The 254,358-nt window shown below is 45.8% G+C and overlaps 2 protein-coding genes across 4 annotated transcripts in view; both read right to left on the reverse strand.

The window, feature by feature from the left end:
* NFATC2IP (nuclear factor of activated T cells 2 interacting protein) overlaps positions 1-1,081 on the reverse strand; it is a 29,011-nt gene extending 27,930 nt beyond the window's left edge. Inside the window, exon 1 of the mRNA XM_073636096.1 lies at positions 962-1,081. Within this exon, the coding sequence (XP_073492197.1) occupies positions 962-994 (33 nt within the window). The 5' untranslated portion in view covers positions 995-1,081. The remainder of the gene's footprint in view (positions 1-961) is intronic.
* Positions 1,082-49,293: 48,212 nt separating this feature from the next.
* Positions 49,294-227,393, reverse strand: LOC141148550 (tyrosine-protein phosphatase non-receptor type substrate 1-like). Of its 3 annotated transcripts, none has more exons than XM_073636098.1 (6): positions 227,159-227,393; positions 191,898-192,230; positions 76,424-76,753; positions 66,413-66,712; positions 66,204-66,305; positions 49,294-51,323 (listed from the first exon to the last, which is right to left on the reverse strand). In XM_073636098.1, exons 1-6 carry the CDS (start codon positions 227,202-227,204, stop codon positions 51,313-51,315), a joined length of 1,122 nt encoding a protein of 373 aa, XP_073492199.1. In that variant the 5' UTR covers positions 227,205-227,393; the 3' UTR covers positions 49,294-51,312. The 3 variants fall into 3 exon arrangements, with proteins under 3 accessions (XP_073492199.1, XP_073492200.1, XP_073492198.1); XM_073636099.1 differs by lacking the exon at positions 191,898-192,230 and adding an exon at positions 85,694-86,023 and having other exon boundaries at positions 227,159-227,390; XM_073636097.1 differs by lacking the exons at positions 191,898-192,230; positions 227,159-227,393 and adding exons at positions 85,694-86,023; positions 103,150-103,392.
* Positions 227,394-254,358: the final 26,965 nt, after the last annotated feature.

Consider the following 254,358-nt stretch of genomic DNA (forward strand, 5'->3'; position numbering starts at 1 on the left):
AAAGTTTTTTGCTAGAAAATTACTTCTAACACACATTTTAGCAGAGGCCCTAGAAAATAAAATAGCGGTCGTTGCAATTTTTTTTTAGGTCACGCAGTATTTGCGCAGCAATTTTCAAACACAATTTAAAAAATTAAATAAAAACCACACACCCCACACTTTAACCGCCCCTCTTGTTCTGGGCTGAGGTCATAGGACGTCACCCAGCCTCATGATGATCGTGGGGGGCGCGCAGCAATCATGGGCGCAATGTGTCCCCGGGACACGCACGTCACTGGATCTCTTGGTAAAGAGCCGATGACCCGACTCGTAACCCCATGTGACCGGCTGCGTCCAATCACCTGTAAATACAGAAGTGCCGCCAGTAATCGGCTCTCCTCACCTCACACTGACAGTGCAAGGAGAGGAGAGCCAATCAGCAGCATCTCCTCCCAGGGGAGACATGTACTGATCATCAGTGCCGCCCCCAACAGTGTCCATCAGTGACACCTTTCAGTGCTTCTCCCTGAAGAAGCCCCTGATGGCGGTGAAACGTGTTGGGAGCACTTTACGGGGAATGAGTGAAGCTCTTCATGTCTGATGAGGACACAGAGCTGAGATGGAGGAGATTTTATAGGTGGTTGGTGACTTCCTGTACTGTAAACAGCCACCCCCCTTCAGGTGTCACAGGGACAGGAAATGAGGGGGAATTCCCCATTTGGGGGGTCACAGACAAATGATAGTCAGGGTCATGTGACCTGTACAACCAGAGCTCCCAGTCTGTCCACACACACACGTTGGCAGCCATTCACCACACAAGTCACATGACCCCCCCCCCCTCCCCCTTCACTCAGGGGCAGGCTGAGACTTGTAGTGCCACTTCAGAAAGTCTCCTCTATAGCGGTCAGGAGGTAGGAGCCCCAGTGTGGAGCCACAGGGAGCAGAGAGGACCGCTCTGTACACACACCGCCTCATTACTTACATCAACATCCACCACTCTTTCCGCCATCTCCATCACGACTTTTATCCTCAACGCCGATTGGCCCAGCCGCCTGTGTCACTCGCCGCTCATTGACCGCATTCCATCTAAAGGCCCGCCCCCCTCCGCGGCGATGCATGATGGGAGATGTAGTCCGTGTAAAAAAAAAAAAAAAAAATAAAAAAAAGGAGGCGTGACGCATGACTGGCGCGGCGATTACGTAAAACCCGTGCTTCTGGTCATAGAGGAAGCCTGAGCTCAGAGATGTGATGTGATTGGCTGAGCTCAGAGATGTGATGCGATTGGCTGAGCTCGTTGTCTAGAAAAGGATTCTTTTATAATGCGTGTTCCTCTATGGGACTGCGAGGTCTCTCCATAGACTGCCCTGACCTGGAGGGAGCATGCGCACTAGGAGGGCTCACTTTGCTCAGACTTCACTGGCTGCATGCTGGTGAAAAAAGTCAGGATGTTTGTACTTTCAGCATGGAAACTCAGGAGAGGTTCCTTATTAACCACTTCCGATTTACCCCCTTAACCACTTCAGCCTCGGAAGAATTTACCCCCTTCCTGACCAGAGCACTTTCTGCGATTCGGCACTGTCACTTTAACTGACAATTGCGCGGTCGTGCGACGTGGCTCCCAAACAAAATGGACGTCCCTTTTTTCCCCACAAATAGAGCTTTCTTTTGGTGGTATTTGATCGCCTCTGCGGTTTTTATTTTTTGCACTATAAACAAAAAATAGAGCGACAATTTTGAAAAAAAAGCGCATTCTTTTTTACATTGTGCTATAATAAATATCCCCCAAAAAATATATAAAGCAACAATTTTTTTCCTCAGTTTAGGCTGATATGTATTCTACATTATTTTATTTTTTTTCCAAAAATATCGCAATAAGCGATTATTGATCGGTTTGCACAAAAGTTATAGCGTTTACAAAATAGGGGATAGTTTTATGGCATTTTTATTGATTTTTTTTTGACAGCGATTTTTATCGGAACTGAGACATTATGGCGGACACATCGGACATTTGACACATTTTTGCGACCAGTCATTTATACAGCGATCAGAGCTATAAAAATGCACTGATTCCTGTGTAAATGACACTGGCAGTGAAGGGGTTAACCACTAGGGGGCGGGGAGGGGTTAAGTGTGTCCTAGGGGTGTGTTTATAACTGTAGGAGGGGGGATGGGCTGTGTGACACGTCACTGATCTCTGCTCCGATGACAGGGAGCTGTGATCAGTGTCCTGTCACTAGACAGAACGGGGAGATGCTGTTTACATCAGCATCTTCCCGTTCTTCCTCTCCGTGAGGCGATCGCGGGTATCCCCGCGGCGATAGAGTCTGTGGGACCCGCGACCCGACGGCCGCCTCTTAAAGGGCAACGTACAGGTACGTGATTTTGCCTGCACAAGCCCTTCTGCCGCAGTATATCTGCGTGAGGCGGTCGGCAAGTGGTTAACGACCAGGCCATTTTCTGCGATACGCCACTATCACTTTAACTACTTGCTGCCCGCCCGCCTTCATATGACAGCGGGACGGTGCAGCTGTTATCCTGGGCCGCCGTCATATGACGGCGCAGCCTTCCAGGCAGCCCAGGGGGGCGCGCGCCCGCCGCATCGCTCGGGTCCCGGTGCGCGTGCCCGGCGGCCGCGATGTCCGCCAGGCACCCGTGATTGCCCGGTAACCGAGCAGGACCGTGGATCTGTGTGTGTAAACATACAGATCTACGTCCTGTCAGATGGGAGGAGACCGATGGTGTGTTCCTTGTACAGAGGAACAGCGATCGGTCTCCTCCCCTTGTGAATCCCCTCCCCACACAGTTAGAATCACTCCCTAGCAACACATTAACCCCTACAGCGCCCCCTGCTGGTTAACCCCTTCATTGCCAGTCACATTTATACAGTAATCAATGCATTTTTAAAGCACGGATCGCTGTATAAATGTGAATGGTCCCAAAAATGTGTCAAAAGTGTCCGATGTGTCCGCCGCAATATCGCAGCCACAATAAAAATCGCAGATCGCCGCCATTACTAGTAAAAAAAAAAATAAAAATGCTATAAATCTATCCCCTTATTTTGTAGACGCTATAACTTTTGCGCAAACCAATAAATATACGCTTATTGCGATATTTTTTACCAAAAATATGTAGAAGAATACGTATCGGCCCAAACTGAGGAAAAAATTTGTTTAAAAAAAAATTTGGATACTTAATATAGCAAAAAGTAAAAAATATTGTGTTTTTCAAACTTGTCACTCTTGTTTTGTTTATAGCACAAGAAATAAAAACCGCAGAGGTGATCAAATGCCACCAAAAGAAAGCTCTATTTGTGGGGAAAGAATGATAAAAATTTCATTTGGGTACAGTGTTGTATGACCGTGCAATTGTCATTCAAAGTGCATCAGCGCCGAAAGCTGAAAATTGGCTTGGGCAGGAAGGGGGTGAAAATGCCCTGTATGGAAGTAGTTAACTGACAATTGCGCGGTCGTGCGACGTTGTACACAAATAAAATGGACGTCTTTTTTTCCCCCCACAAATAGAGCTTTCTTTTGGTGGCATTTGATCACCTCTGCGGTTTTTATTTTTTGTGTAAAAAAAAAAGCGACAATTTTGAAAAAATATTTTTTTTTTAACTTTTTGCTATGATAAATATCCCCCCCAAAAAAATAATTTCTTCATCAGTTTAGGTCAAAATGTAGTCAACATATTTTTGGTAAACAAAAAAACCCGCAATAAGAGTATATTGATTGGTTTACGCAAAAAAAGTTATAGCTACGGGATAGATCTACGCAATTTTTGTTTATTTTTTTACTAGTAATGGTGGTGATCAGGGATTTTTAGCGGGACTGCAACATTGCGGCGGACAGATCAGACACGGTTGACATTTTTTGGGACCAGTGACAATTCTACAGCGATCAGTGCTATAAAAATGCACCGATTACTGTATTAATGTCATTGGCAGGGAAGGGGTTAACAGTAGGGGGCGATCAAGGGGTTAAATGTGTTCCCTAGGGAGGTGTTTCTAACTGTGGGGGGAGGGGACTGACTGGAGGAGGAGACCGATCACTGTTCCTGATCACTAGGAACAGCCAATCTCTCCCCTTCCCTGACAGAACGAGGATCTGTTTACATTGACAGATCCCCGCTCTGTGGAGCGATCGCACATCACGGCCGCGCGCATCGGCTTCCGGTGGGCATGCGCCTCCCACAGCTCTTAAAGCGGCCGACATACACCTACGGCGGTTTGCCCAGCCGTGCCAACCTGCTGCCGTATGACAGCGGCTGGTCAGCAACGAGTTAAAGCTGGGGAAAAATATAAAAAAAAAAGTCTACTCTTGTAGTAGCGCTGTGCCGGTGTTCCGTCAGATTAGGTACCGGAAGTGACGTTCTGTCAGCTGCGCATGCGTTCCATCGCTAGCAGGTTCCCTCGTCTGACAGAACACCTGCAGTCACAAGGCGACAGCGGCCATCTTACTACACCCAGCTACCTCTTGAATCTTGAGTAGTTTTAGCAATAAAGTGAGCGCATATATAGTATATCCGCTAACTTTATTACTAAATGTACTGTGAAATTCAACACATAGTCGGGTGTAGCAAGATGTCCGCTGCCGCCTTGTGACTGCAGGTGTTCTGTCAGATGAGCAAACCTGCTAGCGATGGAACGTCACTTCTGTTACCTAATCTGACGGGACACCTGCACTGCAAGGGTTAAATGCTCATTGTCCAGGGTACCCATAAAAAAAAAAAAAAAAAAAAAAAAAAAAAAAACACACACACCTTAACCCCCCCCCCCTTGCTCCCTGCATAAGCCACGCCTTCCTCTGAGGCTCCAGGTTGTGGGCGGGGCCCTCACTTACAATGCAAGACTATTGGTCTTGCGTTGTATGTGATGTCACAGCTGCGACCATTGACTGCGTTTTCAAGTAGTGAGGGGGGTGGGCTAGGTGACATGGAAGAGCCTGCGGAAGCCAGAGATAAGGGGGGAGTAAAATTGATTTTTATGACAACTTTTTTTTTTTGGTGCAAAAACTAAGCCAGATTAGTTAAACCCCCAAAACATTGTGAAATATTTGTTTTAACAGTTTATCAAGCACAAATTTTCAGAAAAACAAAAAAAAAAAAAACGAATTTTAGAAGCACCTAAACACAACATTACTCAATCATATTCCTCTCAATTTTGCACTTTCTGCTTCTTTTCTGCCCACAGGATACCAACAGCTGCACCCAGGAAGCAATGTATTACTCATCACTTCCAGGTTCTCACAAGGTAGAGATCAGAAAATGGATACTTGCTGGTCTCCCTTCTCTCTATCCAGCAACAACCAACATGGGCTTCCCAGGTCCAAAGATGGGGCAGCAGAGCCCAGGAAACATGGTGGTGGTGGGCACTCTAATGGGGGTCTGCAAAAGTGATTGGGCAGCTGTGCAGCCAGTTGTCTAGTCCAATTGACACCATCCAGGCTGCTGTAGCATCAGTGGGGGGGAGGGGGGCACAGGGACAAAAACCCACCAATGTTGTAGACACGTGACATACATCCAAAGCAGCAAAAGCATTAAAACCAGCCATTCTCAGCCAGGATGCCATTGAACCATAGGAATCCTTCAGAAGTTGCTAGGGGTTCCATGAGCTATGGTTGATTGGCCTCCTATCTGATGGCAGGGGGGCCACTCTCGCCACCGGCGCGCAAGGGGGGCCACTCTCGCCACCGGCGCGCAAGGGGGGCCATCCGTGCTAACCAGCGCGCAAGGGGGCCACCCTCATGCAGGGTGTTTTTCCCATTTGTTTTAGCAGGGGCTCCCAGAGACTTTAGGGTTCCTTTAGACTAGAATAAAAGGTTTGAGAAAGGCTGTTAACGATTTTATATCTCACATTCAAGTACCATTCATGGTCGATCTTTTAAATTAAATCATCGACCTGGTGTCTGCTTTGTGGATTGCAATTTACCTACCGCATCATACCTGTGATGTGATCTGGGTGAGGCCGCTACATGTGTACTGCACGCCGACTCTGCAGGGTGCCCGATCCGTTCTTGTGCACAATCTTGAAGTTCAGGATTTTCAGTCTTTGTTTCCAGACAGGTGGAGCCCTCATTGGCCTCCAGGCAGACGGGACCCTCCTCAGTGGCCTCCAGGCAGACGGGACCCTCCTCAGTGGCCTCCAGGCAGACGGGACCCTCCTCAGTGGCCTCCAGGCAGACGGGACCCTCCTCAGTGGCCTCCAGGCAGACGGGACCCTCCTCAGTGGCCTCCTCCACATCTTGTATCACAGTAGGATTGTTGGGAGGCAATTTTGGAAGCTGGTGACAGGATGGATAAAAGCTGTAAGTGACCAAACAATGGGAGTCATTGCATAGTTTTGGTTAATAAAATTTTAAATCTAAAGTTTTTATATTTGTCTTCCCTGGTTTCTCTCTCCTCCAATAAACATGCCAATGACATGAATTAGTAGTCACATCGCTATAAAGGTTATCCTCCACTTGTCAAAATATAAACATTTCTCTGCAAGCAATAGAACCCACTGTTGGTCTCAGGCAGGTGGCCACACTGGTCTTCAGGAGTTCCATGTATTGCAAGAGTGCTGTTCCGTTATCAGAGTTGACCCCACGTGCCATCAACATTTATATACCCCTGTATAAAAAAGTCTGGTTTTTATCAAGTGCCCCATGATATGGGTGACTATCAAAAGACCCTTAGACATGTCTACGCTATGTTTTTTCCTCATTGTGCATACTTTCTAGACCCTTAGGCCCCATTCACACTAGCGCGTTTTTTGATGCATTTTGCATTTTGCAGAAATGCACGGGAATTTTTTAACATGGGTTCCTATGGAACATGTTCACATCAATGCTTTTTTGTATCTCCGCGTTTTTGGAAAGGGTCGGGGACTTTTTCTCATGCAAAATGCAGCGTTTTGCATGTAATGGTTTTCAATGGACAAGCATCAAAAACGCAAGTGCACCTTTTTTGCAGCGTTTTTGATGCGTTTTTGATGCGTTTTTGCCGTTTTTTTTTTTTTTGTAATTTTTTTGTAAGACTGTAAAAAAAAATGAAAAAAAAAAAAAAAAAAAACGCAAATCGCGGCAAAAACGCGGCAAAAACGCGGCAAGCATGAAAAAAAAACCTCCAAAAACGCTCAAAAGCAACATGCATAGGTGTGAATCGAGCCTTAAACAATGCTTTATGCTTTGAACTGCCTAGAAAGGCTCAAAAAGGTGTATTTTACATGTAATTATATAAAACTAAAACTCTATTTTGCCATCATCAAGCAGAAGACCTCGAAGCTTTAGAAGTTGGTGGACTTCAGTCAACGCATTCCTAGGTCTGGATAGGGTGGAGAAGGGTTAGAACTTCTGGCAGGGTTTTGTTGCCATTTAGGTCCCCATTTAAGGGATTCATCATCACCATTTGTTCTGGTGATCTCTTACTGGGACCAAAACTAGGAGGGGGCGAAGGGGGGGGAGCCACACTTGGAATTCCAGGTCCCATGCTGAGCAGCTTCACTGCTACATTCTGAACACCGGAGATTGGCTGCTTGGTACAGGCACCTCCTTATCCAATTAGAGAACACTTTACATTCATTCAATAAAAACGCAAAGAATTCTTTGAATGGCGCCCATACCAAGTGACCGGCCTCCTGTGTACAGAATGCAGCAGGGCAGCCACTTGATGTGGAATCCGGAAGCAAATGGAGATCACTAGAGTAGCGCGGTACCCACTACAGTGATTTCCAGGGGCATCGGCCAGGTATGGAATATTCATAGTTACATGTAACCATGTATAAAATATCCATTGGCATTTGAAAAAAAACAGTAGGTGGTTAGTTTTCTGATGGGGACTCCAGTTCTGGTGATTGAGATGTCCAGTTCCTGGTTTTTAGGACAGAAATCCATGAGAATCTTCCAAACAAGGTCACAGACCCCAATGAGGCTCGATTCACACCTATGCATGTTGCTTTTGAGCGTTTTTGGAGGTTTTTTTTCATGCTTGCCACGTTTTTGAGCAGCGTTTTTGCTGCGATTTGCGTTTTGTGTGTGTTTTTTTTTAACAGTCTTAAAAAAACGGCGCAAACACGGCGCAAACACGGCGCAAACACGGCGCAAACACGGCGCAAACACGGCGCAAACACGGCGCAAACACGGCGCACTTGCGTTTTTGATGCTTGTCCATTGAATTCTATTGGCCAGGTATGGAATATTCATAGTTACATGTAACCATGTATAAAATATCCATTGGCATTTGAAAAAAAACAGTAGGTGGTTAGTTTTCTGATGGGGAAAAAAAGTCCGACCCTTTCCAAAAATGCAGAGAAACAAAAAGGCATTGATGTGAACATGTTCCATAGGAACCCATGTTAAAAAATTCCCGTGCATTTCTGCAAAATGCATCAAAAAACGCGCTAGTGTGAATGGAGCCTAAGATCCTACCAGAGGGTCGAAGACTTCAATTCAAAGCTAACACAAGTAGGATTGCAGCGATACCAAGTATTTTCGCAAGTGCTCGTGCAAGTGCTCGTGCAAGTGCTCGTGCAAGTGCTCGTGCAAGTGCTCCGATACTTGAAACAGATACCTTTGTGGTGCGATTTGAGCCCTTACAAAATGAATCTTCACTAGAGGGATCACCAGCAAGGGGCATGCATCCCTATCCCAGTTCATCCCTTTACACAAAACCAAATCCCCTGGCCTGCTTTATTTTACTCTGGAGAGTAAAAAAATTTGTTGCCTGGCTGTGCGTGTGTGTGGGGGGGGGGGGGGACCCAAAATTCAGCAGCTCCTACCGAAGTGCCATATACTATACTCTGATCTCCAGATATCGCCATCTGAAATATTTTGAAAACCCAAAACTTTTTCTCCTCAAAGACAACTTTGTCCAGCTGCAGAGGGTAGACACTCACCAGGACCTACCATTAGCAGCTGAACTATTGTGAGGGACTTGAGCGGAGTTTCTCACCCAGGGTGCTGTTTGGGTTCCCCTTGGATGCCGCAAGCATGGGATCCAGTTTGCCTTGGATCAGCGTCATAGGTGGTCATGGTATGGACCAGCTGGCCACTAGCACCATAACATCCTAGGGCCAGGTCACATGGAGTTGTTATGGTGTTGGTTGCTGGCTGCACCATGGAATTGCACGGCACTGATCCAGGGTAGACGGGCCCCCAGCATTTAGGAAAAGACAGAAGTCTACCTCCTACCCTCAGTTGGAGTCAAAAAGGTAGGACTATGATTAGGGAGCTCTGATTGGAGGACTGTGTGACACCAATGGGGGTTCTCTGTAAACACATGGGGGCCTCTGATGTGAAGGGGGTAGCCCATGTGGAAAGGTTGCATCACCTATACACGCGTTTTCCTTGGTAGCCTGTGACGCGGTAAATTTCATCCCATGATTGGGTTTCCAATTGATAATTCATCTTTTTTTTGATTATAGAATGGGGTAGCTAGGAATTTTGCATACATTTAGGCCCCGTTCCCCATTTTGCAATTTGTAATTGTGGGGAGAATCATTGCAATTCAGACGGCAATCGCAGCACATGGACTGCGTGCATTTGGGTGCCATTATCCTTCAGCGGCACCCTAAACACGATGCAGTTCTGCCACGATTGTTTTACGGCAATCACAGCAAACTGCGCCTTTCAAAAACCGGGTGTGGCTTGTCACCCCAAAAAAAAGGAGCAGGAGCTTCTTTTTCAAGTGACACACATAGGGTAGCCCATTCCAGAGAATGGGCTGCCCTGTGATACATAGAATAGCATGAAAATCGCCTGTCAAAAAAAAAAAAAAAATAAATAAATCATAGGGGGAACGCTCATTCCTGCTAAGTGATAATGTGAACGTCCCCTACTTAAAAGGGTGCAACATACTAAACTAGAGGCACATATAATGCACACTCTTGCCTTCACCCCACCAAATCCAGAGATCATACAATGATGGAATTGAGGTATATATTGTACATTTTATCCACAGAAATACAATAGGAACAGAGGCAGGACAATTTATTCACTAAGCAACAGAACTTGTATTTAGGAAACTCGTACAAACTTTACAAATTATGCATCGCGGCAATCAGAATTTTTTTTTTTTTTTAAACATGCTACATGGAACCATAAAGTGAGACACGAGCAGGGTTTTTTTTTTTTTTTTTTTTTTTTAAGTAGGAATGGGGGGGGGGGGGGGGGACGCAGTTGCGGCACCTCCAGCACCGAATGTAATGCCAAAGAGTGGTGGGGTGTGCTGGAGGGTCTATTGTTGCTGGGAGATCTATTGTAGTGGGGGGGGGGGTTCTATTGTTGCAGGGAGATCTATTGTAGCGGGGGTGGGTTCTATTGTTGCATATGATGGTCTATTGTTGCTGGGAGATCTATTGTAGCGAGGGGGGGGGTTCTATTGTTGCATATGATGGTCTATTGTTGCTGGGAGATCTATTGTAGCGAGGGGGGGGGTTCTATTGTTGCATATGATGATCTATTGTTGCTGGGAGATCTAGTGTAGCGAGGGGGGGGGGTTCTATTGTTGCATATGATGATCTATTGTTGCTGGGAGATTTATTGGAGCTGGCTGATCAAGAGTGGTCTATTGTCGCTGGGGGGGGGGGGTACTTTTAAGCAGGAGGTCTATTGCTGGCGGCAGGGGATCCATTTTATTGGTTTCTTATCAATAACAAAATTATGCTTGGCTCTGTATTCTCTAAAAGGGCCATACTGGGAGGTGGGTAGATGGTGGAACCAAGGGACGGTGAACAGAGGCGGGTAGGGGGCAGAGGCAAGGGGGTGACTTGGAAGAGGGGAGTACCTGCACCTATTCTGAGAAAAAAAAGCCCTGCATACAGGCAACACTATAGGTAACTAACAGGTAAGTAGTCCCCTAGCAATCCTGTTACTGACAAGTTGTCACTAGCTTCATGATCACACACACAAGATGGCCATTACTTTTACATTTTGATTTAGGCTGGGTTCACACCAACGCGAATTGGATGTGGATTTCTCCGCATCCAATTCGCATGACAGGAGATTGTGAATGACTCTCTATGAAGCCAGTTCACAAATCACGTTGCAGCCGCAAAGCAGCTTGCATAGGAACGCTGTGCGTCTTTGGCTCCATTTCAGGGCCAAATTCAGCCCTGAAACAGAGAACAGGAACGCACCGGACCCCTTGCTGCGAGTCGCATCCATCGGAGGTGTGAACCCAGCCTCAAAGTTTCATTTTAGACAATTTATGATAATAAAATTCCACCAATTTTAAACACCCCCCCTCACCACTTTCTTCAGCTGCCTTCTTGTTTTAGCCATGTTGATTATCTGGTACAAACCACACCTTGCCGACATGTGCCTTTTATACATTTGCAGCTCTATAACGCTGCCTGTGATTGGCTGAAAATGAAAGCCGCTCCTCCCATATCCTGCAGACTGGAAAGTCAGGAGCGAACCCTATACTTAACTTGTACTGGATCGGGTGGTGATTCCCCCTATTTTTTATCTTAATACTAGTGTCCTTCAAACTTGTGGTTTCTCCATACATCACAAAGTTTAAGTCAGGATTCACTCCTATGCACATGATAGACTCAGGATTCACTCCTATGTACATGATAGACTCAGGATTCACTCCTATGTACATGATAGACTCAGGATTCACTCCTATGTACATGATAGACTCAGGATTCACTCCTATGCACATGATAGACTCAGGATTCACTCCTATGCACATGATAGACTCAGGATTCACTCCTATGTACATGATAGACTCAGGATTCACTCCTATGCACATGATAGACTCAGGATTCACTCCTATGCACATGATAGACTCAGGATTCACTCCTATGCACATGATAGACTCAGGATTCACTCCTATGCACATGATAGACTCAGGATTCACTCCTATGCACATGATAGACTCAGGATTCACTCCTATGTACATGATAGACTCAGGATTCACTCCTATGCACATGATAGACTCAGGATTCACTCCTATGTACATAATAGACTCAGGATTCACTCCTATGCACATGATAGACTCAGGATTCACTCCTATGCACATGATAGACTCAGGATTCACTCTTATGTACATAATAGACTCAGGATTCACTCCTATGCACATGATAGACTCAGGATTCACTCCTATGTACATGATAGACTCAGGATTCACTCCTATGTACATGATAGACTCAGGATTCACTCCTATGTACATGATAGACTCAGGATTCACTCCTATGCACATGATAGACTCAGGATTCACTCCTATGCACATGATAGACTCAGGATTCACTCCTATGCACATGATAGACTCAGGATTCACTCCTATGTACATGATAGACTCAGGATTCACTCCTATGTACATGATAGACTCAGGATTCACTCCTATGTACATGATAGACTCAGGATTCACTCCTATGCACATGATAGACTCAGGATTCACTCCTATGCACATGATAGACTCAGGATTCACTCCTATGTACATGATAGACTCAGGATTCACTCCTATGTACATGATAGACTCAGGATTCACTCCTATGTACATAATAGACTCAGGATTCACTCCTATGTACATAATAGACTCAGGATTCACTCCTATGTACATGATAGACTCAGGATTCACTCCTATGTACATGATAGACTCAGGATTCACTCCTATGTACATGATAGACTCAGGATTCACTCCTATGCACATGATAGACTCAGGATTCACTCCTATGCACATGATAGACTCAGGATTCACTCCTATGTACATGATAGACTCAGGATTCACTCCTATGCACATGATAGACTCAGGATTCACTCCTATGCACATGATAGACTCAAGATTCACTCCTATGCACATGATAGACTCAGGATTCACTCCTATGTACGTGATAGACTCAGGATTCACTCCTATGTACATGATAGACTCAGGATTCACTCCTATGTACATGATAGACTCAGGATTCACTCCTATGTACATGATAGACTCAGGATTCACTCCTATGTACATGATAGACTCAGGATTCACTCATATGTACATGATAGACTCAGGATTACATGATAGACCCAGGATTCACTCCTGTGTACATGATAGACTCAGGATTCACTCCTATGCACATGATAGACTTAGGATTCACTCTTATTTACATGATAGACTCAGGATTCACTCCTATGTACATGATAGACTCAGGATTCACTCCTATGCACATGATAGACTCAGGATTCACTCTTATTTACATGATAGACTCAGGATTCACTCCTATGTACATGATAGACTCAGGATTCACTCCTATGTACATAATAGACTCAGGATTCACTCCTATGCACATGATAGACTCAGGATTCACTCCTATGTACATGATAGACTCAGGATTCACTCCTATGCACATGATAGACTCAGGATTCACTCCTATGCACATGATAGACTCAAGATTCACTCCTATGCACATGATAGACTCAGGATTCACTCCTATGTACGTGATAGACTCAGGATTCACTCCTATGTACATGATAGACTCAGGATTCACTCCTATGTACATGATAGACTCAGGATTCACTCCTATGTACATGATAGACTCAGGATTCACTCCTATGTACATGATAGACTCAGGATTCACTCATATGTACATGATAGACTCAGGATTACATGATAGACCCAGGATTCACTCCTGTGTACATGATAGACTCAGGATTCACTCCTATGCACATGATAGACTTAGGATTCACTCTTATTTACATGATAGACTCAGGATTCACTCCTATGTACATGATAGACTCAGGATTCACTCCTATGCACATGATAGACTCAGGATTCACTCTTATTTACATGATAGACTCAGGATTCACTCCTATGTACATGATAGACTCAGGATTCACTCCTATGTACATGATAGACTCAGGATTCACTCCTATGCACATGATAGACTCAGGATTCACTCCTATGCACATGATAGACTCAGGATTCACTCCTATGCAAATGATAGACTCAGGATTCACTCCTATGTACATGATAGACTCAGGATTCACTCCTATGTACATGATAGACTCAGGATTCACTCCTATGCACATGCGTTAAGGCGTGTTTTGATATGTGTTAATGAGCAAAATGCAACATGCTGTGTATGTTCCTTGCTATTAATGTCATTTTAAGCCACGAATGGCGTTCCAGCGTGCAAATACAATATAAACAAATACAAATACACTATATAGCACCACAACACATAGATGCAGTTGCTTTCTGCATTGCGGTGCATTACATTAGCATACCTCCCAACTGTCCCTGATTTGGAGCAATGTCCCTCTGTCCCTCATTTCTCCTCATTTGTCCCTCATTTTGGTCTGATCTATATATAGATGTATATAAAGTTTACTTATCTTAAAGTTTTCCCAGTGCTAAACCTGCCATCTGATTTCTATCAGGCAAAGATTCGGCCCTAATTTGTCCCTGAAACAAACTGCTGCATTTATAAATTCCAAAAGCCAATATGCAGGAATAGTAGTAGTAAAAAAAAAGCACTTGTGGGTTTAACCAATCTTATTTTTTGTACAATTCTCCTTTAAGGGGGCGTGGCAAGGGGTGTGTCCTATGCCTGCATACTTTTGCTGATAGGTGTCCCTCATTCCCATATCAAAAAGTTGGGAGGTATGCATTAGCCATGGATAGTACATGTGCATTGAGGTTCATTGAGGTTCTATTTGGACAGAATTCGCTTTTTTAACCCAACACGCATCAATGTACAAAGAATGCATTTTAACCACTTAAGGGCCGGAAGGATTTACCCCCTTTAAGGACCAGGCCATTTTTTGCAATACGTATATTGATTGCTTTGCGCGTCTACAAACTATGGGATATTTATATGGATTTTTTTTTTTTACTTTTTACTAGTAATGGCCGAGATCAGCAACTTATAGCGGGACTGCGATAATGCGGTGGTCAAATCGGACACCTAACTGACACTATTGACACTCTTTGGGGACCAGTGACACTAATACAGTGATCAGTGCTAAAAATATGCACTGTCAACTTTTCCTGTCAGCTTTTGTGCAAACCAATCAATATACGCTTATTGGGATGGAATATTTGTGTGGAAAAAAAAAGGACATCAGTTTTATTTGGGTACAGCGTCGCACAACCGCGCAATCGTCAGTTAAATGTAATGCAGTGCTGTATCGCAAAAAATGGCCTGGTCATGAAGGGGGGTAAATCGGGGGGGGGCAAATCTTCCAAAGGTCAAGTGGTTAAAAAAAAAAAAAATTAAATAAAAATGGGCTGCTCAGTATTTTTTTTGTCCCAGTCCGGGTCTGCTCACCGTACAAACTGGTCAGTTCAAATTAGCTACTGGCCGCAAAGGACATCTGAAGGTGCTTTTTACGTTTTGCTGTTCTTTCAAAAACGTTTCTTTTTGACCCAGGGTTACAGTCTAAATACACAGCTGAGATGCATGCTGTACATGGAAGCAGTTTTATCTGCTAAACAAATTATATTTCTGTCCTCCCAGTACTGGGATTTATACAGCCCCACCAGAGAACAGAGCCATGTTGGTGACCTCAATATTCTCTACTGCCAATAAGCTATAAAGTTTGGTCAGCTTCCTGCCCCAGGCTAAGATTGGGCAGTACAGGGCCAGCAGCAGACTGATGGGGTCATATCTCTGTTCTCTTCCGTCAACATGTCCTGCCTCTTTTTGTCTTCCAGTCTGAGTGCCATTGCACTGGAGTCTACTTTTTATTGAATACATCATCCAGATTTCCCAAATCTCATAGAAACTCCATTGCCGGGAGTCCTCTGTCATAGCTTTGACACCAACCTCTCTCAACAAATCATAAAAAAGGAGTTCCAAAAGTTGTGTGGACTCAGCAAGGCATACCTCCCAACTTTCTGAGTTGGGAATGAGGGACACCTATCAGCAAAAGTACACAGGAATAGGACACACCCTTTGCCACACCCTCTCAAAGGAGAATTGTACAAAAAAAAATAAGATTGGTTAAGCCCACAAGTGCTTTTTTTTACCACTACTATTCCTTTATATTGGCTTTTGGCAGGGGCGTTGCTAGGGGGTGGCTTTTGGGGCTATAGCCCCGAATCTGAGGCCAATAGCCCCGAGTCTCTGCAGGGGTCCCCAAGGGGAGGGGAGGCTCTCTGGGGACCCTTATGTAAGTGGGGGGGCTCTCTGGGGACCCTGATGTAAGGGAGAGGCTCTCTGGGGACCCTGATTTTAAGGCCTAGGCTCTCTAGGGACCCAGCTTTAAGGGGGAGGCTCTCTGGGGACCCTAATGTAAGTGGGCCTCTCTGGGAACCCTGATGTAAGTGGGGGCGTCCTCTGGGTACCCTGATGGAAGGGGGAGGCTCTCTGAGGACTCTGATGTAAGGAGAAGGCTCTCTGGGGACCCTGATGTAAGGTGATGTAAGGGGGGGCTCTCTGGGGACCCTGATGTAAGGTGATGTAAGGGGGCTCTCTGGGGACCCTGATGTAAGCGGGGGGCTCTCTGGGGATATATATACACCCACACGTATATTACTGTATATACATGTGTATGCCCGCCCAAGCGTATGACTTTCTTTACTACGCTGCCATGGGCTCTAGCCCCAGATCTTTTGTAGACCTAGCAACGCCCCTGGCTTTTGGAATTTACAAATGCAGCAATTTAGAAATCAGATGAAAGGTTTAGCGCTGGAAAACACTTTCTGATAGATAAAAAGTGCTTTTTATATACATCTATATAGATCAGACCAAAATGAGGGACAAATGAGGAGGAATGAGGGACAGAGGGACATTGCTCCAAATCAGGGACAATCCCTCGAAATCAGGGACAGTTGGGAGGTATGGCAAGGTCCCTTTCTATATCATTTTATTGTTACTGTTGTGTATTGTTATAGGATCATTCTACCTGAAACTAAGATTCTAGTGTTCAGTAGATGGTGCAGAATTATGCCACCTTCTCTCGGGGACCCTGGTGGTGAGACATCTAAGCTTGAGTCAACACTACTGCAGCAGATGAAGGAAGACCACAAGGTTGGTAGAAGGCAGATCTCTCCGTTACAGTCCTTCACATTTTTAAGAACTCAGCAGATGGAGAATGAACGTCTAGCTGCAACATGCCTTTCGGTTGGCCTGATCCTTTAGTGGTGTATGTCGGCTTTCTTTCTGGATTCCGAGGCTCTTCTGAGAAGAGGAAGCAGGAGTTTTGGCTTCCTGTACGGTAAAAACAGAAGTAACATTCCATTACCTGCAACCCGTTTGTAGTTTGGAGGACATTGTCTTCTGGGGACGTTGCCCTCTGTTCATCACCTGGAGCTCAGACGGCCAGGGCCACCAACATGGCAGCTGCCCTTCTACTTGTGATCCTCATGTACGCCCAGCCCTCTACAGGTAGGATTATTTGATAGAATTTATTGCACATTCACCTTTGTCATTAAATTGGCATTGCCGAATGTTACCACAATCAACTGCCAATCGGGGACAGCTAGAGGGAGTGAAGAAACAAGGCAGGAAAGTCTGAAGGCATCTGTAGCTGTGAGTTGAATGTTATGATATATGTTGTTCTGCACACACTTTCCTTATATGTAGTGCCTCAGAAGACCAAGGCCCTTCTGTCTTACCTCTAGCTCAGGGGGGGTCTCCAAACTTTTTAAACAAAGGGTAAGTTTACTGTCCTTCAAATTTGAGGGTGGCCAGCTGGGGCGTTGCTAGGTCTACAAAAGATCTGGGGCTAGAGCCCATAACAGCTAAGTGAAGAAAGTCATATTCTTGGGCGAGCATACACATGTATATAATATATATATTATATATAAAATATTGTTACATATCTGAGTGTGGATCCCCACTTAAATCACAGCCCCCCCCCCCATTACATCGGGGGGAGGGCTGTGGTTCCTGACAATTACATTGCCCGGCAGATTGGTACAGATGTGGACATCAGGACAATTAATCAATTGTCTGAACTGCTGAATACAGATAAGAACTTGTGCCTGATAACATTAACTAGTCATGTTCCTCCCCCAGCCACCAGCTGACCAGCTGGTGGCTGGGGGAGGTAAGAGGTAAGAGACTCAGGGCTCAGGGCCCCAGATTCAGGGCTATAGCCCCAGTAGCCACCCCCTAGCAATGCCACTGGTGGCCAGACTGTGGTCATTGGGAGTAGAAATTGTCTTGGTAACAGTGGAAGCAAACAGTGCACCTAGGAATGCCTCCCACTGACACCCATTGTTGGTGTCAATAGGAGAAATAGTGTCCCATTGTTGGTGTCAATGTGAGAAATAGTGCCTCATTGTTGGTGTCAGTGGGAGGAATAGTGGCCCATCATTGGTGCCAGTGGGATTAATAATGCCCCATCGTTGGTTTCAGTGGGAGGAATAGTGCCCCATCATTAGTATCAGTGGGAGGAATAGTGCCCCATCGTTGGTGTCAGTGGGAGGAATAGTGCCCCAACATTAGTATTAGTGAGAGGAATAGTGCCTCATCATTAGTATCAGTGGGAGGAATAGTGGCCCATCATTGGTGCCAGTGGGAATAATAATGCCCCATCGTTGGTGTCAGTGGGATTAATAATGCCCCATCATTAGTATCAGTGGGAGGAATAGTGCCTCATCATTAGTATCAGTGGGATTAATGATGCCCCATCATTGGTGTCAGTGGGAGGAATAGTGCCCCATCATTAGAATTAGTTGGAGGAATAGTGCCTCATCATTAGTATCAGTGGGAGGAATAGTGGCCCATCATTGGTGCCAGTGAGATTAATAATGCCCCATCGTTGGTTTCAGTGGGAGGACTAGTGCCCCATCATTAGTATCAGTGGGAGGAATAGTGCCTCATCATTGGTGTCAGTGAGAGGAATAGGGCCCCATCATTGGTATCAGTGGGAGGAATAGTGCCCCATCGTTGGTGTCAGTGGGAGGAATAGTGCCCCATCATTAGAAACAGTGGGAGGAATAATGCCTCATCATTAGTATCAGTGGGAGGAATAGTGGCCCATCATTGGTGCCAGTGGGATTAATAATGCCCCATCGTTGGTGTCAATGGGATTAATAGTGCCCCATCATTAGTATCAGTGGGAGGAATAGTGCCTCATCATTAGTATCAGTGGGATTAATAATGCCCCATCGTTGGTGTCAGTGGGAGGAATAGTGCCCCATCATTAGAATCAGTGGGAGGAATAGTGCCTCATCATTAGTATCAGTGGAAGGAATGGTGTCCCATCATTGGTGCCAGTGGGATTATTAATGCCCCATCGTTGGTGTCAGTGGTAGGAATAGTGCCCCATCATTAGTATCAGTGGGAGGAATAGTGCCCCATCATTAGTATTAGTGAGAGGAATAGTGCCTCATCATTAGTATCAGTAGGAGAAATAGTGGCCCATCATCGGTGCCAGTGGGATTAATAATGCCCCATCATTGGTGTCAGTGGTAGGAATAGTGCCTTGTTGTTGATATCAGTAGGAATAGGAATTATACTTCATTGTTGGTGTCAGTGGGAGGAAAAGTGCCCCAAGAGCGGGATAAAGGCAAGCAGAGGGCCGCAGTTTGGAGATCACTGCTCCAGCTGGTAATACTATGGTTTTCATAAATATTACTAGATCTTTTCACTTCTCTTTATTGTACTTCATCATAATTCCCACCATCAGATGAATTTGGTCAGCTCTAGAGAATGACTAAAGGAAGAATCAATCCTTTGCTGACCAGCTGCAGGTGATGTCACAGTGCTGTCTGGGTGTGTTGGGGAATATTCAATTCAATTAAAAATGGCCAATATTAGGATTGAGTGGTAGGATTGATGGGACATTTGCGATTTTCAGGCTGTCCGGACCACGTGGAGTTGCAGTCTGGAGAGATCACCGTACAACGCGGAGCGTGCTTGAAACTGAACTGCAGCTTTAATGCAACTCTTCAGGATAAGAAACCTTCCGTCACGTGGACCAGAAAAAAGGGGAACAAAGAGGTCAAAATCTACCCCGCGGACAGTGCCTCGGACAAGGCGCGCTTTCACGTGGACCCTGAGGCCTTCAAAAACCAGGCGGATGCTGGTCTGATAATGAAAGACCTGACAGGCCGGGACTCGGGCTTGTACCTGTGCCGAATCACCGTAGTGGAGAGCAGAGATAAAAAGGAATGGAGAATAAATGGAGTCTACCTGAACGTGCAAGGTAATTTCCAATAATGCCTCATTGCTGAATAATCACTGTCAGATATTCATATATTGGGACGCCTGCCTTTACACTTTACACGCACATGAACTTTTATGGCATCCCAGTCTTAGTCCGTAGGGTTCAATATTGAGTTGGCCCACCCTTTGGGATGCACTGTCATCCTTATTTCTATTACAAGGGATGTTTACATTCCCTGTAAATGGAATAAAAGTGATAACAAAAAAATACGGTAAATAAAGGGGCAGTGTAAAAAGAAAAGTAAAATAAACTAGAAAAGCTACAATTTCTGGGGAAATTGTGAAAAGTGTTCTTGCCTCTACAACTGGAGTGGGCGGAGTAACTGGGAGGAGTGGTTTGAGTAACTGTTGTGTGGTTGGAGTGGCTGGAGTAACTGTGAAAAGTGTTAAAAAGCTTAATATTTAAAAAAGTATAAATAGTAGTAAAACAGTTGAAGAAGTCCCATCATTAGCTGAAAGAGCTGAACAAATTTATTTATTTATTTTTTTTCAAAAATGATTTATTTTTTTGTCAAAAATGATTTTTTTAATGATTTTTAAAAAAAAAATTTTTTTTTTTTCAAAAATGATTTTTTTTTTTTCAAAAATGATTTTTTTTTTTTCAAAAATTAATTTTTTTTTTCAAAAATGATTTTTTTTTTTCCAAAAATGATTTTTTTTTTCAAAAATGATTTTTTTTTTTTCAAAAATGATTTTTTTTTTTTCAAAAATGATTTTTTTTTTTTTAATGATTTTTTTTTTTTCAAAAATGATTTTTTTTTTTTTTTTCAAAATTGGGGTGGTCATAATGTTTTGGCTGATCATGGGGTTGTCAGCTTTTGTCACCTCCCACTCTAGTTTTGAACATTTCGCCATTCATTCCTATGGGACCAATTTTGCTGCAAAAATGACGATATTTCATGAACCATTCGGCGAAACGTTCCACAAAGTAATAGCACACCATTCGGGAACAATCCGCACGTTTCGGTTTATTACTGTCTATGTAGTGTAAAAGCTGTGGGAGGAGTTAGGGTGGTAAATTTGGCTATAATAAGAATAATATATATGTGAGATAACACTAATGCCCCGTACACGCGGTCGGATTTTCCGACGGAAAATGTGTGATAGGACCTTGTTGTGGGAAATTCCGACCGTGTGTAGGCTCCATCACACATTTTCCATCGGATTTTCCGACACACAAAGTTTGAGAGCAGGCTATAAAATTTTCCCACAACAAAATCCGTTGTCGGAATTTCTGATCGTGTGTACACAAATCCGACGCACAAAGTGCCACGCATGCTCAAAATAAATAAAGAGATGAAAGCTATTGGCTACTGCCCGTTTATAGTCCCGACGTACGTGTTTTACGTCACCGCGTTCAGAATGATCGGATTTTCCGACAACTTTGTGTGACCGTGTGTATGCAAGACAAGTTTGAGCCAACATCCGTCAGAAAAAATCCATGGATTTTGTTGTCGGAATGTCCGATCAATGTCCGATCGTGTGTATGGGGCATAAGTGGTCTTGCTATGCAAGAACACTTAATAAGAGAAAAAAAAATATGAAAGCGCCCCGTCTCTCCGTCTCTCGCACGCAGACACAAATGCATACGTGAGCTGCGCAAACATATGTAAGCGCCGTTCAAACCACACATGTGATCAATCATTATAGTAAGAATAATAATTCTAGCACAAGGCCTCCTCTGTGACCCTAAACGGGTAACCTGGAAAAATGTTTAAAGCGTCACCTATGGAGATTTTTAAGTACCGTAGTTTGTCGCCATTTCCACGAGTGTGTGTAATTTTAAAACATGACATGTTAGGTATCTATTTACTCGGCGTATCATCATTATACAAAAATTGGGGTGAATATTGTAGTTTCTTTTTTTTTGTGTATTTCCCCCCCCCCCAAAAAAAAGACTCAAAAAGACGCAAATAATGTGACATAAAATATTGCAACGATCGCCATTTTATTTCTAGGGTTTCCGCTAAAAAAAATACATAATGTTGGGGTTTTAAGTAATTTTCTAGCAAAGAATACCGATTTAAACTTTTAACCACTTGGCGACCGCCTACCGCAGATATACTGCGGCAGGTCGGCTCTATTGCGCAAAACGACGTACCTGTACGTAATTTCGTGCAATAGACACTAGGGGCGCACACACGCTGCCGGAGGTGTGCACACACGCCGATTGGACAGAGGGGGGGGCAATCAAGAGGTCCGGCGGACCTGATGTCTGCCGGCCACCCATGATAGTTCCCCAAAGAGGCAGAACGGCGATCTGCCTATGTAAACAAGGCAGATCGCCGTTCTGACACGGGAGAAGAGGGGGATCTTGTGTTTCTGCTAAGCAGGAACACAGATCTCTGTCTTCATCCAGTCAGTCCGTCCCCCACACAGTTAGCAAGCACCCCCTAGGGCAATGATGGAGAACCTTTTTGAGCCTGAGTGCCCAAACTGAAATAATAAAGTTGGTTTTGTGTTGCAAAGTGCCAACACGGCAATTCATGAGAGAGGGGGGCTGAGCGAAAGAGAGGGGTTGTGTGAGACAGACAGATGGGGGTGTGTGTGAGAGAGAGGGGGGTGAGAGAGAGGGGGGACAGAGAGAGAGAGGGGTGTGAGAAAGATGCTGAGAGGGAGGGGGATGAGAGAGAAGGAGGGGGGATGAGAGAGAGGGAGGGGGTGAGAGAGAGGGAGGGGGCTGAGACAAAGGGTGGGGGGCTGAGAGAGAGGGAGGGGGGCTGAGAACGAGGGAGGGGCAGAGAGAGAGGGAGAGGGCAGAGAGAGAGGGAGGGGGCTGAGAGAGAGGGAGGGGGCTGAGAGAGAGGGAGGGGGGGACAGAGAGAGAGGGGGGGACAGAGAGAGAGAGGGGGGGCAGAGAGAGAGGGAGGGGTACTGAGAGAGAGAGAGAGAGGGGGGCTGAGAGAGAGGGAGGGGTGCTGAGAGAGAGGGGGGCTGAGAGAGAGAGGGGGCTGAGAGAGAGGGAGGGGTGCTGAGAGAGAGAGAGAGAGGGCTGAGAGAGAGGGAGGGAGCAGAGAGGGAGGGAGGGGGCTGAGAGAGAGGGAGGGGGCTGAGAGAGAGGGAGGGGGCTGAGAGAGAGAGGGGGGCTGAGAGAGAGGGAGGGGGCAGAGAGAGAGGGAGGGGGCTGAGAGAGAGGGAGGGGGGCAGAGAGAGAGGGAGGGGTATTGAGAGAGAGAGAGGGAGGGGTTCTGAGAGACAGAGAGAGAGAGAGAGGGGGCTGAGAGACAGGGAGGGGGGCTGAGAGAGAGGGAGGGGGCTGAGAGAGAGAGAGAGAGAGAGAGGGGCTGAGAGAGAGGGAGGGGGCAGAGAGAAAGGGAGGGGCAGAGAGAGAGGGAATGGGCTGAAAGAGAGGGTGGGGGGACAGAGAGAGAGAGGTGTGAGAGAGATGCTGAGAGAGAGGGGAGCTGGAAGAGAGGGGGGGCAGAGAGATGGAGGGGGCTGAGAGAGAGGGGGGACAGAGAGGGAAGGGGACTGAGAGAGAGGGGTGTGAGAGAGAGGGAAGGGGACAGAGAGAGGGGGACACAGAGAGGGGGGACTGAAAAAGAGGGGGGTTGAGAGAGAGGGAGGGGGGCTGAGAGGAGAGAGAGACCTCTAGCTCTGTCCTATTCTGCAGCCCCTGCTCTGCCTCCCTGCCCCAGTCTTTGTCTGCAGGTTGTCAGTGTATAATTGTGCCTGGTACCTGTCTCTGTCCTTGATCCAGGAGAGCTCTCTGCTCTGTTCCATCCAGCAGCTTCCTCGTAGCCTGCGTCTCCCACCTGTCTTTGTCTTCCGGGCCTGACTGTTGAAGAGGAGGTTTGAGGAGTCCAGGCTCCGGAAAGCAAAAGGAATGCTGTGCCTGCTGCGCTCCTCTTCGACCATCAAGTAAGCGGTGAAGCTCTTCTCTCCCTCCCGTGCTCTCAGGCCTGTAGCCTTCCGCGAGGAGGCTGCAGGGCCGCCCACTCACTCGTGCAGATAATTTCGCCTGCGCTCTCCCCGCCGTGAACCTGGACCCTCTTGTGTGCCAACAGAGATGGCTCTGCGTGCCTGGCACGCAGAGCCATCTCTGTTGGCACACAAGAGGGTTCGCCATCACTGCCCTAGGGACACACTAAACCCTTTGATTGCCCCTGATGCTAATCCCGTCCCTGCCAGTGTCATTTATACAGTGACAGTGCATATTTTTAGCACCGATCACTCTAATATTGTCACTGGTTCCCAAAAAAAGTGTCAAAAGTGTCACTTGGGGGTTGATTTACTAAAGGCAAATAGACTATGCACTTTCAAAAGTGCAGTTGCACTCTGCAAGAGCAGTTGCTCCAGAGCTTAGTAAATGAACAGAAACTCTGCTGACTTCCATCATCCAATCATGTGCAAGCAAAAATGCATTTTTTTTTGTTTGTTTTCCTTGCACATGATTGGGTATTCTTTGTAAAGTGAAGCCTTACCTCATTTACGGAGAAACTGCACTCTGCTCCCGATGCTACCAGACAATGCCGCGCGCTCCCGATGCTACCAGACAATGCCGCGCGCTCCCGATGCTACCAGACAATGCCGCGCGCTCCCGATGCTACCAGACAATGCGGCACGCTCCCGATGCTACCAGACAATGCGGCACGCTCCCGACGCTCCTGCTACTCTGCAAGGGGCGGATAATAAACACATTATCACAGTAATACACCCGCCCCTTGCGGAGTAGCACGAGCATCAGGAGCGTGCGGCAGCGTCGGGCACAATGTCCTGCTCATTGCGCAGGCACCGTGTACAGCTCACTCACAGCTGTTCAGCTTTGGATATTTTCGGCGGCTCCCTTGTTGTTCGTACTGCGCGAGCGCTGCGCCTGCGCAGTACAGGGGGGTCATTATCCACCGAGGGTAACTTTCGCGGCAGAACACCGGTCCTGTGGGGGTTAATTAAATAACAATAGCTTTTGTTTCTCTCCCTCTAGCAGCTGAAGGCGGGGGAGAAACAGGATTTAGCTGGGGCAGAGAGATGCACAGGGGGATCGTTTCTGCGGCAGAACGATACCCTATCAGCGGCTCTGCTGGTCAGTATACGCTCTATAAGACGCACAGACATTTCCCCCTGTTTTTTTGGGGGGGAAAAGTGCATCTTATGGAGTGAAAAATACGCTACTGTTCAGAAACTGTGGTCTCTCTTTGGTAAGTAATATCGGCTCTATGTATGTCTTATAGGAGCACACATCCTCATCTTCAGAGGAACTGTATTCTCTGACTTCCCGTTCTGTGTGTGCAAGTGTCACATACAGTTCACATACAGATCTCATACAGATCACATACAGATCACATACAGATGACATACAAATGACATACAGATGACATACAGATTACATACAGATCATATACAGATCACATACAGATGACATACAGATCACATACAGATTACATACAGATCATATACAGATCACATACAGATCATATACAGATCACATACAGATCATATACAGATCACATACAGATCATATACAGATCACATACAGATCATATACAGATCACATACAGATCATATACAGATCACATACAGATCACATACAGATCATATACAGATCACATACAGATCACATACAGATCATATACAGATCACATACAGATCACATACAGATCATATACAGATCACATACAGATCATATACAGATCACATACAGATCATATACAGATCACATACAGATTACATACAGATCATATACAGATCACATACAGATCACATACAGATCACATACAGATGACATACAGATTACATACAGATCACATACAGATTACATACAGATGAAACAAAATTTGGATTCACAATACTTTGTGTATATTGAGAGGGGGGTAAATCTATGCATTTTCTATATAAATACTGTATATTTACATACTTGCCAACAGTCCCGATTTTCCCGGGACAATCCCGATTTTGGGACCCTCGTCCCGATTGGAGAGTGTCCCGAATCGGGATTTTCCATAAGGAAAATCGGGAATGTTGTTTTTTTTTTTTTTGGAGCAGCGGGCTCCAGCAAAATGGCGGCCGGCGCCGCCGCTCTAGCTGCCTCTAGTGTTGAGTGGAGAGGGGAAGGGGGCTCGATCCGTGCAGCCAATGAAGCGGCTTCTTTGGCTGCACGGCCCCTCCTCTCTCCACTGAAGCGAGCAGAAGACACCGGCGCCGTGTCTTCCTGAAAGTTCCCCAGCCCCGTACTGCGCAAGCGCTGCGCCTGCGCAGTACAGGGGGTCCGCCATTGCCGAGGTGAACTTTCTTGGCAGAACACCGGCCGCTCCTCCACTGAGCGGGGGCCGGGCTGCATTGAGGGGGGGCTGCACTGAGGGGGGGGAGGCTGCACTAACTAAGGGGGGGGCTGCACTGAGGGGGGGGGAGGCTGCACTAACTGAGGGGGGGCTGCACTGAGGGGGGGGAATCTGCACTAACTGAGGGGGGCCGCACTGAGGGGGGGGCTGCACTAACTGAGGGGGGGCTGCACTGAGGGGAGGCTGCACTGAGGGGGCTGCACTAACTGAAGGGGGGGCTGCACTAACTGAGGGGGGGGGCTGCACTGAGGGGGGAGGCTGCACTAACTGAGGGGGGGTTGCACTAACTGAAGGGGGGCTGCACTGAGGGGGGCTGCATTAACTGAGGGGGGGGCTGCACTAACTGAGGGGGGGCTGCACTAACTGAGGGGGGGGCTGCACTGGCGGGGGCACCTGATGCAAGGACAGACTCTGGTGGGGGCACCTGATGCAAGGACAGACTCTGGCGGGGGCACCTGATGCAAGGACAGACTCTGGCGGGGGCACCTGATGCAAGGACAGACTCTGGCGGGGGCACCTGATGCAAGGACAGACTCTGCTGGTGGCAGGCGACGTGGCTAGTGACACGCTCAGGGATCCCACTGATTCTGCATTATGGTGAGTTGAATGATTTCATTTTATATTACAATGTAATAATAGAAATAATGCGCTTCAATCATCCTGACACCATAACAACCATGGTGCCGGGATGATTGAAGCGTTAACACCAGGTGTTTGGAGTATCTTTATCTGCTGATTGTTAAACTTTCTAGAATACACATATTTCTATTGTTGTGTAGGACCTGGGGCTGCTGTCCCTTCATTCCTCTCTCCCCCTCTCCCTCTCCCCCTTTCCCTCTCCCTCTCCATCCCTCATTCATCTCAGACTCTAACCACACCCTCTTGAGCCACGCCAATTTAAGCCACGTCCACTTTCATGCAAGCCACACCCACTTTTCATGCAAGACACGCCCACTTTTCAGCGTAAGCCACACCCACTTTCCGCGTAAGCCACGCCCATTTTTCGCCGCGACGCGCTTCGCGCGCCGCAACTATTGTTTTTTAATAGACCACGCCTACAAACGAATGCCCCGCCTCCTAATTATTGATCGGCTCTGCCTACAGCCAAGAAAGTGTCCCACATATTTTTTTTTCAATGTTGGCAACTATGTATTTATACTGTGTGTATATATACACTTCTCACAAAAATGAAAGGAACACTTTTTATTCAGAGTAGAGCATCAAGTCAATGAAACTCCTGGGGTATTGATCTGGTCAGTTGAGTAGCAGAGGGGGGTTGTTAATCAGTTTCAGCTGCTTTGGTGTTAATGAAATTAACAATAGGTGCACTAGATGGGCAACAATGAGACGACCTCCAAACAGGAATGGTTTTACAGGTGGAGGTCACTGACATTTTTTTCCCTACTCATCTTTTCTGATTGTTTTTCACTAGTTTTGCATTGGACTAGGGTCAGTGTCACTACTGGTAGCATGAGGCGATACCTGAACCCTATAGAGGTTGCACAGGCAGTCCAACTCCACCAGGATGACACATCAATACGTACCATTGCCTGAAGGTTTGCTGTGTCTCCCAGCCAGTGGCGGCTGGTGAAGTTTTAGGATGGGGGGGCGCCAGACCCCGCCCTTCCTTTTTGACCCCTCCCACTTGTTGAAAATGGGTGTGGTTTCAGCTAAATAGTGGGCGTGACTCTAAGGTGGTGTGGTTAGCGTCTGAGATGAACGAGGGATGGAGGGAGAGGGAGAGAGGGACAGCAGGCCCAGATCCTACACAACAATAGAAATGTGTATTCTAGAAAGTTTAACAATCAGCAGATAAAGATACTCCAAACACCTGGTGTTAGCGCTTCAATCATCCCGGCACCATGGTTGTTATGGTGTCAGGATGATTGAAGCGCATTATTTCTCTTATTACATTGTAATATAATATTAAATAATTCAACTCACCATAATGCAGAATCAGTGGGAGCCCCGAGTGTGTCACTAGCCACGTCGCCTACAACCAGATGCCATCAGGTGTCCCCAGCAGTCCTTACATCAGGTGCCCCCAGCGGAGTCCCTCCTTACATGCAGCCTGTGTCACATCAAATGCAGCCTCTGTCACATAAAATGCAGCCTCTGTCTCCCTAAATGCAGCCTCTGTCCCCCCCCAAATGCAGCCTCTGCCCCCCCAAATGCAGCCTCTGCCCCCCCTCCCAAATGCAGCATGCCTGTGTCCCATTACATGCAGCATGCCTGTGTCCCATTACATGCAGCATGCCTGTGTCCCATTAAATGCAGCCTCTGTTCCCATTAAATGCAGCCTCTGTTCTCCCAAATGCAGCCTCTGTCCCCCCAAATGCAGCATGCCTGTGTCCCATTAAATGCAGCCTCTGTTCCCCCAAATGCAGCCTCTGTCCCTCCAAATGCAGCCTCTGTCCCCCCCCAAATGCAGCATGCCTGTGTCCCCCCCACAAATGAAGCCTCTGTCCCCCCCAAATGCAGCCTCTGCCCCCCCCCCAAATGCAGCCTCTGTCCCCCCCAAATGCAGCCTCTTTCCCCCAAATGCAGCATGCCTGTTTCCCATTAAATGCAGCCTCTGTTCCCCCAAATGCAGCCTCTGTCCCCCCCAAATGCAGCCTCTGTCCCCCCCAAATACAGCCTCTGTCCCCCCCAAATGCAGCCTCTGCCCCCCCAAAATGCAGCCTCTGTCCCCCCAAAATTCAGCCTCTGTCCCCCCCCAAATGCAGCCTCTGTCCCCCCCAAAATGCAGCCTCTGTCCCCCCCCCCCAAAATGCAGCCTCTGTCCCCCCCCAAATACAGGCTCCTTCCCCCCCCCCAAATACAGCCTCTCCCCCCCAAAATGCAGCCTCTGCTCCCCCCAAAATGCAGCCTCTGTCCCCCCCCCAAATACAGCCTCTGTCCCCCCCAAATACAGCCTCTGTCCCCCCCAAATACAGCCTCTGCCCCCCCCAATACAGCCTCTATCCACCCCCAAAATGCAGCCTCTGTCCCCCCCCCAAAATGCAGCCTCTGCCCCCCCCAAATGCAGCCTCTATCCCCCCCAAAATGCTGCCTGTCCCCCCAATACAGCCTCTGTCCCCCCAAATGTAGCCTCTGTCCCCCCATTCTCCACACAGCGCCAGCGGTACTTACCTTGGGTCTCCTGCGGTGTCCTCCTCCTCACACTGGCAGCAGCATTCTTCCTGTTTCCTCTCTCGGGCGCAATGAGAGAGTGAAGCAGGAAGTGACATCTGACTCAGGGCAGATGTCAATCAAATCTGAAGTGCCGAGTAGCTTCCGCCCGGCGCCTGTAGTATTCTTATTAATCCCCTCCAGCACCATGAATTTTAATTGGGAAATTGAATGTCCTTTCTGCAAAAAAAGTCTCACTAAAGGCAACCGCACCAATTTGTGTCTGATTGAATATTTGTGCCTTGCTATCCTATCTTTAACATTCTGAATGGTCTCTCCTATGTAAAGTAACCCACATGGACATTTTATTGCATATATTACATATGACGATTGGCAAGTGTAATAACCTTTCATTTTAATATCATATCCCCTTATGTGGATGGGATATACTCTTGCCTTTTATCATGGAGTTACATTGTACGGTGGAACCCCGGTTTGCGAGTAACGCGGTTAACGAGCGTTTCGCAAACCAAGCACTGTATTTCTAAAAATCCTAACTCAGTTTGCTCGCAAAACGAGCATGATTCAGGCCAAAAGCGGTGTGCAGTACCGTTTTTGGTCTGAGGTGGGGGGCGCCAGAGCCGAAAGTCGCTGATTGTCGTCATTCGGAAATGCACGGAAAGGCCCAAGGACAGTTCGGCTGACCTCAGCAAACCTCGGAAAGGCTCGTAAACGGAGTCTGCCGAGGTTTGCCAAGGTCAGCCGAAGTGTCCCTCTGGTCTTTTTGGCCATTTCCGAGGCTCTCCGGCGCCCCCCGCCTCTGGCCGCATGCAGTATTGCATCCCATTGAAGTCAATGCGGAACTAATTATTTTCATTTCCATTGACTTCAATGGGAAAACTCGCTTTGATATGTGAGTACATTGTATTTTGAGCATACTCCTGGAACGGATTATGCTTGTAATCCGAGGTTCCACTGTATACATGATAGACATGGCTATGACCCCGTATTACGGGATCCTAAAAAGTTACTAATGGGCTAGGAGGGGTATATTGGTCAGATCTGTCAGTGTTTGACCTTTTCTATATGAGGATAAGGGGGGAGCTTGGAATTCACTAATATTTGGATAATTATAGCTTAATAAACCCCAATGTTTCTTAAGGATGTTATGGATAGGAAGTGAATAGGGATGTGACACAAATGGAATTCTCCTAACATTTCTATAGTGATGCCTATTATTCAAGGCTTAAAATGTTAAACCCATAGAGAGCAATTGTATTCTAAAGCCCCGTACACACGATCGGATTTTCCGACGGGAAATGTTCAATGTCAGGCTGTTGGCAGCAAGTCCGACCGTGTGTACGCTCCATCGGACAATTGTTGTCGGACTTTCCGCCAACAAATGTTGGCTAGCATGTTCTCAAATTTTCTGCAGACAAATGTCTGTTGTCGGATTTTCCGATCGTGTGTACACAAGTCCACCGGACAAAAGTCCAAAGTACAAACACGCATGCTCGGAAGCAAGGATGAGCCGGAATCGGTCAATCTTGTAAACGAGCGTTCGTAATGGAGAATTGACATTTGTGACGCGGCAAATTAAGAAATCTCTAAATGCAACGCACAATTCTCTTCTTCTTTAATGGGATAATAATGAAGCTGCTTTGCTGGTGATATGATGGAGTTATTGCAAACACATTTTCAAAGGCTTTTTTTTTTCTAGTGATATCAAGAATAATATTATTATGTTTTTGTTTTTTTTTTATTTGGGCAAGTTACCACAACACCATTATCCTGTAGTTTTTAAGATCAAAGATACAACTATGTTGGTGTCCCTTGTTAATTTTACATTGTATTTTTTTAAATGTAACTGCCAACTCCCAAAATGTCATTTGAAGTAGAACACATAGCCAAGTATTATTCTCCACAATTTTTTTTATTGTGCATTAAAAAAAAAAAAATTAGACATGCTATCTGCCAATAGAACTTAACCAAAAAGTGCATTCTATTCATCCAAAAATGTAGAAAATATACCAAATCAAATCATTATTATTTAACCAAAAAAAGTCAAAGCAATAACTCCAAGGCCAATAATAAATAACACGTTATCTCCTCCGATTCCACAACATGTCTGGTTGACGAACAGTCGTTCAGGAACGAACTGAAAAGTACAATATGAAAAGCGCAAAATGAAAGGTGCGAAATGAAAAGTACAAATCAACACTCACCAAACTTCTACTAACACGAAATTAGCAGAAGGAGCCCAAAGGGTGGCGCTAAAGAGCTGAAAAACCACGTAGGACGTCACTATGTTCGCAATTGTTGGCCAACATTTGTGTGGTCGTGTGTATGCAAGACAAGTTTGGGCCAATGCCCTTCGGACAAAATTCCACAGATTTGTTGGCCAACAATCCGATCGCGTGCACGAGGCATTAGTGTCCTCACATTGAGCCTGCGTTGATGCTCAATACATCTGATGTGAATCAGTTTTTAGGGAAAATTTCTCTAACCAGGTTCAGATAGCAGTAAAAACCTCACAAGGATTCAAATCCACTCTATCAAATATTAAATAGAAATGCTTTAGCGGGACATACACTATAATGGTTGTAAAGGTAATGCCTTCATGGATGATTAAAAACAAAAAATAAATTGAATTATTAATGCATATCTGTTTCCTTTATTTTCAGCCACTCTGTATGACAGACTCATCGCCTGCTGCCCCTTAGGCGTTTTTATCGCCGCCCTGCTGGTCCTGCACGGTATGGTGTATAAGCAATGGCGGGAGCACAAGAAACTTGGAGGCAGCAATGCAGAGAAGAGGACATGGAGGATAAGAATACCCAAATTCTTCTAGGATTTTTTTGAACTTTGTTCTGCTCTCTGATGCTGCTCTGCGGTTGGCGGTGCAACTGGCGAATTTTGGATTTTGGGCTGGAACCAAAATGCATAACAAACATCAGCATGCATTAATTAAAGTGGTGTTCCGGCTGAAATTATACTTTTTAAATAAAAATACCCCTATAATACACAAGCTTAATGTATTCTAGTAAAGTTAGTCTGTAAACTAAGGTCTGTTTTGTTAGTTTATAGCAGTAGTTTGTTATTTTATAAACTTACAGCAGGCCGTGGCCATCTTAAGTGTGGGCATCTGAAGCCAGACTGTATTTCTTCCTGGATCTCTTGCAGATCTCGCACATGCTCAGTGCAGCACAAGCAGTGTAATAGGTTTCAAGTCAGGTTTCCATAGCAACGGCAGTTTCAGAGGAAGTTGCCGCCCCTTCCCAGAAGGCATTGCAAACAGGAAATGATGCGATGGGCCGCGGCCAGGGAGGAGGAAGTGAAAAATGAATACAGCAGATATACAGTAGGTGTTGAGAAAAAAAAATTAAAAATATCCAATTTGTTTACAGTGCACAGTTTAGTGAGGGATGCTGAAGAGTTGTAAAAGTGGGTGGAACTCCACTTTAAAGGGCTATTCCTCCTTACCTGTACATACACTGTATCTAATTTTATCAAGAAAAAGGCTATACAGTAGAGGATGCCGCTTTTCACTCTGTAGCTCTAGTGATTTATTTTTTGCTGCATGTTGTTGTGCTGGCAACCATGTCTCTTCTAAATGTCTTCTAAAAAAGTTTACTTTACTGCATGATGTTGGGCTGACAGCCTGTCTTATGTTAATATTTCATGAAAAAGTAATAAATGGAAAGCACTTCAGTGTTCACAGTGTTCTTTCAAAAAAAACTAGCAATAAATTAATATTTTTGCAACTTGAGTGATTTTTAGCTTTACAAATGGATGACATTGGACACATTTAAAACAGAACTGCACTGCATACACAAATTAAAAATTCTATTTAATTCAATTTTCATATCCCCCCCATCCACCCATGTCTCTATGCTTTATTTTGCTGAGGATTCATTTAAAAAAAAAAACATCCCCCAGCATTTCTGGCTGCAGCCATCTTGAGTAAGGGCAAATGATTCATGTACGATTTACTTCCTGGAATCCATCTGCCCTTAGCTCAGGCGGGCAGGAGGGTGTGCTTAGCTGAGAAAATCCATCCACCACTGCTCAAGGCTGCTGTTAGAAAACATGGGGCCCCGTACAGCCTTCCTGATGCCCCCCCCCCCCAACTCCTCCTATACCTCCCCACCCCCCAGGGGGCAGTGGAACAGCAGCACTGACTTTATCCACCTACACCCCAAAAATTAAAAAAAAAGTCCCTCTTCTGTTCCCATCTCCTGGGCCCCTCTGTTGACCTGATGGGGCCCAGGGAAATGTAATTTAAAAGAGAAGTATGCTTTGTTTTTTTCTTTGCAGATTCATACTTAGCTAGGTGGATGCAGCACTGGTCCCCCCGCCAGCTCTAACACTGAGAACCGATCGATCAAACACCATAGATGGATTAGTTCTCAGAGCTCCCTGAGCAGAGAGCTGGTGGCTGTCAGTCAACGTCTCTCTGCTCTTTCCCCTATGCTCACTGGAGCGCTGGGCTGTGTAGGGGGTGGGAGCGGCCAGCTCAGCCTCTTAGCAGCTCTCTGAGAGGCTGAGCCGGGAGCCAGTCCAGGCACGTGGGCAGATCCTAACTTCATTGTAGCGATCTTGCCGGAGCCTGAACCGGCTCTATGACGTCAGCCGACAGCAGGCTTCAGTCTGCTGTCTGCTGAAAATGGGTCACAGGAGGGCAAAATGAACTGCAGGTATGGTTCATGGATAGTTGTTCCAGTTTGACATGCTGTAGGTGGCCTCTTTTAGGAATCTTGCCAACCATCTGTCCGCTCTGCCAATGACGTAACTAGAACATGCAGGGCCCCAGTGCAGGAAACCATGAAGGCCCCCCCCTGACCCCTGGCTGGGGCCCTTCCCTGTGGTCCCAGTGGCGGAACACCTGGGTTCAGTCTCAAATGTGACCTTTGTGGTGCCTGGTAGTTCCACCACTGGTGTCAGTAGTTTTTTATTTTTGTTATTATTGTTATTTTTTTTTTTTTTACAATTTTTTTTTTTTATTGTTTTTTACAATTTTTTAGGAGCCCCATTGTGGGGCTTTGGTGAGATATCAGGGGTCCAAATAGACCTCTGATGTTCCACCTTTGAGACAGAGAAAGGAGATTGAGGACACAGCCCCCAATCTCCGCAGCCTCAGCAGCACAGAACGAATGGACAGGAACAGCTCTGTACAGAGCTTTCCGTTCATTAACAAACTGAAGCATAGTAAACACAGTGTACTATGCCGCAGTTATGGATGGACAGAGTCAGTGATCGGTACAAATCTATCCATTTTTCAACTGCAGTCGCTGAATGCCTGCTTCTCCTCCTCTCCCTCCCTCAGTGGCTGCAGGAGGAAAATGGATAGATTGATTCCTCTATATGCCACCCCGCCACTCCTCCTATCCAGGTGTACAGGGGGATGGGGTGCATGAGACCCATCATGGGTTTGGGTCACAATTGCAACCGCAGTAGGTACGTTCCTGCACTCTGTCGTAAATGTGCACCTCACTGTCCTCAAAATATGTCCCTATTATTTAAGGTGTAAGAAAACTGCTGAGTCTTGACATGTAAAATTTGCAATCTTGTATTGGGCGATTTGTTTGTGGTTTCACACTTTCCACCCCCAGGTAGGTTCCTGATACTCATTGGAACTGAAGTGGCTTGCAGAACCTACAAAACACCTTCAACATTACAGAACAAGTCCAGTTGAATGTGAGTTCAGTGTGTAAATTTAAGCTTGGGGTATTGTGCTCTGTAACCAACAGACTTTATTTCAGAAAAATAGGAAAGGATAGCCTGGAAAACATGACAAAAATGAGACTTGAGTTTCACGTGCCAACTTGAAATAAAAAATTTCTGTATGCAAGATTTACATTAAAGCGGTAGTAAACCGCAGTTAAAGGGAAAAAAGAAATTCCCCTGCAAGGCAATGTCATAATGTGCTGGTATGCATTGCATATTAGCACATTATTAGAGACTACCTTTGAGGGGGCTTCCATCATCCCCTGGTCTTCCTTCCGGGTTGGCAGCCTCCAGCTACATGAGTGGCTGGGGGCACGATGACGTCACCCCTGCGCCGCCATTTATGGCACAGGCTCTGAAGATCCGGGGCAGTATGCCAGACCTTCAGAGTGCATGCGCCGGTGACATTAACGGTTGCATGCATTCTGAATATCTCCTAAACAACGCAAGTTTAGGAGATATTCACAGTACCTACGGGTAAGTCTTATTATAGGCTTACTTATAGGTATAAGTGGTAGTACAGCGTGGAAATATGGAAAATGGGGTATTAGGAAAAAACTGGCGGGCTTGGTGTTTTTGTTCAAATGGCAAGTTTGCCCGGATTTTACAAAAGATTTTTGGGTGCGGCAGGTGGTCAAAGGTTACCGGACAAACGTTGACTTTATGCGCCCGGTCTCCTTTGATATCCTGGAAAAGATTTTCGGGCAGTTACAGGGTTTGTGGAGGAGTCATTGGTGTTATGGAGATCCAAGACGGATCAGGTAGGCAGGAGTAAGCTGGTGCAGGTCTTTGCTCTGCCTGGCTCGCCGCTGTGTCCGGTGGGGGCAGTGAAGGGGTTTTTGGAAGTGCATCCCAGGGCTGCGGGGTCTTTCTTAATGCATACGGATGGGTCCCCTTTGTCCAGGTTTCAATTTGTTTCCGTTTTCAGGAAATGTTTACAGGTTTTAGGTTGGGATGAAAGGGAATTTTTTTCATTTTTTCAGGATTGGGGCCACGACGGAGGCGGCTAGGTGTGGGATGGATGCTGAGGTGGTTAAGTGCATTGGTAGGTGGGAGTCTCGTAGATTTGGGCTATACATTCGCCCCCATCTGCTGGTGGGGATGGAATAGCCGAGGAATCAGTGGGGTGTGTATAGGGCTGTGATGGTTTTGGGCTTGCTATGGTCATGGTGGCTTGTTTTTTTTCTTTTCTTTCAGGTTCGGTGCAGGGCCTGGTCTGGATATTGGGCCATTCTTTTGTGTTTTTGTGTTTTGGGGGGCAAAACGGGCAGATGTGAGGCCAGAGGGTCGGCAATTGGAGATTCCGAGACAGGATTGTTGGTTCCAGAGGTGCATCGTTTTGCACGTCTGGATAGCCCGCCTGACAATTTAGTCCTGCACGTGGGTGGTAATCATCTAGGGGTGAGGTCGATGTTGGACATCAAATTTGGTTTTCTGCGTCTACGCATCAAATTCTCGGACATGATCATTTTGTGGTCGGACATGGTTGCTTGGACCGCATGGAGGATGGCTAGGTCTTTGGAGGGTATCAACAGGGACCATAAGAAGACTAATTGGGATGTGAGCAGATTTGTGGTAAGGAATGGAGGGTTGGTGGTACGGCACATGGAGTTGGAGGTGGATACTTGGAGGTACCTTCAGGGCGATGGGGTGCACCTCACTGTGGGATTGACTTATGGGCATTGGGACTGCAAGATGGCATAGAGAGAGCTCTGAGGGTGTAGAGGGGCACCCAAGGGTAAGGTTTTCCCCTTGTCATAGTTGCCAACAGTCCCGATTTTCCCAGGACAATCCCGATTTTGGGACCCTCGTCCTGATCAGAGGCTGTCCCGAATCAGGATTTTCATCGGGAATGTTTGTTTTTTTTAATTTTTGGAGCAGCTGGCTTCAGCAAAATGGCCGCTGGTGCCGCAGCTAGATCTTCCCCCTTGTGATTAGTGGAGAGAGGAAGGGGGCTCGATCCGTGCAGCCAATCAATCGGCTTCTTTAGGTGCACGGATCGGCCCCTCCCCTCTCCACTGAACACACGGCGCCAGTGTCTATCGGCGCCTGCGCAATACGGAGCGGACGCTATCCGATGGGGGGGACACTTTTCGTCAGAACACTGGCCGCTCCTGGAGTTCCTGGTCATGTGCTGGGGGCGTTATGGGAGGGGAGGGTCTGTACTGGCACTGGCACTGATGGAGGGGTGGTCTGCACTGAGGGGGGCCTGCACTAATGAGGGGGGGCTGCACTGAGGGGGTTCTGCGCTAATAGAGGGGGGTCTGCACTAATAGAGGGGGGGTCTGCACTAATAGAGGGGGGGTCTGCACTGAGGGGGTTCTGCACTAATAGAGGGGGGGTCTGCACTGAGGGGGTTCTGCACTAATAGGGGGGTCTGCACTGATGGGGTTCTGCACTAATAGAGGGGGGGTCTGCACTGATAGAGGGGGGGTCTGCACTGTGGGGGGTCTGCACTGATAGAGGGGGTCTGCACTTATAGAGGGGGGTCTGCACTGAGGGGGGCCTGCACTGATTGAGGGGGGTCTGCACTGATGGAGGGGGGGTCTGCACTGAGGGGGTCTGCACTGATGGAGGAGCGTCTGCACTGAGGGGGTCTATATTGATAGATAGGGGGACCGCACTGAGGGGGGTCTGTATTGAGGGAGAGGGGTCTACACTGAGGAAGTCTAAACTGATGGAGGGGGTCTGTACTTAGTGGGGGGGTCTGTACTGAGGGAGGAGGATCTATACTGCTGGAGGGGCGGTCTGTACTTAGTGGGGGGTCTTTACTGAGGGAGGGGGGTCTGTACTGAAGGGGGACCATAGTTGGTGGAGGGGGGGTGACACCAATTTTTTTCCGCACCGGGTGACACCAGCTGTAGTGACGCCACTGGCTCTTGTCTCTGCAGCAATTTAACTTTAATGTACAGGAGGGGGGTTAACTATATACAGGAGGAGGGGGGTAACTATATACAGAAGGGGGGTTAACTATATACAGGAGGAGGGGGGGTAACTCTATACAGGAGGGGGGTAGCTATATACAGGAGGAGGGGGGTTAACTATATACAGGAGGGAGAGGTTAGCGATATACAGGAGGAGGGGGGTTGACTATATACAGGAGGAGGGGGATTAGCTATATACAGGAAGAGGGGGATTAACTATATACAGGAGGGGGAGGGTTACCTATATACAGGAGGGGGAGGGTTAACTATATACAGGAGGGGGTTAACTATATACAGTAGGGGGGAGGGTTAACTATGTACAGGAGGGGGGAGGGTTAACTATGTACGGGAGAGGGGAGGGTTAACTATATACAGGAGTGGGGGTTAACTATTTACAGGAGGGGGTTAACTATTTACAGGAGGGGGGGTTAACTATGTACAGGAGGGGTTACTATGTACAGTGGGGGGATACCATGCACGGGGGGATACTATGCACAGGGGGGTAACTATGCACAGGGGGTAACTATGTACAGGGGGGTAACTAGGGGGAGAGGGGAAACTATGTACAGGGGGAGGGGGTAACTATGTACAGGGGGGGTAACTATGGCTCTGCCTGGGACACTGATTGAAGGACTGAGGCTGGGAACACTGGTGTAAAGACTGACTCTGCTGGTGGCACCTGATGCAAGGCGTGACTCTGCTGGGGGCACCTGATGCAAGGAGGGACTCTGCTGGGGGCACCTGATGCAAGGAGGGACTCTGCTGGGGGCACCTGATACAAGGAGGGACTCTGCCGGGGGCACCTGATGCAAGGACAGACTCTGCTGGGGACACCTGATGCAAGGACGGACTCTGCTGGGGACACCTGATGCAAAGACAGACTCTGCTGGGTGCACTTGACACAAGGAAGGACTGCTGGTGGCAGGCGACGTGGCTAGTGACACGCTCAGGGATCCCACTGATTCGGGAATTATGGTGAGTTGAATGATTTCATTTTATATGTAATAATAGAAATAATGCACTTCAATCATCCTGACACCACAGCAATCATGGTGCCGGGATGATTGAAGCGCTAACACCAGGTGTTTGGAGTATCTTTATCTGCTGATTGTTAAACTTTCTAGAATACACATATTTCTATTGTTGTGTAGGATCTGGGCCTGCTGTCCCTCCATTCCTCTCTCCCTCTTTCCCTCTCCATCCCTCATTCATCTCGGACTCTAACCACACACCCTTTGAGCCACGCCCATTTAAGCCACGCCCACTATTTCACATAAACCACGCCCGTTTTTCTCCCGTGGCGCGCGGAGCTTTCTTTTTTTTGCTATGACATGCCTACAAACACATGACCCGCCCCCTAATTATTATACGGCTCCGCCTACAGCCAAAAAAGTTTCCCACAAATTTTTTTTGCAATGTTGGCAACTATGCCTTGTGTGCTGTGGCAGGTGTTGGTCTTTGCGGATGAAGGAAGATACCTTGGAAGGAATGAGTTCAGGACCTATTGGTGGTATGGGTCCTGATGGTGGGATTTCAGCTAACGGGTGCACTGCGGTCAGTGGTTATCTCTGAGCCAGCCTGTTGGCTTGAGGCCTATAATCATATGAGAGGTACCGCAGTGCAGTCGTTTGCACAGATGGTAATGGAGGTTCCCGCAAAGACCAACGCTAGGTTTTCTAGTAACAGATGTTTATGTTGATATTATTTTGAAAAATATAATTGTTTAATAAATAAGGCTGCTACGGCCTATGTTTTACTCTAATTTCAGTGTGGTCTTGTTAACATAGGATTATGGGTAAAAAGTTGGAGCAAACGGGGTTTAAACAGTGAGTACATCTGTTATACATTAGTCATGAATTATGCTCGTAATCCAAGGTATTACTGTATATCTTTGTCCCTGCATTTGGTTACATTATACATGATTACTATAACTAACCACTAGGAGGCAGACTATAACTAACCACTAGGAGGCAGCAAATATCTTTAAATACTTATTCATACTGTATATACAGTATATAGATTCACAGTACATAGTATATTTAATCTGTAATATAGCCTTTCTAAAATATATTTTAGAGGCATCTGCAAATGAATATAAGCATCATAGAGGACTGTGTATTGATCTTTTTAGAGTTAAAATATATATGGTAACCAAAATGGGCTGTGCACTTATAATTTGCTAAAAGAAAATCCCATACCATGCATAAAAAGAACAACGCTAAGGTCTTGTACACACGGATTTAAAGTGTAAGTTCAGCTTTATCAAATATCACACTATTCTGTACCACATGTGTGCGAAACCCACCAGCCAGCCAGGGCTCCCCTTCTGCAAACCCCTTCCCGCCGACCGAACGCACATATGCGTCCTCGGCTTTCCAGGGTTATACCGGGATGATGCCCGCAGCTGCAGGCATCATCCCGGTACCGTTGTTTTCAGCGGGCGATCGGCTACCCGAATATAACAACCGATGCGGCTAAAAGCCGCTCGGCTGTTATACCGGAGGAGCGGGAGGGGACATCCCCCCCCTCCCGCCGCTGTTACCGGGCCTCCCGTGCGATCGGGAGGCCCGGTGTCCATTCGGGAATCTCCGGCGGCTGGGGGCGGGCTGGAACGAAGCTGTGAGCGGCTTCGTTGCAGCCTTCTAATTGTAAACGCGGAAGCGACGTCATGACGTCACTTCCCGTTTACTCGGCTGCCAATGGCGCCGAATTTAAAAAAGTACACAGTATTCAGAATCGCCGTTTTCGGCGATCTGAATACTTTGAAGTGTAAAGGAGGGATGGGGGGTCTTTTAGACCCCCCATCCCTCCATAAAGAGTACCTGTCACCACATATTACTGTCACAAGGGATGTTTACATTGCTTGTGACAGCAATAAAAGTAAAAAAAAAAAAAAAATTTTTAAACACAATTTATAAAAGTACAAAAATAAATAAAATAAATAAAAAAAAAAAAATAAAAATTTTTAAAGCGCCCCCGTCCCCGCGAGCTCGCGCAGCGAAGAAAACGCATACGGAAGTCGCGCCCGCATATGTAAACGGTGTTCAAACCACACATGTGAGGTATCGCCGCGATCGTCAGAGCGAGAGCAATAATTCTAGCCCTAGACCTCCTCTGTAGCTCAAACCTGGTAACCGTAAAAAAATTTTAAAGCGTCGCCTATGGAAATTCATAGGTACCGTAGTTCGTCGCCATTCCACGAGTGCGTGCAATTATAAAGGGTGACATGTTTGGTATCTATTTACTCGGCGTAACATCATCTTTCACATTATACAAAAAAATTGGGGTAACTTTACTGTTTGGATTTTTTAAAATTCATGAAAGTGTCACTTTTCCGTGTGATAAAAAATATTGCAACAATCGCCATTTTATTCTTTAGACTCTCTTCTAAAAAAATATATATAATGTTTGGGGGTTCTAAGTAATTTTCTAGCAAAAAATACGGATTTTAACTTGTAAACACCAAATTTCAAAAATAGGCTTAGTCATGAAAGGGTTAAAGAGGTACTAAAGTAGAAAAAAAATCTGACTTTACTTTTAGTGAATAACTGCATTGGTTTAAGCTGATGATGTAATTTGTGCATGCGCAGTACTCTTTGCATGAAGTGTGTAGAGGATCCAGAGGGCGCTGTGCTGCTATGGTGACTCCTGTGCGCATTTGTCATCGTCCAGCCATTCAAATGACCAGAGTGTGCGAACCCAGAAGGAAGAGCGGATGACGACCGATTGGCCTACAGCAGTGACAGTGCACCAATGGAGGGCTCGGTTTGTAAGGTAAGTCTGCCATAATATGCTAGTATGCAGTGCATACCAACACATTATAACATTAGCCTGCAGGGGGACTTTTTAAAAAATTATTTAAAGTGGAGCTCAATCCAAAATGGGAAGCTCCGCTTGTTTGTTTACTCCCCCCCACCTCCGCTGCCACTTTTGGCACCTTTCGGGGGGGAACGGATACCTGTCAAAACCAGGTATCTGCTCCCACTTTCGCAATCATGTGGCGATCTACATAATTTCAGGCCCCTCCCCCTTCTGCCTTCTGGGAGACACACAGGTCCCAGAAGAGAGTGGGATCATTCAGAAAGCGCAGTACGACTCGCACATGCGCAGTAGGCAACAGGCTGTTCACTTCCTGTTTCCCTTAGAGAAGATGCTGACACCTGCACCCGGAGCCTGATAGACGGATCGGCTTGGGGTGCCGACATCGCAGCTTCCCTGGACAGGTAAGTGTCTATATATTAAAAGTCACCAGCTATAATATTTGTAGCTGCTGACTTTTAATTCCCCCCCCCCCCCAGGCGGAACTCCTATTTAAGTTTGCTACCACTTTAATTAACCACTTGCCACCCAATGACATCCCGGTACACAGTGGGGTTTGAGTGCCTATACTGGGGCCATAGCTGCAGCCACGACCCGGGTATTTTTTTTTCAGCCAGCGATGCTGAATAAAGTAAAAGTGATCCAAGAGGCTAATTAGCCGCTGGATTGCTTCAAACACTGGTTCACACCAGTGCGACTTGTCAAGCAACTTGACAGTTCAAAGTCACATGACAAGTCGCACCACATTTGCAACAATGGAGTTGTTCAAATTACTGCGACTAAAGTCACAGCGACTTTGAAGAATGTTCCTGCACTATTTCTGTGTGATTTGCCATTGACATCTGTTAAATTAAGTCACACAGATATCAGCAAGCCGCACACAAAATCACACTGCTTTGAAGTTGCGCTGAAGTAGTGCATTTTCAAAACAGGCTCTCCAGGCTCTTCCCAGGCTCTCCCGTCCCACTAGGTAGCTGGGGACTGAAGGGTCAATGGTTCTGCCAGCTGACCATAGAGATGATCATGGACCAGAACGTCTCCAATCATCTCTATGGTCTAAGAAACCGGAAGCAACAAGTATTTTGTCACTTCTGGTTTTGGCTAATGTAAACAGATCGCTACCAGTCTGTGAAAGCATCAGATCAAACCGATCTTAGTTTGATATGATGCTTTTAAGGGCAGAGGATAGATCTGGGGTCTAACTCGGTGTAACATCATCTTTTATATTTTACCAAACATTTGGGTATTATATTTTGTTTGTATGCATTAAAATTCACTAAAGCGTATCTTTTTCGAAAAATTGTGTTTGAAAAACCGCTGCGCAAATACCATGTGGCATAAAAAATTGTAACACCCTCCAATTTATTCTCTAGGCCTCTGCTTAAAAAATACAGTATCTCACAAAAGTGAGTACACCCCTCACATTTTTGTAAATATTTTATTCTATCTTTTCATGTGACAACACTGAAGAAATGACACTTTGCTGCAATGTAAAGTAGTGAGTGTACAGCTTGTATATCAGTGTAAATTTGCTGTCCCCTCAAAATAACTCAACACACAGCCATTAATGTCTAAACCGCTGGCAACAAAAGTGAGTACACCCCTGAAAATTGTGAAAAAGTGAAAATGTCCAAATTGGGCCCAAAATGTCAATATTTTGTATGGCCAGCATTATTTCCCAGGACTGCCTTAATCCTCTTGGGAGTTCATTAGAGCTTCACAGATTGCCACTGGAGTCCTTTTCCACTCCTCCATGACAGAGCTGGTGGATGTTAGAGACCTTGCGCTCCTCCACCTTCCATTTGAGGATGCCCCACAGATGCTCAATAGGGTTTAGGTCTGGAGACATGCTTGGCTAGTCCATCACCTTTACCCTCAGCTTCTTTAGCAAGGTAGTGGTCATCTTGGAGGTGTTTTGGGGTCATTATCATATTGGAATACTGCCCTGCGGCCCAGTCTCCGAAGGGAGGGGATCATGCTCGGCTTCAGTATGTCACAGTACATGTTGGCATTCATGGTTCCCTCAATGAACTGTAGCTCCCCAGTGCCGGAAGCACTCATGCAGCCTCAGACCATGACAGTCCCCCCACCATGCTTGACTGTAGGCAAGACACACTTGTCTTTGTACTTCTCACCTGGTTGCCGCCACACACGCTTGACACCATCTAAACCAAATAAGTTTATCTTGGTCTCATCAGACCACAAGACATGGTTCCAGTAATCCATGTCCTTAGTCTGCTTGTCTTCAGCAAACTGTTTGTAGGCTTTCTTGTGCGGACTCCTTCTGGGACGACAGCCATGTGGACCAATTTAATGCAGTGTGCGACGTATAGTCTGAGCACTGACAGGCTGACCCCCCACCCCTTCAACCTCTGCAGCAATGTTGGCAGTACTCATACGTCTATTTCCCAAAGACAACCTCTGGATATGACGCTGACCACATGCACTCAACTTCTTTGGTGGACCATGGCGAGGCCTGTTCTGAGTGGAATCTGTCCTGTTAAACCGCTGTATGGTCTTGGCCACCGTGCTGCAGCTCAGTTTCGGGGTCTTGGTAATCTTCTTATAGCCTCGGCCATCTTTATGTAGAGCAACAATTCAACAATTCCGATCCTCAGGGAGTTCTTTGCCATGAGGTGCCATGTTGAATTTCCAGTGACCAGTTCGGGAGAGTAAGAGCGATAACACCAAATTTAACACACCTGCTCCCCATTCACACCTGAGACCTTGTAACAATAACGAGTCACATGACACCGGGGAGGGAAAATGACTAATTGGGCCCAATTTGGATTTTTCACTTTTGTGAGATACTGTATATAATGTTTGGGGGTTCCAAGTAATTTTCTAGCAAAAAAAATGTAGATTTTTACATGTAGGAGAAAAGGATCAGAATAGGCGCAGTGTTGAAGCGGTTCAACAATGTTGTCCAAAACTGCATTTACAAGAAGATTACTAAATCTTCTGCAGCCAGTGATGGTTCTGTCCCGAGGTATTGTAGGGATGGAGCCGCTGTTGGGACCAGCACCTCCTAGAGCCACAGTGGGAGTGCCTTCCTGTTTTTTTTGGGTCGCATATATGCAGTGTGTACTGTACCCTCTACTTGACCTGAGAAGCAACAGGAGGACAGCTGTCTTTCCATAATCCAAGTTGTTCTGAATGTTTCATTCGGTCTATTTGCTTTCTGTAGGGAGCTTAGATGAGATTGTTCTACGTGTTTCTTACTTGTCTTTCAGGTTAGAGGTGGAAAGGTATGTTATGAATGAACACAGAGTCACGTACAGGGAACATAACCAGGAGACAGTGATAACAGACATTCCTTCACTTTATTGATGTAGCCCCCTGTTCCCAAAAATGGGGCTATAGTGTACATTTAGTTTTTGGCTGAGCTGTAAACAGCTCAGATTTGATTGTATAATATATTTGGTTCTGTTCTAAACTTGACTAAGTTGTGCATTTCCCACTATTGCCAGTGGGTGTCACTGGTACCCCAGGCCAGTGTGAGAATTACAGCTGGGCTGTAATGAATATTCTTTCTCCAGAACAGCCCAGTAGGAGGTTCCTGGCCGCTGTGCATTCTGGGAAGGGGGTATTTATTGGGCAGAGCCATGTGCTTTTGTGTCATTCATTACCTCAGGGCCCTCCTGGCCTGAGGGTGTGTTGCTACAAGTTCTGCAAGTAGGCCCAGAAACCTGTCTGGGGCCTACTAATTCTGCGGTGGTCCTTAGTCTGTCTTGCCTGTGTGGAAGAAGCAGAGCCAAGCTGAGGAGATTAAGGGGAGGACCCTTGTAGGAGAGAGCCAGGATGAAGGCTGGTATCTCAGGAGGGCCTGGTGACTCGTTTGGAGGACGCACCTATATCTAAACTACTCTTGCAATGTTGCCGGATGACTTAAAGGTTCTGACACTGTGAAGCTGAATCCTATTCTACAATCTAAACCGTGGTAACTAACTCCTGGCTGGCCGGCTCTGTTATCCTGATCACATCATATGACATCCGATCAGGATAACTAAACCACTTTGCCGCCATCAATTTGCTATACGGCGGGCGGCAAGTGGTTAAATTCCAGTATATATACCATAGTTTGTAGACGCTATAACTTTCACATAAACCAATTCAGATGCACTTATTGGGATTTTTTTTTTCTTACCAAAAACATGTAGCAGAATATATTTTGGCCTAAATTTATGAAGAAACTTGATTTCTTTTTACTTTTTTTAAATATTTTATATAACAGAAAGTAGACAATATTGGGCTTTTTTCTCCACATTTTGTCTTTTTTGTTTATATAATAAAAAATAAAAAACCCAGTGGTGATCAAATACCACCACAAGAAAGCTCTATTTGTGTAAAAAAATGATATAAATGTAATTTGGGTACAGTGTTGCATGATGACGCAATTGGCAGTTAAACTAGTGCAGGGCTAAATAGAAAAAAATGCTCCGAGCATGGGGAGGGGGGTAAAATCTTCCGGAGGTCAAGTGGTTAAATTCTTTGCTAGCCAGAAGTAGGACGGTAAAGCTTAGAACAGAAGGTATTCACATCTCATTCCATCACTTATCCCAAAAATAAGAATATTCCTTAATTTCAGGACATGCAAATCATTGCTTTACACCCCATTGGCCAGATGCATACCCAGAACCGCTGCTGAATAGTACAAATATTACAGAACCAGCTGTTTCAGGCTCATCATCAGTGCAATGTATAGAAATCACGGCTTCTATGGAATAGGACTTTGGACCCAACAAGACAGTATAACCTTACAGTTTATGGTGAGACGAGACTAAAGCGATCAAAAGGTCCTCCAGAGAATGAAGCCAAACCGGTTTTTCTGGCTGGTGATGTATTGATCAGATCTGTAGGATACTGGAAGTGACATTGCTGTCAGAACCTGGTCTGTAAAAAGAGACATTTGACATGACAAGGCAAATTTTTTTTTTTTTTTTGTATACAGCAGTGGTGTGTTAGATCTTCTGTCAGGTTTTTATTGCTATCTATTGCCTTATTGAAGAGATATCCCCATCCAGACAGGAACTGATGGGAAATCTCTCTAATGGGGATACAGACATTTTATAGTAGAGCTACACCACTATTGTGTATGGCCTGGGCATGAAAGCTAACCCTATACTACCTAGAGGTTTATTTATTAGTGATTTTACCCAATATTTGCCCAGAACTCCTTGGTAAACATTTATCCTGTGAATGAAGTCACATTCGTAAAAATGGGAAGCTCTGTACAGAGCTATTTCTGTCCATTCATTCTGCGCTGCTGAGGCTCCAGAGATGGAGATTGAGGTCTGTGTGCTCAATCTCCTTTCTCTGTCTCACAGGTGGAACATCAGGGGCCTGTTTAGACCCCTGATATTTCACCAAAGCCCCCCCAACGGGGCTCCTAAAAAATAAATAAATAAATAACATAAAAATAAAAAACTGACACCCAGCGGCAGAACCACCAGGGTCACAAAAGTCGCACTTGTGACTGGGCCCTGGTGTTCCCCCGGGCTTGGAGGGAGGGGCCCTGAAGGTTCCAGTTATACTAATAAGTAATGAAAAAAAAAAATCTGTTTTGTTTAGCTTCAGACAAATACCATTTTCAAAAGCTCCCATCTTAGTCCTCAGGCTGATTTTGCACACTCTGCTTTCTTCATTAAAGCATACCTGCCAACAGTCCTGGATTGTGTGGAACTATCCAACATTTTGACCATAGTTCCCGAAGTGTCTGGTACAGAGGCTTTATCCTACAAAGGTTCTGCCTCATCTATGGTGTGCACACAGTTTAGTCATATACAAACCACTTGAATTTGCGTATGAATGTGCCATCATAGGATTTGCATATAAATGAGCCAGTGGTGGTATTTGCACATGAATAAGCTGCTGTGCCGCATTTGTATGCAGCACTACAGGAGGCTCCTCTTCAGTGCTGGTCACATTGCACAGCCAAAGGGAGGGCTACCTGCTGCCACTGCATGTGAGGTCTACATTGCACCTGGTGAGTGAGTATATGAGGCGAGGGAGGGAGTCTGTACTGGAGGTGGTCTGTACTGAAAAGGGGCTGGGTTGGGCTTCTGTGCTGATGGGATCTGTATTGAGGGATTGGGCTGGGAGGGAGTCGGTACTAGGGTACCTTTATTGAGGGGTTGGGCTGGAACAAGAGTCTGGTACTGGGGGTTGTTTGTACTGAGGAGGTGTGATTGGAGGGGGAGGTCTGTGCTGAGGAGAGTTTAGGGATGTGGGGGGAAATCTGTACTGGGTGGGGAATTGGGGGAGAGCTGTACTATGGGGGATATAATTTGGGGGGGGCGGAGGTTTGTACTGGGAGAAGAGGGTAATTTCTTGTTGCCTGTGAGTTACATGCTCCTTACCCCTGCACATTCTGCTTTATGCACTCCTGATCCATGCACTCTGCGCAATAACCTCTCCTGACTCTTGCACTCCCGCCTGCTGTACTCTGCGCATAATGCACTGCTAACCCCTGCACCCTGTACACAATGGACTTCTCAACTCTACAACCACCCCTGATCCCTGTATTCTGTGTGTTGGGCACTCTGGATCCCTGCACACTCTGTTATGTACTCCTGCCTTTTAATTCTGTGCATTATGCACTTCTGGCCACTGCACTCTCTGCATTATGTACTCTTGAGCCCTGCACTATTGGCATTATACACTCCTGAGCCCTTCACTCTGTACGTTACAAACTTCTGACCCCCGCACTCTGTGCATCATGCACTTCCTATCTCTGCACTTTTTGTGTTATGCACTCTTGTCCCTCTATTATGTGTGTTATGCACATCTGTCCCCTGCGCTTTCTTAGAGGAATTAACTAAAACTGGGGCAGCTGAAAACTGGAGCAGCTGCACATGGCAACCAACCAGCTTTTAACTTTCATTAATTGAACAAGGTCAAGAAGCTAATTGGTTGCCATGCACAGCTGTTCCAGATTCTGTTTGCTCCCTCTGTGTTATGCATTCCCTGCACTCTGTATATTATGCACAGCCGAGCCTTTCTGTGCGTTACTCACTCCAGTCCTAACCCCTGGGCTCTGGAAGTTACATACTTCTAAGCCCTGCGCCCTGTGTGTTACGCGCTTCTGCCACTTGCACGTCAGACCCTATGTTGTACAATTCCTACACTTGATCACGGGGCTCTGTATACTGGGCTTTGTATGACATACTTCTGACCACTGCACTCTACATACATTATACTCCTGACCCATGCACTGTACATGTAATGCTGTATATCATACTCCCGACCCACTGTACTGCATTCATGTTATACACTGTATACATTATGTTGTATATTATATTAAACTGGGTGACAGAGCCCCAACTCATTTTAGTTAGATTTTTACTTTTTTAAAAAAAACAAAACAAAGAACTGTCACAGCAATCAAAATTTACTAAAGTAAAAACTTATTGTCATACACCCCAATATACTTTATGTATACTGTACATATTTTACAAACATATTACCTAGTCAGTGTATATTTAAAGCCAAGTGATGATCATTACCACCTGATTATTAACCAAAAAAAAGTGCTAGGACAGAATCATAAGTATAACTAGAGATATAACATGACACGCATGGCTCCACATCCCAAAAACAAAATTATATACCAAAAGGAGAAAACAGAGATAGGGCAATTTAAAGATGCCAAAAAAACCCCCAGGAAACAGACACGTGACCTTTTTGTTAAAATTGTAAATCTTTTAAATTTATCCAACATGATTGAAATGAATCCATAAAACACATCAAATAAAATAAAATATATCCTGTATGCTAATCTCTGCTACCAGAACCACACCTCCCGTCAGCCAATATGTTTATATAGATGTAGTTAAATAACAAATAAATGAAGGAATATGCATGCTTCAAGGAGATTAGATGTTTATATATTGTGCAGTGTCTAGAGTTCTCAACGCGTTTTGGATTTAGTGCTTCTTCAGGAGACTTTGAAATATTAGAAGATAGATGAATATTAATATACAATAACAGAGCACAAAAAGATATTCAACTACATCCATATATACATATTGGCTTATGGGAGGTGTGGTTCTGGTGGCAGAGATTAGCATACAAGGGATGGCTTGATATTTGATTTTATGATGTGTTTTATGTATTGATTTTAATCATGTTGGATAAAAAAAAAGAAGATTTTACAATTTTAACAAAAAGGTCATGTGTACATTTCCTGGGGTAATTTTTGGCACCTTAAAAAGTCCCCTATCTCTGTCTCTCCTTTTGGTATATAGAATCATATGTTAAAGACAATAGGGATATTGTGAGATGCATAAACTAGTCACTAATGTAGAGATTTGAGACTTTTCTGTTGGATAAATCGGCCAATATATTAATATTTTATTAAACAAAAAACAAGAAAATAAATATTACCTCAGTTAAATCACAAGAAAAATAACCTGCTTGTGAACATATAAATAACAGAAGATTGTCCTGTTCCTGTCGATTGTAATTACATCTCAGAAACAGTAGATTGTTCTACATTTCTTCCATTAGGTTTCTTTAAACACTTTTTCAAGTGTGTACCGTACTTATAGAACAAAATTACAAGATATATTGTTTTTAATTTCGACATCACAAATATCTCCATGTTCCCTGAAGCCTATCATTTGGCAATATACATGAGAGTTTAGAATTGTTCAATATAAGGCTAAAGTCTAGTAAAGGTCCAGGAATTACATTATAGTGTAAAGCCCTGTACACATGAGCCGAATGTCCGGTGACATTGGCCAGTTCAATAAAAAACCATCCAACATTTGGCCCGTGTGTATGGCAGCTGGCCCGGCTCTCAGCCAATGGACAAAAAAAACAAAACGAGTGCTGTGTACCAGGCTTTACACTGTGATGAGGTGTAGGCCTTTATAATACTGGTCATTGTGCTCCTGGCTCATCTTTTAGCTTAAGCTCACAATACACGTTACTGTGCATTCTTTAAACAATCAACCTGAGATTTACCAAAACTATGTAAACTGAAAACTCAACCAAACTATCCAATCAGTCTATATCCAAGCAGGCAGCCATTTGCTCTACAGAGTTACAGAAGGTGACATTTGAGGAGGTTTAGGAAATTCTTCTGTTTTCTCTTCTTAACTTGTGTAGAATGAAGAATCTTCCATCACTTTTCTGCCTCGTTTCATTAAGAGTACTGGTTTCCTCCTCTTCATCTGAGCCCAGTGATGGTGAACCTTGGCACCCCAGATGTTTTGGAACTACATTTCCCATGATGCTCAACTACAGTGCAGAGTGCATGAGCATTATGGGAAATTTAGTTCCAAAACATCTGGGGTGCCAAGGTTCACCATCAGTGCTACCTCTCTGAAAGTCATGGTTAGTGTCTGCTGGACGTCGATCTCCTTTATTTAACTTCTCCATCTTCTTTTCAGAGAACTCCTATGAGGAATGAAGGAAATTTTGTGTCAGCAATTTTTACATTCTCACTATGGGCTGTTTATTTAGCTATAGCTTTGTCCTTACTTAACCACTTCAGCCCCGGAAGGATTTACCCCCTTCCTGACCAGAGCACTTTTTACAATTTGGCACTGCGTCGCTTTAACTGCTAATTGCGCGGTCATGCAATGCTGTAACCAAACGAAATTTGCGTCCTTTTCTTCCCACAAATAGAGCTTTCTTTTGATGGTATTTGATCACCTCTGCCGTTTTTATTTTTTGCGCTATACACGGAAAAAGACTGAAAATTTTGAAAAAAAATTATATTTTCTACTTTTTGTTCTAAAAAAAATCCAATAAACTCAATTTTAGTCATACATTTAGGCCAAAATGTATTTGGCCACATGTCTTTGGTAAAAAAAATGTCAATAAGTGTATATTTATTGGTTTGCGCAAAAGTTATAGCGTCTACAAACTAGGGTACATTTTCTGGAATTTACACAGTCTTTAATTTATGACTGCCTATGTCATTTCTTGAGGTGCTAAAATGACAGGGCAGTACAAAACCCCCACAAATGACCCCATTTTGGAAAGTAGACACCCCAAGGAAATTGCTGAGAGGCATGTTGAGCCCATTGAATATTCATTTTTTTTGTCCCAAGTGATTGAATAATGAAAAAAAAAAAAAAAAAAAAAATTACAAAAAGTTGTCACTAAATGATATATTGCTCACACAGGCCATGGGCATATGTGGAATTGCACCCCAAAATACATTCAGCTGCTTCTCCTGAGTATGGGGATACCACATGTGTGGGACTTTTTGGGAGCTTAGCCGCGTACGGGGCCCCGAAAACCAATCACTGCCTTCAGGATTTCTAAGGGCGTACATTTTTGATTTTACTCCTCACTACCTATCACAGTTTTGAAGGCCATAAAATGCCCAGATGGCACAAACCCCCCCCAAATGACCCCATTTTGGAAAGTAGACACCCCAAGCTATTTGCTGAGAGGCATGTTGAGTCCATGGAATATTTTATATTTTGACACAAGTTGCGGGAAAGTGACAATTTATTTTTTTATTTTTTTTTGCACAAAGTTGTCACTAAATGATATATTGCTCACACAGGTCATGGGCATATGTGGAATTGCACCCCAAAATACATTCTGCTGCTTCTCTTGAGTACGGGGATACCACATGTGTGGGACTTTTTAGGAGCCTAGCCGCGTACGGGACCCCGAAAACCAATCACCGCCTTCAGGATTTCTAAGGGTGTACATTTTTGATTTCACTCTTCACTACCTATCACAGTTTCGGAGGCCATGGAATGCCCAGGTGGCACAAACCCCCCCCAAATGACCCCATTTTGGAAAGTAGACACCCCAAGCTATTTGCTGAGAGGCATGGTGAGTATTTTGCAGCTCTCATTTGTTTTTGAAAATGAAGAAAGACAAAAAAAAAATTTTTTTTTTCTTTTTTTAATTTTCAAAACTTTGTGACAAAAAGTGAGGTCTGCAAAATACTCACTATACCTCTCAGCAAATAGCTTGGGGTGTCTACTTTCCAAAATGGGGTCATTTGGGGGGGGTTTGTGCCACCTGGGCATTCCATGGCCTCCGAGACTGTGATAGGCAGTGAAGAGTGAAATCAAAAATTTACGCCCTTAGAAAGCCTGAAGGCGGTGCTTGGTTTTCGGGGTCCCATACGTGGCTAGGCTCCCAAAAAGTCTCACACATGTGGTATCCCCGTACTCAGAGGAAGCAACAGAATGTATTTTGGGGTGTAATTTCACATATTCCCATGGCATGTTTGAGCAATATATAATTTAGTGACAACTTTGTGCAAAAAAAAAAAAAAAATAATAATTTGTCTCTTTCCCGCAACTTGTGTCACAATATAAAATATTCCATGGACTCGACATGCCTCTCAGCAAATAGCTTGGGGTGTCTACTTTCCAAAATGGGGTCATTTGGGGGGGTTTGAACTGTCCTGGCATTTTATGCACAACATTTAGAAGCTTATGTCACACATCACCCACTCTTCTAACCACTTGAAGACAAAGCCCTTTCTGACACTTTTTGATTACATGAAAAAATTATTTTTTTTTGCAAGAAAATTACTTTGAACCCCCACACATTATATATTTTTTTAAAGCAAATGCCCTACAGATTAAAATGGTGGGTGTTTTATTTATTTTTTTCACACAGTATTTGCGCAGCGATTTTTCAAACGCATTTTTTGGGGAAAAAACACACTTTTTTACATTTTAATGCACTAAAACACACTATATTGCCCAAATGTTTGATGAAATAAAAAAGATGATCTTAGGCGGAGTACATGGATACCAAACATGACATGCTTTACAATTGCACACAAACGTGCAGTGACAACAAAATAAATACATTTTTAAAAGCCTTTAAAAGCCTTTACAGGTTACCACTTTAGATTTACAGAGGAGGTCTACTGCTAAAATTACTGCCCTCGATCTGACCGTCGCGGTGATACCTCACATGCATGGTGCAATTGCTGTTTACATTTGACGCCAGACCGACGCTTGCGTTCGCCTTAGCGCGAGAGCAGGGGGGACAGGGGTGCTTTTTTTTTTTTTTTTTTTTTCTTTATTATTTTTTTGCTTTTTTATCTTATTTTAAAACTGTTCCTTTCATTTTTTTTTTTTTTTAATCATTTTTATTGTTATCTCAGGGAATGTAAATATCCCCTATGATAGCAATAGGTAGTGACAGGTACTCTTTTTTGAAAAAATTGGGGTCTATTAGACCCTAGATTTCTCTTCTGCCCTCAAAGCATCTGACCACACCAAGATCGGTATGATAAAATGCTTTCCCAATGGCGCTATTTACATCCGGCGAAATCTAAGTCATAAAATGCTCGTAGCTTCCGGTTTCTTAGGCCATAGAGATGTTTGGAGCCACTCTGGTCTCTGATCAGCTCTATGGTCAGCTGGTTGAATCACCGGCTGCATTCTCAGGTTCCCTGTTGAGACAGGAGAGCCAGAGAAAAACACGGAAGACGGTGGGGGGGGGGGCATTCTCTCCCACTGCTTGTAAAAGCAGTCTAGAGGCTAATTAGCCGCTAGGATTGCTTTTACATGAAAGCCGACCGCTGGCTGAAAAGAATGATACCAAGATGATACCTAAACCTGCAGGCATCATTCTGGTATAACCACTCAAAGTCGTGAATGCTGTACCTGAAGACAAAAATATGGTTAACAATAAAGCACAGTAAACGGTAAAGTATAAAAAATTGCAGACCTGAAAAGCAAACATGATAAAACATAATAACAATAAAACATTGCAGAATAGAATACAGTAAAAAAGAGCAGAACAATAGAGAGAATAGAGAGAGAGAGAGAGAATAGAGAGAGAACAATAAAACTACAACTATTATTTTTTATTTTATATTTTTGTTTGTGTTTTTTTTTTTTTTTTTTTTTACACTTTTTTTGTAACTGTAACTTTTATAACTGTAACCGGTTCCAGGTTCGGGTCTCTCAAAATGCGATGACATCTTGGGAGACCCTGTGAAAGTGTGTCCTAGTCTGTGCAATGCTGTACCCTACGCTAATACTCAACTAGTGAATGGTAGCGTTCAAAACATTCACCAATGCAAAGACCAGGATTGTCAGGACAGGAGGGACAATAATAGCGGGTGTCACGCCTATATCCGCGCTTGCTGCAGACACAACATCTTTTTTGGGGGGGTTCGTTGGGTAGGGGTACTCGGGAGGACATAAAAATGCCTCTCATGCAGCCGACTGCATTTGGTTGGGGATGTGAATGGGGGAAGTACGGGCGCTGCAGAAGTGGTGGGTTCCCAATTAGGATTGGCGAATGCAGCAGGAAGGGCACTATGGGCATGACGGGCCTGTGTTTGTCTTCTTGGTGGCAGCGGGACACTATTTGTGCTTGCCACCTCACCAGCTTGAACTGCACTTATGGGACTCGCCACGTCACCAAGTGTTACTGCAGTGCTGGTTTGACTACGACCGGGGTGTACTAGGCCGCTGGCGCTTGCCAGTTCACCAAAACGCTACCAAAAAAACTGTTAGCCATCGCAGGGATCAGGCCTGACTCTGCGAACGCTGCAGTTATGCATTTAGTGTTTTGTAAGTGACAGTGATCGATCGATACTGCACTTGGGTGGGCTGGGCTGGGCCGGGCGGAGGGGCAAAACGCAGGTGCTAGCAGGTATCTGGGCTGATCCCGCTGACACTGCGTTTTTGGGAACCCTAAACTGCTGGGGACGCCAGTATAGATCTGATCGGATCAGATATTGATCAGTTCAGATACTATACCACTAAGGGAGGTGTACGGTGCGTGCGTGGGTGTTAGCGCTACTGGCACTAACCTGACGCTGCCTGGGGCTGGTGCTTGCCAGTTCACCAAAACGCTACCAAAAAAAACTGTTAGCGATCGCAGGGATCAGGCCTGACTCTGCGAACGCTGCAGTTATGCGTTTAGTGTTTTGTAAGTGACAGTGATCGATCGATACTGCACTTGGGTGGGCTGGGCTGGGCCGGGCGGAGGGGCAAAACACAGGTGCTAGCAGGTATCTGGGTTGATCCCGCTAACACTGCGTTTTTGGGAACCCTAAACTGCTGGGGACGCTAGTATAGATCTGATCGGATCAGATATTGATGCGTTCAGATACTATACCACTAAGGGAGGTGTACGGTGCGTGGGTGTTAGCGGTACTGGCACTAACCTGACGCTGCCTGGGGCTGGTGCTTGCCATTTCACCAAAATGCTACCAAAAAAACTGTTAGCGATCGCAGGGATCAGGCCTGACTCTGCGAACGCTGCAGTTATGCGTTTAGTGTTTTGTAAGTGACAGTGATCGATCGATACTGCACTTGGGTGGGCTGGGCCGGGCGGAGGGGCAAAATGCAGGTGCTAGCGGGTATCTGGGCTGATCCCGCTAACACTGTGTTTTTGGGAACCCTAAACTGCTGGGGACGCTAGTATAGATCTGATCGGATCAGATATTGATCTGTACAGATACTATACCACTAAGGGAGGTGTATGCTGCGTGCGTGGGTGTTAGCGGTACTGGCGCTAATCTGACGCTGCCTGGGGCGACGCATATCACCGTCGGGTGATCAGGGGGCTAAATCTTTATTCGGTAATAAACGGCGGGTGCCCTGACACTATAAAAAATAAACAAACTAACCAGCGTCACCCGTAACACTTATACGGTGATCAGTGGTGAAAGGGTTAACTAGGGGGCAATCAAGGGGTTAAAACATTTATTAGATAGTATATGGGGGTCCCTGTCGCTATAAAACGCTGACGGCGAACCTAAATATTTACGTCCCTAACTAGCGTCACCAGCGACACTAATACAGCGATCAGAAAAATGATCGCTTAGCAACACTGGTGACAGGGGGTGATCAAGGGGTTAAAACTTTATTAGGGGGGGTTAGGGGGGTATCCTAGACCTACAGGGGGCCTAACACTCACTGCCCTGACACTGTAACTGTCACAAACTGACACCAATACAGTAATCAGAAAAAAAAAAAAAAAAAAAAAAAAAAAAAAACCTGCTTGGTGTCAGTTTGTGACAGGGGGGGGGGGGTGATTGGGGGGGGATCGGGGGGCGATCGGGGTGTTTTGTGTGCCTGGCATGTTCTACTGTGTGTAGTGTGTTGGTGCACTTACATTGCAGTCTTCTCTCCTCGGCCCGGAACGGAAAATACCGAGCCGAGGAGAGATGACATCATTTCCTCTGCCTCTGTGTACAATACAGAGGCAGGGAAATGATCCCATTGGCTGAGAGCGATCGCGAGGGGGGGGCCACGAATGGATGGCCTCCCCCTCACCTCCGATCGCCGGGGAAGATTTGCCGACCGCCGCAGGCACCGGGGGGGGGTCCGATCGGACCCCCCACCCGCGGGCAGGCAAGGACGTACATACACGTCCTTTTGCCTGCCCGTGCCATTCTGCCGACGTATATAGTCGTGCGGCGGTCGGCAAGTGGTTAAAGCTTTACTAAACCCAGTAATAAAAAAATTGTTCCTCTGCTGAGTTTTCAGGTAGGAGGAGATTTCCACTACAGCCTGTACACATGCCCACATGTTTGATGTCAATATAATGGGACCTCACAGTTCAACTGAAACAGGAAATGTTCTCTCCAGCAATAGAGACTAAACTGAGCATGTGCAGGTCGGCTACCCTCACTGTATTATGTGGCCTCGCCAAGATAGACAGTGCAGGAGGGAAGGATCTGTCCATATAGGATCAACACAATGCAGAGGATTAACCCCTTTAGTTCCAAGGTGAGTATAACAAGCATGCTTTACTGCATATACAGACTGATTTTACTATTGTGAGTTTAGTAACACTTTAAGGTGTCAAAGTTTGTTGATGAAAGCGGAATTTGATTTTCGTCATAGTTTTCATCAATGGATGAGAATGTATTGTACTTTTAGTTTCGGTCAATGTAAATATGCTGCTGCCAAATTTTTATGAAAATGTTTTTTTGTCTATGAAAGTAACCCAGGGGAGCAGATCTGTCTAGAACCCCTGTACATTGTTTACCGGAGGGAGGATGATGGTGAAGCATCAAGAAATTGAATGCGAGGGTGAAAATAATCTCTAAAGTCTCTCACAGCCAAGACTTTGCGAAGAGAAGACCATAAAAAAAGTGTCAAGGTTTAAACTTTAAAGCATATGATTTTTAATTGGGGTGAAAGGTTATTGGCAGCTACAGCTGTTTGCATCTCAATTGAAATATGCACTGTCAGGTTTTTATTGATGTCTGTGTCCCCTTTAGACTCTAATTGTCACCAGTGTCCCAGGGAATAAAATGAGGATAAATCCAAATTGTTGAGTTACCACCAGGATGGGAGGGGGAACTCTTCCAAGAGAACACGTGTTCCTGTGACAAGGGTCTAGGAAGGGATTTTCTTCACATTGGAAAGAACTTCTCACATTCTGTTGCGTTTATAGAAAGTGAAGGAAAATCTTCCCAAAAAAAAAAAAAAACAGATGGCAAAAAAAACCTTTCCCTACAGTATCCAGAATCTAAAGTTTTGACCTTTTTCTTTTACTTTTTTACTTTACCTTAAAACAGGGGTATTGAATTAAAATTTACGGGAGATCCGATCAGTAAAACTTTCTTTTGGCAGAGGTCCAAATCGCACGTTTACGCAAAGACTCCATTACCTCACAGCCCCCCTTATATCACAATCCCGCTTCTACATCCGTGTCCTCAGTCCCCCTCACATCATTGTCCCCCACTTCATAGTTTACCCTTCAGAGTAATGTTCTCAGGCCCCTGTCACATCATCCCCACTCATTGAACTGAATCCCCTTTACATAACACACCCCCTTTATTCACAGCAGAGTCCTCACACCCCTTTTCAAATCACCCCCCCCACAGTACTGTCCTCTTCACAACACCTGTCACCCCCCCCCCTTACATCACCCCCCTCCCCACAGCACTGTCCCCCTTCACTTTACCTGCCCCCCCTAGCACTGTTTCCCCCTTGACATCAGCCCACCCACAGCACTGCCCCCCCTTGACATCGACCCCCTCCACAGCACTTCCCCCCTTCACATCAACTCCCCACCCACACACACAGCACTGCCCCCTTACAATCACTTCTCCAACAGCACTGCACCCCCCACATCACAAATCCCACCTCCCACAGTAGTGTGCTCTACCCTCTTCACATCACCCCCCTACTGCATTGCCCCCCCTCCCCACCCTTTACATCACCTTCCTACAGCACTGACTCCCCTCACATCACAAATCCCCCACAGTAGTGTGCTCTACCCTCTTCACATCACCCCCCTACTGCATTGCCCCCCCTCCCCGCCCTTTACATCACCTTCCTACAGCACTGACTCCCCTCACATCACAAATCCCCCACAGTAGTGTGCTCTGCCCTCTAATCCTGACCCCCCCCTTCATCACCCCCCTTACCCTTCAGCACTGCACCCCTCTCACTTCACAACACCCCTTCACAGCCCCCCCACAGCACTGCCTCCCACAGTAGTGTGCTCTACCCTCTTGACATCCAGCAAGTTCCCCCCCACTCTTAGCACAGCCCCCTTGCACATCACATCCCCCTTCCCTCCAGTAGTGTCCTGTGCCCTTCACTTTCCTACCTTAGACAGAACGGAGAGCAGAAGGCAGGATACTAATAGGCTGAGTGCAGGAGACACAGCTCTGCATTGGATGGAGGGCAGGAGCTGCATGAGTTAACTGTCCAGATTAACTAGCAGGTGATTGGTGGCTAGGACGCAGGGCGGTCCTAGCCACCAATCACTTGCTTGTTAAATGTTGACCTCCGGCAGTTCCTGCTCCCACCCTCCATCAGATGCAGAGCTGTGTCTCCCGCACTCAGCCTATTAGTATCCTGCTTCCCAACATGCAGAGCATGACAGCGGTGAATAGAAGCGCCACCTAAATGGTGAGGCCGTGGGTCCGGATGGGACAGTAACTCGGTCTGGATTCGGGTTAATGGTCCGCCATTTAATGATATTCCTGCTTTAAAAAGATACTTGTTTTTTTTTTATTACAGTCACACAATGTCCCTTTAAATTTTTCTTTGATCGCTTTTATTGTTAGCGCAAGAAATTTACAGTTAACATCCCTGACAGGTCCTCTTTATGGAGAGATCTGGGGTCTATAAAACCCCACATCTCTCCTTTACAATGGAAAGCATTAGATAAAAAAAACATTGATCTAAACCTTTTTTTTTTTTTTTAATGGCATTGTTTACATTGGACTGGAACTGGAGATGAAGTCATGACGTTGCTCCGGTCCTCCTAGACTATAGAGTTTTGCTGAGGCCATCTTTCCTCTGCTAATCTCTGTGGTCAGCCGCTGCAACCGCTGGATCAGTTCCTGGGCTCCGCAATCATCCAGCTAAGCCTAATGCCGTGTACACACGAGCGGACTTATCGACCGGACTGGTCCGACGGACCGAGTCCAGCGGACAATTCGACCGCGTGTGGGCTTCATGGGACCTGCAGCGGACTTTTTCGGTCAAAAATCTGACGGACTTTAGATTTGGAACATGTTTCAAATCTTTACGTCGGAACTCCCCCGGACCCAGTTGTTATAGAAAAATCCACTCGTCTGTATGCTAGTCCGACGGACGAAAACCGACGCTAGCGCAGCTATTGGCTACTGGCTATCAACTTCCTTATTTTAGTTTGGTCGTACGTCATCACGTACGAATCCATCAGACTTTGTGTGATTGTGTGTAGGCAAGTCCGTTTGTTTGGAAAGTCTGTTGGAAGTCCGCCGAAAGCCTGTCGGACCAGTCCGGTCGAAAAGTCCGCTCGTGTGTATGTGGCATAAGAACCACCAGAAAGTGGCGCAAAAAAAAACGTAAATGTATTTTATTGGGACTTTATGTGATAGACCAACACAAAGTGGAACATAATTGTGAAGTGGAGGGAAAATGATAAATGGTTTTCAAAATGTGGAGTCAATACTTTGTAGAACCCCCTTTCGCTGCAATTACAGCTGCAAGTCTTTTTGGGGATGTCTCTACCAGCTTTGCACATCTAGAGAGTGAAATTTTTGCCCGTTCTTTGCAAAATAGCTCAAGCTCTGTCAGATTGGATGGAGAGCATCTGTGATCAGCAATTTTCAAGTCTTGCCACGGATTCCCAGTTGAATTTAGGTCTGGACTGTGACTGGGCTATTCTAACACATGAATATGCTTTGATCTAAACCATTCCATTGTAGTTCTGGCTGTATGTTTAGTGTTGTTGTCCTGCTGGAAGGTGAACCTCAACCTCAACAGGTTTTCTTCTAATGCCGCGTACACACGAGCGGGCTTTACGGCAGACTTTGTCCGGCGGACTTTTCGACGGACTTTCCGAATGAACGGACTTGCCTACACACGATCAACCAAAGTCCAACGGAGTCGTACGTGATGACGTACGACCGGACTAAAACAAGGAAGTTCATAGCCAGTAGCCAATAGCTGCCCTAGCGTCGTTTTTTGTCCGTCAGACTAGCATACAGACGAGCGGACTTTTCGACCGGACTCGAGTCCGTCGGCAAGATTTGAAACATGTTTCATTTCTAGATCCGTCGAACTTTTGGGGAAAAAAAGTCAGCTGGAGCCCACACACGATCGAATTGTCCGCCGGACCAAGTATGCCGTAAAGTCCAGTCGCGTGTACGCGACATAAGATTGGTCTGTATTTGGCTCCATCCATCTTCCCATCAACTCTGACCAGCTTCCCTGTCCTTGCTGAAGAAAAGCATCCCCACAACATGATGCTGCCACCACCATGTTTCACGGTGGGGATGGTGTGTTCAGGGTGATGTGCAGTGTTAGTTTTCTGCCACACCTATAGCTGTTTGGTTTTAGGCCACAAAGTTCAATTTTCGTGTCATCTGAGCAGAGCACCTTCTTCCACATGTTTGCTGTGTCCCCCACATGGCTTCTCGCAAACTGAAAACGGGACTTCTTATGGCTTTCTTTCAACAATGACTTTCTTCTTGCCACTATTCCATAAAAGGCCAGATTTGTGGAGTGCATGACTAATAGTTGTCTTGTGGACAGATTCTCCCACCTGAGCTGTGGATCTCTGCAGCTTCTTCAGAGTTACCATGGGCCTCTTGGCTGCTTCTCTGATTAATGCTCTCCTTGTGTCAGAGAAATAGCAGGAGCCGGACTTGTCAGTATCGGAACGTGCCTGTGCGGCAGAATAGCACTCCGGCGCATGCGGGTGCGAGATACAGCGGGATGGTGCACACAGTTACACGATACTATGTAACGGCACGGGAGCGTGCGCACTGAAGCGCGCATTATCACTACACCCCCTTGCTGGCCTATAAAAGGCTGACCAGCTCCTTGTCTAATTGCTGGTTTGTCCCTCAGCTTCCTGTGTTCCTTTCTCAAGTTCTGTTTACCTGCTGTGACCCGGTATGTATGAGAGTGCACAGTGCCGGGGGGGGGGGTTGAAACAAACACCCCCGGGACTTTTAAGGTGCTTTCAAATATATAGTAGACAGAACCCGGGTTGACCCTGACCTGCTTTGACTCTCTCCAGTACTTCGACCCTGGCTTGTTTAAAGGACTTCTCTGCTACCTGCCTTCTGTGTTTGACCCCCGGCTTGTCTAAGGATTGCTCTGCTATCTGCCTTTCTGTGTATGATCCTGGCTTTCCTGAGGACTTCTCTACTTACCAGCTCTCTGTGCACGACCCCGGCTTGCCTTAAGGATTCCTCTGCTGACCTGCCTTCTGTGTTTGACCCCCGGCTTGTTTAAAGGACTATTCTACCGGCCTTTCTGTGTATGACCCTGGCTTGCATTAGGGACTTGCTTCTACTAAGTACTCTGTGCCTAACCCCCAGTATCCTTCTGCACTCAGTCCCAACTACTATTGGGTCTGTTGGGTTAGAGCCCAGGCCGGATCTCCTACTCCAGCCTAGGTGTCAGGTCCACCTCTGCACAGAATCTCTACTCTGCGAGAGTCCTCCATTCAAGACCCATCTACCTGCTGGTAACCTGTACCTCTCTGTGCCCTATACCCTGTGTACCACCTTCAGGGGTAAAGTGCACTCAGCTGCAAGGGGAGCCGCTCTCAGCATCTTGGCCTTGGTGAGTACTCCGACACCTTGCCTGGCCTTTCAGGCAGATATAGGGGAAACTCTGATGAGGGACACAGAGGTGTGCAAAGGCTCTGATGGGGATTTCATTATTTTATTCATTTATTTATAATGAACACATTTTTCCGGCCTGCAAGTATTTGTAAAATCTACAATGTGGCCCTCGGGCTAAAAAGTTTGGAGACCCCTGGTTTAAACTATCATACAGGAGTCTTTAGATTTGCTTAACTAGTTCCCGCCCGGCCTATTAGGGAATGACGCGGGGGGCTGGCCTCATCAATCCGGGTGGACGTCATCTCCCCCCCTTTTAATATTTATGTCCACTTTTCAGTCAGGAAAAACAGTTTTATCAAATCAAATACTTATAGGTGCGTAGGAAAAACATTTTTTAAAATGTATTTAGGTTGGAAATTAGGGGAGAAAGAAAAGTTTGGGACTTTATATGGTAATATGCCTCCATCCCTATATGCAATACAAACGAGGGGGGGGAGACAAACATGGGACTTTATATCAGGCGTGTATCCACTAATAAGGTAAAAATATATATCTTTTTTGTAAACCATAATATAACCATCAGTAAGTATAGTACATATGCAACATTGGTATAACAATAACAAGAGGTATATAAGAACAAATGTTCATTGTAATAGTACATTCCAGCCAAAAAAAATGGTACAGGTTTAAAAACATAGGTCAGATAATTGCACACAGCAGAATCACATGGGACTCATAGCATTCATAAAACGTGTACCAGTAAAAACTATACGGAAACAATACCAAAATACCAATACCAAAACATTGAACATATTAGAATTGATGACCAATAATGGTTGGTAGTTGAATAATCCCATAGTAAAAAAACGGTCAGGATTGCATCTTAATGCTCTACGCGTTACGTGAAAAAAATTCACTTCCTCGGGAGCTGGTGCAAGCCGTATAAGAGATGTCTATATAAGCAACATTGTAGCTGAATGGTCACGAGTTAGCAATTAAATTGTATATTGCTTAAAAAACAAACAGAAAAAATTGAAAACCTTCAGAAGTTAGTATTAGTGGATACACGCCTCATATAAAGTCCCACGTTTGTCCCTCCTCATTTGTATTTAGGTTGGAAATGAGTCATAGAGTTATACGTATAAAATATATTTGCTGTTTTTGTCATTTAGACATTGTTTAAAAAGGTAACCTAATGACATACAGTAAATAGAATTGCTATTTGCTTAAAATGATTATATGTTCTGTAGCAACGTCCCAGGCCCCTTTAAGCCTAATGGTGGCCTCCAGAGTCAAGGACAGCTGACATCCTTCTGTGTAGAATGCGTTACAAGGCATGGTGGCTGTAATGCAAGATGAAACGGTGGGCGCCAGACACTTTTAGAATGCAAAGAGATTTATTGTCGCTTGAACAGAACTGTGGGAGGGAGGGTTAGGGCCAGGTTACCCTTAGGTAGATGCAATGATAATTGGCAGACTCCTTCTATAGGTAGACAGCTATACAGGTGAAGGCTTCCAGCCAGACACCACTTCTGTATAGGTAGGACACTGTCTCCTATGGCAACAATCTTGTAGCTGTTACTAACGGTAATCGTATTCAATTATTTGTAACGAGAACAGTCCTCTTTACCCCACAATCACTCACTGTGGGTCTTCACTCAACGAGCTCCCAGTCTCTCTCTCACTAGACTTCAGATCCACCAGCCACTGGATCCCCTGAGATCTTCCAATTTAGCACTCAGTATCTTCCTCAAGTGTCACCCCCGCTTCCTTGCTGGGTCCCTGACTTGGCGCTGAAGTTTTCCCACTTCTTCACCATCCCTGGCTGGCGAGAAGTCTGCTTTAGTACTGGCCTCAGCTCAATCACTGTGGTCTCTGGTAGCGAGGTGGATGGTCCCTTATTGACGACATCTTCCCCTCTACCCCGGCCGGCGGAACCGTTACTTCTGGTTGGACTACAAGCCCGCAGTCCCAACCCTACGCTGCTCTCCTGCTTCTGGATAGACCCTCAGACAGCCTAATGGCCAGATGTCCCCGGGATAGGCCTAAAGCTTACGGCCTAGTAGCCCGGGCAACATAACACACGTCCACCCAAACAGCCGTCCAGGTGGCACAGAACCCCGATTACCTGACTCTACCCAAATAAACAGGCTCTCCCAGCAGGCCAAGGGACCCAAGAAAATCCCTGCCCATTGGCTCAGACACCCCATTCATTCCTAATCTGTCCTTGCAATGCCCTTGTCTTATCCACTGCTATTCGGTTAGCCCTATCCTTTTCTGTCCACGCCTGTTTGGGATACTTTTTGCTGCAGATATCCAGCCACCTAGTGACAGAAGAGAGAAGTGCAGCAATTCCAGAATTAGGGGGAAATCAATTGATCTCCTAACAATTGGCCAAGGCAACTATCACCTGGCAACTAAATGTAATAGCAACCCTGCCCAAACATCAGGGTGCTACAGTTCTATGCTTGCTAAATCACTGACCTGGAACAAGCATGCAGTATGAAAATGCATGAAACGCAGATTTCTTTTAAAGAGACATTGGGGTTGATTTACTAAAACTGGAGAGTGCAAAGTCTGGCGCAGCTGGTCATAGTAGCCAATCAGCTTCTAACTTCAGCTTGTTCAATTAAGCTTTGACAACAAAACCTGGAAGCTGATTGGTTTCTATGCAGAGCTGCACCAGATTTTCCACTCTACATTCTTAGTACATCAACCCCATTTTCAGCTTGCCTATGCAGTGTGTTTGCAAAGGACACGCCCACCCCCCTCCTCTGACCCCCTCCTAGACTCACCCTACCTGCACTTCCTCACTGCTCCATCCCTTAACATAGTGGTAGGGTCTAGCAGCCAATCGTTAGACCAATGCACTGTCACATGACTGATGGGAGTGGCATCACCGCTCCCCCAGTTTACAAACACCAGTTATGCCAATGCCAGCTGTGGAGGAAAAAGGAGCGGCGATGGATTGCTGGTAAGAGGAGTATATGCTATGCATTGCAAGGTGACAATATCTCTTGGTATTCAAAAAGCAGAGGAGGCAACTCTGAACACCCAAAGTTGATTAAAATCAGAAGTCATCCAACAAAAACATAAAACGGGCATTTAAAAAAAAAAAAAGGAATTTCATGAAAACTTTTGAATCTTTATCATCTCTTAATATGTTAAAGAGGAGATTGAATAACCTACAAGAAATACAGGCAACCATTTTAAACTGGAATTTACACTGATATATTATTTCAGACTGATGATTATTTTATTTAAAGAGATCAATGTGTGTAGGTTACCTTCTCTACAGATTTTTTCTCTTTTCCACCAAGCGAGAGCTGCAATTATCACCACAACTGCTATGACAATCACGATAATAATGCCCACATGAGATGAGGACCCTGGAGAAATAGAAGACAATAATTATTAAAGATGGGGAGGGTGTTAGTAGAACACACATGGGGGAGAGACATAATCAAATACGTGAAGATCTGATGATTAGTCACACCTGGATAGGTGATTTGGAAGTCCTCCTGTAGAGGTCCTTGTAGGGATACATGTTGGATTCTGCAGGAGAGCATTTTATTCTGGTCATCATCGTTCGGTGTGATTGTCACCGTGCTGTTCACTTGGTACGTTCCATTGTCATATTGGAGTGGCTTTCCCATGGACTGATTCTTCAGGACTTCTCCATCTTTATACCATGTGACTTTAATATCATTAGGGAAGAATCCATTGGCCATACAGGTCAGGTTGTTCTCTGTATTTCTCTGGACACTCTTGCTGAGTATGGAGAGTAGAGGTCGGGCTGTAGAGGACATAGGGATGGTTAATGAAGCTGTACATTAGATACATAAGAATGTTTTGATCCACACAGGTGATCAGTTTAGAGTTAAAAAAAAGGGAAAATATCCAGTGAGCGGCAGTTGTGTGGAGGAAAATGCCTTGTTGATGTCAGAGGTGAATGGGCAGACTGGTTTTAGATTATAGAAAGGCAACAGTAACTCAAATAACTACTCGTTATACCCAAGGTATGCAGGATACCATCTATGAACACACAACACATCGAACCTTGAAGCAGATGAGCTACAGCAGCAGAAGACCACACCGGGTGCCACTCCTGTCAGTTAAGATCAGGAAACTGAGGCTACAATTTGCACAGGCTCACCAAAATTGCACAATAGAAGATTGGAAAACGTTGCCTAGTTTGAGGAGTCTCGATTTCAGCTGCGACATTCAGATGGTCGGGTCAGAATTTGGTGTAAACAACATAAAAATATGGATCCATCCTGCCTTGTATCAATGGTTCAGGCTGGTGGTGGTGTAATGGTGTGGGGGATATTTTCTTGGCACACTTTGGGCCTCTTAGTATCAATTGAGAATTGTTTAAATGCCACGGCCTACCCGAGTTTCGTTGCTGACCATGTCCATCCCTTTATCACTACAGTATACCCATCTTCTGATGGCCCCTTCAAGCATAATAATAAACCACGGGGGAGGGGAGGGGGGGTCTTTGGTCTATTAGCGGCGCCTTTAAAAAAAAAAGAAAAAAAAAAAGACCAAACTCTCAATCAAAAGACAGCATCACAGTGGTGTCTTCTGCCCCCTTCAAATCACCCCCCCACTGTAGTGTTCTCTGCCCCCCCCATATTAGTGTTCTGTACCCCCCAATGCTGTGACCTCTGCCCCCTTCACATTACACCCCCTGCTGTGGTGTCCTCTGCCCCCTCCGCCCACAGTAGTGTTCTGTACCCCCCAATGCTGTGTCCTCCGCCCATTCACATCACACCCACCCACCAACTGTAGTGTCCTCTGCCCTGTTCCTCCCCCCAGTAGTGTCCTGTACCCCCACAAAACTGTCATCTGATCCCCTTCACATCAAGCCCCCCATAGCGTCCTCTGTTCCCCCTCCAACAGTATACCCCCGCCCCCCATACACACAACGCTTTGTAGGTAAAACGTAACTGCCAGCTTGTGTTCATCTGGGTGGAAATCAGGAGATAGCATAGTACTGGGTGGAAGGAGCTGCTGGTGTTCATAATAGCAAGCTGGTGATTGGTTGCTAGGAACTAATCACCGAGCAGCTCCCGCCCCTTGCCCTCCATCCAGCTCCTGCCTCCCACTTTGCAGCTAACAGGACAGCGGCGGAGGCTGGGGGAGGCAGAGCCGGGTTCATGGTCCACCTGTCGCCCCCCTGCTCTAGGGATGGACAAGGCGAAGAGGAGAGGCAGTGATATGATGATCTTCACCTAGTTAGAGAAAGAGATTGAGGACACAGAGTCCTCAATCTCCTCCTCTGCAGCCCAGCACTCACTAACACTGAATACAGAAGTGCTGAACACAGGGAGCTTCTGTGTTCATTCAAAAACGTGACTCAGTTAAGAACACCAGAATTCTCAGTACCGAGTGCTCCATAATTCATTTAAGGGTCCAGTAAACAAAAGAGACATGTTTATTGACGTCCCTGCTTTTCATCCTGAACATCTGATCTTCCGCGCTATGTGGTCGCACCCCGGCAGGATATTGCATGTTTGCATGGTGGAATCAGGGGCACATTTTTAAGGACTCTTGCACACTGCAGCTTGAAAAAGCATTTATACAGATCTAAAAAGCAGCCCATTGTTTACAATGCACCTGTACATAGGTATGTAAACAAGTGCTGCGAGTAAAAAAAAAAAAACTGTGTTCCCGGCAAGTACGAGTAAATGCATGCATATGAGCATAAATGTATAAATATTTTTTGTAATTCCTTTATTTAACAAGAAGTTGCATTATACAAACATGTGCAAGAGTAGTGCATAACAAAGCCACATGAGTAGACAGACACGCAAAATAAGTAGTAATACAATAAAGTCTGCACAGCATCAACGAGCACCCCAAAAATGACAATCTGCAAATCAAGTGACTACCAACAAAAAACATGGAAGTCTCAGAAAGAAGTGGCGGTGAGAGCCTCCAACATGTACAGATGAAGTGCAGCATAAGAATACAACTACGTTCAATAGGAAAAAAATAAAGTAAAGAAAACAAAAAGAAAACTGGGGTCGTCAGAGAGGCCCTGGAGGCCACAGTGGCCCAAGCAGGGCCTACAACCAAATTGACAAAATATATAGGCCAGATAACTACCAAAACTGCAAGGGGTGTATCACAGAGCTTCATAAAGTGTATGGAAGGGGAATTATGGATGTAGGGGAAGGGGACAGGGAGATGGTGGAAGAAGAGGTTAAGAAGAAAGGAAGGAAAGAGAGAAAAGAGAGAAACCAGGAAAAGCAATCTCTCTGGCCTGGGGCCAAATAATAACAACAGACCCCGGGGGCTCAGCCAGGTTGTAAGACCTCCTGCACCAGCATATACAAAATATAGCCACAGCCTCCATGTGTGTCAGGAAATATCTCCTCCCTGTTATGTTGGGTAGCCATGAGGTCTTCCATGCCTCCAAGTTGATTGATTTTCGAAAACCAAAGAGACTTCGAAGGTGGATTGACAGACCTCCAGCACAAAGGGTTACAAGCCTTTGCAGCGTTCAACAGTTGAATTGTATTAGGAAGCCTTATATTTTTTAATGGGTCGTTCTGTGAGGTGCAGCAAGAATGCCGCGGGCTTCTCCGACAGATCAACAATTGTTAGGTGTACAACAGCCAGCTCTTGCCAAAACTGTTTAATTTTCGGGCAGTCCCGAAAAAATGTGCAACATCGTGCCCTGTCCAGCACCACATCGGCAGCACGTGTCTGATACTTGAGGAAATATGCGATGCAGAGTTGTGGGCACCCTGCACCATCTAGTTAGGATATTGTAATTGGTCTCCTTGACCTTTGTAGCCATAGAAGACTTCTGGGCAAAGTGGAGAATTTTCTCCTCAGTGAATTGCATGGCAAGATCAGATTCCCATTTAGAGAGAAAGCCAGGGGTGTAGTCCACCGCCGGTCGAATCAGAGCCACGTAAATGGTAGAAAAACGAATGCCCTGTACACACACAATAGGATTTTCTGACAACAAAACCGTGGATTTTTTTCCAAAGGATGTTGGCTCAAACTTGTCTTACATACACGCGGTCACACAAATGTTGTCAGAAATTCCGAACGTCAAGAACATGGTGACATACAACACGTACGACGAGCCGAGAAAAATGAAGTTCAATAGCCAGTGCGGCTCTTCTGCTTGATTCCGAGCATGCGTGGAATTTTGATGCGTCGGACTTGCGTACACACGATCGGAATTTCCGACAACAATTTTGTTGTCAGAAAATTTGAGAACCTGCTCTCAAACATTTGTTGGCGGAAATTCCGCCAACAAATGTTCTATGGAGCATACACACGGTCGGACTTTCCGACAACAAGCTCACATCCAACATTTGTTGTCGTAAAATCCTATCGTGTGTACAGGGCATAAGGCGAATTGGTTCCCGTCTATGGCAGATAGTCTCCCGTTCCGATGAACACATATTAATGGATTTTGCCTAGCAATGTATTGTACGTGTAAATGCGCATACTCACGAATACGCATAAATATGTGCAACACAAACACCTGACATTATGCCCAGAAATGCTGATGCATAATCAATACCGTGTGCAAGAGGCCTAATGAATGGCTGTGATATGGGGGCTAACAGTGTCATAGGAAGACACGCCCCGATATTATAGTGTGAGGAAACAAAATGTTCCTGCATCAGTGGTGTCACTTTGTCAATACTGTCACTGGAATGAAAAAAATGCTGTTTGGTTGGTGTCATTGGAGTACACTGGAAAGTCAGTATTGAGGCTACAGTACATCAGTGCTGTGGATCGTAAAAAAAGAGTATTAGATTTAAAGTGGTTGTAATCCTAAAAAAAAAAAAAATAATATGATTCTGATCCTTTACAGCAGGATACACAGCATAGTGCTTGTGCTGTGTCATTTGTTCTTCTCTAAACTGTAAAAAAAACCTGGTTGATCCTGCCAGTTCCTGTGTCCTCCTGTCTATGTTGACCATGGTAATCATGGCTGCTGAGCCCCGATTACAGTGGTCAGTTTACACGCCTCCGTCATCCCGCTGCTGTCTTCTCTCCCCCTCCCTCCCTGCTTGTCAGCTCAGGGAGTCTGCGTTGGCCATCTCCTCCCCGCCCCTCCGGCCACTGTTTAAATTTACTAGTGAAAAATAATGAAATTCCCTTCCTTACATGGAGATCTAATGTGCAGTAGCTGTGTTTTTTAAAAATGACTCAGCAAAATACCTTATTCACAGTGCCGCAGGGCACTTACATGACCTCCCATCGCCCTTCTCCTCCTCTCTCCTGGCTGACGTCAGCGGGGATACACGGCCCCTCCCACTGTAGTGCTTGGTTTAAGAAGGGACAGCGCCAGCAGGTGACGTGAGCACCCCATGGTGCTGTAAATAAGGTATTTCATGGAGTCATTTTTAGAAAAAACACAGCTACTGCACATTAGATCTACATGTACGAAAGAGAATTACATGATTTTTCATCGGTGACGTAACAACCACTTTAAGGTTTTTCAGCCTACTCCATTGTATGCATTAAGGTGAAAACCCTTCTGTGCTGCAGCTCCCTCCCAGACCCCCCTTTTCTATACCTAAGCCCGATCCGATCCAGCAATGTGCATAAGCGCAGCGGCTCCGGCTGCTGTCCCTCTCCTCATTGGACAGATTCATAACAGCAAGAGCCATTGGCTCCCGCTGCGGTCAATCAAAAGCTGAGACACAGGGGTGGGGGGCGGAGTCGAGTCCCGCTGTCTGTGTCTATGGATGCAGCAGCAGGACTCGGGAGCGAGCCCGCACGAGTGCCCCCATGAAAAGCGGCTTTCCATGGAGGCCCCCGATGAAGAGGAGGGGCCTGGAGGACCCCAGAAGAAGAGGATCAGTGCTGCTCTGTGCATAACCATTGCATAGAGCAGGTAAGTATAGGCATTTTTTTTTTTTTAATCAAACATTTACAACCACTTTAAACCAACAGGACGTGCTAAGAGGAATTAGGAGTAGGAGGACTGATGGGACCGCATGGTGTTTCTATTTAGATTTAAGCTATGATGCGAGGGAGCGGGCAGCAGCGGCTGACCCACAGATAGCAGGCGGTTGGGAGAGGAAATGCAGCCACCCACATGCCTGTTTGAAGAGGAATTTCACTCTGAATTCCCTTCTCATCACACCCACTGACACACACCTTAAAGTTCAAATCGCAGCAATGTATATGGGGCTGTCAGGCGGCCTTTACCTGGTTTTGCCGCACGTACAAGGGACCTTTCTCTTGCAGGGGAAATGACATTTGCTTATACTAAAGTCTATCCATCTTCTAGCTAATCTCATTTTTTTTATCCATTTTGTGTTAACTACTGTATATGAAATGTTTTCCTTGTTGTGTTTTTTTACTGTACACAACTGACACAAGCTTAGTGAACAGGAATTGGAACAGGACGCCAAGCTGCAGTACATGCGGATTGTGACGGAAACCCTCATGCCAACTCTCAAGTGACCTTCATTTTTGTCATCTATTGTGCATAAAACCATATACTCCTATATAACCAAGGACTCATTCACGGTCTATAAAAAACTTGTGCACATCTTCAAAATACATTGGAATAGCATTTATGCACATTTTGGTGTGTGTGTCTATTCTCTTGCAATTGCAATAATGATATCATAATTTGGGTCCAGTTACAATGAAGTACCGTATTCCCTTATTCCATTATTCTATAAGCATATAACAAACATCTTTAACCACTTTAATACCGGGCACTTTCACCCCCTTTCTGCCCAGGCCAATTTTAAGCTTTCAGGGCTGTCGCACATTTTTTGAGAGAGATAAAGCTTTCTTTTGGTGGTATTTAATCACCGCTGGGTTTTTATTTTTTGCTAAATGAAAAAACAAAAAAAAAAAAATTGAAAAAAAAAAAATTAAGAAAAAAAAAACAAAAAACTTGTCCTTGTTTCTGTTATACAATTTTGCAAATCAGTAATTTTTCTTCTTTACTAATGTGCACTATAGGCAGCACTGGTTGGCACTGATGAGGGTGCACTAATAAAATGGCACTGATAGGCAGCACTGGTTGGCACTGATGAGGGTGCACTAATAAAATGGCACTGATATGCTGCACTGATGGACACTAATAAATTGCACTGATTGACACTAAAATTGCACTGATGGACACTAATATATGCTGCACTGATGGACACTAATATATGCCGCACTGATGGACACTAATATATGCCGCACTGATGGACACTTATATATGCTGCACTGATGGACACTTATATATGCTGCACTGATGGACACTAATATATGCTGCACTGATGGACACTAATATATGCTGCACTGATGGACACTAATATATGCTGCACTGATGGACACTAATATATGCTGCACTGATGGACACTAATATATGCTGCACTGATGGACACTAATATATGCTGCACTGATGGACACTAATATATGCTGCACTGATGGACACTAATATATGCTGCACTGATGGACACTAATATATGCTGCACTGATGGACACTAGTATATGCTGCACTGATGATCAGTGTAAATGTCCCCTATAACTGGAAAGCCGGTTATCGGTTTTCCTTTCCTCAGACACCGACAATGCTGAGGAAAGGAAATGCTGATAACCACCATTTGTTTACATGCGATCAGTTGTGATTGGACACAGCTAATCACGTTAAAGAGCCTACTTCATCGGCTCCGTACCCTGATCGGTGATGCACTGTGTCCAAGGGACCCAGCTCACCACTGATCGCCATGGCGCATTCGCGGCAACAAGGGGAGTACATCATATGTTGTCTACCAGGAGGGACGAAAGGCCTGCCCGGCCATCATTAGACTTGTGCACAACGGAAAATTTTGTTAAATTTCGTTTCATTTTCATTCGTAAAATACACAATTTTGTTCTGATAATTCGTTATTTCTGTAGAGTGTCGATATTCGTTATACCGAATTGTTTCGTTTTGTATGTATATCGATTTGATTCGATATTTATGTATGTATATATATATTCGTGATAACGATTCGCAGTTTGGAAAGTCATTTGTTTATTGAATCCATTAACACACACAAGGACTATATCTCTTCTCCTCTGCTCAAATACAATACAACACCCTTCTCACTCAGTTCTCAGGAATACACTTTGCCAGTAATCCAACCTCCAGCACAAAATTAATCAGCTGATTGGACTGTAAAATTTACTCTGAGTTGACCTTTTGTTTCATTAGACCTTTAACGAATCATGTCGAATTCATTTATTTTTGCTATAATTTCTTTCTTATTAGTTGAAATTCATTCTTTTTTTTCTTTGCACATTTGGATGCATCCGAATGTCCGAAAGATCCAAAATTCGGCCGAATTTCGATTCGTTGCTAAACAAATGGCACATGTCTACATCCTACTATATGCCAGACGGGAACTGGTTAAACTGTGGATGTTTTTTTGCAGCACTGCAGCTTTCTTGTCAGTTTTTACCTTAAAGTGGAGTTCCACCCAAAAGTGGAACTTCCGCTCATTTTGTCTCCTTCCCCCCTGCTCCATTTGGCACCTTTTGGAGGGGATACCTGTCTTTGAGGTATCCTGTCCCCACTTCTGGGAGTCTCAGACGTCGATGTCACCGCTCGGGTCCCTCCTCCGCCCCCAGCCACCGGGGGCGAGTAAGAGAGCGCAGCGGGAGCCTCGCGCATGCGCAGTAGGGACCTGGCGTGAAGCCGTAATGCTTCACTACCGTGTTCCCTTACTGGCAATGGCGGCAGCAGCACCTGACAGCTGATAGAAACATCAGCTGCGGTGCCGACATCGCTGGACTCCAGGACAGGTAAGTGTCCATATGTTAAAAGTCAGCAGCTGCAATATGTGTAGCTGCTGGCTGTTAATTTTTGCAGTGGTGGGCGGACCTTCGCTTTAAGAGAAGCTTTGGAATTTTTTACAGCCTGAGAACCTTCGGCCTTTACAACCACTTTAACATCCATTAACTGTCATGGTTGTTAAGGAGCAGGCAGCTGCCGCGTCCTTAAAGCGGAGCTCCGCCAAAATTTTTTAAAAGTCAGCAGCTACAAATACTGCAGCTGCTGACTTTTAAAACATGGACACTCACCTGTCCAGGGCGCCCGCGATGTCGGCACCCGGGGCCGAACCGTCTCTCGGTCCTCCGGTGCTGCCGCCTCCATCTTCGGTAAGGGAATCAGGAAGTGAAGGCTTGCGGCTTCACTTCCCGGTTCCCTACTGCGCATGCGTGAGTCGCGCAGCGCAATACGGATGGTCCCTGCTGTCTCTGGGACCCGTGTGTTTCCCAGCAGACAGTGGGGGGGAACAGGAAGTGGCGTAAATAACCGCAGATTCTGCGGCTATCTATGCCAGAAGTGGGTACAGATACCTGTAATATACAGGTATCTGCACCCCCCTCCCCCTTGAAAGGTGCTAAATGTGACACCGGAGGGGGGGGGGAGGAATCCAATGAGTGGAAGTTCCACTTTTGGGTATAACTCCACTTTAACAAACAGTAAGTCATCAGCTGTCTTCCCCCCCCCCCCCCCTGCTGACAGCTAAAAGATTAAAATGCCGGCAATAAAAATTAAGAAAAAGAAACAGCGTGCCCCCCACCCCCAATCCATACCAGGCACTTTGAGTCTGGTATGGATTTTGAGGGGGAACCCCCACGCCAAAAAAAACAAAAAAAAACAAACGCGCCCCCCAAAAGCCATACCAGACCCTTATCTGAGCATGCAGCCTGGCAGGTCAGGAAAGGGAGAAGACGAGCAATGACAGGCCACATGCCCTTATCATGGGGGGGGGGGGGGTCTTTGGGCCCACCCCCCAACACACCTTGTCCTCATGTTGATTGGGACAAGGGCCTCTTCCCCACAAACCTAGCTGGTGGTTGTGGGGATTTGCTGGAGGGGGCTTATTGGAATCTGAGGGCCCCAGATCACGCCCCCCCCCCCCATGTAAATGCGTATGGGGTACATAGTACCACTACACATTCACCCCCCCCAAAAAAAAAGTTATGTAGTGTAAAAAAATATAAATTAAAAAAAAACATAAGACAGTTTTTAAATCTTTTATTTAAAATATAAAAATAAAAAATAAATGTCCCGGTGTAGATCCACCGTCAATCACGATGACCGCTGCCACGAAAAAAAAAAAAATTAAAATAAAAAAGCTTAGTTCTCACATTGAAGGCTTCCGCCGTCTGCCAGTTCTTTAAAATATTAAAGTGACATTGTCGACCCCAGCATGCCCCTGGCCACTTTGGGAAAACACCTAAATACCGCATGCGATCTGATTCTGTGAATGGAGCCCGTTGTGTGTTTATGTACTCAGCCTGGTGCATCAGAGGAGCCAAGGTCTTTGAGAAGCTCGAGGCCAGAAACAGAGGACCCGTCTTAACCAGCGGCTCAATGGAGGTTAAATATAATTTTAAAATAATTTTATCTTGCTGATTGGGTAGTGGACATCATACTGATGGAAATAACAGTTCTTTAAGAAGCGAGGTATAACATTTCCTGTCATTTAAAAAAAAATCAAATCTAAAATTTCTGTACCTGAAAGGTTCATGCTGATCTCTCTCTTCATTAGGAAAGAACTGTAGTTGACAGAACATGTGTAGACTCCACCGTCTGATACAGATGAATTAGAGATGGTCAGATCTGCATTTCCTTTCAATGCTCGATCATTATCCATTGAATATCTGGGATCAGTTGGTATCACAGTGTTATTGGAACTTTGGATAAGTTTTCCTTCGAAATGCCAAACAACGGCAAAATATCTGGGATCTGCAGGAAGATTATCTGCAGTGAAGGTGCAGGGAATGTGGGCAATGGATCCAAGTCTGGCTTCATATGTAGAAGGTCCCGTCATCTGTAGAGCACCACCTGCATGAAATGATAATAAATAATCTTTATACTTACAGTGAGGTGAACAGGTTAATCTACGATAAAGGCACAAACATTTCACTTAAAAATATTCCTTGAAAGCAACAATGGCTATAAATGCACTTTGTGTGCCATAAATGCATTTGTAAACCCAGATACTGTATCTTCCAAAAGTAGTGGTGACATCATAACTGTGCTGTATGTAGCCAGTGCAGAGAGCAGAGCTGTGGGAGGGACCCAGCAGGCCCCACCCACTACAGAGGACTACAGGAGGGGGCGGAGACAAGACCAGTCCCCTGCACAAGGAGAGAGAGCAGAGCTGTGGGAGGGACCCAGCAGGCCCCACCCACTACAGAGGACTACAGGAGAGGGGCGGAGACAAGACCGGTCCCCCTGCACAAGGAGTAGGAACAGCAGTGAGCGGTCTTTATTATAGGAAGTCTCACACTGGATTTCTGCACAGATCTGGAAGAAATACACAAAGCTCACCGAGATTCAAGAAAAAAAAAATACACATTACAAATGTGTTAGGACAATATTTGCTTGGAGATCAGCTTTAACTTAAGTCAAGTAAAAGCAGAACCCCATTGTGCAGCAATCTAGATTCCTGCCCCTTCTTCCCACGTGCTGCACAGCTGTTCTCCCTTATTTTAACATTAAGTTGTTATATCATTAATATCTGTTTGATAAGTGCAAGAAAACGTCTGTTGATCCTGACAGAAATTCAGTGAGCTCCTAACTGTATGCTCTCCCTTTGCTGCTCTGAATACCAAAGGAGTTTTATCAATTGCACCCAGTTCTCCCCTGTGCATAGGGATGAGCTTCGAGTTCGAGTCGAACACAATTTGGGGTGTTCGCGGCAAATTCGAATGCCGCGGAACACCCTTTAAAAGTCTATGGGAGAAATCAAAAGTGCTAATTTTAAAGGCTTATATACAAGTTATTGTCATAAAAAGTGTTTGGGAACCTGGGTCCTGCCCCAGGGGACATGGATTAATGCAAAAAAAAGTTTTAAAAACGGCCGTTTTTTCAGGAGCAGTGATTTTAATAATGCTTAAAGTCAAACAATAAAAGTGTAATATCCCTTTAAATTTCGTACCTGGGGGGTGTCTATAGTATGCCTGTAAAGGGGCGCATGTTTCCTGTGTTTAGAACAGTCTGACAGCAAAATGACATTTCGAAGGAAAAAAAACGATTTAAAACTACCCGCGGCTATTGCATTGCCAACAATACACATAGAAGTTCATTGATAAAAACGGCATGGGAATTCCCCACAGGGCAACCCCGAACCAAAATTAAAAAAAAAAAAAAATGACGTGGGGTTCCCCCTAAATTCCATACCAGACCCTTCAGGTCTGGTATGGATTTTAAGGGGAACCCCGCGCCAAAAAAAAAAAAAAAAACGGCGTGGGGGTCCCCCTAAAAATCCATACCAGACCCTTATCCGAGCACGCAACCTGGCAGGCCGCAGGAAAAGAGGGGGGACGAGAGTGCGCCCCCTCCTGAACCGTACCAGGCCACGTGCCCTCAACATTGGGAGGGTGCTTTGGGGTAGCCCCCCAAAACACCTTGTCCCCATGTTGATGAGGACAAGGGCCTCATCCCCACAACTCTGGCCGGTGGTTGTGGGGGTCTGCGGGCAGGGGGCTTATCGGAATCTGGAAGCCCCCTTTAACAAGGGGACCCCCAGATCCCGGCCCCCCCCCTGTGTGAAATGGTAAGGGGGTACTTACCCCTACCATTTCACTAAAAAAACTGTCAAAAATGTTAAAAATGACAAGAGACAGTTATTGACAATTCCTTTATTTAAATGCTTCTTCTTTCTTCCTTCATCTTCTTCTGGTTCTTCTGGCTCTTCTGGTTCTTCCTCCGGCGTTCTCGTCCAGCATCTCCTCCGTGGCGTCTTCTATCTTCTTCTCCTGGGGCCGCTCCGCACCCATGGCATGAGGGGAGGCTCCCGCTCTTCTCTTCATCTTCTTCTTCATCCTCTTCTCTTCTTTCTTCTTCATTTTCTTCTCCGGGCCGCTCCGCACCCATGCTGGCATGGAGGGAGGCTCCCGCTGTGTGACGGCGTCTCCTCATCTGACGGTTCTTAAATAACGGGGGGCGGGGCCACCCGGTGACCCCGCCCCCTCTGACGCACGGGACATGACGGGACTTCCCTGTGGCATTCCCCGTGACGTCACAGGGAAGTCCCGTCAAGTCACCGTGCGTCAGAGGGGGGCGGGGTCACTGGGTGGCCCCACCCCCCGTTATTTAAGAGCCGTCAGACGAAGAGACGCCGTCACACAGCGGGAGCCTCCCTCCATGCCAGCATGGATGCGGAGCGGCCCGGAGAAGAAAATGAAGAAGAGAAGAAGGAAGAAGAGAAGAGGATGAAGAAGAAGATGAAGAGAAGAGCGGGAGCCTCCCTCCATGCCATGGGTGCGGAGCAGCCCGAGGAGAAGAAGATAGAAGATGCCGCGGAGGAGATGCTGGATGAGAATGCCGGAGGAAGAACCAGAAGAGCCAGAAGAACCAGAAGAAGAAGATGAAGGAAGAAGCATTTAAATAAAGGAATTGTCAAAAACTGTCTCTTGTCATTTTTAACATTTTTGACAGTTTTTTAGTGAAATGGTAGGGGTAAGTACCCCCTTACCATTTCACACAGGGTGGGGGGCCGGGATCTGGGGGTCCCCTTGTTAAAGGGGGCTTCCAGATTCCGATAAGCCCCCCGCCCGCAGACCCCCACAACCACCGGCCAGGGTTGTGGGGATGAGGCCCTTGTCCTCATCAACATGGGGACAAGGTGTTTTGGGGGGGCCACACCAAAGCACCCTCCCAATGTTGAGGGCATGTGGCCTGGTACAGTTCAGGAGGGGGGGGCGCACTCTCGTCCCCCCCTCTTTTCCTGCGGCCCACCAGGTTGCGTGCTCGGATAAGGGTCTGGTATGGATTAATGGGGGGACCCCACGCCGTTTTTTTTTTGGCGCGGGGTTCCCCTTAAAATCCATACCAGATCTGAAGGGCCTTGTATGGAATTTAGGGGGACTCCCACGTCATTTTTTTTTTTTAATTATGGTTCGGGGTTTCCCTGTGGGGAATTCCCATGCCGTTTTTATCAATGAACTTCTATGTGTATTGTCGGCAATGCAATAGCCGCGGGTTGTTTTAAATGGGTTTTTTTCCTTCGAAATGTCATTTTGCTGTCAGACTGTTCTAAACACAGGAAACATGCGCCCCTTTACAGGCATACTATAGACACCCCCCAGGTATGAAATTTAAAGGGATATTACACTTTTATTGTTTGACTTTAAGCATTATTAAAATCACTGCTCCTGAAAAAACGGCCGTTTTTAAAACTTTTTTTTGCATTGATCCATGTCCCCTGGGGCAGGACCCAGGTCCCCAAACACTTTTTATGACAATAACTTGCATATAAGCCTTTAAAATTAGCACTTTTGATTATTCATGTTCGTGTCCCATAGACTTTAACGGTGTTCGCGTGTTCGAGCGAACTTTTTTCCTGTTCGCATGTTCTGGTGCGAACCGAACAGGGGGGTGTTCGGCTCATCCCTACCTGTGAACTACAGAACCCCCCCATGTTATGAAAGACGAGGAAAGTGGGAGGTGTTCTGTAGTATAAATCACGATCAAGCAGCCTAGGGTGGCAATTCTGCACCTCCATGATTTTACATATGCCTGAGGCTGGGTACACATATGAGCATGCAGAGGCTCACAGCAGGAGTCTGGTGTGTCCTTGTTCATCATTTCAGGTCCGATTTCAGATTCTTGGGCTCCTGTGCAAAATCGCCCCGGAGATATGTAAACCGGCTCCATAGAGACGGTCACAATCTCCTGCTGTGCGGATTGGATGCGGTAAAACACACATCCAATGTGCACTGGTGTGAACCCAGCCTTAATGTTTCATGGCTAAGCCTGCAAATGTATGATAGATTATGACTAAATAGTCAGATTCTTGCAGTCATAACTGATTCTTGTTTTTATATATACACACACACATATACATATATAAGTATTAGGACACCTGCCTTTACACACACATGAACTTTAATGTCATCCCAGTCTTAGTCCGTAGGGTTCAGTATTGAGTTGGCCCACCCTTTGCAGCTATAACAGCTTCAACTCTTCTGGGAAGGCTGTCCACAAGGTTTAGGAGGGTGTCTATGGGAATGTTTGACCATTCTTCCAGAAGCGCATTTGTGAGGTCAGGCACTGATGTTGGACGAGAAGGCCTGGCTCGCAGTCTCCGCTCTAATTTATCCCAAAGGTGTTCTATTGGGTTGAGGTCAGGACTCTGTGCAGGCCAGTCAAGTTCCTCCACCCCAAACTCCCTCATCCATGTCTTTATGGACTTTGCTTTGTGCGCTGGTCCAAATCATTTGGTGGAGGGGGGATTATGGTGTGGGGTTGTTTTTCAGGGGTTGGACTTGGCCCCTTCGTTTCAGTGAAGGGACCTCCTAAAACGTCAGCATAAAAAGACATTTTGGACAATTTCATGCTCCCAACTTTTTCGGAACAGTTTGGGGATGGCTCCTTCCTGTTCCAACATGACTGAGCATCAGTGCACAAAGCAAGGTCCATAAAGACATGGATGAGCAAGTTTGGGGTGGAGGAACTTGACTGGCCTACACAGAGTCCTGACCTCAGCCTGATAGAACACCTTTGGGATGAATTAGAGTGGAGACAGCGAGCCAGGCCTTTCTCGTCCAACATCAGTGTCTGACCTCACAAATGCTCTTCTGAAAGAATGGTCAAACATTCCCATAGACACTCCTAAACCTTGTGGACGGCCTTCCCAGAAGAGTTGAAGCTGTTATAGCTGCAAAGGGTGGGCCAAAACAATATTGAACCGGACTAAGACTGGGATGTCATTAAAGCTTATGTGTGTGTCAAGGCAGGCATCCCAATACTTTTTGTAATATAGTGTACATACAGTGGAACTTCTGATTGCAAGTAACGCGGTTAACGAGCGTTTCGCAATACGAGCAATTATTTTTCTTAAATCCTGACTCGGGTTGCGCGTGTTGTCTTGCAAAACGAACAGGATTCAAGCCTCTGCGGTGTGCAGCACCGCATTTGACTAGAGGTGCGGGGGCGCCGGTGACACTCGGAGCCGTTCGGAAACACTTGGAAATACTCCGTTCCCAAGTGTTTCCGAGCCTTTTTCGAGTGCAGCTGAGCCGTGTCCGAGTATTTCCGATTCTCTCTGGCGCCCACCCCCACCTCTGGCCACATGCGGTATTGCATGCAATAGAAGTCAATGCGGAAAAAATGATCTTCGTTTCCATTGACTTCTATGGGGAAACTCGCTTTGATATGTGAGTGCTTTGGATAACAAGCATTTTCCTGGAACAGATTATGCTCGCAATCCAAGGTTCCACTGTATGTATGTGTATATATATATGTGTGTGTGTATATATATATATATATATATATATATATATATATATATATATATATATATATATATCCTCATGTTGTAAAGCACTGCACAAACTGTTGGCTTTATACAAATCCTGTACTATAATAATAATAATATACAGTACAGTGGAACTTTGGTTAACGAGTAACGAGGTTAACGAGCATTTTGAAAGACGAGTAACTTTTTTTAATTCTGACTCAGTTTGCGTGTGTTGTCTCGCAAAACAAGCAGAATTCAAGCTAATGGGGTGTGCAGTACCGCATTTGGCCAGAGGTGCGGGGGCGCTCGGACACTAGGAACGGTTCGGAGCCGTTCGGAAATACTCTGAAACACTCGGAAATACTCCGTTCCCGAGTGTTTGTGAGCCTTTCCGAGTTCGGCCGAGTTGTCTCCGAGTATTTCCGAGGCTCTCTGGTGCCCCCCCACCACCTCTGGGCACATGCATTATTGCATGCAATAGAAGTCAATGCGGAACAAATTATCTTCCTTTCCATTGACTTCTATGGGGAAACTCGCTTTGATATGCGAGTGCTTTGGATTACAAGCATTCTCCTGGAACGGATTATGCTCGTAAACCAAGGTTCCACTGTATGTATATATATATATATATATATATATATATATATATATATATATATATATTTGTCCTCATGTTGTAAAGCACTGCACAAACTGTTGGTTCTATATAAATCATGTACTATAAAAATTATAATATACAGCATACTGGTAAATTTGGTTAGTTGACATGTATCTAAAACATTAACTTTTTGTTTAGGTTTGGATGGAGTGGAGAAGGGTCAGACCCCCTCTCAAATTGCTTTTGGTGTGCTTTTTCGTCCTCTCTATTTTTCTTGGTGATCATTGCCATCAGATTAAAATGAAGTGATTCAAACATTTTGAGTTGCAGCTGGAACAGGAACCAAGGGGAGATGTTCTTATGTTTTCATGCCAACTGTACAAGAGGAGGATCTCCTTCACTTTGGAGCAATTTCCTCTCACTTCCCGTCTACTGGACAGGAAATAAAGAAATACACCGATCAGTCATAACATTATGACCACCCATTGTAAGATTTTTATTTTTAGAACTACCCACCTAATATTGAGTAGGTTCCCCTTTTGCCTCCAAAACAGCCTTGGCCCATTGAGGTGTGGACTCTACCAGACAAAGCATCACACAGCCTCTGCCGGCTTGCCTTCTTCCCATACCTCATCCTGGTGCCATCTCTTCCCCAGGTAGGGTGATGTACACACACCCGGACATCCACATGATGTAAAAGAAAATGTGATTCGTTAGACCAGGCCACGTTCTTCCTCTGTGGTCCACTTCTGATGCTCACGTGCCCATTGTAGGTACTTTTGGCTGTGGACACGGCTCAGCATGGACAACCTGACTGGCCTGCAGCTACACAGCCCCCATACACAACAAACTGCGATGCTCTGTGTGTTGTTCTGACACCTTTCTATCAGAACAGTCATTAAAGAGTTCCAGTCTGGGGAAAAAAAAAAAATTAAAGTAAGCAGCTACAAATACTGTAGTTGCTGACTTTTAACCACTTCAGAAGATTTGGCTGCTGAATGACCGGGCCATTTTTTGCGATTCGGCGCTGCGTCGCTTTAACTGACAATTGCGCGGATGTGTGACGTTGCACCCAAACAAAGTTGACGTCCTTTTTTTCCCCACAAATAGAACTTTCTTTTAGTGGTATTTGATCACCTCTGCGTTTTTTATTTTTTGCGCTATAAACAAAAAAAGAGCGACAATTTTGAAAAAAAAACACAATATTTTGTTATAATAAATATCCCCTTTTTTTAAAAAAAAAAGTAAATTTTTTTTAGTTTAGGCCGATATGTATTCTTCTACATATTTTTGGTAGAAAAAAAAAAAAAAAAGCGCAATAAGCGTATATTGATTGGTTTGCGCAAAAGTTATAGCGTCTACAAAATAGGGGATGGATTGATATCATTTTTATTATTATTATTTTTTTTTTTACTAGTAATGGCGACAATCTGCGATTTTTATGGCAGACACATCGGACACTTTTGACACATTTTTGGGACCATTGGCATTTATACAGCGATCGGTGCTATAAAAATGAACTCATTACTGTAAAAATGTCACTGGCAGGTAAGGGGTTAACACTAGGGGGCGATCAAAGGGTTAAGTGTGTTCCCTGTGTGTGTTTCTAACTGTAGGGGGAGGGGACTGACTAGGGGAAATGACAGATCGTTGTTCCTAGCTATTAGGAACTCACAATCTGTCACTCCTCACAGAACAGAACAGGGATTTGTGTGTTTACACACACAAGTCTCTATTCTGCCTCTCGTGCCTGCGATCGCTCGTGGCCATCGGTCATCGCGACCGTCGGCCATGGGCATCGGCACCCCCGCAGTGCAGCGGGCGCGGGCGCGCCTGCTATCCCAATTCCGCGTGCCGACATACAGCTACGATGGCTCACAGGATCGTGCCAGGGATCCCACAATGTCGGCACCCCGAGCCGATTCGTCCATTCGGCTTCGGGTGCAGGCACCAGCATCAAAAGGGAAACCTACTGTGCATGCACGAGTCACGCTGTGGTTTCTGAATGGTCCTAGAAGGCAGCGAAGGAGAAAGGGCCCAACATGACGTAGATAGCTGTGCGGAGATCTTACCAGGAAGTTGATGCGGGTACCTGGTTTTGACTGCCCCCCCTTCCCCCAAAAAGTGCCAAATGTGGCAGTGGAGGATGGGGAGGGTGTGATCAAGCAGAGCTTCCCCTGTTGGGTTGTGCTCCGCTTTTTTAGCAATATGAGCTCCAGTAGCTCTTTCTTCTATTGGATCGGACTACACAGGCCAGCCTGCAATCCCTATTTGCATAAATGAGCCTTGTCTGCCCATGACCCCGTTGCTGGTTCTCCTTCCTTGGACCACTTTTGGTCACCCCTGATCACTGCAGACCGGGAACATCTCACAAGAGCTGCAGTTTCGGAGTTTCTCTGGCCCAGTCGTCTAGCCGTTACAATTTAGTCCTTGCCAAAGTCACTTAAATCCTTACACTTGCCAATTTTTCTGCTGTCAACACACCAAATTTGGGGACAACATGTTCACTCGCTGCCTAATGTATCTCACCCACTTTCAGATGCCATTGTTCTGAGATAATCATTGTTCTTTACTTTACCTGTCCATAGTCATAATAATATGGCTGATTGGGGGGGAGGGGGGACTGAAAGGGGGCTAACCATTCCATAGTCTTGCCAAAACTAAAAAAAAAAAAAAAAAAAAGTTTGGTTTAAGATATAGCTAATAGGGATGGGCGAATGGTTCGGCCCGAGCATGGTTGTTCTGATGTTCGGCGAACATGATACCTGTGAAAGATGGGTATCCTCTCCCCCTCCCCCCCGAAAGGTGCCAAATGTGGCACCGGAGGGGAGGAATCAGATGAGCAGAAGTTCCACTTTTAGGTGGAACTCCGCTTTAAGTAAGAAAATAACTATTCCTGTAATAAGATAAAAAAAAAAACGAATTGGAATTTCTTTACCTGAAATGTTTACGTTGATCTTTGTCCTGTCATTTAAAAAGCCTTTGGACACTGCACAAGTGTAGGTTCCACCATCTGATAGAAATGTATTAGAGATGTTTAGATGAGCGATTCCATTCAATGCTTGATCTATATCCAATGAATATCTGGGATCAGTTGGTCTCACGATCTTATCATAACTTAGGATAGTTTTATCTTCTAAATACCAAATAACTGCAAAATGTTCGGGATCTATGGGAAGTTTATCTGCTGTGAAGGTGCAGGGAATTTGGGCAATGGATCCAACGCTGGCTTCATAAGTAGAAGGTCCCGTCATCCGTAGGGCAGCACCTGCATGAGATAGAAATTAAATTTATATTTCCAGTAAGGCTGCTTTCACACTGAGGCGCTTTACAGGCGCTACAGCGCTAAAAATAGCGAAAGGAAAACAAAGTAGATATGGCGCTGTTCTTGTTAAAAATAATTTTCGGATAACAGATATTTTTGTTTGGAGGATTACAAAGAGATACTAGTAGATCCACTTCCACTACCAATTAGTGGGAAAAAGTCAGTGGGAAGAAAGGAAGATGGATACAGTTGAAGCTGTTAGTATATTCTCTTAAAAAAACCCCAATTGGACGTAAAATAAAAATAAAATATCTGCTAAAACAGTTACTTCCCCCAATTTATCCTATGAACGTGGTTGTGAAAAATCAAACCAATATATGATGATTCTGGTATGTTAAAATATGTGTATGTAATACTAAAACAAAAAAATTAAAGTGGTGTTTGGATGTGATTAAATAATTTACATGCTAAAAAACCTTATACCATAAATATAATCTGAAACGCTTGATAAATGAAAAGATTATATAAAGCTGGATAGATCCCCCAGCATAAGGAATTTACCATAAATGCCTATACTGTCACAATAGTGCAAAAATATGTAAATCAACATTCTATAAATAAACCACCTGTTATGCCCCGTACACACGGTCGGATTTTCCGATGGAAAATGTCCGATCGGAGCGTGTTGTCGGAAATTCCTACCGTGTGTGGGCGCCATCACACATTTTCCATCGAATTTTCCGACACACAAAGTTTGAGAGCAGGATATAAAATTTTCCGACAACAAAATCCGTTGTCGGAAATTCCGATCGTGTGTACACAAATCCGACGGACAAAGTGCCACGCATGCTCAGAATAAATAAAGAGATGAAAGCTATTGGCCACTGCCCCGTTCATAGTCCCGACGTACGTGTTTTACGTCACCGCGTTTAGAACGATCGGATTTTCCGACAACTTTGTGTGACCGTGTGTATGCAAGACAAGTTTGAGCCAACATCCGTCGGAAAAAATCCTAGGATTTTGTTGTCGGAATGTCCGATCAATGTCCGATCGTGTGTATGGGGCATTAGTCTTATATTCTATTAGTTAAACCAATAATCCAAAACTCATTCGAGATAAATAAGGTGCTCTTGTGCCAATAAATAAAAACAATAGTCCAAAAAACATTTAAGATGAATAAAGTGCTCTTGTGCCAGTGAAGCAATCCCTTTGTCTAATCTAATTATCTTCTCAGTGGGTGGTCACACCATATGTGCCTTATTTCTGCTCCTATTACGGCTGCACTCACCAGATCCTTCTCCCCCCTCCTGGGGTCTAAGGCGTCCACAGTATGTGCCACTGTGTAGCAATATAGGGTTTAGAATCTTCCTTATTGTTGGTAATGAGGAAATTCCATCATATGTTGAACATCATGAAAAGAGAGAGGGAGCCCAATAGCGTAATACTGTACCAATAGTTTATTAAACAAACAGGTGGAAAGGTTCTCACATTCAGTAGAAATAACATATGCATTTGTTGCTGACACCAGCGCCTGTAGCCGGAAATGATGCAAGGACGTATGCTGACTCGGCCATGCGTGTTTCGTCACTCTGACGTCATCTGGAGCGCCTGTAAAGAGCCTCTCCTGTCTCTCCAGTGTGAAAGCCCGAGGGCTTTCACGCTAGAGCGGTGCGCTTGCAGGACGGTAAAAAAAAGTCCTGAAAGCCGCATCTTTGAGCGATATAGGAGCGGTGCATTCACCGCTCCTAATGCGCCCCTTTCCATTGAAAACAATGGGGCAGCGCAGCTTTGCGTTTTTTACAGTTTTAACCCTTTTTCGGCCGCTAGCGGGGGTTAAAACCGCCCCGCTAGTGGTCGAATAGCACCGCTAAAACACCCATCCACCCCAGTGTGAAGTAACCTAAGATGGGGGTCAAGTGATCCCGTGTTCACGTAAAACTTCGAATCACATCCCAGAGAAATAGAACTATTTCCTTGCATGATTAGATATTTGCCATAACACAGGTCTTCTTCAACTTACTTTAAACTTTAAGCTTGGGTTCACATATATGTGATGCGGGAACCAGCACGATTCCAGCGCCAGTTCCCGCATCGCACCTCTCCCGCAGGCGGCCCACACTGCCCTCTGCGGACCGCTGCGGGTGTCAATACATTGGTAATGACACCCGCAGATCGGTTCACAGATCGCAGTACGAACTGTGAACTTGCACAGGAATAGGATCGCATTGGGTAAGAATACCCATGCGATCCGATCCTAGTGCGGGGAAAAAAAAAAAAAAAGAGTCCCAGCACTATTTTCCTGTGAGTCCAATGAGAGTTCAGAAATACGACTGTATGGCTGAACTCGCATTGCACAGACATCGCATGCGATCAGCACTGCAGTGAGGGTGCGAATCACAAGCATGAGTGTGAACCTAGGCTCTCCGTGGGGGCACTGGAGAAGAGGAGGAGCCAGGAGAGTCGCTGGGGGACCCCAGAAGAGGAGGATCAGAGCCACTTTTTGCAAAATCATTGCACAGAGGAGGTAAGTATAGGCATGTTTGTAATAAAAAGAAACCAAAAAAAAACCCCCAAAGCTTTACAACCCCTTTAACCACTTAACAACTGGCCCATAGCCGAATGACGGCAGCAGGGCGGTTGCTTAACTCTGGGAGCACGTACTATGACGTTCTTGCAGAATTCCCCTCTCGTGCGCATCACGGATCCCGGTAAATGACCGCTGATCGCGGCCGTTTACCATGTGATCGCTCCGTCATTTGTAAACAAACCGTCGTCATCTCACGACACCGGTTCCTCTCCTCCCCTCTCTGTACCGATCGGTACACTGAGCGGAGAGGGGGATGGATAGATGGCAGCAGCGCTGTGGGCTGGATGTGTAGTGCCAACAGCGCTGCTCAGTGACATCCAGCCATCCATGCTCAGCCATCCCTAATGCTCTGCAATACCCCGCCATACTCTGCAAGACCCCGCCATACCCAGCCATACTCTGCAATACTCGGTGATACCCAGCCATACTCTGCAATACTCGGTGATACCCAGCCATACTCTGCCATACCCTGCCATGCTCAGCCATACTCTGCCATACTCGGCCATACTGTGGCCAGGCTGTGGAAGTCTCACACATGTGGTATTGCCGTACTCAGGAGGAGTAGGAGAATCTATTTTGGGGTGTCATTTTTGGTATGTACATGCTATGTGTTAGAAATATTGTATAAATGGACAACTTTGTGTTAAAAAAAAAAGTGTTTTAACCACTTCCCGCCCGCCGGCTGTCATACAACATCCTTGACCTTGTGCAGGGATATCTGAATGATGCCTGCAGCTACAGGCATCATTCAGATATCAACTTTTTTGGCCGGCGATTCCCTACACCATAAGAATGATCATAGTGGCTGTTCCACTGCTTGATCGTTCTTACGGGAGGCGAGAGGGGACGTCCCCCCCTCCCGCCGCCCTCCGGTGCTTCTACCGACTCACCGCTATGATCAAAGCCAGGATCTTTTTTTTTTTTTTTATTTCAGGCTTCCCAGCCTAGAGGTGAGATGTGGGGTCTTATTGACCCCACATCTCACTGTAAAGAGGACCTGTCATGCCATATTCCTATTACAAGGGATGTTTGCATTCCTTGTAATAGGAATAAAAGTGGTCAAAAATTATTTTTTTTGGAAAAAAGCGTCAAACTAAAATAAATAAAGTAAAATGAACAATAATTTTTTTTTTTTTTCTTTAAAGTGCCTCTGTCCCCGTGTGCTCGCATGCAGAAGCGAACGCATATGTAAGTCCCGCCCACATATGAAAACGGTGTTCAAACCACACATGTGAGGTAACGCTGAGATCGGTAGAACCAAGAGCAATAATTTTGGCCCTAGACCTCCTCTGTAACTCAAAACATGTAACCAGTAAAAAGTTTTAAAGCGTCGCCTATGGGGATTTTTGAGTAGCGAAGTTTGGCGCCATTCCACAAGCGCGTGCAATTTTGAAAGGTGACATGTTGGGTATCTATTTACTCGGCGTAACTTCATCTTTCACATTATGCAAAAAGATTGGGCTAACTTTACTGTTTTGGTTTTTTTTAAAGCATAAAACTTTTTTTTTTTTTAAAAAGGCATTCAAAAAATTGCTGCGCAAATACCGTGCAAGATAAAAAGTTGCAATGACCATCATTGTATTTGCTAGGGTCTTAGCTAAAAAAACATATATAATGTTTTGGGGTTCTATGTAATTTTCTAGCTAATAAATTATGATTTTTACATGTAGGAGAGAAATGTCAGAATTGGCCTGGGTGCTCCAGAACGCCTGAAGGTGCTCCCTGCATGTTGGGCCTCTGTATGTGGCCACACTGTGTAAAAGTCTCACACATGTGGTATCGCCATACTCGGGAGTAATAGCAGAATGTGTTTTGGGGTGTAATTTGTGGTATGCATATGCTGTGTATAACCTGCTAATACAACAATTCTGTGAAAAAAAAAAAAAAAAGTAAAAAAAAAAAAAAACTTGATTTTGCAAAGAATTGTGGGAAAAAATGACAACTTCAAAAAACTCAGCATGCATCTTTCTAATTACCTTGGAATGTCTTCTTTCCAAAAAGGGGTCATTTGGGGGGTATTTGTACTTTTCTGGCATGTTAGGGTCTCAAGAAATTAGATAGGCCGTCAGTACTTCAGGTGTGACCAATTTTCGGATATTGGCACCATAGCTTTTGGACTCTATAACTTTCACAAAGACCAAATAATATCCACCGATTTGGGTTATTTTTACCAAAGATATGTAGCGTTATAAATTTTGGCCAAAATATATGAAGAAAAATTACTAATTTGCAAAATTTTATAACAGAAATGAAGAAAAATGCATTTTTTACAGATTTTTCGGTCTTTTTTCTTTTATAGCGCAAAAAATAAAGAACCCAGCGGTGATTAAATACCACTAAAAGAAAGCTCTATTTGTGTGAAAAAAGGACAAAAATTTCATATAGATACAGTGTTGCATGACTGAGTAATTGTCATTCAAAATGTGAGAGCACCAAAAGCTGAAAATTGGTCTGGTTATTAAGGGGGTTTAAGTGCCCAGTGGTCAAGTGGTTAAATGAAGCCAAGCTAAAAGGTCTTTGAAGAGATCCCCTCACGTTGCCCATTTAACCCTTTCATGACCAAGCCTATTTTTAAAATTTGGTGTTTACAAGTTAAAATCTGTATTTTTTGCTAAAAAATTACTTAGAGCCCCCAAACATTATATATATATATATATATATATATATATATATATTTTTTATCAGAGAATCTAGAGAATAAAATGGCGATTGTTGCAATATTTTATATCACGCAGTATTTGTGCAGCGGTGTTTTAAAGGCAACTTTTTGGGAAAAGGGACACTTTCATGAATTTTAAAAAAACCAAACAGTAAAGTTACCCCAATTTTTTTGTAGAATGTGAAAGATGATGTTATGCTGAGTAAATAGATACCAAACATGTCACGCTTTATAATTGCACGCACTCGTGGAATGGCGACAAACTACTTTACCTAAAAATCTCCATAGGTGACACTTTAAATTTTTTTTACGGTTACCAGATTAGAGTTACAGAGGAGGTCTAGTGCTGGAATTATTGCTCTTGCTCTGACGATCGCGGCGATACCTCACATGTGTGATTTGAACACCGTTTACATATGCGGGCATGACTTCCGTATGCGTTTTTTTTTTTTCTTATTTATTTTTATATTAATAAATTGTGTTTAAAAAAAAAAAAATTGATAACTTTTATTGCTGTCACAAGGAATGTAAACAGACAGTAATAGGTGGTGACAGGTACTCTTTATGGAGGTATCGGGGGTCTAAAAGACCCCCGATCCCTCCTTTGCACTTCAAAGTATTCAGATCGTTTTCGGTGATTCTGAATACTGTGTATTTTTTTTAAACCGGCGCCATCGGCAGCCGAGTAAACGGGAAGTGACGTCATGACGTCGCTTCCGTGTTTACTATTAGGAGGCTAGAACGAAGCCGCTTATGGCTTCATTCCAGTCCGTCCCCAGCCACCGGAGGCGGACAATGTGGAACGGGAGGCCAAGTAAGAGCGGCGGGGGGGGGGGACGTCCCCTCCTGCTCCTCCGGTATAACAGCCGAGCGGCTTTTAGCCGCATCTGTTGTTATACCAGGAAAGCCAATCGCCGGCTCTAAAAAACGGAATAATGCCTGCAGCTGCGGGAGTATGCACATCTGCGTACGATCAGCGGGAAGGTGTTAAGGGAAAGTGACGTGGATTGTGTGAATGTTGTCAACAATGAGAGCCCAGAGGGTCATCATAAGAGGCACAAGCTGTGAGTGGCCAGAGCCGCGATGACGTCACTCCCGCGCATGTGGGCGGGAACCCTCGGTTCCGGCAAGAAGCTCTGGCATTCATTTTACCTACAGGTAAGCCTTATTATAGGCTTACCTGTAGGTAAAAATAACAAAGCGGGGTTTAAAACTGCTTTACTAATTGAACACACACCAGTGTTGCCAACCGTCAGTATTTTTACTGGCAATCAGTAAAAAACAGGCACTTTTCTCCTGCCAGCCAATAGTGACAGGAAAAGCTTGCCAGTAAAAAAATATGGCTGTGATGCTCGGCTAAAAACTGTGCATGTGCAGTTCTGGTCCGGAGCCAGCCGAGACCATTCGAGTGCCTGCCACAGTGTGTTTGGGCGGCGCGGCGAGGGGGGGGAGTCTGGCGAAGCCGGTGTCTGAGCATGTCGTGTTATGTCATAGTGCAAAGGGAGCCGAGCGGAGCAGTCAGAGCCTCATGTGTGTGTCTGCGGCACGGGAGCAAGGCAGGCTGGGACCGTCAGTGCTGTGTGGACTGACGGGACCACCCGGCGTGGAGAAAGACTGTTTTGCTGTCAGTGTCACTGTGAGAGCTGATTTCATGTGTGTGCGCCACCCATTCTAATTTCTTGCCCTACCTGAGCTACTTACTCACTATATCGAAAATAAAATAACAAATGCGTTTTTTGTGTGAATATCTGCCTTAAATCACATTGCTAATTGCATATTGTCCTCTTTTGTAGACTAAATGCTGAAATTTGCACTTAAAAATTAAATTTTGTAACTTTTGGAAATGCCAGTAAAAACTTGGCTGCGGCAGTAAATTTTGGGTGTCATGTCAGTACATTTCAATCTGGCAGGTTGGCAACACTAACCACTTACGGACCGCTGCACGCCGATCTGCGCGGCGATATACGTCCCAAATTTGAAGAGGATCATCGTTGTTACGGCAGCAGCTAGCTGCCATATACCCAGGATCCTCTTCTTTAGCGGGCAGTCCGCTTTCAGATAAAATTGGTGTCTGCGCCCCGAGACCACTTTTATTGGCTGTGGGAGAGGGGCCTCCCCCCCTCTTGCCGCACTCCTGTGCCCTCCGCCGCTTACCGGAGCCATCGGCAGCGGCGGAGGCGATCGGATCCTTTCACATGCTGGGTATGGAGACGAGTGAGGGGAAGATGGCCCCCACCCGTCTCCATACCATTTCAGGGCGGAAGTGACGTCGAAACGTCAGCTCCGCCCATAGCCCTTAAAAAGGTCCATTTTTTTTTTTTTTTTTTTTTTTAAATGACATTTTTTTTTTTTTTTCTGCATTTTAGTGTAAATATGAGATCTGAGGTCTTTTTGACCCCAGATCTCATATTTAAGAGGTCCTGTCATGCTTTATTTCTATTACAAGGGATGTTTACATTCCTTGTAATAGAAAAAAATTGACACCATTTTTTAAAAAAAAGAACAGTGTAAAAATAAAAGGTAAAATAAATAAGAAAAAAAAATGTTTTTTAAAAACGCGCCCCATCCCACCGAGCTCGTGTGCAGAAGTGAACGCATACGTGAGTAGCGCCCGCATATGAAAACGGTGTTCAAACCACACATGTGAGGTATCGGCGCGATCGGTAGAGCGAGAGCAATAATTCTAGCCTCAGACCTCCTCTAACTCCTCTGTAAACATGCAACCTGTAGAATTTTTTAAACGTCGCCTATGGAGATTTTTAAGGGAAAAAGTTTGTCGCCATTCCACGAGCGGGCGCAATTTTGAAGCGTGACATGTTGGGTAACAGTTTACTCAGCGTAACATTATCTTTCACAATATAAAAAAAAATTGGGCTAACTTTACGGTTGTCTTATTTTTTAATTTAAAAAAGTGTATTTTTTCCAAAAAAAAAGTGCGCTTGTAAGACCGCTGCACAAATACGGTGTGACAGAAAAGTATTGCAATGACTGCCATTTTATTCTCTAGGGTGTTAGAAAAAAAAGTGGCTAACATACACACCCACACAGGTTGAACTGGATGGACTGGTGTCTTTAGTCAACCCCCTACTGTATGTAACTATGTAAAAATCACAATGGATGTGTGCTAAAAAAAAGTTCTCTGAGGCCCCTGTTTTGTGGGGCAGATGCCATGCATATCTGAATGATTATGTACAAGCCTGTAGATCTCGTTGTTGAGAAGGTTTGGACTTCTACTATCAACTCCCATTTTTTTCAATGCCTGAGTGGGTGTTTTGACAAGCTGGTAACGCTTATTTCCTTACAAAGCCTTTCCAACATCTGTCAAACTCTTCCTAGTATATTGATAACCAATTGAAGATCTGAATTTTTGAACTTCATGTCAGACCTCAGCAGATGAGACTTTGTGGCATAGACTCCTTCCTGGTAATGGGGGCTAAGAATATGCATGAATCATACATACTAGGGGGAGTACAACTGGGGGGATCCATGGTGGAGAAGGATCTGGGGGTTTTGGTAGATCATAAACTCAATAATATCAATGCCAAGCTGCAGTTTCCAAATCGAGCAAAGTCCTTTCTTGTATTAAGAGAGGTATGGACTCCAGAGAGAGAGATATCATTTTACCCCCCTGTACAAATACATAGTAAGACCTTATCTGGAATATGCAGTTCAGTTTTGGGCACCAGTTCTCAAAAAGGATATCGGGGAACTGGAGAAAGTGCAGAGAAGGGCAACCAAACTGATAAGAGGCATGGAGGAGCTCAGCTATGAGGAAAGATTAATGGAACTGAATTTATTCTCTCTTGAGAAGAGGAGGTTAAGGGGGGATATAATCACCATGTATAAATATATAAGGGGTCCATATAGTGAACTTGGTGTTGAATTATTCACTTTACGGTCATCACAGAGAACAAGGGGGCACTCTTTACGTCTAGAGGAAAAGAGATTTCATCTCCAAATACGGAAAGGTTTCTTCACAGTAAGAGCTGTGAAAATGTGGAATAGACTCCCACCAGAGGTGGTTCTGGCCAGCTCAGTTGATTGCTTTAAGAAAGGCCTGGATACTTTCCTTAAATGTATATAATATAACTGGATACTAACATTTATAGGTAAAGTTGATCCAGGGCAAATGCGATTGTCTCTCGGGGGATCAGGAAGGAACATTTTCCCCTGCTGTAGCAAATTGGATCATGCTCTGCTGGGGTTTTTCAACTTCCTCTGGATCAACTTTGGGTGAAGGATTGTGTATATGGGATTGTATTTTTTGGCTGAACTAGATTGACTTGTGTCCAGCTGCTACACTGAATTCCTGTTTCTTTATACGGAGTGTGGAGAATAGGGCGACTAACAGGTTGCCAACCAGCGCACGACGATGTACGTCGGCACAATGGCACGGCTGCGCAAATGGGCGTACCTGTACGTCCCCTTTAAGACGCGGCTTAGTGGGTGTACTCCATGAGCGTGCCCACGGGTCCTGCGGACTCGATGTCCGCCAGAGGCCCACGATCGTGACAAGGAACGACAGAACGGGGAGCTGCCTATGTAAACAAGGCATTTCCCTATTCTGTCTAGCAACATGACAGGGATCTACTGCCCCCTGTCATCGGGATCAGTGATCTCTGTCATATTGTAGTGAGTCAATCCCCAACACAGTTAGAATCACTCCCTAGGACACATTTAACCCCTTGATCGCCCCCTAGTGTTTGACCCTTTCCCTGTCGGTGTCATTTACACAGTAATCAGTGCATTTTTATAGCACTGATCGCTGTATAAATGTCACTGGTCCCAAAATAGTGTCAAAAGTGTCCGATGTGTCCAGCGCAATGTCCCAGTCTCGATAAAAATCGCAGATCGCCGCCATTACTAATGAAAAAAAAAATGCCATAAATCTATCCCCTATTTTGTAGACGCTATAACTTTTGCGGAAACCAATCACTATACACTTTTTGCGATTTTTTTTCCAAAAACATGTAGAAGAATACATATCGGCCTGTGAAAGACTGAGAAAACTGAGAAAGAAATTTTTTTTTTTATATATATTTTTGGGGGATATTATAGCAAAAAGTAAAAAATAATGCTTTTTTCAAAATTGTCGCTCTTTTTTGTTTATAGCGCAAAAAAATAAAACTGCAGAGGTGATCAAATACCACCAAACGAAAGCTCTACCACCAAAGGACGTCAATTTTATTCGGGTGCAACATCGCACGACTGCACAATTGTCAGTTAACCACTTGCCGCCCGCCATATAGCAGAATGACGGCTGCAAAGTGGTTTCAATAACCTGACTGGGCGTCATATGACGTCCTCAAGATATTAAGTCGCTGCGCGCCCCCGGGGGTGCGCTTCGTGGCGATCGTTGTTGTGGTGTGTCAGCCTGACACACCGCAACTCCAATCTAGGTAATGAGTCTCTAACGGAGACTCTTTACCACGTGATCAGCCGTGTCCAATCACAGCTGATCACAATGTAAATAGGAAGAGCTGGTGATCGGATTTTCCTCACTCGCGTCTGACAGACGCGGGTAGAGGAGAGCCGATCGGCTGCTCTCCTGACAGGGGGGGTCTGTGCTGATTGTTTATCAGCACAACCCCCCCTCGGATCCCACCCAGGACCACAATCATGCCGCCCAGGACCACCAGGACCACCCCTAGACCCCCAGGGAAATACTAATCTGTGCCCAGGCAGCTGCCAATCAGTGCCCACTCACAATGCCTGCCAGTGCCACCAGGGATGCCTACCAGTGCCGCGTATCAGTGCCCATCAGTGCCACGTATCAATGCCCATCAGTGCTGCCTATCAGTGTCACCCATAAGAACCCATCTTTGCAGCCTTTCAGTGCCCATCAGTGTCGCCTATCAGTGCCCACCAGTGCCACCCATGAGTGCCCATCAGTGCTGCATATCAGTGCCGCCTACCATGGTCCATCAGTGCCCGCTCATTGGTGCCACCTCATCGGTGCCGCCTTATCAGTGCCCGTCAGTGCCGCCTTATCAGTGCCCATCAGTGAAAGAGAAAAAAAAACTTACTTATTTATAAAATTTTATAACAGAAACAAAAGCAAAACTTTTATCTTTTTCAAAATTTTTGGTCTTTTTTTATTTGTTTAGCAAAAAATAAAAACCGCAGAGGTGATCAAATACCACCAAAAGAAAGCTCTATTTGTGGGAACAAAACGATAAAAATGTAGTTTGGGTACAGTGATGGATGACCGCGCAATTGTCATTCAAACTGTGACAGCACTGAAAGCTGAAAATTGGTCTGGGCAGGAAGGTGTAGAAGTGCCCTGTATTGAAGTGGATAAAGCGATGCAGGGGGTAAATCCTTCCGGGGCTGAAGTGGTTTACAAACAGTACTGACTGGCTCTTAAAATGTGATTAACCTCTTAATGACCACCTTCCGCACATTTACCGTGACAAGGTGGCCCGGCTGCGTGAATCGACGTACCCGTACGTCGCTCCACACAGGAGCCTCTGTGAGGTGCGCATGCTGATTGGAAACAGGGGGAGCCAATAAGCTGGTCCGGCGGATGCGATGTCTGTTCACCTGCTATGCCTATTATGAGAGGTTCCCACCATCCCTGTGCTAAGTTCACGGGTCTTTACACCTGCTGTGCCCATTATGGAAAGTTCTCACCATCTCTCCTGGATTTGTATTTATTTTGTATATTAGATAATATAACAGGAGGAGTCACAACACACAAAAGTGGGACAAGGAACACTCAAAAGGAATTATGGCAGGAAATTATCACTGTCAGAATTATCAAATTATATAAAAAAAGTCAGGGGCTGACTACAGTGGGGGGCAGGGGAGACATTGGGGGGGGGCTAATAGATCCTTGGGGGTCAATTTAGACCCCTTTCACACTAAGGCAGTTTTCAGGCATTTTAGCGCTAAAAATAGCAAGTGAAAACTGCCTCCCATGCCACCCCAGTGTGAACGCCTGAGTGCTTTCACACTGGAGCGGTGCGCTTGTGGGATGGGAAAAAAAAAGTCCTGCAAGCAGCATCTTTGGGGCGGTTTGGAAGAGCTGTATTTAGCTCTCTTAAGCCGCCCCTGCCCATTGGAATGAACGGGCAGCACTTCGGAAGCGCCGCAACACGGGCGTTTTTAACCCCTTCTTCGGCCGCTAGAGGGGGTTAAAAGCGTCCCGCTAGTGGCTGAAAAGCGCCGCTAAAAATAGCGGCCACAGTGTGAAAGTAGCCTTACTAAAACTGATGTGTGCAGCCGATTGAAGCCGATTGGTTTTAGTAAGTTATCCCCTTGATGTCTCCATAAGGGAGGACCTCTCACCTGTCCAATGTCATCACATAGGGGGCTTGTCATTAATAAAATTACATGTAGAAAAAAATAAAATAAAATAAATACATAATAAAATAAAAACAAAATTACACAAAAAAAAAGTAAAAACCATCCCAGTAGAAACCCAAATGCAAATGCATGCATAGGGCGTGCACGTGTATGTAATCATTAACCACTTCAGCCCTGGAAGGATTTACCCCCTTCCTGACCAGAGCACTTTTTACAATTTGGCACTGCATCATTTTAACTGCTAATTGCGCGGTCATGCAATGCTGTACCCAAACGAAATTTGCGTCCTTTTGTTTCCACAAATAGAGCTTTCTTTTGATGGTATTTGATCACCTCTGCGGTTTTCATTTTTTGCGCAATAAACGGAAAAAGACCGAAAATTTTGAAAAAAAACGATATTTTCTACTTTTTGCTATTAAAAAAAATCCAATAAACTCAATTTTAGTCATACATTTAGTCCAAAATGTATTCGGCCACATGTCTTTGGTAACAAAAATGTCAATAAGCGTATATTTATTGGTTTGCGCAAAAGTTATAGCGTCTACAAACTAGGGTACATTTTCTGGAATTTACACAGCTTTTAGTTTATGACTGCCTATGTCATTTCTTGAGGTGCTAAAATGGCAGGGCAGTACAAAACCCCCACAAATGACCCCATTTTGGAAAGTAGACACCCCAAGGAAATTGCTGAGAGGCATGTTGAGCCCATTGAATATTTATTTTTTTTGTCCCAAGTGACTGATTAATGACAAAAAAAAAATTTTTTACAAAAAGTTGTCACTAAATGATATATTGCTCACACAGGCCATGGGCATATGTGGAATTGTACCCCAAAATACATTCAGCTGCTTCTCCTGAGTATGGGGACACCGCATGTGTGGGACTTTTTGGGAGCCTAGCTGCGTACGGGGCCCCGAAAACCAAGCACCGCCTTCAGGATTTCTAAGGGCCTAAATTTTTGATTTCACTCTTCACTGCCTATCACAGTTTTGAAGGCCATAAAATGCCCAGATGGCACAAAACCCCCCCAAATGACCCCATTTTGGAAAGTAGACACCCCAAGTTATTTGCTGAGAGGCATGTTGAGTCCATGGAATATTTTATATTTTGACACAAGTTGCGGGAAAATGACAAACTTTTTTTTTTTTGCACAAAGTTGTCACTAAATGATATATTGCTCACACAGGCCATGGGCATATGTGGAATTGCACCCCAAAATACATTCAGCTGCTTCTCCTGAGTACGGGGATACCACATGTGTGGGACTTTTTGGGAGCCTAGCCGCGTACGGGGCCCCGAAAACCAATCACCGCCTTCAGGATTTCTAAGGGCGGAAATTTTTGATTTCACTCTTCACTGCCTATCACAGTTTCCAAGGCCATAAAATGCCAAAATGGCACAACCCCCCCCCCAAATGACCCCATTTTGGAAAGTAGACACCCCAAGCTGTTTGCTGAGAGGCATGGTGAGTATTTTGCAGCTCTCATTTGTTTTTGAAAATGAAAGAAAATACATTTTTTTTTTTCTTTTTTCAATTTTCAAAACTTTGTGACAAAAACTGAGGTCTGCAAAATACTCACTATACCGCTCAGCAAATAGCTTGGGGTGTCTACTTTCCAAAATGGGGTCATTTGGGGTGGTTTTGTACCACCTGGGCATTCCATGGCCTCCGAAACTGTGATAGGCAGTGAAGAGTGAAATCAAAAATTTACGCCCTTAGAAAGCCTGAAGGCGGTGCTTGGTTTTCGGGGTCCCGTACACGGCTAGGCTCCCAAAAAGTCTCACACATGTGGTATCCCCGTACTCAGGAGAAGCAGCAGAATGTATTTTTGGGTGTAATTTCACATATTCCCATGGCATGTTTGAGCAATATATCATTTAGTGACAACTTTGTGCAAAAAAAAAAAAAAAATTTGTCTTTTTCCCTGCAACTTGTGTCGCAATCTAAAATATTCCATGGACTCAACATGCCATGGACACTACTTGTGCTTGCCACCTCACCAGCTTGAACTGCACTTATGGGACTCGCCACGTCACCAAGTGTTACTGCAGTGCTGGTTTGACTACGACCGGGGTGTACAAGGGCGCTAGTGCTTGCCAGTTCACCAAAACGCTACCAAATAAACTGTTAGCGATCGCAGGGATCAGGCCTGACTCTGCGAATGCTGCAGTTATGCGTTTAGTGTTTTGTAAGTGTCAGTGATCGATCGATACTGCACTTGGGTGGGCTGGGCTGGGCGGAGGGGCAAAACGCAGGTGCTAGCAGGTATCTGGGCTGATCCCGCTAACACTGCATTTTTGGGAACCCTAAACTGCTGGGGACGCTAGTATAGATCTGATCGGATCAGATATTGATCCGTTCAGATACTATACCACTAAGGGAGGTGTACGGTGCGTGCGTGGGTGTTAGCGGTACTGGCGCTAACCTGACGCTGCCTGGGGCGACACAGACCTTATCTGACCCTAAAACCTAACTTATATCACCCGCCGGGCGATCAGGGGGCTAAACCTTTATTCGGTAATAAACGGCGGGTGCCCTGACACTATAAAAAATAAACTAACTAACCAGCGTCACCTGTAACAGTTATACGGTGATCAGTGGTGAAAGGGTTAACTAGGGGGCACTCAGGGGGTTAAAACCTTTATTAGGTAGTATATGGGGGTCCCTGTCGCTATAAAACGCTGACGGCGAACCTAAATACTTAACTCCCTAACTAGCGCAACCAGCGACACTAATATAGCGATCAGAAAAACGATCGCTTAGTGACACTGGCGACGGGGGGTGATCAAGGGGTTAAAACTTTATTAGTGGGGGTTAGGGGGGTATCCTAGACCTAAAGGGGGCTAATACTAACTGCCCTACCACACTAACTGTCACAAACTGACACCAATGCAGTAATGTAGTGTGTTTTACTGTAAGCGTGGTGTTGGTGCTCTTACTCAGATGTCTTCTCTCCTCGGTGCCGGAACGGAAAATACCGAGCCAAGGAGAGATGACATCACTTCCTCTGCTGCTGTTTGCATTACAGCAGCAGAGGAAGATTCTCATTCGTGGGGAGCGATCGCGAGGGGGTGGCCACGAATGAGTGGCCTCCTCCTCTGCCTGTATCGCTTCCCCAACGAAGCCGACCGCCTCGGGCACCGGGGGGGGGGGGTGTGATGCACCCCCCGCCCACAGGAAGCAGATCAGGTACCAGGTACGTGATTTTGCCTGCCCGTGCCATTCTGCCGCAGTATATTTGCGTTAGGCGGTCGGCAAGTGGTTAAGATATCACCTATGGATAGAGTTGCCACCTCATCCCTTTAATCCTGAACACATATGAATTACAAAGGTTCTGAGGGTAATTAAATGCAGATAAGGCAAAAAGTGAGTTTAATTAACACCATAATCAGCCACAGAACCCGTGTAATTAATATGTGTTCAGGTTTAAAGGGATGAGGTGGCAACCATACCTATAGACATTTTTGGGTACTGTTGTTTTTTGCCATTTTGTCGCGTGCATTTTTTTTTTTTGTTTACAAACTTTTTTATTGGGTACAAAAAAGCGGTACAAAAAGTTGTTAATATATGCCATGAAAAATATTACATAAAGTTTACAAATAGGGAAGATTGCCACATAGTATACATTAATTGAAAGAAATTCTTTGTGAAGGTTGACCAGCATGTTAGCAATAATATGGTACATTCCTATTGAAATGCCTTGAATTCCTCAAGATTGTAGTAGGGATACTTTTAATTGACCCCATGTACACCTGGATCACCACAATAAAACTTAGAAAATGTAGACATCTATACTCCAAACAATTTATCTCATATTTTTACTTCCTGTTGGATCCCCAAATTTAGTACAAACACCATGACCATCAGAGTTTTATCGCATAACGTCCAAGGATTTCATTCCCCAAATGAAAGTAAAAAAGGTTTTTTACGATATAAAAAAAACTATATAAAAAAACTAAACGCCAAAATTATTCTGTTACAAGAAACACATTTCATAAAAGTCAACCACCCTACATTCTATTGCGTGCAATTTTAAGGCTTGGCATGTATCTATTTACTTGAGACAACCTTGTCTTTTATATTTTACCCAGAACATGGGTATTATATTGTGTTTGTTTACAGTAAGACCCCTTTCACACGGGCGCCTTCGTTAAACGGACTTCGCTCGCTCAGTGGGGGGGGGGAAATCGTTCCGTTGAGCAGGCGGATGACAGGTCCGTGTCCGATCACTGTGCAGAGCAGAGAAGGACCCAGTCCCGCTCTCCTCTATGGGGAAATCGGGTGAAGACAGACCTGTCTGTCCACTTTCATCCGATCCGATCAACGGATGGAAAAACAGGGTCACCAATCGCCTGGATTTTGTAGACTGGATCGCGGTGGATGTCACATGATGACATGTCACCATTGACATCCGCCGCTCCATAGGGGTGAATGGAGGGTCCGATCAGGTCTGCCTGAAAAACTGACAGTCGGATCTGATTGGACAGCCCGTGTGAAACCGTCTTTTTAGTATATTTTTTCCTGAAAATATGAGTTTGGCGCACAAATATTGTGAAAACATAATTGTAACTGACCTGTGGAGCACAGAAGAAGGACAAGCCAAACCGTTCTTCCATTCATTATGTTGTTTGTTTCTCTTTTAGGTAAAGTGGGGACCCCCCCCCCCCGGTGTCCGCAGCTGTTGAGAACAATGACAAGGTCGCTCCAGTTTCCTAGACTTTGTTCACAAAGAAGAAGGCTGAACTCAGATAAGGATTCTTTCATTTTCAGGACATCGCTTTCAATGCATTGTTTATGTTTTTTTGCGACTGGTAACCATCACCTTCCTTCATTCTGTTCATAACTTTAAACCGGTTTGGTTGACGAAAGAAGGGATTCCTCTACAATACCTGACTAAAAGGATCACTAAGTAAAGATTTAACCACTTCAGCTCCGGAAGATTTAACCCCCTGCATGACCAGGTCATTTTTTGCTATTGAGCACTGCGCTATTTTAACTGGCGACTGCGCGGTCATGCAGCACAAATATAATTTGTATCATTTTTTTCACACAAATGGAGCTCTCTCTATTTCTGGGTTTTTTATTTTTTGTAATAATAAAAAAAAAAAAAATTTGGAAGAAAAAACAATATTTTTTCCTTTCTGCTATAAAACGTACAAACAAAATGAAAATCAAAAAAAACCCCAAAAAATCTAAATTTCTTTGGGATAAAGGGCCAATCACAGCTGATCCCATGTAAACAAATGCTGGTGATCGCCATTTCCTTTCCTCAGCGCTGTCACTGTGTGAGGACAGGAAGGCTGAGAACCGGCTATCCTGTGACAGCGCACATTTACACTGATAATCAGTGCAGCCCCATCAATGCCAATCAGTGCAGCCTATCAGTGTAGATTCATAAATGCGTCCTAGTCAGTGCAGCCCATCATTGCAGCCCTATCAGTGCCCATCAGTGAAGCCTATCAGTGCCCATCAGTGCAGCCTACCAGTGCCCATCAGTGCAGCCTACCAGTGCCCATCAGTGCAGCCTACCAGTGCCCATCAGTGCAGCCTACCAGTGCCCATTAGTGCAGCCACATTAGTGCAGCCTCATCAATGCATCCTCGTCAGTGCAGTCCCATCAGTGCCAATCAGTGTCCATTAGTGCAGCCCATTGTTGCAGCCTCATCAGTGCCAATCAGTGTCCATTAGTGCAGCCTATCAGTGCCCATCAGTGCAGCCTCATCAATGCGTCCTCGTCAGTGCAGGCCCATCAGTGCCAATCAGTGTCCATTAGTGCAGCCTCATCAGCGTAGAAGAAAAATTACTTATTTGCAAAATGTTTTAGCAGAAACTAAGAAAAAAGGCTTTTTTATTTCACAATTTTTTGTCTTTTTTTTGCGTGTTTAGCAAATAATAAAAAACCCAGTGGTGATTGAATACCACCAATTGAAAGCTCTGTCTTAAAAAAAAAAAATGATCATGATTTAGTTTGGGTACAGCGTTGCATGACTGCGCAATTGTCATTCAAGGTGTGACATCGCTGAAAGCTGAAAATTGGTAAATATAATTTCCCCCTCCCAACACAAATACTATCTGCGCCCCCAAAATCCACCTCGTAGGACAAATCCCTCCCCCTCCAAAATATCCCCTCCTAGCACAACCCCCTCCCCCATAATCCACCTTCTAGCACTAATCCTTCCGCACCTACCCCAGCATAAAATCCCCTGACACAAATCCTTTCACACCCCCAGCACTGATTCTCTCCCCACCAAATTCACCCCCTCCATAACAAATCGTTTCCCCTCCAAATCCCTCATCATAACATAAATCCCCCCCACATCACCCTTTTAGCATAAATCATCTCCCCCCTAATTCTCCTCTCTTAGGGCTTGTTCATATGTGGATCGCTCTTCAGAGGGGATCTGACAGGTGGTGAGGAGGTGTTATGTTGCCTCCTCATTGTCTGCGTTAAGGCTATGTTTCCACTAGTGCCACTTGTCATGCGACTTTGGACACAAAGTCGCACGGCAAGTCACAGCCCATTGATTTCAATGGCACCTGTTTCAATCTATGCAACTTTGAAAATCGGCGACTTTGAAAAAGGTGCCTGCACTACTCTGATGCGACTTTGATCCACTTCAAATCGCGCGACTTTGTGGTCGCAATAGTGGAAACGTAGCCTTAAAGCGGAGCTCCACCCAACTTTACTACTTGGTCTTAAATGAAAGACTAAACCTCGTTTTTGGATATACATTTTTTTTTTCTTACCTTAGTAGTAAACAGGTGAACTTCCGTCCCTGCCTCACCGCAGCGAGGTACGCAATTTCTTCTTCTGGCTCTGGCTCTCCGTCCACTAAGGCTCCACTACCGGTTTCCCTTAGTTACAATGGTGGTGCCTGTCCCGGATCCGATGAACCAATCGGCCTCAGGGGGCCGACATCGCGGGCTCCCTGGACAGGTAAGTGTCCTTATTAAAAGTCAGCAGCTACAGTGTTTTTTAGCTGCTGACATTTAAAAAATAATTTTTTGGAGGGTGGAACTCCGCTTTAAGAGAGCCAGAACGACGATCTGCCTATGTACACAAGGCAGATCGTTGTTCTATCAGTAGGGAAGGCATGGATCCTGCGTTTTTGCAAAGCAGAAACACGGATCTATGCCTTTCCTTAGTAAAAGCACCTCCCCCACACAGTGAGAAAACACAGGCTAGGCACACAGTTAACCCTTTGATCGCCTCTGATGTTAACCCCTTTCCCAGCCAGTGTCCTTAGTACAGTGACAGTGCATATTTTTAGCACTGATCACTGTATTAGTGTCACTGGTCCCCACAAAGTGTCAGATTTGTCTGCCGCATTATCACTAGAAGTTCCTGATCGCTGCCATTACTAGTAAAAATAAATAAATAAAAATGCCATAAACCTATCCCATAGTTTGTAGACGCGATAACTTTTCCGCAAACCAATCAATATACGCTTATTGGGATTTTTTTGTTACTAAAAATATGCAGCATAATACATATCGATGAAGGAATTTGATTTTTTTTTTTTTTTAATCAAAAATAAAGTTTATTGAGCATAAAAGTCAATACAGGTTACAAATTTTAGAATACAAAGTGCAACGTGCACCAAAGCCAGACATATTAACTTTTACACAGATTGTCTTGACAAATCATTGCAACCCACTACCAAGGTATACAACTTCGTAAGATAAATAAAGAGTTTGGCAATAAACGAAGACAAATGCCATTAAACCGACAAACATAAATGTGTTATATATTGCTAGTCTGTGCATGTGGAGGCTTCATTTATCCATCTATCCCATATTTTGTGATATTTGGCTGGGCAACCACGGTGGGTGTACAGAACTTTCTTATAGGGGAGGGTGAGGTTAACTGCCCTCTTCCACTGCTGTATAGTGGGGGGAGGTGGGTCGAAGCCACAGTTGGGCAACCTGCATTCTGGCTATGAAAAGGGTTTCCTGCAAAAATATTGGTAGGTATTTCTCCTCCTCCGAGACTGTGAGCAGACCATGCAAACATTGGCGGGGGCACAGTGTCAAAGGGGAGCCCATGCAATCGTAGAGAAACTTAACTATCTGCAGCCAATAGTTCTGAATAGATGGATAAGACCATATGAGGTGGTAGAAAGTGCTGGGGGTATTTCCGCAGCGAGGACAGGCTGGGTCGGCATCCGACCTGTATTTGAGGATTCGTGCACGGAGTGAGGTAAGATCTGTGGAGGATGTATAGGTGAGTAAGGCGATCTGATAATTTAGGAGACACCCTTGTGCAAGTCCCAAGTATGTCCCCCCATTGCTCATCATCGAAGTCCCCGGCGTCGGCCTCCCACTTGACCCTTAGGTTTTGTGTGTGGGTGGTGGCAGCGGACAAGAGGAGGAGGTTATATAGAGTGGAGATCAGTTTTTTCAGGTCATCACCTAAGAGCAAATCTGTGATTGTCACCACTTCTAGATTAGGGATAGAATTATTAAATTGAGACTGGAGGGCGTGGCGAACCTGAAGGTACCTAAAAAACATATGGTTAGGGAGAGCAAATTCATCCTTTAGAGTCTGAAAGGACTTGACTTCCCCCCCCGCTACAACCTGAGAAACATATATGATTTTATAGATTATCCATAGTTTAAAGTCTGGGATGGTCAATAATTCAGGGAGCTGGGGGTTGTCCCAGAGTGGAGTATGTGCGTGTACGGGGGGAGCCCCAATAGTGGTAAGTGCACGGTGCCAGATTTTACAATGGTGTTGTAGCATTCGGTTCCCACCCGCTGGACGGAACATACCCCTATGTTTACAAAAAAGTATCTGGAAGGGATGGGCCACTACGTCAGTGGCATATGTGCATACCAGAACGGTGTAGTGAAGTCTAGCATGCTTATTAAAATAATAAAAATGGGACAGCTGGGAAGCTAAATAGTAGAGTGCGAGGTCAGGGGTGGCCGTACCCCCCAAATGAGTGGGACATTTAAGGGTCTGCCATGACAGTTTATGTCTGGATGAACCCCATATAAAGGTATTGAGTATGGACTCAAGGGATCTGAATGCATGAATTGGGATATACAACGGGGCATGCCAGAATAGGTATAGTAACTTGGGGAGGAGGATCATCTTCACCAAGTTAATACGACCCATCACTCCTAGAGGGAGTCTGGACCAAATTTGCGTTTTGCTTTTAAGAAGTGCGAACATTGGTTCAATGTTTAGGCGTATATAGTCTATTAGGGAGCGTGAGCATTGTATGCCTAAGTACTTGAGCTGGCTGGTCCTTACCAGTGGGAGGGTCACCTGAGTGTTCGTTGGAGCAGAAACATCTATGGGGAGTATTTGGGACTTAGACCAATTGATTTGTAGCCCTGAGAAGGTCCCATATTGTTGGATAAGGTGTAAGGCTGCAACCAGGGAAGGACCTGCGTCTGACAGGTAAAGTAGCATGTCATCCGCATATAAGCTAAGCACCTCGGTCAACTGCCCCCAACGGAGGCCCTTGATGTCGGGGTGCGCTCTAATGGCAATGGCCAACGGCTCGACAGCTAGTGCGTATAACATGGGAGATATAGGGCAGCCCTGGCGTGTTCCCCTTGACAGTGAAAATGGGGTGGATATTTTGCCGTTAACTTGGATCCGAGCAGTGGGAGTCTGGTAAAGGAGTTGGAGCCATTTAATGAATCTGGGGCCGAAGCCAAATCTATGGAGGCACTCCCAAAGGTAGCCCCACTCCACAGAATCAAACGCCTTGGCGGCGTCCAAACTGACCACCACCCTGGACCCAACCTCATCATGTGTAGTTTGGAGATTTGTGAATAGCCTTCTCAGATTGAATGCTGTGTTCTTATTGGGCATGAAGCCTGTTTGGTCAGGGTGAATGAGGCTGAGGATAACCTTGTTAAGTCTCATGGCAAGAATTTTAGCGAGAATTTTCACATCCAATTGGAGGAGAGAGATCGGGCGATAGGACTCGGGTTGGAGGGGATCTTTGCCCGGCTTTGGGATGAGGACAATCAGTGCCTCGCTCATAGTGCGCGGAAGTATACCGGACGTGTATATATGTGAATATAAAGCCTCCAGCCTGGGGATGAGGACCTCCTGGAATTGAGAATAAAACTCCAGTGGGAGGCCGTCTGAGCCTGGGGCTTTTGATGCTGGGAGGCTCGCTATCGCCGCTTTAATGCACTCCTTGGTTATGGGTGCTTCCAGAAGTTCTACCTGAGTAGCTGAGAGGGAGGGGAAGTCAATATGATCCAGGAGGAGATGTAACTCGTCTAGGGATCGGCTGGCTCTAGAGGTGTAAAGATCGGCATAGAACCTTCTAAATTCATGGGCTACTTGTTTAGGGTCCGTGAGCATGGTTCCATCCCGTGAGAGGAGCTGAACCACCACTGGGGGCGTATGGTTCAGATGGGCCATATAGGCTAAAAGTTTCCCCGCCTGCTCTCCGTGCTCAAAAGGCTCAAAGACCCTTTGTTTGCTAAAAAAAATTCCCTTCTTTGCTTTCTCAAAGTGTAAGTGGTCAGTGAGTCTGGATTGGAAGCGTAGTTGGGCAGAATTGGAAGGTGTCGGATTTGCCAGGAAAGCCTGTTCGAGGGAACCCAGGTGTTCCTCAGCCTGCTGCAGGATATTGTTAGAGGAGGCCTTGTGTCTGTCGATGTGTGTGTTAAGGGTCAAACGGGCATGAGATTTGAAGGCCTCCCACACCATCCCGGACGAGGCCGACCCCTGATTGGACTGAAAATAAAAAGACCACTTGCGCTGTATAATCTCAATATCAGTGAGAGCTGCGAGCCAGAATGGGTTCAGTCTCCACAAACAGGACGGCGGGGAGGAGGGTAGTCGCAAAGTGATCCAGTAGGGTGAGTGGTCCGAGAGAACTCTCGCACCGAATCCCACTGCAAGGAGATTTGGGATTAGGGTGGGGGTAAGTATTATCATGTCTATGCGGGACATTGCGTTTTGTGAGGGTGTAAAGCAGGAATATGCAGGTGTGTTGGGATATTTAAGTCTCCAGGTGTCGGATAGGGCAAATTCCGAGAGGAATCTACCAAACCTAGTGAGAGTCGGCCTATTCTGTGACGTGTTGGATGGGTGGAGTCTATCTAAAAGGGGGTCAATCACCATATTAAAATCCCCCATCGAGACTGCTGATAACGTGGGATGCTCAGACATGAAGGCTAACCCCTCCCTAAGGGCAGTGAATTGGAATGGCGGGGGAAAATAGAAGGCCAACAAAAGGGTTTCAAGACCCCCCACAGTAACATGCAAGAACAGAAACCTCCCCTGCTGGTCCGATCTTAAATTGTGTAGTTGGAAATGAACCATTTAGGCTATGAGGATAGCAATACCTCTGGAGTTATTAGTAAATGGGGCCTGTTAGGTCCAGTCCACCCACGGTTTTTTAAGGGCCATTTGAAGTTGTCCTGTTATGTGGGTCTCCACTAGTACAGATATGTCCGCATGCATGCGCTTAAGGTGAGACAGCACAGCTAGTCGTTTAGACTTATCACGCAGCCCTCTCACATTCCACGTGACTATTTTTAAAGAGGCCATCAAGTAATTAATAGGAATGTAGTGCCTAGTCGGACCAGCAGGAGAAGACCCACCACCCCAACCACCACAGCCAAACCCATTCCGGGTAGCGTTATAAAACAATAAACAGATCCAGCCCCGTACATCATGATTATGAGGTCCCGCAGACAGGCCGGCCGGGGCCATAAGGCAGACTTCGCCAGTCTGCAGGGAGTCATACAGATGAATAAAGCGGTCGATGCAGGCAAAAACAGACTACAGGTATTCGTAGGTTGTATTACAAGACATTGCTCAGGTGTAAAAAAAAAGAACATTAACAAATAAAACAAAAAAAACTGAAACTATGCTAACTCTGGACCAGCGGGGCATATCAAACTTATGGCAACTCTCCACGGCTGTGGGGGCTGCTGCTGGCCAGGGAAACATTGCTTTGTGCAGTTGCAGGGGGGGACCCAGTCCGGTTAGTAGGATAAACATAGAGCATGTGAGCCAGGGTAGGGACGGGTGCCACCCCACAAACTGCTGAGGGCGAACAAGAGTTAACTGAAGAACATGGCGGTGCCGAACAAGTTAGCATCCGAACGTCTGGAGGGGGTGCTTCAAGTTACATATACCCGGCTGGACGTGCAGTTCATCAAAAGGGGCTAAATAATAGATCGGAGTGACAAAAATGGGTGGCTTTGCATAGGGTACATGTAGTGGGAGAGGGAATAGGTAGTCAGGCAATAGAGGCATCCATTAGATCGGCAGGGGCCAGGGGCTTGGTATGGGGGGAAGAAGCGTGGCTAAGACAACTCACTGTTTGTATGATGTACGCCTTCAGGATGAACTATTCCTGCACGGCACGGGACAGAGAGGCATAAGTGTGTTGCTCAGATCACGGTGGCGCCGGACCAGCTGCGGCGTGGCTCTCCAGCCAGGGAATAACAATCCCCAAAGAAGTGAGCTTTGCCGTCCCGGACCACACGGAGGCGCGCTGGGAACAACATGGCGTATGCTAAATGGTGGTTGCGCAGTTGGCGTTTGGCCTCCGAGAATTGCGCCCTCTTCTTCTGCACCTCCGCGGAAAAGTCAGGAAAAACAGCTACGTGTGTGTCTCCAAATGGAATGTTGCCCTTTTCCCGGGTAAGACGTAGAATGGTGTCCCTGTCCCGAAAGTTCAACAATTTTGCGATGAAGGTTCGCGGAGGGGCTCCAGGAGCAGGGGGCCACGCCGCCAGCCGGTGCGCGCGCTCCACCACGAAGGTGGAGGAGAAGGCCTCCCTGCCAAAATTAGTAGTAAGGAGATTCTCTAGGAATGTTGGAGGGTCTCCGCTCTCTCAGGGAGTCCCACAAAGCGAAGATTACAGCGGCGCAGTCTGTTCTCCATTTCGTCTTGTTTGCTGAGAACTGTATTCAGCTGATATTGCAGCCTCTCCACGGTAACCTGCAATGGCGGAATTTCGTCTTCCGCCTGGACAATCCTGCGCTCTGCCTCGGACACTCTTTCCCTCAGTTTATGAATGTCTTGGCGGATAAGAGAGATATCGACCTTATCCTCTTCTATCTTGGAGGTGAGGGTCGTTTGGCAGACAGAGACTGCTTCCAAGATGTGAGCTGTGTCTCTGGATGTCGGGGTCTCTTCCCCTGCAGCCGAGGAAGCGCCATCTTCACTCACCGACTCCCGCTCCTCGTGGCGGTACTTGTCAAGCTTCCCGATCGCGGGAGGTACCCGAGTGAGCTGTGGTAAATTATGCCAGAGTTAGGGATGATTTAGCCCCAAAGGATGGATGTTAAGGATATTTGTAGCCGAAGCTCTCACACCTCGCTCCTTACTCCATGAAGCTTCAGGCCACGCCCCCAGAAATTTGATTTTTTACATTTTATTTTATTGGATATGTTTTAAGCGGAAAGTAAAAAATATTGTTTTTTTTTTTTTCAAATTCGTCTTTTTTTTTTTTTCTTTTTCAGTGCAAAAAATAAAAAACCTGCAGAGGTGATCAAATAGCACCAAAAGAAATCTCTATTTGTAGGGGAAAAAAAATGACATATTTTATTTGGGTACAGCATCGCACGACTGCGCAATTGTCAGTTAAAGTAACGCAGTGCCGTAGCGCAAAAAATGGCCTGGTCATTAAGGGGGGTAAACCTTCCGGAGGTCGAGTGGTTAAACAGACTGTTTGCTAGTGTTACTTCAAAAAAGTTTAGAAGCAGTGCACTTTGCACCTCATAGAATGTTTATCGACTAAGTCAATTTAACCGCTTACCAATTTATTACTAGGTATGTTACATAGTAGATGAGGTCGAAAAAAGACACAAGTCCATCAAGTCCAACCTATGTGTGTGATTATATGTCAGTATTACATTATATATCCTTATATGTTGCGGTCGTTCAGGTGCTTATCTAATAGTTTCTTGAAAATATCAATGCTCCCCGCTGAGACCACCACCTGTGGAAGGGAATTCCACATCCTTGCCGCTCTTACAGTAAAGAACCCTCTACATAGTAATAAAGAACCCTCTACATCTGGAGTTGATCTGGCACTTCCGGGTAGGGGGCGTGCGCCGCTGGTAATTAAACACAGCAGATGCCGGTGTTCTGTCAAGAAGTGCCCCCCCCTCATCGAATAGTGGCCGCGCATGCGCAGGACAGAGCCGCACTTCAGCTGATTTGCCGATCAGCTGGAGTGACGTGACCAGGATGCAAGCACACATCGTAGGTGGCATCTCTCGATGGGAGATACCATTTCACGACCACAATTGAAACCTATACAAACAGGGGAGGGGGGGGGGAGACCGTAGTTCTCACATTGTGCCTCGATGTTGCGGGGCGGTTTTACAGTGTGCTGACGGTCCGGTTTTGTCTGTGTTGCAGGGCGGGTTTGCTGTATTGAACGGCCCAGTTTTGCCGGGCGGGTTGCAACACGGACAAAACCAGATCTTCACCACAGCCACTAGCCGCCCTCCAGCAGCAGCGATGCACAATCTGAGAAATGCGGTCTCCCCCTGCTGCGTGTATCGGTATAAATTGTGCCTGTGAAATGGTATCTCCCAACAAGAGATACCTCCTACGATGTGCGCATGCGCCCTGGTTATGTCAGCCCAGCTGATCGGCAAATCAGCTGTTGTGCTGTTCCGTATGGCGCATGCGCAGTACATCCCGGCCACTATTCGATAGGGGGGTACTTCTCGACAGAACACTGGACAATAGAGGACCCCCGGCACCCATTGATTGTTGGGAACATCATTCAGCAGAGAGCCAGAACGGCGGTCTGCCTATGTAAACAAGGCAGATTGCTATTCTGTCAGTAGGGGAGGTATTGATCCTGTGTTCCTGCAAAGCAAGGACAAGGATCCATGTCTTGCCTTAGAAAAGGCACCTCCCCCACAGTGAGAAAACACTGGCTAGGCTCACTGTTAACGCTTTGATCGCCCTACATGTTTATCCCACTTCCCAGCCAGTGTCATTAGTACAGTGACAGTGCATATTTTTAGCACTGATCACCGTATTAGAGTCACTGGTTCCCACAGAGTGCCAAAAGTTTTCAGTCCGCTGCTATATCGCAGTCCCACTATAAGTTGCTGATTGCCGCCATTACTAGTAAAAAAAATAAACATTCCAGTATATACCTCAAAGTTTATAAAACTTTTGCGCAAACCAATCAATATACACTCATGGGAATTTTTTTTTTTTTAACAAAAATATGTAGCAGAATATATATTGGTCTAAACTGAAGAAATTCGATTGTTTACATTTTTTTTTTTTTTTTATTGGATGTGTTTTATAGCAGAAAGTAAAAAAAAAAAAAAAAAAATCCAATGCACTTTTTTGTTTATAGCGCAAAAAAATAAAAACCGCAGGAGGTGATCAAATTCAAATTTTTTTTATTGGGAATGTTTTATAGCAGAAAGTAAAAAAATTATTATTTTATTTTTAAATTGTTGGGTTTTTTTTTTTGTTGATAGTGCAAAAAAAATAAAACTGCAGAGGTGATCAAATACCACCAAAAGAAAGCTCTATTTGTGGGGGAAAAAAAAAAGGAAGATCAATTTTATTTGGGTACAGCGTCGTACGACCGCGCAATTGTCAGTCACACGGTGAAGCGACACCCGTTATATTGACTACGCCCCGTTTTTTTTGTCTAGGAACGCGAGTGTGCGGACGGCGTGCCGCATTATCACCCCCAAATACTCTCCCAGCAACAGTACAGAACCCCCCCCAAAAAATTGTCTGGTGCTGCCCCTACATATATATATATACACACACACATACATGCATACAATGAGATGAAAACATACATAATTAGTCTACTAATGGTCACCCACCTTCTCCTCCTCTCTGTCCTCCTGCTGGTCACTTCCTGTGGTTGTAGCTCCTCCCTCTTCCCCGCCCACATACACCTGCAGCTTCCCTCCAATAGATCAGTCAGCCATGTGATCAGTCCTCAGAGGACTCCAGTAGCTCAGGCCAGGAATTTCCTGTATCCCTCCACAGAGAGAAACAAGTCCCCTGTTGGCAGGGCTGTTTGCATCCAGACAGTTACAAGTATTTGAAGACTGCTGACATTCTGATTCCTGTCCTGGATGCTGGATCATCATTATGTGTTTATAGGGGTGCTAGAACAATTTTTGGGGGGTTTTTCATCAGGACACCCAGGTACCCACCCAGCGCCACCCATGCAGTTCATAGTTTATTTGTGTAAATCAACACCCATGTGTGCCATTTTTAAATAAGGTACCAATTGGTAGGTATAAATAATATTGCAGAAATAAAGATTTTTGTGTGTGTGTTTATATACTGTATATATATATATATTAGAGGATGCACTTGGCCGAAAACTGGAGCCCAAAAATGACAGTTTAAAAAAAAATTAAATATATATATAAAATTGTATTTGACTTTTTAAAAGCAGCGCTGTCGCAGTTTGAATGACAATTGCGCGGTGATGCTACACTGCACCCAGACTAAATTTTAATCATTTTCTTCCCACAAATAGAGCTTTTTTTTGATGGTATTTGATCACCTCTGGGGTTTTAATTTTTTGCTAAACAAACTAAAAAAGACCAAAATTTTTGAAAAAAAAAAGTTTTTCTTAGTTTTTGTCATAACATTTTTTTTTCCCCTTCACTGACGGGCACAGATAAGGCAGCACTGATGGGCACTGATGAGTTGGCACTGATATGCAGCACTGATGGGCACTGATAGGCGGCACTGATGGGCACTGATAGGCGGCACTGATGGGCACTGACAGGCGGCTGTAATGGGCACTGACAGGCGGCACTGATGGGCACTGATAGGCGGCACTGATGGGCACTGACAGGCGGCACTGATTGGCACTGATAGGTGTTACGGATTGGCACTGACAGGTGGCACTGTTGGGCAGCACTGATGATGAGGTACTGAGAGATTACTGACAGGTGTTACTGCTGGGCACTGATTGGCACTGTGGTGGGCTCTGATTGGCACTGTGGTGGGCACTGGCACACTTTATTGTTGGGACACTGCTGGGCACTGATTTACAGGTGATTTTCACAACTGAGGGGGCTGTGCTGATAATCAATGTGCTGATTATCAGCACAGACCCCCCCTCTGACAGGGAGAGCCGCCGATCGGCTCTCCCTGTCAGCTCGAACCGAGGAATGCTGTTTACCTGCACTTCCTGGTTCACGCGATGCTCAGCTGTGATTGGTCACAGGTGATCACATGGTAAGAAGCCTCTGTCAGAGGCTTCTTATCACGATCGGAGATGGGGTGTGTCAGACTGACACGCTGCACTCACGATCGCCACACTGCGTGCCCCATGTTATCCTGCTGGACGTCATAGGACACCCAGTCAGGATAACAGAACCACTTCCCGGCCATCATTCTACATACGGCGGACGGGAAGTGGTTAAAGAGGAACCGCAGTCTGCTCACATAATTTGTAATAAATACATCTTTGCCATTCTGAAGCTTCCCCCCAACTACTACTTTGCATATTATTTTATATATACTGTGATTCTGTACTTGCCAAATATGCTGCAGAAATCTCCCTCCACTAAGCCTGGCTGCAACCATTTTATCTGCGGGCAGCTGAAGCTGCTTCCTGTTCACTTCCTGGATTGACACAGAGGCACACCTCCAGCTCTGCCGCTCTTATTGGCCCTCTTATGACTCATCCCCCCTCCCTTCCTGGCAAACCCCCAGGGGAGTGAGAGAGAGCTGCGCATGATGTCATAAGACTAGTTTTTACTACTGTTTTTAATAAATGAACTTGATTTTACTCCACCATGGGAGTCTATATTTTTTATGAGGGATTCATTAAGGATCACGCTTAACCTACCTGTAGTCAGAGGTCTACTTCTGGAACAACGCTAACAGCTACGGTGGTGGACTGGTCGCAGTAACTACATCTACACGCTCATTGCCCCGCTGGGGTGATTGGATTTGGTGAGTGCGGACCCTTGAGGGGGAGCACAAAAGTCACCTGAGGATACTGCAAGCACTCAAGTCACCATTTTGTCTCTGTTATATACCTGAGGAACATCAGACACACATTATATGAACTGGCATTTGCCCACCCATATGTGAACTTTATTTCCATCTTATACGGCTTTATATATGCCCTTGAAGTGCGGTTTTAGTTCTGGCACTCTGGCATATTTTTATACCAGGATATTATACATGGGATCTTTTTGATATCATATTTTTGAATGTTATTTTTGAATGTGGTTGATTTTCACTGGTTCATTATATATATATTTTTTTCACTGTAATATTGTGGCAGTTGGAGTAATTGCCACCAGGAATTCACTATATGTTGCACTGTGTAATTATGTCCCATACTTCTTTGGCCATATAGCTATTGGGACGTATATGGTGTTTTTCACATTTTTGTCCACACACTCATAGGTTGTGTTCTGTGGCTATCATAGGGGATTTGCTGTGTGGTAGCTCAGGTACACGGTCTATAGGGTGGTTATGTTGTATATTGTTTACCCACTTATATGTTACTGAGATTTGTAGCACTGACACTTTATCTGAGGTTGGGATTACATGCACTGAGCACATAGTTGCCAACTGTCCCGGATTTCCCGGGACATTCCCGGGACTTACACTCCATTCCCGAATTTTTGGTGTCCCGGGAAATGTCCCGAGAAATCCGTTTTTTTATTTTCGCTGCCGCCGCCCGCCCGCCGCTAGAGGTCTGCGGCCGGCGGAGACATTGTCTCCGCCGGCCGCCATCTTGAAGAAGCTCAGGAAGACGGCTGGGGGGGGCTAGACGGAGCTCCTCCGTCGCCGCCCCGCTCCGCCTCACCCCGCCTACCCCCGCCCCTCTGCCAGTCTGTTATGGAAAGGGGCGGGGGTTTTGCCATGCGGTATTCGACAAGACACCGGCGGACACCTCTGAGGTAGGGGAGGGGGGGCGCACCGCTGTGGGAATTTGTAAGGGGAGCTCCACTGGGGACACACCTGATGTAAGGGGAGCTCCACTGGGGACACCTGATGTGAGGGGGAGCTCCACTGGGGACACCTGATGTGAGGGGGGGCTCTGCCAGGGACACCTGATGTGAGGGGGGCTCTGCCGGGGACACCTGATGTGAGGGGGGCTCTGCCGGGGACACCTGATGTGAGGGGGGCTCTGCCGGGGACACCTAATGTGAGGGGGGGCTCTGCCAGGGACACCTGATGTGAGGGGGGCTCTGCCGGGGACACCTGATGTGAGGGGGGCTCTGCCGGGGACACCTGATGTGAGGGGGGCTCTGCCGGGGACACCTAATGTGAGGGGGGCTCTGCCGGGGACACCTGATGTGAGGGGGGCTCCACCAGGGACACCTGATGTGAGGGGGGCTCCGCTGGGGACACCTGATGTGAGGGGGGGCTCTGCCGGGGACACCTGATGTGAGGGGGGGCTCTGCCGGGGACACCTGATGTGAGAGGGGGCTCTGCCGGGGACACCTGATGTGAGGGGGGGCTCTGCCGGGGACACCTGATGTGAGAGGGGGCTCTGCCGGGGAAACCTGATGTAAGGGGGGCTCTGCCGGGGACACGTGATGTGAGGGGGGGCTCTGCCGGGGACACCTGATGTAAGGGGGGGCTCTGTCGGTGACACCTGATGTAAGGGGGGGCTCTGCCGGGGGCACCTGGTGTGAGGGGGGGCTCCGCTGGGGGCACCTTGTGTGAGGGGGGCTCCGCTGGGGACTCCTGGTGTGAGGGGGGGCTCCGCTGGGGACACCTGATGCAAGGACGGACTCTGCTGGGGGCACCTGATGCAAGGACGGACTCTGCTGGGGGCACCTGATGCAAGGACGGACGGCTGGTGGCAGGCGACGTGGCTAGTGACACACTCGGGGCTCCCACTGATTCTGCATTATGGTGAGTTGAATGCTTTCATTTTATATTACAATGTAATAATAGAAATAATGCACTTCAATCATCCTGACACCATAACAACCATGGTGCCGGGATGATTGAAGTGCTAACACCAGGTGTTTGGAGTATCTTTATCTGCTGATTGTTAAACTTTCTAGAATACAAATATTTTTATTGTGTAGGATCTGGGGCTGCTGTCTCGTCATTTCCCTCTCCCCCTTTCCTTCTCCCCCTTTCCCTCTCCATCCCTCATTCATCTCAGACTCTAACCACACCCTCTTGAGCCACGCCCATTTAAGCCACGCCCACGGTGACACGTAAACCATGCCCATTTTTCGCCGCGGCGCGCTTCACGCGCCGCACTTATATATTTTTCTAAGCCATGCCTACAAACGAATGCCCTGCCCCCTAATTATTGTACGGCTCCGCCTACAGCCACAAAAGTGTCCCACATTTTTTTTATACAATGTTAGCAACTATGTGAGCATTGTTGGGGTTCACATATCTGTTTTCCTCCCTCCCCCCTCCACATACTTCTTTTCACCGTTTACCAGTAGGTAGCGCCACTTACCCCATTTTTCTGTTTGGTTTTTCTATATTTAGAGTTTCCCTAGGGGAGCCCTATTAGGGGAGGCAGCAGACCTATTTTTATCCTAAGTGCGGTTACTCATTTATTTACCTGGACTGATATTGGGGACGTCACTTCTGTCCGCTCTCTGCTGAAAACGGGTCACAGGAGTGCAAAACGAACTGCATTCCTCTGACCCATAGGAGAAGTACAGGCAAACCAGCTCAAGTTCAAGTAAAATGCATCCCTTTAAATGCTATGTATGTCTTCACACTGGTCCCTTGCGCTTCCGTTGTGGTGTTCAAAATCTTCCTTGCTGCATTTTTGGTCAGTTAAAAAATCTACACCAAAAATGCACCTCCCCGATGAAATGCATTGAAAACCCAGCAAGAACGCATCAACAATGCACCGGTTACATTTTTGATGCGGGTTTTCAGTCACATGATCTATGAAAAACACACCTTAACCACTTGCCGACCAGCCGCCGCAGGGGTAACATGGCTCGGCTGCGCAAATCGCTGTCATGTTACGTCACTTCTAATTGTGGCCACTAGGGGTGCGCGCGTGCGCCCGCTGCTCGCCCCCAGAGCCGATGCGAGTGCCTGGTGGGAGCACTATGAACACCGATCTATCTCTTCCCCTAGCAAGTCCCCTCCACCTTCAGTTAGCACACGTAGCAGGGAACACAGTTAACCCCTTGATCGCCCCCTAGTGTTACCCTCTTCACTGCCAGTGACATTTATACAGTAATCAGTGCATTTTTATAGCACTAATCGCTGTATAAATACCAATGGTCCCAAAAATGTGTCAAAAGTGTCCGATGTGTCCGCCATAATGTCGCAGTCACAATAAAAATCGCAGATCGCCACCATTACTAGTAAAAAAAAAAAAATAATAATAAAAATGCCATAAAGCTATCCCCTATTTTGTAGACGCTATAACTTTTGCGCAAACCAATCACGCCCCCTTATGATGCCAGAGTCCCTGCGCATGCTGGGACTGTGACGTCACAAGGGGGCGGGGTCACCGCCTATATAAATGGCTGCGCAGCTCGCACACAGCATTCCTGCAGGAGAGAGCGTCGTGTCAACATCGGAAGAAGAGAAGAGGCGACAAGACAGCGGCAGCAGACCAGGCCCCCGTTAGCAAAAGAGCTGGAAGAAGATAGCGGAGGGGCCCGGGAGAAGAAGCCGAACACCAGGAGAAGACGGAAGAAGACCCCGAAGTCGGAAGGAGACCCCTGGAGCTGCCTAATAAATTACTTTTAAAACCTGTGTAGTGTGTTTTTTTTATTGACACTTTTTTTCCTAGGTGAATGGGTAGGGGTACCATGTGCCCCATACTCATTCACATAGGGTGGGGGGCCGGGATCTTGGGGCCCCCTTATTAAAGGGGGCTCCCAGATTCCGATAAGTCCTCCGCCCGCAGACCCCGACAACCAACGGCCAGGGTTGTCGGGAAGAGGCCCTTGTCCTCATCAACATGTGGACAAGGTGCTTTGGGGTGGGGGAGCCCGCAGGGCGCCCCACCTGCCCCAAAGCGCCCACCCCCCCATGTTGAGGGCATGCGGCCTGGTACGCTTCAGGAGGGGGGGGGGCGCTCGCTCATCCCCACCCCCTTTCCTGACCGGCCAGGCTGCGTGCTCGGATAAGGGTCTGGTATGGATTTTGGGGGGGACCCCAAGGCCGATTTTTCGGCATAGGGAGTTCCCCTTACAATCCATACCAGACCTAAGGGCCTGGTATGCTCTTGGGGGGGGAACCCGCGCCGGTTTTTTTATTTAAAACTTGGCGCGGCATTCCCCCTCATGATTCATACCAGACAGCTGTCAGCACTGCCTGTCACTCATCGCGAAAGGAAAAAAGTTTTCCTTTCACGATCAGCGAGCCAGCGCGACATGCACAGTACCCTGTCGCCGAGAACCAGCGCGATGGGATCGCGCTGGAAACACAATCTCGCGGTCAGGTACTGTACGTTCTGTAATTGCCCGGAAATCTACAAACAAGCACTCCCGGCCTCCCTCCCCACCCACAATGCTCCTTTACTCACAAAAATGTTGAGCTGTGAGAATAGACAGCTCATGCATGGGTTGAGGGGAGGCCAGGAGTGCCCATTTGTGGATTTCTGGGGACATGCATATGGTGCTGGGTGCATCCTGCCATATGCAGGAGGAACTGCGGAGGACAATGGTGTGGGCATTTGTTTTAGGAATGGAGCAAGGAGTTTTAATATATTGGGTACACTTTGGTGCAAGGGGACCTTTTTGGGAAGCACAAGTAAAGGTGATCCTACGTCTGATTAAAAATACCTATTGATTCACTGTTTGAACTGCACTCCAGGATCAGAGACGTTAAAAGAATGGAGTACCTGACAGCCTCCCTAAATGATAATCTTGACATACACAATCGAGTGTGGGAGCCGTGAGCTATGTTGGAGACCCAACCTGATATCCTGTGAACCTTGACCTCGCAGAGGTCACTTGCACTCATGGTTGGTGCCCCCCATCAGTGGTGCGGAGCTTCTAGGGTGGGTGGTTGTCCTCTCTTCCTCACTACTCTCTATCTCGTTCCCCCCCCCCCCCCTTTCTCTGACTCTCCCTTTCCTTCTCACAATACTCTTCTTCTCCTCCATAAGTTCACACGTACTCCTGCAGGTTAGACTCTGTTGTACTACAAAAATTCTAAAATCTACATAACTAATCTGATAATTCCACATATTGTCACTAGATGTATGCTTTACATGTCTTTACTGAATTTTACCACTGGCCAAAATGTATGTTGACTACCTGCCAGATATATTCTTTCTACAATAATGCGTGTCTTATATTTTATGTTGAAATTTTTTGAAAATCAATAAAAATTGTCAGTTTTCAAAAGAAAATACCTTTTATGATTTATGAGATCCAACACCTCCACACCTTTCTTCTACTTTGCCCATATTAAACTCAAGTCATTGGAAACCATTATTACCCACATTCATGATTTCTGCGTGGGAGGACCACAAAAATGTCTAAGAAAGAATAAATATAAAAGAAACCAGTAATACTGGAAAAAAAAATATAAAACAATGTTTAATGTCTATAGGCATATACAAAGACTTTTAACATGGTGTGCGTAAAGGTTACCAACTCTTGCTTCATGAAGGTTAAATGTTGACTTATATATCCATAGTGTGTTGTAGCTTACATTTGGGGAGTAACATCACTTCACATACATATGATTATGTTTCATTTGTAGTTTTTCTTGATAACATACCTCTTTCGGATACTTTATACCTTATGCCCCGTACACACGATCGGATTTTCCGACAACAAATGTTGGATGTGAGCTTGTTGGTGGAAAGTCCAAACGTGTGTACGCTTCATCGAACATTTGTTGTTGGACTTTCCGCCAACAATTGTTGGCTAGCAGGTTCTCAAATTTTCCGCCAACAAAACTTTGTTGTCAGAATTTCCGATCGTGTGTACACAAGTCCGTCGCACAAAAGTTCACGCATGCTCGGAATCAAGCAGAAGGAGCTGCACTGGCTATTGAACTTCCTTTTTCTCAGCTCGTCATACGTCTTGTATGTCACCACATTCCCATGTTCGTAATTGTTGGCCAACATTTGTGTGACCGTGTGTATGCAAGACAAGTTTGAGCCAAAAACCTTCCACGGTTTTGTTGGAAAAAAGTCCGATCGTGTGTACGGGGTATTCGATAAATGATATATTAGAATATATAACATCGTACTGGATTGGTTTTATCTGTATTAGTCTTGGAACCTCTGGGTCAAGTGAGCTGCTATACTTCAGGTTAGTGCCTGATGTTGCCATTAAAGCAATGTAGCGCTGGTAGATTTTCAATCTACCGCTGATAGGTAAATTTTTGTGGGTTGCTTGTTAGGTGAAGTTAGATTTGCCTCTGTTCCAGCTTGGCTGAATTGCGTGTAGTTCCACACTGTGCCGGTGGGTGTCGTTGTCACCATGGGCCAGTGTTGGAAAGGCAACGTGTTGAAGCGTATGAGTGCTCCTCTGTCCCGGAGACAGCTCGGTGGAGGTGGTCCTCCGAGTTGCCTTCTGGGAGAGGGTATTTATGGGACAGACGCCATGTTTGGGGGTTCATTTTCAGCCACCTGCTGGCCCTCCTGGCCGACAGGTATGCGTTAGGAGTACCACCTCGTGGTCCTCCGTTCAGGAGGCCCACGCGGCTGCAGCGTGTGGGTGGGCCCAGAAGCCTGTCTGGGGCCTACCACAGCAGCCGAGGAATGGTCCTGAGCTGTCTATCCTGAGTGAAGAAGCTGGACAACCGAGGAGATCCCAGGGGAGGACCCGTCATGGAAGGATCACGCAGAGTGCTGGTCTGGAGAGGGGCCTGGTGACTCGGTTGGAGGACGTATCCTAAAGTAATCTTACTGCATAGTACTGACGGGTTGGCTTAAAGGTTCAAGTACTGTGTCTGACATTCATCGCAAACCATTACATCCTGTGGCAGAGGATCGTACGGGTTTTATTCCAAACAAGTCTGTGACAGAGACTTTTGTTCGCGCTACGTACTGGCTGCTGGGCAAGTGAGAGAGGCCTATCCAGGCGGGCAAAGATTGAATCCCACAAGAGGAGTGCATTCAACTACAAGTGTTCAATTGCAAAGAATGTTCTAAAGAATACTAAGGAAAGGTATTTGAGCTTCCCTGCAGCTTTCCTTCTGCCTCTTTCCTGCTACTTCCTTTATTACTTGTTCATTAACCACTTCAGCATGTTTGAGCAATATATCATTTAGTGACAACTTTGTGCAAAAAAAAAAAAAATTTTCTTTTTCCCGCAACTTGTATCACAATATAAAATATTCCATGGACTCGACATTCCTCTCAGCAAATAGCTTGGGGTGTCTACTTTCCAAAATGGGGTCATTTGGGGGGGTTTTGAACTGTCCTGGCATTTTATGCAAAACATTTAGAAGCTTATGTCACACATCACCCACTCTTCTAACCACTTGAAGACAAAGCCCTTTCTGACACTTTTTGTTTACATGAAAACATTATTTTTTTTTGCAAGAAAATTACTTTGAACCCCCAAACATTATATATTTTTTTAAAGCAAATGCCCTACAGATTAAAATGGTGGGTGTTTCATTTTTTTTTCACACAGTAATTGCGCAGCGATTTTTCAAACGCATTTTTTGGGGAAAAAACACACCTTTTAAAATCTTAATGCACTAAAACACACTATATTGCCCAAATGTTTGATGAAATAAAAAAGATGATCTTAGGCCGAGTACATGGATACCAAACATGACATGCTTTAAAATTGCGCACAAACGTGCAGTGGCGACAAACTAAATACATTTTAAAAGCCTTGAGGCTCCATTCACACTAGCGCGTTTTTTGATGCATTTTGCATTTTGCAGAAATGCACGGGAATTTTTTAACATGGGTTCCTATGGAACATGTTCACATCAATGCCTTTTTGTTTCTCTGCATTTTTGGAAAGGGTCAGGGACTTTTTTTCATGCAAAATGCAGCGTTTTGCATGTAATAGAATTCAATGGACAAGCATCAAAAACGCAAGTGCACCGTTTTTGCAGCGTTTTTGCCGTTTTTTTTTTTTTTTTTTAATTTTCTTTTTATTTTTTTTAATTTTTTTTTAGACTGTAAAAAAAAACTGTAAAAAAAAAAAAAAAAAAAAACGCAAAACGAAAATCGCGGCAAAAACGCAGCAAAAACGCCGCAAAAACGCTGCTCAAAAACGTGGCAAGCATGAAAAAAAACCTCCAAAAACGCCCAAAAGCAACATGCATAGGTGTGAAACGAGCCTTAAAAGCCTTTACAGGTTACCACTAGATTTACAGAGGAGGTCTATTGCTAAAATTACTGCCCTCGATCTGACCTTCACGGTGATACCTCACATGCATGGTGCAATTGCTGTTTACATTTGACGCCAGACCGATGCTTGCGTTCGCCTTTGCGCGAGAGCAGGGGGGGGACAGGGGTGCTTTTTTTTTATTATTATTTGTTCCTTTCATTTTTATGTTTTTTAATCATTTTTATTGTTATCTCAAGGAATGTAAATATCCCCTATGATAGCAATAGGTAGTGACAGGTACTCTTTTTTTTAAAAATTGGGGTCGTTTAGACCCTAGATCTCTCCTCTGCCCTCAAAGCATCTGACCACACCAACATCGGTGTGAAAAAAAATGCTTTCCCAATTTCCCAATGGCGCTGTTTACATCCGGCGAAATCTAAGTCATTAAATGCTCGTAGCTTCCGGTTTCTTAGGCCATAGAGATGTTTGGAGCCATTCTGGTCTCTGATCAGCTCTATGGTCAGCTGGCTGAATCACCGGCTGCATTTTCAGGTTCCCTGTTGGGACAGGAGAGCCAGAGAAAAACATTGAAGACGTGGGGAGGGGGGGGCATTCCCTCCCACTGCTTGTAAAAGCAGTCTAGAGGCTAATTAGCCGCCAGGATTGCTTTTACATGAAAGCCGACCGCTGGCTGAAAAGAATGATACCAAGATGATACCTAAACCTGCAGGCATGATTCTGGTATAACCACTCAAAGTCCAGCAACATACCAGTACGTTGCTGGTCCTTGTTGGGCATATATTGTAAACTTTTTTTTCATGCAGCCTGTGGGCTGAACGAAAAAAAGATATTGATCGGTGGGTATGCCCACCATTAGAATACCTCCCTTCATCCACCCACTTCTAATGATGGGCATACATGCACCGTTTATATATGCCGAAGCATGGGGGCATCCTCCCGCAAAAGGCAGGAGCAAATCGCTTCTTCACCCACTGCTGCCCCCACGCTTCGGCATATATGCTGAAGTATGTAACTGTGGTGGTGAAATCACCTCCGACAGCGCTGGAGTCACGGCTTTATGTATCGTGGGAGCAAACGCTGTTGCTGTCAAGATAAATAAATCCACGCTGCAGCTGAATGGCGTACCTGAAAACAAAAAAATGGTTAAAACACAGTAAACTATAAAAAAATTACATACCTGAAAAGCAAACATGATAAAACAAAAACAATAAAACATTGCAGAATAGAATACAGTAAAAAAGAGCAGAACAATAGAGAGAAAGAGAGAGAAAGAGAACAATAAAACGACAACTATTTTTGTTTTTTTTATTTTATATTTTTTTGTGTATTTTTTTTTACATTTTTTTTTTATAACTGTAACTTTTAAAACGGATCCAGGTTTGGGTCTCTCAAAATGCGATGGCATCTTGGGAGACCCTGTGAAAGTGTGTCCTAGTCTGTGCAGTGCTGTACCCTACGCTAAAACTCAACTAGTGTATGGTAGCGCTCAAAACATTCACCAATGCAAAGACCAGGATTGCCAGGACAGGAGGGACAATAATACCGGGTGTCATGCCTAAATCCGCGCTTTCTGCAGACACGACATTTTTTTGGGGGGGCTCGTTGGGTAGGGGTACTCGGGAGAACATATTGAAAATGCCTCTTATGCAGCCGGCTTACTGCATTTGGTTGGGGACGGTGGAAACAGAAGGGCTCTGATGATCTCTTCCTGGAATTTAAGGAAGGATCCAGTCCGTCCTGAAGCTCTGTATAGCACATGAGCGTTCAGCAAAGCCAATTGAAATAAATAAACAGACACTTTTTTGTACCAGCGTCTGGCCTTACGGGCAACTAGGTATGGCGCCAACAACTGGTCGTTGAGGTCCACCCCTCCCATATTAAGGTTATATTCGTGGACACAGAGGGGTTTCTCCACAACACCAGTCGCCGTAGTAATTTGGGCCATCGTGTCTGCATGAAGGGAGGTAAGAACGAAAACATTCTTCTTATCCCTCCACTTCATAGCGAGCAAATTATTACACTGCAAGCAGGCTCCCTCCCCCAGCCCAAGACGGGAATCTACAAGCCGCTGGGGAAAGCCCCGGCGATTAGGTCGCACGGTGCCACATGCTCCAATCTGATGATCAAACAAGTGACTAAAAAGTGGCACACTCGTATAATAATTGTCCACGTACAAGTGGTACCCCTTTCCGAATAAGGGTGACACCAAGTCCCACACTATCTTGCCAGCGCTTCCTATGTAGTCAGGGCAGTTTATCGGCTCTACGTGACTATCTCTTCCCTCGTAAACCATAAAACTACATGTATAGCCTGTGGCCCTGTCACAGAGCTTATACATCTTGACCCCGTATCTGGCACGCTTGCTGGGAAGGTACTGTTTGATAGACAAGTGGCCAGAAAATTTAATCAGGGACTCATCAACGCAGACAACTTGATGGGGAGTAAACAAGTCTGCAAAACGTTGGTTAAAGTGGTTTACGAGGGGCCGAATTTTGTAGAGCCGATCGTATCCAGGGTCTCTACGAGGACGACTGAGTTCATTGTTGTTGAAGTGCATGAACCGCAAAATCTGCTCATATCGTGCCCTGGCCATGGAAGCAGAGAACAAGGGCGAATGGTAAATTGGGTCAGTGGACAAATATGACCGCAACTCACTCTTTTTATTCAAGCCCAAGAGGAGGGAAAGGCCCAGAAAGATCTTAAATTCGGAAACCGTAATTGGTCTCCAATCTCTGGCAAGGGAGGACTGGGGAATAGTGGCGATGTGTTGACCAGCGTACAAATTGCTTTGGTCCACAATAGATCTATAGAGATCTTCGGTGAAAAACAGCGAATAAAAATCCAGTGGCATAAAGTCAACTGTTTCCACCTGAATTCTGGGTTGGCCAGTGAATGGGGGAAGTACGGGTGCTGCAGAAGCGGTGGGTTCCCAATTCGGATTGGCGAATGCAGCGGGAAGGGCACTATGGGCACGACGGGCCTGTGTTCGTCTTTTTGGTGGCAGCGGGACACTACTTGTGCTTGCCACCTCGCCAGCTTGAACTGCACTTATGGGACTCGCCACGTCACCACGTGATACTGCAGTGCTGGATGTACGACCAGGGTGTACTAGGCCGCTGGTGCTTGCCAGTTCACCAGAAGGAATAGCGGCACTAGTACTTCTCTGCTCCATACGAGGGACCTGCGGTTCTTGCACTTCAAGGACAGAAGAAGTTCGGGGTCTGGTACGCCTGACCCTAGCAGGGACCACGACTCTGTCGTCAGAGCTATCTGTCATGGAGCCGCTGTCCTCTACAGGATCGTATTCTGAGCCTGAATCTGACAGATGAGTGACTTCCTCTTCACTATCTGTCATGCTCAGAAACGTGTAGGCCTCTTCACTAGTGTACCTTCGATTTGCCATTTTGGGCTCTAAATTTAGGGGTACACTAGTGAGACTCACAGGCAAAAAAGCTCCTGACTGTTAGCGACTGTATCAAAACGCTACCAAAAAACTGTTAGCGATCGCAGGGATCAGGCCTGACTCTGCGAACGCTGCAGTTATGCGTGTTTAGTGTTTTGTAAGTGACAGTTATCGATCGATACTGCACTTGGGTGGGCTGGGCTGGGCTGAGGAGCAAAACGCAGGTGCTAGCAGGTATCTGGGCTGATCCCGCTAACACTGCGTTTCAGGGAACCCTAAACTGCTGGGGAGTATAGATCTGATCAGATCAGATATCGATCCGTTCAGATACTATAGCACTAAGGGAGGTGTATGCTGCGTGGGTGGGTTTTAGCGGTACTGGCGCTAACCTGAAGCTGCCTGGGGCGACGCAGACCTTATCTGACCCTTAAAACGTAACTTATATCACCGCCGGGCAATTAGGGGGTTAAACCTTTATAAGGTAATAAACGGCAGGTGCCCTAAAACTATAATAAACTACAAAAAACAAACTAGCTAACCAGCGTCACCCGTAACAGTTATACGGTGATCGCTGGTGAAAGGGTTAACTAGGGGGCAATCAGGGGGTTAAAACCTTTAGCAGGTAGTATACGGGGGTCCCTGTCGCTATAAAACACTGACAGCGAACCTATATACTTACCTCCCTAACTAGCGTCACCTGTGTCACTAATACAGCGATCAGGAAAAAAGAAAATAACCCCTCATGGAATGGTGGAACTTTAAAGGCAATGAAAGAGGTATAAAAACAATTTTATTGGTACAAATATACAAAAATATACATATAAGAAAAAAATCTACTACAATCATATGGAATGATCAATTTAACAAATAAAATCAAGAATATACTGGTGAGCGAACCAAATGTGTATTCATGTAGCCTTCCACCTGAGCCTACGCGTTTCGGGACTGCAGGAGTCCCTTCATCAAGGGCAAATTGTAGGAGGATTTTACACTACATAATGAAACATGGAATATCGTAATTAGAGACAAATGCATTGAACATGTTTCCTGCATCTAACATCATTCTGTAAGGAAAACAAAAAAAAAAAAAAAAAAACACATACCCAAGTATAATCAGGAAGGCTGACTGTCGGAGTGAATCTCGGGGACAAAACCACACAGGACGCCAGGAATCCAACTGAGGAAACGGGCGTATATCTGGCCCCGCCTTCTCCACACTGGTCCCAATGTGCCACCCCAGGAGGGGATTCCGGGAGTGGCAGCACTATCCCAAAGGGGCCCAAAAAGCAAAAAAGCCAAAAAGGAGGGGGGAAAGAGATAATCTGAAAACACAAAAGAAAAAGGCCATATAGGCTGGGTACTATAAGTACTAATACTATAAAGGAGCAAGAAACACCCATATGCTAAAAATGCATGGACATGCGGGTATGCATATAGGTCGGGTGTAGAAAGACAGTCTAAGTGTTCATGACTTACCCCAATGTTGGTATGTGAGGGATATGGTGATTAGGTGTAAGTGAAGATCCCCAATGTAAGAGCAGGGGAAATAGGTGTCCCTTGAGAGCAAGAACAGCTCCACGAGTTGTCAGAGATAACAGCTTCGTACAGCACAAAATCTGTAAGGTAATGCAAGAAAAGGAAAAGCTTACTCACCAACAGGACAAAGGTGTTGGCTATGTATAATGATGCCTAATATGCGTGGACAGGGAGTTCCTCAGATAGGCACACTGAGAAGCATATCACGATGGGGGGTTGCCACAAAGGAGACAGTGTTGACAAGGAGATACAGGACGGCCTTACCTTGTCTCAAGTACTGTATTGCAGTGTAATCGCTAACTCCGTCTCCAACCACCGCCGCCGAGTCGGACAGTGACACCGACACGGCGTCCGGTGGTTAAATATAGGGAGGAAGAGGAGATAAGTGCGGTGCTGATTGGCGCCCGAGTTCCGCCAATCACACCGCCGCTCCAATCAGGGTGTGGATACCATAGTAACCTCACAGCGTCGATCCACCTACGGACGCTGAGAGAAGGGATCCATGGTAACAATGAGACGCCACTCCGTCCAACGGGGAGGGGAAAACGGAAGCCCTGACAACAGGGAGAAGGAGTCTCCCCGTTGTCAGGGCATTCCGCCCAGTCTATTGACATTAAGACAGGGTATACACCAACCCGAATGCTGCAGCCTAGTCCACAAAAGGGGGCTGCTGAAAGAACATAGCTACATGAAATTTAAAGGGGAAGTAAATAATTAGAAATTGAAGAGGCACAAGCGAGAAACAACCATAATAATTAGAAATTGAAGAGGCACAAGCGATAAACAACCATAACTACCTGAATGAGTTTGCGGTGGAATCACCAACCTCATATATTCGTACCCTCGGGTAATCGCTGAATGGGCACCGCAGGGGCAGTGGGACCCTGGGCGGGAACTGCATGGCACCCCCCACAGCGGACTGTGTGAGGGGTCATGCAGAAATCGCCCACCGACGCATAGAGGGGCGCCAAAATTCGCGAGCTTGGAAGGGCAGCCAATTGGCCGCCAACCACCCCGCGAGTATGTTTCGGGCGTCCAGAAGGAGGCCCCCCGAAGGACAAAAAATCCCGGGAGGCCCACGTGCGCCGGGCGGGACAAAGAGGGGTCAGAGCTGTGGTGAAAAAAAGGTGTTCCCCGAGTACCGCCGACAGTGTGCCTCAGGTGATGATAAACCTGTATATACTGAAAGAAAAAAAAAAAGAAAAAAAAAAATTATATATATATTAATTAAAATATAACATATGAAAAATATAAAAAGGCAACCAAGAAGGACCTGACAGCACCCTACAGAACAACACCTTATAAATCTTTCTCACAAACCCCAGAAGAGAAGCCCTCTAAGAAGGGTCTAAAACTTAAATGATCATTCAAGCCGGGGGGTGAGGTGGCAGCAAGGTCCGCAATCCAGCGGGCTTCCCGCTGTAGCAAGGCCTTGTTCCAATCCCCACCTCTCGGGCTGGGGTGAACTCTGTCCAATATTAAAAAATAGATATTGGGAAATATACCATGATGTACATTCACCACATGTCTCCCCAATGGGAGCTCAGGATTCGCTTTCCTCATGGCAGTAATATGCCGTGAGGCTCGTAAAGAAAATTTTTGTTTGGTCTTGCCTACATAAAACTGATGACATTGGCAAACTAAAAGGTATATCACACCCTCGGTCTTGCAGTTTGAAAAGTGGCGTGGTCTATATGGATGCCCATTTGGGAGGGTCACATTCTGTTGTGTATTCATAAATCTGCATATGGAACATCCTCCACAAGTGAATGTTCCAAACCTCTTACATGGATCCCCACGTGATTCACTGACAAATTCACTGCGGACCAAATGGTCACGCAGGGAACTGGTACGCCGATAGGTGATTGCTGGTCGTGCGGGTAAGTGTGGACGTAGAGTGGGGTCAGAGTGTAAAAGGTGCCAATGTTTGTTGAAAATAGATTTGACTGATTCGTGCTGGTTTGTAAACCTCATAATAATCCTAGTGGTGGAATCCATCGCAGCCTTTTTTTGAGAACCAAAGAGGAGTTCCCGTCGAGTATGTCTGTTTGCACGTTTGAACGCTTTTTTTAAAAGCGTAGAAGAGTAGCCCCTCAGACGGAGTCTGTCTCTGAGTGCTGCAGCCTCCGTCAGATATGTCTGTTGGTCAGAGCAATTCCGTCTCAGCCTTAAGTATTGGCTGTAGGGAATCGCTCGGATCAATGGTTGAGGGTGAGAGCTGGAGGCATGTAAGATGGTATTGCCAGCGGTAGGTTTCCGAAAGAGGCTGCTAGAGAGAGTTCCCTCGGAGTTCTTGCTAATGGTCGTATCCAAAAACGTAATGCTGTTTGGATTGTGGGTCACAGTGAACTTTAAATTAAAGGTGTTATGCTGCGTCATTTCGATGCATTCGTTTAGTTGGCTTTCGGAACCTTCCCACAACACCAAAATGTCGTCTATATAACGATACCACGCGGCTATGTATTGAGTGTGTGATCTAAAGGCCTCATCAGAAAGGAAGGACTGCTCCCACTCCCCCAGGTACAGGTTTGCGTAGGACGGGGCACAGGAGGTCCCCATCGCAACGCCCTGTACCTGGAGGAAGTGGGAGCCATCAAAAGAAAAGATGTTATGATGAAGGATAAATTCCAGGGCCATAATGAAAAACTCACAGAGTTTTTTATCATCTCTGTGTGTCTGGGTGATAAAATGTCTGACCACAGTCAACCCCAAATGGTGGGGAATTGAACTATAAAGGGCCTCGACATCAATGGCTACCAGTAATGACTGTGCTGAGACATGTAGACCTTCCAGGGATTGTAGTAAGTGGATAGTATCACGCACGTATGAAGGCAGGTTTTCAACGAATGGTTTTAGATGGGAATCTACAAAAAGGCTCAGGTGTTCCGTAATAGCCCCATTCCCAGAGACTATAGGCCTACCTGGTGGAGTTATGCAGTTTTTATGGACTTTGGGTAGACAGTAGAAGGTTGGAATTTTGGGAAACTTTATTCGTAGAAATTCCCAAATGTCCTGATTGATGATACCCTGTGAAAAGGCACCATATACCAGGGCATAAAATTGAATCTCAAATTTGGCAATACTAGTCCTGGGAATAGGCCTATACCAGTCCCGATTGGACAGAACTTTAAGGCACATGTTTTTATATTGCTCGTTAGACATGATCACAATGTTGCCACCCTTATCAGAGGGCTTAATGACAAGGGAGTGGCATTTTTTAAGGGTGTTTAAGGCGAGCAATTCAGAAGGAGATACATTCCCGGTCTTTTTGTGTATTTTAAGTTTTTGGATTTCAGACGTGACCGTAGTGACGAAAGATAACAAATTGGGGTTAGAACCAAGGGAAGGGAATTTATCCGATTTATTCTTCAACTTATTATTGGCATAAGATGGAGTAGTAGGTTCAGTAGGTTTGTCCAGAAGGAGGGAATCTAAAAGATTAGATTCCCTCCTTCTGGACAAACCTACTGAACCTACTACTCCATCTTATGCCAATAAGAAGTTGAAATAAATCGGATAAATTCCCTTCCCTTGTGTTAGGTACCTGGTAGTAGAGCCTGACTTGTAGGAGAAGACCTCTCATACAGCGCTGGTTCAGGAGCCACTGGAATGGGAACAGTGGTCTCCGGAGCACAGTGGGGTAGGAGTGCCTGTTTGAGGTAAGTCTCTGATCCTGAGATGAGGAAGAGATCCCACCGGGATGGCTGGACTGCAGATCTTGTGAAGACTTGAAGACAGCAGGCTGGATGCTGGAGATGCAGGAAGTACTGGAGCTGAAGCTGAAGGTGCAACAGCAAGGAACAACAGCAGGCAGAAGCAAGGTCAAACAGTCCGGGTCAGCAGGTAGATAAACACAGGCAATAACGGCAGGCAGAGGCAGAGTCAGTAGGCAGGCAGAGATCGGCAACAGTATCAGGCAGGAGCAGTAGGATAGTCAGGCAAGCCGGGTCGGATTGGAGCAAGACGGATGGTCAGACAAGCCGGGTCAATCAGGAACAATCAGTCAATCAGATGCAGGTTACAGAGATCACAGAGCTGAGACGAAACAGCAATGTGCCAGAGGCACAGGGGGACCTTTATGCGTTCTTTGGCGCCAAAACGGCGCTAACGCGAACGCGCGCGCACCCGTACGCGCGAACGCGCATTCGCACGTGCGCACAAGCGCCGCGTACCCGCACACGCCCGAGCGCCGCGCTGATGCCTGGGAACATCAGGATTCTGCTGAGGAGCTTGCACAGGAGCGCGCCGGCGCATAGGCGCATGCAAACGCCCAGGTCTGGCGCCAGCGGCTCCCTGACATTGCCCCCCCCAAGGGGCAGCCTCCGGATGCCCACAAGCCTTCTCTTCTCAGGGTGGGAAGAGAAATAGGCACGGACTAGCCGCCTAGCGTGCACATTCTCATCCGGTTCCCAGGAGTTACTTTCTGGGCCGTAGCCTTTCCATTTGATTAAAAATTGAGTTTGTCCCTGTCTTCTCCTGCAATCAAGAATAGCCTCCACTTCAAATTCCTCGCTGCCATCAATCAAAACAGGTTCAGGAGGTCTAGTTCCTCTACCAGGGAAGGGATCAGGTACAGCAGGTTTAAGCAATGAGACGTGGAACACTGGATGAATTTTAAGGGAATCAGGCAAAGTCAGTTCATAAGACACTTCATTAATTTTCCTCTTAACCGGAAAAGGACCCATAAATCTAGGTGCCAACTTCTTAGAGGGACATGCTAATTTGATATTAGTTGTAGAAAGCCATACCTGGTCACCAAGCTGTAGCTTCAATTCCCCTCTTCTTTTCCGGTCGAAGATTCTCTTACCATCTGCCTGAGCCTTGGACACTGCTTCCTGCAACATCTGGTTGTTGCGACTGAGAAAATCCACTGCACTCTGTACTGCCGGGACTGAAGACTCTGGAAGGAAATCAGGTAGAAAAGTTAGATGGAAACCATAATTGGCGAAAAAAGGGGATTGACCGGTGGCAGAATGTTCAGCATTATTGTAGGCAAATTCTGCCAAAGGCAGCAGGGACACCCAATCATTCTGTGAGAAGGATGTAAAGCATCTAATGTACTGCTCAAGAGTCTGATTGGTCCTCTCCGTCTGTCCGTTAGTCTGAGGATGATAGGCCGAGGACAAGGCCAGTTTGATTTTTAGAATTTCACACAGGGCTTTCCAAAAACGTGAGGTGAATTGTACCCCTCTATCGGAGATTATGTTTACAGGAACTCCATGCAGTCTGATGATCTCTTTAATGAATATACGAGCTGTTTCAATAGCCGATGGGGTACCTTTTAACGGAAGAAAATGGGCCATCTTGGTTAAACGGTCCACCACCACAAAGATGGCAGAACACCCCTCAGAACATGGCAGCTCTACAATAAAGTCCATGGAAATCATCTTCCAGGGTCTATCGGGTACCGGTAGAGGTTTTAACAAGCCCCAAGCTTGATTCCTGGATGTCTTATTCTGGGTACAGATAGGGCAGGAGCTGACATACTTCTTGCAAAAGTCTTTTAGATTGGGCCACCAGAAGGTACGCTGTACCAATTCCAGGGTCTTGCGAACCCCAAAGTGACCTGCCAGTGGATGATCATGAAGCAAGGTCAAAACCTTGACCCGAACCTCCTCAGGGACAAAAATTTGACTTCCTCTCCAGAACAACCCGTCTCTGTTAGTCAAGGTCATCCCTGTAGGCCTGGTTGATTCAGAGGATGCTTCCTTAATCTGGGAGAGAAGATCTGTTTGCAGGAGAAGGAAATTGTTTGCAGGCAGAATGGTGTCAGGGTTGGATAAGTCCTTAGGGTTGTCATGCATTCGTGATAATGCGTCAGGTTTAACATTTTTTGAGCCTGGCCGATACGTAATGTGGAAGGAAAAACGTGAAAAAAAACAGGGCCCAGCGGGCTTGTCGAGGCTTTAGACGTTTGGCAGATCGCAGATATTCCAGGTTCTTATGGTCAGTATATATTAATACTGGATGCATAGCCCCTTCCAGGAAATACCTCCATTCTTCTAATGCAGTTTTAATAGCGAGAAGTTCTCGATCACCGACATCATAGTTTTTCTCCGCAGGGGAGAGTTTTCGGGAGAAGAACCCCACAGGATGTATGACATCTTTACTGCCTCTGCGTTGCGAAAGTATTGCACCTACTGCTATCTCGGAAGCGTCCACTTCCAAAATGAATGGTAGGGATGGTTCAGGATGGCTGAGGATAGGTGCCAAGGTGAACAACCTCTTGAGGTTTTCAAAAGCATCTTGGGCTAGTTGATTCCAGGAGAAACGGGTATTCTGTTTGGTCAGCTGCGTGATGGGTGCAATTATGGCTGAAAATCCCTTGATAAACTTCCTGTAAAAGTTTGCAAATCCGATAAATCGTTGGACCCCCTTTTTGTCTAGAGGGACCGGCCAGTCCAGAACAGCGGAAACCTTCTGTGGGTCCATTTTGATACCAGTTGATGAAATTATCAGCCCCAGGAATTGAATGCTCTGTTGCTCGAATTCACATTTTTCCGCTTTTGCATAAAGTCTGTGTAGGCGGAGGCGACCCAACACCCGACGAACATGTTCTCGATGTAGGTCCAGAGATTCCGAAAAGATCAAGATATCGTCCAGATATGCGATCACAAACACATCTAGGAAGTCTCTAAGAACATCATTGATCAGGTGTTGGAAGGTTGCAGGGGCATTGCAGAGTCCGAAGGGCATGACTAAGTATTCATAATGCCCAAATCGGGTCCGAAAGGCTGTCTTCCATTCGTGCCCTGCCCGGATGCGGATCAAATTATAGGCCCCTCTTAGATCAAGCTTTGTAAAAATGACGGCAGACCTCAATTTCTGAAATAATTCAGGTATCAGGGGTAAGGGATACCGATTCTTGACCGTGATTTTATTCAGTTCTCGGTAGTCTATACATGGGCGGAGAGACTTGTCTTTTTTAGCAACAAAGAATATGCCGGCACCGGCTGGGGAGGTAGAGTGGCGAATGAACCCCTTGGCCAGGTTTTCATCTATGTATGCCTTTAGCACTTCTTGTTCCTTTTCTGACAGAGGAAAAATGCGTCCGAAAGGGATTTCGGATCCTGGTAATAGCTCGATGGGGCAATCGTAGGGGCGATGAGGTGGAAGAGAATCTGCCCCCTTTTTGCTGAAAACATCGATGTATTCGTGATAATGATTAGGTATGGCCTGACAATTTTTCTGGTCGGTGTCCAGACAAAGCAGAGTGGCTGGGGAGTCCGGATCTTTCATCAAGCAGTGTTCTTGACAGTAAGCTGACAGAAATTTTACCTCTCCGGATGCCCAATGGATGTGCGGATTGTGTGCTTGCAGCCAGGGGATGCCCAGAATGATGGGAAACATAGGAGAGGTGATGGCATCAAGGACCAGCAGTTCCTTATGTTGGGAGAAAGTGGTAGCAGGCAGTGGCAGGGTCTCTTGCGTTACTTGTCCGGATTTGATGCGGGAGCCATCCGCCAGGAATACAGAGAGTCCATGGGTTTTGGTCCGTAACGGAATGTTATGTAGGCTGGCAAAAGTTAGATCAATAAAGCAGCTGCATGCCCCGGAGTCAATAATGGCATTGACTGGAATTATCTCTTCTTGGAGCTGTAACGAGAGAGGAATGGCAAGGTGGGTTGACTTCGAAGATAAGGCAGAGAGACTGGCATACATAGGAGATGGACACTTGCTGATTTTAACTGGACAATTATGAACATAGTGCCCGGTTCCTCCGCAATAGAGGCACAGATTAAGTTGCCGACGTCGAGCACGTTCTTCAGGAGACAGGGCAGGTCGCATCAGTCCCAACTGCATTGGTTCGGAAGTGTCAGGCGTGGCAGGAACAGTGCTCATACTGGGTGAAGGAAAGTAGCGTGCTGCAGGCACCGGAGCTCGTGCTGTCATCCAGGTCGGGCGGTTTTGTTGAACAGAACGTTCAGATCGACGCTCTCGGAGGCGACGATCGATCTGAATGGTTAAGGATATCAGGGCCTCAAGAGTATTTGGAACACCAACTCGAGCGAGCTCATCTTTTAATCCTTCAGATAGACCCATGCGGAATTGGTGGCGCAGGGCCGCATCATTCCACTGTGTGTCCGCACTCCAACGCCGGAAGTCAGTAACATAGTCCTCAGCAGGTCTGCGGCCTTGTTGGAGTGCGAACAGAGCTGATTCAGCTGTAGCAGTCTGCTGGGGATCTTCATATAGCTGTGCCAAGGCTTCAAAGAAAGATGACAAAGATTGGGTCAGTACAGAGTCTCCTTCAAGTAGCCGATGGGCCCAAGTTTGAGGTTCACCTTCTAGAAGGGAGGTTACAAATCCCACCTTGGTGACCTCTAATGAGAAAGTTCGGGGTTGCAGTGCAAAAAAGAGCTGGCAGGCATTGCGAAAAGCACGGAATTTAGCCTGGTCTCCGGAGAATCTTTCAGGGGTAGGAACCCTTGGTTCAGGTGGAAGCATCACAACTGCAGGAGCTGAAACAGTCTGTGTTGGGGCTGTAGCTGCAGAGGAAACTGCAGGGTTGGGTCCCGTAAGATTCTGGACTTGTCCTTCCAGTCTGTTGTAGTTATCCTGAAGGGATTGCACTGCTTGTGTGAGGGCCGCCAGGTGTGTACATATCTCCTTCATTGGAGAGGTATCTCCTGCAGGCTCAGTCATGGCTGTTTCGTACTGTTAGGTACCTGGTAGTAGAGCCTGACTTGTAGGAGAAGACCTCTCATACAGCGCTGGTTCAGGAGCCACTGGAATGGGAACAGTGGTCTCCGGAGCACAGTGGGGTAGGAGTGCCTGTTTGAGGTAAGTCTCTGATGCTGAGATGAGGAAGAGATCCCACCGGGATGGCTGGACTGCAGATCTTGTGAAGACTTGAAGACAGCAGGCTGGATGCTGGAGATGCAGGAAGTACTGGAGCTGAAGCTGAAGGTGCAACAGCAAGGAACAACAGCAGGCAGAAGCAAGGTCAAACAGTCCGGGTCAGCAGGTAGATAAACACAGGCAATAACGGCAGGCAGAGGCAGAGTCAGTAGGCAGGCAGAGATCGGCAACGGTATCAGGCAGGAGCAGTAGGATAGTCAGGCAAGCCGGGTCGGATTGGAGCAAGACGGATGGTCAGACAAGCCGGGTCAATCAGGAACAATCAGTCAATCAGATGCAGGTTACAGAGATCACAGAGCTGAGACGAAACAGCAATGTGCCAGAGGCACAGGGGGACCTTTATGCGTCCTTTGGTGCCAAAACGGCGCTAACGCGAACGCGAACGCGCGCGCGCCTGTACGCGCGAACGCGCATTCACGCGTGCGCACAAGCGCAGCGTACCCGCGCACGCCCGAGCGCCGCGCTGACGCCTGGGTACATCAGGATTCTGCTGAGGAGCTTGCACAGGAGCGCGCCGGCGCATAAGCGCATGCAAACGCCCAGGTCTGGCGCCGGCGGCTCCCTGACACCTTGGTTCTAACCCCAATTTGTTATCTTTCGTCACTACGGTCACGTCTGAAATCCAAAAACTTAAAATACACAAAAAGACCGGGAATGTATCTCCTTCTGAATTGCTCGCCTTAAACACCCTTAAAAAATGCCACTCCCTTGTCATTAAGCCCTCTGATAAGGGTGGCAACATTGTGATCATGTCTAACGAGCAATATAAAAACATGTGCCTTAAAGTTCTGTCCAATCGGGACTGGTATAGGCCTATTCCTAGGACTAGTATTGCCAAATTTGAGATTCAATTTTATGCCCTGGTAGATGGTGCCTTTTCACAGGGTATCATCAATCAGGACATTTGGGAATTTCTACGAATAAAGTTTCCCAAAATTCCAACCTTCTACTGTCTACCCAAAGTCCATAAAAACTGCATAACTCCACCAGGTAGGCCTATAGTCTCTGGGAATGGGGCTATTACGGAACACCTGAGCCTTTTTGTAGATTCCCATCTAAAACCATTCGTTGAAAACCTGCCTTCATACGTGCGTGATACTATCCACTTACTACAATCCCTGGAAGGTCTACATGTCTCAGCACAGTCATTACTGGTAGCCATTGATGTCGAGGCCCTTTATAGTTCAATTCCCCACCATTTGGGGTTGACTGTGGTCAGACATTTTATCACCCAGACACACAGAGATGATAAAAAACTCTGTGAGTTTTTCATTATGGCCCTGGAATTTATCCTTCATCATAACATCTTTTCTTTTGATGGCTCCCACTTCCTCCAGGTACAGGGCGTTGCGATGGGGACCTCCTGTGCCCCGTCCTACGCAAACCTGTACCTGGGGGAGTGGGAGCAGTCCTTCCTTTCTGATGAGGCCTTTAGATCACACACTCAATACATAGCCGCGTGGTATCATTATATAGACGACATTTTGGTGTTGTGGGAAGGTTCCGAAAGCCAACTAAACGAATGCATCGAAATGACGCAGCATAACACCTTTAATTTAAAGTTCACTGTGACCCACAATCCACACAGCATTACGTTTTTGGATATGACCATTAACAAGAACTCCGAGGGAACTCTCTCTAGCAGCCTCTTTCGGAAACCTACCGCTGGCAATACCATCTTACATGCCTCCAGCTCTCACCCTCAACCACTGATCCGAGCGATTCCCTACAGCCAATACTTAAGGCTGAGACGGAATTGCTCTGACCAACAGACATATCTGACGGAGGCTGCAGCACTCAGAGACAGACTCCGTCTGAGGGGCTACTCTTCTACGCTTTTAAAAAAAGCGTTCAAACGTGCAAACAGACATACTCGACGGGAACTCCTCTTTGGTTCTCAAAAAAAGGCTGCGATGGATTCCACCACTAGGATTATTATGAGGTTTACAAACCAGCACGAATCGGTCAAATCTATTTTCAACAAACATTGGCACCTTTTACACTCTGACCCCACTCTACGTCCACACTTACCCGCACGACCAGCAATCACCTATCGGCGTACCAGTTCCCTGCGTGACCATTTGGTCCGCAGTGAATTTGTCAGTGAATCACGTGGGGATCCATGTAAGAGGTTTGGAACATTCACTTGTGGAGGATGTTCCATATGCAGATTTATGAATACACAACAGAATGTGACCCTCCCAAATGGGCATCCATATAGACCACGCCACTTTTCAAACTGCAAGACCGAGGGTGTGATATACCTTTTAGTTTGCCAATGTCATCAATTTTATGTAGGCAAGACCAAACAAAAATTCTCTTTACGAGCCTCACGGCATATTACTGCCATGAGGAAAGCGCATCCTGAGCTCCCATTGGGGAGACATGTGGTGAATGTACATCATGATATATTTCCCAATATCTATTTTTTAATATTGGACAGAGTTCACCCCAGCCCGAGAGGTGGGGATTGGAACAAGGCCTTGCTACAGCGGGAAGCCCGCTGGATTGCGGACCTTGTTGCCACCTCACCCCCCGGCTTGAATGATCATTTAAGTTTTAGACCCTTCTTAGAGGGCTTCTCTTCTGGGGTTTGTGAGAAAGATTTATAAGGTGTTGTTCTGTAGGGTGCTGTCAGGTCCTTCTTGGTTGCCGTTTTATATTTTTCATATGTTATATTTTAATTAATATATATATAATTTTTTTTTTTTTTTTTTTCTTTCAGTATATACAGGTTTATCATCACCTGAGGCACACTGTCGGCGGTACTCGGGGAACACCTTTTTTTCACCACAGCTCTGACCCCTCTTTGTCCCGCCCGGCGCACGTGGGCCTCCCGGGATTTTTTGTCCTTCGGGGGGCCTCCTTCTGGACGCCCGGAACATACTCGCGGGGTGGTTGGCGGCCAATTGGCTGCCCTTCCAAGCTCGCGAATTTTGGCGCCCCTCTATGCGTCGGTGGGCGATTTCTGCATGACCCCTCACACAGTCCGCTGTGGGGGGGTGCCATGCAGTTCCCGCCCAGGGTCCCACTGCCCCTGCGGTGCCCATTCAGCGATTACCCGAGGGTACGAATATATGAGGTTGGTGATTCCACCGCAAACTCATTCAGGTAGTTATGGTTGTTTATCGCTTGTGCCTCTTCAATTTCTAATTATTATGGTTGTTTATCGCTTGTGCCTCTTCAATTTCTAATTATTTACTTCCCCTTTAAATTTCATGTAGCTATGTTCTTTCAGCAGCCCCCTTTTGTGGACTAGGCTGCAGCATTCGGGTTGGTGTATACCCTGTCTTAATGTCAATAGACTGGGCGGAATGCCCTGACGACGGGGAGACTCCTTCTCCCTGTTGTCAGGGCTTCCGTTTTCCCCTCCCCGTTGGACGGAGTGGCGTCTCATTGTTACCATGGATCCCTTCTCTCAGCGTCCGTAGGTGGATCGACGCTGTGGGGTTACTATGGTATCCACACCCTGATTGGAGCGGCGGTGTGATTGGCGGAACTCGGGCGCCAATCAGCACCGCACTTATCTCCTCTTCCTCCCTATATTTAACCACCGGACGCCGTGTCGGTGTCACTGTCCGACTCGGCGGCGGTGGTTGGAGACGGAGTTAGCGATTACACTGCAATACAGTACTTGAGACAAGGTAAGGCCGTCCTGTATCTCCTTGTCAACACTGTCTCCTTTGTGGCAACCCCCCATCGTGATATGCTTCTCAGTGTGCCTATCTGAGGAACTCCCTGTCCACGCATATTAGGCATCATTATACATAGCCAACACCTTTGTCCTGTTGGTGAGTAAGCTTTTCCTTTTCTTGCATTACCTTACAGATTTTGTGCTGTACGAAGCTGTTATCTCTGACAACTCGTGGAGCTGTTCTTGCTCTCAAGGGACACCTGTTTCCCCTGCTCTTACATTGGGGATCTTCACTTACACCTAATCACCATATCCCTCACATACCAACATTGGGGTAAGTCATGAACACTTAGACTGTCTTTCTACACCTGACCTATATGCATACCCGCATGTCCATGCATTTTTAGCATATGGGTGTTTCTTGCTCCTTTATAGTATTAGTACTTATAGTACCCAGCCTATATGGCCTTTTTCTTTCGTGTTTTCAGATTATCTCTTTCCCCCCTCCTTTTTGGCTTTTTGGGCCCCTTTGGGATAGTGCTGCCACTCCCGGAATCCCCTCCTGGGGTGGCACATTGGGACCAGTGTGGAGAAGGCGGGGCCAGATATACGCCCGTTTCCTCAGTTGGATTCCTGGCGTCCTGTGTGGTTTTGTCCCCGAGATTCACTCCGACAGTCAGCCTTCCTGATTATACTTGGGTATGTGTTTTTTTTTTTTTTTTTTTTGTTTTCCTTACAGAATGATGTTAGATGCAGGAAACATGTTCAATGCATTTGTCTCTAATTACGATATTCCATGTTTCATTATGTAGTGTAAAATCCTCCTACAATTTGCCCTTGATGAAGGGACTCCTGCAGTCCCGAAACGCGTAGGCTCAGGTGGAAGACTACATGAATACACATTTGGTTCGCTCACCAGTATATTCTTGATTTTATTTGTTAAATTGATCATTCCATATGATTGTAGTAGATTTTTTTCTTATATGTATATTTTTGTATATTTGTAAAATTGTTTTTATACCTATTTCGTTGCCTTTAAAGTCCCACCATTCCATGAGGGGTTATTTTCTTTTTTCCTTACGTCAGGGATGGCGGCAACTCGTGTGACATAATTGGATGGTACCCCCCTTTCTTTGATTCTAATACAGCGATCAGAAAAGCGATCGCTTAGCCACACTGGTGACGGGGGGGGTTAGGGGGGTACCCTGGACCTAAAGGGGGGTACCCTAGACCTAAAGGGGGCTATCCTAACTGCCCTAACACTTATAACTGTCACAAACTGACACCAATGCAAAAAAAAAAAACTGCTATTGGTGTCAGTGTGACAGGGGGTACAGGGGGGTGATCGAGGGGTGAAGGGGGGTGAAAAGTGTGCCTGCGTGTTCTACTGGAAGTGTAGTGTTGGTGCACTTACTTGGATGTCTTCTCTCCTCGGCGCCGGATCGAAAAGACCGGCTCGAGGAGAGATGACATCACTTCCTCTCCCTCTGTTTACATTACAGAGGGAGAGGAAGCATTTCATTCACTGGGAGCAATCGGGAGGGGGTGGCCATCAATGGATGGCCTCCCCCTGAACTCTCATCGCCCGCGAACAAGAGCCGACCGCCTATGGCACCGGAGGGGGTCCAATCGGACCCCCCGCCCGCGGGAAGGCATCACGTATCAGGTACGTGATTTTGCCTGCCCGTGCCATTCTGTTCACGTATATATGCGTGAGGTGGTCGGCAAGTGGTTAAAGAGGAGTTCCAGCCAGGGGGTCCATTAAAAAAAAAAAAAAATTAAAAGTCAGCAGCTACAAATACTGCAGCTGCTGACTTTTAATTGGACACTTACCGGTCCCTGGGTCCAGCGATGTGAGGGATCGAAGCCCCGCTCATCCCCCCCATCCACTCGTCGGCGCCGGCATTTCAACTGTGGGCGCCGGGCTGTGGCTTCACAGCCTGGCACCCACTGCGCATGCGTGAGTGGCGCCGCGCGCCGTGATTGGCCCCTCAATCACCTGGGACCTGTAATGTAACAGGAGGGAGGGAGCAGAGCTGAGCCCTTCCTGTGCCGAGGGGGAAGTGATGTCACCAGCCCAGGCAAAGGAAGAGGCAGACTACGAGGGACCACCTAGCAACAGGCATTTAGAGGTAAGTAAAAAAAAAAAAAATATCCAAATGTTTTTTTGTTTTTTTTTTAGAATTTTTCAGGTATTTTTGTTTTTTTGGGTGGAACCACACTTTAACCACTTCAATACCGGGCACTTCCCCCCCTTCCTGCCCAGGACCATTTTTATCTTTCAGCACTGTCGCACTTTGAATGACAATTGTGCGGTCATGCAACACTGTACCCAAACTAAATGTTTAATATTTTCTTCCCACAAATAGAAAATCTGCGGTTTTAAATTTTTGCGCTATAAACGACAATTTTGAAAAAAAAAAAACTGATGGCCACTGTTAGGCAGCACTGACGGCACTGATAGGTGGCACTGGATAGGCAGCACTGATGAGGAGCTACTGACAGGCATTACTGAGTGGCACTTTGATGGGGCACTGACAGGCATTACTGATGGGGCACTGATTGGCGCTTTTTTGGGCACTGATTCGCCCTGTTGTGGGTACTGATCTGCACTTTTATGGGCACTGACAGGCTTTATATAGAGGGACAGACTGGCAGGTGATGGGCACTGATTGGCGCCTTTTCATGATCAGCTGTGATTGGTAACAGCTGATCACGTGGTATGAAGCCTCTGTCAGAGGCTCCATACCACGATCGGAGTTGCGGTGTTTCAGACTGACACACAGCACCTCCAATCGCCGCGCTGCATGCCGGTGTCTTGCCGAGAAAGTTCCCTCGGCGGATAAGTTCCCCCCCTGTACTGCGCAGGTGCAGCGCCTGTGCAGTACGTACTACTGTCAGCCGCCGGAGATAGCCAAAGCTCAAATGCTTCAATCAGCTGTACACGGCGCCTGCGCACTGGGTCCAGATTCCTTCCCCACCATCCAAGTGGACCTAGAGGGGGAATCTAAAAGTGCCGAGCGCAGTGAGGCCGTGCCCGAAGCGTGGCGAGCGCAGCGAGCCCGCGAGGGGCCCTCTTACAGGCGCCGTGTACAGCTGATTTTCAGCTGTTCTGCTTCGGCTATTTCCGCCGGATCCTACTGCGCAGCCGCAGTAGAGGGGGGAACTTATCCGCCGAGCTGAACTTTCTCGGCAGAACACCGGCTCTGTTATCCTGATCACATCATATGACGTTCAATCAGGATAACTAAATCACTTTGCAGCCATCAATTTGCTATACAGCGGGCGGCAAGTGGTTAAATTCCAGTATATATACCATAGTTTGTAGACGCTATAACTTTCACATAAACCAATTCAGATATACTTATTGGGATTTTTATTTTTTCTTACCAAAAACATGTAGCAGAATTAGGGCTGGGGAAAAAAATCGATTTAAATCTTGAATCGAGTTGAGAGGTCAAATCGATTCAAAATTTAAAGCAAATAGTTTTTTTTAGATTTTTTTTTTTTTTTCACCGCGCTGGTCCTGAGGAGTTGCAGGCATGAGTTTTTAGGCGAGGCCGCGGGTTCGGCCTAGTCCGCGAGGCCGGACACCACGGACTAGGCCAAAGTCGCAGCCTCACCTAAAAACTGCTGCCCGCAGCTCCTCAGGGCCAGCGCGGTGTCCACAAAAAAAAAACTTGATTCGAATCGTGAATCAAGCTTTTTTTTTTTGAAAAAAATTGCAGATTTTTTTTTTTTTTTTTAAAGAAAATCGCCCAGCCCTAAGCAGAATACATTTTGGCCCAAATTTATGAAGAAACTTGATTTCTTTTTACTTTTTTTATTGGATATTTTTTATAACTGAAAGTAGACAATATTGGGCTTTTTTTCCCCCACATTTTCTGTCTTTTTTGTTTATATAATAAAAAATAAAAAACCCAGTGGTGATCAAATACCACCACAAGAAAGCTCTATTTGTGTAGAAAAAAATGATATAAATGTAATTTGGGTACAGTGTTGCATGATGACGCAATTGGCAGTTAAAGTAGTGCAGGGCTAAATAGAAAAAATGCTCTGATCATGAAGGGGGGGTAAAATCTTCCGGAGGTCAAGTGGTTAAATTCTTTGCTAGCCAGAAGTAGGACGGTAAAGCTTAGAACAGAAGGTATTCCCATCTCATTCCATCACTTATCCCAAAAATAAGAATATTCCTTAATTTCAGGACATGCAAATCATTGCTTTACACCCCATTGGCCAGATGCATATCCAGAACCGCTGCTAAATAGTACAAATATTACAGAACCAGCTGTTTCAGGCTCATCATCAGTGCAATGTATAGAAATCATGGCTTCTATGGAATAGGACTTTGGTCTCAACAAGACAGTATAACCTTACAGTTTATGGTGAGACCAGACTAAAGGGATGAAAAGGTCCTCCAGAGAATGAAGCCAAACCGTTTTTTCTGGATGGTGATGTATTAATCAGATCTGTAGGATACTGGAAGTGACATTGCTGTCAGAACCTGGTCTGTAAAAAGAGACATTTGACATGACAAGGCAAAATGTTTTATTTATTTTGTATACAGCAGTGGTGTGTTAGATCTTCTGTCAGGTTTTTATTGCTATCTATTGCCTTATTGAAGAGATATCCCCATCCAGACAGGAACTGATGGGAACTCTCTTTAATGGGGATACAGACGTTTATAGTAGAGCTACACCACTATTGTGTATGGCCTGGGAATGAAACCGACCCCTATACTACCTAGAGGTTTATTTATTAGGGATTTTACCCAATATTTGCCCAGAATTCCTTGGTAAACATTTATCCTGTGAATGAAGTCACATTCGTAAAAATGGGAAGCTCTGTACAGAGCTATTTCTGTCCATTCATTCTGCGCTGCTGAGGCTCCAGAGATGGAGATTGAGGTCTGGAACATCGGGGGCCTGTTTAGACCCCTGATATTTCACCAAAGCCCCCCCAACGGGGCTCCTAAAAAAATAAATAAATAACATAAAAATAAAAAACTGACACCCAGCGGCGGAACCACCAGGGTCACAAAAGTCGCACTTGTGACTGGGCCCTGGTGTTCCACCGGGCTCGGAGGGAGAGGCCCTGAAGGTTCCAGTTATACTAATAAGTAATGAAAAAAAAAAATCTGTGTTGTTTAGCTTCAGACAAATATCATTTTCAAAAGCTCCCATCTTAGTCCTCAGGCTGATTTTGCACACTCTGCTTTCTTCATTAAAGCATACCTGCCAACAGTCCTGGATTGTGTGGAGCTATCCAACATTTTGACCATAGTTCCCGAAATGTCTTGTACAGAGGCTTTGTCCTACAAAGGTTCTGCCTCATCTATGGTGTGCACACAGTTTAGTCATATGCAAACCACCTGGATTTGCATATGAATGTGCCATCATAGGATTTGCATATAAATGAGCCAGTGGTGGTATTTGCACATGAATAAGCTGCTGTGCCGCATTTGTATGCAGCACTACAGGAGGCTCCTATTCAGTGCTGGTCACATTGCACAGCCAAAGGGAGGGCTACCTGCTGCCACTGCATGTGAGGTCTACATTGCACTTGGTGAGTGAGTATATAGGGCGAGGGAGGGAGTCTGTACTGGAGGTGGTCTGTACTGAAAAGGGGCTGGGTTGGGCTTCTGTACTGATGGGATCTGTATTGAGGGATTGGGCTGGGAGGGAGTCGGTACTAGGGTACCTTTATTGAGGGGTTGGGCTGGAACAAGAGTCTGGTACTGGGGGTTGTTTGTACTGAGGAGGTGTGATAAGAGGGGGAGGTCTGTGCTGAGGAGAGTTTAAGGATTTGGGGGGAAAACTGTACTGGGTGGGGAATTGGGGGAGATCTGTACTATGGGGGATATAATTTGGGGGGGCTGAGGTTTGTAATGGGAGAAGAGGGTAATTTCTTGTTGCCTGTGAGTTACACCTGCACATTCTGCTTTATGCACTCCTGATCCATGCACTCTGCGCAATAACCTCTCCTGACTCTTGCACTCCTGTCTGCTGTACTCTGTGCATAATGCACTGCTAACCCCTGCACTCTGTGCACAATGGACTTCTCACCTCTACAACCACCCCTGATCCCTGTACTCTGTGTGTTGGGCACTCTGGATCCCTGTGTTATGGAAATGATTAAGAGCTCCAATCGAGCCCAAGGTTATCTGCTGCTGTCTCTAATTTTGAAAGTGTTGATATGCATGCATATAAAAGTAAACACTCTGAGACACGCTCAGTATTGTTACTGTTACACTTCTAATTTATTCAAGGCGGTGTTAATGTTTTATACACACAAATACGTCATTGCTATGTTAGTCTAATAGGTACATCTCATTGGTTAAGATAGTAAAGAAGATGGAGAATTTTCATAACGAGGTTTGGCTCTCTTTGGTTTTATCTTCAGTTCCGCGTTCTTCTGATGTGTGGGATGTAGGGGGTACCTGCCATCTTGAGAAAATATAGAAACAGAGCAAACCTGTATACTTATATAATGAGTAAGGAGAAAAATATGTATGCACATAAGAAAATAGACATTTTCAGATTACTATTATTATTATCTACATCACATTCCTTCACAATCCCCCCTAAAATGACTTATACTAAAGGTCCCACTTTGGCCTGGCCCTTCTCCTCAGCAACTCTTTTAGGCTGTATATAGAATTGGGCAGCAACTGTTCACTTCCCTCCTCGATACAGCTGGAGAGGTGCAGTCAGGCGCTATCTATCCCTATAACCCTATAGGATTGTGAGGTTATGGACAGGGAGTGACTGTAGAGGAGTGAAGGGTTTGTCATCTTCCATCATAAGGGGGTCCTCTTCTTCTTGGTGGAGAAATGTAGGTGTGCTATTGTCTACAGCCTTGCTCATTAACTTTTTACAAAAGGTAGAATACAGCATACAATCAGGGCTAAAAGAACCAGGATTATTAATACCGTTACCCGTATCTGGACGAGCACCTTCTGCCACCCACTCATCTAGCTAAAGTATTGATCCCATGGGTCTGTGATACCTGAGTTCTTCTTCAACTCCAGTGACAGATCTTCTAATTTCTTTATAGCTAGAGTAACCTTACCATTTGGCCCAGTATTATCAGGAATGTATGTACAACAGGTTCCCGTTTTTTCCTATGATTTTACAAAACACCTCCTTTCCCAGCTAGCACCATGTCTAAGGCCATCCGGTCCTGGAATGTCATGTAGGAAGTGGGGGCTAACTGGTCAGCAATTCCCTGGAGGGCATCTTTAGTGTAATTTACAAATCTCTGTTGGTTATAATATGTGTAGTGCCAGGTCACCTAGAGGCTGGGTGACAGATGCACACCGTTGGGATCAGGAGTGCACTGCAAGGTAGTGGACCCTACGGCTGACTGCTGCGGATTGTACCCTGGGAGGTTCAGGAAGCAGGTCTACTGGATCACTGACACAGATCCCACTGGGAGCTAGAGCATAGATTCCCCAGGGCGCGGAGTCTAAGAGCCAGCAGGTGTTCACCAGAGCCTCTAGTGGTGAGGATGGACTGCGCTGCAGTCTGGCTCCAGGTCGCGGCCCCCAGGGTCTCACAGCTCACGCTCACGGTAGACTACAGGAGAAGAGGAAGGAGGGAGCTGGCTGGAACATCAGGGTCACAGGCAAACAGGGATGGCCGGGAACAGGCCAAAGTCGGTAACAGAAATCAGATGTAGGAAACATAGCAAGTACACACAGAGGCTAACACACAGTGGTTGATCAGCACTGCTGGCTTGCAGCGCACAGGTTAATATAGGGTTCCCTGATAGGGCCTGGGGTGGGGCCATGCTTATAGGAGAGGTTACAAAAGCAGTCTGGTGAGGGTCAGCTGGTCTCTAGAGATGAACACATGGAGACAGGTATGCTGATCGACAAACTCTATTGCATAACCATGACATGTAGTTAATCCAATCTACATTCTTGCTGACAGTTGTTATGGGGATCAAAGACTCAAAACCAGCTTTTACCTGATCCCTGGCTTTAAACTCATCAGGGACCCCCCTTGTAACTACTATGACATGTATGTATACATGAGGATCAAAAGCTTCCGGAGAGAGCTGCTCGCTTCCTCCTCTGACTGTGTGCTGGGTCAGTGCATGTATCAGGGGTATCTTTGGTTAGGATATGGGGGCTTTCTATTTTCATCTTTTTTGTCTAATGCACTCTGTGGTCGCCCAGTCTGGCCCTGGGTTCCAACCCACTGGCCCCCACAGAAACCACAACTCTGTCCCCAGTAACTGTCTGTGTGGCATACATATATGTCCTTACCGTCAGGGATATCACTGTACCAATGGCATCACCATGAAGGGTCAAACGGACAAGGTACTATGTCACCGTAATCTAAGGTAAAGGTGGTCACATGTGTACCTGAAGAGTTACACCAAAACGTAATTATGTTATCATTTTTGTGATGGCCACCTCCTGGGCCCCTCCCCCCTAGATCAAACAGAAAAAGGATATGCAGCACCCGAAAACACGCTCTCCTGCAGTGATAAGCGTGCATTCAGGTGTTCTTCCTGGCCAACTTGACAGAGGTGGCTGTGGTCAGCAAAACTTGGAATGGACCATCATAACTTGGCTCAAGGATCTCCAGACAGTAGTTGGTGTGTTCCTGTATCTAATTCAGGATCTGAAATGGAAGAAAACACCTGGACATGCATTCAGGTTAATTCTCGTGATAAAGTGGTTACATAATTAGTCAACACATCAGACTGTAACTGTAACTGTTGTGGAAAATAACAACCAAGTCTGGGAGCTGAACCAAACAAAATTTCATAAGGGTATAGGGCATGTTTCCCCTGGGGGTGTGTCTGACACTGAACAGGGCAATGGGCTAACTGTCTGGCCAACTCATGTTAGTCTCTTGGGCCATCTTTAACATCCTGTTTTTAGTGTCCCATTCATCCTTTCTACCTTCCCGCTACTTTGAGGGTGGTATGGGATGTGTAGTGCCAACTGAACCCCCAGTGCTGCCCAAATCTCTTTAGTAAGGGTTGTTGTTAGGGCTGGTCCCTGATCTCTCAATATCACCTCTGGGACCCCAAATTTACATACTATCTCACTCAGTAGTTTCTTAGCTGTGGTCCTGGCAGTCATGACCACTTCCACTAGGGCGTATTCGAATCTGCCACTTCTTGGCACTTGAGAATGATCAATTTGCATCCTCTGGAATGGGGTATAGGGCTTTTGCCAGATGCTTCTTCTGTGCTTCTTCTGTGCTTCTTCTGTGCATCCTGGGTTACATTTGGTGCAGATAATGCATGATCTGCAGAAGCTGTCGGTCAGTGGAGTAACTCTTGGTGCAACACTTGTTGATAAGAGAGTTCATAAAAGTCTTTGTCAAGTGGGCAGCTCCATGTGCCCATTGCACCACAGCTGGGTACATACTCCTGGGTAGACAAGGCTTCTTGTTGCACTCGAATAGTCCATTTCTGAGAGTTGCTCCTCTCCGTTTCCAGTTTTCCTTCTTATCCGGACTTGTTGTTTCCTGTAGTTCTTTTAGATAAACTCTGTCCACTGGGAAAGTCTGTAAGGTAAGCACGGGGTGGTCTTCTTCTACCACCCTGCTGTCCACTTCCCGTGGACCACCAGCTGTCTGTTTGGCAGCTGAATTGGCTAGATGATTGCCTTAAGCTTCCTTTGAGTTCATTTTGTCGTGTGCTTTACTCAGAATAGTCACTTGGGTTGGGAGAAGCAAGGCATCAATCAAGTTTTCACAAGTGTTCCTGCAGCCATCAGGAATCCTCTGTCCTAGATAACACCATTATCATGGGCAATGCTGAAAGCATATCTTGAGTCCATATGAATGTTGGCTCTTTTTCCCTCTGCCCATTTACGTGCTGTAGTAAGTGCTTACAGCTCTGCCTCCTGTGCAGACATCACCGGTGGTAAGACTTCAGCTTGTAGAACAGTGTTTTCAGTGGTGACCGCGTGTCCTGTGTGGTCATGGGGTGACAAGTCAAGACTCTACTCCTCCTCCTCCTTTCCCCCCTCGAGAAGTGGAAGAAGGGTGGTAGGGTTCAGTGTTTGACAACTTAATAGAGTAATGCTGTCCAGTAGGAGGGAACACAGGAGTCTCAAGTGTCTGGTAGTGGACAAGTGTTTCGGCTGGATCTTGGTTGAATATGGCAACAACATCATGGGGAGCAAGCAGAACGAGGCAGTGTCCGAGGACCAAGTTCAAAGTTTTGTCAAGCAAGGCTTGTATAGCAAATCCAGCTCGCAGACACAATAGGCCTCCTCTTGCTACCACATCCAGTCGACAGGAATAATATCCTACAGGGCGTAGGCTGATGCCGTGTGATTGGGTGAGTACACCTGCAGCATGTCCCAGACGTTCGGATACAAAGAGCTTGAGCGTTTTGTCGTAGGCTGGGAGCCCTAGCGCCGGGGGTGGCGCACTTAAAGGCTTCAAACTTTAGATATTTCTTCAGGAGACATCTGGAAGGGTCTGATTGCAGAGCATCAGTAGGAAGGCTTCTGGAATCCATGCTCTGCACTCGGAAATTAGTCCAAGGAAGGCATGAAGGGATTTCTGACCTTGTGGCAGTGGGATGTCAGAGATTACTTGCACCCTGTCTTCAGTGGGGTGTCGTGTCCCATGGGACAAACAGTGTCCAAGGAAAATGACAGGTGTTGAGCACCACTGCAATTTGGGCTTTGAGGTTCTGCAGCCCTGGTTGGCAAGATAGCACAACAGGTTTCTGAGGTGACTTCAACAGGGGGTAAGTCAGCTGCACAAAAGGAGAAGGTCATCAACACGTTGGAAGAGAATCACTTCCGGGTGTTCCTCTTGTCATGTGTCAAGGATGATAGCCATAGCTTTTGCAAACTGGCTTGGAAAGTTCTGTGCCCCTTGTGGCACAACTGTTTAGGTATGTTGCCGTTTCTTTCCGTGGATGAATGCGAAAAGGTACCAGCAGGAGGGGTGAGGGTGGACACTGAAGAAAGCGTTTGTAAGGTCCACCTCTGTGAGGTATTTTGCAGTCAAAGGCATCCACAGCAGGTACCTGGTTCTCCTTTAGGGGTTCTCTTCTTGGGGTTATTGTGGTTTCCGGGGCAATGAAGCGCCCTCTTTTAGCTTGACTGAAACTAGTGGCACCTTTAAGTGACCGTTGTCTTCCGGTCCTGTGGACCATAGGCACGCAGGGATTCTGTCAAGTACTTCCTGCAGTATTGAACTTGAAGTTTTTGCTTCATTAAGTGTCATCAGGAGAGGCAGAGAACACAAGGCAGATGAGTCTTCTAAAGATAGGGGAGTATGTAACTTCATCCCCCCTTCAGGCGTGTCCTGATTGAGGCCTGTAGTCTGGACAACACATCAGCTCCTAGTAGATTCAAGGGACATGTAGAGGACACCACAAATCTGGCAAGCAAATCAGGAAATGTCCCCACTTGGAGTGGCTCTGCAAATGGACTGGAGCGGAGCACCCCATCCACTCCCACGCAGGAAACGTGTGTGTCTCTTTTCATAGTGGGAGAAACTCAGATCATCAAAGGCCTGTACGAATTTAGTATGATACTTCTTCAGACTCCCCTTTATCTTGGGTAATATCTTGGATTGTGGTCTTCTGATCCGTCAACTTCTCCTTTGCCCAGTCGTGGAGTTGTGCACAGAACTCCACGCCTGAGATGTAGGAAGTGGCACTTGTAAGGCAGGCATCATTGAAGGCCGTCTGCATGACCGGCCAAAAGACATGTCCTGCTTTGATTTGGCATAGGCTGATCAAGTCTCTCCAGGCAGCTGAGTAAGTTTCTTGTATCTGCACTATCCTGCGGTAGAAGGGCATTGGCTGCTTCTCTGGGTCAGGCAGACTTGTCACTAAGGCCGCTGCTTGTGATAGAGTAAAAGCGACATACATCACTGGTGCCCCTTCTGGTAACCGAGACTGTTGTTGGGGCAGGGGCTGGCAAGGGGCACTGTTCTTTACGGTTGCCAGCATGTGTTTGAGATCCTCTCGGAACTGTGAGTCCGGAGCCGGATTGGGGGTTAAATCAGTGGGTGGCCTTGCTGCCTGCTGTTGGGCTTCCCACTCAGACGCTTCTTCATCATTAACATATCCGGCCTGGGAATGTGATGCTCCCGTATTGGGGAAGACAGGTGTGTGGTATGAACCATCTTGGTTTAAAACAGGGAGGGCTGGGTACAGGCTGTTTAAGCTTACTGGGTGTACCAAGATGGCCGCCGGCAGGAAGTGCACTGGACTGGGTAGAAAGTGAAGGCATGGGTGCACTAAGATGGCCGCCGGGCTGAGTTGTCACAGTGGGTTGTACTTGGGTGGTGAGAAAGGAGTGGTTGTTAGACGGAGGGCAGTGTTGTCCCTCCCCTCCTTTGTTTCAAGTTCCAACATATCATCAGCTCTGTGATACACATACATAATACAATCGCCATCTTTCTTAACTTCCTTTATCCAATTTTCTTTATCACACAGGATTTTTCTCTCTGTTTCTTCAGCAACATAACTTTCGCCACTTCTTTCAACTTTGTTAACTATTTCAACATCTTCTTCTCTCCTTCTTTACAATATCACTTTCTGTTTCTCGGCTAACGGCTTGAGAGGGGAATACATACAACCAAGGAGTTAATATTTTTCTCAGCGTTCTTATCAAAAATTCCTTCGGTGGGGGCACTTACTGCACTCCTAGTTGCTACTGTTTGCTATAACCCTGTAATGTACCGTTAATCTCAGAACAAGAACAAACACATCAGGGGTAATAGGGAGCAACGTAGCAAACAGTAAATCACAAATACACTCACGACAGGACATTACACCTGCCACTCTTCGAACTGCAAAATTTCAGCAGGCTAAAATAACCACAAGGGCAGACCACCCTGCAAAATAAACCCATTTATAGACGTTTGCTACAAGGGAAACAATCTCATCTCAGAGGCCGAAAGCTCATCTGGAGATGAGACTACCCATTCTCACATGTAGCACTCCAGGCTGCAAAGCCAGCAGCTGAAATTCCCCTCAAAGGTTCGTCGAACCCAGAGTAACCCGTCTATAACGTTTGCCACACGGGAAACAATCTCATGCCAGAGGCCGAAAGCTCATCTGGCGATGAGACTACCCATTCACACATGTAGCACCCTTAGACTGCTGAGTTTCATAGCCCAAAGAATGGCAGACAGTGAACAAAAAAATACAGTCAGCAGAAACCCATTGGCAGGTTTGTTAAAACAACCTCAGGCGAGGAAATACCTGCCTCTAAGACAGTCTCAGCATACCGACAGAATCCAGCCGTCAACCGAAAGATAAGAGAGTCGTACAGTGGTAAGAATATAAATCAAACTCACCGGTACTGTTAGGGCTGCGCAAACCCCCCTGTCTCATCAATCAGTTAACGCCCGAATGCTTGTCGCGGTATAACTTCGACTGTAGCCTGAGGTCCCGGGTTTCGGCACCATCTGTTATGGAAATGATTAAGAGCTCCAATCGAGCCCAAGGTTATCTGCTGCTGTCTCTAATTTTGAAAGTGTTGATATGCATGCATATAAAAGTAAACACTCTGAGACACGCTCAGTATTGTTACTGTTACACTTCTAATTTATTCAAGGCGGTGTTAATGTTTTATACACACAAATACGTCATTGCTATGTTAGTCTAATAGGTACATCTCATTGGTTAAGATAGTAAAGAAGATGGAGAATTTTCATAACGAGGTTTGGCTCTCTTTGGTTTTATCTTCAGTTCCGCGTTCTTCTGATGTGTGGGATGTAGGGGGTACCCGCCATCTTGAGAAAATATAGAAACAGAGCAAACCTGTATACTTATATAATGAGTAAGGAGAAAAATATGTATGCACATAAGAAAATAGACATTTTCAGATTACTATTATTATTATCTACATCACATTCCTTCACACCTGCACACTCTGTTATGTACTCCTGCCTTTTCATTCTGTGCATTATGCACTTCTGGCCACTGCACTCTCTGCATTATGCACTCTTGAGCCCTGCACTATTGGCATTATACACTCCTGAGCCCTTCACTCTGTACGTTACAAACTTCTGACCCCAACTCTGTGCATTATGCACTTCCTATCTCTGCACTTTTTGTGTTATGCACTCTTGTCCCTCTATTATGTGTGTTATGCACATCTGTCCCCTGCGCTTTCTTAGAGGAATTAACTAAAACCGGGGGGCAGCCGAAAACTGGAGCAGATGCACATGGCAACCAACCAGCTTCTATCTTTCATTAATTGAACAAGGTCAAGAAGCTAATTGGTTGCCATGCACAGCTGTTCCAGATTCTGTTTGCTCCCTCTGTGTTATGCATTCCCTGCACTCTGTACTGTACTGTATATATTTTACAAACATATTACCTAGTCAGTGTATATTTAAAGCCAAGTGAGGTTAGATGATCATTACCACCTGATCATTAACCAAAAAAAAAAGTGCTAGGACAGAATCATAAATATAACTAGAGATATAACATGACACGCATGGCTCCACATCCCAAAAACAAAATGATATACCAAAAGGAGAAAACAGAGATAGGGCAATTTTAAGATGCCAAAAAAACCCCCAGGAAACGGACACGTGACCTTTTTGTTAAAATTGTAAATCTTTTAAATATATCCAACATGATTGAAATGAATCCATAAAACACATCAAATAAAATAAAATATATCCTGTATGCTAATCTCTGCTACCAGAACCACACCTCCTGTCAGCCAATATGTATATATAGATGTAGTTAAATAACAAATAAATAAAGGAATATGCATGCTTCAAGGAGATTAGATGTTTATATATTGTGCAGTGTCCAGAGGACTCGACGCGTTTCGGAATTAGTGCTTCTTTAGGAGACCTTGATATATTAGAGGATAGATGAATATTAATATACAATAACAGAGCACAAAAAGATATTCAACTACATCCATATATACATACAGGCATACCCCACTTTTAAGTACACAATGGAGTTTATTTACTAAAGCTGGAAAGTGCAATATCAGGCTCACTTCTGCATAGAAACCAATGAGCTTCCAGGTTTTATTACAAAAGCTTAATTGAACAAGCTGGGGTTAGAAGCTCATTGGTTACTATGCAGAAATGAGCCGGATTTTGCACTTTCCAGCTTTAGTAAATAAACTCCATTGTGTACTTAAAAGTGGGGTATGTCTGTATTATGGGAGGTGTGGTTCTGGTGGCAGAGATTAGCATACAAGGGATGGCTTGATATTTGATTTTATGATGTGTTTTATGTATTGATTTTAATCATGTTAGATAAAAAAAAAAAAGATTTTACAATTTTAACAAAAAGGTCATGTGTACGTTTCCTGGGGTAATTTTTGGCACCTTAAAAAGTCCCCTATCTCTGTCTCTCCTTTTGGTATATAGATTCATATGTTAAAGACAATAGGGATATTGTGGGATGCATAAACTAGTCACTAATGTAGAGATTTGAGACTTTTCTGTTGGATAAATCGGCCAATATATTTATAATTTATTAAACAAAAAAACAAGAAAGTAAATATTCACTCAGTTAAATCACAAGAAAAATGACCTGCTTGTGAACATATAAATAACAGAAGATTATCCTGTTCATGTTGATTGTAATTACATCTCGGAAACAGTAGATTATTCTTCATTTCTTCCATTAGGTTTCATTAAACACCTTTTCAAGCGTGTACTTATAGAACAAAATTACAAGATATATTGTTTTTAATTTCGATGTCACAAATATCTCCATCTTCCCTGAAGCCTATCATTCGGCAATATACATGAGAGTTTAGAATTGTTCAATATAAGGCTAAAGTCTAGTAAAGGTCCAGGAATTAAATTATAGTGTAAAGCCCTGTACACATGAGCCGAATGTCCGGCAACATTGGCCAGTTCAATAAAAACCATCCAACATTCGGCCCGTGTGTATGGCAGCTGGCCCAGCTCTCAGCCAATGGAAGAAAAAAAACGAGTGCTGTGTACCAGGCTTTACACTGTGATGAGGTGTAGGCCTTTATAATACTGGTCATTGTGCTCCTGGCTCATCTTTTAGCTTAAGCTCACAATACATGTTACTGTGCATTCTTTAAACAATCAAATTGAGATTTACCAAAACTATGTAAACTGAAAACTCAACCAAACTATCCAATCAATCTATATCCAAGCAGGCAGCCATTTGCTCTACAGAGTTATGGAAGGTGACATTTGAGGAGGTTTAGGAAATTCTTCTGTTTTCTCTTCTTAACTTGTGTAGAAGGAAGAATCTTCCATCACTTTTCTGCCTCGTTTCATTAAGAGTACTGGTTTCCTCCTCTTCATCTGAGCCCAGTGATGGTGAACCTTGGCACCCCAGATGTTTTGGAACTACATTTCCCATGATGATCAACTACAGTGCAGAGTGCATGAGCATCATGGGAAATTTAGTTCCAAAACATCTGGGGTGCCAAGGTTCACCATCAGTGCTGCCTCTCTGAAAGTCATGGTTAGTGACTGCTGGACGTCGATCTCCTTTATTTAACTTCTCCATCTTCTTTTCAGAGAACTCCTATGAGGAATGAAGGAAATTTTGTGTCAGCAATTTTTACATTCTCACTATGGGCTGTTTATTTAGCTATAGCTTTGTCCTTACTTAAAGCTTTACTAAACCCAGTAATAGGAAAATTGTTCCTCTGCCCCCCCCCCCCTCCACAGTGCTTACAGCTTATAAATCTTCTTTTTACATTAGGATACTGCCACTATATACTTTTTTTGGCTGTTATGTATACCACGGTCACATGATAAACTTCACAGTTTGTCCAGTGCAGAGTTTTCAGGTAGGAGGAGATTTCCACTACAGCCTGTACACATGCCCACAAGTGTGATGTCAATATAATGGGACCTCACAGTTCAACTGAAACAGGAAATGTTCTCTCCAGCAATAGAGACTAAACTGAGCATGTGCAGGTCGGCTACCCTCACTGTATTATGTGGCCTCGCCAAGATAGACAGTGCAGGAGGGAAGGATCTGTCCATATAGGATCAACACAATGCAGAGGATTAACCCCTTTAGTTCCAAGGTGAGTATAACAAGCATACTTTACTGCATATACAGACTGATTTTACTGTTGTGAGTTTAGTAACACTTTAAGGTGTCAAAGTTTGTTGACGAAAACGGAATTTGATTTTCGTCATAGTTTTCATCAATGGATGAGAATGTAGTTTTTTTTTTTTTTTTTTCCTGTCATTTTTATGAAGTAGAAAGCGCAGTCCAAGAACAATGAAAACAGACACTTTGCAATTAAAGCTACTAAACAGGGAAACCGCTAACAGATTATTGATTATTAAAAACAATATACGGTACTCATCATCATCTTCAAAGTGGAATACCATAGACATATTCTACAACTGCTTCTGTATATCAATGTATTCAATAAACCTGACTTACATCTCAACTTGAAATGTAAAATACCATTCTGAGCATGTAGGGTCCCAGATTTTTTTTTTTTTTTTTTTTGTAAAATCTTTGGCAGTATGCTCCTTTTCTTTAAATGCCCATGTATGTTAAAAGGCATGAGGTCTTGAATATAGTTCCATGTCTTACTTCTAGTATCCATGCTCAGAACAGCAGCCATGTTGATATCTGATAAATGTTCATTTTATTCAAAAATCAAGAAAGTTTACAGAGTGTGAAGTCACTGAACTAGATGAGCAGTTAAATAAACAACCTCCATTTTCATAGGGAATCTTATTGTTTCTGTGCAGTCCAATGGGCATCAGGGTTAGATCCTGTGCACTTAGTATTAGAACTGGTCTGACACACTGCTTTCTCATGTCTGTAATAGAAGCCTATGTGAAGACACTTGTGCTGAATGGTGAGGCTTTTACTTAGCTCTGCCAACATAGACCAATGAAGTAGGAAGGTAGGAAAGCATTACCCAACAAAATAGTCACATGTGACAGTAAAGGACAAAATAAAAGAAAAAAATGAGTAACACTTCCCATTGGAGCTTAATAAGATAAACAAAAAGGTAATAAAAACATAAAATAATCAAAGCTGACCATAAACAATCCAAACTTCTCCCAAACAGATGGTCACTGATCCACTGTTCAGGCTATCATTGGCCTGCTTATTATTATACAAGATTTATATAGCGCCAACAGTTTGTGCAGAGCTTTACAATGTAAAGGGGGGACGGTACAATTACAATACAGTTCAATACAAAAGGAATAAGAGGGTCCTGCTTAGAAGTCTCTTAGATGGCAATAAAAAGTCATTAAAAAAAAAAATAGATTTACACTTTTGGCACATTCATTTTTAATGATCCATATAACGAAGCTGTCATGGATGTGTGTGTACTTCCTCAAGCTAAAAAGTGTCACTCTTTTTCATGTTACAAAGTTAGTTGGTATGCAGCAAGAAGTGGAACTGAAGGTGTTAAAATGTGTTTGCACATCTTCAGTCAATAATGTAAATTGCATTAGAAAGAATGGGGGTCTCTGCACTACCAGAGACATGGAGTGGCATTGGCCTATCTATATAGAAAACATTAAGCCGGCCATGGATGGTGCAAATGTCTTTCCTGCAACCATGGGTTGCAAGGCAATATCATAATGTGATAGTATGCACTACATACTAGCACATTATGAGAGACTTCCCTTAAAACAAAGCCCTCCAGTGGCGGGATGTCACCACTGCAGAGGCTTCCATCTTCATCTGGTCTTCCTTCCAGGTTCTTGGGCTATTGGAGAGGATAGTGATTATAACTAGCAGCTATAGCAGCGGCAAGCGATAATCGCAAGTGAATCTGACAGGCTGGTTGTACCCAAGTTGACCGATCAATGTGGTACATTCAACCTGCCATGGATGAGAATGTAGTGTACTTTTTAGTTTCAGTCAATGTAAATATGCTGCTGCCAAATTTTTATGAAAATGTTTTTTTGTCTATGAAAGTAACCCAGGGGAGCAGATCTGTCTAGAACCCCTGTACATTGTTTACCAGAGGGAGGATGATGGTGAAGCATCAAGAAATTGAATGCGAGGGTGAAAATATTCTCTAAAGTCTCTCACAGCTAAGACTTTGCGAAGAGAAGACCATAAAAAGTTTTATAGTGTGTAATGTTTGGGGAACCAGCTAGATCGCAGGACACAGGCTTTTCACTCAAAAGGAGATTTATTGAACTTAAATAGCTTTACAGCAGCAAAAACAAAAGAAAAGGGTTTCAGTCTCACCGACTTGCAAAGTCCAGAACTGCTATTGCAGTTAAACAGTCCTTAGTTTCTGTTGCAGGTACATTCCCTTAGCAAGAGGCTTCCAGGCAGGATACTGCTATTCACTGTTGCTGCACACCAAAACACCATCCACCATCCACCATCCACATTCTCCTCTACACTCCTCCACACCCTCTCTAACTTCCTGTCTTGTTTTAAACCCACTTCCTCTGACAGGTGAGTTAACCCTTTTTTGTTCCCTTAAAGGGACCACAGTCCAGAGGGGAACATAGCGTCCTTCCAGGACCCAGCCACGGCGTCCTGTACATATCCCCCCCCTGTGCCCCAACGCCATGGAGGTGGAGGCAACAGTGGAGCTCAAACAATGGACTCGAGAGAGGGCATCTGCATTTTGATGCAGTCTCCCGGGCCTATGCTCCACTACAAATTTAAATTCCTGGAGTGACAAGAACTACCGAGTAACCCTGGCATTATTCCCTTTACCCTGTCTCAACCATGTTAAAGGGGCATGGTCAGAAATCAGCCTAAACTTCCTCCCCAAAAAGGTAATATCTGAGGGACTCCAGAGCCCACTTAATGGCCAGACACTCTCGTTCAATTATAGCGTAGTTTTTCTCCGCTGGTGTTAACTTCCTACTGAGGAAGACTACCGGGTGCTCCTCTCCATGAACAACCTGAGACAACACCACTCCCAATACTACATCGGAAGCATCAGTTTGGACAACAAACTCTTTTGAAAAATTGGGTGCTACCAGGACAGGGTGTTGGCACAGTGCCGACTTGAGCTCCAAAAAGGACTTCTCAGCGTCTGCAATCCACTCCACCATGACCGATTTCCGACCCTTAGTCAGATCGGTCAATGGAGCCGCCAACGTGGCAAAGTTGGGTACAAACCTCCTGTAGTATCCCACCATGCCCAAGAATGCACGTACCTGCTTTTTTGTGAGGGGGCGGGGCCAACTCTGTATAGCCTCTACCTTGCTGACTTGAGGTTTCACCACCCCTCTACCCACGATATAGCCCAGGTATTTCACCTCCTCCATTCCCAAAGCACATTTTTCAGGGTTTATTGTAAACCCCTCCTTCCAAAGAGAGTCCAGCACTGCCTGGACTTTGGGCAAGTGTGATTCCCAGTCTCTGCTAAAAATGACTATGTCGTCCAAGTACACTGAGGCATACTTCCGGTGAGGTCGTAAAATCCTATCCATTGCTCGCTGGAATGTGGCTGGAGCAGTTTGCAATCCAAAAGGCATCCTTTTGTACTGAAAACTCCCCTCTGGGGTAGAAAAAGCCGTTTTCTCCCTAGCAGCCTTAGTCAACGGGATTTGCCAATATCCCTTGGTAAGGTCTAACGTAGTGATAAACCTGGCTGGACCTAGTCTCTCAATAAGCTCATCTACCCGGGGCATGGGGTAGGCATCAAACTGTGAAACTTCATTAAGTTTCTGGAAATCATTGCAGAACCGCAGAGTCCAGTTGGGCTTCGGTACCAACACAATCGGGCTCGACCACTCACTCTGCGATTCTTCAATAATCTCCAGGTCTAACATCTTCTTCACTTCCTCTGAAACAGCCTTCCTTTGGGCCTCTGGGATGCGGTAGGGCCGGACAAAAACTTTGACTCCTGGTTCCGTGATGATATCATGCTCTATGGTACTCGTGAGCCCTGGCAAGTCTGAAAATTTTTCTTTATTTCTCTGCAAGAACTCCTTTACCTGCGGACTTTGGGTTTTAGACAGGGTATTTGCTGCTTGGACACTCTCCACCCCAACCCGAGGCTCCAATCTTGCACTAGCCAGGGAGGTCACTGGTTCCCTCTCGGTCCAGGGCTTTAACAAGTTTACATGATATATTTGATAGGGTTTCCTCTTACCCGGTTGGTGAACTTTATAATTCACCTCTCCCACTTTTTCTACAACTTCAAAGGGGCCTTGCCACCTGGCTAAGAATTTACTTTCCACAGTGGGAATCAACACCGCTACTCGATCCCCCACTTGGAAATTCCTTATTTTAGCAGCCCTATTATAGACTCGTCGTTGAGCCTCCTGGGCTTTTTGTAAATGTTCCTTGACTAGTGGCAACACAGTTCGGATCCTCTCCTGCATTTGGGAAACATATTCAAGAACACTCTTATGCTGACTAGGTTCACTTTCCCACTCCTCTTTAACAAAATCCAGTAGTCCGCGAGGTCTCCGCCCATATACCAACTCAAAGGGCGAAAACCCAGTGGAGGCCTGGGGCACTTCCTGGATAGCAAACAGGAGAGCTGGTAACAGACAGTCCCAGTCTTTCCCATCCCTTTGTACAACTCTCTTGAGCATAGATTTAAGGGTCTTATTAAAGCGTTCTACTAACCCATCCGTTTGGGGATGGTAGACCTATGTGCGCAGCTGTTTAATCCGGAAGAGCTTGCACACATCGGCCATAACCCTCGACATAAACGGGGAGCCCTGGTATTTCCTTGGGAAAACCAGTCCGTGTAAACAACTGGAATAATTCCCGGGCAATAGCCTTAGAGGAGGTATTCCGCAGGGGTAGCGCCTCAGGATATCGGGTGGCATAGTCGAAAATCACCAGTATGTAGGAGTGACCTCGAGCCGACTTCACCAAGGGACCCACTATATCCATGGCTATCCTTTCAAATGGGACCTCAATTATGGGCAGAGGGACCAAAGGATTCCGGAAGTGGGTCACCGGAGCGGTCAACTGACAGGTGGGACAAGAGGTACAGTATCTCCTTACCTCTGCTTTCAGACCTGGCCAGTAAAACCGGTCGGTGATCCGTGCCTCCGTCTTTTCAACTCCCAGGTGTCCCCCTAAAACATCATCATGGGCCAGGTCCAGGACCTTGCGTCTATACTGTTGGGGTACCAATAATTGCTCTACCACATTTTCTCTCACTTTGGTAACCCGATAAAGCAATTCATTACATATTGCGAAGTGTGGCCACCGCTCATGCGCACCTGGCTCTTGGGGAACCCCATTTATTACTACCACCTGTTCCTGTGCATGGGCCAAAGTGGGGTCCTGCATCTGGGCAGTACCAAATGCCCCCTGCGGAACACCCAAATCCGGCAGGGCAGGGGTAACGGCCACTTCCTCATCCTCTTCCTCCAGCATTACCTGAAGTGGGGAAGGTTCTCCCCCCTCTTCAGTGTTCAGGTAGGTCTGTGAACCACACATCTTGACACCCTTAATAACATCAGCACTACTTTCATCACCATTAACCAAATCATTAGCATTTTCAATAACATTCGGCATTTCAGGGTTATTTCTCTCTACCGCAGGAACAGAGGGACTAGTTTCTCCCCAGTCTCTGGACCGCCCAGGTAGTTCTCCTTGTCCCCACAGTTTTGCAAATAATGGACAGTCTCGTCCTATGATAACATCATGTACTAAGTTCTTTACCACCCCCACCTCTTGAGTACCCATGCCACATGCTGTGGAGATGGACACCGAGATGAGAGGGTACTCTCTAGTGTCCCCGTGAATGCACACCACCCGTAAAGTTTTTCTTACCGGACCGATCTTCCCAATTACTCTAGGATGGACCAGGGTTACCATGCTTCCGGAGTCCAGCAAAGCCCGGGCAGGGAGGTGGTTCACTTGGACTTCACACTCGAATTTCTCTTCTCCAAGATCAATATGTGTTGTGCATGCTTTCTGGGCTTAAAAAGACCCCCTCCGAAGAACCCCGCATTCCATGGGCTCCTCTTGCAGTGGGCCCGGGTATGGCCCCAGGAATGACATTGCCAACATTGTACATCCCCTCCTCTCCGAACAGGAACGGATCCCTGAAAAGGTATCGGGAGTGACTCTTGACCATCCGGGGTGTTGGTTCCAGGGCTCCGGGGAACATCCTTTCGAAGGGCAGCAGTCGAACGAATAGGCCGTGGCAGACTGGGTCCTTGGCGCTTGGTAGGGCCAAGCAGATCCTCCACCACTGTGTATCGTTCTACCATCTCGACAAGGAGGTTCACTGTTTTGGGGTCTCCATGGCTGACCCACCGTTGAAGGTCGTCTGGCAGTGACCTTAGGTATCGGTCCAGCACGACCCGCTCCACGATTTGGAGGCCAGACAACATTTCGGGCTGCAGCCATTTTTTTACCAGTTGCACCAGGTCATGCATTTGAGACCGTGGTGGACGATCTGGACGATACTTCCATTGGTGCACTCGTTGGGCCCGAACAGCTGTAGTTACCCCCAAACGAGCCAATATTTCTGCCTTTAATTTTTGAGTCTTTAGCGTGATCTGGTGGCAGGTCGAAGTAGGCTTTTTGCGGATCTCCGGTTAGGAAAGGAGCAATTAGGCCAGCCCACTGGTCCTGGGGCCACCCTTCTCTCTTTGCCGTCCTCTCAAATGTAGCAAGAAATGCCTCTACATCATCACTCAGGGACAACTTCTGCAAAAAATGACTTGCCCTCACGGTCACCTGGTTGCCAGGGGCAACAGCCACTTGCTCACGGCCCTGAGAAAGCTGCTGCACTACTTCTTTTAAGGCAGTCACCTGAGCCTGCATAACCTCTTGCTGGGTCGCTTGCTGGGCTGCCAACTGGGCCACCAACAGGCGAGTGTTTTCTTGCTGTACCTCATGGCGAGTCTGCGCTTGTATATTAGCCAAGGACAGCTGTTTAATTAGCTCCTCCATTGCTTCAGCTTTCAGGGTTTGTGCGGCTTTAACCCAGGACATAAATCCACTATACTGTCCCTTTAAATGTCAGTTTTAAGTCCAATACACAAAAAAAAACCCAAAAAAAAAAACACAGCAAGAAAATGCCTGTTGATCTGTCCTGCCCGCATTCGAGCACCACTTGTAATGTTTGGGGAACCAGCTAGATCGCAGGACACAGGCTTTTCACTCAAAAGGAGATTTATTGAACTTAAATAGCTTTACAGCAGCAAAAACTTGCAAAGTCCAGAACTGTTATTGCAGTTAAACAGTCCTTAGTTTCTGTTGCAGGTACATTCCCTTAGCAAGAGGCTTCCAGGCAGGATACTGCTATTCACTGTTGCTGCACACCAAAACACCATCCACCATCCACATTCTCCTCTACACTCCTCCACACCCTCTCTAACTTCCTGTCTTGTTTTAAACCCACTTCCTCTGACAGGTGAGTTAACCCTTTTTTGTTCCCTTAAAGGGACCACAGTCCAAACAGAGGAGAAACATAGCGTCCTTCCAGGACCCAGCCACGGCATCCTGTACAAGTGTCAAGGTTTAAACTTTAAAGCATATGGTTTTTAATTGTGGTGAAAGGTTATTGGCAGCTACAGCTGTTTGCATCTCAATTGAAATATGCACTGTCAGGTTTTTATTGATGTCTGTGTCCCCTTTAGACTTTAATTGTCACCAGTGTCCCAGGGAATAAAATGAGGGTAAATCCAAATTGTTGAGTTACCACCAGGATGGGAGGGGGGACTCTTCCAAGAGAACACGTGTTCCTGTGACAAGGGTCTAGGAAGGGATTTTCTTCACATTGGAAAGAACTTCTCATATTCTGTTGCGTTTATAGAAAGTGAAGGAAAATCTTCCAAAAAAAAAACAAAAAAAAAAAAACAGATGGCCAAAAAAACCTTTCCCTACAGTATCCAAAATCTAAAGTTTTGACCTTTTCCTTTTATGGGAGGTCCGATTAATAAAACTTTCTTTTGGCAGAGGTCCAAATCGCACATTTACGCAAAGACTCCATTACCTCACAGCCCCCCTTATATCACAATCCCGCTCCTACATCCGTGTCCTCAGTCCCCCTCACATCATAGTCCCCCACTTCATAGTTTACCCTAGAGAATAATGTTCTCAGGCCCCTGTCACATCACCCCCACCCACTTCACAGTTGTGAACTGAATCCCCTTTACATAACACACCCCCTTTATTCACAGCAGAGTCCTCACACCCCTTTTCAAATCACCCCCCCCAACAGTACTGTCCTCTACCCCCTTCACATCACCCCCCCCCCCACAGTACTGCGATCTTCACATCACCTGTCACCCCCACACACACACACAGCACTGCCCCCTTCCGAACACTTCTCCAACACCACTGCCCCCCCCACTTCACAAATCCCACCTCCCACAGTAGTGTGCTCTACCCTCTTCACATCACCCCCCTACTGCATTGCCCCCCCTCCCCACCCTTTACATCAACTTCCTACAGCACTGACTCCCCTCACATCACAATCCCCCCCCCCCTCAGTAGTGTGCTCTGCCCTCTAATCCTGACCCCCCCCCTTCATCACCCCCCCACCCTTCAGCACTGCACCCCTCTCACATCACAACACCCCTTCACAGCCCCCCCACAGCACTGCCTCCCACAGTAGTGTGCTCTGCTCTCTTGACATCCAGCCAGTTTCCCCCCTCCCAGCACTGCCCCCTTGCATATCACATCCCCCTTCTCTCCAGTAGTGTCCTGTGCAGTTCCCGCTCCCGCCCTCCATCCAATGCAGAGCTGTGTCTCCTGCACTCAGCCTATTAGTATCCTGCCTCCCAACATGCAGAGTATGACAGCGGTGAATAGAAGCGCCACCTAAATGGTGAGGCCGTGGGTCCGGATGGGACACTAGCTCTGTCTGGAATCGTGTTAATGGTCCGCCATTTAATGATTCCTGCTTTAAAAAAATACTTGTTTTTCTTTATTACAGTCACACAATAACGTGTTTTTCTTATAATCATTTATTTTTTAAAATTTTTTAAATTTCTACACTGTCCCTTTAAATTTTTCTTTGATCACTTTTATTGTTAGTGCAAGAAATTTACAGTAAACATCCCTGATAGGTCCTCTTTATGGAGAGATCTGGGGTCTATAAAACCCCACATCTCTCCTTTACAATGGAAAGCATTAGATAAAAAAAACATTGATCTAAACCTTTTTTTTTTTTAATGGCATTGTTTACATTGGACTGGAACTGGAAGTGAAGTCATGACGTTGCTCCGGTCCTCCTAGACTATAGAGTTTTGCTGAGGCCATCTTTCCTCTGCTAATCTCTGTGGTCAGCCGCTGCAACTGCTGGATCAGTTCCTGGGCTCCCCAATCATCCAGCTAAGCCTAATGTGGACTTAGCAACCGGACTGGTCCGACGGACCGAGTCCGGCGGACAATTCGACCGCGTGTGGGCTTCATGGGACCTGCAGCGGACTTTTTCGGTCGAAAATCTGACGGACTTTAGATTTGGAACATGTTTCAAATCTTTACGTCGGAACTCCGCCGGACCCAGTTGTTATCGAAAAATCCACTCGTCTGTATGCTAGTCCGACGGACGAAAACCGACGCTAGCGCAGCTATTGGCTACTGGCTATCAACTTCCTTATTTTAGTTCGGTCGTACGTCATCACGTACAAATCCGTCGGACTTTGTGTGATTGTGTATAGGCAAGTCCGTTTGTTTGGAAAGTCCGTTGGAAGCCTGCCGAAAGCCCGTCGGACCAGTCCGGTCGAAAAGTCCGCTCGTGTGTACGTGGCATAAGAACCACCAGAAAGCGGCGCAAAAAAAAACGTAAATGTATTTTATTGGGATTTTATGTGATAGACCAACACAAAGTGGCACATAATTGTGAAGTGGAGGGAAAATGATAAATGGTTTTCAAAATTTGGAGTCAATACTTTGTAGAACCCCCTTTCGCTGCAATTACAGCTGCAAGTCTTTTTGGGGATGTCTCTACCAGCTTTGCACATCTAGAGAGTGAAATTTTTGCCCGTTCTTTGCAAAATAGCTCAAGCTCTGTCAGATTAGATGGAGAGCATCTGTGATCAGCAATTTTCAAGTCTTGCCACGGATTCTCAGTTGAATTGAGGTCTGGACTGTGACTGGGCTATTCTAACACATGAATATGCTTTGATCTAAACCATTCCATTGTAGCTTTGGCTGTATCTTTAGTGTTGTTGTCCTGCTGGAAGGTGAACCTCAACAGGTTTTCTTCTAATGCCGCGTACACATGAGCGGGCTTTACGGCAGACTTTGTCCGGCGGACTTTGACGGACTTTCCGAATGAACGGACTTGCCTACACACGATCAACCAAAGTCCAACGGAGTCGCACGTGATGACGTACGACCGGACTAAAACAAGGAAGTTCATAGCCAGTAGCCAATAGCTGCCCTAGCGTCGGTTTTTGTCCGTCAGACTAGCATACAGACGAGCGGACTTTTCGACCGGACTCGAGTCCGTCGGCAAGATTTGAAACATGTTTCATTTCTAGATCCGTCGAACTTTTGGGGAAAAAAAGTCAGCTGGAGCCCACACACGATCGAATTGTCCGCCCGGACCAAGTATGCCGTAAAGTCCAGTCGCGTGTACGCGACATAAGATTGCTCTGTATTTGGCTCCATCCATCTTCCCATCAACTCTGACCAGCTTCCCTGTCCTTGCTGAAGAAAAGCATCCCCACAACATGATGCTGCCACCACCATGTTTCACGGTGGGGATGGTGTGTTCAGGGTGATGTGTAGTGTTAGTTTTCTGCCACACCTATAGCTGTTTGGTTTTAGGCCACAAAGTTCAATTTTCGTGTCATCTGAGCAGAGCACCTTCTTCCACATGTTTGCTGTGTCCCCCACATGGCTTCTCGCAAACTGAAAACGGGACTTCTTATGGCTTTCTTTCAACAATGGCTTCCTTCTTGCCACTATTCCATAAAAGGCCAGATTTGTGGAGTGCATGACTAATAGTTGTCTTGTGGACAGATTCTCCCACCTGAGCTGTGGATCTCTGCAGCTCCTCCAGAGTTACCATGGGCCTCTTGGCTGCTTCTCTGATTAATGCTCTCCTTGTGTCAGAGAAATAGCAGGAGCCGGACTTGTCAGTATCGAAACGTGCCTGTGCGGCAGAATAGCACTCCGGCGCATGCGGGTGCGAGATACAGCGGGACGGTGCACACGGGTACACGATACTGTGTAACGGCACGGGAGCGTGAGCACTGAAGCGCGCATTATCACTCCACCCCCTTGCTGGCCTATAAAAGGCTGACCAGCTCCTTGTCTAATTGCTGGTTTGTCCCTCAGCATCCTGTTTCCTTTCTCAAGTTCTGTTTACCTGCTGTGACCCGGTATGTATGAGAGTGCACAGTGCCAGGTGGGGGGGGGGGTTGAAACAAACACCCCCGGGACTTTTAAGGTGCTTTCAAATATATAGTAGACAGAACCCGGGTTGACCCTGACCTGCTCTGACTCTCTCCAGTACTTCGACCCTGGCTTGTTTAAAGGACTTCTCTGCTACCTGCCTTCTGTGTTTGACCCCCGGCTTGTCTAATGCCGCGTACACACGAGCGGACTTTCTATCCTACTTGGTCCGGCACACTTTCCGACGGACTTTGTCCGCCAGGTGCGCCGGACTTTAAAACGAACGGACTTGCCCACACACGCCGGGATTTTCCGGCGGGCTAAGTCCGCCCGTCTTTCCGACGGACTTTCGCCGGAGTTCCGGCGGACTTTCAGAATGAACGGACTTGCCCACACACGGACAAGTCCGTTCATTTTGAACGTGACTCAGGTGCGACGGGACTAGAAAAGGATGTCAATCTTGCCGCTTTTATCGGCGAGATTGACACCTTGCTAGCCCCGTCGCGGGGCATACCAGGCCCTTAGGTCTGGTATGGATTATAAAGGGGAACCCCGCTACGCCGAAAAAACGGCGTGGGGTCCCCCTAAAATCCATACCAGACCCCGATCCGAGCACGCAGCCTGGCCGGTCAGGAAAGGGGGTGGGGACGAGCGAGCGCCCCCCCCCCCTCCTGAACTGTACCAGGCCGCATGCCCTCAACATGGGGGGTGGGTGCTTTGGGGGAGGGGGGCGCCCTGCGCCCCCCCCCCCAAAGCACCTTGTCCCCATGTTGATGAGGACAAGGGCCTCTTCCCGACAACCCTGCCCGTTGGTTGTCGGGGTCTGCGGGCGGGGGCTTATCGGAATCTGGGAGCCCCCTTTAATAAGGGGGCCCCCAGATCCCGGCCCCCCACCCTATGTAAATGAGTATGGGGTACATGGTACCCCTACCCATTTACCTAGGAAAAAAGTGTAAGTAATAAAACACACTACACAGGTTTTTAAAATATTTTATTAAACAGCTCCGGGGGGGGATCTTCCTCCGGCTTCGGGGGTCCCTCCGCTTCATCTTCTCCCGGCGTCCGGTTGGTTCTTCTCCGCTCTCCGGCCTCTTCTCCCGGTGTCGCAGGTCTTCGGCCGGCCCCTCCGCTCTCTTCATGTAGCTCTATTGCGAGCGGAGGTCCGGACTTCTGGGCTTCTGGGCTTCTTGGCTTCTTGGCTTCTTGGCTTCTCTTCTCTTCCCCCAGATGTTGACACGACGCTCTCTCTGGCTGGACTGGTCTCTGAGGGCTGCGTTGTGACTTATATAGGCGGAGACCCCGCCCCCATATGATGTCACAGTCCCTGGGCATGCTGGGACTGTGACGTTTTAGGGGGCGTGGTCGACCACGCCCCCTAAAACGTCACAGTCCCAGCATGCCCAGGGACTGTGACATCATATGGGGGCGGGGTCTCCGCCTATATAAGTCACAACGCAGCCCTCAGAGACCAGTCCAGCCGGAGAGAGCGTCGTGTCAACATCTGGGGGAAGAGAAGAGAAGCCAAGAAGCCAAGAAGCCAAGAAGCCCAGAAGCCCAGAAGTCCGGACCTCCGCTCGCAATAGAGCTACATGAAGAGAGCGGAGGGGCCGGCCGAAGACCTGCGACACCGGGAGAAGAGGCCGGAGAGCGGAGAAGAACCAACCGGACGCCGGGAGAAGATGAAGCGGAGGGACCCCCGAAGCCGGAGGAAGATCCCCCCCCGGAGCTGTTTAATAAAATATTTTAAAAACCTGTGTAGTGTGTTTTATTACTTACACTTTTTTCCTAGGTAAATGGGTAGGGGTACCATGTACCCCATACTCATTTACATAGGGTGGGGGGCCGGGATCTGGGGGCCCCCTTATTAAAGGGGGCTCCCAGATTCCGATAAGCCCCCGCCCGCAGACCCCGACAACCAACGGCCAGGGTTGTCGGGAAGAGGCCCTTGTCCTCATCAACATGGGGACAAGGTGCTTTGGGGGGGGGGGCGCAGGGCGCCCCCCTCCCCCAAAGCACCCACCCCCCATGTTGAGGGCATGCGGCCTGGTACGGTTCAGGAGGGGGGGGGGCGCTCGCTCGTCCCCACCCCCTTTCCTGACCGGCCAGGCTGCGTGCTCGGATCGGGGTCTGGTATGGATTTTAGGGGGACCCCACGCCGTTTTTTCGGCGTAGCGGGGTTCCCCTTTATAATCCATACCAGACCTAAGGGCCTGGTATGCCCCGCGCTCGCCGCAATAGGAAGATTTGTTTTTCCTATTGCAGCGAGCGCGAGATGCAATACCATCCCCTCGTGTCGTATTTGGTCTGTCGGACCAGCCTACACACGAGCGGGCTTTCCGTCGGACCAGCACACACACGAGCGGACTTTCCGCCCGAAACTGAGTCCGACGGAAAGATTTCAAACATGTTTAAAATCTAGGTCCGGCGGGCTTTTGGGAAGAAGTCCGCCGGAAAAGTCCGCCGCCGCCCACACACGGGCGGATTGTCCGGCACACTCTGGTCCGCCGGACCAAGTATGCCGGAAAGTCCGACCGTGTGTACGCGGCATAAGGATTGCTCTGCTATCTGCCTTTCTGTGTATGATCCTGGCTTTCCTGAGGACTTCTCTACTTACCAGCTCTCTGTGCACGACCCCGGCTTGCCTTAAGGATTCCTCTGCTGACCTGCCTTCTGTGTTTGACCCCCGGCTTGTTTAAAGGACTATTCTACCGGCCTTTCTGTGTATGACCCTGGCTTGCATTAAGGACTTGCTTCTACTAAGTACTCTGTGCCTAACCCCCAGTATCCGTCTGCACTCAGTCCCAACTACTATTGGGTCTGTTGGGTTAGAGCCCAGGCCGGATCTCCTACTCCAGTCTAGGTGTCAGGTCCACCTCTGCACAGCATCTCTACTCTGCGAGAGTCCTCCATTCAAGACCCATCTACCTGCTGGTAACCTGTACCTCTCTGTGCCCTATACCCTGTGTACCACCTTCAGGGGTAAAGTGCACTCAGCTGCAAGGGGAGCCGCTCTCAGCATCTTGGCCTTGGTGAGTACTCCGACACCTTGCCTGGCCTTTCAGGCAGATATAGGGGAAACTGATGAGGGACACAGAGGTGTGCAAAGGCTATGATGAGATTTCATTATTTTATTTGTTTATTTATAATGAACACATTTTTCCGGCCTGCAAGTATTTGTAAAATCTACAATGTGGCCCTCGGGCTAAAAAGTTTGGAGACCCCTGGTTTAAACTATCATACAGGAGTCTTTAGATTTGCTTAACTAGTTTCTGCCCGGCCTATTAGGGAATGACGCTGGGGCTGGCCTCATCAATCCGGGTGGACGTCATCTCCCCCCCTTTAATATTTATGTCCACTTTTCAGTCAGGAAAAACGGTTTTATCAAATACTTATAGGTCCGTAGGAAAAACATTTTTTTAAATGTATTTAGGTTGGAAATTAGGGGAGAAAGAAAAGTTTGGTACTTTATATGGTAATATGCCTCCATCCCTATATGCAATACAAACGAGGGGGGGGACAAACATGGGACTTTATATAAGGCGTGTATCCACTAATAAGGTAAAAATATATATCTTTTTTGTAAACCATAATATAACCATCAGTAAGTATAGTACATATGCAACATTGGTATAACAATAACAAGAGGTATATAAGAACAATAGTTCATTGTAATAGTACATTCCAGCCAAAAAAATGGGTACAGGTTTAAAAACATAGGTCAGATAATTGCACACAGCAGAATCACATGGGACTCATAGCATTCATAAAACGTGTACCAGTAAAAACTATACGGAAACAATACCAAAATACCAATACCAAAACATTGAACATATTAGAATTGATGACCAATAATGGTTGGTAGTTGAATAATTCCATAGTAAAAAAACGGTCAGGATTGCATCCTAATGCTCTACGCGTTACGTGAAAAAAATTCACTTCCTCGGGAGCTGGTGCAAGCCGTATAAGAGATGTCTATATAAGCAACATTGTAGCTGAATGGTCACGAGTTGGCAATAAAATTGTATATTGCTTAAAAAACAAACAGAAAAAAACGATAACCTTGAGAATTTAGTATTAGTGGATACACGCCTCATATAAAGTCCCATGTTTGTCCGTTATTTGTATTTAGGTTGGAAATTAGTCATAGAGTTATAAGTATAAAATATATTTGCTGTTTTTGTCATTTAGACATTATTTAAAAAGGTAAGCTAATGACATACAGTAAGGCTCGGTTCACACATGGGCGGCACGACTTGCAGGTCGCCTCAGCGAGGCGACCTGCAAACGACTGCCGGGGCGACTTGCGAGACGACTTCTGCATAGAAGTCTATGCAAGTCGCCCCAAGTCGCCCCCAAAGTAATACAGGAACCTTTTTCTAAGTCGGAGCGACTTGCGTCGCTCCGATTAGAACGGTTCCATAGCACAGAACGGGAGGCGACTTGTCAGGCGACTAGGTCGCCTGACAAGTCGCCCCAGTGTGAACCGAGCCTAAATAGAATTGCTATTTGCTTAAAATGATTATATGTTCTGTAGCAACGTCCCAGGCCCCTTTAAGCCTAATGGTGACCTCCAGAGTCAAGGACAGCTGACATCCTGGGTGTAATGCAAGATGAAACGGTGGGCGCCAGACACTTTTAGAATGCAAAAAGATTTATTGTCGCTTGAACAGAACTGTGGGAGAGAGGGTTAGGGCCAGGTTACCCTTAGGTAGATGCAATGATAATTGGCAGACTCCTTCTATAGGTAGACAGCTATACAGGTGAAGGCTTCAAGCCGGACACCACTTCTGTATAGGTAGAACGCTGTCTCCTATGGCAACAATTTTGTTGCTGTTACTAACGGTAATCGTATTCAACTATTTGTAACATGAACAGTCCTCTTTACCCCGCACTCACTCACTGTGGGTCTTCACTCAACGAGCTCCCAGTCTCTCACTCACTAGACTTCAGATCCACCAGCCACTGGATCCCCTGAGCTCTTTCACTTTAGCACTCAGTATCTTCCTTAAGTGTCACCCCCACTTCCTTGCTGGGTCCCTGACTTGGCACTTGGCGCTGAAGTTTTCCCACTTCTTCACCATCCCTGGCTGGCGAGAAGTCTGCTTTAGTACTGGCCTCAGCTCACTCACTGTGGTCTCTGGTAGCGAGGTGGATGGTCCCTCATTGGCGACAGCTTCCCCTCTACCCCGGCCAGCGGAACCGTTACTTCTGGTTGGACTACAAGCCCACAGTCCCAACCCTACGCTGCTCTCCTGCTTCTGGATAGGCCCTCAGACAGCCTAACAGCCAGATGTCCCCGGGATAGGCCTAAAGCTTACGGCCTAGCAGCCCGGGCAACATAACACACGTCCACCCAAACAGCCGTCCAGGTGGCACAGAACCCCGATCACCTGACTCTACCCAAATAAATAGGCTCTCCCAGCAGGCCAAGGGACCCAAGAAAATCCCTGCCCATTGGCTGAGACACCCCATTCATTCCTAATCTGTCCTTGCCATGCCCTTGTCTTATCCACTGCTATTTGGTTAGCCCTATCCTTTTCTGTCCACGCCTGTTTGGGATACTTTTTGCTGCAGATATCCAGCCACCTAGTGACAGAAGAGAGAAGTGCAGCAATTCCAGAATTAGGGGGAAATCAATTGATCTCCTAACAATTGGCCAAGGCAACTATCACCTGGCAACTAAATGTAATAGCAACCCTGCCCAAACATCAGGGTGCTACAGTTCTATGCTTGCTAAATCACTGACCTGGAACAAGCATGCAGTATGAAAATGCATAACCTGTCAGTTCAGATTTCTTTTAAAGAGACATTGAGGTTGATTTACTAAAACTGGAGAGTGCAAAGTCTGGCGCAGCTGGTCATAGTAGCCAATCAGCTTCTAACTTCAGCTTGTTCAGTTAAGCTTTGACAACAAAACCTGGAAGCTGATTGGTTTCTATGCAGAGCTGCACCAGATTTTCCACTCTACAGTCTTAGTACATCAACCCCATTTTCAGCTTGCCTATGCAGTGTGTTTGCAAAGGACACGCCCACCCCCCTCCTCTGACCCCCCTCCTAGACTCACCCTACCTGCACTTCCTCACTGCTCCATCCCTTAACATAGTGGTAGGGTCTAGCAGCCAATCGTTAGACCAATGCACTGTCACATGACTGATGGGAGTGACATCACCGCTCCCCCAGTTTACAAACACCAATGCCAGTTGTGGAGGAAAAAGGAGCGGCAATGGATTGCTGGTAAGAGGAGTATATGCTATGCATTGCAAGGTGACAATATCTCTTGGTATTCAAAAAGTAGAGGAGGCAACTCTGAACACCTAAAGTTGATTAAAATCAGAAGTCATCCAACAAAAACATAAAACGGGCATTTAAAAAAAAAAGAAAAAGGAATGTCATGAAAACCTTTAAATCTTTATCATCCCTTAATATGTTACAGAGGAGATTGAATAACCTACAAGAAATACGGGCAACCATTTTAAACTGGAATTTACAGTGATATATTATTTCAGACTGATGATTATTTTATTTAAAGAGCTCAATGTGTGTATGTTACCTTTTGTACAGATTTTTTTTCTTCTGCACCAAACAGCTACAATTATCCCAAACAGCACTGCTATGACACTACCGATAATAATGCCCACATAAGATGAGGACCCTGGAGAAATAGAAGACAATAATTATTAAAGATGGGGAGGGTGTTAGTAGAACACACATGGGGGAGAGACATAATCAAATACGTGAAGATCTGATGATTAGTCACACCTTGATAGGTGATTTGGAAGTCCTCCTGTAGAGGTCCTTGTAGGGATACATGTTGGATTCTGCAGGAGAGCATTTTATTCTGGTCGTCATCGTTCGGTGTGATTGTCGCCGTGCTGTTCACTTGGTACGTTCCATTGTCATATTGGAGTGGCTTTCCCATGGACTGATTCTTCAGGACTTCTCCATCTTTATACCACGTGACATTAATATCATTAGGGAAGAATCCATTGGCCATACAGGTCAGGTTGTTCTCTGTATTTCTCTGGACACTCTTGCTGAGTATGGAGAGTAGAGGTCGGGCTGTAGAGGACATAGGAATGGTTAATGAAGCTGTACATGAGATACTTAAGAATGTTTTGATCCACACAGGTGATCAGTTTAGAGTTAGAAAAAGCGAAAAAATCCAGTGAGTGGCAGTTGTATGGAGGAAAACGCCTTGTTGATGTTAGAGGTGAATGGGCAGACTGGTTTTAGATTATAGAAAGGCAACAGTAACTCAAATAACCACTCGTTACATCCAAGGTATACAGAATACCATCTCTGAACGCACAACACATCGAACCTTGAAGCAGGTGAGCTACAGCAGCAGAAGACCACACCGTGTGCCAATCCTGTTAGCTAAGAACAGAAAACTGAGGTTACAATTCACACAGGCTCAATGAAATTGGACAATAGAAGATTGGAAAAACGCTGCCTGGTCTGATGAGTCTGGATTTCAGCTGCGACATTCAGATGGTGGGGTCAGAATTTGGCATGAGAATATGGATCCATCCTGCCTTGTATAAACGGTTCAGGCTGGTGGTGGTGGTGTAATGGTGTGGGGGATATTTTCTTGGCACACTTTGGGCCTCTTAGTACCAATTGAAAATTGTTTAAATGCCACGGCCTACCAGAGTTTAGTTGCTGACCATGTCCATCCCTTTATCACTACAGTATACCCATCTTCTGATGGCTCCTTCAAGCAGGATAATGCACTATGGGGGGGGGTCTATTAGCGGCGCCTTAAAAAAAAAAAAAAAAGAAAAAAAACGACCAAACTCTCAATCAAAAGACAGCATCACAGTGGTGTCTTCTGCCCCCTTCAAATCACCACCCTCCCACTGTAGTGTCCTCTGCCCCCCCCATAGTAGTGTTCTGTACCCCCCAATGCTGTGACCTCTTCCCCCTTCACATTACACCCCCTGCTGTGGTGTCCTCTGCCCCCTCCGCCCACAATAGTGTTCTGTACGCCCCAATACTGTGCTCCCTGCCTCCTTCACATCACCCCCCCCCCCCCACTGTAGTGTCCTCTGCCCGTTCATATCATCCCCCTGTAGTGTCCTCTGTCCCCCATAGTAGTGTCATCTACCCCCCAATGCTGTGTCCTCTGCCCATTCACATCACACCCCCCCCCCCCCACCAACTGTAGTGTCCTCTGCCCTCTTCCTCCCCCCAGTAGTGTCCTGTACCTCCTCAAAACTGTCATCTGATCCCCTTCACATCAAGCCCCCCATAGTGTTTTCTGTTCCCCCTCCAACAGTATACCCCCCCCCCCCATACACACAACGCTTCATAGGTAAAACGTACCTGCCAGCTTGTGTTCATCTGGGTGGAAATCAGGAGATAGCATAGTACTGGGTGGAAGGCAGGAGCTGCTGGTGTTCATAATAGCAAGCTGGTGATTGGTTGCTAGGAACTAATCACTGAGCAGCTCCCGCCCCTTTCCCTCCATCCAGCTCCTGCCTCCCACTCTGCAGCTAACAGGAGAGCGGCGGAGGCTGGGGGAGGCAGAGCTGGGTTCATGGTCCACCTGTTGCCCCCCTGCTCTAGAAATGGACAAGGCGAAGAGGAGAGGCAGTGATATGATGATCTTCACCTAGTTAGAGAAAGAGATTGAGGACACAGAGTCCTCAATCTCCTCCTCTGCAGCCCAGCACTCACTAACACTGAATACAGAAGTGCTGAACACAGGGAGCTTCTGTGTTCATTCAAAAACATGGGACTCAGTTAAGAACACCAGAATTCTCAGTACCGAGGTCTCCATAATTCATTTAAGGGTCCAGTAAACAAAAGAGACATGTTTATTGACCTCCCTGTTTTCCATCCTGTCTGATCTTCCGCACTATATGGTCGCATCCCACTGACATACGAGCGGGGTGTGGGGTGGTAAAATGTAAATGCGCATACTCACAAATACGCATAAATATGTGCAACACAAACACCTGACATTATGCCCAGAAATGCTGATGCATAATCAATACCGTGTGCAAGAGGCCTAATGAATGGCTGTGATATGGGGGCTAGCAGTGTCATAGGAAGACACGCCCCGATATTATAGTGTGAGGAAACAAAATGTTCCTGCATCAGTGGTGTCACTTTGTCAATACTGTCACTGGAATGAAAAAAATGCTGTTTGGTTGACGTCATTGGAGTACACTGGAAAGTCAGTATTGAGGCTACAGTACATCAGTGCTGTGGATCGTAAAAAAAGAGTATTAGATTTAAAGTGGTTGTAAACCTAAAAAAAAATAATAATAACAGCATAGTGCTTGTGCTGTGTCATTTGTTCTTCTCTAAACTGTAAAAAAAACCTGGTTGCTCCTGCCAGTTCCTGTGTCCTCCTGTCTATGTTGACCATGGTAATCATGGCTGCTGAGCCCCAATTATAGTGGTCAGTTTACACGCCTCCGTCATCCCGCTGCCGTCTTCTCTCCCCCTCCCTCCCTGCTTGTCAGCTCAGGTAATCTGTGTTGGCCATCTCCTCCCCACCCCTCCGGCCACTGTTTAAATTTACTAGTGAAAAATCATGAAATTCCCTTCCTTACATGGAGATCTAATGTGCAGTAGCTGTGTTTTTTAAAAATGACTCAGCAAAATACCTTATTTACAGTGCCGCAGGGCACTTACATGACCTCCCACCGCCCTTCTCCTCCTCTCTCCTGGCTGACGTCAGCGGGGATACACGGCCCCTCCCACTGTAGTGCTCGGTTTAAGAAGGGACAGCGCCAGCAGGTGACGTGAGCACCCCATGGTGCTGTAAATAAGGTATTTCATGGAGACATTTTTAGAAAAAACACAGCTACTGCACATTAGATCTACATGTAAGAAAGGGAATTACATGATTTTTCATAGGTGACATAACAACCACTTTAAGGTTTTTCAGCCTACTCCATTGTATGCATTAAAGTGAAAAACCTTCTGTGCTGCAGCTCCCTCCCAGACCCCCCTTTTCCTTACCCAAGCCCGATCCGATCCAGCAATGTGCACGAGCGCAGCGGCTCCAGCTGCTGTCCCTCTCCTCATTGGACAGATTCATAGCAGCAAGAGCCATTGGCTCCCGCTGCTGTCAATTAAAAGCTGAGACACAGGGGTGGGGAGCGGGGCTGAGTCCTGCTGTCTGTGTCTATGGATGCAGCAGCAAGACTCGGAAGTGAGCCCGCACGGGTGCCCCCATGAAAAGCGGCTTTCCATGGAGGCCCCCTATGAAGAAGAGGGGCCTGGAGGACCCCAGAAGAAGAGGATCGGTGCCGCTCTGTGCATAACCATTGCATAGAGCAGGTAAGTATAGGCATTTTTTTTTTAATCAAACGTTTACAACCACTTTAAATCAACAGGACGTGCTAAGAGGAATTAGGAGTAGGAGGACTGATGGGACCGCATGGTGTTGCTATTTAGATTTAAGCTATGATGTGAGGGAGCGGGCAGCAGCGGCTGACCCACAGATAGCAGGCGGTTGGGAGAGGAAATGCAGCCACCCACATGCCTGTTTGAAAAGGAATTTCACTCTGAATTCCCTTCTCATCACACCCACTGACACACACCTTAAAGTTCGAATCGCAGCAATGTATAGGGGGCTGTCAGGCGGCCTTTACCTGGTTTTACCGCACGTACAAGGGACCTTTCTCTTGACGGGGAAATGACCTTTGCTTATACTAAAGTATAGCTAATTTCTAGCTAATCTCGTTTTATTTCATCCATTTTATGTTAAGTATAGGAAATGTTTTCCTTGTTGTGTGTGTATATACACAACTGACACAAGCTTAGTGAACAGATATTTCAACAACAATTGGAACAGGACGCCAAGCTGCAGTACGTGCGGATTGTTACGGAAACCCCATGCCAACGCTCAAGTGACCTTCATTTTGTCATCATCTATTGTGCATATAACCACCATATACTCCTATATAACCAAGGACTCATTCACTGTCTATAAAAACTTGTACACATCTTCAAAATACATTGGAATAGCATTTATGCACATTTTGGTGTGTGTGTCTATTCTCTTGCAATTGCAATAATGATATCATAATTTGGGTCCAGTTATAATGAAGTATTCCCTTATTCTATAACCATATAAACAAACATCTTTAACCACTAACACTGGGCACTTTCACCCCCTTCCTGCCCAGGCCAATTTTCAGCTGTCGCACTTTGAATGACAATTGCGCGGTCATGCTACACTGTACTCGTATGAGATTTTTATCATTTTTTGAGATAAAGCTTTCTTTTGGTGGTATTTAATCACCGCTGGGTTTTTATTTTTTGCTAAACGAAAAAAAATATATTGAAAAAAAAAACAAAAAACAAAAAAAAAAAAAACTTGTCCTTGTTTCTGTTATACAATTTTGCAAATCAGTAATTTTTCTTCTTTACTAATGGGCACTGATAGGCAGCACTGGTTGGCACTGATATGCTACACTGACGGGCACTGATGAGGGTGCACTAATAAAATGGCACTGATATGTCGCACTGATGGACACTAATTTATGCTGCACTGATGGACACTAATATACGCTGCACTGATGGACACTAATATATGCTGCACTGATGGACACTAATATACGCTGCACTGATGGACAATGTAAATGTCCCCTATAACTGGAAAGCCAGTTATCGGTTTTCCTTTCCTCAGACACCGACAATGCTGAGGAAAAGAAATGCTGATAACCACCATTTGTTTACATGCGATCAGTTGTGATTGGACACAGCTATTCACGTTATAGAGCCTACTTCATCGGCTCCGTACCCTGATCGGTGATGCACTGTCCAAGGGACCCAGCTCACCACTGATCGCCATGGCGCATTCGCGGCAACAAGGGGAGGACATCCAATGTTGTCTACCAGGAGGGATGAAAGGCCTGCCCGGCCATCATTAGACTTGTGCACAACGGAAAATTTTGTTCAATTTCGTTTCATTCGTAAAATACACAATTTTGTTCTGTTATATTCGTTAGGTTACGTTAATTCGTTTTCGGATAATTTGTTATTTCTGTAGAGTGTCGATATTCGTTTCGTTTTGTATGTATATCGATTTGATTCGATATTTATGTATGTATATATATATTCGTGATAACGATTCGCAGTTTGGAAAGTCGTTTGTTTATTGAATCCATTAACACACACAATGACAATATCTCTTCTCCTCTGCTCAAATACAATACAACACCCTTCTCACTCAGTTCTCAGGAATGCACCTTGCCAGTAATCCAACCTCCAGCACAAAATTAGCTGATTGGACTGTAAGATTGACCTTTTGTTTCATTAGACCTTTAACGAATCATGTCGAATTCATTCGTTATTTTTGCTATAATTTCTTTCGTATTCGTTGAAATTCGTTATTTTTTTTTTCTTTGCACATTCGGATGCATCCGAATGTCCGAAAGATGCAAAATTCAGCCGAATTTTGATTCGTTACTAAATAAATTGCACATGTCCCCCCAACACACCTTGTCCCCAATGTTGATTGGGACAAGGGCCTCTTCCCCACAACCCTAGCTGGTGGTTGTGGGGATCTGCTGGAGGGGGCTTATAGGAATCTGAGGGCCCCAGATCAGGCCCCCCCCCCCCATGTAAATGCGTATGGGGTACATAGTACCCCTACACATTCACCCAAAAAAAAAAAAGTATTTTACAGGCGGTCCCCGGGTTACAAACATCCGACTCCTACTTACAAACGGAAGTAAGAATGTACAAACGGAGCATACGAGTTATCATGGGAAAAAGGTGTCTCCATTGAAGCTTTATCACCAGTCCTTCTTTCCACAACAACCCAAAATTTTCTAAATCCATTTGTCATTGGGACAGAAAGTGAGGTGAAATCTTCTGAACAGGGATAGACAGCAAAACAAATGTTACAGGGGTGATAACCCTTCCCTATGTTATCCAAATAACTTAAAAAGTATTATTTTGGGCTGGAGTTACACTTAAATAAAATGTACCTGTTCCGACTTACAAACAAATTCAAATTAAGAAAAACCTACAGACCCTATCTTGTTTGTAACCCGGGGACCGCCTGTAGTGTCAAAAAAAAAAAAAAAAAAGTTTTTAAGTCCTTTTTTTTTTAAATATAAAAAGTCCCCCGATGTAGATCCACCGTCAATCACGATGACCGCTTTCACAAAAAAACAAAAAAACCTTCGCTCTCACATTGAGGAAAAAAAAAAAGAAGAGATTCCTCCTTCATTGGGACTTTAAAGGCAACACACACTTGGCTAGTACAAAAAAAGTCAATTTTATTGAAAATATATAAAAATATTCAATCAAAAAAATGATCAATGGTTAAAAACCAACAAAATGGTTTACATACAAGAAGAAAACAAACAAAAAAAAAAAAAACACAAGACAACAATTTACATGAATAGTATGACAATAAGATAATACTCTCTGGTACCATGTTTTTTTGTTTTTTTTTGTTTTCTTCTTGTATGTAAACCATTTTGATGGTTTTTAACCATTGATCATTTTTTTGATCGAATATTTTTATACATATTCAAAAAAATTGACTTTTTTGTACTAGCCAAGTGTGTGTTGCCTTTAAAGTCCCAATGAAGGGGGATCTCTTCTTTTTTTTTTCCTACCTGCATATTAGGGATGTGGCAACCACACTTCTGGGATCTGACATGATGAAACCCTCTTCTTCGCTCTCACATTCTCCGCCGTCTGCCAGTTCTTTAACCACTTGCTGCCCGCCCACCATCATATGACGGCGGGACGGTGCAGCTGTTGTTCTGGGCGGACGTCATATGACGTGATCGCCTTCCAGGCTCCCTAGGGGGCGCACGCCTGCCGCATCACTGGGGACCCGGTGCGCGTGCCCGGCGGCCACGATGTCTGCCGGGCACCTGCGATTGCCTGGTAACCGAGCAGGACTGTGGATCTGTGTATGTAGACACACAGATCCACGTCCTGTCAGAGGAGAGGAGACCGATCGTGTGTTCCTGAACACTGATCGGTCTCCTCCCCTTGTGAGTACCCTCCCCCTACAGTTGGAATCACTCCCTAGGAAACATAATTAACCCCTCGATCCCCCCCTAGTGTTAACCCCTTCCCTGCCAGTCACATTTATACAGTAATCAATTCCTTTTTATAGCACTTATCGCTGTATAAATGTGAATGGTCCCAAAAATGTGTCAAAAGTGTCCGATATGTCCGCCGCAATATCGCAGTCATGATAAAAATCGCAGATCGCTGCCATTACTAGTTTAAAAAAAAAAATAATAATAAAAATGCTATAAATCTATCCCCTATTTTGTAGACACTATAACTTTTGCGCAAAGCAATCAATATACGCTTATTGCGATTTTCTTTACCAAAAATACCGTATTTATCGGCGTATAACACGCACCCCAAGTTTAGGAGGGAAGTTTAAGGAAAAAAAAAAAACTTACATTTAAATGCCCATCAATGCAGCCTCATCAGTGTCCATCTGCAGCCTTTTCAGTGTCAGTGCAGCTTTGCCCCAGTGGTCAGTGCAGCCTTGTCATTGCAGCCTCGCCCCCAGTGTCCATTACAGGCTTTGACAGATTTAAATATGCAGCCGAGAATGCAGGGACTCGGTGGAGCCGAGATACACATAGCCGAGTGTACTCGGCTCTTCTCAGGGCGGCTCACAGTCACATCCAGTCCCGCCCTATGATGGACATAACAGAACACAGGTCCAATGGCGGGACTGGGCGTGACTGAGCGGAGCCAAGAAGAGCCGAGTACACTCGGCTATGTGTATGTCGGTGGCGATTGCTCCGCTCACAATCAGCGGGGATCGGCGGATAACACGCAACCACAATTTCCCCCTGATTTTAAGGGGAAAAAAGTGCGTGTTATACGATGATAAATACGGTATGTACAAGAATATATATCGGTCTAAACTGAGGAAAAAATGTGTTAAAAAAAAAAAATTGGATATTTATTATAGCAAAAAGTAAAAAATTGTGTTTTTTTTTTCAAACTTGTCGCTATTTTTTTGTTTATAGCGCAAGAAATAAAAACCGCCGAGGTGATCAAATACCACCAAAAGAAACCTCTACTTGTGGGGAAAAAAAATGATAAAAATTTCATTTAGGTACATTGATGCATGACCGCGCAATTGTTATTCAAAGTGCGACAGCGCTGAAAACTGAAAATTGGCCTGGGCAGGAAGGGGGTGAAAGTGCTTGGCATTGAAGTGGTTCAAATATTAAAGTGACATTGTCGACCCCAGCATGCCCCTGGCCACTTTGGGAAAACACCTAAACACCGCATGCGATCCGATTCTGTGAATGGAGCCCGTTGTGTGTTTATGTACTCAGCCTGGTGCGTCAGAGGAGCCAAGGTCTTTGAGAAGCGCGAGGCCAGAAACAGAGGACCCGTCTTAACCAGCGGCTCCTTTGGGGGTAGCGCTCAATGGAGGTTAAATATAATTTTATCTTGGTGATTGGGTAGAGGACATCATACTGATGGAAATAACAGTTCTTTAAGAAGAAGCGGGGTACAGTATAACATTTCCTGTCATTTAAAAAAAATTTCTGTACCTGAAACGTTCATGCGGATCTCTCTCTTCATTAGGAAAGAACTGTAGTTGACTGAACATGTGTAGACTCCACCGTCTGATACAGATGTGCCAGAAATGGTCAGATCTGCATTTCCTTTCAATGCTCGATCCTTATCCATTGAATATCTGGGATCAGTTGGTATCACGGTGTTATTGGAACTTAGGATAAGTTTTCCTTCTAAGTCCTCATGCACACGGACGTTTTTACAGCCGCTTTTTTGAGCTTTTTTTGCAGCTTAAAAAGGCCTGTCTATGTTAGTCTATGGCTTCATGCCCACCTAGGCGTTTTTGAGCTGCAAGTGGCATAGGCGTTTTTAAGCTGTAAAAAAAACCCAGGACCAGTGGGTTCTGAAAGACGTTTTTCAGCTGTAAAAACGCTCTAACGCTCAAAAACGCTCAAAAACGCTGAAAAACGCTAAAAAACGCTATTGCAAAAACGCTGAAAAAAGCTGAAAAAAGTTAAAAAAATTCACTGCAAAGATACTGGCGTTTTCATAACGTTTTTTTAACAGCCTGTGTGCATGAGGGCTAAATGCCAAACAACGGCAAAATATCTGGGATCTGCAGGAAGATTATCTGCGGTGAAGGTGCAGGGAATGTGGGCAATGGATCCAAGTCTGGCCTCATATGTAGAAGGCCCCGTCATCTGTAGAGCACCAACTGCATGAAATGATAATAAATAATCTTTATACTTACAGTGAGGTGAACAGGTTAATCTACGATAAAGGCACAAACATTTCACTTAAAAATATTCCTTGAAAGCAACAATGGCCATAAATGCATTTGTAAACCCAGATACTGTATCTTCCAAAAGTAGTGGTGACATCATAACTGTACTGTATGTAGCCAGTGCAGAGAGCAGAGCTGTGGGAGGGACCCAGCAGGCCCCACCAACTACAGGGGACCAAAGGAGGGGGCGGAGACAAGACCAGTCCCCCTGCACAAGGAGAGAGAGCAGAGCTGTGGGAGGGACCCAGAAGGCTCCACCAACTACAGAGGACTACAGGAGGAGGGCGGAGACAAGACCAGTCCCCCTGCACAAGGAGAGAGAGCAGAGCTGTGGGAGGGACCCAGCAGGCCCCACCCACTACAGAGGACTACAGGAGGGGGCGGAGACAAGACCAGTCCCCCTGCACAAGGAGAGAGAGCAGAGCTGTGGGAGGGACCCAGCAGGCCCCACCCACTACAGAGGACTACAGGAGGGGGCGGAGACAAGACCAGTCCCCCTGCACAAGGAGAGAGAGCAGAGCTGTGGGAGGGACCCAGCAGGCACCACCCACTACAGAGGACTACAGGAGGGGGCGGAGACAAGACCGATCACCCTGCACAAGGAGAGAGATCAGCAGTGAGCGGTCTTTATTACAGGAAGTCTCACACTGGATTTCTGCACAGATCTGGAAGAAATACACAAAGCTCACCGAGATTGAAAAAAAATACACATTACAAATGTGTTAGGACAATATTTGCTTGGAGATCAGTTTTAACTTAAGTCAAGTAAAAGCAGAACCCCATTGTGCAGCAATCTAGATTCCTGCCCCTTCTTCCCACATGCTGCACAGCTGTTCTCCCTTATTTTAACATTAAGTTGTTATATCATTAATATCTGTTTGATAAGTGTAAGAAAACATCTGTTGATCCTGACAGAAATTCAGTGAGCTCCTAACTGTATGCTCTACCTTTTGCTGCTCTGAATTCCAAAGGAGTTTTATCAATTGCACCCAGTTCTCCCCTGTGAACTACAGAACCCCCCATGTTATGAAAGATGAGGAAAGTGGGAGGTGTTCTGTAGTGTAAATCACGATCAAGCAGCCTACGGTGGCAATTCTGCATCTCCATGATTTTACATATGCCTGAGGCTGGGTTCACATATGAGCACACAGAGGCTCCCAGCAGGAGTCTGGAGTGTCCTTGTTCATCATTTCAGGTCCGATTTCAGCCCGAAATTTTGTCTGAATTCGGAGCAAAAGACGCACAGGGCTCCTGTACAAATCGCCCCGGAGATATGTAAACCGCCTCCATAGAGAGACAGTCACATCCAATTTGCCTTAATGTTTCATGGCTAAGCCTGCAGGGACCTCCTAAAAACGTCAGCATACCAAGACATTTTGGACAATTTCATGCTCTTAACTTTGTGGGAACAGTTTGGGGACGGCCCCTTAGGTCCATAAAGACATGGATGAGCGAGTTTGGGGTGGAGGAACTTGACTGGTCCTGACCTCAACCCGATAGAACACCTTTGGGATGAATTAGAGCGGAGACTGCGAGCCAGGCCTTCTCGTCCAACATCAGTGCCTGACCTCACAAATGCTCTTCTGGAAGAATGGTCAAACATTCCCATAGACACACTCCTAAACCTTGTGGACAGCCTTCCCAGAACAGTTGAAGCTGTTATAGCTGCAAAGGGTGGGCCAACTCAATATTGAACCCTACAGACTAAGACTGGGATGTCATTAAAGTTCATGTGCGTGTGAAGGCAGGCGTCCCAATACTTTTGGTAATATAGTGTATATACAGTGGAACCTTGGATTGCAAGTAACGCGGTTAATGAGTGTTTCACAAATAGGAGCAATTTTTTTTTTTTTAAACCCTGACTCGGTTTGCGTGCGAGTGTTGTCTTGCAAAATGAGCAGGATTCAAGCCTCTGCGTTGTGCAGTACCACATTTGGCCAGAGGTGCGGGGGCGCCAGTAACACTCAGATTGGTTCGGAAATACTCGGAAACACTTGGAAATACTATGTTCCCAAATGTTTCCGAGCCTTTTCGGGTGCAGCTGAGCCATCTCCGAGTATTTCCAAGTATCTCCGGCAACCCCCACCTCTGGCCACATGCGGTATTGCATGCAATAGAAGTGTGGAACAAATTATCTTTGAGATATATATATATATATATATATATATATATATATATATATATATATATATATATATATATATATATATATATATATAGTCCTCATGTTGTAAAGCACTGCACAAACTGTTGGCTCTATATAAATCCTGTACTATAATTATAATTATATACAGTATACTGGTAAATTTAGTTAGTTGACATGTATCTAAAACATTAAGGGCCAGTTCACACCATAGAAACGCAGCCCGGATGCGTTCCAGGTCCTTTTCTGCATGCACGTTTTTGATGCGTTCCAGTGCGTTTTTGGTGCGTTTTTGATGCAGTCAAGTGCTTTTTTTCCCCCCTTTTTCTTAACCTTAAATAAGGACAAGTGTGTTGCAGTGTGTTTTTGGTGCATTTAGGTGTGTTACGGTGCGTTCCAGTGAGTTTTTGATGCGTTTTACAGCGTTCCAGTACAGTCCGGTGCAGAAAAAATGCAGCATGTTCTATTTTTTTTTTCTGGAACTGGAATGCCCTGGAACTGACTGCACTGGTGTGAACTATGCCATTGAAAACCATATAACCTACTTTACATGCGTTTTTGATGCAGAAAAAAAAACGCACTGGACTGCATATGGTGTGAACTGGCCCTAAGGGCCAGTTCACACCATAGAAATGCAGACCGGATGCGTTCCAGGTGCTTTTTTGCATGCGCGTTTTTGATGCCTTCCAGTGCGTTTTTGATGCAGTCCAGTGCTTCCCCCCCCTCTTTCTTCTTAACCTTAAATAAGGACAAGTGTGTTGTAGTGTGTTTTTAGATGCATTTAGATGAGTTCCAGTGTGTTTCTGATGCATTTTACAGCATTCCAAAAACAGCCTTGACCCATTGGGTTAGGACTCTACTAGACAAAGCATCACACAGCCTCTGCCGGCTTGCCTTCTTCCCATACCTCATCCTGGTGCCATCTCTTCCCCAGGTAAGTGACGCACACACACCCAGACATCCACATGATGTAAAAGAAAATGTGACTCCTCAGACCAGGCCACGTTCTTCCTCTGTGGTCCACTTCTGATGCTCACGTGCACATTGTAGGTACTTTTGGCTGTGGACACGGGTCAGGGATGAAGTCATGTGATGTGACGACACGCGTCGGGATTGGAGCACTGGGTACACACACAGCCTGAAGGCAGGAGACGAGCTTGGCGCTCATGGATGATTTTATCCTATTATATCTTTTAAATGCGAGTTTGTTTTTCGGTATTTTTTTTTAATAAATTGTTTTTTGCTATATTGGATTACGCTATATGCATATCTCTTCATATTCTACACCAACATTTACTGAGTCCACCTGAAAGCGCTGGGAACAGGAGCTGACCAAAGCTGCCACACTGAGGACATACAAAGTCGGCGTTCGTTGGATTGACGCCTATGCTCCTCTTTCCTAAGTGAGTACATCACTGCTTGATCCGCCCCTGTCCCGCTACGTTTGTTGCGGTATCATGCTATATATATATATATATATATTTTTTTTATGTTTCTCCGCATGATCCCATACACATCCATTACTGAGATTATTCAAGCAACACATGGGATATCTTCTCACCAATCATCTTTACCTGTGATCATGCTGTACACCTTACAGATCTGAGGTGTGCTGCTTGCAGACACAGAGGTGTCATCACTGAAGATTGCACTTGGCACACGCGTCCTTTTTTGGTGGTGGAATTGTCCTTTCCTTTTTTTCTGTTTGTTACGGACTTTTTTAGTCAAATTTCGTTTTATTTGTATTTTTCTTTATTACCTCATGGACTTCTTTGTTTAATATTTGTGTGTTTATATCAGCTAAACATCGGTCTGGCATTTATTTCATATGTACACTGCATTAGTCACTATTTTATGTATTATGATTTGATGTATATTTATTTAATTGCCATTATCACTTATCCAGTTATTTTAACTTTACCAGCACATTTTTTTTGGTAAACACTTCTCTCACAGCGCAAACACCATTACTATTCTAATATGGCTTATTGGTGTACATATCTTCTAAATTGGGGGGAGGGGGGGACTGAAAGGGGGCTAACCATTCCATAGTCTTGCTAAAACTAAAAAAAAAAAAAAAAAAGAAAAAAAAAAAAAGAAGAAGAAGGTTTGGCTTAAAGTGGAAGTAAACCCAATGTCATCCTTTCTAAACTACCGCCATAGGGGTTATCTTTAAGGATATACACGCCTCCTGCATGTATCTTTACCTGTCAAATGTCTCCCCTCTGTCTGTTATGAGACCCAAAAAACTGCAGATTCTGTGGGCGGGTCTGTTGTCTGGAGCTCGGTGGGTGGAGTCGTGATGTCAGTAGACTCCACCCACCTCTACACTCCCCTTGTCAATATGTATTTACACTGAACTTCTGCTATGATCTCTAACATCCAGTGAAAAGACAGGAAAGTAACCACATGACTTCAGCATTCCAAATCATGCTGAGGTGTGGAACAGCCAATCCTTGCAGAGCTGCTGAAGAAAGGAGTGGGGGAGGGAACTCAAAAATAATGCATGTCTTAGGCTAGTGCACTAGATATGTAAATCACCTGTCACTCACAGCAAGGGGGAGGATTTGACAAAGTTTTTCTCAGTTTGTCAAGATTTATCTCACTGAACAATAAAATAGGATTGCTCAGAGATGGATTAACTCTTTGTGGCAAAACTGGGTTCAAATGATAGGAAATCTTATACTCTACATTATGACATAAAAAAAAAATCGATCAGGACCGCCAGTCCAGAGAGACCGAGGGGAAAGATGGAATGTCCAAACCTCGTAGGAATCCCGGGAATGTATGGAGGCACAAAAAAATAAAACGCGCCAATGGTGCAGATCAAAGAGGTATACTTATTGGGTGACGCTAATAAACAAAACAATTAAAATAGCGTGATCACGTAAATAAAATCAAGTGTAGGGAAGAATGTAGCTCGACCGACGCATTTCGTCCAATTGGACTTCAACTGGGGCATGATTTGTTTGTTCACTACTAGCGCTACATTTTATTGCAACAAGAAAATAACTATTCCTGTAAAAATAAATAAATTTGAATTTCTTTACCTGAAATTTCTACTTTGATGTCTATCTCCTTTCGTAAAGGTTCTATGGTCACTGCACAAGTGTAGGTTCCACCATCTGATAGAAATGTATTAGAGATGGTCAGATGAGCGATTCCATTCAATGCTTGATCCTTATCCAATGAATATCTGGGATCAGTTGATGTCAGTGTCTTATCATATCTTAGGATAATTTTTTTTTCTAAATACCAAAAAACTGTAAAATCTTTGGGATCTGCAGGAAGATTATCTGCTTTGAAGGTGCAGGGAATGTGGGCAATGGCTCCAACTCTGGCTTTATATGTAGTAGGTCCCGTCATCTGTAGAGCAGCAGCACCTGCATGAGATAGAAATCAAATTTATACTTCCAGTAAGGTGGGGTCAAGTGATCCCGTGTTCACGTACAACTTCCAATCACATCCCAGAGAAATAGAACTATTTCCTTGCATGATTAGATATTTGCCATAAACACAGGTCTTCTTCAACTTACTTTAAACTTTAAGCCTAGGTTCACATATATGCAATGCGGGAACCAGCGCCGGTTCCAGCATCGCTCCTCTCCCGCACGCGGTTCAGACTGCCCTCTGCCAACTGCTGCGGGTGTCAGTACAATGTTAATTACACCCCCAGACCGGTTCACAGATAGCAGTGCGAACTGTGAACTCGCACAGGAATCGGATCGCATGGGGGAGAACACCCATGCGATCCGATTCTAGTGTGGGGGGGGGAAAGTCCCTGCACTATTTTCCTGCGAATGCAATGCAAGTTCAGCCATACAAATGTATGGCTGAACTTGCATTGCACAGACAGTGCATGCGATCGGCACCGCGGTGCGGGTGCGAATCACATGCGATGTCTGTGTTCGCACAAGTGTGAACCTGGGCTTGAGGGGTTCTAATCCCACATGGTTTTTCACCTTAAGGCTCTGTTCACATCTAGGCGTTGCTATTTTACAGGCATTTTTCCCCCAGCATTTTTGTACAGGCGTTTTCAAGGTTAACCACTTCAACCCCCGGACCATTTGGCTGGCAAAAGACCAGAGCACTTTTTGCGATTCGGCACTGCGTCGCTTTAACTGACAATTGCGCGGTCGTGCGACGTTGCTCCCAAACAAAATTGACGTCCTTTTTTCCCCACAAATAGAGCTTTCTTTTGGTGGTATTTGATCACCTCTGCGGTTTTTATTTTTTGCTCTATAAACAAAAAAATAGCGACAATTTTGAAAAAAAAAACGCATTATTTTTTTACTTTTTGCTATAATAAATATCCCCCAAAAATACATATAAAAAAAATGTTTTTTCCTCAGTTTAGGCCGATACGTATTCTACATATTTTTGTAAAAAAACAAAAAACAAAATTGCAATAAGCATTTTTTATTGATTGGTTTGCGCAAAAGTTATAGCGTCTACAAAATATGGGATAGTTTTATGGCATTTTTATTAATAATTTTTTTTACTAGTAATGGCGGCGATCATCGATGTTTATCGTGACTGCGACATTATGGCGGACAGATTGGACACTTTTGGCGCTATTTGGGGACCATTCACATTTATACAGCGATCAAAAATGCATTGATTACTGTGTAAATGTGACTGGCAGTGAAGGGGTTAACCACTAGAGGGCAGTGAAGGGGTTAAGTGTGTCCTAGGGAGTGATTCTAACTGTGGGGGGGAGGGGCTGTGTGTGACACGACACTGATCACCGCTCCTGATTGCAGGGAGCAGAGATCAGTGTCACTAAGCGGAACAGGGAAATGCTTGTTTGCATTAGCATCTCCCCGTTCTTCCTCACCGTGAGATGATCGCGGGTATCCCTGCGGACATCGAGTCCGCGGGACCTGCGATCACACTCATGGAGCTCGCGGCCCGCCCGCAAGCCACTACTTAAAGGGCAACGTACAGGTACGTTAATATGCCTCTACGTGCCCTTCTGCCGACGTATATCGGCGTGCGCCGATCGGTAAGCGGTTAAAATGTCACCAATGTAAAAGCAGCAAAACGCCTGTAATCTGCAAAAAAAAAAAAGAAGTTCCTATACTTTTTTGAGCAACTACTGTAATGTTTTGCTTCAGGCGACAGAACGCTCATATGTGAACAGGGGCCATTGCAATTAATGGGATTTGTCTTGTTGGGCAATTTTAGAGCTGAGGCTTACAGCAGAAAAATGCCCAAGGACGCCTAGGTGTGAACGGAGCCTAATGCACTCTATGCATTAAAGGTGAAAAACCTTTTGTGATGCAGCAGCCCCCCAGAGTCCCCCTTTTATTTACCTGAATCGATCGTTCCAACAACGGGGATGAGCACAGCAGCTCCAGCAGCTATCCAGTCCTCATTGGATAGATTGATAGCAGCAGGAGCCATTGGCTCCCGCTGCTGTCAATCAAATCCAGTAACATGGGAGCCGGGGGGCGGGGCCAAGACCTGCTGTCTGTGTCAATGGACGCAGCAGGACTCGGGAGCGCGCCCGCACAAGTGCTCCCATAGAAAGCGACTCTGCATGGGGGCACTCAAGAAGAGTGCAAAAGCAACTGCACAGAGGAGGCAAGTATAGGCATGTTTGTTATTTAAAAAAAAAGAAAAAACACAAACAAAGCTTTACAATCACTTTAAATGAAGCCAAGCTAAAGGTCTTTTGAAGAGATCCACTCACGTTGCCCATTAAGGCAAATTGACCAGATTTTTTAAATGAAATATGGGGACATTTTCCTTTAATTGACAAATAGTAAACTATTTTATAAGCATATTTTCCTATAATTATATATGCAGTGTATCTGGTATGTGTTTATTAAATGATTGTATGATATATATGTGCTCTGGATGACCCGGCCGACCGGACCGGGGGGGTGGTGGTGCGGGTTACTGGACCGGGAGGGGGCTGTGGGTGCACTGTTTGCCGCCCACACACACACACACACACAAGATTTACCACCAGCCACCACTGGTGCTGCAGGAGTGCGCTACATAAAGAATGCAGGGCTCAGTTGTGCCCATCTATGCAGCCTGACCAGTGCCCAGCAATGCAGCCTCACCAGTGCCCAGCAATGCAGCCTGACCAGTGCCCAGCAATGCAGCCTCACCAGTGCCCAGCAATGCAGCCTCACCGGTGCCCAGCAATGCAGCCTCACCGGTGCCCAGCAATGCAGCCTCACCGGTGCCCAGCAATGCAGCCTCACCGGTGCCCAGCAATGCAGCCTCACCAGGGCCCAGCACTGCAGCTTCAACAGTGCTAAGTGAAATTCAGCCTGACCAGTGCCCAGCAATGCAGCCTGACCAGTGCCAACTCATCAGTGAAGCCTATCAGTGCCAATCAGTGCAGCCTGTCAGTGCCCATCAGTACAGCCTATTAGTGCCCAGCCATCAGTGAAGGAGAAAAATTACTTATTAAAATTTTATAACACAAACTCACCTCCTCCTTGTAGCTCCAGTCCCTCTGGACTACATTACCCATAATTCTTTCCAATACATCATCCAGGAGGGAGTACTGCCGCTGCTGGGAGAGTGATGGCAGGAGGGAGCAGAGGTAGGAGAAGAGAGGTGGGATGCTGGGAGAGGGCAGTCATGTGTCCCCGGAATCGCAGCTGGCAGTTCTACTATCTACTTTTGCAGAAAAATGCAGGAGGAGGAATGGCAGCTGGAACTCCAGCTCCTCCTCTCCAGCTACTCTGAGATTATTACTGCACATGCCACAATAAGTGCACAGAGCTGGAACAGCCAACGCGGCCCCGCCCACTGCCCATCCAGGATCGGCCCCGCAATCCAGGGACAAATCTGGGGACAGACAGGCTGCGGGGACAGTGTCCTCAATCTGGGGACAAATCTGGGGACAGAAAGGCTCCGGGGACAGTGTCCTTAATCCGGGGACAAATCTGGGGACAGACAGGCTCCGGGGACAGTGTCCTTAATCCGGGGACAAATCTGGGGACAGACAGGCTCTGGGGACAGTGTCCTCAATCTGGGGACAAATTTGGGGACAGACAGGCTCCGGGGACAGTGTCCTCAATCCAGGGACTGTCCCCGGAAACCGGGGATGTCTGGTCACCCTACATTAAGGGCAAAGTGACGTGGATTATGTAAATGTTGTCAACAATGAGAGCCCAGAGGGTCATCAATCATTTATTAATGGTGACCATACCAAAACAGGAAGCTATGGTAGCAAGACACGTTAGTAGCGTGACTCTGTATAGGACTTTGTAAGCTCTTAAACAGCGCTCCTAGTCAAGAATAAAACATTAAAGCTGTAGTAAACCGCTGAGAAAAAAAAGTGTATGGATAAATCCGCGCACAGGATACAAGTACAGGAAGAAATTAAATTAAAAATGAACTGAAAATGAACTGCTGCCCCTACAGATAGGTGGATTGTATAATGCCCCGTACACACGGTCGGATTTTCCGATGGAAAATGTCCGATCGGAGCGTGTTGTCGGAAATTCCAACCGTGTGTGGGCTCCATCGGACATTTTCCATCGGATTTTCCGATACACAAAGTTGGAGAGCAGGAGATAAAATTTTCCGTTGTCGGAAATTCCGATCGTGTGTACACAAATCCGACGGACAAAGTGCCACGCATGCTCAGAATAAATAAAGAGATGAAAGCTATTGGCCACTGCCCCGTTTATAGTCCCGATGTACGTGTTTTACGTCACCGCGTTCAGAGCGATCGGATTTTCCGACAACTTTGTGCGACCGTGTGTAGACAAAACAAGTTTGAGCCAACATCCGTCAGAAAAAATCCTAGGATTTTGTTGTCGGAATGTCCGAACAAAGTCCGACCGTGTGTACGCCCTATTAGAGTTAATTAGAAAGGGATTGTAGGTGTGGTGCTGTTCTGATTTAAGGTAAAACACTTATTGTAGTAAACCTATTGTGTTACACCCTCTGCAGTCCTCCAGACCCAGGTGTAGATATATGAGACAATTAATAAACAAAGTATCAAAAGAGTATATAAATGATAGATCTTCAGCAGAAAATACCAATGTCAATGTATGTGCACCCTCTACAGCAGAGATATACAATTGGTGGACCTCCAGCTGTTGCAAAACTACAAGTCCCATCATGCCTCTGCCTCTGGGTGTCATGCTCATGGCTGTCAGAGTCTTGCTATGCCTCATGGGAGTTGTAGTTCTGCAACAGCTGGAGGTCCGCTAATTGCATATCCCTGTTCTACAGGGTGCAATACCTTATGAAGTGGTGTTAAAATATATTACCCTCTAATGGATACGCCCAAGTTTAGGAGAAGGAGTATGTATGTTGTAAAACTAGTTTATGAATCTAGGTAGGGGAATGCAGAAAAAGGGTGAAAGAAATAGCAATGTTATTGCTGTTGTGTAGTGGTGCTACACCCTCTGCACAAACCCAGTGCTTGTGCTGCGAACGAAAAACTAGTGTGCATGTGTGGCGCTGTATAGGTAAAATAAGGACTGACTGTGTCTTGATGTGAAAAAGTGTATCTGGGATGTGTTGCACAAAATTCATGTTGGCAAAAGGATATGTTTAAACGAAAATGAGTAAGACTAGTGAGGTAGTGATACCCATGGATTAAATGTGTTCTAGTACAAATAGTGTAATTAGAATTTGAAGTGTGTTACACCCTCTGGTGAGTGTTAAACAAAATTGTTGTAAACAATATAGAATAGATGATACATTTTCTAATAAAAAAAACCCTAATACAAATGAGTATTCACAAACAAAGTGACTAGTGCTCAAAAAAAAAATTAGGGGCAGGAATAAGGATCACCAACACCAGCTGTCACCTAAGGCTTCATGCACAGGAGACGCCGGTGCAAACTCTGCTGAACACATGTTTTTAAAAGCTGAAACCGGCGTTTCAGAAACGCCCGTTTTGCTGCGTTTGCATGCCGCGTTTAGCCGTGTTTTACCACTTTTGCGTCTAGAAGCATCTGCAGAGCAGAGAATGACATTTTGTGACCCAACATTGTGGCCCCCGTATCTCGGGGCCAATTTGTGCTAGGAACCCCAAATTTTGTGTGCTAACATAGTTGGACTAAAACTATAACATATCTAAATTTGGGGTTCCTAACACCAAGTGGCCCCGAGATATGGGGCCACAAAGTCGGGTCACAAATTGTCATTCTCTGCTGCAGAAAAGTGCTTGACATTTTGCGACCTGACTTCGGGGTCCCATATCTCAGGGCCACTTTATGCTAGGAACCACAAATAAAGTGTGCTAACACAGTTGGACTAACACTATAACATATCCAAATCTGGGGTTCCTAACACCAAGTGGCCCCGAGATATGGGGCCCCAAAGTCAGGTTGGAAAATGTCATTCTCTGCTGCAGAAGTGCTTGACATTTTGCGACCCAAATTTGTGGCCCCATATCTCTATGCCACTTGGTGCCAGGAACCCCAGGTTTTGATATGTTATAGTGTTAGTTCAACTGTGTTAGCACACCAAATTTGGGGTTCCTAGCACCAAGTGGCCCCGAGATATGGGGCCCCAAATTCGGGTCATAAAATGTTCCTTTAAAAACACTTATAAACACAAACGCGGCTAAACGCGGTACCCGCGCTTAGCCGCGTTTGGCGTCTGAAACGTGGAAAACGTTTGCGTCTGAACCCATTTTTTTGCTTCTGGAAAAACGAGGTTAAACACAAGTGCCTAAAAACGCCAAAAAACGAGACTGTGTACATGGACACATAGGATAACTTTGAATTAGTTCAGGGGCAGTTGAAAAAAAGTGTCCAACTGCCTCTGAACGCGCGTTTAATAACGTCTCGTGTGCATGAGGCCTAAGGATCACCAACACCAGCTGTCACCTAAGGCTTCATGCGCACGAGACGCCGGTGCAAACTCTGCTGAACACATTTTTAAAAGCTGAAACCGGCGTTTAGAAACGCCTGTTTTGCCGCATTTAACCGCGTTTGCGTCTAGAAGCGTTTAGTTAAGATAACAAAGACCCTCCCCAAGCTCAGAAAGCATGATAAATTTTAACTATTTCTGTTATTTTGAGTGAACAGCAGCAGAGAGAGCAGTTGTATACTTGTATTTGCCTCTCTTTCTGTGGTTTTTTTTTGGAAATGGATCCCATTTTGAACATATAGCAGAGCAGAGAATGACATTTTGCGACCCGAATTTGGGGCCCCGTATCTTGGGTCCACTTGGTGCTAGGAACCCCTGTGTTTGCACATCAAATTTGGGGTTCCTAGCACCAAGAGGCCCCAAGATACGGGGGCCCCAAATTCGGGTCGCAAAATGTCATTCTCTGCTGCAGAAAAGTGCTTGACATTTTGCGACCCAAATTTGCTAGGAACCCCAAATCTGGATATGTTGTAGTGCTAGTTCCATTGTGTTTGCACACCAAATTTGGGGTTCCTAGCACCAAGTGGCCCCGAGATACGGGGCCCCAAATTCAGATCACAAAATGTCATCCTCTGCTGCAGTTTACCATCATATTTCTGTGTTTTCTGGTCCAAAAAATAGGGTTCCTTTAACCACTTAAGGACCAGCCTTGTTTTGGATTTTAGGTGTTTACATGTTTAAAACAGTTTTTTTTGCTAGAAAATTACTTAGAACCCCCAAACATAATATAAGTTTTGTTTTTTCTAACACCCTAGAGAATAAAATAGCGGTCGTTGCAATACTTTTTTTTGCACCGTATTTGCGCAGCGGTCTTGTAAGCGCACTTTTTTTTGAAAAAAAAACACTTTTTTGACAACAGTAAAGTTAGCCAATTTTTTTTTTTATATTGTGAAATATAATGTTACGCCAAGTAAATTGATACCCAACATGTCACGCTTCAAAATTGCGCCCGCTCGTGGAATGGCGTCAAACTTTTACCCTCAAAAATCTCCATAGGCGACGTTTAAAAAATTCTACAGGTTCCATGTTTTGAGTTACAGAGGAAATCTAGGGCTAGAATTATCGCTCCCGCTCTACAGGTCACGGCAACACCTTACATGTGTGGTTTGACCACCGTTTTCATATGCGTTTGCTTCTGCGCGCGAGCTCATCGGGACGGGGTTTTTTTTTTTTTTTTTTTAATTTATTTTTATTATTTATTTTACATTATTTTTTTTACACTGTTTTAATAAAAAAAAAAATGGTGTCACTTTTATTCCTATTACAAGGAATGTAAACATCCCTTGTAATAGAAAAAAAAGCATGACAGGTCCTCTTAAATATGAGATCAGGGGGTCAAAAAGACCCCAGATCTCATATTTACACTAAAATGCAATAAAAAAAAAAAAAAAAAAAAAAAAAGTAATTTAAAAAAATGACATTGAAAAAAATATGCCTTTAAGAGGCGTGGGCGGAAGTGACGTTTTGACCCCCTTCAAAGTTTGGACGTACATCGTCGTGCGGCGGTCCGGAAGTGGTTAAAAAAACGTATAAACGCGGTACCGGCATTAGCCGCGTTTGGCGTCTGAACCCATTTTTTTGCTTCTGGAAAAACGAGGTTAAACGCAACTGCCTAAAAACAAGACTGTGTACACGGACACATAGGAGAACATTGAATGGGTTCAGGGGCAGTTGAAAAAAGTGTCAAACTACCTCTGAACACGCGTTTAACAACGTCTCGTGTGCATGAGGCCTAAATAAGACGTTTTTCAAAAAACATCATTCATCAGCAAACACTGGACGTTTTTTTGAGCACTAGTCACTTTCTTTGTGAATACTCATTTGTATGAAGTTATTTTTATTAGAAAATGTATCATCTATTATATATTGTTTACAACAATTTTGTTTAACACTCACCAGAGGGTGTAACACACTTCAGATTCTAAATTACACTATTTGTACTAGAACACATTTAATCCAAGGGTCTCACTACCTCACTAGTCTTACTCGTTTTCGTTTAAACACAACATTAATTTTGTGCAGCGGCTGCCAGAGGGTGCAACACATCCCAGATACACTTTTTCACATCAGGACGCAGTTAGTCCTTATTTTACCTATACAGCGCCACACATGCACACTAGTTTTTCGTTCGCAGCACAAGCACTGGGTTTGTGCAGAGGGTATAGCACCACTACACAACAACAATAACATTGCCGTTTCTTTCACCTTTTTTCTGCATTCCCCTACCTAGATTCATAAACTAGTTTTACAACATACATACTCCTTCTCCTCAACTTGGGCGTATCCATTAGAGGGTAATATATTTGAACAACACCTTATAAGGTATTGTACCCTGTAGAGGGTGCACAGACATTGACATTGGTATTTTCTGCTGAAGATATATCATTTATATACTCTTTTGGTACTTTGTTTATTAATTGTCTCATATCTACACCTGGGTCCGGAGGACTGCAGAGGGTGTAATACAGTAGGTTTACTACAATGAGTGTTTTACCTTAAAGTGGAGGTCCACCCTAAAAAAAGGAAATGGCATTAAAATTCATAAAAAAAAAAAAAAATAAAAAAAACACTTGAAAAAAATTTTTTAACTTACCTGAAACCCCTGTTGCTAGGCAGTCTTCCTAATCTGCCTCTTCCTCCTCCTAAGGTGAGCTTCCCCGTTGCCTTCTGGGGCATGTGTGTGTGTCCCAGGAAACAACGGGGCCATTCACAGAGCAACGCGCCGCTCGCTCATGCGCAGTAGGAAACTGGCAGTGAAGCCGCAAGGCTCCACTGCCTGTTTCCCTTAGTTAGGATTGAGGCGTCGCCGGCCGATCTGATGGACGGATCGGCCTGGAGGGGGGGGGGGGGGGGCGACATCACGGGCTCCCTGGACAGGTGAGTGTCCTCATTAAAAGTCAGCAGCTACAGTGTTTGTAGCTGCTGACTTTAAAAAAAACAAACAAAAAAGAAAACGGCCGGAACCTTGCTTTAAAATCAGAACAGCGCTGAGAAAAAACCCCAAAAAACAAACAAAAACCCCTGCAAGACAAAAGGCATAATGTGATTAGGCACATTATGAAATACTCACCTTAGAACAAAGCCCTCTCAGTGACGCCTGGGAGGGCTGACATCTTCTCCCGTATTTTCTTCTGGGATTGCCAGTGGCGCGATGACGTCACTCCCGCACATGCGGGAGCCCTCGCTTCTGGCAAGCTCTGAAGGTCTGGCACGGTATGCCGGATCTTCAGAGCGCAGGGTGAATATCTCCTAAGCGGTGCACATTCAGGAGATATTCATTTTACCTACAGGTAAGTCTTATTATAGGCTGTAGGTAAAAATAACAATGCAGGGTTTACAACTGCTTTACTAATTGAACACACACCAGTGTTGACAACTGTCAGTACTTTTACTGGCAGCCAGTAAAAAAACGGGCACTTCTCTCCTGCCAGTAAATGCCAGGGATAGCTTGCCAGGAAAAAAATATGGCTGCGACGCTCGACTATGAACTGTGCATGTGCAGTTCTGGTCCGGAGCTGGCCGAGACCATCCGAGCGCCTGCCACAGTGTGTTCGGGGGCGGCGCCGGTGAGGGGGCGGGTCTGACGAAGCCAGTGTCTGAGCGGGTCATGTGATGTCATAGTGCAAGGGAGCTGAGCGGAGCAGCTGGAGCCTCATGTGCGAGTCTGCGGGAAGGGAGCAAGGCAAGCCAGGACCGTCAGTGAAATTTGGACTGAAGAGACCACCCGGCGTGGAGAAAGAGCCGATTTCATGTGTGTATGCCACTCCTAATAATTTCTTGCCCTCCTGAGTCCTGTCCCTGAGCTACTTACTATATCGAAAATAAAAAAAGAAATGCGTTTTTTGTGTTAATATCTGCCTTAAATCACATTGCTAGTTGCATATTGTACTAGTTAACCCCTACAATTAGAGGTGCACCGAAATTTCGGCCGCCGAAAATTATCAGTCGAAAACTGTGTTTTTTCCATTCGGCCGATAGCAAAAATCAGCCGCTACCGAAAAGGGGGCGGGGTCAGCCCCGGGTGCCGCCCATTCCCTCTTCCTCCCCTCCCTACTCGCCACTATCTCCGCATGTCACGGAGCTGAACTGTCTGGGCCGTAGTAACGATGTCCCGCCTCCTGTGATCGACGGCACACTGATCCAATGGCGGGAGATTGAATCAAGTGTGACGTGATCACAGGAGGCGGGACATTGTTTCTGCGGCCCGGGCAATTCAAACCCTGCTCAATGACATGCAGAGATTGCCACCTTGATACAGGCACAGGCATGCTGCATATGATGGACGCTGGTGAGGCTGCTGGGTACAGGTATGCTGCATATGATGGACACTGGTGAGGCTGTTGGGTACAGGTATGCTGCATATGATAGACATTGGTGAGGCTGTTGGGCACAGGTATGCTGCATATGATGGACACTGGTGAGGCTGCTGGGCACAAGCAGGCTGCATATGATGGGCACTGGTGAGGCTGCTGGGCACAGGCAGGTTACATATGACGGGCACTGGTGAGGCTGCATATGACGGGCACTGGTGAGGTTGCTGGACACAGGCAGGCTGCATGTGACGGGCACTGGTGAGGCTGCTGGGCACTAGTAGGCTGCATATGACAGGCACTGGTGAGGCTGCTGGGCACTGGTAGGTTGCATATGACATGCCCTGGTGAGGCTGCTGAGCACTGATAGGCTGCATCTGACGGGCACTGGTGAGGCTGCTGGGCACAAGCAGGCTGTATTTGATGGACACTGGTGAGGCTGCATTGATCTCTTGTATCATGTCTGCAGGCTCTGACCATCCTCTGTATCATGTCTGCAGTCTCTGACCATCTCCTGTATCATGTCTGCAGTCTCTGACCATCTCCTGTATCATGTCTGCAGTCTCTGACCATCTCCTGTATCATGTCTGCAGTCTCTGACCATCTCTTGTATCATGTCTGCAGTCTCTGACCATCTCTTGTACTATGTCTGCAGTCTCTGACCATCCTCTGTATTCTGTCTGCAGTCTCTAACCATCTCTTGTATCATGTCTGCAGTCTCTGACCATCTCTTGTACTATGTCTGCAGTCTCTGACCATCTCTTGTATCATGTCTGTAGTCTCTAACCATCTCTTGTATCATGTCTGCAGTCTCTGACCATCCTCTGTACCATGTCTGCAGTCTCTGACCATCTCTTGTATCATGTCTGCAGTCTCTGACCATCTCTTGTATCATGTCCGCAGTCTCTGACCATCTCCTGTATCATGTCTGCTAGAGGTGCATTGAATGGAAATTTTACTAATACTATTAGCAATGTGTTTAAGTTTAAGTAAGAGATTGCAGACATAATACAAGAGATGGTTAGAGACTGCATACTGCATTATTTTTGACTTTTCTTGCACTAAAGGTGCCAATAATGGCAAACATTAAAGGGGTTGTAAAGGTAATTTTTTTATTTTTTAAAATAACAAACATGTTATACTTACCTTCACTGTGCAGCTCATTCTGCACAGAGTGGCCCCGAACCTGGTCTTCTGGGGTCCCTCGGCGGCTGTTTCAGCTCCTCCCTGCAAGCATTTACCACCTTAATGCGAGCTCCCTCGCATGGTGGTGATCGCTTGCGGGCGCGCTCCCGTGATACAGCCGGCGGCTATAGCCGCTCACTGTATCACTCGGCCCCGCCCCCCAGCGCGCCGCGTCATTGGATGTGATTGACAGCAGCGCGAGCCAATGGCTGCGCTGCTTCCAATCCATCCACTGTAGCCAATCAGCGGCCAGGGTGAGCGGAGGAATAGATGTCGGGAACGAGAAGCTGACTTTCGAGGCGTCAGGTAAGTAAAACGGGGGGGCTGGGGGCGGCTGTATTGTCAGAAGTTTTTTCACCTTAATGCATAGAATGCATTAAGGTGAAAACATTTTTACCTTTACAACCCCTTTAAATTCATATTAATTTAAATTGATGATATTAATTAAAAAGTTGAATACAATACAATTATATATAACAATAATATAAATATTTTTTAAAAACTGTCAGTTTTTGGCCTAGTGCAGCCTTCATTTTCGGTATCGGCACATGCACACTGAAGCAATGGCTCGTTTGTGCCATTGCTTTTGAATGGCTTCAGCTAGTGTGCCCTTATCCGGCGGCTCCTGCGCATGTGACGTCATCATGGCTTCGGCCAATCACAGTGCCGGAGCCCGCGATACCTGGAATTAACTCTGAGAGCGATGTTGCCGGCTGGAGCGGTGTACTGGGACCACTGCGGGGCTTCGATCTGAGGTGAGTATTTCATAATGAGCTAGTATGCTATGTATACTAGCTCATTATACAGTATCTTTGTCTTGCAGGTTTTTTTTTGTTTTGTTTTTTGTGGGTTTACAACCACTTTAAAAATTAAATTTTGTAACTTTTGGAAATGTCAGTAAAAACTTGTCTGTGCCAGTAAATTTTGGGTGTCATGTGAGTACATTTCAATCTGGTAGGTTGGCAACACTAACATACACATAGGGGAGGTGACTGGACGGCGCAGGAGGCAGCCGGTCTGTCTTATGAAGTAGGAGCCCACAATCTCATCCACGGCTTGGCGCGATTTAAGGCATGTTATAGAGTGGTGCACTAACGCACCAGACCCATGAGAGTACCCTATAATAGGGCTTTGTTTGCATTAAATAAAATCTTTTAAATCGGTATCACACTATGGAAGTTTCTTTTAGATATTTATATATGAGGAGGCTACATCTTTGAGCAGTGTCTGGACCTTTCAACCTGACCTGGAATCCATTTTGATGATTCAAAAGCGTGTAATGCCGCGTACGCACGAGCGGACTTTGACCGGACTGGTCCGATGGTCTATCCGACGGACTTTCCAAACGAACGGACTTGCCTAAAAATGATCACACCAAAGTCTGACGGCTCTGTACGTGATGACGTACGACCGGACTAAAATAAGGAAGTTGATAGCCAGTAGCCAATAGCTGCCCTAGCGTCAGTTTTAGTCCGTCGGACTAGCATACAGAGGAGCGGATTCCGTTGGAAAGATTTGAAACATGTTTTATGTCTAGGTCCGTCTGACTTTTGGGAAAAAAAAAGTCAGCTGGACCCCACACACGATCGAATTCTCTGACGGGGTCCGGTCCGCCGGACCAAGTCTGCCGGAAAGTCCGCTTGTGTGTATGCGGCATGAGTGTAGTCACTGCTGCAGATCGCTATATTCACAGTCACCTATCAAGTAGGGTTGCCACCTGTCTGGGATTCACCCAGACAGTTCAGGTTTTTAATTATTTGTCTGGGTTTCAGTCCGCCTGAAACCCGGACACAATATTCAGACAGGAATGTGGCTCAACAGGGCCTGACAGGAGGGTGTGGGGGCTCTATGCACGCCACATTACTATTCTTTTTGGAGTGCCCAAAGGTGTCCCAGGTCTGTTACATACCTATAGTGTTTGGTAAAAAAAAAAAAAAAAAAAAAAAATTACTGTGCACTGATAAAGTGTTCGGGTTTGGCTTGAAGAAAAAGTGGCAACCCTACTATCAAGTCACGTTTATTATCTCTGTATTAAGGACACTGAAAACCGATCCTGGGTGGTCAGAGTATCAGACTTGGGCACTTTATGGACCACTTTTGTATCTATATTTATATTATATGAAATGTGAGTACATTCACGTTATATGATGTTGTAAGCTGTATGACAACATTAGTCGCTTATATATTATTATTTCATTCTTGGATTTGATTTTATAGGCACATCAACTTTGTTTTTTTAGGTTTTTGCTGCAGGTTCAGCAGCTCATTAAGGGGATAGCGCAGAACATGATTTATCTATCTCTTTGTATCTCACACAGGAGCGCCGCCTGACAAGTTGCGTCCCGTTCTGTACAATGGAACCATTCTAATAGGAGCGACTCAAGTCACTCCGACTTAGAAAAAGGTTCCTGTACTACTTTTGGGCCGACTTCAGGCGACTTGCCTTGACTTCTATACAGAAGTTGTTTTGCAAGTCGCCGCTGAAGTCGTGTGCAGATCGCCTCACAGAGTCGGCCTGCAAGTCGTGTTGCCCCTGTGTGAACCGAGCCTTAGTACGGGACGTGATTAGTGCTAGCAGCTGTCATCATACTATTTGAAGATAGGGGAACTTAATTTTGGTAGCTCACAAGACCTTTACTATTTTTAACACTAACATACACACCCACACAGGTTGAACTGGATGGACGGGTGTCTTTATTCAACCTTCCCTACTACTGTATGTAACTATGTAAAAATGTGGTGCAGATGGCATGATTGATTATGAATGATTATGAATGTTTATGATGAACTAAATGACTATGTACAAGCCTGTAGAACTCATGAGAAGGTAGAAGGTTTGGACTTCTACTCTCAACCCCCGCTTTTTCACCACCTGAGTGGGTGTTTTGACAAGCTTGGTAACTCCTATATCCTTATGCCCTGTACACACGATCGGACTTTCCACCAACATAACCGTGGATTTTTGTTCGAAGGTTGTTGGCTCAAACTCGTCTACACGGTCACACAAATGTTGGGCAACAATAACAAACGTGGGAACGCAGTGACGTGCAACGAGCCGAGAAAAGGGAAGTTCAACAGCCAGTGCGGCTCCTTCTGCGTGATTCCGAGCATGTGTGAACTATTGTGCGACGGACTTGTGTACACACGATCGGAAATTCCGACAAAAAATTTTTTTTAGGGGAAAATTTGAGAACCTGCTATCAAACATTTGTTGGCGGAAAGTCTGATCGTGTGTACGCGGCATAACAAAGTCTTTCCAACATCCGTCAAACTCTTCCTAGTATATTAATAACCGATTGAAGATTGGGATTTTTGACCTTCATGTCAGACCTCAGCAGATGAGCCTTTGTGGCATAGACTCCTTCCTGGTAATAGGCCTACATATGGTGCAGGAACCAGTAATCATCTCTGATTTTAGATGCAGCATGTTGGGCAATAACCCTTGGCTATAAACACCGCTGAAGAAGAGTTTTTCTTGAAACACGTCAGTTGTTTTCCAAAAAATATTTATACTGTGTGTGTGTGTGTGTGTATGTATATATATATATATATATATATATATATATATATATATATATATACATACATATATACACTCACACACACACACACACACACACACATACACACATTACATTATATTATATATACACACAGTATCTCACAAAAGTGAGTACACCCCTCACATTTTTGTAAATATTTTCTTCTATCTTTTCATGTGACAACACTGAAGAAATGACACTTTGCTAGAATGTAAAGTAGTGAGTGTACAGCTTGTATAACAGTGTAAATTTTCTGTCCCCTCAAAATAACTCAACACACAGCCATTAATGTCTAAACCTCTGGCAACAAAAGTGAGTACACCTCTAAGTGAAAATGTCCAAATTGGGCCCAATTAGCCATTTTCTCTCCCCGGTGTCATGTGACTTGTTAACCACTTGCCGACCGCCGCACGACTATATACGTCGGCAGAATGGCACGGGCAGGCAAAAGGACTTACATGTACGTCCTTGCCTGCCCGCGGGTGGGGGGTCCGATCGGACCCCCCCCCGGTGCCTGCGGCGGTCGGCAAATGTCCCCCGGCGATCGGAGGTGAGGGGGAGGCCATCCATTCGTGGCCCCCCCCTCGCGATCGCTCCCAGCCAATGGGATCATTTCCCTGCCTCTGTATTGTACACAGAGGCAGAGGAAATGATGTCATCTCTCCTCGGCTCGGTATTTTCCGTTCCGGGCCGAGGAGAGAAGACTGAAATGTGAGTGCACAACACACACACACACAGTAGAACATGCCAGGCACACAAAACACCCCGATCCCCCCCCCGATCGCCCCCCGATCCCCCCCCAATCACCCCCCCCCCCCCTGTCACAAACTGACACCAAGAAGGTTTTTTTTTTTTTTTTTTTTTTTTTTTCTGATTACTGTATTGGTGTCAGTTTGTGACAGTTAGTGTCAGGGCAGTGAGTGTTAGGCCCCCTGTAGGTCTAGGGTACCCCCCTAACCCCCCCTAATAAAGTTTTAACCCCTTGATCACCCCCTGTCACCAGTGTCACTAAGCGATCATTTTTCTGATCGCTGTATTAGTGTCGCTGGTGATGCTAGTTAGTGAGGTAAATATTTAGGTTCGCCGTCAGCGTTTTATAGCGACAGGGACCCCCATATACTACCTAATAAATGTTTTAACCCCTTGATTGCCCCCTAGTTAACCCTTTCACCACTGATCACTGTATAACCGTTACGGGTGACGCTGGTTAGTTTGTTTATTTTTTATAGTGTCAGGGCACCCGCCGTTTATTACCGAATAAAGATTTAGCCCCCTGATCGCCCGGCGGTGATATGCGTCGCCCCAGGCAGCGTCAGATTAGCGCCAGTACTGCTAACACCCACGCACGCAGCATACGCCTCCCTTAGTGGTATAGTATCTGTACGGATCAATATCTGATCCGATCAGATCTATACTAGCGTCCCCAGCAGTTTAGGGTTCCCAAAAACACAGTGTTAGCGGGATCAGCCCAGATACCTGCTAGCACCTGCGTTTTGCCCCTCCGCCCGGCTCGGCCCAGCCCACCCAAGTGCAGTATCGATCGATCACGGTCACTTACAAAACACTAAACGCATAACTGCAGCGTTCGCAGAGTCAGGCCTGATCCCTGCGATCGCTAACAGTTTTTTTGGTAGCGTTTTGGTGAAATGGCAAGCACCAGCCCCAGGCAGCGTCAGGTTAGTGCCAGTAGCGCTAACACCCACGCACCGTACACCTCCCTTAGTGGTATAGTATCTGAACGCATCAATATCTGATCCGATCAGATCTATACTAGCGTCCCCAGCAGTTTAGGATTCCCAAAAACGCAGTGTTAGCGGGATCAGCCCAGATACCTGCTAGCACCTGCGTTTTGCCCCTCCGCCTGGCCCAGCCCAGCCCACCCAAGTGCAGTATCGATCGATCACTGTCACTTAAAAAAACACTAAACGCATAACTGCAGCGTTCGCAGAGTCAGGCCTGATCCCTGTGATCGCTAACAGTTTTTTTGGTAGCGTTTTGGTGAACTGGCAAGCACCAGCCCCAGGCAGCGTCAGGTTAGTGCCAGTAGCGCTAACACCCACGCACGCAGCATACACCTCCCTTAGTGGTATAGTATCTGAACTGATCAATATCTGATCCGATCAGATCTATACTAGCATCCCCAGCAGTTTAGGGTTCCCAAAAACGCAGTGTTAGTGGGATCAGCCCAGATACCTGCTAGCACCTGCGTTTTGTCCCTCCGCCCAGCCCACCCAAGTGCAGTATCGATCGATCACTGTCACTTACAAAACACTAAACGCATAACTGCAGCGTTCGCAGAGTCAGGCCTGATCCCTGCGATCGTTAACAGTTTTTTTGGTAGCGTTTTGGTGAACTGGCAAGCGCCAGCGGCCTAGTACAGCCCGGTCGTAGTCAAACCAGCACTGCAGTAACACTTGGTGACGTGGCGAGTCCCATAAGTGCAGTTCAAGCTGGTGAGGTGGCAAGCACAAGTAGTGTCCCGCTGCCACCAAGAAGACAAACACAGGCCCGTCGTGCCCATAGTGCCCTTCCTGCTGCATTCGCCAATCCTAATTGGGAACCCACCACTTCTGCAGCGCCCATACTTCCCCCATTCACATCCCCAACCAAATGCAGTCGGCTGCATGAGAGGCATTTTTATGTCCTCCCGAGTACCCCTACCCAGCGAACCCCCCAAAAAAGATGTCGTGTCTGCAGTAAGCGCGGATATAGGCGTGACACCCGCTATTATTGTCCCTCCTGTCCTGACAATCCTGGTCTTTGCATTGGTGAATGTTTTGAACGCTACCATTCACTAGCTGAGTATTAGCGTAGGGTACAGCATTGCACAGACTAGGACACACTTTCACAGGGTCTCCCAAGATGCCATCGCATTTTGAGAGACCCGAACCTGGAACCGGTTACAGTTACAAAAGGTACAGTTACAAAAAAAGTGTAAAAAAAAAAAACACAAACAAAAATATAAAATAAAAAATAATAGTTGTCGTTTTATTGTTCTCTCTCTATTCTCTCTCTCTCTATTCTCTCTATTGTTCTGCTCTTTTTTACTGTATTCTATTCTGCAATGTTTTATTGTTATTATGTTTTATCATGTTTGCTTTTCAGGTATGCAGTTTTTTATACTTTACCGTTTACTGTGCTTTATTGTTAGCCATATTTTTGTCTTCAGGTACAGCATTCACGACTTTGAGTGGTTATACCAGAATGATGCTTGCAGGTTTAGGTATCATCTTGGTATCATTCTTTTCAGCCAGCGGTCGGCTTTCATGTAAAAGCAATCCTAGCGGCTAATTAGCCTCTAGACTGCTTTTACAAGCAGAGAGAATGCCCCCCCCCCCCCCATCGTCTTCCGTGTTTTTCTCTGGCTCTCCTGTCTCAACAGGGAACCTGAGAATGCAGCCGGTGATTCAGCCAGCTGACCATAGAGCTGATCAGAGACGAGAGTGGCTCCAAACATCTCTATGGCCTAAGAAACCGGAAGCTACGAGCATTTTATGACTTAGATTTCGCCGGATGTAAATAGCGCCATTGGGAAATTGGGGAAGCATTTTATCACACCGATCTTGGTGTGGTCAGATGCTTTGAGGGCAGAGGAGAAATCTAGGGTCTAATAGACCCCAATTTTTTCAAAAAAGAGTACCTGTCACTACCTATTGCTATCATAGGGGATATTTACATTCCCTGAGATAACAGTAAAAATGATTAAAAAAAAAAAAAAATGAAAGGAACAGTTTTAAAATAAGATAAAAAAGCAAAAAAATAATAAAAAAAAAAAAAAAAAAAAAAAAAAAAAAAAGCACCCCTGTCCCCCCTGCTCTCGCGCTAAGGCGAACGCAAGCGTCGGTCTGGCGTCAAATGTAAACAGCAATTGCACCATGCATGTGAGGTATCACCGCGACGGTCAGATCGAGGGCAGTAATTTTAGCAGTAGACCTCCTCTGTAAATCTAAAGTGGTAACCTGTAAAGGCTTTTAAAGGCTTTTAAAAATGTATTTATTTTGTTGCCACTGCACGTTTGTGCGCAATTGTAAAGCATGTCATGTTTGGTATCCATGTACTCGGCCTAAGATCATCTTTTTTATTTCATCAAACATTTGGGCAATATAGTGTGTTTTAGTGCATTAAAATGTAAAAAAGTGTGTTTTTTCCCCAAAAAATGCGTTTGAAAAATCGCTGCGCAAATACTGTGTGAAAAAAAAAAATTAAACACCCACCATTTTAATCTGTAGGGCATTTGCTTTAAAAAAATATATAATGTGTGGGGGTTCAAAGTAATTTTCTTGCAAAAAAAAATAATTTTTTCATGTAATCAAAAAGTGTCAGAAAGGGCTTTGTCTTCAAGTGGTTAGAAGAGTGGGTGATGTGTGACATAAGCTTCTAAATGTTGTGCATAAAATGCCAGGACAGTTCAAACCCCCCCCCAAATGACCCCATTTTGGAAAGTAGACACCCCAAGCTATTTGCTGAGAGGCATGTCGAGTCCATGGAATATTTTATATTGTGACACAAGTTGCGGGAAAGAGACAAATTTTTTTTTTTTTTTTTTTTTTTTGCACAAAGTTGTCACTAAATGATATATTGCTCAAACATGCCATGGGAATATGTGAAATTACACCCCAAAATACATTCTGTTGCTTCTCCTGAGTACGGGGATACCACATGTGTGGGACTTTTTGGGAGCCTAGCCGCGTATGGGACCCCGAAAACCAAGCACCGCCTTCAGGCTTTCTAAGGGCGTAAATTTTTGATTTCACTCTTCACTGCCTATCACAGTCTCGGAGGCCATGGAATGCCCAGGTGGCACAAACCCCCCCCAAATGACCCCATTTTGGAAAGTAGACACCCCAAGCTATTTGATGAGAGGTATAGTGAGTATTTTGCAGACCTCACTTTTTGTCACAAAGTTTTGAAAATTAAAAAAAGAAAAAAAAAATTTTTTTTTTTGTCTTTCTTCATTTTCAAAAACAAATGAGAGCTGCAAAATACTCACCATGCCTCTCAGCAATTAGCTTGGGGTGTCTACTTTCCAAAATGGGGTCATTTGGGGGGGGTTTGTGCCACCTGGGCATTCCATGACCTCCGAAACTGTGATAGGCAGTGAAGAGTGAAATCAAAAATGTACACCCTTAGAAATCCTGAAGGCGGTGATTGGTTTTCGGGGTCCCGTACGCGGCTAGGCTCCTAAAAAGTCCCACACATGTGGTATCCCCATACTCAGGAGAAGCAGCAGAATGTATTTTGGGGTGCAATTCCACATATGCCCATGACCTGTGTGAGCAATATATCATTTAGTGACAACTTTGTGCAAAAAAAAAAAAAAAAAAAAAATAAATTGTCACATTCCCGCAACTTGTGTCAAAATATAAAATATTCCATGGACTCAACATGCCTCTCAGCAAATAGCTTGGGGTGTCTACTTTCCAAAATGGGGTCATTTGGGGGGGGTTTGTGCCATCTGGGCATTTTATGGCCTTCAAAACTGTGATAGGTAGTGAGGAGTAAAATCAAAAATGTACGCCCTTAGAAATCCTGAAGGCAGTGATTGGTTTTCGGGGCCCCGTATGCGGCTAGGCTCCCAAAAAGTCCCACACATGTGGTATCCCCATACTCAGGAGAAGCAGCTAAATGTATTTTGGGGTGCAATTCCACATATGCCCATGGCCTGTGTGAGCAATATATCATTTAGTGACAACTTTTTGTAATTTTTTTTTTTTTTTTTTTTTTTTGTCATTATTCAATCACTTGGGACAAAAAAAATGAATATTCAATGGGCTCAACATGCCTCTCAGCAATTTCCTTGGGGTGTCTACTTTCCAAAATGGGGTCATTTGTGGGGGTTTTGTACTGCCCTGCCATTTTAGCACCTCAAGAAACGACATAGGCAGTCATAAACTAAAAGCTGTGTAAATTACAGAAAATGTACCCTAGATTGTAGGCGCTATAACTTTTGCGCAAACCAATAAATATACACTTATTGACATTTTTTTTACCAAAGACATGTGGCCAAATACATTTTGGCCTAAATGTATGACTAAAATTGAGTTTATTGGATTTTTTTTAGAACAAAAAGTAGAAAATATCATTTTTTTTCAAAATTTTCGGTCTTTTTCCGTGTATAGCGCAAAAAATAAAAACGGCAGAGGTGACCAAATACCATCAAAAGAAAGCTCTATTTGTGGGAAGAAAAGGACGCAAATTTTGTTTGGTTACAGCATTGCATGACCACGCAATTAGCAGTTAAAGCGACGCAGTGCCAATTTGTAAAAAGTGCTCTGGTCAGGAAGGGGGTAAATCCTTCCGGGGCTGAAGTGGTTAATGTTACAAGGTCTCAGGTGTGAATGGGGAGCAGGTGTGTTACATTTGGTGTTATCACTCTCACTCTCTCATACTGGTCACTGGAAGTTCAACATGGCACCTCGTGGCAAAAACTCTCTGGAGGATCTGAAAAAAAAAAGAATTGTTGCTCTACATAAAGATGGCCTAGGCTATAAGAAGATTGCCAAGATCCTGAAACTGAGCTGCAGCACGGTGGCCAAGACCATACAGCGGTATAACAGGACAGGTTCCACTCAGAACAGGCCTCACCATGGTCCACCAAAGAAGTTGAGTGCACGTGCTCAGCGTCATATCCAGAGGTTGTCTTTGGGAAATAGACGTATGAGTGCTGCCAGCATTGCTGCAGAGGTTGAAGGGGTGGGGGGTCAGCCTGTCAGTGCTCAGACCATACGCCACACACTGCATCAAATTGGTCTGCATGACTGTCGTCCCAGGAGGAAGCCTCTTCTAAAGATGATGCACAAGAAAGCCCGAAAACAGTTTGCTGAAGATAAGCAGACTAATGACATGTATTACTGGAACCATGTCCTGTGGTCTGATGAGACCAAGATAAACTTATTTGGTTTAGATGGTGACAAGCATGTGTGGCGGCAACCAGGTGAGGAGTACAAAGACAAGTGTGTCTTGTCTACAGCATGGTGCTGGTGGTGGGAGTGTCATGGTCTGGGGCTGCATGAGTGCTGCTGGCACTGAGGAACTACAGTTCATTGAGGGAACCATGAATGCCAACATGTACTGTGACATACTGAAACAGAGCATAATCCCCTCCCTTCAGAGACTAGGCCGCAGGGCAGTATTCAAACATGATAATGACCCCAAACACACCTCAAAGATGACCACTGCCTTGCTAAAGAAGCTGAGGGTAAAGGTGATGGACTGGCCAAGCATGTCTCCAGACCTAAACCCTATTGAGCATCTGTGGAGCATCCTCAAATGGAAGGTGGAGGAGCACAAGGTCTCTAACATCCGTCAGCTCTGTGATGTCATCATGGAGGAGTGGAAGAGGACTCCAGTGGCAACCTGTGAAGCTCTGGTGAACTCCATGCCCAAGAGGATTAAGGCAGTGCTGGAAAATAATGGTGGCCACACAAAATATTGACACTTTGGGCCCAATTTAGACATTTTCACTTAGGGGTGTACTGACTTTTGTTGCCAGCGGTTTAGACATTAATGGCTGTGTGTTGAGTTATTTTGAGGGGACAGCAAATTTACACTGTTATACAAGCTGTACACTCACTACTTTACATTGTAGCAAAGTGTCATTTCTTCAGTGTTGTCACATGAAAATATATAATAAATGGCCCCTGGTATTAACCCTTTCCCTGCCAGTGTCATTTATACAATGAAAGTGCTTTTTTTTTTTAAGCACTGATCACTGTATTAGTGTCACTGGTCCCCAAAAAGTGTCACTTAGTGAGTTGTCTGCCTCAATGTCTCAGTCCTGCTAAAAATCGCTGATCGTCGCCAATACTAGTAAAAACAATAAAAAAAAGTCCATAAATCTATCCCACAGTTTGTAGATGTTCTAACTTTTGCACAAACCAATCAATATACGCTTATTGGGATTTTTTTTAACCAAAAATACGTAGTAGAATACATATTGGCCTAAATTGATGAATAAATTAGATTTTTAATTTTTTTTTATTTGATGTGTTTTATAGCAGAAAGTAAAAAAAATATTGTTTTGTTTTTTTTTCAAACTTGATCTTTTTTTGTTTATTAAAATAATAAAAACCGCAGAAGTGATCAAATACCACCAAAAGAAAGCTCTATTTGTGGGAAAAGAAGGACATCAATTTTATTTAGGTACAGCGCCGCACAACCGCGCAATTGTCAGTTAAAGCAATGCAGTGCCGTACCGCAAAAAAAATGGCCTGGTCATTAAGGGGGTAAATCCTTCCGGGGCTGGTTAATGACAAGGAAGGGCTAAAACTACTTACAAGATGGAAGTGAAAAACAAGCATATCAATGCATTGATTGCATCCTTGACATGGCTGTTTTTCACTTCCATCTTGGAAATAGTTTTAGCCCTTCCTTGTCAGTAAAGTGTTTTATTACTGCACTTAGAAGAGCCTTCTCCTCTGATCTGTTTCTTTATATGTTTATGTGTACATATACCCAGGGCTGTAAATTATGTATTCAAGGACTTTGATTCCAGGACGTCTTTAACCACTTCAGCCCCGGAGGATTTGGCAGCTCAATGACCGGAGGACTTTTTACAATTTGGCACTGCGCTGCTTTAACTTGTAATTGCGCGGTCACGCAATATTGTACCCAAACAAAATTTGCGTCCTTTTTTTCCCACAAATAGAGCTTTCTTTTGATGGTATTTGATTGCCTCTGCGATTTTTTTTTTTTTTGCGATATAAACAGAAAAAAAGACCAAAAATTTTGAAAAAAAAATTTATATTTTCTACTTTTTGTTATAAAAAACATAGGCGCTGATTGGTTTTCGGGTCCTGTACCGGGGTCATTGTGATAAAATGCTTTTTTTTTTTATATAAAAACTGTAAAAAACTATAAACTGAACGTTGCAGATTAGAGTCTCTAAATGCGACCATCACATCTTTCGAGACCCCGAGACCCTGTGTACGTGTGCCTATGACTATGTGGTGCTGTACCCTACGCTAATACTCAACTAGTGTATGGTAGTGTTCGAAACAGTCACCAATGCAAAGACCAGGTTGGTCAGGACAGGAGGGACAATAATAGCGGTTTGTCACGCCTAAATGTGCGCTTTCTACAGACACGACATCTTCTTTGGGGTGTTCTTTGGGTAGGGGTACCAGAGAGGACATGTGGAAAATGCCTTTCATGCAGCCGGCTTACTGCATTTGGATTGGGAAGTTGGGCGAGAGCACTGTCTGGAAACAGAAGGGCTCTGACGATCTCTTCCTGGAATTTAAGGAAGGATCCAGTCCGTCCTGAAGCTCTGTATAGCACAAAAGTATTCAGTAAAGCCAATTGAAATAAATAAACAGACACTTTCTTGTACCAGCGTCTGGCCTTACGGCAACCAGGTACGGCGCCAACAACTGGTCAGTGAGGTCCACCCCTCCCACGTTAAGGTTGTATTCGTGGACACAGAGGGGTTTCTCCACAACACCAGTCGCCGTAGTAATTTGGAACGTCGTGTCTGCATGAAGGGAGGTAAGAACGAAAACATTCTTATTATCCCTCCACTTCATAGCGAGCAAATTATTACACTGCAAGCAGGCTCTCTCCCCCAGCCTAAGACGGGAATCTACAAGCCGCTGGGGAAAGCCCCGGTGATTAGATCGCACGGTGCCACATGCGCCAATTTGATGATCAAACAAGTGACTTGTTTGTAATAATTGGGTGACACCAAGTCCCACACAATCTTGCCAGCGCTCCCTATGTAATCTAGGCAGTTCGGCTGCTATACGGAACTATCTCTTCCCTCGTAAACCATAAAACTACATGTATAGCCTGTTGCACTGTCACAGAGCTTATACATCTTGACCCCGTATCTGGCACGCTTGCTGAGAAGGTACTGTTTGAATGACTAGTGGCCAGAAAACTTAATAAGGGATTCATCAACGCAGACAACTTGATAGGGAGTAAACAAGGCTGCAAAACTGTTGAAATGGTTTACGAGGGGCCGAATTTTGTAGGGCTGATCGTATCCAGGGTCACCCTGAGGACAACAGCGTTCATTGTCATTGAAGCGCATGAACCGCAAGATCTGCTTGTATCGTGTCCTGGTCATGGAGGCAGAGAACAAGGGCATATGGTGAATTGGGTCAGTGGACCAATATGACCGCAACTCACTATTTTTAGTTATGCCCATGTTGAGGGAAAGGCCCAGAAAGAGCTTAAATTCGGAAACCGTAATTGGTCTCCAATCTCTGGCAAGGGTCAGCTGGGGATTAGCGGCGATGAATTGACCAGCGTATAAATTGCTTTGGTCCACAATAGATCTATAGAGATCTTCGGTGAAAAACAGCGAATAAAAATCAAGTGACGTAAAATCAACTGTTTCCACCTGAATTCCGGGTTGGCCAGTGAATGGGGGAAGTACGGGTGCTGCAGAAGTGGTGGGTTCCCAATTAGGATTGGCGAATTCTGCCGGAAGGGCACTATGGGCTCGACGGGCCTGTCTTTGTCTTCTTCTTGGTGGCAGCGGGACACTACTCGTGCTTGCCACCTCGCCAGCTTGAACTGCACTTATGGGACTCGCCTCGTCACCAAGTGTTACTGCAGCGCTGGATGTACGACCAGGGTGTACTAGGCCGCTGGTGATTGCCAGTTCACCAGAAGGTACTGCTCTGCTCCATACGAGGGACCTGCGCTTCTTGCACCTCAACAACAGCAGAAGAAGATCAGGGTCTGGTACGCCTGACCTTGGCAGGGACCACAACTCCGTCGTCAGAGCTATCTGTCAGGGTGCCGCTGCTGTCTACAGGTTTATATTCTGAGCCTGAATCTGACAGATGAGTGACTTCCTCTTCACTATCTGTCATGCTCAGAAACGTGTAGGCCTTTTCACTAGTGTACCTTCGATTTGCCATTTTAGGCTCTAAATTTATTGGTACAATAGTGAGAATCACAGGTAAAAAAAGCTCCTGACTGTTAGCGACTGATTCAAACGCTACCAAAAAAACTGTTAGCGAACGCAGGGATCAGGTCTGACTCTGCGAACACTGCAGTTATGTGTGTTTTGTTTTGTAAGTGACAGTGATCTATCGATACTGCACTTGGGAGGGCAGGGCTGGGCATAGGGGCTAAACGCAGGTGCTAGCAGGTATCTGGGCTGATACCGCTAACACTGCGTTTTTGGGAAGCCTAAACTGCTGGAGGCGCTAGTATAGATCTGATCAGATAAGATATTGATCCGCTTGCAGGACCTTTCTGCCAAACGCCTGATCATTAGCAGGTGCGAGGTCCAGCCTGTAATGTTTCACGAATGTGTGAAAACTTGACCATGTTGCCGCCTTGCAAATTTGTTCAGGGGTGGCACCAGCTCTCTCTGCCCAAGTGGCCGCTAGTGCTCTTGTTGAGTGTGCACAAATTCCTGCTGGTGGAGACGCACCTGCATACGATTAAGCCTCTGAAATGGATAGTTTCAGCCACCTTGCTAAAGAAACCTTAGAAGCCTGGCAACCTTTCCTGTTGCCCGAAAATAGCACAAACAGTGAATCTGAATGTCTAAAGAGCTTTGTTCTTTGTCCTTCTGACATCCAACATGTGGAAACAAGTCTCCTTCTCCCCTGCTGGGTTAGGGCAGAAGGTTGGAAGTACAATGTCTTGAACACGATTCTATACTGAAGCCAATTTCTGATCTGTCCTAAGTATCACCCTATCTGGAAGGATGGACAAATAGGGTTCCTTAATTGATAAAGCATTAAGCTCACTGATCCTGCGTGCAGAGACCATGGCAATCAGAAACACAGACTTAAAAGTGAGATATCCGAGTGGCGCTTCTTCCAAAGGTTCAAAGGGACTCTTTGTTAGAGACTGAAGGACTATCGACAGATCCCATTTAGGAAAAAAACCTAAGCGGTGCTGGTCTGGATCTCGTAAGAGATCTAAAGAATCTGATTACCAACGGATTTGAGGCCACAGATTTTTCTAAGAACACTGCTAGCGCAGCAACCTGAACCTTCAAGGTACTAACTGCTAGCCCCTTGTCATCTCCAACCTGTAAAAACTCCAGAATAGTAACAAGACTCCCTGGGTCCTGGGCAGATGAATTACACCATGTATTATAAACCTTCCAGACCTTGAAATAAATGTCCCTAGTCACCTTTTTCCTACTTGATAATAGTGTTGAAATCAACCGGTTGGAAAAGCCCTTGCTTTTTAGGAGCTGCTCTTCAGATACCAGGCTGTGAGCACCAAAGTGGCTACCTCTGGATTATTTATGGGACTTTGTAATAGTAAATCGTGCCTGGGGGCAAATGCCAATAAGGCTTGACTGCCATTCTCAGAACGGTTGAAAACCAGGCCCTTCTTGGCCAAACGGGCGTGATTAGGATGACTGGTACCATTTCCTTCTGAATTTTTCTTAATATTAAGGGAATTACCTGGAATGGGGGGAAAGCGTAGCAAAGATGGAATTTCCATGGATACGCCAAAGCATCTATCCCTAGTGACCCGTCGTGATTGTTAGGGGGAAAAAAGTTGCAGAACCAGGGCGTTCTCCTTTGAGGCGAACAGGTCCACCTCTGGCAGCCCCCATTTTTCGGCAATCATAGCGAAAACTACTGTGTTCAGTGACCATTCTGCTTCAAGAATGGGGTTCCTGCTCAGGAAATCCGCCACCCTGTTCAGAGACCCCTTTAGGTGGACTGCTGATAGAGACAGCAAGTGTCCTTCTGCCCACCGAAGAATGTTCATGGTTAGTACTTGCAGCGATTTGCTCCTTGTACCTCCCTGCCTGTTTATATAAGCCACGGCCGTGGCATTGTCTGTTAGCATTTGAACATGCTGAGCTTGAAGACCCTGAGCAAATGACTTCAGAGCCAAGTCGATCGCCTTGAGCTCTCTCCAGTTTAAGGACCTTGTCGCCTCTTTCCTGGACCAGCTTCCCTGAGCGAAACCCTTTCCTAGGTGGGCCCCCCAACCCCAGGAACTGGCATCGGTTGTTGGCCTTTTTTCGATCAGAAAGGCCCAGACTAACCCTTCCGATAGGATATCCTGCCTCTTCCACCACCATAGTGACCTTTTCACCTGGGTTGGAATTTTTACCTCTGATTTTAGGGATTCCAAATTGTGATCCCAACCTCTCAGAAGAAAAGCCTGCAGATGTCTGAAGTGTAGCCTTGCCCACTGAACAGCCGGCATTGACGAAGTCAGAACACCCAGAGCTGACATGACCCGCCTTACCGTCAGCTGCTGGTTGGTCTGCAGTAAAGACACTGTATCCTGGATTTTTTCCTTCTTCTCTGAAGGAAGAAAGATCCTCTGATCTACAGAATATATTATATACCCTAGAAATCGAATCTCCTGAGATGGGTCCAGGGAAGATGTTTGGAGATTTAGAATCCATCCAAGAGACTGCAGATGGCTGGATGCTCTGCCTAAATTGCTCCTCAATTCCTCTCTTGAGGGGGCGAAAAATAGATTGTCTATATAAGGAATTACTGCGATTCCTTGAAGACGAGGGGGAGCTAGGGCCTCTGCCATCACCTTGGTGAAAATTCGGCGTGCGGATGATAGCCCGAAGGGTAAGGCTCTGAATTGTAGATGCTGAATACTGCCTTCCATCCTTACCGCCAACTTGAGAAACCTCTGGGACGAGATTGGAATATGCAGGTATGCATCTTTTAAATCCACTGACGCCATGAAGCAACCTGGAGTCGGTTGATTTTTGGCAGTGAAAATTGAGTCCATCTGGAACTTTCTGTATTTGATGGCTACGTTTAGCGACTTTAGATTGAGAATCAATCGAAATCTTCCTGTTGGTTTTTTTACCAGGAAGACATGCGAAAAGAACCCCTCCTGCTGTTAATTTGGTGGCACTGGCATTACTACACCCTGCTGCATCAGTTCCTCGAGAGCGGACTTCATGGCCAGGGCCCTTATTGGATCTCGAGGGGTATTTGTTATCAGAAACCTTCTTGGGGGGGGCTTCTGAAAAACTCGAGAGTATAGCCCTGCGAGAGAGTGGTCAGAATAAACTGATTTGAAGTTATCCCTGACCACTGCGGAAGAAACTCTCGTAATCTTCCGCCTACCCGCAGGGAAGAGTCATTGCAATTTCTCGGCCTGTGAAGGAGGACGGAAGAGAATTCCGCCTTTACCCTTCGCTTTTTGTGCGGACCAATTTTTCCTCCTCCCCTGAAACTTACTGTCCTGCTCTTGAGCTTTTTGAGGCCGAAAAAGACGTTTTGGGGCCTGCTTTTTCTTTTTGACCGGAAAGGACTTCTTTTTATCGACAGTTCTGTCTAGAATATTATCTAGATCAGGGCCAAAAAGAAGGTCACCTGAAAAGGGAATACCACAAAGCTTGCTCTTTGAAGCTGTATCACATGGCCAGGTTTTTAGCCATAAAGCTGTTCTTGCAGGAGTTGTCAAAGCTGCAGACCTAGCTGACATTTTGATTGCTTCAGCCGAAGCATCCGCAATATAAGCAACTGCCGAGATCAGGGTAGGAAAGGAATCTAAGATCTCCTGCTTGGGGGAATCTGCCACTATATGTGATCTAAGTTGGTTCACCCAGTATTCCAGATTCCTGGCTACACATGTTGTGGCCATTGCTGGCTTTAAATTGCTCATGATTGATTGCCATGATCTCTTGAGCAAAAGATCCATGCGTTTGTCCATTGGATCCTTCAGAACCCCCATGTCTTCAAAAGACAGGTCTGTGGATCTTGAGACCTGGGAAAACGCAGCATCCAACCTGGGCACCTTATTTCACACCGCAGAAGAGTCCTCCTCAAAAGGAAAGCGCCTTTTGTGGGCTCTGGAAAAAAGGGTTTTCTTTCTGGATCTTTCCATTCCTTAGCAATGGCGTCAGAAATGACCGAATGGATCGGAAATGTTCGGCCCTTAGGTTAATTTAATCCTGCATACATGCGGTCATGAAGAGATAATTCCTTCTTTTCCTCACTTAAACCAAGCGTAACATGAATAGCTTTAAGGAGCCCGTCCACCTCCTCAAGGGATAGCTTAAATTTGGAAGGAGCCACCTCAGCTTCCTCACCCTCTTCTTCCGAATCTTCCTACGACCGCACGGGCCACCGGATCTTTGGCTCTCACCGAGCACTAGGAGGGGAAGAGGAGCCCGGTTGCTACCGCTGCTGTTGCTTGGGTAGGCCGGGAGGACAGCGGGTCTCTTGTGGAGGAAAAGAGAAGGAAGCCCCGTCTCCCGGGAGCACCCGAGACACATTGACTCCCCTCCCAAAAAGATGTTCCCTCCGGGCCAGAGGAAACACAAAAACTGAGGTATTGTAGGGAGGTGCCTCCCTTTAAAATCTGGAGGAAGAAGGTGTTTCCTTTGGTCCGATGGGAGGAGTCACTATCTCTCAGGTGCTGTCCTGAAAGACGTCTTGGGAAAATCTAGCTAAACTGCATCACCCGTGACACTCATACTGTGATCACAGGTGACACGGGGTAATCAAGCGGTTAAACCGTTATTGGGGGGTTAGGGGGGTCCCTAGACCTATCTGGGCCTAAGACTAATTACCCTAACACTGATTAGTGTCACTAATGACACTAGTACAGAGATAAAAAGAAAAAATCTAATTGCTGTACTGGGTGACACAGTGACAGGTGGTGAAGGGGTTAACTGGGGGGGGGGGTGATCGGGGGCGAATTGTGTGCCTATGTGACCTGGTGTCAGTGTAGTGTTGTGCAACTCACTTTTAGATGCTCTCTCCTCGGTCTGGAACGGAAAAAAAGACTGTCACGAGGAGAGATGACATCACTTCCCCTGTCAGTGTTTACAATTACACAGACAGGGGAAGGATCTCATTCATCAGGACCAATCACCAGGTCCAGGCCAGATTTCTTTGGCCTGCGCCTGAGGATTGATCGGTTCCTGATCGAATCCGATCGCCGTAGCCGGCGGGGGGTAAAAATGATAAAAATTTAATTTGGGTACAGTGTTGTATGACTGCGCAATTGTCATTCAAAGGGTCTGGGCAGGAGGGGGGTTTAAGTGCCCAGTAAGCAAGTGGTTAAAAGCATCCCGCTAGTGGACAAAATGCGCCACTAAAACGAGCGGCCACAGAGTGAAAGTAGCCTTACAAAAACTGAAGTGTGCAAATCTGAAGCAGCTGTACACCGAAACCAATCAGCTTTCAGTTTTTTTATTGTCAGAGTTTAGGGCACTTTCACACTGCCGGCGTCGGTGGTAAAGCGCTGCTATTTTTAGCAGCGCTTTACCGTCGTTTTTGCGGCGCTTTTCGGGGCGCTAGCGGGGCGGTTAAAAGCGCCTGCAAATCACCGCTGCAGTGGAGCTTTTCCGGCAGTGCTGCCCATTGATTTCAATGGGCAGGGGCATTTTAGGAGCGGTGTATACACTGCTCCTAAAGCGCTGCAAAAAAGCTGCTTGCAGGACTTTTTTTGACGTCCTGTCAGCACAGCGCCCCAGTGTGAGAGCCCTCTGAGTTTCACACTGGGATTGCAGCTGAGGCTTTTTTCAGGTGCTATTTTTAGTGCTAAAGTGCCTGAAAAACGCCTGCAGTGTGAAAGGGGTCTTAGGCCCCATTCACACTAGCGCGTTTTTTGATGCATTTTGCATTTTGCAGAAATGCACGGGAATTTTTTAACATGGGTTCCTATGGAACATGTTCACATCAATGCTTTTTTGTATCTCTGCGTTTTTGGAAAGGGTCGGGGACTTTTTTTCATGCAAAAAGCAGCGTTTTGCATGTAATGGTTTTCAATGGACAAGCATCAAAAACGCAAGTGCACCGTTTTTGCAGCGTTTTTGATGCGTTTTTGCCGTTTTTTTTTTTTTGTAATTTTTTTTTATAAGACTGTAAAAAAAAATGAAAAAAAAAAAAAAAAACGCAAAACGCAAATCGCGGCAAAAACGCGGCAAAAACGCCGCAAAAACGCGGCTCAAAAACGTGGCAAGCATGAAAAAAAACCCTCCAAAAACGCTCAAAAGCAACATGCATAGGTGTGAATCGAGCCTCAATTGAACAAGCTGAAGTTAGAAGCTGATTGATTTCTATGCAGAGCTGCAGCAGATTCTGCACTCTCCAGTTTTAGTAAATTATCCCCTTGATGTCTCCATAAGGCCTGATTCACACCGATGCATTTTTAGTGCTTTTTGCATTTTGCAGATTTGCACTACAGAACGTGTTCCATAGGAAACCATGTTAAATGGACTGTAGTGCAAATCTGCAAAATGCACAAAGCAACAAAAATGCATAGGTGTGAATCCAGCTTAAGGGAGGACCTCTCATCTGCCCAATGTTATCACATAGGGGGGCTCATCATTAATAAAGTTACATGTAAAAAAGTAAATAAAATACAAATACAAATTACACAAAAAAATTAAAATCCTCACTGTTATCCCTGTAGAAACCCAAATGCAAACGTACGCATAGGGCGTGCACGTAATCATTAACCACTTCAATACCAGGCACTTAGACACCTTCCCGCCCAGCCCAATTTTCACCTTTCAGCGCTGTTGCAATTTGAATGACAATTGCGCGGTCATGCTACACTGTACCCAAACAATTTTTTTATCATTTTGTTCCCACAAATAGAGCTTTCTTTTGGTGGTATTTGATCACCTCTGCGGTTTTTATTTTTTGCGCAACAAATAAAAAAAGACCGAAAATTTCGAAAAAAAAACAAGTTTTTCTTTGTTTCTGTTAAATTTTTTTGTAAATAAGTACGCTTTCTCCTTCAATAATGGGCAGTGATATAGCTGCACTGATGGGCACCGATGAGGTGGCACCAATGAGGTGGCACTGATGAGGTGGCACTGATGAGATGGCACTGATGGGCACTGATGATGGGCACTGATAGGCGGCACTGATGGGCACTGATAGGTGGCACTGATGGGCACTGATAGGTGGCACTGGTATGCGGCACTGATGGGCACTCATAGGTGGCACCGATGGGCACACATAGGCGGCACTGATGGGCACTTGTAGGTGGCATTGATTGGCATATATGGGTGGCACTGATGGGTACTTATGTGTGGCACTGATGTGTGGCACTGATGGGCACTGATAGGTGGGCACTGATGGGCACAGATGGGCACTGACAGGTGGCACTGATGGGCAATGACAGGTGGCACTGATAAAGCATTGCTGGGCAGATCTGGGCATTGCTGGGCAGATCTTTGGCATAATAGTGCCAATCAGTGCCCATTTGTGGGCACTGATTGGCACAGATTGGGCACATGTGGATGGCCATGGGGTACATACCTGGCCATCCACGTTGCCCCTTCCCTGGTGGTCCTAGTGGCATCCCTGGTAGTCCAGTGGGGTGATCTGCGGGGGGGCTGTGCTGATAAACAATCAGCGCAGACCCCCCCTGCCAGGAGAGCCGCCGACCGGCTCTCCTCTACTTGCGTCTGTCAGACGCGAGTGAGGAAGAGCGATCAACGGCTCTTCCTATTGACAGCGTGATCAGCCGTGATTGGACACGGCTGATCACGTGGTAAAGAGCCTCCGCCGGAGGCTTTTTACCAAGATCAGTGTAGCGGTGTGTCAGACTGACACACCGCTCCACCGATCGCCGCGATGCGCGCCCCCGGGGGCGCGCTGCGGCATGTTATCCTGCTGGACGTCATATGACGCCCAGTCAGGATAACAGAACCACTTTCCGGACGTCAATCCGCTATAGGGCGGGCGGGAAGTGGTTAAAGTATCACCTATGGACATTTTTGGGTACAGTCGTTTTTTGCCATTTTATTGCGTGCAATTTTAAGGCTTGACATGTATCCCTTTATTTGAGACAACTTCGTCTTTTATATTTTACCTAAAACACGGGTATTATATTGTGTTTGTTTACACCAAAACCCCTTTCACACAGGCGCCCCCGGCTAGATTCACACCTATGTGTATTTTGTGCTTTTTGCATTTTGCAGATTTCCACTACAGAACGTCTTCCATAGGAAACCATGTTAAATGGACTGTAGAGCATATCTGCAAAATGCAAAAAGCACTAAAACTGCATAGGTGTGAATCAGGCCTTAGACGGACTTCACTCGCTCAGTGGGGGGGGGGGGAATCGCTCCGCTGATCCCCGCTGAGCAGGCGGATGACAGGTCCGTGTCCGCTCACTGTGCAGAGCAGAGATGGACCCAGTCCCGCTCCCCTCTATGGGGAAATCGGGTGAAGACAGAATGCCTGTCCGTTTTCATCCGATCCGATCGACTGATAGGAAAATAGGATCACCACCCGCCTGGATTTCGTGGATCGGATTGCGGAGGATGTCACATGATGACATGTCACCGTTGACATCCGCCGCTCCATAGGGGTGAATGGAGGGTCCGATCAGGTCTGCCTGGAAAAACTGACAGTCAGATCTGATTGGACAGCCCGTGTGAAAGGGGCAGAACCGTCTTTTTAGTACATTTTTTTCCTGAAAATATGCATTTGACGCACAAATATTGTGAAAACATAAATTGTAACTGACCTGTGGAGCACAGAAGAAGGAAAAGCCAAACCGTTCTTCCATTCATTATGATGTTTGTTTCTCTTTTAGGTAAAGTGGGGACCCCCCCCGGTGTCCGCAGCTGTTGAGAACGATGACAAGGTCGCTCCAGTTACCTAGACTTTGTTCGTAAAGAAGAAGGCTGAACTCAGATAAGGATTCTTTCATTTTCCTTATTGCCAAGACTTCGCTTTCAATACACACACAATCCACATCAACCACAGTGAATTATATAATACTGTTTGTGCTGAAATGAAAATATACCAAATGTACCACCCAGCCTTCCAGCCTTCATGTGAACAGGCACAATCCTGTACAAGCGCTAATGACTCTCTTTTTAGTTAAAGGAGTCATTGGTATCTGGTAAGCAGATATCTGTTATCTTCAGGTGTTTTTTTCCTCTTGGGTGACGGAATCTATATATCATCGCAAGATTTGTTGCATCTTTGAAGATCTATGTGTCAGCTTTAGGCTAGGTTTCCACTAGTGCGTCCCCAAAGTCGCGCGATTTTGCCGCGATTTTTTACCGCGATTTTACCGCGACTTTTTACCGCGATTTGAAGCAATGCCTGTATCTATAGACCTCAAGTCGCATCAAAGTGGGACCAAAGTAGTGCAGGGACTACTTTGAAGTCGCTGCGACTTGAAGTCGCACAGATATGAACGGTACTCATTGGAAATCATGGGAAACAATTTGTCATGCGACTTTTCAGTCCCAAGTCGCATGAAAAGTCGCACTAGTGGAAACAGAGCCTTAGGCTAGGTTTCCACTAGTGCGTCCCCAAAGTCGCGCGATTTTGCCGCGATTTTTTACCGCGATTTTACCGCGACTTTTTACCGCGATTTGAAGCAATGCCTGTATCTATAGACCTCAAGTCGCATCAAAGTGGGACCAAAGTAGTGCAGGGACTACTTTGAAGTCGCTGCGACTTGAAGTCGCACAGATATGAACGGTACTCATTGGAAATCATGGGAAACAATTTGTCATGCGACTTTTCAGTCCCAAGTCGCATGAAAAGTCGCACTAGTGGAAACAGAGCCTTAATGTTGGTTTCAACTAACTGTTTGCTCTGATCTTTTCAATGGATTGGGACAATCAAACATCACGAATTCATCTATCACACTTGCACTAAGAACTTTTTTGATCTTAATATCACTCTTCACTTTTATTTGTATATTTTTATTACATATTATGTATTTGGTATATTTTCATTTCAGCACAAACAGTATTATATAATTCACTGTGGTTGATGTGGATTGTGTGTGTATCCAGTGACAGATACATATGTTTTCAGGTCTCTAGCGCCCCCTACTGTACACCACTACTTATTTGATTGTTTCATTCAAAATTAGGGGAGCAGCTTGCATTTGTGATTTTTTGTTTTTGTTTTTTGTTTTGTTTTGTTTTTTATACACTTATTAATACAATTATTAATTTTTCATAATTTTTCATATTTACTACTATCACGGGCGCGAAAGTATTGTTTACCTATCGCTTTCAATACGTTTGTTTATGTTTATTTGTGTCTGGTAACCATTCTTTACCTTCCTTCATTTTGTTCATAACTTTAAACTGGTTTGGTTGACGAAAGAAAAGATTCCTCCACAACACCTGACTAAAGGATCACTAAGTAAAGATTTAACCACTTCAGCTCCGGAAGATTTAACCCCCTTCATGACCAGGTCATTTTTTGCTATTCAGCACTGCGCTAACTGGCAATTTCTATCATTTTTTTCACACAATAGGAGCTCTCTCTACTTCTGGTTTTTTTTTTTTTTGCAATAAAAAAAAAAAAATTGGTGAAAAAACAATATTTTTTTTCCTTTCTGCTATAAAACGTACAAACAAAATGAAAAAAAAAAAATCTAAATTTCTTTGGGATAAAGGGCCAATCACAGCTGATCCCATGTAAACAAATGCTGGTGATCGCCTTTTCCTTTCCTCAGCGCTGTCACTGTGTGAGGACAGGAAGGCTGAGAACCGGCTATCCTGTGACAGCGCACATTTACACTGATAATCCGTGCAGCCCCATCAAAGCAGCCTATCAGTGTCCATCAGTGTAGATTCATAAATGGGTCCTAGTCAGTGCAGCCCATCATTGCAGCCCCATCAGTGCCCATTAGTGCAGCCTACCAGTGCCCATCAGTGCAGCCCATCATTGCAGCCTCATCAGTGCAAGCTCATCAGTGCCAGTGTTCATCAGTGCAGGCAGATCAGTGCAGCCTTATCAATGCATCCTCGTCAGTGTAGTCCCATCAGTGCCAATCGGTGTCCATTAGTGCAGCCCCATCCGTGCAGCCCATCATTGCAGCCTCATCAGTGCCAATCAGTGTCCATTAGTGCAGCCTCATCAATGCGTCCTCGTCAGTGCCGCCCAGCATTGCAGCCCCATCAGTGCCAATCAGTGTCCATTAGTGCAGCCCCATCAGTGCAGCCTCATCAATGCATCCTCGTCAGTGCCGCCCATCAGTGCAACCTCATCAATGCGTCCTCGTCAGTGCAGGCCAATCAGTGTCCATTAGTGCAGCCTCATCAGCGAAGAAGAAAAATTACTTATGTGCAAAATGTTTTAGCAGAAACTAAGAAAAAAGGCTTTTTTCCACAATTATTTTGTCTTTTTTTTCGCTTGTTTAACAAATAATAAAAAACCCAGTGGTGATTGAATACCACCAATAGAAAGCTCTGTCTTAAAAAAAAAAATGATCATGATTTAGTTTGGGTACAGCGTTGCATGACTGCGCAATTGTCATTCAAGGTGTGACAGCGCAGAAAATTGGTAAAAATAATTTCCCCCTCCCAATTCCCCCTCCTAGCACAAATACTATCTGCACCCCTAAAATCCACCTCCTAGGACAAATCCCCCCTCCAAAATATCCCCTCCTAGCACAAGCCCCTCCCCCACAAACCCCACCTGCACAGCACAAATCCTCTCCATCCAATCCCTCCTCTAAGCCCAAATTTCCACCTCCCAGCACAACCCCCTCCCCCTAATCCATCTTCTAGCACTAATCCTTCCGCACCTACCCCAGCATAACCCCCCCGACACAAATCCTTTCACACCCCCCCCAGCACTGATTCTCTCCCCACCAAATTCACCCCCTCCATAACAAATCGTTTCCCCTCCAAATCCCTCATCTTAACATAAATCCTCCCCCACCATCACCCTCCCAGCACAAATCCCCTCCACATCACCCTTTTAGCATAAATCATCTCCCCCCTAATTCTTCTCTCTTAGGGCTTGTTCATATGTGGATCGCTCTTCAGAGGGGATCTGACAGGTGGTGAGGAGGTGTTATGTTGCCTCCTCATTGTCTGCGATAAGGCTATGTTTCCACTAGTGCCACTTGTCATGCGACTTTGGACACAAAGTCGCATGACAAGTCACAGCCCATTGATTTCAATGACACCTGTTTCAATCTATGCAACTTTGAAAATCGGCGACTTTGAAAAAGGTGCCTGCACTACTCTGATGCAATTATGATCCAGAGAGTGTAAAGTTGGCGCAAACTTGCACTTCAAATCGCGCGACTTTGGGGTCGCAATAGCGGAAACTTAGAATTAAAGCAGAGCTCCACCCAACTTTACTACTTGGTCTTAAATGAAAGACCAAACCTAGTTTTTGGATATACATTTTTTTTTCTTACCTTAGTAGTAAACAGGTGAACTTCCGTCCCTGCCTCACCGCGGCGAGGTACGCAATTTCTTCTTCTGGCTCTGCCCCTCCTCCTCCCCCCCCACTGCCTTCTGGGATCTGTGTGTGTCCCAGAAGATGACGGGGCCATACAGAAAGTGCCGCACAACTCGCGCATGCGCAGCAGGAAACCGGCTGTGAATCCTGAAGGCTCCACTGCCGGTTTCCCTTAGTTACAATGGTGGCGCCTGCACCCAATCCGCTGGATGGATCGGCCTCAGGGGGCCGACATCCCGGGCTCCCTGGACAGGTGTCCTTATTAAAAGTCAGCAGCTACTGCTTTGTAGCTGCTGACTTAAAAAAAACTTTTTTGGAGGGTGGAATTCTGCTTTAAGAGAGCCAGAATGATGATCTGCCTATGTACATAAGGCAGATCGTTGTTCTATCAGTAGGGAAGGCATGGATCCTGCGTTTTTGCAAAGCAGAAACACGGATCTATGCCTTCCTTTAGTAAAAGCACCTCCCCCACACAGTGAGAAAACACAGGCTAGGCACACAGTTAACCCTTTGATCGCCCCTGATATTAACCCCTTTCTCAGCCAGTGTCTTTAGTACAGTGACAGTGCATATTTTTAGCACTGATCACTGTATTAGTGTCACTGGTCCCCACAAAGTGTCAGATTTGTCCGCCGCATTATCGCTAGAAGTTGCTGATCGCCGCCATTACTAGTAAAAATAAATAAATAAAAATGCCATAAACCTATCCCATAGTTTGTAGACGCGATAACTTTTGTGCAAACCAATCAATATACGCTTATTGGGATTTTTTTGTTACTAAAAATATGCAGCATAATACATATCGATGAAGGAATTTGATTTTTTTTTACATTTTTTTTTATTGGATATGTTTTAAGCAGAAAGTAAAAAATATTGTTTTTTTCAAATTTGTCACCTGCAGAGGTGATCAAATAGCACCAAAAGAAAGCTCTATTTGTAGGGGGGAAAAAAATGACATATTTTATTTGGGTACAGCGTCGCACGACTGCGCAATTGTCAGTTAAAGTAACGCAGTGCCGTATCGCAAAAAATGGCCTGGTCATGAAGGGGGGGGTGAACCTTCCGGAGGTCGAGTGGTTAATCAGACTGTTTGCTAGTGTTACTTCAAAAAAGTGTAGAAGCAGTGCACTTTGCACCTCATAGAATGTTTATCGAATAAGTCAATTTAACTGCTTACCAATTTATTACTAGGTATGTTACATGGTAGGTGAGGTCGAAAAAAGAAAGTCCATCAAGTCCAACCCATGTGTGTGATTATATGTCAGTATTACATTGTATATCCCTGTATGTTGTGGTCGTTCAGGTGCTTATCTAATAGTTTCTTGAAAATATCGATGCCCCCCGCTGAGACCACTGCCTGTGGAAGGGGATTCCACATCCTTGCCGCTCTTACAATAAAGAACCCTCTATGTAGTAATAAAGAACCCTCTACGTCTGGAGTTGATCTGGCACTTCCGGGTAGAGGGCGTGCGCCGCTGGTAATTAAACACAGCAGATGCCGATCAGCGGGTGCCGGTGTTCTGTCAAGAAGTGCCCCCCCCCTCATCGAATAGTGCCCGTGCATGCGCAGGACAGAGCCGCACTTCAGCTGATTTGCCAAACAGCTGGAGTGACGTGACCAGGCGCAAGCACACATCGTAGGAGGCATCTCTCGATGGGAGATACCATTTCATGGCCACAATGGGGGGGACCGTTGTTCTAACATTGTGCCTCGATGTTGCGGGGCGGCTTTACAGTGTGCTGATGATCCGGTTTTGTCTGTTTTGCGGGGCGGCTTTACAGTGTGATGATGGTCCGGTTTCGTCTGTGTTGCGGGGTGGCTTTAGAGTGTGATGATGGTCCGGTTTCGTCTGTTTTGCGGGGCGGCTTTACAGTGTGATGATGGTCCGGTTTCGTCTGTGTTGCGGGGTGGCTTTAGAGTGTGATGATGGTCCGGTTTTGTCTGTGTTGCGGGGTGGCTTTAGAGTGTGATGATGGTCCGGTTTTGTCTGTGTTGCGGGGCGGCTTTACAGTGTGCTGATGGTCCGGTTTCGTCTGTGTTGCGGGGCGGCTTTACAGTGTGATGATGGTCCGGTTTCGTCTGTGTTGCGGGGTGGCTTTAGAGTGTGATGATGGTCCGGTTTTGTCTGTGTTGCGGGGCGGCTTTACAGTGTGATGATGGTCCGGTTTCGTCTGTGTTACGGGTGGCTTAAGAGTGTGCTTATGGTCCGGTTTCGTCTGTGTTACGGGGCGGCTTTACAGTGTGATGATGGTCCGGTTTTGTCTGTGGTGCGGGGCGGCTTTACAGTGTGCTGATGGTCCGGTTTTGTCTGTGGTGCGGGGCGGCTTTACAGTGTGCTGATGGTCCGGTTTTGTCTGTGTTGCGGGGCGGCTTTACAGTGTGATGATGGTCCGGTTTTGTCTGTGTTGCAGGGCGGCTTTACAGTGTTCTGATGGTCCGGTTTTGTCTGTGTTACGGGGCGGCTTTACAGTGTGATGATGGTCCGGTTTTGTCTGTGTTGCGGGGCGGCTTTACAGTGTGATGATGGTCCGGTTTCGTCTGTGTTACGGGTGGCTTAAGAGTGTGCTTATGGTCCGGTTTCGTCTGTGTTACGGGGCGGCTTTACAGTGTGATGATGGTCCGGTTTTGTCTGTGTTGCAGGGCGGCTTTACAGTGTTCTGATGGTCCGGTTTTGTCTGTGTTGCGGGGCGGCTTTACAGTGTAATGATGGTCCGATTTCGTCTGTGTTACGGGGCGGCTTTACAGTGTAATGATGGTCCGATTTCGTCTGTGTTGCGGGGCGGCTTTACAGTGTGCTGATGGTCCGGTTTTGTCTGTGTTGCAGGGCGGGTTTGCTGTATTGAACGGCCTGGTTTTGCCAGGCAGGTTGCAACACGGACAAAACCAGATCTTCACCACAGCCACAAGCCGCCCTCCAGCAGCAGCGATGCACAATCTGAGAAATACGGTCTCCCCCCGCTGTTTGTATTGGTATAAATTGTGCCTGTGAAATGGTATTTCCCATCGAGAGACGCCTCCTACGATGTGCACATGCGCCCTGGTTACGTCAGCCCAGCTGATCGGCAAATCAGCTGTTGTGCTGTTCCGTATGGCGCATGCGCAGTACATAGCGGGCACTATTCGATGGGGGCACTTATCGACAGAACACCGGACAATAGATGACCCCAGGCACCCACTGATCCTTGGGAACATCATTCAGCAGAGAGCCAGAACGGCGGTAGAAGATTTAATAGATGGAAAGATGAAAAAATGACTGAAGTTCCACTTTAAAACTAAGCCCTCCCAGGCCGAGATGTCAGTACTGCAGCCGCTCCCATCTTCACCCATCTTGCTTCCGGGTTCGCGGACTCCGGCTCTGTGACTGGCCAGAGCCACGGTGACATCACTTCCGCGCATGCGCACAGGAGCCGCCGGATAGCTGTTCCTTCAGAGCGCATGCGCCAGTGATGTCACTGGCTGCATGTACAGTAAATATCTCCTAAACTGCACCCGTTTAGGAGATATTTACACTACCTATAGGTAAAAGCAAGAGGTGGAAGTAAAGTCTTCCTTTTTAATTGTACCTCTACATAAGCCTATAAGAAGACTTACCCTTAAGTACTGTAAATATCTGCTAAACTTGCACCGTTTAGGAGATATTTACTGTATACGCCGGCGTCATCGGTGCATGCGCTCTGAAGTTTCTTTAGGACCCTGTGCCGTGACCGACGGCTCCCACACGCATGTCATCATCACGGCTCTGGCCAATCACAGCGCCGGAGCCTGGGAACCCGGAAGAAACACCAGGGAAAATGTCAGCCATCTTAGCGGTGTGCTGGTGCCACTGAGAACACTTCTCTAAGGTATTTCATAATGAGCTAGTATGCGATGTATACTAGCTCATTATGCCTTTGTCTTACAGGTTTTTTTTTTTACAGGGTTGACAACCTCTTTAACTTCCAATTTAAAAGAGAAGTATGGGTTTGGGCTTTTTTTTTATACTAATACTTACCTCGGTGGATGCAGCATGGGTCCTATGCTGCATGTGTCCCCCGGCGCCTCCACACTGAGAACCGAGCGATCGAACATCACCGATTACTCGGTTTTCAGAGCTCAGTGAGCAGAGAACTGCAGATTGTCAGTCACAGCTCTCCACTCTGCTCCTCCCTTGCTCATTGGACCGCTGAGTTGGGGGGGGCGGCCAGCTCAGGATCTCAGCAGCTCGCTGAGAGGGCTATCAGTCCAGGCACCTGGCGGATCCCGACTCTATTGTCAGGATGATGCGGTGCCTGGACTGATATTGAAAAACCAAACAGAAAAATGGGGTAAGTGGGTGCTACCTACTGGTAAACGGTGAAAAGAATTATGTAGAGGGGGGAGGGAGGAAAACAAATATGTGAACCCCAACAATGCTCAGTGCATGTAATCCCAACCTCAGATAAAGTGTCAGTGCTACAAATCTCAGTAACATATAAGTGGGTAAACAATATACAACATAACCACCCTATAGACCATGTACCTGAGCTACCACACAGCAAATCCCCTATGATAGCCACAGAACACAACCTATGAGTGTGTGGACAAAAATGTGAAAAACACCATATACGTCCCAATAGCTATATGGCCAAAGAAGTATGGGACATAATTACACAGTGCAACATATAGTGACTTCCTGGTGGCAATTACTCCAACTGCCACAATATTACAGTGAAAAAAAAATATATATAATGAACCAGTGAAAATCAACCACATTCAAAAATATGATATCAAAAAGATCCCATGTATAATATCCTGGTATGAAAATATGCCAGAGTGCCAGAACTAAAACCGCACTTCAAGGGCATATATAAATCCGTATAAGATGGAAATAAAGTTCACATATGGGTGGGCAAATGCCAGTTTATATAATGTGTGTCTGATGTTCCTCAGGTATATAACAGAGACAAAATGGTGACTTGAGTGCTTGCAGTATCCTCAGGTGACTTTTGTGCTCCCCCTCAAGGGTCCCCACTCACCAAATCCAATCACCCCAGCGGGGCAATGAGCGTATAGATGTAGTTACTGCGACCAGTCCACCACCGTAGTTGTTAGTGTTGTTCCAGAAGTAGACCTCTGACTACAGGTAGGTTAAGCGTGATCCTTAATGAATCCCTCATGGGAGAAAAAAATATAGACTCCCATGGTGTAGTAAAATCAAGTTCATTTATTAAAAACAGTAAAAAACATCTGGCGTCCATCAAGATCCACTATACATACTGTATACTACCCACTAAATTAATCTGTATATTGTGCGGGTATTGAATTAGGAGCCTATTAGATCTGGGATCCCGTTCTGGTGGTTAGGTTTGATTGGCTGTCCCCCACCGGGGGCAGGACAGGCATGGATGCTCTCCTATAAGATGACGTAGGGCGTGGCGTGCTGGTACCGTCCCTGAGGACATCTATGACAAAACGCGTATGACGGCGCCATGCACGCTACATCACTTCCGGGTTTCTGAGTAGGTGGAACGCAGCTGGAACGCAGCGGACCGCTGCTGTCCCCAACTCGTGTTTATCTCTCACAGTTTGTTTTGCGGCTTGACTACCGATCCATAGGAGTCTGCCGTATACATATATTTATGTATATGTCATCTGGAATGTTTTTCTGAACGTTTTTTTTTTTATGTTTTTTACTGTTTTTAATAAATGAACTTGATTTTACTACACCATGGGAGTCTATATTTTTTTCTCCCATGATGGATTCATTAAGGATCACGCTTAACCTACCTGTAGTCAGAGGTCTACTTGTGGAACAACACTAAGATCCCTTTCACACCGAGGGCGTATTGCAGGCGCTATAGCGTTAAAAATAGGGCCTGCAATCCGCCCTCAAACAGCTGCTCCATTGTCTGCAGTGTGAAAGCCCAAAGGGCTTTCACACCGGAGCGCTGCGCTGGCAGGACGGGAAAAAAGTCCTGCCGGCAGCTTCTTTCGAGCGGTGAAGGAGCGGTGTGTTTACTGCTCCTTTACCGCTGCTCCCCATTGAAATCAATGGGGCAGCGCTGAGATACCGCTGGCAAAACGCCGCTATTGCGGTGCATTGCGGGCGGTTTTAACCCTTTCTCGGGCCGCTAGCGGGGGGTAAAAGCGCCCCGCTAGCGGCCGAAATACGCCGCTAATCCGAGGGTAAAACGCCGCTAAAAATAGCGGCGTTTTACCGCTGCGGGCGGCCCGGTGTGAAAGGGGTCTTAGACCCCTTTCACACCAAGGCGTTTTTGCAGCGTTTTAGCGCTAAAAATAACCCTCATAAAACGCTCATAATACACTCCCCATGCATCTCAATGGACCCTTTCACACTGAGGCGTTGCGCTGGCGGGGCGTTGAGAAAAGTCCTGCAAGCAGCATCTTTGGTGCAGCTTTTGGGCGTTGAAAAAATCGCTTCAAAAACGCCCCTCTCCATTGAAATGAATTGAAAACGCTGTAAAAACACCTGAACAACGCCTATAATCCACCCTGAGCTGTAGAAAAGTCACATGATCTCACAAAAAGGTAAACATGCAAGCAGAAATGAGAGCATCTACAACAACAGGGCTGAAATTGTGGGAAGGTCAGAATGATTAAACAGACCATCAAAGGGATTTGGGACTAGTGGGAGCGGGATTAGGGTTCTGGTTTTGGGACTAGTGGAAGTGGGATTAGGGTTAGGGTTAGGGATTTGGGACTAGTGGGAGCCGGATTAGCATACTTGCCAACTGTCCCGGATTTCCTGGGACATTCCCGGGACTTAGACGCCATTCCCAAATTTGTAGCGTCCCGGTAAATACATACATATATATAAATATATATATATAATACATACTGTATACTACCCACTAAATTAATCTGTATATTGTGCGGGTATTGAATTAGGAGCCTATTAGATCTGGGATCCCGTTCTGGTGGTTAGGTTTGATTGGCTGTCCCCCACCCAGGGCGGGACAGGCATGGATGCTCTCCTATAAGATGACGTAGGGCGTGGCGTGCTGGTACCGTCCCTGAGGACGTCTATGACAAAACGCGTATGACGGCGCCACGCACGCTACGTCACTTCCGGGTTTCTGAGTAGCTGGAACGCAGCGGACCGCTGCTGTCCCCAACTCATGTTTATCTCTCACAGTTTGTTTTGCGGCTTGACTACCGCTCCATAGGAGTCTGCCGTATACATATATTTATATATATGTCATCTGGAATGTTTTTCTGAAAGTTTTTTTTGGATGTTTTTTACTGTTTTTAATAAATGAACTTGATTTTACTACACCATGGGAGTCTATATTTTTTTCTCCCATGATGGATTCATTAAGGATCACGCTTAACCTACCTGCCCCCGCCCCGCCTACCCCCCGCCCCGCTGCCAGTCTAAAATGGAAAGGGGCGGGGGTTCTAGCCATGCGGAGGACACCTCTGAGGTGGGGGGGTGCACCGCTGTGGGACTCCTGATGCAAGGGGGGCTCCACTGGGGACACCTGATGTGAGGGGGGTCCACTGGGGACACCTGATGTGAGGGGGGCTCCACTGGGGACACCTGATATGAGGGGGGGTCCGCCGGGGACACCTGATGTGAGGGGGGGCTCCACTGGGGACACCTGATGTGAGGGGGGGGTCCGCCGGGGACACCTGATGTGAGGGGGGCTCCACTGGGGACACCTGATGTGAGGGGGGGCTCCACCGGGGACACCTGATGTGAGGGGGGGGCTCCGCCGGGGACTCCTGGTGTGAGGGGGGGCTCTGCCAGAGACTCCTGGTGTGAGGAGGGGCTCTGCCGGGGACTCCTGGTGTGAGGGGGGACTCTGCCGGGGACTGCTGGTGTGAGGGGGGGCTCTGCCGGGGACTCCTGGTGTGAGGGGGGCTCTGCCGGGGACTCCTGGTGTGAGGGGGGGCTCTGCCGGGGACTCCTGGTGTGAGGGGGGGCTCTGCCGGGGACACCTGATGTGAGGGGGAGCTCCGCCGGGGACTCCTGGTGTAAGGGGGAGCTCCACTGGGGACTACTGGTGTGAGGGGGGGGCTCCGCTGGGGACATCTAATGTGTGGGGGGGCTCTACCTGGGACACCTGATGTGAGGGGGGGCTCCGCCGGGGACACCTGATGTGAGGGGGGGCTCCGCTGGGGACACGATGTGAGGGGGAGCTCCGCCGGGGACTCCTGGTGTGAGGGGGGCTCCGCTGGGGATTCCTGGTGTGAGGGGGGCTCCGCTGGGGACATCTGATGTAAGGGGGGCTCCGCTGGGGGCACCCGATGCAAGGACGAACTCTGCTGGGACATCTGACGCAAGGACGGACGGCTGGTGGCAGGCGACGTGGCAGGTGACACGCTCAGGGATCCCACTGATTCTGCATTATGGTGAGTTGAATGATTTCATTTTATATTAATAATAGAAATAATGCACTTCAATCATCCTGACACCATAACAACCATGATGCCGGGATGATTGAAGTGCTAACACCAGGTGTTTGGGGTATCTTAATGTGCTGATTGTTAAACTTTCTAGAATACACATATTTTTATTGTTTAGGATCTGGGGCTGCTGTCCCATCATTTCCCTCTCCCCCTTTCCCCCCCTCTCCCCCTCTCCAACCCTTCCCCTCTCCATCCCTCCCCCTCTCCATCCCTCATTCATCTCAGACTCTAACCACACCCTCTTGAGCCACGCCCATTTAAGCCACGCCCACTATGTCGCGTAAACCACGCCCATTTTTCGCAGCGGCGCACTACGTGCGCCACATTTGTACGTTTTCCGGAAGCCACGCCTACAAACGAATGCCCCGCCCCCTAATTATTGTACAGCTACGCCTATAGCCACAAAAGTGTCCCACATTTTTTTTTTACAATGTTGGCAACTATGGATTAGGGTTAGGGATTTTGGAATAGTGGGAGTGGGGTTAGGGATGTAGGAGTGGGATTAGGATATAGATACCTACGTTGCAATGCTCATCCGAGTATAATTTTTTAACTTGTCTGGGTGCACTCTCAAGTCCTCATATAGCAATGCAAATTGTCCAATTGAGGTGTGCGCTTGGAGGATGGGATGAACCCAATAGCGACGGTGCTGCCTCTGTTGGTGGATATGCTTCCAATAGAGTAGCACAAATAACAAAAACAGCTCCAAGAACTCCATCTTCTTTATTTACCCTCTTTCACCTCAACGAGATACCAGGAAGTGATGTAGGGAGGTGGAGTTGTTCTTTGACGCCGATGCTTCAATAACGCCCGAAAAACGCTGTTAAAACGCCTGCAGCGTTGCGTTAATTTTACCGCTAACGCCCCTAAAATGCTGTAAAAACGCGGTAATAACGCTATGGCATTATTAGGGCGTTTTTGAAGCGCCTTGGTGTGAAAGGGGTCTAACAGCTACGGTGGTGGACAGGTCGCAGTAACTACATCTATACGCTCATTGCCCCGCTGGGGTGATTGGATTTGGTGAGTGGGGACCCTTGAGGGGGAGCACAAAAGTCACCTGAGGATACTGCGAGCACTCAAGTCACCATTTTGTCTCTGTTATATACCTGAGGAACATCAGACACACATTATATGAACTGGCATTTGCCCACCCATATGTGAACTTTATTTCCATCTTATACGGCTTTATATATGCCCTTGAAGTGCGGTTTTAGTTCTGGCACTCTGGCATATTTTTATACCAGGATATTATACATGGGATCTTTTTGATATCATATTTTTGAATGTGGTTGATTTTCACTGGTTCATTATATATATATTTTTTTCACTGTAATATTGTGGCAGTTGGAGTAATTGCCACCAGGAAGTCACTATATGTTGCACTGTGTAATTATGTCCCATACTTCTTTGGCCATATAGCTATTGGGACGTATATGGTGTTTTTCACATTTTTGTCCACACACTCATAGGTTGTGTTCTGTGGCTATCATAGGGGATTTGCTGTGTGGTAGCTCAGGTACACGGTCTATAGGGTGGTTATGTTGTATATTGTTTACCCACTTATATGTTACTGAGATTTGTAGCACTGACACTTTATCTGAGGTTGGGATTACATGCACTGAGCATTGTTGGGGTTCACATATTTGTTTTCCTCCCTCCCCCCTCTACATAATTCTTTTCACCATTTACCAGTAGGTAGCGCCACTTACCCCATTTTTCTGTTTGGTTTTTCTATATTTAGAGTTTCCCTAGGGGAGCCCTATTAGGGGAGGCAGCAGACCTATTTTTATCCTAAGTGTGGTTACTCATTTATTTATCTGGACTGATATTGGAGACTTCAGTCCGCTCTCTGCTGAAAACGGGTCACAGGAGTTCAAAATCTTCCTTGCTGCATTTTTGGTCAGTTAAAAAATCTGCACCAAAAATGCACCTCCCCGATGAAATGCATTGAAAACCCAGCAAGAACGCATCAACAATGCACCGGTGTTACATTTTTGATGCGGTTTTTCAGTCACATGATCTATGAAAAACACACCTTAACCACTTGCCGACCAGCCGCCACAGGGGTAACATGGCTCGGCTGCGCGAATCGCTGTCATGTTACGTTGCTTCTAATTGTGGCCACCAGGGGTGCGCGCGTGCGTCCGCTGCTCGCCCCCAGAGCCCATGCGAGTGCCCGGTGGGAGCACTATGAACACCGATCTATCTCTTCCCCTAGCAAGTCCCCTCCACCCTCAGTTAGCACACGTAGCAGGGAACACAGTTAACCCCTTGATCGCCCCCTAGTGTTAACCTCTTCACTGCCAGTGACATTTTGACAGTAATCAGTGCATTTTTATAGCACTGATCGCTGTATAAATACCAATGGTCCCAAAAATGTGTCAAAAGTGTCCGATGTGTCCGCCATAATGTCGCAGTCACAATAAAAATCGCAGATCGCCACCATTACTAGTAAAAAAAAAATAATAATAATAAAAATGCCATAAAGCTATCCCCTATTTTGTACACGGTATAACTTTTGCGCAAACCAATCACGCCCCCTTATGACGCCAGAGTCCCTGCACATGCTGGGACTGTGACGTCACAAGGGGGCGGGGTCACCGCCTATATAAATGGCTGCGCAGCTCGCACACAACATTCCAGCAGGAGAGAGCATCGTGTCAACATTGGAAGAAGAGAAGAGAAGAGAAGAGAAGAGAAGAGAAGAGAAGAGAAGAGAAGAGAAGAGAAGAGAAGAGAAGAGAAGAGAAGAGAAGAGAAGAGAAGAGAAGAGAAGAGACCCCCGTTAGCAAAAGAGCTGGAAGAAGATAGCGGAGGGGCCCGGGAGAAGAAGCCGAACACCGGGAGAAGACGGAAGAAGACCCCGAAGTCGGAAGGAGACCCCCGGAGCTGCCCAATAAATTACTTTTAAAACCTGTGTAGTGTGTTTTTTTTATTGACACTTTTTTTTCCTAGGTGAATGCGTAGGGGTTCCATGTGCCCCATACTCATTCACATAGGGTGGGGGGCCAGGATCTGGGGGCCCCCTTATTAAAGGGGGCTCCCAGATTCCGATAAGTCCTCCGCCCGCAGACCCGACAACCAACGGCCAGGGTTGTCGGGAAGAGGCCCTTGTCCTCATCAACATGGGGACAAGGTGCTTTGGGGTGGGGGGGCCCGCAGGGCGCCCCACCTGCCCCAAAGTGCCCACCCCACCATGTTAAGGGCATGCGGCCTGATATGGTTCAGGAAGGGGGGGGCGCTCGCTCATCCCCACCCCCTTTCCTGACCGGCCAGGCTGGTGCTCAGATAAGGGTCTGGTATGGATTTGGGGGGGAACCCAACGCCGATTTTTGGCGTAGGGGGTTCCCCTTACAATCCATACCAGACCTAAGGGCCTGGTATGCTCCTGGGGGGAACCCATGCAGTTTTTTTCATTTAAAATTTGGCGCGGCGTTCCCCTCTCTCCACTCATGATTCATACCAGACAGCTGTCAGCACTGCCTGTCACTCATCGCGAAAGGAAAAAAAAGTTTTCCTTTCCTGATCAGCGAGCCAGCGCCACATGCACAGTACCCTGTCGCCGAGAACCAGCGCGATGGGATCGCGCTGGAAACACAATCTCGCGGTCAGGTACTGTACGTTCTGTAATTGCCCGGAAATCTACAAACAAGCACTCCCGGCCTCCCTCCCCACCCACAATCTCTGCTCCTTTACTCACAAAAATGCTGAGCTGTGAGAATAGACAGCTCATGCATGGGTTGAGGGGAGGCCAGAAGTGCCCATTTGTGGATTTCTGGGGCCATGCATATGGTGCTGGGTGCATCCTGCCATATGCAGGAGGAACTGCAGAGGACAATGGTGTGGGCATTTGTTTTAGGAATGGAGCAAGGAATTTTAGTATATTGGGTACACTTTGGTGCAAGGGGACCTTTTTGGGAATCACAAGTAAAGGTGATCCTACGTCTGACTAAAAATACCTATTGATTCACTGTTTGAACTGCACTCCAGGATCAGAGACGTTAAAAGAATGGAGTACCTGACAGCCTCCCTAAATGATAATCTTGACATACACAATCTAGTGTGGGAGCCGTGAGCTATGTTGGAGACCCAACCTGATATCCTGTAAACCTTGACCTTGCAGAGGTCACTTGCACTCATGGTTGGTGCCCCCCCTCAGGTGGTGCGGAGCATCTAGGGTGGGTGGTTGTCCTCTCTTATCCTCTCTTCCTCACTACTCTCTATCTCGTCCCCCCCCCCTTTCTCTGACTCTCCCTATCCTTCTCACAATACTCTTCTTCTCCTCCATAAGTTCACACGTACTCCTGCAGGTTAGACTCTGTTGTACTACAAAAATTCTAAAATCTACATAACTAATCTGATAATTCCACATATTGTCACTAGATGTATGCTTTACATGTCTTTACTGAATTTTACCACTGGCCAAAATGTATGTTGACTACCTGCCAGATATATTCTTTCTACAATAATGCGTGTCTTATATTTTATGTTGAAATTTTTTGAAAATCAATAAAAATTGTCAGTTTTCAAAAGAAAATACCTTTTATGATTTATGAGATCCAACACCTCCACACCTTTCTTCTACTTTGCCCATATTAAACTCAAGTCATTGGAAACCATTATTACCCACATTCATGATTTCTGCGTGGGAGGACCACAAAAATGTCTAAGAAAGAATAAATATAAAAGAAACCAGTAATACTGGAAACAAAATATTTGGTGTTTTGGGTAGAAAAACATTTTATGAGGTATGGAGCCCTATAAAACAATGTTTAATGTCTATAGGCATATACAAAGACTTTTAACATAGTGTGAGTAAAGGTTACCAACTCTTGCTTCATGAACGTTAAATGTTGACTTATATATCCATAGTGTGTTGTAGCTTACATTTAGGGAGTAACATCACTTCACATACATATGATTATGTTTCATTTGTAGTTTTTCTTGATAACATACCTCTTTCGGATACTTTATACCTTATGCCCCGTACACACGACCGGATTTTCCGACAACAAATGTTGGATGTGAGCTTGTTGGTGGAAAGTCCAAACGTGTGTACGCTTCATCGAACATTTGTTGTTGGACTTTCCGCCACCAATTGTTGGCTAGCAGGTTCTCAAATTTTCCGCCAACAAAACTTTGTTGTCAGAATTTCCGATCGTGTGTACACAAGTCCGTCGCACAAAAGTTCACGCATGCTCGGAATCAAGCAGAAGGAGCTACACTGGCTATTGAACTTCCTTTTTCTCAGCTCGTCATACGTCTTGTATATCACCACGTTCCCACGTTCGTAATTGTTGGCCAACATTTGTGTGACCGTGTGTATGCAAGACAAGTTTGAGCCAAAAACCTTCCACGGTTTTGTTGGAAAAAAGTCCGATCGTGTGTACGGGGTATTCGATAAATGATATATTAGAATATATAACATCGTACTGGATTGGTTTTATCTGTATTAGTCTTGGAACCTTTGGGTCAAGTGAGCTGCTATACTTCAGGTTAGTGCCTGATGTTGCCATTAAAACAATGTAGCGCTGGTAGATTTTCAATCTACCGCTGATAGGTAAATTTTTGTGGGTTGCTTGTTAGGTGAAGTTAGATTTGCCTCTGTTCCAGCTTGGCTGAGTTGCGTGTAGTTCCACACTGTGCCGGTGGGTGTCGTTGTCACCATGGGCCAGTGTTGGAAAGGCAACGTGTTGAAGTGTATGGATGCTCCTCTGTCCCGGAGACAGCTCGGTGGAGGTGGTCCTCCGAGTTGCCTTCTGGGAGAGGGTATTTATGGGACAGACGCCATGTTTGGGGGTTCGTTTTCAGCCACCTGCTGGCCCTCCAGGCCGACAGGTATGCGTTAGTAGTACCACCTCGTGGTCCTCCGTTCAGGAGGCCCACGCGGCTGCAGCGTGTGGGTGGGCCCAGAAGCCTGTCTGGGGCCTACCACAGCAGCAGAGGAATGGTCCTGAGCTGTCTATCCTGAGTGAAGAAGCTGGACAACCGAGGAGATCCCAGGGGAGGACCCGTCATGGAAGGATCACGCAGAGTGCTGGTCTGGAGAGGGGCCTGGTGACTCGGTTGGAGGACGTATCCTGAAGTAATCTTACTGCATAGTACTGACGGGTTGGCTTAAAGGTTCAAGTACTGTGACTGACATTCATCGCAAACCAATACATCCTGTAGCAGAGGATCGTACGGGTTTTATTCCAAACAAGTCTGTGGCAGAGACTTTTGTTCGTGCTACGTACTGGCTGCTAGGCAAGTGAGAGAGGCCTATCCAGGCGGGCAAAGATTGAATCCCACAAGAGGAGTGCATTCAACTACAAGTGTTCAATTGCAAAGAATGTTCTAAAGAATACTAAGGAAAGGTATTTGAGCTTCCCTGCAGCTTTCCTTCTGCCTCTTTCCTGCTACTTCCTTTATTACTTGTTCATTAACCACTTCAGCATGTTTGAGCAATATATCATTTAGTGACAACTTTGTGCAAAAAAAAAAAAATTGTCTTTTTCCCGCAACTTGTGTCACAATATAAACTATTCCATGGACTCGACATGCCTCTCAGCAAATAGCATGGGGTGTCTACTTTCCAAAATGGGGTCATTTGAGGGGGTTTTGAACTGTCCTGGCATTTTATGCACAACATTTAGAAGCTTATGTCACACATCACCCACTCTTCTAACCACTTGAAGACAAAGCCCTTCTGACACTTTTTGTTTACATGAAAACATTTTTTTTTTTTGCAAGAAAATTACTTTGAACCCCCAAACATTATATATTTTTTTAAAGCAAATGCCCTACAGATTAAAATGGTGGGTGTTTCATTTTTTTTTTCACACAGTAATTGCGCAGCGATTTTTCAAACGCATTTTTTGGGGAAAAAACACACTTTTTTAAATTTTAATGCACTAAAACACACTATATTGCCCAAATGTTTGATGAAATAAAAAAGATGATCTTAGGCTGAGTACATGGATACCAAACATGACATGCTTTAAAATTGCGCACAAACGTGCAGTGGCGACAAACTAAATAAATTTTTAAAAGCCTTTAAAAGCCTTTACAGGTTACCACTTTAGATTTACAGAGGAGGTCTATTGCTAAAATTACTGCCCTCGATCTGACCTTTGCGGTGATACCTCACATGCATGGTGCAATTGCTGTTTACATTTGACGCCAGACCGACGTTTGCGTTCGCCTTTGCGCGAGAACAGGGGGGGGACAGGGGTGCTTTTTTTTTTAATTATTTGTTCCTTTCATTTTTATGTTTTTTAATCATTTTTATTGTTATCTCAGGGAATGTAAATATCCCCTATGATAGCAATAGGTAGTGACAGGTACTCTTTTTTTTAAAAAATTGGGGTCGTTTAGACCCTAGATCTCTCCTCTGCCCTCAAAGCATCTGACCACACCAAGATCGGTGTGAAAAAAAATGCTTTCCCAATTTCCCAATGGCGCTGTTTACATCCGGCGAAATCTAAGTCATGAAATGCTCATAGCTTCCGGTTTCTTAGGCCATAGAGATGTTTGGAGCCATTCTGGTCGCTGATCAGCTCTATGGTCAGCTGGCTGAATCACCGGCTGCATTTTCAGGTTCCCTGTTGGGACAGGAGAGCCAGAGAAAAACACGGAAGACGGTGGGGGGGGGCATTCTCTCCCACTGCTTGTAAAAGCAGTCTAGAGGCTAATTAGCCGCTAGGATTGCTTTTACATGAAAGCCGACCGCTGGCTGAAAAGAATGATACCAAGATGATACCTAAACCTGCAGGCATGATTCTGGTATAACCACTCAAAGTCCAGCAACATACCAGTACGTTGCTGGTCCTTGTTGGGCATATATTGTAAACTTTTTTTTCATGCAGCCTGTGGGCTGAACGAAAAAAAGAGATTGATCGGTGGGTATGCCCACCATTAGAATACCTCCCTTCATCCACCCACTTCTAATGATGGGCATACATGCACCGTTTATATATGCCGAAGCATGGGGGCATCCTCCCGCAAAAGGCAGGAGCACATCGCTCCTTCACACACTGCTGCCCCCACGCTTCGGCATATATGCTGAAGTATGTAACTGTGGTGGCGTACCTGCTAAGCAAATGATGGTTAACAAAAAACAAAGTAACATTACAGTATAACAGTAAGACTTACCATACCTGCAAAGCAAATACAAAAAAAACATAGTAAAAAATAAAACATTTAACGCAACCTGTGCCTAAAATATATATATATGCCGAAGCATGGGGGCATCCTCCCACAAAAGGCAGGAGCAGATCGCTCCTCCGCCCACTGCTGCCCCCACGCTTCGGCATATATCCTGAAGTATGTAACTGTGGTGGTGAAATCACCTCCGACAGCGCTGGAGTCACGGCTTTATGTATCGTGGGAGAAAACGCTGTTGCTGTCAAGATAAATAAATCCGCTCTGCAGCTGAATGGCGTACCTGAAAACAAAAAAATGGTTACCAACAAAACACAGTAAACAGTAAAGTATAAAAAAATTGCATATCTGAAAAGCAAACATGATAAAACATAATAACAATAAAACATTGCAGAATAGAATACAGTAAAAAAGAGCAGAACAATAGAGAGAGAATAGAGAGAGAGAGAACAATAAAACGACAACTATTTTTGTTTTTTTTATTTTATATTTTTTTTGTGTATTTTTTTTTTTTTTACTTTTTTTTTTTTTTTTACATTTTTTTTTATAACTTTAACTTTTAAAACGGATCCATGTTTGGGTCTCTCAAAATGCGATGGCATCTTGGGAGACCCTGTGAAAGTGTGCCTAGTCTGTGCAGTGCTGTACCCTACGCTAAAACTCAACTAGTGTATGGTAGCGCTCAAAACATTCACCAATGCAAAGACCAGGATTGCCAGGACAGGAGGGACAATAATACCAGGTGTCATGCCTAAATCCGTGCTTTCTGCAGACACGACATTTTTTTGGGGGGGCTCGTTGGGTAGGGGTACTCGGGAGGACATATTGAAAATGCCTCTCATGCAGCCGGCTTACTGCATTTGGTTGGGGAAGGTGAGGTGAAGCACCGTCTGGAAACAGAAGGGCTCTGACGATCTCTTCCTGGAATTTAAGGAAGGATCCAATCCGTCCTGAAGCTCTGTATAGCACATGAGCGTTCAGCAAAGCCAATTGAAATAAATAAACAGACACTTTTTTGTACCAGCGTCTGGCCTTACGGGCAACTAGGTACGGCGCCAACAACTGGTCGTTGAGGTCCACCCCTCCCATATTAAGGTTGTATTCGTGGACACAGAGGGGTTTCTCCACAACACCAGTCGCCGTAGTAATTTGGGCCATCGTGTCTGCATGAAGGGAGGTAAGAACGAAAACATTCTTCTTATCCCTCCACTTCATAGCGAGCAAATTATTACACTGCAAGCAGGCTCTCTCCCTCAGCCTAAGACGGGAATCTACAAGCCGCTGGGGAAAGCCCCGGCGATTAGGTCGCACGGTGCCACATGCTCCAATCTGATGATCAAACAAGTGACTAAAAAGTGGCACGCTCGTATAATAATTGTCCACGTACAAGTGGTACCCCTTTCCGAATAAGGGTGACACCAAGTCCCACACTATCTTGCCAGCGCTTCCTATGTAGTCAGGGCAGTTTGTCGGCTCTACGTGACTATCTTTGCCCTCGTAAACCATAAAACTACATGTATAGCCCTGTGGCCCTGTCACAGAGCTTATACATCTTGACCCCGTATCTGGCACGCTTGCTGGGAAGGTACTGTTTGAATGGCAAGCGGCCAGAAAATGTAATCAGGGACTCATCAACGCAGACAACTTGATGGGGGGTAAACAAGTCTGCAAAACGTTGGTTGAAGTGGTTTACGAGGGGCCGAATTTTGTAGAGCCGATCGTATTCAGGGTCTCCACGAGGACGACAGAGTTCATTGCCATTGAAGCGCATGAACCGCAAAATCTGCTCGTATCGTGCCCTGGCCATGGAAGCAGAGAACAAGGGCGAATGGTAAATTGGGTCAGTGGACCAATATGACTGCAACTCACTCTTTTTATTCAAGTTCTGCCCAGGACCATTTTTATCTTTCAGCACTGTCGCACTTTGAATGACAATTGTGCGGTCATGCAACACTGTACCCAAACTAAATGTTTAATATTTTCTTCCCACAAATAGAAAATCTGCGGTTTTAAATTTTTGCGCTATAAACGACAATTTTGAAAAAAAAAAAACTGATGGGCACTGTTAGGCAGCACTGACGGCACTGATAGGTGGCACTGGATAGGCAGCACTGATGAGGAGCTACTGACAGGCATTACTGAGTGGCACTTTGATGGGGCACTGACAGGCATTACTGATGGGGCACTGATTGGCGCTTTTTTGGGCACTGATTCGCCCTGTTGTGGGTACTGATCTGCACTTTTATGGGCACTGACAGGCTTTATATAGAGGGACAGACTGGCAGGTGATGGGCACTGATTGGTGCCTTTTGATGATCAGCTGTGATTGGTAACAGCTGATCACGTGGTATGAAGCCTCTGTCAGAGGCTCCATACCACGATCGGAGTTGCGGTGTTTCAGACTGACACACAGCACCTGCAATCGCCGCGCTGCGCGCCGGTGTCTTGCCGAGAAAGTTCCCTCGGCGGATAAGTTCCCCCCCTGTACTGCGCAGGCGCAGTGCCTGCGCAGTACGTACTACTGTCAGCCGCCGGAGATAGCCGAAGCTCAAAGGCTTCAATCAGCTGTACACGGCGCCTGCGCACTGGGTCCAGATTCCTTCCCCACTATCCAAGTGGACCTAGAGGGGGAATCTAAAAGTGCCGAGCGCAGCGAGGCCGTGCCCGAAGCGTGGCGAGCGCAGCGAGCCCGCGAGGGGCCCTCTTACAGGCGCCGTGTACAGCTGATTTTCAGCTGTTCTGCCTCGGCTAATTCCGCCGGATCCTACTGCGCAGCCGCAGTAGAGGGGGGAACTTATCCGCCGAGCGGAACTTTCTCGGCAGAACACCGGCTCTGTTATCCTGATCACATCATATGACGTTCAATCAGGATCACTAAATCACTTTGCCGCCATCAATTTGCTATATGGCGGGCGGCAAGTGGTTAAATTCCAGTATATATACCATAGTTTGTAGACGCTATAACTTTCACATAAACCAATTCAGATACACTTATTGGGATTTTTATTTTTTCTTACCAAAAACATGTAGCAGAATTAGGGCTGGGGAAAAAAAATCGATTTAAATCTTGAATCGAGTTGAGAGGTCAATTCGATTCAAAATTTAAAGCAAATAGTTTTTTTTAGATTTTTTTTTTTTTTTTCACCGCGCTGGTCCTGAGGAGTTGCAGGCATGAGTTTTTAGGCGAGGCCGCGGCTTCGGCCTAGTCCGCGAGGCCGGACACCACGGACTAGGCCGAAGTCGCGGCCTCACCTAAAAACTGCTGCCCGCAGCTCCTCAGGGCCGGCGCGGTGTCCAAAAAAAAAAAAACTTGATTCGAATCGTGAATCAAGCTTTTTTTTTTTGAAAAAAATTGCAGATTTTTTTTTTTTTTTTTTTAAAGAAAATCGCCCAGCCCTAAGCAGAATACATTTTGGCCCAAATTTATGAAGAAACTTGATTTCTTTTTACTTTTTTTATTGGATATTTTTTATAACTGAAAGTAGACAATATTGGGCTTTTTTTCCCCCACATTTTCTGTCTTTTTTGTTTATATAATAAAAAATAAAAAACCCAGTGGTGATCAAATACCACCACAAGAAAGCTCTATTTGTGTAGAAAAAATGATATAAATGTAATTTGGGTACAGTGTTGCATGATGACGCAATTGGCAGTTAAAGTAGTGCAGGGCTAAATAGAAAAAATGCTCTGATCATGAAGGGGGGGTAAAATCTTCCGGAGGTCAAGTGGTTAAATTCTTTGCTAGCCAGAAGTAGGACGGTAAAGCTTAGCACAGAAGGTATTCCCATCTCATTCCATCACTTATCCCAAAAATAAGAATATTCCTTAATTTCAGGACATGCAAATCATTGCTTTACACCCCATTGGCCAGATGCATATCCAGAACCGCTGCTGAATAGTACAAATATTACAGAATCAGCTGTTTCAGGCTCATCATCAGTGCAATGTATAGAAATCACGCTTCTATGGAATAGGACTTTGGTCCCAACAAGACAGTATAACCTTACAGTTTATGGTGAGACCAGACTAAAGGGATGAAAAGGTCCTCCAGAGAATGAAGCCAAACCGGTTTTTCTGGATGGTGATGTATTAATCAGATCTGTAGGATACTGGAAGTGACATTGCTGTCAGAACCTGGTCTGTAAAAAGAGACATTTGACATGACAAGGCAAAATGTTTTATTTATTTTGTATACAGCAGTGGTGTGTTAGATCTTCTGTCAGGTTTTTATTGCCTATTGAAGAGATATCCCCATCCAGACAGGAACTGATGGGAACTCTCTTTAATGGGGATACAGACATTTTATAGTAGAGCTACACCACTATTGTGTATGGCCTGGGAATGAAACCTAACCCTATACTACCTAGAGGTTTATTTATTAGGGATTTTACCCAATATTTACCCAGAATTCCTTGGTAAACATTTATCCTGTGAATGAAGTCACATTCGTAAAAATGGGAAGCTCTGTACGGAGCTATTTCTGTCCATTCATTCTGCGCTGCTGAGGCTCCAGAGATGGAGATTGAGGTCTGGGACATCGGGGGCCTGTTTAGACCCCTGATATTTTACCAAAGCCCCCCCAACGGGGCTCCTAAAAAATAAATAAATAACATAAAAATAAAAAACTGACACCCAGCGGCGGAACCACCAGGGTCACAAAAGTCGCACTTGTGACTGGGCCCTGGTGTTCCACCGGGCTCGGAGGGAGAGGCCCTGAAGGTTCCAGTTATACTAATAAGTAATGAAAAAAAAAAAATCTGTGTTGTTTAGCTTCAGACAAATATCATTTTCAAAAGCTCCCATCTTAGTCCTCAGGCTGATTTTGCACACTCTGCTTTCTTCATTAAAGCATACCTGCCAACAGTCGGGATTGTGTGGAGCTATCCAACATTTTGACCATAGTTCCCGAAGTGTCTAGTAGAGGCTTTGTCCTACAAAGGTTCTGCCTCATCTATGGTGTGCACACAGTTTAGTCATATGCAAACCACTTGGATTTGCATATGAATGTGCCATCATAGGATTTGCATATAAGTACCATATAATAATAATACCAAGCCAGTGGTGGTATTTGCACATGAATAAGCTGCTGTGCCGCATTTGTATGCAGCACCACAGGAGGCTCCTCTTCAGTGCTGGTCACATTGCACAGCCAAAGGGAGGGCTACCTGCTGCCACTGCATGTGAGTTTTACATTGCACCTGGTAAATGAGTATATGAGGCGAGGAAGGGAGTCTGTACTGGAGGTGGTCTGTACTGAAAAGGGGCTGGGTTGGGCTTCTGTACTGATGGGATCTGTATTGAGGGATTGGGCTGTGAGGGAGTCAGTACTAGGGTACCTTTATTGAGGGGTTGGGCTGGAACAAGAGTCTGGTACTGGGGGTTGTTTGTACTGAGGAGGTGTGATGGGAGGGGGAGGTCTGTGCTGAGGAAAGTTTAGGGATGTGGGGGGAAATCTGTACTGGGTGGGGAATTGGGGGAGAGCTGTACTATGGGGGATATAATTTGGGGGGGTGGAGGTTTGTACTGGGAGAAGAGGGTAATTTCTTGTTGCCTGTGAGTTACATGCTCCTTACCCCTGCACATTCTGCTTTATGCACTCCTGATCCATGCACTCTGCGCAATAACCTCTCCTGACTCTTGCACTCCTGTCTGCTGTACTCTGTGCATAATGCACTTCTAACCCCTGCACTCTGTGCACAATGGACTGCTCAACTCTACAACCACCCCTGATCCCGTACTCTGTGTGTTGGGCACTCTGGATCCCTGCACACTCTGTTATGCACTCCTGCCTTTTCATTCTGTGCATTATGCACTTCTGGCCACTGCACTCTCTGCATTATGTACTCTTGAACCCTGCACTATTGGCATTATACACTCCTGAGCCCTTCACTCTGTACGTTACAAACTTCTGACCCCCGCACTCTGTGCATCATGTACTTCCTATCCCTGCACTTTTTGTGTTATGCACTCTTGTCCCTCTATTATGTGTGTTATGCACATCTGTTCCCTGCGCTTTCTTAGAGGAATTAACTAAAACTGGGGCAGCCGAAAACTGGAGCAGCTGCACATGGCAACCAACCAGCTCCTATCTTTCATTAATTGAACAAGGTCAAGAAGCTAATTGGTTGCCATGCACAGCTGTTCCAGATTCTGTTTGCTCCCTCTGTGTTATGCATTCCCTGCACTCTTTAAATTATGCACAGCCGAGCCTTTCATTCTGTGCATTACTCACTCCTAACCCCTGGGCTCTGGAAGTTACATACTTCTAAGCCCTGCGCCCTGTGTGTTACGCGCTTCTGCCACTTGCACGTCAGACCCTATGTTGTACAATTCCTACACTTGATCACGGAGCTCTGTATACTGAGCTTTGTATGACATACTTCTGACCACTGCACTCTACGTACATTATACTCCTGACCCATGCACTGTACATGTAATGCTGTACATTATACTCCCGACCCACTGTACTGCATTCACGTTATACACTGTATACATTATATTGTATATTATATTAAACTGGGTGACAGAGCCCCAACTCATTTTAGTTAGATTTTTACTTTTTTTTTTTTAAATAAAAAACAAAACAAAGAACTGTCACAGCAATCAAAATTTACTAAAGTAAAAAATTATTGTCATACACCCCAATATACTTTATGAATACTGTACATATTTTACAAACATATTACCTAGTCAGTGAATATTTAAAGACAAGTGAGGTTAGATGATCATTACCACCTGATCATTAACCAAAAAAAAGTGCTAGGACAGAATCATAAATATAACTAGAGATATAACATGACACGCATGGCTCCACATCCCAAAAACAAAGTTATATACCAAAAGGAGAAAACAGAGATAGGGCAATTTTAAGATGCCAAAAATTACCCCAGGAAATGGACACGTGACCTTTTTGTTAAATTGTAAATCTTTTAAATTTATCCGACACGATTGAAATGAAT

Source organism: Aquarana catesbeiana, linkage group LG06, assembly GCF_042186555.1.
Source record: "Aquarana catesbeiana isolate 2022-GZ linkage group LG06, ASM4218655v1, whole genome shotgun sequence".
Classification (NCBI taxonomy): Eukaryota; Metazoa; Chordata; class Amphibia; order Anura; family Ranidae; genus Aquarana; species Aquarana catesbeiana.

What these genes read in the sequence shown, in the direction of transcription:
- LOC141148550 (XM_073636097.1), bottom strand. Translation starts at nt 103,339, where the DNA reads ATGAAAGAATCCTTATCTGAGTTCAGCCTTCTTCTTTGTGAACAAAGT. An exon ending in GATCAACGTAAACATTTCAG is followed by an intron (nt 76,754 to 85,693) that starts GTAAAGAAATTC and finishes CATTTCATGCAG; the next exon opens with GTGGTGCTCTACAGATGACG. An exon ending in CTTCCAAATCACCTATCCAG is followed by an intron (nt 66,306 to 66,412) that starts GTGTGACTAATC and finishes CTATTTCTCCAG; the next exon opens with GGTCCTCATCTCATGTGGGC.